The sequence below is a fragment of the Meriones unguiculatus genome, chromosome 8 (assembly GCF_030254825.1).
Source record: "Meriones unguiculatus strain TT.TT164.6M chromosome 8, Bangor_MerUng_6.1, whole genome shotgun sequence".
Classification (NCBI taxonomy): domain Eukaryota; kingdom Metazoa; phylum Chordata; class Mammalia; order Rodentia; family Muridae; genus Meriones; species Meriones unguiculatus.
In genome coordinates this window covers 41,522,789-41,775,829 of record NC_083356.1, presented here as the reverse complement: position 1 = coordinate 41,775,829, position 253,041 = coordinate 41,522,789, and the positions used below count along the sequence as shown (strand labels likewise).

The following is a 253,041-nucleotide window of genomic DNA, read 5'->3' as shown; positions in this document are numbered from 1 at the left end:
GGTTATTAAAAGTAACTGAGAGCTGATTTAAAGTACATCAGAGGGCCCAATCAGCTATACTGTCACAAACCCTACAGATAAAACTGATGCCCCCAAGAGTTAACCGAGGGGAAATGACCCTCCCCTAGAGGGGGTGGTAACTTCTGCCAGGTGTCCCAGAAAGGAAGAGGACTCAGCTAGTTTTTACTGCCCTCAATGCTTACTGATGAACAATTCCATCTTTGTCACTACCTCTGTCCTCCACTGAAGTCACTCTTCAGCTTCTTCAACCTTCCAGAAGACTAGATACCCTCCAGGAATCCTCCAAGTCCCAAGCACCAGACTTGTGCTGTGTGAGGTCCCTGCAAGCTCTACAGTCAGCAGGGAATGAACTGCCAGAGGCAAGAAAGAAACTCGCTTCAGTTAATTTGTGCTGGTTCAAACTTCTGGAGTTCCACATCAGGCCAGGTTATTTTAGACATATTTAAGCATAATACAATTTTGGAAAAAGAGTTTCCTGCTAACAATTATCTCAATGCCAGGTGCACAATAAAGCTTAAGGCGTGATTACATCAAAACTCTTTTGTAAAGTACTTGTGACCTCTACCATGAATAAGGGTCTATAGCTTAAGATCCTAGAATCTGGTGTGGTCTCTGACCAAGATAGTACAGAGGTCAGCAGATGTTGTGCCTGATTCATGAGACCCCAAAAGACCACCAGGAGTTGAGTCCATTGCAAAACATATGAGGATCTTTTAATAACAAGCTTGAGCTTGGGCCCACACCCTCACAGACACAGTGGTTGAGAGTCGAGGCTCAAGCTTAGGGTAGAAGGGTAATTTAAAGGTCCCAGTCCCTCCCAACTTGCCCAAAGCTGGGGAATCCCTGCCTGACAAGCGCCTATTGGTTGAAACACAAAAGGGGATGTTGCATTTTAAACTGATTGGCTGTAAGGAGGCCCCAAAACCATTAACAGTCTGGCTTCCTTTGTTTGACTGTTGCTAGGGAAAGGGATGATCTGGGCCAGTTTTCTAGCAACTGTATCGCTAGTGGGCAGGAAAGAATTCAGTAAGGTTAGTTCCTCCCCGAGGGTGGCTGGACATGTCTGGAGTTTGTTCAGGATTGTGCTTTAAACTTTAATCCAATAACCCCAAAAAATAATTTTTAATTCTTTGGTCTCTCACAGGCACATGAAACATCTCCCCTAAGGATGGGTTCCCTTGACTGAAAAACAAAGCTAAACGTAGAGGTCTAGGAAGGGAGAGACTGGGATAAACATTCTGGGGAATTTAGGTGAGACCTGTCCCTACAGATAGCAAAGTCACCAGGTTACTAACAACATCCGTTCCCAGCCTTCTGGGGGAAAACAAGTATTCATTTCCTCCATTGAGGAGACAACCCTGAATAATTAACATTCCTGGTTTCTCCAATGCTTATCTCTGAGCACTATGCCCTCTACAGTACTGAGTGGCTTCTGGGTTCCCAGGCTCTTCAGCATGCAGATGGCCATTGTTAGAATAAACACACACACACACACACACACACACACATGCACACACACGCACACTATGGGTTCTGTTTTTTTTCTGCAGAACCCTGCCTGATACACTGATCAGCCACTGCCTGTTAATAGTACATTGGTAAGCAGGACATGATGTCACACAACTGTATTCTCAGCACTTGGAAGGAAGAAGAAGATCAAGGAATTGTAGGCCAACCTTACCTACATAGCAAGTTCAAGGCCAACATGAGCTACATGAGACCCTTTCTTTAAAGTAAAAGCAGTAGATTGTCGATAGTCGCTGCCAATGAATTGAACTTTTGTTGTCCACTGGCTTGTGTACTTCTGCATATTAACTGTGGGCTTAGCCAATGATTTGCCTTAGCTGATAAAAGAGACACTAGAGACCCGATCTGATAAGCATTTGCTCATTTGGAGACTTACTGTATTGCCTTTGAAGTATAAGATAGTAGGGGAAAAAATGTATAAGCAAGACACTTACAAGGTAGGTTGCACCTAGAATAAATGAGTAAGTGTTGAACTGGATTAAAAAGAAGATTTGCATGTGAAGTGGTGAGAAAATGAGTAAACACTAAGATGTTTAAAAGAAGTGCACCCATTCCTTTCTACTTGGGGTAAATGCAGGTGTGGCACAGTGATTGTCTAGCACATTCAAAGCCCTGGGTTCAATCCTAAGCAATGCAGAGATTACAGTAAAAGTAAAGGCAAAGCCCATACTACCTCTAGATTGATAGAAATGTATTCCTATGCTGAGTAACCACTGGTAAGGCCCACTGTAGTCCAATCATGGCCTTATGAAATCTCTCTTGCTCAAATAAAAAAGATAAATCCTGGAGACACTCAGTCAACTAATGACCAGCTGGATATGAGCAGACGTGCTTGCCCTTGGCTACCCTATTTAGTCCCCGTAATTACACCCTCTGCCGAGACCAGCACAGCACAGGAACATGGACCACATGAATACTACATAGGCATTAGGTTAGGCAGTTGTCCTGATTAATCATTGCTCTCTGGGTGAACAAAACTTTAGTGGCTTGGTTTATTTGGCCCATGATTTTGCAGCTCAAAATTTAGGGTAGGTTTCCTCAGGCAATTCTTTCTTGGAGTCTCTAAATTAGTTGCAATCAGATGTCAACTGCAGCTGCTGCCATTTGAGGGTTCAACTGGGCCAGACATCCAAAATGGCTCACTCACATTGACTGATGGCTATCTGGAAATTCAGCCCTTCCAACATGGCAAACTTTTTACCTGGCAGCTGGCTTCCCCTCAGTGGGAAGTCTGAAAGGAACCGGGCTCATGACCTATGATGCCCCCTATCTTTAGAAGTCAGGTAGTGCCCCTCACATCATAATCTGTTCTACTAGCTGGGAAGCAAGCCACTAAAGCCAGCCCAGATTCAAAGGAAAGGTTCTCTTTTAGTTCTTTTCTTGCTTTGACCCACATGTCATAAAGAAACAAAGGAGTCCAAGTTTTAATGTGGGCTCACGGTTTCAGAGTGTCCGGTCTACAGTTGTTTGGCTTCAGGTGCTCAGAGAGAACATCATGGCAGCAGGAGCAGGTAGCAAAGGCCAATCTTCATTTACTGGGAGACAGGAAGCAGAGAGAAAGAATACCAAGGAGCCAGGACAAGCGATAGCCAAGAGGACGAGCCCCCAGTGACTTCCTCCCACTAGACTCCACTTCCTATCTTCCACTGCCTTCCAGTAATGCTGTCACTTTCTGAATCCATCAAGTGATTAATCTATTGATTAAGTCAGAGCTCTCATGATTTAATTGTCTCTGAAAATGCCATTACAAGTGCCTAGAGGTGTTTTTCACTAATCCCCTAGGCCTTTGTTAATCCAATCAAGTTGACAGTCAAGATTAAGCATCACCAGTGTAGAGACCCCACTTCTAAATGGGAACAAAAAAAAAATTTAAAGGCATGTTTTCAACTCTCTATCTGCACAATGCGATTCAAGGACCTTGATTTGGTCTGTCAGTCTGTGTTTTCTCTAGCCTGTGGGACAACTCAGTCTGGTGACATATTCGGAAGCTACTGTCACCTCAACACAATTCTCTAGATAACATTTGGAATTCTTCAAATCTAGCTGCCAAACAAAGAAATCTGAAGGACCTTTTGGAAAGACCACCTGTAGGAAGGGGCCTGAGCCTACAGCCCCAGAAAAATGTCTGGCATATTCGTGAAGTCATCTCGGACCATCCACCGCACTCAGGCTTCAGATGACAATGGCTGAAAGAATTATGCTAGAGCCACAGTGCTTAGATTTGAGTCTTCACGGTGTATTAGCTGTCCTAGCCCATGATAGTAAGTCAGCCTTTCCATTGCTCATCTGTCTGTCTGGAGACGTGGACATAATGTCCAGTTGGCTAATGTGTTAAATGGAGACAAACGGGCACCTGCTTTCTAGGGATGTGAGGAGACCAGTGAGTTAGTACACATCACCTATTTGGAACAGCATCTGACCCAGAGTAAATGTCTAGCAGGGCTAGCCATCATTACCAGGTTCCCACAGACCTCCCAACCCCTCTGTGACTGGACCCTAATTTGACAACTGGACCTTGTAACTACTCCCTTTCTCAGAAAAGCTGAATAGCCTGGAGATGAACAAACAGAGAAGAGGGGGTGCAGGAGGCTCTCTGGCTGTAAATGCATATTCTATGGAAGAGTACAGAAGAAAGCAGGCCTACATGAGGGTGGCAAGAAAAGGCGCTGGGTGAACATGAAGTGTGAAAAAAGTGATGCTAACAGAGATAGAATGTAGAAGAGGAAGAGATGAGAGGCTCCGGAAAGTAAATTTAGCCAGGGCTCGGCCCAACCCGCAATTCTAAAGGTAACAAACATCACGCTCTGTTACTAATCCCACGCTCCCCTGTGGTTTAAATGAGAATGGCCCCATAGGCTCATATGTTTGCATGCTTGTTTCTCAGCTGGTGGATTGCAGGGAAGGATAAGGAGGTGTGGCCTTGCTAAAGAAGGTGTGTCACTGAGCTTTGAGGTTTCAAAAGCCCGCACCAGGCCTAGTCTCTCTCCCCCTGCCTCCTGCCTTCAGATCAGGATGTAAGTTCTCAGTCCCATGCTTCCCTGCTGCCCCATCTCCTGTTATGATGATCACGGACCAACCCTCTGCAAGCAAGCCTCCAATCAAATGCTTTTTCTTCTACAAGAGTTGCCTTGGCCTGGTGTCTCTCCACAGCAGTGGGACACTGACTAAGACACTTCCTCATGCAAACATCCTGCTGAATCATGGGTCCACAGAAGTCTGCAACACAGAAATACCCTCCGGAGGCTCTGACACCCTTGATGGCAGCAGGGCACAGGCCACATGCTGTCCACCACGTGTGAAGTTACTTCCCCAGTTATTTCTGTCCACTTTGGAATTCTGTTACTTAACTTAGGTTAGACCTTTTGTTGCTTCTGTCCACTATTTGTAATTTCTTTAATGAATCTGTCATTCACTGAGTTCTCACCCTAGTAGGCTGACCCAGGATAGACTGCCCCATTAGAACTGTGGTGGATAATTTGCTGCCTCACATAAAAACAATGACAACAGAGGCTGGGAAGATGGTTAAAAGCACTTGCTGCTCTTCCAGACGACCCACATGGCAACTCACAACTGTCTGTAACTTCAGTTTCAGGGGATCTGACACCCTCATACACACACACAAGCAGAAAGAGGACCAATGTACATAAAATAAAAATAAATAAATCATTAAAAATGACAAAAAGGAGTCATTAGCTAGATTTAAGACAACTAAAACAAATGAAGGTAAATAGTTTGGAAATTCAGCAATGTCAGTCCTCCTGTGCTTTAGTCAGGGTTCTTCGGAGAAACAGAACTATTAAGACCCTCAGACACAAACAGAAAGATTTACTATGAGGGCTGCTGTTTGTATACTGAAAGTCCTCAAAAGGCACAGTTCCGGTCCCCGCTGAAAGTTCTCAAGAGCCCAGGGACACGGGGAGGTAAGACCCAGTCCCAATTCAAAAGTGCCAGTGTCCCAGGACAAGAGGAGAGAAGTGTCTAACCCAAACAGCGCAAGTCTTTTCCTCTGGTTTTTATCCTGTCCTGGCCCTCAATAAATTAGACGATGCACACTAGTGTTTGCAAGGGTGTCTCATTGCCTAGTCCACTGATTCGAATGCTTATCTTCAGAAACAGCCTCAGAGACACATTCATAAGTAACACCTCCTAGCTCTGTGGCTATCCTTCAGAAGTCAAGCTGACACACGGAAGTTATTCACCATAATCAGGCATAGCACATGGCTGATCCCAGCACACGGAAGGCTAAAGGACAATTACAAGTTTGAAGACAGTCCTGGGCTGCATGGTAATACTTTCTACAGAATAAATAAATAAACGAACCATGATACCACTCAAAATCTTAGCTGCATTTATGTGTTTGTGTGTGTGTGTGTGTGTGTGTGTGTAAATGACAAAAAATGAATACTAATGTGCAAATGGACAGTGTGTGTGAGAAAGAGCCTAGGCTCCTGAGTTCAAATCCTGACTCTAACATTACTTACTATATCAATTTGGGCAACTTGCTTAGCACACTAAGCTTTGGATTGGGGAGTTTTGCTTTCTTTTGATTTTTCATAAACTCATCCCGCATGAGGATTAATTAAGACTAGGTATATAAAGCATACAACATGAGAGATAGTCCACAAATAATTAGCATTAAAATTCATACATTTTTAGATTGGTGCTTAGGAAAACAGAACACCTAGATTTTGTGGATATAAACATGGTCTTGTTTTACTCCCAGGGGCGGGATATGGGACTGATTCAGATGGTCCACCTCAGCAAACTATTTGCTTCATGCAGGCTCTCAGAGGCACTTTTTGCCAGCTGCAGATAGTTTAAATCTGAGGACTCTGGAGAGAGAATAAATGCCAGAGCCCAGAGAGTGTGGAGGAGCTCTGAGAAAGAACAATGCCACTGTTGTTGCAGTGAGACAAGAAGTTGGAGATCTGAAATGAGGATTAGACTGGCTCCAAGGAACCCGACAACCCTAACCAGCAGAAAGCAGCTAAGAGAACTACACACCCTCTCCCACTAGTCCTTTCTCTCTCCTCCCTGGTGTTGGGGTTTTTGTAGGGATTGGGATGGAGCAGGGAGAAAAAAGATAAAAAATGTAAATAAAGTTTTTTATTTTTTTTTTAAGTACACCAACACCTAGAACTGTTGGAGATTTATATAACTTTAGAGGTAAAAGAACTGTGGTCATCTGCGGTCCAACTCCCTGAGATGAAGTCATCAAGGAACACAGTCACCATTGCATTTTGACATCACTGAGCGCCAGGAGACCAGCCAAGTTACCACTGTGGTAAATACTGAGATGATGGGAGGGTCTGGGTCTGATGCTTGAACTTTTAGATGCAAAAAGCCTTTAAGAGTCAGAAGTAAGGTGGAGAGAGGAGCAGAGGTCGGTAGTGTTTTCTGTCCAGTCTGCTCATACTGTCAGAGAAGCCTGAAATCCTCTCTTTTGATGGGATGTTAGATGGGTTTTCTTTCTTTAAAATATATATATATATAATTAATTTTATTTTATGTGCATTATTGTGAAGGTGTCAGATTCCTTGGAATTGGTGTTACAGACAGTTGTTCACTGCCATGTGGGTGCTGGGAATTGTACTTGTGTCCTTTGGAAGAGCAGGCAGTGCTCTTAACCACTGAGCCATCTCTCCAACCCTGTTAGCTAGTTTTTCAAATAATTTTCTCCTTTGCATTTTTTTCTTTGACTTGAATTGTTCATGATAAGTACAGAAGTGGCTTAAATAAAACCAAAGCTTTTACTGTATATGTAAAAAGGAAGCTTAAATTACCTTTGATGTGAAAACAGTTGGGAAATTTAAATACATCCTGAACATTCGATCTTTTTTGGGATCTTTCGGAGCTAGAGAATGGCCCTGGTTTGCTCAGTGATCTAGAGCACTCGTTGCACAGTCATGAGCATCCGTGAAGCGCACTGGGCATTGCATGCATGCTTGTATTCTCAGCAATAAGGAGGATCGTGGTTTGCTAACTTCCAGCCAAGCTGAAAGAACACAACCCCCAGGTTTGAGGAGGGACCCTACCTCAAAGGAAAGGGGAGAGAATGATGGAGAAGAGCACCTGATCCTCCATGTGTGAACACAGATGCACGCAGCTGCGCACACGTGTGCATACCGCACACACAGAAGTGAGTCTTTGAAAGAGTTACTGGAGCATTCGCACTCTTTAAACCAGCCTCTCAAAACTGCCTCTTAACACTAGTGTGGAACTTCTGTTTCTTGAGATTTAACCCACATGGCGGAAAGTGCCAATCACAAAGGAAGAAATAGTGTCTCGTGGAAGCAGGATAGAAAATGTAAGAAAGGGCTGTCAACTGGATTCAAAACTGCTATGTTCAGGCTCATCCTTACTTACCTGTAAACAGCAACAAGAATTGAACTGCATCCATGTCCAAGATAACAAGCACATGTGCATATATAAACACACAGAGAGAAACACACACTCACACACACGCACACTCACAACATAGGCACACATGCATGCAAACCCACACATACCTACCTCTCTTCAGGGAAATATTTTGTAACCTTTTCTTGTGCCCTTTATGTTTGAGACTGAAAAACGATTCCATCTTAGAGGCCAACAGAAAGATCAGTAGAAGGACTTTGAAACTGTTCTTTTGGAAGAAAAATGAGGTATTGATTAAGACTGAACACCTTCCGAACACCTTCTCAAAAAGATGTATCACCATTCCCTGACACATTTGAATTTCACTCTGTACACTCTGTACCGGTCACCCAGGAATGAAAAATCTACTTTTTTAATGGTTTCTATATAATAAAAGACCCTGAGATAAGTAAAAATGGTTTGTTTGTTTGTTTGTTTGTTTTTAACAAAGCAAAGCATCACAGTCAATGAGAGAATAAATAGGAGCAACAAAGTAAAAGATGACATTAAACAGTTAAAGTGACCAGCAACCTGGCGGAACACAGGTAGGTGAAAAACAAAGATGAAACGGAGCAGAAAGTTAATTCAAACAAAGCGTTGGAGAGGGAGGCATGGGGGACACTTCTGAAAATGCAACACTTGCGATGCGTAACAAGTTAAAAGTATTTTAAAAGAGAACTTACAAACAAATTCCCATGCAGCTGGAGACTTGCCTCTTCCTCATATCAGGTAAAACTTAGATGTTTCCTGACAGGGGACACCAGCAGGGGCCTCCTAAGACACAGGATGCACATGGAAGTGAAGGAGAAAAGACAGACCAGGTTCTGGCCTCTGGGCCTGCTGTCGCTCTCCTGCTCTGCTCCAAGAACATCAAGTACCCATGCCAATGAAGGGTTCTTTTCTGAGCACCCAACAAAAGAGTCCGCACAGACTGGCCTACAACAAAAACCACTGTTTAACCAGTCCGACCCATCCTGGTTTCCAGAGAGTGTTTTGATGTCCATTCTTGAATATAAGCTGACACAAGAGATTAAAACCACTAGTTAATTGAAGATGGAAAGACCCATTCGAGATAGATACAACTTCCTATCCTTTTAAGTAGTTCCAAAAACACAGGGAACAAATTAGAACTTTTGAGAATGCATAAAATAAGCCAGGTAGGGAAGCACATACCTATTCTACTGGCACTCAAAAAGCAAAGATGATAACACTAATACTCCTTGAAAAAAGAAAAATGAAATATACAAAAATAGGAGTATATAAATTAGGAATACCCAAAGCACAAAAGAAGAGCCAGGTGTGGTGGCACACGCCTGTGATCCCAGCACTCAGGGAGGCAGAGGCAGGCTGGTCTACAAAGCAAGCCCAGGACAGCCAAAGCTACACAGAGAAACCCTGTCTCAAAAAACCAAAATACAAACAAACAACCCCCCCCCCACACACCCCTAAGCAACATTAAATGGACTCATCAGATCTTATTTTTGGATCCATGGGGGGGGTGAGAGAAAGAGAGAGAGAAACAATAATAATTAAGAAGAGGTCATAAGGTTGGAAGAGAAGGAGGGATAGGGGAGGAGATGGAAGGGAAGAGTGCGGGGTGGGAATAATGACAGTACTCCTCTATGAAAGTCTCAAAATAATAATAAAATGTTAAAAAATTAAAATATGCCTATCAGTGCAAAGTGCAATGCAAGGCCTAAAGGATTACACTACAGTAAGACAAAAAAATAAAATAAAAAATAAAAAGGAAAGTAGATAATATGAGTAGAGGGCACAAAGTCTCACAGACAAGCACTGGAGAAACCAGTACTGTTAACCAAGCAGGGTTGTCTCCTCAGTGGAGGCACTCCCGGGGAATGATGTTGCTGATAACCTGGTGATCTTTGCTAGCTGTAGGGCTGGCCCATGCTCACGTCCCCCAGACTGTTGTGTTTATCCCAGACTCTCCCTCCCTAGACCTCTGTCCTTAGCTTTGTTCCTGGGTCTATAGAACCCATCCTTACAGGAGATGTTGTGTGTAACTTGTAGCCTGCTGACCACTATACTGTCTCAGTCGGAGACCACACCAGACCCTAGGCCGTAAGCTATAAACCCCATCCTCATGACTACATGAACCTTATTGATGTAATCATGCCTTATAGTGCACATGGGATTGGAATAATTATTACCAGTAAACTTTTTTTTTTTCAAAATTCTACTATACTTAAATATGTCTAAAATAAACTATCCAGGTGTCAGACTCTAGAATTTTGACCAATACCAGCTAACTAAGTTGTGCTAAACCCAGTTTCCTTCAGGACCCTCCCCCCCATACACACACACCATGAAAGAAATACAAACTAATGACAAAAAGTAAAAAACCAACCTAGAAAGTTCAATTTAGTTAATGGGGATTGAAAGTATAATCTCACGGTAAAGCAATTGCTTAGCTTGCATGCAGCCCTAGATATAATTTTTTAAGCAGTTTTGCTTTTGTAAAGGAGAAAATAGTAATAAATAAATAAATAAATGTTCACAAACTTCTCAGAGTTGAAGGTACATATTACCATATTGAGGGGGGTTCTACAGAGGTCTCAGGACATTTGATGGAAAAAGATGCCCTTTAAAATATCTCATCAAAACATTCCAGTCGTTGTGGGTAAAGAAAATATCTTACAGATGCAGAGAGCCACAGCCAAACAATAGGCTGAGCTCAGTGAGTTTGGTGGAAGAGTAGGAGTAAGGATTGAGGGAGCCGGTGGGGTCAAGCAGGCCTCAAGGAGACCTACAGAGCAAACTAACCACAGAGCTCACAGAGACTGAACCACCGACTGAAGATCATGCATGGGCTGGACTTAGACCCCTACACATATGTAGCAGGTGTGCAGAATGGTCAGCATGTGGCTCATCATGGGAGTATGTGTTGTCTCTGACTCTGTTCCCTGCCTTTCCCCTAGCTGGGCTGCCTTGTCTGGCCTCAGTGGGAGAGGAGGTGCTTAGTCCTGCTGTAACTTGAGGTGCCAGGATGAATTGGTATCACTTGGAGGTCTCCCCTTCTCTAAGAAAAAGGAGGGAGGAGGGGGATGAGAATTAGACTGACAGGAGAGGAGGGAGGGAGCTGGGTCAGGATGTAAAGTGATTAAATAAGTAAATTTAAATTTACTGTTTCTAGATGCAAAGTTCATGGTGATTGTTGGTGAGGGAAGTCCAAGTAAAGAGGATTTTATTTGAAAATGGTTTCTGATGTCTGAACAGTGATCCTTGGAATCTGGAAGAGAATGGACCAAATAAAGAAATTATTACCGACCTCGAATTCTATCTCCAGAAATCTCAAGTGAGGAGGGCAGATTATTCTCTTATTGGGCATTGAAGTCTGAAACTGTTTGTATTTTGTGGTTCATATGAGGTATGTTTTATCAAGTAAAAGAGCAAGCAAAGAGATCCAGGAAATGGTATCCAATAAAAGACAGAGACCCAACTGGACTATAGCTCTACATAGCTGGTCTACATGGAAACACGGCAATGAAAAGTTGTGTAACGAAATTTCTGTGACTACCCCACAGGGCAGGGTTTGGAGATCTTTGGGAAAGATAGCCTCATGGTGTCCTTGGGAGTGGCATACCAGGAAAGAATAGGAGGCCTCCCTTCCCCCATGCCTCTTCCAGCATATCTCATCATCTAGAGTCTTTGTAATATCCCTGGTGATAAGCTGGCAAACATGTTTCCCTGAGGTCTGTCAACTGATCAAGCAAACCTAAGAAGCGGGTTATGGGAACCCTGGTTTATAACAGCTGTTCCTGTAAAACAGTGTGGGGCTTGTGACTGGCACCTAACAGGAGATGGAAGTTGTGGGTGTCTGCTGCCTCAGCATTGCTTGCTTTCTGGTCCTCTCCTCTTTTTTTGTAACCCATTGAGTCCAATTTAGTGCTGCCTGCTGGAACACTGATGATCATGTTGACTCAGTCTTGTGCTGCTCTTGTGCAGGTCACCAAAACTGCAGTGAGTTCAAGGGTACAACGGCCATGTCATGAGCAGAGGACAGTATTTCCAAGCACTCCTTCCCAAAAACCTTTATTTTCTAGTATTTCTTCCTTTCCATCCTTGCCTGTCATTGGTAGGGTTTGACCATCAAGATTTTCTGAGTGGACACTCACCTGTCTATACTTGCAAAATTATATGTACAAAACCCCACATCTTAAAGTGGATGTATTGATCTGATCGAAAGCTGCTTTTCTAGCTGAGTCTCTCATTACTTCCTTTTCCTTGAGCCAAACACTATTCCCTCGGTATAGATACTCTCCACTGTCTCCATGCTCCATCCCTGTGGTCCTGTCACCACCTACATTTGTAGCACCATCGCCCTCAGCTTCTCTACCGTCTACTCTTCTCTGTCTTCAAGAGGTCTAATACCTTCACTCTCAGGTAATCTGTGGAGATGCTTTTCAGAAGTGATGAGTCTTTAACAGAAACCTTCACCCTCTCTGTTGTACTCTAACAACTAGGGAGCCCCTTTTACATAACCTGAAAGATTCCCTCTTCAAGTTCATCTTTGCAGATAGAATTGCATCCTGCACACAGAATCCTCAATATGCTCATTGAATATTTAAACTATGTAGTCAATCAACATTAGATTTTATGACTCACTGTCATTTGAAAGGCAAAGGAGAGGAGTGATCTTGGGGAACTGTCATAATAGGACTCATCAGTGTTGCTCTGGGTTCTAGCAAGGTATGGAAATGGTTATTTGATTGCTAAATAAAAAGTAAGTAATATGGAAATGTTCAATGTCGTGTCCACAGTATGAATAATAGTTAAAAGCAGAGTGTTAGAGGATCTAGGCTAAAATCTTGCCTATGCCTCTCAGAAGCTGCAATCTTTGGATCAATTAATGTCTTTTAGCCTCAGTTTCATTCTTGGAAAAAATCAGATAATGATGGTAGCTATGTCCTGAAGCTGTCCATTTGCTTCAATAGGTCAGGGGTGTAAAGAGTTTGGTGTAAAAGGTGGAATACATCACAAGATTCCAGCTTCAGTTTTATTATCCGGGGTAAGACCTGTCCCTGGCTATTACCAAGATCACTGGCTTAGGAGTCAGAGGTAGTTCTTACACAACAGTAATGGCTGCACAAGAAAAAGCAGATCAAGAGTAATAGGATTCGGGACAGTCACAGGCTCCCAAAATGGCTAAATGAGACTGTGTTTACTTTAGACTTCGTCTTTTCAGACCTAATAAGGGCCCTGCTCCTGGAATCTGCTACCACAAAAATCTGTTCCCCATTTAGAAAGTCCTCAGGGGCTGGCATGAACAAGGACCAAGCTCAGAAGAAGGAAGGCTCGGCTCTTTCTCTCTCACTTTTAGAGGCTATAATGAGTTGGAGGGTTAAGCTTGCTGCCCCATGTCAAAGTAATGCTAGCTAACCATTACTTAGCATGTAGTGCATGACTGTGTGCTTGGTCCTTTGCATATTTCACCTCACTTAATCTTCTTAAGGCTTGCAATGAAGCTTTTGTTATCTCTAGTTTATAGATGATGATGGTGATAATGATGATGATGATGATGATGATGACTGCTCATCACTCTTGCAGACTTAGCATCATCAGTTACTGTACTAACCCTCCATTGCTTCTCCTCACCTCCATTTATAAGCCTATGGGGTAGGAGCAATTTTAATCTTCATTTTATTTTTTAAATGGAAAACTAGAAGTACAAGTAGGTTAAGTAAATTTCCAAGGTCACTAAGCTAGTAAGTGATGGGGAGAATTTAAACATACATTTCCTATACCTCCGGAGTTGAAACTTTCTTCCCTGAAAGGCCTAGCCAAACTCAATCGTGAACATTTTGACCTTCAAACTAGAAGACATTGAGTTATTACAGCCTTGTCCTTGTGTGAGTTCCAAGGTCTCTTGAATCCGAAAGCCTATTTTTCCTCTTGATAACTCCTGTGACAACATCCCTCTGTAAATTATCTATTACCTGCCTAGCTTCTGATGTAGTGCTTTATTAATCTCCAGTTTGAATTGTCTCTTATCATTATTCTTTTTAACCAGCCCAAATAATGTCACCCTTGAGAGATTAGAAAATATACCATTAGGGAAATTTTTCAATGAGATAACACTAAATACAGGATTCATTCAGAGTAATCAACTTGGCATGTGCTTATCAGTCACAAAGCTATTGTTAGTTCTCCATTTTTCTTGGGCTTTCTCCTACTATGTACTTAGGATCCTAGACATGGACCAACTGTCCTATTGACCAACAGCCAAAATAGCCAGTTAAACACGGATCTTTCATTGTTTACAGAAAAAGCAACCAGAGCACAAAGGACTGATGAGTTTCTGTCTTGCCCAGTTGCCATACTTGTTGGCACCCTCATCTGCCTAGCATGGCGCGGGCACGCTGCCGTCTGTTCTCGCTGATCACACATTGGCCCACCACTTCAGCTCCTTACACTCGTGGTCATAACCATGGCAGGTCATCACAAGTGCTTCTGATGCCTGCGGTTTTTACGGTAGCTTTCCACTATTCTAGATCAATCACCCTCAGCCCTGGTCACCTAGGATCCTTTCTTTGCCTCTGAGCTATTGATTCCACCACATGCCCACTGTTCATCAGACTTCTCATGTTCTTCCTTCCCTTTGAACTCAGTTTGGGTTCCAAGGTCTTATAAGTTCCTCATTTAACACACCGTTAATTCCTTTGCCCTCTCCTGACTCCATCCCACCTGTTTTGGATAAAAAATACAAACAGGCTAAACTCTGATCTCATTAAACAAAACTGTTCTTAATCATCAGAACATGGCTGGAAGCATCTGAAGCTTTACCATAACTGTCTGCACCTCTCTAAGCCCCTTCTTCCTTCATCAGAGACATCCTTTCAACCTTATCCCTCAACAGAACGAATCCTGGACTCTCTTGTGTTTCTTTAAGTGCCCCATTGGTGCTTTCACAGGGATAAAAGCATATTCCATCTTCAAGACAAAACAAACTTCCAAATCCATAACAGAAAACTGCTCATTTTTCTGTTTTACTTCAGGGCAGTCTGGGAAAGAGGCAATGACCTGCATTTCCACTTCCTTGTCTTCCATTTATTCTCCAGCTCACTGAGCAGAGTTTTCACCCCAACTACTTCACCAAACTGCTGTTATCAGACTACTAGTGAGGTCTCACGGCTGTAATGGTGAAGTTTACGTGTTAGCTTATCTGGGCCGAATTGTACCACTGGCTCTTCTGCTTTTCCAGTTTGCAGACAGCATGTTATTATTACATTTCTTGGCCTCCACATTGGCATCACCAGTTCCCATAATACACCCTTTCTTAAATATTTACAATGATTTCATTAGCAGTACTGGGGTGTTGATCTGAACCTAGAGCCTCATCAACGGTAGACAAGTTCTCTATCACTGAGCTACAGCCCTAGCCCTTGTCCTTCAATATTTGCATATGTCCCAGTTGGTTCTGTTTCTCTGGAGAGGCCTAACTAATACAGTTGCCAAACACAATGTTTACTTGAATCTTAAGATTTTTCCATCAATCTCAAATGAGTGTGAAACAATGAACTACTCCCTCATTTTTTTTTTTAGATTTATTTATTTATTATGTATACAGGGTTGTGCCTGCATGTATACCTGCAGGCCAGAAGAGGGCACCACGTCTCATTATAGATGGTTTTTGAGCCACCATGTGGTTGCTGGGAATTGAACTCAAGACCCTTGGAAAAGTAGCTAGTGCTTTTAACCTCTGAGCTATCCCTCCAGCCTCCTCCCACATTCTTAAAACAAAACTTTTTTTTTCTTCTGTGAAGACGCTCTCCTGAGTTTCCTGCCTTCTTAGCAATCATTTCTTCTTCTAAGTCTTCTGCAAACATCCCGCCTCACCTCCTATATGTTCCCATCATACTTCTCGTTCTACCTCCTCTTTCACACCGAGTAACTTCTTAGGTGTAGCTGTTCTTACCCAGATTCACTTCCAGAATCCTGCCCAGGTTTGTGCCTCTAGCATCTTGCTTCACTTCTAAACTTGGATATCCAATAGGCATTTTAAACACAACATCAGCTAAGGATTCCAGAGTCTACACTGTTTATCCTCAACCTGCCGTAAGAAAGCAGCATGTTTTGGGATTTCTGTTGCTATGAGAAAACACATGATCAAGGCAACCTATAAAAGGAAACGTTTAATTAGGCTTACCACTTCCAGGTTAGAGTCTGTGATGGTAGCACAAAGGCACAGGTGACAAGATTAGTTTAGAGCTCACATCTCAAACAGCAAGTAGGAGGCAGAGAATAGCATGACTCTTGAAACCTCAAAGCCCGCCCCAAGTGATGGACTTTAGCAAGGCCACACCTCCTAATCTTCCACCAACTGGGGAGCAGGTATTCAAATATCCAAGACTCGGGGTGGGGGTGGGGAGCGCATCTCATTCACATCACCACACAGCCTTCGTATCTACTCAAGTCCATGGGTCAAAAGCTCAGGTGTGAAGTGTCTAGAGCAGGCAAGTCTATGAAGATTAAAAAGTAGATTAGTAATTGCCTAGGTTACTAGGCTGAATGGTGCCCCCTTGTCACAAAAGATATGGCCACATTTTAAGTTCAGGAGTCCATGAATGTTATGTTATTGGGGACAGTACGGGTCCTTAGAACTACTGTTAAGGATCTCAACATGAGATCAGTCCAGAGTGTCCAGGTAGGCCTTGGATTCAAAGGCAAGCATTCTTACAAGGAGCACACAAAGGGACTAAACAGGGTAAGAGGAGAGAGAGCTTGCAGATGAAGACAGATGCTAGGAAAGAAGGCACACACCCCCAACCTCAAACCCCCACAGCCTTCTAAGTAAGGCCCTGTTGGCACTAGATGACAGGCTCTGGTCTCCAAAACTGTGAAACAGTACATTTCTGTTGGTTTAAACCACCAACATTGTGGTCATTTCTCTTAGGAAAGCAATAAAATGGGTTGGGGAGGGAGAACTAGAGAAGGACTGATGATAAGAAGGCTTTTTTTTAAAAATGATGTAATAGGCTAACATTGCATTATGCAGATGGTTTCACAACTCTGTAGATATGTTAAAACAGCATTAAATTAACACCAAATACGTGAGTTTTAAAATATATAAATTACGTCAATAAAAATGTTAATATATAACTCTGGGGGTTAACCCTTTAAAACCACTTTATTACCTAAACCTGTTAGAATGCTTTTGAACTCTGTTTTGAGACATGTCTCACGGCTGACCCCTGCTCTCAACTTCTATTGCCATTATCTTCCCCACGACCATCTCTGTCTGTAGACGCTTAACTAGCCTGCCCCCTTCCATTCAAATCTCCTTCATATGCATATCCTTTTAAGAAAATAAATCATTTTATTTTCTTTTTTGCTAGTTGGAGTGTGTTTTAAGATAGGGATGTTCTATGTAGCTCATGTTGGCCTGGAATTTGTTGTGTAGCTCAGGCTGGCCTAGAGTGCAGAGGTTCCATGCCTGGCAAAATTATCTCAAAATCTTCCTGAGCTCTACAGGTGCTTATGATCTTTGATGACCTCTGCTGGGTGGCCCAGGCAGCCAGTGACCTCCCTGGGAGGGAAGCATTTCCACAAAGTTTCCATTTCTTCACAGCACACATTCCTTAGTCTTGTGTCTTTCAGATTCTAGTCAAAGTTTAGTGGTTGTCTCTGGCATCCGTGGCCTGGCCTTTGAGGCTTGCAAAAAATCGTCCCCTTCTGTTTGGACCTAGTCCTCAGTACAAACCAGAACCATTAGGCGCCTTCTGCCAGGTCTCATCTCCCAGGGTCTGCTTCTCTCCCGGAAGCTTTCACCTTGAAACCCCCACTCTCCACCGCGGTGGAATTCAGACAACTGAGCACCACAGCTATAGAAGAAAGTCTGGTGTAAGACAACAACAACAAGCCAGGCAACTCTCGGATGCTAAATTAAAGGCTGGACCCTATCTGTTTTCTAGGTTTCTCGTTTGAAGTCTTCCAAGGAATATCGAGCACAGTTTAGTTGCAATAGAGAGGCAGTACCTTTTCTCTACCCTCTTAGGCTTAAGTATTTGCAAATTAAACTGACAAAGGTGAATTAGCAAGGAAAAAAAAAACCCACGACATTTAGATATGTGCTATGGGTTAGGAGAATACGGTGGGAGAGGCTACCTCAAGAACAAAATAGGGGTTTCCACAACCGACATACTGGGGTGGGGGAATTCTGAAAGTGAGTTTCTAGGAGATAAGAGGTAAGGGAAGGAAGTTGATTTAATTATGTAGGTATTTTTTGTGATGGTGGTGCGATGGTGGGGGAGGGGGAGGACAGTGTGTCTGTGTTTATGTTGCATAAATCCCTTGGAGAGAGGATTAACAGCAAACACGCTCCTACAGTTTCTGCTTCTGGAGAGATAAGAGAAGCTGAGGGAGGTTTCTGTCTGCATCTGGCTGATTCTCAAATGTCTTCAGTTAAAATCATTTTCATATTCAATCTCAAGGTCAAAGCCACCCTTCTTTAGGATTTATCCTTTCTCACCTCCTCCTTCAGTGTTTTCTCATTGAACTTTAGACCCTATCGCCTGCCCCACCCCCCAGCTGAGCCAGAACCCAGGATTGTCCCTAACCTGTCTCCTGAAACTGGAGAGAAATGTGAAGGATTTTCCTCCTTCCTCACAGCCATGCCAGCCCTTACCTGAGCCCATTGCTGTCCACCTCACTGTCATTTGTCCATTCCAAGGGGTCTCCTCTCACTTGGACTCCAGCAGCATCCAGGGCTATCAACACTTTGCAGCAGTCACAATTATCTATAAAAGACACTCTTAAGACTCTTAATCAAACTTTGGACAGAGTGCAGGGAATCCTATGAAAGAAGGGGGAGATAGTGGGACCTGGAGAGGACAGGAGCTCCACAAGGAGAGTAACAGACCAAAATATCTGGGCCCAGGGGTCTTTTCTGAGACTGAGACTCCAACCAAAGACCATTCATGGAGATAAGTTAGAACCCCTGCATAGATGAAGCCCATGGCAGCTCAGTGTCCAAATGGATTTCCTAGTAAGGGGAACAGGGACTGTCTCTGACATGAACTCATGGACTGGCCCTTTGACCACCACTCCCTGAGTGGGGGTGGGGGGTGGGAGCAGTCTTGCCAGGCCACAGAGGAGGACAATGTAGCCAGTCCTGATGAGACCTGATAGACTAGGGTCAGAGAAAAGGGGAGGAGGACCTCCCCTATCAGTGGACTTGGAGAGGGGATGGGAGGATATGAGGGAGGGAGGGTGGGATTGGGAGGGAATAAGAGAGTGGGCTACAGCTGGGATACAAAGTGAATAAACTGTAACTAATATAAAAAATTAATTTTAAAAAAGGCACTTTTAAGAATGTCAATCACTTGGGGGCTGGAGAGAAGGCTCAGTGATTACGAGCACTGTCTGCTCTTCCTAAAGACCAGGGTTCAAGTCCTAGCACCCACATGGCAGCTCACAATTGCCTGTAACTCCAGTTCTAAGGGATTTGACACCTTCATGCTAATGCACATAAAAATAAAAAAATACAGAATTTTTAAAAAGTTTCCTTCAAAAAAAAAAAAAAAAAGAACGTCAATCACTGGGAAAATTGCACGACTCACAAGAATGAAATTTTCATGTGAAAACTTACTCTGTACAATGAATATATGATAATAACTATTTTAGAAAAAAAGAATGCCATTCACTTCCTTCAAACTCCTCAGTAGCTTCCTGGTCATATCCCAATGGGGCACCGTGTTGCCCACCCCACCCCACCGTAAACTGCTAGCTTCACTTGCCTTCCATTGTGATCAGCTCCAACACACTGCTAGGCAGTCCTTCCCAGGCCCTGCACAAGCTGCCTCCTCCATTAGACCCTGAAGCCTCTCTTCTCTCTCCACGTTTTTGCTCTATCACTGGGTTTCTTCTTACATGGCCTCACCTGAAATATTATTATTTTGAACATTTTTCCCTGACATTCTCTTTCCTCAGACAAAAGGAAGACCCATGGGTTCATACACAAGAAGAGGGAAACAGAGAGGAAGGGGGCCAGGGAGGGAGAGAGAGCCCATCACTCTTCGAATCACGTTATTCTAGCTACAGCTATACCTGTGCTGTATGAAGACTGAGCTTATTGAAAACCATAAAAAGACTGTAAAAATCTCAGCAGGTTTTACCTTTTCACCTCAGCTGCATAATTAGAACAATCGAATCTGTAAGAACCAACACGATGGCTACAGCTGTAACATTTTTGGCTATTTAGTGCTGATGTGACTTGGATGTGAAAACTTCTGAAGTTTTTGTCAATCCTTCGGGATTCTGATGAGCTCAGGGGAGATGAGCATCATGGCCACCTCTGCCTCCTCCGGTCTTAGAGATCACCTACAGAATGCTCACAACATTAGTTTCCTAACGAGTGAGTCAGCCCAAGGTCAACGCCACAGTTAACATGAAACATCCTGCCAGCATCACAGCAGCCTGAACCCAGATGTAAACAATGTGTAAATTAGGAGAGGGTGTTCTAATGATAGAAATACTGTTGGAATGCTGGGACAGGCATAAGGTAAATCTGTTTTCCCTTTCTTAAAAAGATCAGACTAAATGTACCCAAAGGTCCCTTCCATTATAAATTCTGATTCTGGGATTAGATGCTAGGCATTTGAAATAGCAGGTGTATAAATTTACAGAGAAGTAAGCTGGGCACATATAATCAGAGTACAATAATTTATATTGACTTTCCCCAAGGCACTAGCAAGAATGTCTCATGGTTTGTAAAGCCTTATGACTACAACATTCATCTTAATGGATCAGCTAGTAGCTTAGAAACCGTTTCTCATACACTCAAGAGAAGACTCAAAATTCTTCTTCAGAAGCAGAAGCTTAAAACAGCAAGACAAAGGACTGGAACAGAAAGAGCAGGCTCTGGAGCCAAAACTGGTATGTGTCTTGGCTCTCAGTGACCTTAACAACATTGTCTTTGAAGAGATTCATTTCTATGTTGTATTTAAGTAAAACTTACAGGGTTGTTTTTAAAAGCCCTTAATTTCCGAAGTTCTGTAATCTAAGTCACGGCACCTGTTAATATGAACCATCACTCCTTTGCTTCAAAATGCCCACTGCTTCCCTTTGCACTTAGACTAAAACCCAGACTTTCCTTATCTGACGTCGCCCTGCCTGCTCTCTCCTCCTCCTCCTCCTAACCTCCACCCTAGCATCTACTTTCACCAAGTGCCAAGTGTTGCAGTTTGAAAAGAAGTGGTTCTCATAGGCCCACAGGGAGTAGCACTGCAAGGAGGTGTGGCCTTTTTGAAGTAGGTGTGGCTTGTTGGAGGCGGTATGTCACCGAGGGTTGGGCTTGGAGGTTTCAGATGCCTTCAGTCTCTTCCTGCTGCCTGCTGATCACGATGTAGAGCTCTCAACTTCTCCAGCACTGTGTCTGCCTGCAGGTCGCCAGGCTTCCTACCGTGAAACTTCTGAAACTGTAACCCGGCCCCAACTATCTTCCTTTATAAGAGCTGCCATGATCATGATGTCTCCTCGCAGCAATAAACCCCCAACTAGGATGCCAGGCATGCTGCTGCAACATATTCCGCCCCAGGTCCGAGCATCACTGTCTCCCTTCTGTCAGCCACACTCCATGGAGCTGTCACTTTGGGAGAGATATCTTTTTTGAATACTTAACTCTGCAGTACACACACACACACACACACACACACACACCATGCCTTTCTGGATGTCATTGCATCTTTGTTTCATTTTCTCCACTGTATTGGTCACAATCAAGTGTTACCTCTTGCAATTAGGTGATAACTTCTTATTTGAGAGACGGCTCTAGAATGCATGACTACCTGATAGTGGGAACTCTGTTTCCCAAAATCCACATTACATCCAGTACCTATCCAGACCTGGAACCAAAGCAGATTCTAAGTAAATAAGTAACTTCTGACAAGTTCAGAAGTTCTCTGCATTTTTTTTCCCCCACAATCAAGATAGTAGTTTTTCCAGATATAAAACCAGTTTTGGAAAGATGAAAAAAAATAACTACAATAAGTCAGTTTAGCTTTAAAAACAGTCACCTGAGGTCAGGCTAAAGCTCAGGTTACAGTGCTTGCTTAGCATGCACAAGGCACAAGGTTATAATTGCCAGCACTGCAATAAAACACAGCCGAAGATTAACATCTCTCGGGGCTAGAGATCTAGCATGGCGGTACTCTGCTTACCTACTATGCATGACGCCATGGGTTCAATCCCTGGTACTGAAAAAGAAAAGAGAAGAAAACAAAGCTCTCTAAAGTGAGAACTGTGGCTTGCAATTACATCTCTCAGAGGAGATCCTATTCACCGGGTATTCAAGTAACAACCTTTTCCAATAAGGAGGATGAGTTCAGATGTATGCACTATCGAATGTAGTTACATTCTAGTACATTTTACTGCCATTTCCTGTAGCTGGGTTTTGGGGTAAGTCTCGGTATTTCATTTTATGAGTTTAAAATTCTTCGTCTCTTCAACTTACTAACTGGGTAATCTAGAGAAAATTGTTTCCCTATCTACAAAATGGTGGTCAAGAAATTCACACCACAAGACTGCCCTGAGAACTCAGTGACACTATTTATCAAAAAAAGACACAACACCCTCTTCATAGTTGGCAGGCAAAAAAAAATATCCTCTGTCTGCCTTCCCAAACCTCAATGATTATGGCTCTTACGGCTCCTTCACAAATGTCAGCATGATGATAAGCATATGACATAACAACATTTTCCAGACCTAAGAAGAGTTGCTGAATCTTAATTAAAACTACTTCTAAAAATAGCTATACCTTTGCGTAATCTGACTTTGACCTTGACATGTTTCAGTACAGACTATCTGGAAGCTTACTTGCATTCTTGATGACTAACACTCACTGAAAAAGCTTTGGGTAAGCAATTTATTGTTGCTACTTATAACATGGCTCCCTTCCCTTTGAGTAGCCTTCAGGACACATGTTCAAATGTAATTTGCACTTGAGAAGATCAACATGAGTAAAGAGAGAAGGTATATCATAAAAAAGAAATCATGCACAATAACTCTTAATGATTCATAAACCCAGTGTACTTAATAAACTATATCCTGCCAGAGTCTGAAATACCGCATGGGTAAGCAGAACAACCTTTGAAATCATTGTCCTTTGTGTATCTTTTTGATACCAGAAAGTATGACATAAAGAGAGATTGTGTTATCCAGGGTCCAGTTTACTGAATCAGTGCAGTATAAACCGGTCAGTCCTTAAAGTCTACTTTACTAGAATAGTCCTACTGTTCTTTGAGGGCAAGGAGCACATATTGAGTTTGTAAGTCACAATTATCTGAACATATTAAAGTTTTTTCTTTTCTTTAGCTATGTGAATGTGTATGTGTGTCTGTCTGTGTTGGGTATGCACACAGGGGTGCAGTACCTACAGAGGCCAAAAGGGGGCAACACATCATATCCCCTGGCACAGGCATTAACAAGCAGTTGTGTGTCACCTGGCATGGCTGCTGGAAACTGACATCAGTTTCTCTACAAGAGCAGTACAGTCTCCTAACTGAGCCATTCATTCCTCCCGCCCTCTAGCTAGCTATATTAAATTAATGATTGTCTTCAAGGATGTTATGTTAATCAGCTTCTTGCTACTGAAACAAATGCATAAGGTAATCATTTGTGACAAAAAGCTTCTGGTAACTCACAGTTTAAGAGGTTCTATGATCGATTGGCCACATTACTTTGTGCAACACAGTATATTATAGTAGGATCATGTGAGGGAGCAAAGCTCATTTCATGGCCAAGAGCAAAAGAGACAAAGGAAAGGGGTTGGTGAGCCACAGTTCCCTTCAAGGGTGTGTCCCGGTGACCGAAAGAGGCTCTGCCTCTGATTAGCACCACCCTGGGGGCAGCACCTTTAACACAGGAGCCTTTAAGGGACATTTAAAAACCAAACCAAAGTATTCAAATTAAAAGCAAGATTTAGAAAAGCCTGAAACTACAAACAAGTTTTTCTTTATCAAATATTTCCCACTTCTTTCCTTTTTTATTTTTTTAAAGATTTGTGTATTATTTATACAGTATTCTGCCTGCAGGCCAGAAGAGGGCACCAGTTCTCACTATGGATGATTGTGACCCCCCATGTGGTTGCTGGGAATTGAACTCAGGACCTTTGGAAGAACAGCCAATGCTCTTAACCTCTGAACCATCTCTCCAGCCCTGATTTCCTATTTTTTCCCCCAAAAGCACTGTTTTATTTATACAGAGTCCTGACCAGTTACGTGGTAGGAGGATTGGGAGAGGTTCCATCTTCAGTGCAGGGATTGGTCTGTTGTTACGAAACCTACAGGCAAGTGGCATCATGAATTTAGTAAACTGACATTTAGTAGACAGCGTTCAGTCTCTCTCTGCCAGAGCAGCAAGGTGAGCATCAATCTCAGCTGTGTAAGAATCCTGAATTTAGGATATTCACCTGTGACCACTCCAACTTCTATTTCTGAAGGTTCGAAATCAGTCGCTGGGACAGTAGACAGGCATGTAATTGCAGTTTCCACTTTTTTTTTTCAAGGAAGCCAGTTGATTCTGTTTGTTTAACTCCTGCTGCCGTGGCTTTAAAGCCACAGTAGTAGCCTACGGGGTCACACTTGTACACTTGAGGGCCTTGTTCTTCATCTATACCAATTAAAATCATACAACAACCAAGCGGCTTCATGTCAGCATTCTGTGTGTAGACTTGAGAAATATCAGCGATTCTTTTACGTGGCTTGTCCACAGGAATCTCATAGCCGTATTCGTATTTCCAGTTAGCTGCCTCACAGCGTTCCCTCTGTACCTGGGATCTGCCATCAGCTGTCATTTCACTCATCACACAGCCCATGTTTTCAGTTATCTTGAACAAGTGAGTTACCGTGCTGGAAACCAGTAATTTATCGGGCACTTTCTTCTGTGTGACAATAATTGCGCAGTCCTTTCCCCTTACAGCTACAGATGGAAGTCCACCCTGGTGAACAGCCTTAAAAGCATATTCTACTTGGTAGAGTCAGCCCTCAGGGGAGAAAATAGTAATGTGACGGTAAAAACCGGCTCTGGAGCCATGGGACATGGCGTTCCCAGTATTTCAAAGACAGTCTGCACCCTGTAGCACCCACACCAAGCCGATTTCCTGTTTCTCAACATTGATTTCTATACAAACATATTTGCATTTCTATAGAAATAATTGCATAAATGAAATGATAACAGAGAGTTAACACATATAAACTTGTAAGATATATTGAGTATATGATATGTTTCTCAACTGGCCTCCAAACTCTAGGTGAGCCCCAGTAAGTAAAACAACCACCACTGCTCATGATCATACATAAGGAAAGACTCCTCACATTTGCCACAAAGCCCAATTGCCCTATGAAATGAACCTCTAATTCAAAACCACTAACAAAATCCCCAAGCAAGATGCAAGAGAATTAGCTTGCACTCATCTGGCTCCCAAAAAGTAATAAAGGCAAGTTTTGCCAAAGCTGGTATTTCTGATTTCCAATGCACTTCCATGACACTGGGCATTTAGAGCCTGAGATCTGTGATGTCTAGTGGATCTTTAGAGGTTCTGGATGACTCCCTGAAAGTGTAGGCAAGGTAAAGTCACATGTACATTTTCTATAGAGGGCCATTCTGAAAGAGCTCTGAGACCCAAGAAGAGGCGAAGACACAGGGCCATTTACCTGCCCTATATATTTGGTAAGTGGGCTAGTGTGGGGACTCCTAAAACTTGTGTATTCCTGAGCAGTAGGACCACTGTGTTGATCTTGTTCTCCTATTTAATGGACATCTTGATCCACAGGCAGCAAGGAGAGACTGTGTGCCATACTAGTCATAGTTTAAGTATAAGAGACCTTAAAGCCTGCCTCCACAGTCACCCACTTCCTCCAAGAAGGCCATACCTACTCCAACAAGGCCACATCTCCTGTGAGCCAAGCATTCAAACACTTGAGTCTATGGGAGCCATTCCTAATAAACTACCACACTGATCTTAGTCACATTGATACTGTGGTGTGTGTGGGTGGGTGTGTGCGTGTGCGTGTGCGTGTGTGTATGACAGAGGGGAAGAGAGGAAAGTGATTTACATCCAAACTCCTTATGTAACAGTCCATATAGGAAGTGATGCATGCTGGATCTTGACTCCCACACTTAGGAATCTTCGCCTGCTCTAGGCTGCTATGCAGGAGGGTAGTAAGAAGAAAAGCTGGCCAAGCAAGATGAAGTCTGACAAGCAGGATATTTGAATTAAAGGGCTTGGGAATTAGAAAGCCAAAGCAGCACAAAACTAAGTCCAAGAGGATCAAAGACCTCAATATAAAACCAGACACATTAAACCTGTTAGAAGAAGAAGTGGGGAAGAGCCTTGACCTCACTGGCACAGGAGACAACTTCCTGAACAGAACACCAGCAGCACAAGCTCTAAGATCAACAATCAATAAATGGGACCCCATGAAACTGAAAAGCTTCTGTAAAGCAAAGGACACCATCGTCCGTCGTCAGAACGAAATGACTGCCTACAGACTAGGAAAGGATCTTCACTAACCCTATGTCTGACAGAGGGCTAATATCCAGTATATATAAAGAACTCAAGAAGTTAAACACCAACAAACCAAGTAATCCAAAGAGCTAAACAGAGAATTCTCAATAGAATATCAAATGGTAGAGAAACGCTTAAAGAAATGTTCAACTTTCTTCATCATCAGGGAGATGCAAATCAAAACAACCCTGAGATTTCACCTATCAGAATGGCTAAGATCAAAAACTCAAGTGACAACACATGCTGGAGAGGATGTAGAGAAAGGGGAACCCTCCTCCATTACCAGTAAGAATGCAAACTTGTACAACCACTTTGGAAATCAATCTGGAGCTTTCTCAGACAATTAGGAATAGCGCTTCCTCAAGATCCAGCTATAGCACTTCTAGGTATATATCCAAAATATGCTCAAGTATACAACAAGGACATGTGCTCAATCATGTTTGTAGCAGCTTTATTTGTAATAGCCAGAAGCTGGAAACAACCCAGATGTTCCTCAACTGAGGAATGAATACAGAAATTGAGGTACATTTATACAATGGAATACTACTCAGCAATTAAAAACAAGGAAATCATGAAGTTTGCAGGCAAATGGTGGGAACTAGAAAAGCTCATCCTGAGTGAGGTATCCCAGAAGCAGAAAGACACACATGGTATACACTCACTTATAAGTGGATATTGGCCATATAATGTAGGATAATCATATTGAAATCTATACTCCTAAAGAAGCTAAACAACAAAGAATACTCTTGCTCAATCCTCATTCAGAAGGACAAATGTGATAGACATCGGAAGCAGGAGAAGACGCCTACCACAGATGGCCTCTGAAAGACTCTACTGATCGAGGTATTAAAATAGAGGCTGAGACTCATAGCCAAACTTTGGACAGAGTGCAGAAAATATTATGAAAGAAGGGGGAGATAGAAAGACCTGGAGGAGACAGGAGCTCCAAAAGGAGACTAACAGAGTCATAAAAAAAAAAACTGAGCCTTGGAGTCCCTGAAGAGAATGATACCACAACCAAGGACAATGCATGGAGAGGACCTAAAACCCTGGCTCAGATGTAACCAAGTGAGGTCCCAAGTAAGGGGAGCAGGGACTTTCTCTGGTATGAACCGGAGTTGGCAGGCTCTCTGGTCACTGCCCCCCTGGGGGGGGGGGAGGGCAGCCTTACCAGGCCACAGAGGAAGACAATGCAGCCAGTCCTTGATGAGACCTGATAGACTAGGGTCAGAGAGAAGGGGAGGAGGACCTCCCCTATCAATGGACTAGGGGAGGGACATAGAGGGAGAAGAGGGAGGGAGGGTGGGATTGAGAGGAGATGAGAAATGAGCCTACAGAGGGGATACAAAGTGAATAAATTATAATAAATGATACAAAGAAAAAATACCCCCCCCAAAGAAAGCTAAAGCATAGTAGTGCTGAGAATACAACTCAAAGTGCAGGCTTGTCTAGCATGTACTTATGAGGCCTTGAGCTACAAGAAAAGCTAAGACTACTTAGCATGAATCACAGAAAAGACATGAGAAGATGGTGGTTAGGTAACACCAGGAAAAAACTAATTCCATTCTACAATCAGTAAACTGCTAATGATTTGGCGAGTACCCACCATCAGAAGGCAATGTAAAGTACACCGTGAAGATAACGTAGGCAAATGGCAACCTGGCCCAGAGTTCCAAGAATGAGCTAGCCTTCGGTGTTAAGTTTTAACCTAGGACAGAGCACTGAGGTGCCTGCTGACCATACCAAAGCTGACCTGGCCTCCAGGTTCTCCAGGTATCCCTCAGTCCAGTATGGCTGAAATATCCCTAAACTCTCCAGCCCAGGGGCTGGGCTGCCCTTTCCCCAGATGCTCTTCTCTGTATAATCCAGACAGTTTGGTTACCTGCCACTTTTGTACCTTTGGCCCCTGGCTGCTGCACCTGGTCTTGTGCCATCATGGTCGTTGTCCCCTCTCCATTCTCTCCCACCTCTGTTTTCTCATAGTTCGGGGTCATGACTACTCTGGACTCTCCCAGATGTGTCTGCCTCTGGCTATGCTCTTCTTTCTTCTTTTTATGTACAATAAACTTTCTCCTCCCCCATGCCTAAGAAGTGGTCATGTCCTTTCCTTTTCATTCCTTTTTTTTTTTTTTTTTTAATTTTCTGTTCAGCAAGTAATACAGGAAAGGGGCCATGGTGGAAACTGCATACACAGAAAACTCATGTATGTGGTAAGAATAGAAGTTAAGGTTAAATGGGATGTTAGAATTAAAACAGTGAGGCTAGGAGCCCTAGAGATGAGGAACGGAAAAGCCTGTAGCTGTGGGTGAGATAGTCAAGCTAAACAGATTGAAGAAGACAGGGATCTGAGCTGATGACAGCCAGCTGGCAGGCTTCCCCAAAGCTCTCAAGGAGCATATCTTTCCATATATTTTAACTTCTGTTTTTAGTGTGTATGTGTGGGTATATGCCACACATGTTCAGATACCCACAGGAGCCCATAAGGGGGTGTGGGGCCCCCCAGAGGTGGCGTTACAGAAAGCTGTGGGCTGCCATGTGGGTACTGGGAACTGGGCTTGGATCCTCTAGAAACATAGCAAGCATTCTTAACTATTAAGCCATTTTTCCAGCCCCTCATATATTGTTTCTTCTAACGCAACTTGTTGTCACAGGCTAAAGATAATTAAAAAAAAAAAAAAGTCTATCTATTTCAGAAAAAAGATCCCAGACCATCTCATAGACAGGGGTTAACTAAAAACTAAGTTAGCTAGTCCTCAGTCACTTCTTGGTAGTTTGTCAGTCCCCAGCAAGGGTGGCAGCAATAACCATGGCGAGTGACTGACAAGGTCAATTACTAACAAGGCCAGAGTCAGAGATGGGCAGAGCAAGTGGGGCTTTAACCAGCTGTAATAAGGTATAAACAGCATGTGTGGTTTCTCCGTTGGTTCAGCCAAAGACATCCCAAAGAACTAACCATTTCTCCATTTGCAGACAGATCTCTAAAAAACAAACAAACAAACAAATACAACAACAACAACTTTAATTTAGACAAAGCTTAATGACCTTTCCAAACTCCTCCCACTCTCAGGAGTTTCTATTATTTTTCCTTATTTCTCACTTTTCCTGATTATTTCTCAATAAATCTTGCTTCGGCTTTGTTTCCACAAGTGTCCATGCCTTTCATCATCACTGGCATGAAACAACAAATGGGGGAGCCCCGGTCCCAGGTCTATCTTTGTGACCATGAGTGTCTGGCACCATAGGTCCTTAGGCAAAATTCAACTGGGCTAGGAAAAGTCCTGTCACACACTTGGAAGAAGCCTTGACGTCTTCTAAATATTCATGGGTATAAAAGACATATCCAGCCACCCTCATAAAATACTGACAAATGTGTGTCCATCGGTACACGGGCAATATCATGTGCTAGGAATGATTGTAAAAAATGATGAGTGACCAATTAAGGAATCTGACCACCCTTTAACCATGTTGATAAATTTTCAGCAGACTCCATAAGACGTGTTCGTGCCTGAAATACTAGCTTCATGTTATATACTTCCACCTGCTTCCCACCAGGTATATTTGACAGAAAACATCTTCTTTGAGCATTTTCAACTACTATTGTTGTTGTTGTTGTTAAGGTTTTTTTTTTTAAAGACAGGGTTTCTTTGTGTAACCCTGGCTGTCCTGGAACTCACTCTGCAGAACCGGTTGGCCTCGAACTCAAGGCCTCTGCTTCCTAATTGCTGGGATTAAAGGCCTGTGCCACCACTGCCCAGCTCTTTTTCCGCTCTTGGGTATTTCAAATGGCTGCGTGCTTTTCCTTGGCAATGACAATGGAGACTGGGCCCTAGACTGCTGTGGCGCATCTGAGGTGGCAGAAGCCTGAGTGTTATCATCCACTGACAGGTTCTAACATTTTAAAGGCAGAGTCCTCTGGGCTCCGGGTGTTTTGTACACGGAGCAACGGACTCTCATATGCCACTGCACAGCTTTAAAATAGTAGGACTCCTCGAACACGCCGTTCAGCAGTTCCCTGTAAAGCCGATACTGCTTATAAAGCAGTATAGATGCCGTAAGACCACTTTGTGAGGTAGATGAAGTGAAGGGTGAAATATTTTGGTATAAATTAAGGATAAATCTTGGAGGCTTGTCACACTCCTGTCAAATACAGAAGACTGCTGACACTCTAGGAAATCCCCTAACGCCTCCTCCCAATCACTACCCTACCCCAGCATTCTGGCTTCTAACCCCACGTAACAGTCTGTTCTAGGACTCCATGCAACTGGAACCTTGAATATTCAGCATTCTCTCACCAGGCTTTTTCACCCCGTAAATAGTGCTGATGTCTTCCCATGTTGTAGTTTGTTATTGTTTGTCACTGACAGGTGTGTCACTGTCCCAGCTTCCATTGATGGACTCTTAGATTACATCTATGTCCTAGCAGCCAGCAGTGCTGCTTTGTGTGCTTTCATTTCTCTTGAGCAAAAACACCAAGGTCTCATGTCATCATACACTATGCGTCTGTCCTGCTTTAAAGAAACGGCCAAACGGCGTACTAGAGAAGTCCTATTGCTTTAAATCTGTGCAGTGATATACCAGAGCTTCTATTGCTCTCTGTCCTTGCTAACATTTCATACTGTCAGTATTTTTTAATTTTCATCCAGTCTAGTGGGTGTTGTTATAAACAAAAATGAAAGTCCCAACTGTTCTATTTCACCAATAAAGACTCAGGAGCAGGTGCTGGGGTGAAAACCTGCTAGCTCAGAGAGACAAAGAAAGCACCCAGCTGACCTTCCTTCTCAGCTCATGTCCAGATGGAAACAAAACCCAAAAAGCTCACTAGTACAACTGACAGCCCAGGTGGAAAAGGCAAAGAACCCAAGGCCGAACGCTTGCTAGCTCAAAGCCTAAAAAGCTAAGGAGCTGAAATGCTGAGGAGCTGAAGCCTAAGCTGAAGCCAGAGCTTGAGCTGAAAAGTCCTTCCTTGAGTCGGATCCCGGCAGCAGCTGTGGTGGCTCAGTTCTGTACTCTCTCTGACTCCCTTTAGTTTCTGGAGCCCTGGCCTCTAATGTGGCTGGCTCTGATGGTGTCACCAAGGTGTTCAGTGACATGAAAGTTCGCAAGTCCTCAATGCCAGACGAGGTGAGGGAACGCAAGAAGGCAGTGCTCCTCTGCCTGAACGAGGACAAGAAGAACACTATCCTGGAGGAGGCGGGAGATCCTAGTAGGAGATATGGGGCAGACTGTGGGGACCCCTACACCACTTTTGTCAAGATGCTGTCAGACAAGGACTGCCGCTACACTCTCTACTATGCAACTATGAGACCAAGGAGAGCAAGAAAGAGGACATGGTGTCATCTTCTGGGCCCCTGAGAGTGCACCCGTTAAGAGCAAAATGATCTACGCCAGCTCCAAGGATGCCATCAAGAAGAAACTGACAGGAATCAAGCATGAATTATGAGCAAAGTGCTAGGAAGAGGTCAAGGACCACCACATCCTGGCAGAAAAATTAGGTGGCAGCTCCGTCTTCTCGCTGGAGGGCAAGCCTTTGTGAGCCGCCTCAGCCCCCTGCCTGGAGTATCTAGCAGCCCCAGACCTGCTCTTGGGTTGTTGCAGGCTGCCGCTCTCCTGCCAGACCAGAGGGGCTGGGGGGAATCTCAGCAGGGGGAGGGCAATCCCATCACCCAGTTGCCAAACATCCCTCCTACCCCATGGACCATCTTTTTTCCTCCATCCCTGACAGACGGTTCTGGCCTTCCCAAACTGCTTTTGATCTCCTGATTCCTCTCAGGTTGAAGCACACCAAGTTCTGTCTCAGGGACCCAGTTTGGGGGAAGTCTGTTTTGTTTTTGTTTTGTTTTGTTTTATTTTGTTTTAATGACACCTCTACTCCTCATCCCTCCCATGCTGCCAACTTCTAACCACAGTAGTGACTCTGTGCTTGTCTGTTTAGTTTCCTGTGTAAATGAAATGTGGAAATGACCCTCCTTGTGCCATCTGGTTGCCCTCCCTTTCCCTTGATCTTGGCCACTCATGGAAGCAGGACCAGTTAAACAAACAAACAAATAAAGCTAATTAACAACAACAACAAAGCCCTTTCTTTTTCTCCATGCTGTCTCGAACACCCTTCAACTCACAGTCCCTCCTATTCTTTCATCCCTGTCAGCTGGTTTCTTGCTCTGCCTCTTGTCCTAGAATTAACTTTATTGTTATTTAAAATATATACTAGCGACCAGTGGTGGTGCAGGCCTTTAAGCTCAGCACTGGGGAGGCAGAGGCAGGTGGGTCTCTGTGAGTTCCAGGTCAGCCTGGTCTACAGAGTGAGTTCCAGGACAGCCAGGGCTACACAGAGAAAGCCTGTCTCAAAGAATACACACATATGTGTATATAATATGTTTTATATACATATACATGTTGTATATATTATATATATATATAAAACACATACATACACACACATATACATACATACATACATACAGGCAGGCTGTTTTTCACGTTATCTGTAAACCTACAACCAAGTAACAAGGTGAATTGTGGATCCACTGAATCATAGCATGTATCAATCTTATGATAATAATTTCAAATTGGAATTCACTGGGGCATAGCATGTGAATTCTTCTGAAACATTCTGTGTAACACATATAAAATAATTACTTTGGTGTTCTAGCTTACACTGGAGTCAAACGTGTGTTCATGATTCTCAGCTCTAGATAGAAAACAACACTGAAAATCTCTCTTCTATGCAGGTAGTTAGGGATCAGTTGTTCCTAATACCCAGCGACCTGAGTGCTGAAGCACGGGATTCATATTTCATAATTTCAGAGCTAAGTTTGTAAAGACAAACAGGACAAAGCAGTAGGCTTGGGTTGACCCTGTTGCCAGGAGCAGGGGACTGAAAGCATGAAGGTCAGAGGTCTGTTAGAGTTTGAGCTGATGGTGAGGACAGACCTACAACCACGTAAAAAGAGTTTTAGATGAACTGAGAATCCGCTCTATCCTACATACACGAAGAGCAAAGGTCTGACTCCCGTTTGAGCTGAGGCTGAGATAAGGAGGCAGCCAGCGATAACAGTTAACTCCTGTTGCTGTGAAAGAATACCATGACGAAGGGAATTCGTGGAAGGCAGTTTACTTTCCCAGAGGTATAAGATTTCAGCGTGGTAGGGGCAGAGCAGCAAAAGGCAGGCATGTGGTAGGCACAGGGTGCTGAGAGCTCACGTCATCAAATGCCAGCCTCGGGTGGAAAGCATGAACCAAAGGGCTGGGAGAGTGTTCAATCTCAAAGTCTGCCCGCAATGACAGATTTTTTCCAGAAAGACCGCTCCATTTAAACATCCCCAAGCGTGCCCGCAAAGGGAGGTTAAAAGTTCCAAAGTCCAAGACATGAGGACATTTCTCATTCACGCTACCACGGAGAGGATTCTGTCATGGGGGTCAGATTTAAAGGGGGGAAATACTGCTGTGTGCGCTGCCTGGACAGAGGAAGCAGCAGGTACAGGATATGGAGGCAGGAAAGTATTGTGCAATACAGAGAGTGCCGCCCATGGGGCGCTTTGGATAGGAGGGAAAGACAACACAGAGACTTAAAAAAATCCACCCAACCTCTAAGACAGCGCCAAAAACTTTAGTTTTTCTATATCAATGGGAAGTCCCAAGTGAAGGCTGCTGAAGCAGGAAGACAATTGGCTGCACATGCGTGTTAGACAGCTTACTCCGCTCATGTACTCATGGTCATTTTGTCAAAGCTCACTGTTCTTTTAATTTATTTTTATGTTACGTACACTTGTGTTTTGCCTGCATGTATGTCTGTGGATGTGAGGTCTTGAAGTTACAGACAGTTGTGAGCTGCCATGGGGCTGCCGGGAACAGAACTCCTGTCGTCTGGAAGAACAGTCAGTGCTCTTAACTGCTGAGCCATCTCTCCAGCCCTTCATGGTCATTTTGTAAGGCAGTCAGAGCAAGGACCTGGAATTGGGATTTTACTTGCTTATACTAGCACTCTAAAGTCTTCATATTTTTCTCTGAAACTGTCATGTACAAAAAAAAAAAAGGGGGGTGGGGGATGGACTTTCCAAGTAGTTCCCATTTACTTTTCTGGGTCTCCTTCCCATAAGCCACTATGGCTCTTGGAGGCTTCTTGCTGAATCGGAAAAGACATTAATAATCGATGTTTTTTAGCCATCAGGGAAATGCAAATAGAAACTGCATTGAAATTCCTTCTCTCCCCAGTCAGAATGGCTGTCATTAAGGAAAAACAAACAGACAAAAACCAACAAAACAAAACAAAAAAATCAAATGTTGGCAAGGATGAAGAGAACGGCCACACAGGTGCTGGGACTGTGAACTGGAGCAGCTGCTATGGAAATCAGTGTGAAGTTTACTCAAAAACTTTTTAAAAAGAGAACTTCCAAATAACCCAGTGACCCCACTTCAGGTGTGTCCTCCCAAGAAACAAAGCCTGTTTACTATGGCGACATCACATGAGCGGATGGCAGCACCAGCCCAGGAGCCCATCAAGGAATGAATGAATGGATAAATGAGATGAGAGATTCGCCCAGACCTTCACACACACACACACCAAGCCAGATTCAGAAGGACGAGTCCCTCAAGTTTGCTCTTATTTGTGGAATCTGAGGCAACTGGGAATTACATGAAAGTAAAAGAAGGACTACTGGATATAGAAAAGGAAAGAGTGTGGTGGAGGAAAAAACGAGAAGGGTTAGTAAAGGGTTTAATGTTATCAAGGTGTCTTCTATGCATATAGAAATGCCACAAGGAAACCCCTTCCTCTGTACCATCAATATATGTAATGAAAGAGGGTGCATAATGATGTGTTTTAACATCCTATGTGCATGAGTTACTGTACTACCATATTTTATATATTTTAAACACACACAGGGGGCCTCTGAAAGACTCTACCCAGCAGGGTATCAACGCAGATGCTGAGACTCATAGGCAAACTTTGGGCAGAGTGCAGGGAATCTTATGAAAGAAGGGGAAGATAGAAAGACCTGGAGAGGACAGGAGCTCCACAAGGAGAGCAACAGAACCAAAAAAATCTGGGCCCAGGGGTCTTTTCTGAGACTGATATTCCAACCAAGGACCATTCATGGAGATGGCCTGGAACCCCTGCACAGAGGTAGCCCATGGCAACTCAGTGTCCAAGTGGGTTCCATAGTAATGGAGACAGGGACTGTCTCTGACATGAACTGATTGGCCTGCCCTTTGATCACCTCCCCTTGAGGGGGCAGCAGCCTTACCAGGCCACAGAGGAAGACAATGCAGCCAGTCCTGATGAGACCTGATAGACAAGGTTCATAGGGAAGGGGAGGAGGACCTCCCTTATCAGTGGACTGGGGAAGGGTGGGATTGGGAGGGGAGAGGGAGGGAGGTTCAAGGAGGATACAAAGTGGATAAACTGTAATTAATAAAAATAAAAATAATTTTCAGAAAAAGGAAAAAAGAAAACAAACAAACAAAAAACAAATGTGCATTTAGCTGAGTGATGATACACATCTGTAATGCCAACATTTGTGAGGAACAGAAGAATTGAAAACACACACACACAGAGAACTTTAAATGACTTCGCATATTTGTTATAGATCTGTTTCTAGGCAGTTGTTTACAAAGCCACAGCCACACAGCTTTGGAAGTGGCTGCTTTTCTAACTTTCTGAACAAACTCCTCCCTTAGGGAATCCTACCCCATTACCTTAGTGGGGCCTCCTCTGTGCCCTCCCGGTGAGTAACTGTGGAATTACCCCACTGAGGACCAGACACAGAATAATAATTAGTAGGACCCAGTGCAAAATAAAAACGGAGAGTACGCATTGAAGTTAGGATACTTTTCAAGACAGCAACAGCAGAGTGCTAGACACAGCACTGTTTGCTTCCGAACCTTGGGCCAGGTGCGACTGCAGAGGCCACACATCCTTGAAGCCAGGGCTACCTCTGATGTTATCAGCTAAAGCTACGGAGGGAGGGCGGAAGTTGTCCCAATGATGCCTGTGTTCTCCAGACGCATGTCAGGGTCCCCTGCACCCAGAACACAGAAATGGCAGGAAAGTGAATGTGTGAACAGATGAATCATGGGAAACATTCTCCCTAAGACTGGATGTCATTTCCTCAGAGTGCAGCAACAGTTTACCACAAACTAAGTGCTTCAAGGATCAGAATCCACTTCCTCATAATCCTGCAGGCTTAAAGTCCAAAGTTAAAATGTCAGCAGGACCATGCTCTCCCTGAGGATTCCAGAAAAAAACTCCTCCTTGACTTTTCCAGATGCAGGTGGCTCTGATTCTTTTGCTTTTCTCAAAGTCACACTGCCTTCTTCCTTCTTCAAGTGTTTTTGTGGGTCCTCACTCTTCATACAAGGCCACCAGCTGTCAGATTTAATAATCCATCTTAACCCAGGATAACTTCATCCTGATTACATCTGCAGTGACTAAATAAGGTCACGTGAGAGTTTAGGCAGACAGGAGGAGAGGGACCACTATTCAACCCACTCCATCTGTTTGTGACATTCTTCAGAATGCTTCTGGAGTCGTTTCTGCTTGTATATGCTTAACCATTCGTATGAATTGTAGCGTAATGTTATTGCCAACTAAACCTCAAAGGATACATGAAACCGTACAAATTGTAAAAAGGCATGTATAATAAATGAAGTGTAACCTGGGGAACTAAAAATTTGGGGATGTGGTTAAGTCACCAATATCATTCATGGCATCTTAGGAATGTAAAGAGCATCAACCACAAAAGATGAATGGGGAAACGAGTGAAACTCAGAAACTAACGTTTTTTGCCTGAGCTGTGTGAATGGCTAAGAGCTTAGATATCCCCATTAGAGCACCAGCACCGATGGCTCTCTCCTCCCAGGGGTGGGGGATGTGTGGTGTGGAGTCTAGGTGGTTAACGTTTGCATAAGTTGTCCCATAAGGGCCAGAACAGACTCACTTTGTGTGTGTGTGTATATATATATATGGTTAGTATCTTGAAATCATGAAGTGTGTGTGTGTGTGTGTGTGTGTGTGTGTGTGTGTGTGTGCAGTGGGATACTTAAACAGTTTGTCTGGCTCTTTGGCATTAGGACGTCTGAGTCACCAAATGGAGTCCCTCTGTGAGCAGCCACGCCATCCTGAGGTAGTCTTCCACCCTCTCACTCTTCTGCTGCTCTCCTCAGGCTGTCCACTAAAATGCCTGGATCAAGATGTAAGTACAGCTCTGCTTCCCTCTCTCCCCCAACAAAGCATATGGCCCACTTCTTCTCCCCCCAAGACCTGTTTCTCTGAAGGCTGTGAAGTGGAACCGCTCTACAGGGCTCCCACTCTTCACATGCCCTTTGTTACGCTGAAGATAGAAACTCAGGTCCTTGGGCTTGTACAGCAAGCATGCTTCTCACTCAGCCAACTCCCCAGTCTCACAGTGTGCTCTTAGTATACATGAATCCTCTAATCACTAGAAAGGTGTGTCCTTGATCGTGATTTGACCCATTTATCTAATTTTTTGCAGCCGAACTGATAGGACCTTGGGTTAGTCCATCTGGCATAACTACAGTGAAATACCCAAGGCAGGTTAACTTTATGAATAAAAGAGGCTTACTCACATTTTGGAAAGTCTAAATAGCATAATCCTGTCCACAATGGGGACCTCCCTCAGCTGCATCATCTTGTGGTGGATTGGCATGGCACAGATGTACAGAAACAAGACAGGAAGCTGGAGAAAAAGAAAGGCCCTGCAATACTTTCCAAGACACGTCTTCACTTGACCTATGAACACTTCTCACGAGAACTCATTCTTCAGTGTGCCACCTCCACAATGTACCACCAAGTAAATCTCCAGTGTATGAAGCTTTGAGAAACAAGCCACACCGAAATCATATCACCCTATCTCTGCAGCAAACCCAATCCACTTATTGATCCCAAACACCAAAGTCTGCTTTTAAATGTTTTCATTTTAAAACAATTGCCACCTGTCTTAGTTACTTTTCTATTGCCCTGACAAAATATCACGATCAGGGCAGCTCATGAATGAAAGTGTTTAATTGGGGGCTCACTGTTTCAGAGGCTTAGAGTCCATGGCCATCATTGTGGGAAGCAGAGCTGCAGCCAGGTAGTTAAGCTTGGGGTTGGAGCAATAGCTGAGAGTTATTGTGATACACAGACATGAGGCAGAGGATACACACACACACACACACACACACATACACACACACACACACACACACACACACACACGGAGGGAGAGAGAGAGAGAGAGAGAGCTGGCATGGGCTTCTAAAACCTCAAAGGACTACCTCAGTGACACGCCTCCTCCAACAAGGCCACACCTCCTAATCCGTCCCAAGTAGTTCCTCAATTGGAGACCAAACATTTAAATATATGAGACTATGGGGGCCATTCTCATTCAAACCACCATGCACTGGATTCTTCTTTCCCATTATCACGTTCTTACCTTCCATCACATCCTTTGGTAACACAAGACACAATCTAGGTCACCTAAACTGTGGCTTAATAAATACAGTAGACTGTTGGGTCTAATCTGCAGAGATTTGGATGCAGATTTGCTTAATCATGGATGATCCTAGGAATATGTTTTTTAGATATGCTCTCTCAGACCACTCTGAGGGTTGGGTAAGGTGGGCTTCCAGAGAAGCTGCTTTGGTGATTGAAATTTCAAAGACAGTTTGAAGCCACAGACCCTCTGGATTAGAAAGAGTACTTGAAGCCGTTCAGTTATACACTGTTAATTTCCTCATGCAGAACCCGGGACCTGAGGTGCTAGCACAACATCATTAATTTGCTGATGCAGAAATTCATGCCCAGATAATTAAGAGATGTGCCTGGAGCTACAAAGTTATTAACTGACAGGGCTGGCATCTGCATCTTTCTCTGAGACCAGACTTGCCTTAGATCATATAATGATAATCCCTATGGACCCTCTCCTCACTGTATAATGCCCACCATAACCATGTGAGAATGGCCTTGGGCAAGATACTGTTATGCTTCTCTAAGCCTTGGTCTCATCAATAGATCAAGAATAAAACTCAGCTCAGGGCTCTCTTGCAGACTGTTTTAGTTAGGGTTTGATTGCTGTGAAGAGACACCCAATCTCATCATCATCACAGCAGGAAGCATGGAAGCATGCAGGCAGACTTGGTGCTTCAGGAGTCAGAAGTTTTACATCTTGATCTGAAGGCAGCAAAAGAAGATTGGATTCCACACTGGGCAGAGCTTGCGCATAGGAGACCTCAAAGTCAGTCTTCACAGTGACACACTTCCTCCAACAAGGACGCACCTACTCTAACAAGGTCACACCTCTTAATAGTGCCACTCCCTATGGGCCAAGCATTCAAACAGATCCATCTCTGGGGGCCATACCTATTCAAACCACCACACAAACTAAGTAACACAGTACATAACATTTTTATAGGAACAGGCCTGATAAAACATTCAAAATAAATGTTTGCTTTGGGCTGTATTTTGAAGTATTAATTCATGTCTCTCCCATGTCTTCCTTTGTACTCATTCATAATGACAATATGCTCACTCCCCATCACTCTAAAAGGGGTGAATCAAAGGCCTGACTCCCTAAATGCTTCGGATCAGGGAAGAATACAAGAATAAATGAAAAGCAAGAAACCTGGGGACAAGAAAGAACTGCTGGTATTAGGGACTTAGGATTTTGGATAGAAGAAATAAACAGAGAAAAATGTAGGTCCTGAGTGAAAAAGAAGCAGAGACCACACCTCCTCGTCCTTGGGAAGATGAGACTACAATGCTGGGGACTACCAGAAAGCCAACCAGATGCAGACAGTAGTGGCCACAGTTCATCAGGAACACCTCCCCATACTTCAGTGTCATGATACTCCTAACGTCATGGGAAATCACAAGTATAGAACGAGAGAGTCTACAAAAACATGGCTCACCCATGAGCAGGGAAGACCCCAGAAAGGAAATTAATTTTCATCAGCTATGAGAAATCGAGCCATGAGGTCAGGGCTTGTGTTGATGAAAGTAAAGCAGCCAGTGCTTACTACAAATGCTGTGGCTGAATGCCCAGGACCACCTAAGGCCAAGAGAAGGGAACTTGACAGCATTCATGAAACTGCCATTGAGAGCACCTGAGCTAGTAGAGAAGAGGATAGTGTCAGCTCAGACCAGCTCCCAGCATCCTCAGGGCACCCACAGCCAGAAGAACTGGTAGCACATTCAGGTTCTGTTTCAAAATCTGCATGCTGGGAGCTGCTCCTGCTCTTGCAGAGAACCACAGTTCAATTTATAACGCCTATAACAAATAGCTCATAACAGCTACAAAACTCCAGCTACAAAAGCTTGACACCTTCTGGCCTTCCTGGCCACTCATCTGTGTGTGACACACAGAGAGACGGATGGAGAGAGAGAGAGAGAGAGAGAGAGAGAGAGAGAGAGAGAGAGAGAGAAAGAGAGAGAAACAGAGAGAGAATAAATATTTTTTAAAAAATCTGTGTTTCAAGACCCAAAGAAATTCCTGTAATGACCCTTAATTTTGAAACCTGTCTCTTCCTCCTGGTACTCAGTACCACACAACACATTTATGGAATTAGAAGACATTTGATCTTGCACATTCCGGCCAAGATGTCGAGTGAGCTTTCCGCTCTGGCCAAGATGTCGAGTGAGCTTTCCGCTTGCTTGGGAATGTTACTGAAAGGCGCTCCTAAGGTGGAATAGCTATCAATAGCTGTAGCTACTTGTAGGGGTCATTCCAATATCTTAAATACACCCCCACTAAACCAAAACTAAATGTGCTCTTATTTTAACTTCACCTACCAGGTTTCCAGACCGCCGAAGCCTCTACACGGCTACCTTACATAAGTGGAAGTCGGCCAGAGGAAAGTGGACGGCACAGCACAGTGATCTTAACGGCTTTTGGTTAAGACAGTTTGGTTTTGCAAAAATTTACAGAAACATATGCCCTTGTGAAGACATTATGAAGCTCCCACCTCCTACACACACACACACACACACACACACACACACACACACAAATTGGGAGGGGCCCATGCAGGTAAACGTCTCTGAAACTTAAATGTATAAGAAGAATCAGGACAGTGGTGGCATATGCCTTTAGTCCCAGCACTTCAGAGACAGAGGCAGGTGGATCTTTGTGAGTTCAAGGCCAGCCTGGTCTACAAAGTGGTTCTAGGGTGGCCAGGGCTATACAGAGAAACCCTGTCTCAGGAGGAAAAAGGAGAAGGAGGAGGAGAAGGAGGAGGGAGAAGTGAGGGCTCTTGTTCCTGATGAGGTCACTGTTTGGGAAGGATCACTGACTCTGACCTGTGCTGGTGAAACATGAACAGAAAACTTGATAGCATATTTAGAACCATAAGTTCCTATAGATTTAATGGTGGAGGGTGGGGGACAGAGAAAAGTGACTAGGGAAAGTAGAGGCTACACCTCAGGTAAGTTCAAAGATGAGGGGAGGTTAAGCGAGAGTCAAAGATAGGAGTGTCCTTCAGCCTTCTCTCAGGATTCGATAGGTCATTTTCTCCGGCGATTCCCTAAGTTTCCATATGAGAATTGGCTGGATGCATAGAAAGCATCTAATGAGCAGAAGGAAGGTGAGAGAATGTTCCCCCGAGCTCTATGGCCAGAGGTGAGGAGAGTCTAGGAACGTCAACAGCCTACTGGCCCATGCATGTCCCTCTAGTGGAATCACATGGTACTACAACTTACGCAGGTTTGCGGTCCCACTCTATTCACGGGTCACAGCTCTAAACCGCAACGTTTGTCACGCAGAGAAATCTATGTTGTTGTTGTTTAATGCACTCCTGAAAATAGATTTACTCACCTGGATAGTCCGTGCCAGTAAAAGACGTGCCAGTAATGGTGTCGAGTAAGACCAGTGGAAAAGGTGTGATCCTTAAGGAGCCTCAAACCAAGACTTCAATCAGTTTTGACCTCTTCTGTGCTTTCTTTGCTGGCTATTGCTGGCCTCTAGCGGCAATATTTTGAAACTAAACCACTAGAAGTATTGAAGCAATTTATGTGTTCACTCATGAATCCTTTTTATAAATACCTTCTAACCAACTATATGTGCCAATGTTCATAAAATAACAATCAAACACAATAGTAAGAGAGAAAATCCAGTTCCATCCCCTATCTCTTGGAAACAAACCAACCCACTTTGGGGAAAGATAGCCAGAATTAAATGAAAAGGCTTTGACTGTAAAATTCTACATGGTGATATGGGATGCAGGTTTGTCTTTTTTTTTTGGAGAGGGACAAGAGAGAAGAAAATAGTCCTGAGGAGGCAAGCACCCACTGTCTCAGGACTGACAGATACAGTGGACTAATGGAGGAGAAATTCAGTTTTCCGGGCAGGAAGGCAAAGAAGTGAGGAAGGAGAAAGTGTGTGTGTGTGTGTGTGTGTGTGTGTGTGTGTGTGTGTGTGTGTGTGTTAGGGATATGCAATAGAAGAGGCCCCATGCTTGGGTCCACACTAGGTACCTAAGTATTCCTGAATAGAGACTGTGGTGGTGTGGGTAACCAGAATATAGAATATTTGTGTTTGAGGACATTGTCAGTGTTGATCCCGGAGTCTAGTGTATACTAGACAAGTATGCTACCACCCCAGAATTGTTTTACTTGAGCATGAATTGAAGAGATACCTGCCAGCAGATGGAATGGAACAGACACTCCCGTCAAGTGCACATAGACTATTCTCCAGTCTAGTATTCTAGTATTCTAGACTATAAGAAAAACCTCAATAAGTCTAAAAGGGCTTACATCCTGCAAAATGTGTTTTCTGACCATGGCGGAGCAAAAACTTGAAATCAATAAAAACAAGAATTTGAAAAACTCCAAGTATATGGGAACTAAGCAGTACAGTCTTAAATAACCAGTGAGCCACAGAAGAAAAAAAATACAGATAGCCTGTGTTCTCGGGCCTGAGTATTGGAACACTGCTTTCAATGAAGAGTGTTAGAAGTAAGTTCCAGGTCGAAAAGAAAGAGACTACTGTTCCAACAAAGTGTCTGGACAGGGAAACTTCACCTCTCAACCAAGAGGGTATGCTTAGAATGGTAAACACACAAAGACACACAAAGGAAGTGCGTTTGGGGGGGGTTGTTTGTTGATTTTGGTTTTGGTTTTTTGTTTGTTTGGGTTTTGGTTTTTCAAGACAGGGTTTCTCTGTATAGCCTTGGCTGTCCTGGACTCACTTTGTAGACCAGGCTGGCCTCCAACTCACAGTGATCCACCTGTCTCTGCCTCCCTGACTGCTGGCATTAAAGGTGTGCACCACCAAGTCCAGCTGTGTATCTGGTTTTTATTCTAATTCAGGTGGTGACTGTGTGTGTTCCCACTCTGGAGTTCAACTATCTCATAGTCTGAATTAAGAGAACTGGCACTAAGGAAATGAAGAAAGCCAAAAGAGGTCAGCAGTACAAGAAAAAAATGAGTCACTGCTCCAAGGTATCAAATTCCTGGAATACAACAATGGACCTTTGTATAAACAAAGGTTTTAGTTGGTGGGTAGAGAATTAAAACATTTGAGTAAAAGTCTTACAATTGAGGGGAGATAAAAAGATTTCAATTTCTTGTCCTAAACACGGTTTCTATTATTTATTTATTTATTTATTGGTTTTTGTTTGTTTGTTTGTTTTTGAGACAAGGTTTCTCTTTGTAGCTTTGGCTTTTCTGTACTTGAATTGTAGACCAGGCTGCCCTCGAACTCATAGAGATCCTCCTGCCTCTGCTTCCTGAAGTGCTAGGATTAAAGATGTGCACCACCGCGCAGGGCTGTTTTCTAGCATTTAATATAAAAATCTCACACTTGATACTTCTAACAGAAGGAGCCAAATAAATGTGCTATGGTTCTAGCCCATGAGTATCCATTTTTCTGTTTACATTTACAACACTATAAATTGATATGTAAAAAGACAAGCATGACTTGGCAAGATGACTCCACAACCGAGTCTGACAATCTTAGTTTTTTCCTCAGTATCCACATGGTGAATAAAAGGGGAGAGACAGCCACTGCAAGTTGTCGCTGATCTTCATACCTGCACTATGGCATGAGTGCCCACCCCCAACATAAATGTTAAAAGAAAAAAAAAGTACAAGAGTTTCAGCGATTAAGATTAGAGCATTTGGTGTTTTTGCAAAAATCCTGGGTTTGGCTCTGTCCTTTCACCACATGGTTCTGGGAATCACGAACGTCAGGCTTGGAGGCAAATGCTCCCTTATCCTCCGAGCTATCTCTAATTAGAATAGCAATTCTCTCAAGATGATTCGGGTAATCAACCGTTTCTAGACAATAGCCACTTTTGAGAGTTGACGGTATTTAGTTTACTCACATCCTTCATTATTTTCAAACACTCCTCCCCCCTTAGATAACGAGGCAACAGTGATGAAAATCTTTGCAAAAGAAGGAAATGAGAAAGCTATGTCACATTCCACCTTCAACAATAAGCTAATTTATGAGTTAAACACTAGATTATTGGAAGCCTTTCTGTGCATTCAATCCACCATTTCAAATTCACTTTTTAAAAAAATTATGAGCAGCACTATTCAGAGTGTCTAGAAGTTCGGGAGGATATCACATCTTTTGGCCCACAGAATTACTAATTTTCTTTCAGCAAGTACTGGCTGACCGTAACCTTAACAAACATGGCGGCCGCAGCTTCACACAGCAACCGAGATTCCGTTCCCTGATTGTAGTAATACATCTAGACCCGGCCTGTTTGTTGACCTCACTTCCTGCGCGCCACGCCGGTGAGTGTATAGCTTTTCCGGCTGTAGCGGCATGTTTGCACAGAGAAACTGTCTTCCGAGGAGATTCTCGCTCTCGGGCCCCGAAGCGATGCAGACACTACCGACATGGAGAGAGAATGTGAGAAGTCTGTAGTCGCCGTTGTGACTGAGCCTCGGTTTACCCAGAGGTACAGAGACTATCTCGAGAAACAGAAACTCTTGGATAGACTGCACCGGGCGGAAAAGCTGCGGGATGGCACGGTGGCGCTGCCGGTGCTGGCGGGAACCCTTTCTGAACAGCATCTGCAGGAGCTGAGGAATCGCGTGGCCCCGGGCAGCACCTGTACGCTGACGCAGCTCCTGGATCCTCTTCCTTCTAAAAAGGCCCTGGTGTGTTCACCTGCTCAAAGACTGTGTCTTGAGGTGAGGCGTTGGGTAGAGGGCCGCGGAGTGACGTGGTCCGCTGAGCTGGAGGCAGATTTGCCCCGGTCTTGGCAGCGGCATGGTGACCTTATGCTGCTTAGCGAAGACTGTTTCCAAGCCACACAGTGGAAAAGTCTGGAACCAGAACTCTGGGAGACTGTTGCCTCAGCCCTTGGAGTTCAGCGTCTGGCAAGACGAGGGCGGGTGTTGCCTGATGGCGCTCGAACTCCGTCAGTGACTCTGCTGCTTGGTGACCATGGCTGGGTAGAGCATATGGATAATGGCATCCGGTATGAGTTTGACATAACACGGTGTATGTTCTCCTTTGGAAACATCACTGAGAAACTGCGAGTGGCCTCTCTAGCCTGTGCTGGAGAAGTGCTGGTGGATCTCTATGCAGGGATTGGTTATTTTACAATCCCCTTCCTAGTTCATGCTGGTGCTGCTTTCGTCCATGCCTGTGAATGGAATCCTCATGCTGTAGTTGCTCTGCGAAAAAATTTGGAGATCAACGGAGTGGCAGATCGGTGCCAAATACACTTTGGAGACAACAGGAAACTGAAGCTCTCAAACACTGCAGATAGGGTGAACCTGGGCCTGATTCCCAGCTCTGAAGAAGGCTGGCCCATTGCCTGTCAAGTGCTGCGGAAGGATGTTGGGGGTATTCTACATATCCACCAAAATGTGGAATCCTTCTCAGGAAAGAATCCCCAGCCACCTAGAAGCAGCAACACAGAAAAAGAACATTGGCCTCATCCCCAGAAAATCGCTGATAAACGGGGAAATGGAACTACTGGGAATGTCAGGGGGGAAGTGGTGTCATCAGTCAGCAAACCAGAGTGGCAAAGATGGGCAGAATCTGCAGAAACTCAGATCACCTCTCTCCTTCATCAAGTGCATGGGAGAGTGTGGAGGACACGAATCCTGCATGTCCACCCAGTGAAATCTTATGCACCCCATGTGGACCACATAGTCCTAGATCTGGAATGCCGCCCCGTCCTCTAGTTGGCTAGAAGTGGTAGATTCAGGAACACAGTGGAGCCAAATGGGCTGTAGTGCTTCATCTGGGGTGGAGTTCTCATCCTTTTGATTTCTGGTGATCTTTTTAAATGATCTGTGGCCTGAAAATGAACTTTAGACCATTCCAAATAAATTTATCTTCTCTTGATCACATTGAGAATATATTAAAGTACCAGAGGAAAGCAGCATGGCTCGTTAAAATAGGATTCATTTCTGTAGTCATGAATTCTGCATTTTTACCTTAGTTTTCAGTGGCTATATAATCTTAATATTCAGTTGGTCTTGGATTTATTTGCACACAGTTTCCTTGAATTGGATCATGTGGCTTTTTTCCAGTAAGTCATACAGATATTATTAAGAGTGAAGTACAGTATACTGTTCCCACAGATCTTAGCTATATCATGAGAAACCCACTGGAAAGCCAAGATCAAAATAGGGAGACCAGTGAGGAAATTAGCCATTTCTACAGAAGTTCTGTAGTTTTCCAGGAACACAGTGATAGTGGTTTGCACTAAGGTGTCAGCCATGGGGATTTGAAAAATAAAATCAATGGGACCAAATAACGAACTCCAAGTTGAAGTGTTGACATAACGGTGCTTTGTTATTGAGACTAAATTACAGAGGAAGGGGAGTTAATGGCGGTAACTCCAGTCCTCTAGCATTCCTCTCTGTATGTGGGCATGGGAGTGTCTTATGTATTACTTTTTGTGTTAAGAGGTTTAAGAAATACTTCTGTCCCAATGCCTGTAATCTCAGCACTTGGAAGGCTGATGATTACTGTAAATTTAAGGACAACCTGGGTCACATTACAGATCGAGAGAGACCTTGTCTTACAGTCACTAAAGTTCTAGCTTTGGGCTATACAATAGTTGCCAATAGATTAAAATTCAAAGATTTTCATAGACCTTAAACTGTAGACTTCATCATCTTTCCCTCGTCAAGAATCTATAGGAAAGTGGGCACACCCTGTAATCCCAGCACTCAGGAGGCAGAGGCAGGCACATCTCTGTGAATTTGAGGCCAGCCTGTTCTACAAAGTGAGTCCAGGACATTCAAGGCTCCACAAGAAACTGTCTCGAAAAGCCAAAAACAATTTAAATTAAATTAAAAAAAAAAAAAAGCAGCAGCTATAGGAAGAGCTAGAATGTAGTTCAGTGTGGAGTACTTACTGGCTTTAGTCCCCAGTGGGTCCCTCCCCCCTACCATGCACGCAGGAAGAGGAAGTCTACAATCAGCAGTTGTAGCTTGCTACTATAGGTAGGAAAAACTGCAGTTTTCAAACCATCTGATAAAATCAGATTTTCTCTGCTGTTCACCGCAATTTGCCACCGGGAGAGCTAAGAGTTGAGGATCACACAGAGCTCTGTGTACTTTGAAGTCCTGTGGCCTGTTAGCTTGATAAAGGGAACAGGCAATAGAGTGTCTTCCTTCCCTGTCTTGTTATATAACTTAGGCCTGCATGTGTTGTGTGTGGCTTTTGTTCTTTTTCTTGAAGCATTAGCAATAAAAATCCTCTCACCGAGGAACTCACGACTTAGCCAAAGAAATGTCACAAGTCCTCAGTGATGAAATAGAGTAAATGCCACATGGTAACTTGCTGGGGAGGTGCAAAAGAGAAGGAAAGTTCTGACAAATAGAAAGTCCACGTAGAAGTGTTTGAATTGGCTCTTGAGAGCTGGATGAGATTTTGAGGGGACGAAGCAGAGGTAGGCCAGAGTTTCAGTGCTCAGGAAGTGAGCCATTGCCTTTAGCTGGTAGCAGGGCATGGTATTGTGGGTGCTGGAGAAAGGACTGTTGTGAGCAGTGTCTTGTACGCAGAAGGCTCCCAAAGAAATGTTAACTATCCTGTGACCCCACTGCAGACGCCTACTTTTAACATTCCTCTTCCTGTACATCAACAGCTTGCTGTATTGGAACTAAACTGCCAAGGATGCCAACCTGGGGCTTGAGTGAGTACAAGGGAGATGAGTCAGAGCAACACTGGGGACTAAGGAACTGCCGTTTGCCATATGCTGTAAACAGGCACTTGGTGTCAGATGTAGAGTTGTTCAATCTGCGCCCCAGGCGGCCTTGTTATATCACACGGCAGGGAAAGAAATAAGTACAGTCGGAAGGGCAAATCATAGCTTCTCACAGTATCCCTTGTACCTGTAGTGGTCAGGTAAGCTAGTGTTGGCACAAAGACGAAGCAGGCATTCCAAAGAGGCTGTTGAGATGTAGCATCTAGATGGGATAACAGGGCTTTTCCTTTATTAAGGAAGTCCTTGAACAACATCAGCCCTGAAAAGTCTTTCTAATCTTTAAATTTGTCATTTAAAAAAAGTAAAATAAAAAATCTGCAATCCCAGCCCCCAAACTCCAGCTACCCAATCTGTTTATACCACAGTTGTTTTGTTTTTGTTTTTTTTTTCTTATAGGCAAGAAATGTTTCTTGTATTCTGAATAGTGGATTCAATATCAGGATGACATTTGACAGATAAATCAATAGCAGCATGGTGATGTACACACTTAAAATTAAGATCTTTGAAATCAAGTTTGTTTCATTTGCTGTTAATGCTGCCATCTAATGGAGAAGTCATGGAAATTAAAAAAAAAAAACCTTAAACTGTGTGACTGGAAGACCTCTTACAAATATCAGTAAGACCTAGCAATGTACTGGACACTGGAATAAAACAGTGGACAAATCAGGGCCAAACCCATACTCCATGGGCCTTATACATTAGTGAAGGACCAAACTAACCAAATAGTCACACAACCCCCAAATACAACCTTTCATATAATTCACATTCTAGCAAATCCTGGGAGAGGTTCTTGGGCAACAGGAACCTATGAGTAAAAGCACATGCCTTTAATTCCAGCACTTGGGAAGTAGAGGCAGGTAGATCTCTGAGTTTGAGGCCAGCCAAGACTGTATACAGAGACCCTGTCTCAAAAAAAAAAAAAAAGTTCCCTTGAAATATGTGATGATGGAGTTTATAAGAATAGGTGTTCTAGAATTGAGGATAATGTACACATTTGTGTTGTGGAGGATTCTAGGTGGCTGAAACAAGTCTGCATGGAGGGTAAAGAGAAAGGGATGGAGGCAGGATAATAATGCAGCAGAGTGGATGTGGTGGCACATGCTTACGATCCCACTGCTTTTGAAGTGGAAACAGGATGGGCAGTTGAAGGCAAGCCTTGATTACATGCAGTGCTAAATGAGTCTCCAGAGCATCTAAATAGCAGTGGGACGCTATTGGAGAATCTTAAAATGAAAATGTAACATGGTTAATATAAATTCATTAAAAGTCTCCGTAGTATTTTTCCTTTTTTTTTTTCTTCTTCTTTTCAGAATCTGCATTTTCTAGCATGGTCTCAAACTTGTGATCCTCTCGGCTTTCTGAGTTCTAGAATTAGGTGTGCACCACCATTTTCCTAGTGTTTTAAAATGTGCACACATATGTAACCCCAGTGCTCCTGTGGTGAAATGGGAGCAGGAAGCGTCCCAGGAAGATCACAGATCAGCTAACCTGGCCTAATAGGGACATTGAAAAGCTGTCTCAAACAAGGTGGGAATCAAGGGAGACGTCCTAACTTGTCCTCTGACCTTCACACATACACATGTGTGTACCTATACACACACATACAAAATACCTACACTCACCCCCATCATCATGGTTCTTTCTCTGTCTGGACACATTTCCCACAGTTGGTAAGAAGGTACTATTAAAGGAACTGGTCTTTACTAGCATATGATGAATTTTTGTGCTAATGTTAGTGCAAGTAGTGTTGACCTCGGACGATGAGGCCAGCAGTTGGGATGTATTCCTTCTTCCGTTTTCTAGAAAACTGAGTAGAATTATTAGTCTCCACACTCTAATATTCCACCCTGTGAAAACAGTTGTCTTGGGATCCCAGCCTGGTCAACCTGGATTCTTTAACCCAGGCACAGCTGGGCACTTCCTCCAGACAGTAGTAAACTGGAGTACTTTAGACTCTTGTAGGTTGCTATCCATGTCTCATGGATTTCTATCCTTCACCGTCTATGACCAGTACGTTAACAACCATTTATATCTAGTTTTTTTTAACACTATCAAGATTACAGTAACTTTTGTACATAAAAATTTCTAGTGTTAATAGAAACTTAATTTCTTACAGAGAAGTATATGCGTGCATGCTGAACATGGAGCACATAAAGCTCTGTGCTCTAATCATTGAGAATGCCTATGAAGTAGTGGAATAGTAACAATGGAATGGCATTTTTCTCCAGTTAGGTATAACCTGCAAGTTTACTCAGTCACTGGTCACATACAATTTCAGTAACAAAACAGAGTCTGTGGATTTTTAAAGCTCAAAGCTTGCCTTCAAGCCAAAGGCAAACACATAATGGTGAAGGAACATGAGGTCAACACTGAATTTTGCACTCCCATACATACCCTAGCATTTGGTAGCCAAATAGACTGGCAGGTTGCCTTAATTTCTATCTTCTAGTGATTTTTGTTAAAGATCTAGGCTCACATAACTTAAAAACTGAAGAACAGGTAATGAAAATTATGAAAAATAAAGATCCCGGTAGTCACAGGCTATGATGAAGCAGCTCTCAGCCTTGCTCTCCTGTTTCTCAACAATTTCCAATGAGCCTATATTCAAAGACTGCAAGACCTAGGCTGTACACACCAGCAGAAGCCGTGAGGGCATGCGCAGACCTAAGTCTTGAAGCTGCTGGACCAAAGTTGGATTTTATGCTGGAGAGACATCAGTGCACATGTCTACTCCTGGCACACAGTCATGTTAGCTCTCCCATCCTCTAACCAATAAAGTCTGAAGATCTAGGTCATCTGAGTGTGTCACAGATGGTATGGTATTTACTCGGTCAGATGATATGTGGCACACTGTCAGAGAAAGGACCTAATCCCCAACAGGACCAGCAGCCTGTTACATCAGTGAAAGATTTTTGGCTCCAGAAGTTTGATTGATACAGTATCTTCATCAGACTAGAAACCAACTCTTTTACACTATTCACTCATTTCACCAAAATAATTCTAGCACCAAAGAAGAATACCAAGTTCTGTAGGTCTCAGTGGTAAGTTGTAATTTGGAAGTCTTGGTTCTAACATATAAAGTGGATGACAAGGAGACTGACAGGTCTCAGTGGGAGCCAGGGAATGTGAGGCTCTCTGGCATGTCCAGGCTGCGGTGTGGATTAGCCCTGTTGTCTGGGACATTCAACCCAGAAGATTCTGTGGTAAAGAGTATTTGTGATAAGAATCCATGGAAGTTCATGGCAAGCTGTATAGGGAGAGTTGTAAGTGAATCACTAGTGTTCCTACAGCAAGGTCAAGTCATCTCTTCAGGAGACAGACACACTGACAAGAAAGACAAAGTTCTATTCATGACTGTGGGGACTGCATCTTGTGGACTTCTAGTGACTGTACAGTGAGCGTCCCATGATGAGCTGGGTTCTGTCAGATCAAGTCAATCCATCTATCTCATCTGGGGTTGATGACAGTGCTCATCCAGGAGAATTTCCATGGTCAAAAGAAACAAGAGGCACAGGAAGATGTTCAAACTCCAGTGTCCTATCTGTAAATCTTCCCAGCTCACAGTTACAGCCATTGGGAGGCCTGTATCCACTCTAAACAGCATCATATGGTACTATGTCCCATGTAATAGACTATCGTGCATTTGGGGATGGTAAGTAAATATAGAATTCTCACAATAATAGACTGAAGAGTGGCTCAAAATAAATTATATCCTAATATCTGGAACCTATAATGAATGTTATAATAAAGTAATCAAGATATGGAAATTATCCTCAATGATCACTACATTTATTATTTAAGAGAAGCAATGCGTAATTTGAGTGAGAATGGCCCTCATCGGCTCATGTTTGATTGAGCTGTTTGTGAAAAATCAGGAATTGGGGCCCTGTTGAAGGAGATATGTAACTGGGGATGGGCTTTGAAGTTTCAAAAGCCCATGTCATTTTAAGTTAGCTCTGTCTCATGCTTGTAGATAGATGTAAGCTCTCAGCTCTTGCTCCATCACCATTCCTGCCATGATGGTCACGGACTCATTATCTGGAAATGTGAGACCCAATAAAAAGTTTTCTTTTATAAGATGTTGTGTTCATGTTGTCTCTTTACAGCAATAGAAAAGTAATTAAGGCACACAGCCTTCAGGGTATGAAACAGCAACAGGAAATTAGTACATCCATACATTCTCCTAGTAAGCCATGAGAAGAGCTTGTGATTCTCATTTCAACTTTGTGGGTCTAGTAGTCTTGATTCCTAACATTGGAACTAGTTCATCAAAGGAAATAAAAAAATTTTTAAAATCCTTTAAACCTGCTAGGGTTTCTTGGGGGCACCTGGGAAAAGCCATGTCCTAGTTGTGGTAACTAATTTAATCAGGAGGAAACAGGGCTATTGTCATATTGCAAGGGTACATTGTAACCTACCACATACATTATCAGTCTTAATAAGCCTTTCCTACCCAATGTCAGGACAGCAGGAGTAAAATGGATGGCTTCCAGAATGGCAGAAATATCTTCTCCACTAAAAGCACATGAAAATGCTGTCTAAAACTGTCAAAGTGAACTTTTTATGAACTGTGAAGGATATGGAAGACTTACAATAATCTGATGGAGCAGTTATTCAAGGAAAGCAGTTAATAAATTATAATAAGTGAAGAAGCATTTTAACTTACCCTACTGCCCTGCCCCCTGATACAAAGCTAAAAAGTTCGGATAGCCTTAACTAGGGAAGTTGCCCCTGGAGCAAGGCTTCTGAAACTCTCCTTTGTCATCCCCATTCTGTTCAATTTTTTTTATGCAAAGTCGGTAATATAGCAATATAAAAGAGATATAAAAATCACATTTTTATAATAAACCGTGGGTTCAATTCTTTGTTTCATATTAATTTTATCCTATTTTCTTTATAACTTAAAGCACCTAAAGGTTTGTTTCCATGGGCCTTAATGGGTAGAAGTCATAGAACAATATCCCTTATTCTATACCCTCCCACATGTAATAAAAAAGTTTTGTATTTTGGTGTGTTCTAGAAGTTTAATTTTTTTTTTTTTTGAGACAGGGTGTGCCTTGGCTGTCACTGTGTAGGCCAGGCTGACCTCGAACTCACAGAAATCCATAAAAAATTTTTAATATAAATTTGCTATTTATTAAAGACAAAGGCACTATGTACACTAGTGAGCTATGTTTATTTTTACATACAGAATTAAATCTTGGTGACTCAGCAGGTAAAGGCACTAGCTACTGTGTCTAAAGGCACTGCAGGTCACAAACTATCTTCAGTATCTTTCTTGTACTGACATTCTGATTTTATAATTGATGCTTGATTTTTAGTCAGTTTGCTTACTTTAAAAAAGTGAATTCTCAATACTGAGAATTCAGCTTTGTACAAATATACCATAAAATAGTAGAAGTATTTGAGAAATTGTTGAAATTCTGTCCTAATATCAAACCAAAATTTACTTAATGACTTTTTATGAAACACAAGTTAGCAACTCAATTTTTAAAATCAATTACTGCAACGCAATACAATCCACCAAAACAATACAATTTACTCCAAAACAATACAATTTGGTAACACAAGCTGAGGAGTGACAATAGAGAAAATATTCTTTGGGTTTTTTGTTTTTGTAAGTAAATTATTGTATTTAAGATAAAACCTTTGTATTATCTTTGTGTGTCCAATAAAAAAAGTGCCATTCATATTCTCAAATCTGTCTCAACTGTGAGCTCGGGTGTTTCGGGTAGTGTTGGATGGTGTTGCTTGGCATGTGCAAAATGCACATGTGTGAAGAACCAAGGTTGAAGTGAAGTCCTGTGACACACACAAACGAGCCCTTCCAGAAACACCTGTTTGTGAACACTATACATTCTATTGTGAATTAATTTTTGGTCATTCCATGTTCAGAATCTTTCACTCTTGCCCAAAATTTCCACAATCCCCTACCTCAGTTATGCAATTCCATGTGGGGTAGTGACCCACAGTTCAACAAGATAGATTCTAGGGTGTCTCACCATTAAATGACATGCTGTATTTCTAAGGTCCACTGTCCTATTATTCACTTGAGTTTTTTAAAAATCCTTCTCCCATTGTACTGTAATGCCATTTCCATCATGAACTGGGTGGTGCTTCCCTACATTTTCTTTCTTTTCTTTTCTTTTTTTTTTTTTTGCTTCTGTTTCAAGACAGGGTTTCTCGGTGTAGAAGCCCTAAGCTGCCCTGGAACTCTCTCTGTGGACCATGCTGGCGGAGAACTCAGAGATCCACCTGTCTCTGCCTCCCAAGTGCCAGGACTAAAGGTGTGCACCACCACTGTCAGGCTTCCCTACATTTTCTATTCTGTTCCATGGGTTAGTTTCCTAGCCACACACCAGACCATTGTGTCTTCATGTTGATAGCTTTGGACTAGGTCTTGACAGCTTATAGTAAAAATGTTCTTTCAACTTTATTCTTTGAGACTCTTAGCTATTGTTGACATTTTCCCATTTTCTTAGGATTTTTAGTCAGTTTGCTTACTTTAAAAAAAGTGAACCTATTCAGATTTATTTTTCTAAATGAAGAGTATTTTGAATCTAAAAGGCTGAAGTCTTTACAACTTTGAAGTGTCTACTTCAAAACTTTCATTTCACTCATGGCAGCTGTAAAATGAGACGTGACTATCAGAAGTTTGCCCTCCAGGAGCCAATTTATGGTAAAGGGCCCTAAACATCTGCCAGAGGCTACTAGTCATACACCATGTCATATAACAATGCACAGTGTATCTACCACAGAGTATACTACCTTTCCATTTGACCCTCAGTGGACTTGGAGAGGGGCATGGGAGGAGATGATGGAGGGAGGGTGGGATTGGGAGGAAATGAGAGAGGGGGCTACAGCTGGGATACAAAATGAATAAACTGTAATTAATATAAAAAAATAAAAATTTAATTTAAAGAGTATGCTGCCTAGACATCCATCTGCTGGTGAGTACTAGTAATATGTCATGTCATAAACAAGAGCACAGTGTATCATAAGAGTATACTACCTAGCAACAACACATCTACCTAAGTTTGTGCTATTTGCATAACCATGACATTCCCAGCAATGTTTCTGAGACTGTTCCCTAGCATCATGGGATGCATAATCATTTATTCATCTACTGTGAGCTTTCTGCCTTGACACAATTTTAAAGTAAATTTTGCTGTATTCTACTTCTCAGAAGTATCTCAGCCCTCACATTACAGTTGACCACAACCCTAGATTAGAATATTTTAATCATTCATTTCTATCCTAACTTACATTGAGCTCTACGTAGTAGTTACCATCTAGAACAAAATGAGACTCTTTACCATACTCCTAAGTCATAAATGGAGTATTGGAAAGGATGTTGAAATAGCAAAGAAGCTCCAATATTTTTCCTGAAATGTATTCAAGACATACCACACCAAGTACTTAGACCAATTTCTCTTGTTTTATTTTCAATATTTTTGTGGTAGTTGTGATAATTCCCTAGTACATGCTCAGGAAGTGCTGTAACACACACACACACACTGCCCAGCCTATAATTTATTTTAAATTCGGTTTGTTTATTGATACAGGGTCTTACTATGTAGCTCCAACTGGCCTCAAACACAAAAGATTTGCTTGCCTCCTAAGTCCTGGAATTAAAGGTGTATACCACTACACTCTGCTTTTTTTAAATTAAAAAAACAAAACAAAACATAAAGCCGGGGGTAGTGATGCATTCATTTAATCCCAGCACTCAGGAAGTAGAGGCAAGTTAATCTTTGAGTTTGAGGCCAGCCTGCTCTACAGAGTGAGTTCCAGATCAGCCAGGGCTACAAACAGAGAGAAACCTTGTCTCAAACAAATAAACAAAACCAAAACCAAAACTAATATCAAAAGGAAAAAGAACACATAAAATCACTTTCAGATCAACTTCATGCTTTGGCAAGAGAAAAATATAAGCTGCAAAGCTGATTCTGTCACTATTGTTGCCTAGCTCTATGTCTTCCTACAAGTCAGCACAGGATTGACCTAGATGGGGTGTGCAGCAATTTCCTTTTTCATCTTCATGTTCTTCTATCTTCCAGAGGAGCATACTGAGCACTGAAAGTCCCCAGAGACAGAAGTGGGCTGGCCAATGCGAAGCACATCTAGAGCGCTCAGCAAATGCCCACTGAAGAAATGATCAAGTGTCAGCAAATGGAGACTTAACGTTTACTCCAAACACTACTATGAGCCCTGTTGTTTCTTTATTAACTACAAAAACACTATTTGGATTCACGAGAAAATGTGAATCATTGCTCTTTGATAGGCGTATCTGAATTCTACTTGAAAGAAAAAAAATTCAGGGTTTTAGATTATTACTTTAAAGCAATTCCCAAGACTGCAGAAGTTATAGGATGTATTTTAACTATCAGTTCCCACCCTACTGGAAGGAAATATGTAACACCCTGTGGGAAGGGGTGGATTTCGAGAGGAAGCTCAATACTTGGTTCTTATTGTTCCCTCCTCCCAAGGGAGCCAGGGTACACTAGCAAATTTCCTTTTAACAGCCAAGAAACTTTAGTTTTTTCTTTGCTTGACAAGGCTTGACTGATGGATGTCTAGAGAAACGTTCACTTAAGTTTTACACTTACTATTTTTAAAGTACCTTTAATTCCAGAACTTGGGGGCATACACAGGTAGATCTTTATATAGAAAGGGTTTGAGGCCAGCCTGATCTACATCGCCAGTTCCAGGCCAGCCTGAGCTATACAATGAAGCCCTGACCCCTCCCCCAAAGCAAGCTACTATGAAGCATTTGAGTCATTAATGAGTGCTATCTTTGAACACAGGTATTCTGTGTATATTGTTTGTGTCAGTGTGATTACAGGCAACACTGGCAAGACAGACATATGCTAGGGTTTGTACTTCAAGATTATATTTTATTCTCTATTTCTGTATGATAATAACATTTTACCTCTCTTTTCTATCATATTTTTACCTTAGTGTTTCTGGACACTTTTCTGCATAATAGCTTCACTCTTTTGACTTAATCGCACTTAAGCCGTTAACAAGAGAGTGCTGAGCAGCTAATTTAATCTCTGAAGTTCCGTATGTAAGACTGTGTCATTCTTTCACTAAGTTTGCTTTCCTTTGGGAATGTTGTCAGAACCACAAGGCTATTCCCCAACTATGTAGTTTAGGAAAATTACCCAGCATTACTACAGAGAGTAGATCTGAAAAGGTGGCAGCTATATGGTGGTATAACAATAAACCAGAGAAACAAGGGTGTCTTGAGTTAGGATGGTGACAGGGGCAACAGGAAAGAGATTGGGGTAAAAGGCTGTAAAGGCTGTGGGTGAGAAGTAGAAACCAAACAAAGTTTTCAGCTTTAAATAGCACTGGGGTTAAACCGTGGTTTGGTTCTTACTAGTCTGCGACATACAGACTACACCTCTTAGTCCCTTTGTGATCTTGCAATTCATTTTAACGAAACCTCAATTTTATCCTCTATAAAACAGGTAGACTAATACCCATCATAGTAGCTGATGTAGAGGCTTCGGTGTTTGAAAACTGTGGCCCACAGTGCCTCGTACACAGATGAAAGTGGGAAAGGTGACAAAACCACGACGCTGGCTGGGAGTGCAATTTTCTACTAAAAGCATCTTCACCCAAAGGGGTTCTGTTAAAGTCTGATAACTTTACGCGCACATCCCCTCCCAGTGCTGGGGTGGGGAGGGAGGCCCTACTTCTGGAGCCCTTCTTTAAACTGGCATGATGCACTTTGAGCCAGGAACCCAAGTCAACCAGGCTTGCTTGCTATTTCATGTACCTTGAACTAAAACAGCTAGGTCTACAGCTCAGTCTCTGACCTTACACTCTTCATTTGTGGAAAAGGAACAGAATAACGACAGCCGGGCCATACCCATTCCACTGAAAGTGCCGGAAAAAGAATGGTCTCATCCGCTCTGATCACGGGTTATCCGGATGAGCTTACCTCGAGGGCGAGGATGAAGCAAAAACTTGAGAGACCTGGGTTCTTGCTCTTAACTCAGGCTCCTAAGCCATTAATAAAATGTGCTCATGACTGTCCTCAGTAGTGTCCTCAGGGACAGGAAGGGGAGATATGTAAACAGATGTGAGTGTGTTTACATGGCAGCGCCCAGCACCCCAAGGCCAGTGCCAAGTCTGGCTGTGACCGCCCTGGGCAGCCTCGCAGGTTATTCCCTCTGCCATTCCTCAGACCCGGCCTCCGGGTGGGGGGGAGGCAGGGCGGCGTCCTCCGCCTTCTCATCTCTCAGGCGGTGTGAGCCCGTCCGCGGGATACTCACTGGGCTCCGACCAACACCTAAAGCTATCGAGCCGCAGGAGCCCAGCAGCCCCGGCGCGCTCCCCGCCGACGCGGAGGATGTGCGAGGGCGCGGCGGCCCCGAGCCGCGACCATGGCAACGCTAGAGGCTCGCCGCCGCGCCCGCTGACGCCGCGCGGCGCGCCGGATTGTGACGCAGGCCGCGGCGCGGGGCCCGCGTTCTCGAGTGACCGCGGGCGCAGCCTCGGGGCCTCGCAACGGCAGCAACGGCCGAGGCAGGCGGGGTCAAGATGGTGGCTCCGCTGGCGGGGGAGGCTCTGGAGGGAGGAGGAGCCAGACCCTAGCCGGCCGGAAACACCGACGCCCCGAGGCCTCCCGGGAGCCGCCGCCGCCGCCGCCGCCTGCTCCACCGAGGGACGCCCGCGGGCGGCGGGGCGGGCCGGGACTCAGGACAGGAGGCGGGCGGGGGCGGAGCCACTCTCCTCGGCGCCCGCCCCGGCCGCGGCCCCGGGCCTCCCCCGCGCCGCCCTGCCCGGCCCGCCCAGCCCCGGTGTGGCAGCGGCTCATGGCGGCGGTGGGGCCCCCGCAGCAGCAGGTGCGGATGGCCCAGCAGCAGGTCTGGGCGGCGCTCGAAGTGGCGCTCCGGGTGCCGTGCCTCTACATCATCGACGCCATCTTCAACTCCTACTACGATTCCAGCCAAAGCCGGTTCTGCATCGGGCTTCAGATCTTCCTCCGACTCCTCGGTAAGGACAGCGGGCTGGCCTGCGGGCCGAGGCGTGCCCTGACCCGGGCGGACGGGAGCGGCAGGGCGCTGGTGGCACGCGGCTTGGGGGGCCTTTTGGCGTGGTGCGGGGACCCGTGATGCTCGTGCCAGCGTTGACAGCGGAGTGGTCCTGGCGGGGCGCTCGGATGAGGTGAGGAGAGAGAGCACGGCTGTGTGAGCATGCGGCTCCCCGCCTGCTGTTTCTCTTGAGGAATGACTGCTGGCTTACCGCGCGTCCTATGCGACAGCCCTGGAAAAGCAACTGTCCCGGTCCCGCCGTGTGTGACCTTGGACTTGAGCCAAAGCTTGAGCCCCTGTCTTCCTCTTTTCACGAGGCAGAGTGTGTTGTCACTTCTGTGTCTTGGGGAGTCCGCGGGATCGTGAAGTGTTTGAGGGGAACGGACATAGAAGCCGTGAGACAAGAGTTTTGAATGTCAGACCTTGAAACCATTTCCAAAAGTCACCGCGAGGAAGATTATACTTACAACGAACCCTAAAATCTTTATCTGAGTAAAAATAAGCTGTTCAGTGTGACTATGAAAACGTAACCCCAGAATGATGAGACATTTGCAGGAGACTTAGGAAAACCAGTCATTTCCTATGGATTGAGTACTGAGAGCATTTAATATTTCACTTTCTATTTCTCTCTGCACTACATCACCAGAATGAGAGACATATATAAGGACATTTTTTTTCCTAATAATTACAGCTTGACACATTTTTGTCGATGAGGTAATTGTTGAGTTTTTAAACGACTTCTTGCTGTTGAAGTGTTGGGGATGGGGTAGGCTGGTAGTCAGGTCCTCTGTCAGAAGTGCAAGCATCTGTTGCCTTTTTCCCACAAAAAAGCAGTGTCAGTAAAGACGGAATTTTGTTCTTAGTAGTAACAATATTTTACATTTGTCTGCTATAAAGCATTTTCACGGGTATTACCTAATCTGTCAGTCACTCCTCAAAGGTGGAGAGTGTCAGTCTCACTTTCCAAGTGAAGAAATGAGGTTGTATAAGTTTTAACTGTTTGGGATTTGGTGCACAGCTGGTGGGTGCTTGCCAGAACTTAAAAACCCTTCTGACATCAAGTATGGTTTACTTTCTTTCGTCCTCAGTGGGTTGAAGTGCAGTAGAGTGTTGGGAGTTGGTCTGGTGCTATTTAGTGAAATGCTAAATACTGGCTCCCAAGTGAAGTATAACCCTTGCTACCTAATTTAAAGTTGATTGGTTAATGAAAATAGCTAGAAGCCTGAAACTGGGTAGAAGAAAAATAGGTGGAGCTTAGGTTCCCAGGCTTTTAGGGTGAGATGAGGACCACTAGGCAGGAGAGAGGAGAAGGAGAGGAAGTCCATGGGGCAGTATGGACCATGAGCATGTGGCCGTGAGGGTTGACCTGATGGAATAGGAGCAGCCAAGGTGGGAACAATTATGGCAAGTAATTTCGGGAAATATCAAAATAGTTTAGAGGGTTGATATCTGCTCAGTTACTATGCTTTAAAGCTTTTATAAATCTAAAAGGTCTCTGTCTCAAGTATTTGGGAACTAGCTGGGGTAGAGAAGCCTTCTAGAGTTTAATATCCCTGCCACAATAGTACAGAACAGTGTTTTTACCATTAGTGCTCATCTTTTAAAAAAAAAAGTGGGTGTGGTGTTCTGCAAGCACAGGACTTACAAGTGATCTGCTGGGTACACAAGTTCAACCATTCTACTTTTTTCTGTAAAAGTTACTTCCACCATTTTCTGTGGTAAAAGCAGGGCTGTGTGTGAGAGGAGTCTGCATATGCATTTCAGAGATAGTACAGCCACTGCCTTGAATGTCTTCGTGACATAATAACTGCAGATTCTGGGAACCCTTTGGGGCCCTGGTGATTTAATGCAATGCCAGGAAAGGGGTTTTCCTTAGTTAGGTCCTTCATAGCAAGGATATTTAAGAAAACATTTGTTTCCCCTGCCCATTCTTCATACTTTTTTTTTCTTCACAGAAATTTTGTATTTGAGAATTTCATTAAGAACTGCTGGTGATCCATTTAATGGTCCCATGGTTTTGTTTTGTTTTGTTTACCTTTATAAAGACGGACAATGGTGGTATTGTCAACACAGAAACACAACTCACCTCAAATGGGATAAGAGATAGCAGGGACTATGGCCCATGGACACTGAGATGATCCCAGATTCCATGTTCCAACCTGGTTTGGATGTTTGATGTTTTTATAACACACACAGTTTCATAATCAGGGCACTTTAAAAAACATTAGTGGAAATGTTAAGTAAAGGGGTCAAAGCAAAACCTAGATTCCTGCTACAGACCTAGGATGCCATCTGACACATACTAAGCCTGTTGTTGGGTACTAAGTTACTATATTCCAAACAGTTTCTGAGTTAGTCACTGGATGTTAGGTCTCACCCTGACTTAGGCAAGGAGTGACTAAAGGCTAAAGATAGTCCAAGATAAGTTGTAATTAGGTTCTGGACCTGCAACATTCCAACCTCTCCACAGCCCTTGAAGTTGTAACCACTCAGCCTTGCAGAGGGTTCATTTTGATGTGCAGCATGTGTTCACAGCCACCTTTATCACAGAGTTTAGGACAATAAATAACCCTTTAAGACATCATTTGGCTGTTCATGTGTTAATGCTTACTTTAAAAAAAACATTTTAATGCTTCAGTTAAAGACTTTAATTTGTTACAGATACTTCATTTTTTGAAATCATCAGATATTTATTTGAAAAAAAATTATCCCAGAATATTGAACCATGTTTTATAAGAAGTTAGAAATCAACTTCCAAATTTATCATCTAACGGTTTCCTAGATTGTAGTAGAATAGTTGTGCAGTTTTTTTTGTTAGTAAAAATAAAAAAATGAAAAAAGTTTTGTGATTTAAAAAAAAATCACCTTAGGAGAACTCCCCCTTGCAGTGGGCTAGGGAAGGGGACTGGGGAAAGAAGAAGGGAGGGTAGGGCTAGGAGGAGTTGAGGGAGGGGCTTCAAACGGGATATAAATGAATAAATTGTGAAAAAAAATTTAAGTCACCTTAAACGAAAGTATTGACAAATATGTGTGTGAAAGATCTGAATGTAGGCTTGTTAGGGACTTCTCACTATTATAGCCTATTCCTCAATATTTGCCCAACACACCCTGTCCAAACATTACTAATTTTATGTTAGTGTCTGCAGCATTTACTCCCTCTAACTAAAGAGTGGTTTAACAACTGCACTTTGATTTGATATCAAATTGAGATTTCAAAAGGTCAGAAAGTAAAGCCTTTTCTTTTGGAGATATAAAGAAAATCATAACAATATGTTTAGGAACACAGAACTATTTAAGAAGTATTAAAGTAGTAAATGAAACTCATCCCACAGTAACATAACGCTGAATTAGCAAGTGTAAACACAGAGGAGAAGATACAAGCACTGGAGCTTGTTTTAGTAGAGTTACTCATTCGGCGGTAGTTGAAGTGGCAAAGGATTTTTTAAATAGACACACACAACTCAGAAATTACAAAGGACAGTAAGACAAGTGAGTATTTAAAAATGAAAAACTTCTTTATTGTAAATCCTTTAAAAATGACAGACTGAGAGAAAAATGTTTACTGTGTGTCTGGTAAGTACTTTAAAAAGAAAGCTTATGCTTCCTTCCGTAAGTGGGCACTTTATGATAAATTTCAGGTGGCCAGTAAAGAAATAGTTCCTAGCCTCACTTATAATGAAATAAATACAGCTTATCTGTTAGATTGGTGAAGAGTTCAAAGTATGATTTAAAAGTATTTGGCAAAGGTATTTACCTATTTGAACAGGTAAATTTATATATTTTGTTAAGCCATCACCACATATAAACCATTTGGCCTTATCAGCTGATACTGGTTGTTTGTTGAGTTGGTTGGTTGGTTGGTTGACTGAGGCAGTGTCTCCCGTTGACTAGTTTGGCTCTAAATTGAAGATGACCTTGAACTTCTGAATCTCTTGCCTTACCCTAGTACTCATGAGCATATAAAGGTATACCACTATAGCTGTTTTTTTAAGATGCGGGGGACTGAACCCAGGCTGTTAAGTGTGCTAGGTGGGAAAGTGTTCTTGCCACCTGACTTTTATCTCTAGCCTTCAAGTGACATTTGCTATGTACCTTTTTACTCACAATTCTAGCTGTAAGGACTTGGGAGAGATTCTAGTTGCAGCATTATTAAAAATAACAACGGCAAATTTAAGGCTTATTCTAAATGCGTTTTAGTTGGGAATCTGTTCATTGTAAAAGAAGGAGATTTTTCTTTGGTACTGAATGAGATCATCAATTCAGTAGAAAAACCTTTGAAAACCTGTGATGTGAGAAAGCAGAGTGAAGCTGAGGTAATTATGTCTGCCAGAAGAAAAGACCAAGGTTTCTCAGCAGTAGCTCTGTTGACACTTTGGACAGCATAAACCTGGAGTTGGGACACTATCCTCTACAATGTACCCCCCCCCTTTTTTTTTAAGCATTCTTTGTCTTTTGCCTACCTTCTGTCAGTAACACCCCTGTCCATGTAACACACACCTCAGTGACCCAGCCAAATCTGTTCCTAGATTTTGCCAAATGTCTCAAGGAGGGGGGAATCTAATCCTGGTTGAGAACCATGGGGATAAACAAATAGACTAGGGATATAAAATACAAAGCTCAGAAATAGACACCAATATAATAGAAATTTGATAGATTTCAGAAGTAGAGTTGAATTGAGGTTCATGGAGGTAAATATAGTTAGTGATGGTTTACTTAATATGGAAAAATTATTGACTCCCTTTCTCTTATCTGTATGAATAATAATTTGTAGAGAGATTATATACTGAAATTTTAAGATTGAAAACCTATAATAAAGCAGCATCTAAAAAATTAAAAAAATTGGATGTAAACATGGACATTGCTTATGACCAACAAATACTTTACGTTCAGAATATTTTTAATTGCACACAAATATAGAAACTTCCCAGTCCTGTATTGTGTTAGTTATTTGGTTGTGATGGAATGCCTGAGATGAACTTGTAGGAGCAAAGGCTTATTTTGACTCCTAGGTTCAGAGGGTTCAGTCCATGGTGCTTGGTTAATCGATATTGGGGCCTGTGGTGAAGCAGAACATTGTGACCAAAGGTCATGGCAAAGAAACTTGCTTGTCTCATGGTAGACAGGAAGCACAACAAAACAGGAAGGAGCCAAGGACAAGCCATACCTTTAAAGGCATCTCTTTCAAAATCCTACTGCTCCCACCCCTACGTCAGCCCCTGCAAGTGAGCTGCTGCCTCCAGCTAGCTCCACCTCTAGCCATCTATGAATTTATTCATGGATTAACCCGTTGTTGGAATTAGAACTCTAATGATCCAGTCATCTTTCTCACCACCCACCAGGGACTAAATCTTCAGCGTAGGCTTTTGGGAAGATACTTGGCCAAAATGTAATAAATGGACAAAAGATAAAGTGGCCTTCACAGAAGAACCCTGAATGGTCAGCAAAAATGGAAGGAGTCTTTAATCAGTAGTCAGGAAAAAATTTAAGTGTAAGTAATGATTTGAGAAGATAATTACCCTGAGGGTAATTATTATTAGTACTAATATATGTCAAAAATAATATGGGGAAAATAATGCTGGATCCCTAGCTCATATTCATGAATCAGTTCTAAATAAACTAACCCTGAATGTAGAACTAGAGGACATGTCCTCAGAAATATAGAAAAGAAACTGTAAAATATTGATAGATTCAATAGTAAAAACTTAAAACCTCAAAGGGCACTGTATATCTCTGTATGAGTACGTGTTTAATCATTTGTTAGGATGTATGAGAAATTAGTGTTGTTCTACCTCTTTGGTGCCAGTAAGACAGTGTGATGATGGAGAAAAATTGTATATTTCTTTCTCCACATTCAGTCCAGAATGTTTCAGCTCTGGGCAACAGAATGTGTGTGTGGTTTCTCCCCACCAGCAGCCAGTTCTGTGGCTGATTCTGCAGTGGATACCACTGCGTGTCTTCAGGTCAGTTTGGTGCTGATATCAGTTTTTCTAGGATGAAAGGTCAGTCCCACAAGACTTCCCTCACAGTGCACAGGTTGTATGGCCTTTGCTCCTAACATGTGCTGTCACTCAGGGTTTCCCTGACCCATTCTTTGTGTACCCTTAATAGCTAGAATGCTGACAGAATCTGGGTAAATGCCTCCATTTGTCCATTTATTACAAAGGACATAGATGAAAAAGGTAGATGAACAGGGCACAGTGAGGTGAAGGGGAGAGGACTGAGGAGTGTCTGTGTCCCCTCAGGTTTCCAGCTTCAGGAACAAACTGAGCTATGTGGAGCTATGAGCTCAGAATTGAGTCCTGCTGGTTTTCTGTGTGGGCCCTGTTAGTTAAATTGCCAGCTTCTTCCTTAGCTACTCAGCTTTTATTCTTCCCCTTCCTCAGAAGTAGGAAGGGACCGAAGGGGGTAGGAATGGGACCAAAACTTTCCGGCCTCTGATAATTCTTTGGTTGTTGTTCCTATAACAATCCATTTTCACCCTGAGGATACCAAGAAGCTCCAAATTGTTATTCACTGCATTCCTAAACAAGATGGTCTTGTCAGTGTGGATTCCATAGCTTTTACAAGTTGTAAGTTTGGAATCTGGTTGAGGACCAAATATTTTATATTGGAGATGGTAAAGACAGAAACCAACAGAACTCAGTGAACACCTTACCTCTTCAGAGCTGGGTATGGGGCACATGCCTTTAGTCCCAGCCCTCTGGAAGTAGAGGTAGGCAGATCTCAGAGTTCAAGGACAGCTAGGGCTCTGTAGAGAGATCTGTCTCCAAAACCACCAGCTTTTCAGGATTTGGCTTTCAAAATCCATGTTCACATATGTTAATGAAAATCATACTTATTAACACTTAATTTCATGAGTTAAATAACCTAGGATACTATTCTTGCTGTTTTGATTATCTAAAATGAAAGTTTTATAGAATTTTGTTCTTTTAAGGTAGGGAGGGTCTCACACAGCTCAGCATGATCCTTATGCCTCAGTTCCTTGGGGTGGATTATAGGTAAGTGCCACACCGCCAAGTTTAGAAATGTTTCCCCGTGCTATAATTTATTTGAAAAGTATGCTAACAGATTAACATCATTTCATAATACTTTTAATTATATATATTTTAAACAGTGTTTCTTTGCCTATATAGTACATTCTGTAGCCTGCTTTAAAATACTTTAAAGGAACTTAGGGATCTGGAGAGGTGTAAATGTTATTTTATTCCCTTCGGAGTTTTAATAATACATTTTCAGAAGAGTTAGGAATGAATGGACTTTGTGAAGTTTGCGCTGTGGTTAGGGACACCCTTAATCTTAGCACTCTGGAGGGCACAAGTTGAAGGCTAGTTTAGACTACATACATAGTAAATCCCTGTCTTGAAAACAAACAAAAACATTTATGCTGTGTTACTTTCTTGGTTTTGGAAATGTAATTGAAAAAGCCCTGAACTTGGTGAACTTAGTTCAAATATGAATTCAAAGCTCCTGAAAGACTGTGATACCTGGCTCTTTTTTTGCCTTGAGAACTTTAAACACTTTAATTACTGAAGTCTGGGGCTGAAATTCCCAAGTTGTGGTTTAATTCAATTCTCTTTCTGTGTCCCAAGGTGGAGTTTTAAAGGAAAATAGGTGTCTTATGAGTCCCACAAAAAAAACTACCCCTGGGTTTCCTTGGACCTTTAAGGGGGACTCTAAGGAAAAACCCCATGTCTGAGCTGTGGAATGCAAAGAAACTTTACAGTGCTTCTCAAAGATCAGAAGAGAGGACGTTTACTTTGGAGACTTATTATTTGGGAAGTTGGTATTTTTTTTTTCTGTGAAGTCAGAGTTGGTTCTCCCCATATTCCGTAGGAACATGATATAAAAGATCTGTCTATAACCTTTGGGTAGGAATTACAAGTATATGCTACTTCTGGAGTTCACTAATTATACACTGAGAATGTAATTTACTCAGGGAAGAGTAGTGTGAAGGTAGGGGTGGTGGCACTGCAATCCAGCATTTAGGAGGCTGAGGCAGGTACAGGTTTGGGGCCAGTGTTAAGTATATAGTGAGGTCTTGATTTTGGAGGAAGGGAAGGATCAGATTGCTTGTTAGGTCATATCCAGACTTAGAGGTTATAGTATCACTACAGTACCTACCCTCTCCGACTGTTCCCAAGTTCATTTCTTTGGTACTTACTGTGAATGGCACTTGTTTCTGTACAGCATTCCTAATAGCCAAGCTATCCCTCCACGTGTGTGTATAAATAAGATGTGGAGAAAATTATTAGAATAAGAAAAGACTATAACAGCTCAACTAAGGTCATGAATAGTTACTGGTGGAAACTGATACACTACTCTGAATAGCAAGTTGACACTTAGCACTTTAGTATCTGCTTTACTTTCTCTATTTAAGTGGCAATAAATAGAACTCAACAGGGCTGGAGAGAGATGGCTCAGTGGTTAAGAGCACTGGCAGTTCTTCCAGAGGACCTGGGTTCAGTTCCCAGCATATGGGCAGTTCACAACTGTCTACAACTCCAGTTTGTTGGGAATCCAACACCCGCACTTAGACATACATGCAGATAAAACATTAATGCACATAAAATAAAATGGTTTTTTTTTTAGATAAGTAAAATAGAATTCAACTGAGAAGATCATTTGGGCTTGGGATTTTTTCAAGTAGAGAAAGCAAGGTAGCATCTGGCCTCTTGCAGGCCAAAGTAGTGCTTTCTTTTCCAGAAAAAGCTGTTAATGCTCTAAAGTCCCATCTTCTAGGCAGATCTTATCAGATTTCCAGATTTTTCATTTGCACCTTTTCTTTTCACAAAGGGTCTGACATTTAGGCACAGATAATCCCATAAAGGAACTAGTCTTCACTCCAGCCTTTTTTTTTTTTTTTTTTTTTTTAGCTATGTGGAGGCTGTAAAATACAGCATTTTTCTTGATGGCACACTGATGGGAAAGCTTCTTAGCTTTGTCTCTTCCTTTCCTAGGTTTCCATTTTCAGTTAGGCTGTATTTTGTTATCATCTTTAAGACCATAATGTACATGGTACTGAAACATTGTAGCAGTAAACAACCTTTTTTGAATAAAGCACTGTGGGATTTATTAATTTATAAGGCAAGGAAATACTGTGTAATTGGGTGATACCTACATGGATAATTACAAATTTCAGTATCAGGTAGTATGTCAAAAAATTCTGTAGGTATGCTGAGTGAACAATAATTATCAAAAGGATTTCAGGATAGTTAAGGTTCGAAAAGTCAGGGTTGGAGAAGTATAGGCTGTCACTCTAAGGAATACAACTACAGGTGTGATTATGGTAGAGAAAGGAGCATTTGGCACTAGTGTGTCTTGGGAACCAAAGTTTGAGGGTGTGGCGCTCATAGCATCATTAGAATAATGTACTTTTATTTTTTATTGAAATTAGAAATCACAAGGAAATGCTGGTTCTGTAAAAGGCAGGTGAGGTTTACAGTTAACAATGTAAGAAATTTAGGTGAGCAATTTTATTTCATTCTTGTACTTTAAACCTAATCCAATGATGTACTTATGGTGATTTCACTTTAAAAATGCATCTATTTAGGCAAAGTACCATGATGGCACTTGATAGGGATTGGTCATCAGATGATCAAACATGAATAATGGGAGCACATTTAGAGCCATCTTCTAAAACATGGTTTGGTTTCTCTAAGTATTACTTTTGTTATCTGAAAAAGTGATTAAGTAATTTGTAGGAAAAGGGTACTTAAAGAACAATTCAGAAATGTGAAGGACTGTATTGGGGGCCTAAGTTTGGACCCTTAGAGAATATGCTTATCTAAGAAACAAAAGAGCCTGCTGAATTCAGTCAGAAGGAGACACTAGGGAGAAGTATAAAACTTGGTTGGCCTAAAGAATACTGAAGGAAAGGATTCTGAAACTAAGTCAGAACAAGCCTTTTATTCTACTAATTTTTATTCTGAATGGTCTTATTTTGGTGTTATTACATTAGACTTTTAATGATTATGAAATTATACAGGAAGTGTTCTTTTGAGTTTAAAAACTTAACAAAAGGTGCTTGCATAGCATTACAAATTTGTCCTGAAGATAATTTTAGTACTTGCATGCTTGGATGTATACCATGATAAACAGAATTACTTTGGAAACCAGAAAATAAGGGGCCAGGTTTTTAAAAATATGTTTAGTTGGTCTGGCCTTTAGAACTCTGTTTTCTCAAATCTTTACTGCCTTTTAAGCCTAAGTTGTCTTGAGGTTCCACAACTATGAAAATATCATAATCAAGGAAGAAAGTTGTAATTGCTAGTATGCAAGCATGCTTAAGAACATTTCATTTGGATAATCTTTTCTTTTTTTCCCTTAGGTATAGTTGTGTCCAGTATTGTTCTGATCTTGTCACAGCGATCACTTTTCAAGTTTTACATGTACAGCTCAGCCTTTCTATTAGCTGCGACTTCAGTGTTGGTGAATTACTATGCTGCTTTGCACATTGACTTCTATGGTGCCTACAACACATCAGCTTTTGGAATTGAGCTGCTTCCTCGGAAAGGGCCCTCACTGTGGATGGCACTCATCGTTCTGCAGCTAACCTTTGGAATTGGATATGTCACACTGCTCCAGATTCAGTCCGTCTATTCACAATTGCTTATTTTGAATATCTTGGTTCCTGTAATCGGCTTAATCACAGAGCTACCATTACACATCAGGGAGACTTTAGTGTTCACATCTTCCGTGATTCTCATACTGAACACAGTGCTTGTCTTGGCAGTGAAACTTAGGTGGTTTTATTATTCCACTCGGTATGTTTACTTGTTAGTGAGGCATATGTACCGAATTTATGGATTACAGTTATTGATGGAGGACACATGGAAGAGGATCCGTTTCCCAGATATACTTCGGGTCTTCTGGCTAACAAGAATTACAGCTCAGGCTACAATGCTAATATACATTTTAAGGATGGCAAATGAAACTGAGTCCTTCTTTATTTCTTGGGATGATTTCTGGGACCTCATTTGCAATCTAATAATTAGTGGATGCGATTCTACACTAACTGTACTAGGCATGAGTGCTGTGATTTCTTCAATAGCCCATTATTTGGGTCTTGGAATATTGGCCTTTATTGGATCAACTGAAGAAGATGACAGGCGGCTTGGCTTTGTAGCACCTGTTTTATTTTTCATTTTGGCTCTTCAGACTGGTTTAAGTGGGCTGAGACCTGAAGAGAGACTTATTCGCTTAAGTAGAAACATGTGCCTTTTATTAACTGCAGTCCTGCATTTCATCCATGGAATGACAGACCCCGTATTGATGTCTCTTAGTGCCTCCCATGTGTCATCTTTCCATAGACATTTTCCTGTGCTGTTTGTCTCTGCTTGCCTGTTTATTCTTCCTGTTTTACTCAGTTATGTTCTTTGGCATCACTATGCACTAAACACGTGGTTGTTTGCAGTTACAGCCTTTTGTGTGGAACTCTGCTTGAAAGTAATAGTTTCTCTCACTGTTTATACGCTGTTCATGATTGATGGCTACTATAATGTCCTCTGGGAAAAGCTTGATGATTATGTCTACTTTGTTCGCTCGACAGGCAATATTATCGAATTTATATTTGGAGTAGTAATGTTTGGGAATGGGGCCTATACCATGATGTTTGAGTCAGGAAGTAAAATCCGGGCTTGTATGATGTGCCTACATGCATATTTTAACATCTATTTACAAGTAAAAAATGGCTGGAAGACATTCATGAATCGTAGAACTGCTGTTAAGAAAATCAATTCACTTCCTGAAGTAAAAGGGAGCCAGTTGCAAGAGATAGATGATGTATGTGCAATCTGCTATCATGAGTTTACAACATCTGCTCGCATTACACCATGTAACCACTATTTCCATGCACTCTGCCTTCGGAAATGGCTATACATTCAAGACACTTGTCCAATGTGCCATCAGAAAGTGTACATCGAAGATGATATCAAGGATAATTCAAATATATCTAACAACAATGGATTTATTGCACCCAATGAAAATCAAAATCCAGAGGAAGCTTTAAGAGAAGAGGCTGCTGGATCTGACCGAGAGTTGAACGAGGATGACAGTACAGACTGCGATGATGATGTTCAAAGAGAAAGAAACGCGGGGATTCAGCACACAGGCGCAGCAGCAGCAGCAGCAGCAGCAGAATTTAATGATGACACTGATTAAAGTAGCATTTACTAATCATTGAGGTATTTGTTTAAAATTCAGTTCATCCAAAATGGAGTAATATGCTTCACGTCAGTGTGTAACCAAGCACAAAAACAGTATCGATGTTGAAACTGTGAATGATTTTCCGTTTACTGTGATGTGCTACTGTAAATATACCTTTTTAATTACTTCTGGTCTCTTTGGTGACCTATTTAAATTTGTGTACATTATTGTACATAGAATAAAATGTTTTCACGTTTTTATGACAATTTGAACAAATAACTTCTTGAGCTAATGATCATACAGTGCGTCAGTTGTGCCAAAGATCCCTCCACGAGATTAGAATATATGCAGTGCTGGACTCTAGATGCTCTTTAAAATGAGTGGAAAACGAAAATGCAAAATAAAGGAACTCTAGTATACAATTAAAGATGAGATAAAATAACCTGGAGTAGAAAGGTTATAAAATGTTTTCTAAAACTAAGGAAAGATAACCTGCTAGAAACAACTGAGAAACTTTAAATCTGAGATGCAACTTGGACCTGGGTTCAGAAGTCACAAGTCAGAGACTGAGGATTGAGAAACAGGCCTGTTATCAACTAAACTTTGATATAAACCAGGCTGTGCTGTCTAAGTTTTAGGTAGAAACATCACTGTGTTTGCAGTGATGTCCTTTCAGACTAATGATGAGATTACGCAATAAAAAGTTTCTCATTGTTAACTGAGGCGTTAACAGCCTACACAGTGCTGGTCTGACCTAATGGGTAAAAGTGCAGGCTAATGTGCAGTGTTACCTACTTAAAGAAGGGCTGCAAAGATTTCCTTAGTGAAGCCCATAGTCTTACTATGAAATTCCACAGCTTAAAAAGAAAACACAAATCAAGTATCAGGAAAAAAATAATTTAATGGTGTTGTTATATAGCGTGTTGGCTAATTCCAGTGGATCTTCTTCTCTTACTGTTGACATTATCTCCAATATCTGACTAAAACAAAACACAAAGGGATACACTTACTAAGAATATATTGTTTTAAAGGTAGATACTCATCTTTTCCTATACTTATACTAGTACCTCTTCTAAGGAAGTTTAAGAGTCATTAAAGTTGGCAATAATATTAGTAGGGAAATATCACCAATTACTGGCAATTAGAAAATTCTGGAGCTATCTTGAATATAAAGAAAGAAAACAACCAGGGTCATGTGAGTATTCAACTAATGGAATTGTCCCAGGGGCGTAAGTCCTTTAAAACTCTAGGTCCTAGAGCATTTGTTACTGCATCATGAGCATCTTTAAAAATGATGTATACTGCTATACTGCATAAAATACAGGTTAAGTAAGTACTTTTCTACTTTGGGTTTCGTTTTATTTATATTGTTTTACTATTACTATTTACTATATATAAATATATTTTATATAGAAATAAAATGTATTTATACATAATAAATATATATACACATATGTACATATTTATTTTTATATGTATATATTTATTAATAAAATGGTATTGGGGAAAGTAGGACCAAAAATGTGAAAGGTACTGCTTACTGAACTAGTCTCGGTTGTGTGCATGATAACAAGTTTAGAAGGTGTAGCTTGGGAGCGGCTCTGGTCTTGTACTCAGAGCAGAGACAAGAGCCCAGAGGCCCGTGTTTGTTTCTTTTCCCAAACACTCAACAGTAGTGATTTCCTAGCAATATTATCTGTAGTTTTTATACATGGGTTAGACAATTGTAATTCAAATTAAAACTTTAAATATTCCTTGTCTTCTTGTTCCCTTTATGAGTATCCCAACTGAATACCCAAAATAAATAGGGATGGGGATTTACAGTTAGCTGGAATTTAAAAAATTGTTCTCAGTATGACATCAAAGTTTTGTTTGACACAGATACTGATGAGACACTGAAGCATTAAAATGCAGTTTTGTGCAATGAACTCAGACTGCACTCATAAGTAGAACTGCTGCTGACGAGTGGCCAAGGGCACAGCTGCTCAGCTAAGACTGGGGCAGCAGGGCGTTTACTATTCCGATTGGATAAAATCACTGGTGCTTAGTAAAGCACTCTGTTTAGTAAGTCAGCAATCCAGAAACTGGGGTAGCCGTTTTGTATCCAGTGTATTTTTTCTGTAGCTTCAGGGGCATAAAGCTGCACTTACTTATTTTTAAGTATACCATTTTGGGGAACTTAATTGCTTTTGCTTATGGTGACACTGAAAATAATTTTTTTTTTCACTTATTTTTAAGTATGTTTGCGTGTGCGAGTGCAGGGACCAGATTCCCCTGGAGCTGGAGTTATGGGTGGTTGCAGGCTGCCCAATATGTGGTGGTGGGAACACAACTTGGGTTCTCTCCAAGTGCCCTTAATCCTTGAGCCATCTCTCCAGCACCTACTGTGACACCCTTACACTGCAGGCATTAAAGTCCTGCAGTATCTGCCCTTCTCCTTTCAATATTGAAATGAAGGGCAGTTAACCTTGAAAAAAAAAACAACAACAACAACAAACAGACATAGATATGTTGATTCAAGACTAACTCAACACCTGGGAGATAGAAGCAAGATGATTAGGTATTGAAGGTTACCTGATGCTATACAGCAACTTCTGGGCTGCCTGGGCTACAAACAAAAATCACTATTCTCTGCTTTTAGTCTTTCTGGGTCTTGATGAAATCTACACTACTAAGGTTGACAAAGCCCCAAGGATCTGGTCTCACTTTACTGTCCCAGATTTCTCTTCTGCTCAATTCCTCATCCTCCTTTCTGTACACCGAGTACATTGTTTCCCTGGCGCTACCAGGCTTGTCTACAGTCTGCTTCGCCCAGGGTGAGTGTCTTTACCTGACCTGACTTCCAGTCATGCTTAGTGAACAGCTAAACTCCACGTTCGGAAAGTGTGCTCTGAGTGCTCCTTGGGGCAGGCAGTTGCTAACTCCAAGTCAGTGATAGACTGACACCTCTGCAGCAGCTGACTGTCTCGGACTGTATCTGCTTGTCTGCTCCAGGGAGCAGATGCCTTTATCCAAAACTCATGCTCCATGGCCCTATTCATTCCATGGTTGTTAAGAACTGCTGCTTCTAGCTAGCCTCAGTAACTTGTACCTTTCCTTACACAGTGGAAACCCCAAAATGTATTTCAAGAAATTTATAGCTTTAACAGAAAGAAAACCTGTATGTAAATTAAGATAGAAAACTCAGTGGAGTGGAAGTTTTCAAGAACTGTAAGTTGCAGAGCAGATCTATCTGAAATGTTGACACTTTCAGCTTGCAAATGGTGATTTTTTTTCCCCCAAGCTCTGCCACTTAGCTAACTGCAGGGCAGCCTGACACATAAGTTTCAATTCTTAATCTGCATTAAAAACTCCTTGAAATTTTGTCTTGCAGATTTGCAGCTAAGGCCAACAACTACGAGTTTACAAAGCATGAAGGCAGTACAGAAAACATACACTGGCCCTACATCCTCCAAGTAGTGAGTGTATTTGCCAAGTTGCTGTGGCAAAATAACAGCTTCTTGTCTTTATTATCTCAGGATCTCTGCTGTCCCCTTAGATTGTCAAAGAATTATGGGAAATAGTGTCTTCTAAATGAATCTGCAAATTCCTCCATTCCCCCCCCCAAAAAAAAAAAAAACCCGAAACATTAAAAGTGATATTTTAGCAAACAGAATAGAAAATTTTGCCTCAGGTTTTAGAGCATCAGTTCAAAACTCTTTGCTAAAACCAGCATACATATGGCTATTAGAACATCCATATGTTCAAACAAAGGACACTTTAATTGGCTTCTCTGCCTGCTGAATTTTAGATCTGGCTTATACTCTGTTTATTACAAATTACCTTTTTTAAGGCATATTTCAAGACATTACAGTCTAACAAAAACAATCTGATATTAATCTTTACAAATGTTAGAGGCAAGCCTGCAGTGGCAAAACGCACTAAACCAATATAATCTAGACTTATTCTGCGTAAGTGCCTATTAAATGATATGACTAATGTTTCCTGGTTGCCCTGAGATTCTTTACAGCTGTCTACATATATCTAATTCTGGATTACTGTATTTGGTGGTAGTGGGGTTTGCTGAGGAAGGGATATCCTACCACTTTCATAGTGAGGCTTAAAGAACTGTTACGTTCTATCTCTGGTTGCTGCTGCTGTCCTTATTTAACATGCAGATAATCATTAACTAAAGGTCAGCCCACTCGTTATAAACAGTAGCAGGGAATGTGCATTAGACCAATTCCATGGCAAGCTTTCAGGTCTTTTCCTTTTCCTACAAAGTGACAAAAGTCCAGAGCCAACAGATTTCTCACTGAGGCAGTAAAATCATTTGGATTGAGAGGATGGAAACCTAGGAGATGACATAGCAGTTGAGGCACAAATATTTCCAAACAACTATTCAAATGGTCTTTGACTTCGGGCCCAGTGCCAATGGATGGCTTATCACCAACCGCCAGTGCTAACTCATCTGAACTACCCTGAACCTGACTGGGATGTTGTTCAGGTTATTTACTAAGTAGCAGCCATAGTTATCAGACAGCTGTGAAGTCCATTCAAGCAAAACAACTTACACTATATGGCAGGGCTCGTTTCTATCTTTTAAACAGTATCCATTTTCCCATTTCTTTTTGGTAGGAAATGAAGTTTTTATGAATTTTGATCCAGCATGTGTACTTTTAACTCCACACCAAGGTGCATCTAGAGTTGGGAGAAGGGGGGAGAAAGTGTTAAGGAATTTACTTTTCTAAATCTTTTTCATGGACATCACACTAGTATATAACCTAAAGTTACAAGTCATAATCTAATTCCAAAATGACAAAAATTAATGCAACAGGAAAAAGTTCTAAGAAAAGCATAAAGTCCCAAGCTTCACTTTAAAGACTTATTTTTATATATTTTATTTCCTTACTAACGTGGCTAGTATATGACATGCTTTGAGAAAAAAACGACCTAAATGTACAAGAAGTGTTACTGAAATGCTTCTGTATTTAAGAGTGTCTGTATTGCCTCTACTGCATGTGAACGTGTGGTTGTGAATACCCGTTTATCTCCCAGTATTGGGAGTGCCAGGCAAACATTCTGCCATGGGGCTATTTCCCTGTTATTTCACTGCAAATGGCTTGCACATTATATAAGCATTGTACTTTGAATAAAATCATTTTTGTGGACTGCCTAAGGAAATAAAATTAATTTCCCAAGACTGGCCCAGTCTACAGACTTTAATGAAACAGCAATCCTGCGTTACAGGGCATAGGTCAAAGTCTTAGCTCTTAAACCTAAGAGAAATTCTCAAATCCTTACACTAAAGCATTTGATTTCAATTGCTGCTCTTTGTTTGTAGAGGACTATAGAACTAAGCCACTATAAAAGAGGTAAACGAGCATCTCAAAACCGTTATGTAAACTGCTTAGAGGACTCACTTCATTAAATATTCACAGATACAGACTCTGTCACAGATTCTGTTATCTTTTATCAGTTTTTAGGTTTAGCCAAACTGAAAATAAAAATAATCGGTGGAACAACTTTTCCATCAACAATAACCTCCAAAAATCTGGAAAAAAAAAAAAACATACATTGAGATTGCAACTAGTTGTCAAATGTCCTCTAGGCACTTTTTTTTTTTTTTGGCGGGGGGGGAGGTTTAATATGAAACTTGGAGTTATGGAAATATCTGCTTACCTGTCTCAATCATTAGTTTTTCACTAGGTATTGACTTCAGAACTTCCAAGTTAGCTTCAGTTTTCAGTGAGCTTGAAAACAATATTTTAAAATGATATTCAGTCAATATTTTTTAATATGAGACACTTTTAAAAGTTACAGAGCCCCACAGGATTTTGTTCTTAGAGTTCTTTAGAAAGTGTACGTTCTTACCGTTCACAGAACAATACAGTCAGCTTCAAATCAGCCTCTACTTTTGTCCCTTTTGTTACATTAAACATTTTTTATTTGTTTTATGTGTATTTAGGCATGCATGCTTATTGTGTGTGAGTGTGCTGGCTCCAGAAGCTAGCAGATTCAGGTCTTTGAAAGGGCAGCAGGTGCACCTAACCACTTGAGCCACCTGTCCAGCCCCCAATACTTGTTTATTGTGAAGGTTTGATGTCGCAATCAAGTTAGAATGGGGCATACTGATTATTCTTGCCTGTGTAGGAGATATCATTTTCCATACTTACCAACTGAACTTTCAATAAACTTTATATATTAGCCTAAGTAAATTTTTAAGTTAAAAAAAAGTATTTGTGTAATTTAAAATGATCACAGGCTACTTTTACTTTTTTTTTTTAATGTTTTTTCAATCATTGAAACAGACTATTCCTGCTTCCACTAGTCTATAATAGCAGACTTACCATATTTACACCCTCACTGCATGTAGCCACCTCAGTCACTGAAGGTGGCCTTGGCCTCAAGACTCGCTTGGGGATAGCAGGATGGCATGGCCATAAGCAGTGAACCTTTGGTGGTTAGAAGACGACGATGCAGTGTCTGCACAGCATCACTGATAGCTGCCTTTTCAGCTAGGTGCCCACAAAGAAAACATGTGGCCCATCATCCAGACCCAGCTCACCCAGCACCTAAATGAATCAGTATTGAATGGGATGAGAAGTACTGACTTTTATGTGATGAGAAGTACCGACCTTCAGTAACAGTCTAACACTGTTTCATGTGTCAGAATAGATAAAGCCACCCTGACACATCACCAGTACCTAAAGCCCATGTGGTAGTGGCAGTCACCCCTGGTTCACTCTCTGCGGGAATAGTGTATCTTTTACAAAGTAGTTTCACTGTCTGCCAACTCTACATGCTCTGGTTATTCATTCATCCCTACTTTCTTGATCCTGCAACACTGATCCTTTTATTGTCCCTTGATAATCACTTCACCCAACAACATTTTTTTGTTGAAACTAGTAGACGTCTGTTAACCCAGCTCATCATAATAAAGCAAAACATGGAAGAAGAAATTATTAATAACCTTAAGTGCTAAGTGACTTAAATCTTATAGGTCTAGAAAAAGAGGCTAGCAATCAGATTTACCCAAGAAATATCCCAGAACTACGTACTTAGAATGCTCACATATTCTTATGGAAAGAAATTTTTCTGGGTTGATTTTCTCTAGAAGGGTGTCCCATGATCTTTGCTAGAAAAGTAGAGTAGGGCTGTATATGGTGGGATGTGCCTTTAATTAATCCCAGCGCTCGGGAGGCAGAGGCTGGCAGACCTTTCTGAGTTTGAGGCCAGCCTGGTCTACAAAGCGAGTCCAGAACAACCAAGGCTATACAGAGAAACCCTGACTTGAAAAACAAAACAAAACAAAGTGGGTAGGGATTTATAAATGAACATGGAAGTGTTGTGGAGCAGAGTGAGATAAAAGAGGGTACTGTCAGTTCAGGCTTACAGCCCAATCTTGTCCATACTCCCTCCCCGAAAGAGAAAAAGTTCAGCCATGTAGCCCAGGCTGGCCTCAAACTTGCCTTGTAACTGAAGCTAGCTTTTGAATTTCTTTCTTCAGCATTTGGAAAGGCATGTGCCACTATGTTCAGCTCCCCCCCCCCAAACATCGAAGGCATTTGAACATTCAGAGTCCCCATAAGAGAACATACACACAAGGGAAACAGAACCAAGATAAAAGCAACAGAACAGTGAGAAAATTATTTCCAACTATAATATCTTCAGAAAGAAGGCACTTCATCTGTCAAGACTGTCGTATATGAGAGAACTTTAAAGCTAGAAATAAAAGCTGAAGTATATTTCATTTTGAAAAGTTGAAAATGAAGCAAATTTTGAAAAGTGATAAAGTAGAAATGGAAAATGATAAAGTAGAAATTATAGGAAAGATAATACCAGTTAACAATTCTGAGCTGCCCCTCTCTCTCCAAAAAAACCAAGATATTCCCAGGAGTGATTCTTTAAAAAAAAAAAAAAAAAGCTTCAGTTGTAAGGAGCCAGTACCAGAGTAGCAGGATAAGTGACCAAAAACAACAACAAAGTCTCCAATTATTAAAACGCTCATAAAACTAGCCTTATCCCTATATAGAAAAAACACAGTAGGTCACAGGGAAAGGACTGGGGCTCTGAGTGCCAGTCAGTTTTCACCAGCACTGAAGAATCAAAAATGGGTTCCCCTTTCTTTCATTAACTGTCCAGGTATACTTTGAAGAATAAAATAAATCCATTTCCAAACATCTAGAACAATCTAAAAAAAGAAAAAGAAAAAGTTATTTTCCATGAAAAATGTCCAGGAAGCAGAGACTGTTCACCAAAGCAAACATGAACGTATGTAGCGTGGGCATCTGTAACCCAGCACGCGAAGGCTGAGGCAGCAGGGCCAGTCAGGGTCATCCTCACCTACATAGTGTACAGCCAGCCCAGTATACAAGAAAGTCTTATCTCAGAGCAAAACAAATGAATAAAACTCACACCAGAATGCATGAGAACTTGAGAAGTTAAAATATGCATTCTTTCACAGGAGAAAGAGGCATCCAAACAAAGAGAAGGCCTGGAACTATCTGCATAGGCTTCCTTATGGAGAAAACCAAGTAAGATATGTATATGGAGCTATACCTCACTATGTAACCCAGGCCAGCTTCCAACTTACGATCCTCCTGCTTCAGCCTCCTGGATGTGGACATTACAGGCTTGTGACACTGCCTGCCTGGGCTTCAAGTTTTACAGTCAAGGAAATAAAAATATGAGGCCAGTTAATCCAGGAAAACAAAAAGTGGCACATGAAAAGTGAGCATAGTTCCCCACACGGGCAGCAGTGACCATAAAAATGACAACCACATAAAACCCAGAGTCCTGAAATAGCAACAGAAGACATGGGACAACGCAAGGTGGGAATCAGTGTGCTGTGTGTCTTAAGGACAGCGGGAGGCCTCAGAGCTGGTGAATATGCAAAGATGTACAGCAGCAGACACCCAGCACTTGCCTTTGCAGAATCGACTGAGATAGAGGAGTGCTGGGGGAGGAAGGAATAACTGTCTTTGTCTTTAGTATGCCTGACTTAATCACTGTGTGTATTTGTATGACTATCAGTTTAAAAATTTAACCATTACTTAGGAAAGACTCATCCTGAGATATATCAATAGGAATAAGCACTGCCACCACTCTGCTTCCCTAAGAATTATACCTGATGTCACCAGTGATCATAGTAAGGGCAACACTGAAGAAGGAAAGCAAGTCTATTCTAGTCTGTAAGTTATCTTCACTGACTTCCTAAGAGAACAACTGTAAAAAATGCTGACAGAGCTGACAGAAAACAAGGCCAGGAGCTTGCTGTACTGGCTGACTTGTGAGGTGGTTTGAAGTTTAGTGTGGAGTTACAGAGGAAAGGTCACTGAGCAATGACCAGAGGACAGGTTCTCTCACACTTGGGGTAATTTTAAACCTGTTTCCCAACTTCTGTGGCCTAAGAAATACACAAATGACTGTCACAGAATACTCTTTTCCCATGGCCAACATGCGTGCATTACATAAAGTGCTGTGAGCATGAATGCTGGCAGCATGAAATAGCCTAAGAGCACACTGGACTGCTAAAGAAAGTCAGCTGCTGGCCTCAGCACAAGCTGTTTCCATTGTCAGCACGCAGCGTAATAGTGTAACAACCATAACAACAGTCTGCTATTTAATTTCTTATGTAAGCAGCTACTAAAATTCTCAAGGATCAATGCAAAACATGCCAACTCTAATAAAAATAGATTCTAATATGACAATTTAAGAAATCTGCTAATAGAAAAATTAAGGAAAACCTGAGAACGTACCAACCATTAAATCCTATATAAAGGTCCAAGTCAATCAAAGCAGCTGCTGCCTCCTTCGTACCATCAAATGAGTGCACCTAGGGATATATACGTATAATTTTTATTATAATAACCTTAAAATCTGCAATAGCATCGATATACTTTTTAAGCAAAAACATTACACACACGCACACACATACACAGTCTTTGATTCACAGGGTTTTTAATGTGGTAGACCCTACAGTGTTTTTCTTCCAAACCAGATTTGATAATCACAGCCTTTGATTATTTCTAGGGATACAAAGCAAGAAGTTTGTTACCTAAGGTTTCTCTGCAGACTATCAGAAGGACCCAGAAAAGGGAGCCAGGAAAGGTCTGGGACACTATTCTCAAAATCCCACTGCATTTCTCTTCTAGATGATACTTTTCTTTTAGAAGAGAAATGATTAATCTTTAAGAGGTAACTTTTAAGGAGCTCTATAAAGTGGTGAGAAGGTGCTTATAAAATGTTAGTTGTGGGCCTGGAAGGATGACTCAGCAGTTAAAGTGCTCACTGTTTTTGCAGGGGACTTGAGTTCAGTTCCCAACACCACACACACACCTCAAAATCAACTGTAACTCCAGCTCCGGGGATCTTCTGGCCTCAGTGAGTACCTTTGTGTGTGTGTTATGTCACACAAATAATAAAAGTGAAAAAAAAATACTTGTACATTATCCACCTCAGTTAAACAGGAAAAAGGACTGAGCACTGACTTTTCTCCTGCTTTAGGTGCATGCATGTAATCAGAAATAATAACTTAACAGTAACACTCCTTTACACATGAAGTCACGTCACCACTGCAGGAATAACATGTTCTCAGCTATGTTTTACAGCTGCTTGCAAGATTTGCAACACCAAGCAGAGGAGAGCCTTGAAAAATACACAAGGGTCAGCAAGATGATTGACTAGGTGAAGGTGCTAAGCCCTCAGCACTTTCAGTGAACTGGAAAAAAAATTCCCCACTAATACAAAGATAATTTAAAATGTGATCTCCTATAAGCAAGTCCAGAGAACCAGTTATTAATGCTTTATTTGGAAATTTCTTTTATTAAACCCAGACATTCTGTTTGCCTTTGCTGTTCCTGGTATTAACGTTTTGAAATTACAGACTAATCCAAGTAAAGTCTGTCTTAGAAATAAAGGAAATGAGTGAGAGGTGGAGTTTAGAAATGACAATAAATGCCATCAGTAATGCCCAGGGCATTAATTAAAACCTTTCTCAAGTCCTAAGTATAGCTCCTAAAGGGAAAATTACAGAGCACATAGTCAGTAAACTACAGAGGAGATGTGCAAAGTAACATTAACACGACAGCAATAGAGAACACACACCTATCACTAGTGGTATGCAACGCCAGGCAGAGGGAAAGCCTGGAAGAAAACATGAGGGTCAGCAAGATGATTGGCTGGGTGAGAGCTACGTGGTGGAAGGAGAGAACCAACTTCTGCAAACTGCTCTCTGACCCCCACACAGACACCATGGGACATGTGTGTACACATTAATGCACAAATATAATAAGTACAAGTGTGTTTCTTAAAATTTCCAAAAAAAAAAAAGTGTCCAAGCACAGCAATATAAGTATTACAGTAAATGCTGAGGGTTAGGTCCTTTTTCCTTGACTGGCACAATGGACTGTGATTGAAATACATAAATAAAAATTTAAACACCTAAATAACTGCAAAAGGTGGTTGTTGAACCTCTCTTGAAATTGTATATGCAATTTTGTATGTGTGATTATCAACTCAAGCCCATGATATAAACGGACTAGAAATCACTATCACAGATACCACAGCTAAGTGATAGAGATATTTATGGGAAATGTGTCAAGAGTAAAGACTGACATGACCACACAAGAAACATTTAGGAGCATGATATACATCATGGAGGATGAGCCTCTTCATCAGAGTGAGAAGAGTGATTACTAGGCAGCAAGCTAGGAAAGAAAACCTGCAAGAAACAATGGAATATTTTAAGACATAAAAATTGGTTTAGGTTTCCTCTGAAACGTAAATAGAAGAACACCAAGGATGGCTGTTGGGAAAAGAATGCAGTGAGAGGAGACAGAAATTCACGTTTGATGGCACACACCTTTAATCCCAGCACTTGGGAGGCAGAGACAGGTGGATCTCTGTGAGTTTGAGGCTAGTCTGGTCTACAGGACCAGCATAGGCAAGGCTACCCAGAGAAGTCTTGTCTTAAAAAACTAAAAAAAGACACAAAACAAAAACAAAACCCAGAAATTCACATTTGTTTCTTGAGTAGAATCTGCTTATTGTATTTTGAGCAAAAAGAAGTATAACTAGAAGTGTCATTTGTTTGTGCACTATCCGCTCATAAATCTAATAGTAAAGTTTACATGTCTTTCAACTAAAAGACTTAACTACTTTTGATTTCTGAATTAGCTGAAGCCAACCTTAATAACAAAGACATTTTTGTATATCCCACATTTAACCGATTACTTTATACTCACCACTCCACCCACACACCGATCTCTATTTCTTCTCATAATGTCTGTGAATTAAAAACAAAAAAAATCAGACAAGTAGCCTACTTACCTCACAGTTTTTAAATTGTAATGATATTTCATTTTTAACTCACCCAAAAACTCAGCATGTGAGTTTCGACAATGAAGAAACATTGGTAATTGTGTTTGTTCTGACAGTTCAAATTGTTTTTCAAAATATCTGCACAATGCAAAAAAAAAAAAAAAAAAAAAAATTCCACACCAAAATTTTTATTTTAGCAGGAGACATAATATAAAATAATTTTTGACTAAAGGCATTTGATTATCTGGAAATGGCGACAATAGTGAGTTGAGATATTAAAACACCAGGCATTTTTCTGCCTCTTCTGGAAAGAGGTGCCTCATTGACTAGGATCACAAACCATATTTTCACAATGTCCACTGTCTCTCCATTTAAAATTGGTGCTCTATGCCTTATTTAATGTTTGGGTTTTTAAATGACCTTCTCAGATCCCGCTGGGCTAGAATAAGCAAAAGCAATCTTGTTTCAGTTAAAGTGAAGACTTTTGCAGGTTAGAAAACATAAAAACTTGGAAGACAAGGTTAAGAATTACTAGGAGTGGGCTGCGGACTCCAAATGGGCAGCATTTGCCCGCTATCCAAAGCCTTGGGTTGGATCTCCAGCACTTTGTGGAAGCAAGCGTGGCAGACTGAGACTGTACTTTCAGCACCTGCGCCACTGAAACCTGTTTCAAAAAAAGCCCAAGAATTATTACTAGCCACCCCTTCCATAGCCACTAAAGTAGTACATGTGCCAACATCCAGTGTGCTCTGTCACTGTGTAAATGTGACCCTGCAGGTGGCTCCAGCTACACACCACAGGCATGATCTCCATGTGCTCACCATGTGCTCACAACTCCATGGCCCAGCCACATGACCAAGGCACTGTCTTACAGAACCAAAGACTCCTATTAAAAAGTAGCTTTCTGTCACAGAATAGGCAAAGGTATAATAACACTAAAAAATAACACAAGCACATATAATGTACCCAGAGAGTTTACTATAATTTAAGAAAAGAGCCCTATGTTCAAGCTAGATATCATTAAGAGGTCGTTGGGGGTGTATCTAAAGAGATGGTTCAGTGGTTAAAAGCACTGACCGTTTTTTCCAGAGGACAAAGGTTCACTTCCCAACACTGACTCAATACCTCACAACCGCTTGTAACTCCAGTTCAGGGAATCTGATGCCCTCTCCCGGTCTTTTCTGGTACTGCATACGTGCACAGATAAATGCAGGCAAAACATTCATACACATAAAAGTAAACGTTTGAGTCATGTGGGGGCTGGTGAGCTGGCTCGGCAGGTAAAAAGGCACGTGCCGCATAGTGATGAAGGCTGACATTTGAGTTACACTCCCAGAACCCACAACAACATAGAGCTCAGGAACTAAGTCCACAAAGCTGTCCTCAACCTCCACTTGCATGACATGGCATGCATGCTCCCTCACAAAAATAAACTAAGAATCTTGAAAATTTTCATGTGGCAAAACAAATCAAAACACTCTAACAGTACAAACTGAGGATAACAGGTATAAAACATCAAATAACTAGTGTCTTTATAGGGAAAACAAAACCATCAAATAAGTTTCAGAGCAGGAACTGTCAAAAGCTGTCTGTTTATTTTGCTTATAATTTCTTCCGTTCATAAATAAAAATCCTTATTGATTTAATTTGCATATTTCATCAAAGCTCTGCTTTACTCCCATTGAATCACTGCTTCCCTTTATAGCTTGGGTCAACACTAAGGACAGAGCTTGAGAAGGCCAGAGCAGCAGCTGTTACTAGTTAGGACTGAGGCGCTCCAAAACCCAGTGAGGAACACTGGAGGCAGTGATCTTTTCCCAGGGGGAGGACAGCTTGGAGAGCCTCTACCCTTTCCAGAGTGCCCTAAGTATCCTCAGGGTCATTTTGAAATCTTGTATGCTATCTACCTTTTTAAAAAAGACCTAGGGCTGGAGAGATGACTCAGTGGTGAAGAGCACTGTGTACTCTTCTAAAGGACCTGGGTTCAATTCCCAGCACCTACATGGCAGCTCACAATTGTCCATAACACCAATTTCAAGGGATCTGACAATGCACATAAAATTAAATAAATTACTTTAAAAATAAATAAGTAAGTAAGTAAGTAAATAAATAAATAAATAAAAAGACCTATATAATATTAACATTTTAAAGCTCCAAGAACAATGCCCAGAGCCTGCCTTGTCTGGCCTCGGTGGGAGAGGATACAATAACAATGAGGACACTGAGATGTATAAAGGAACAGCTAGCCAGGGAACAGCAAGACGAAATCGTACCCCAGGCCAGTCCTGCTTATTGTAGACAGCATACTTTAACCCCATTGAAGATGCCTACCTACTGTTTCTCACACACAATACCTATTGTACATTTAAAATGAAAAAAAAAAAAAAAAAAAGATTTTATAAAACAAATCGCTGGGTGTAGTGATGCACACCTTTGATCTCAGAACTCGGGAAGCAGAGGCAGGTGGATCTCTGAGTTTGAGGCCAGCCTGGTTTACAAAGTGAGTCCAGTACAGCCGGGGCTATTATACAGAGAAACCCTGTCTTGAAAAACAAAACCAACCAACCAACAAACAAACAAACAAAAAACCCAACAAATCAGATAGTACGTTAATGTTTCACATGCTACAAAGCCAGGTGTAGTGGTGTATGCCTTTAATCACAGAACTCAGAAGGCAGAGGCAGGAGGATTTCTATGAGTTTACATAGTGAGTTCCAGTCAACCTGGAAGGGCTACAGGGAGACCTTGTCTAAGAAAGAAAGGAAAAGGAAAAAGGAAGCAGAGATGAAGGGATGGGAGGTAGCTTGGTAGTAAGGTACTTGCCGTGCACTCATGAGTACCTGTGTTTGATACCCAGCAACCATGTAAGAGAGAGCCCCGGGTCCTAGTGAGGGACCCTGTCTCCAAAAATATCACAGACGGCTTCTGAGGAATGACACCCAGGATTGATGTCTAGCCTCGGAGTGCACGCGCACGCGCACGCACACACACACACACAGACGTGCCTAAGTGTGTGCTCATATACATGTACACAAAGCAAAGTATAGACCAAGATCAAAATTCTAACTACACAAAGCAAAGTATAGACCAAGATCAAAATTCTAACAACAATTAAGTTCAACAACAATTAAATTTCCTAAATGGATTTCAAATGCATACACCTTCTTGTCTATTATATTTATGGACTCCCTTGTCTATAAAGGCCACAAGAACCAAAACGAACTCTTATCACACTGAAGAGGCACTCCGAAATCATTTACAGAATAGGCTGAGCTCAGCTCTATTCCAGACTGGCACTTGGGCATCTGATGTGTGTTACAGCATAATGTATTCCCGCCTATCCACTCTCAATCCTAACTCTGACTGGTGATGGCAGTTATCTTCAGAGAAGTTAGAAAAACTTACACTAGCAACACTTTCATGCAGTATTCGGATTGCATTTGAGAATCACTTTTAACTCATTCTAGAAGACAAGCCACCCGGAGAGGTAACCCTTCAGGCTCTGCAACAGCACTGTTGTGTGCTGAGGCTTGCCAGTCTGTGGCTCAGGAGGATAATTGTGGCCCAGGCAGACACTGCAGTGGACCAATGGCCTGAGAAGCTGAAAAAGACAACAGGCTTTTGGCCGGTATAAATCTGTTCCAGGTTAAGTGAACTGATTACCCGGTGTCTGAGAGACAGGGCTTATGATATCTCTAAGAGTCCTGGCAGGTATAATGTGGAAAGTCCCTCAGGTTGCATGGATACACACCCCCCAAAAATCAGATGACAAAATTTATTAAGAGGTAATTTGATCCAGATTATTCTTTATGCATAAAAAACTACAGTGGGCCAAGAGTAGATAATTTGTGCATAAATATAGCATTGGTACCACTGCCAAAAAGTCTGATAATATAAAATTCACCCCTTTGTTTTACCATTCAAATAGAATCCAATGGTTAATCAGTTGGGGATTATTAATTACATGCAAATATGTTATGGACTGTTTCACTTTTTATGCATGTCAAGGAAAACAAATACATCGTTTTGTTCAATCAATATTACATTGAAAAAATAAAAATCATTCTTAGGAGTTTACAACCATTTTTAAAGTCGACAAATTTTCTTACTTGAGCTGAGTATCTTTGGAACAAAACTGAAGTCGGTCAAAATCTTGAAAAGACAGAATGATAATTATTCAGGATTTGAACACAACAAGTAGTTATTTCAAAATAATGTTAAGTGGTGAGGTTGGCACTTACCAAGTCCACATTCCCCTATTGCTACAACTTTCCCCTTGTTGTTCTCAGCAAGGTTCAGCAGTCCTGCTAAGTAATGATCGGGGCTGTCCTTTTCAAATTCATCACATCTCGTGGGATGACACCCAACTGTGCTGAAAAACATGTCTAACAGAAAATTGCATCTTAGGGTTATTTTCAGACTCTCTTTCATGTCATATTTAATATATAAAAATGAGTGACCAAAGTAATTTCAACTGATGTTTGATGCTATAAACAATTCAAGCTTCTAGAATTATGTACATTAACATTTTTATAATAATTTTATTTATATTAATAAACAGTATATTATTTATTTATATTAATTTATATTAAGCACAGGTTATTTACTTCATATCCCAGCTGTAGCCCCTCCCTTATTCCCTCCCAATCCCACCATCCCTCCCTCATCTCCTCCCTGCCCCTTTCCAAGTCCACTGATAGGGGAGGACCTCCTCCCCTTCCATCTGACCCTAGCTTATCAGGTCTCTTCAGGACTGGCTGCGATGTCCATTAATCAACATTTAAAAATATTTTAAAGGTGGGATATGAATGTAAAAACTGCCTTCATGTATTAATATAATAGTCAATTCAACTCTTTCCAAAGCAGGTCATTTATCAAGCTCATTATAATGAAAGTGAAATTATTTTAAAATATTAATTTTATCTTTTATATTTACTGTTTACATGACTACTACAATTCATGTATTTAATATAACAACCATAATGTACCTCCCTTAAAAAGGTCAGCATAGACTGGAGATGGTTAAATATGACTACTACTTCTGCAGAGGACTGGAGTTTAGATCCTGCATCAGACGGCTCACAACTGCCTGTAACTGCAGCTCAACAGAGATGGGACATCTCTGGCCTCTGTGGCACTTGTATGTATGCACAACTACCCGACACACACTCGAGCATACCATAAAAATAAGTTCAAGATTTTTAAAAGGTTACTAGTAGGGATGACTTAAAAAGTGGGAAAGAGGGATTTTTTTTTTTTCTAATAAAAAACGAAACTTAGTATTTGGAGGGCAGACTTTTAGCAGCTGTTAACAGTAAGGAAACAAGCCAGAGGGACTGGGAGAATGGCTCAGTGTTAGAATGCTTGGATATCATATGTAAAGTTTTTTGGTTTTTTTTTTTTTTCCAGAAGTTCAACAGGTACTTGCAAGTGAACCCATGGAAGACCCTTCCTCAGGCTTTCACACAGGTAACAGGAGGCAACAGACAGCCCTTTAAAGAAGAGTGGGAGGAAGAATAATAATAAAGATGGGAGAAGACTTTTAAAACCACGTGGAGGAAAATCCTCCTCTGTACTTCCAAAAAGTCCTGGGAAGATGGTTGTTTTCATATTTTAACATTGAGAGTCAATAGAGCCTAAAGAAAAGCGTGCATTTCATAAAGATGTCTATAAAAAAACAGGTTTTGTTAAGATTTCAGACATTAAAAGAATAGCTGTATTTTGAAAAAACAAACTCTGGAATACCTAATCTCTAGGTGTCTAGCAAGTATACATACAAAAAATTCCATGAATGTCAAATAAAATTTTAAGTAAATGTGAAGTGTATAAGCATGAATAAAGTAAGCACCCGGAGAGCAGAATAGTTTAATTGTTATTGCATGTGTTGAGCAGTGCCCATGGAGATCCAAAGGGATGCCTCATCCCCTGAGCTGCTCCATGGGGGTGCTGGGAACTGAACTAGAGTCCTCTGCAAGCGCGTGCTCAATTGCCGAGCCATCTCTCTAGCCTTACGAGTAGTTTATTATATAATTATTTAAACTCCTGCAGCCTTACACAAAGTCTGATTCACAAAATAAATGTTCAATAACAATGATAACAATTCATATCAAACATTAAAAAACACAAAACTCTATAGAACATAAACATAAACTCTACATCAGAATTACTTGAAGCTAAATCATGTCTGTGCACAACTTCGCTCTTACTGTTAAGTACTGTAAGATTTTACCAAACATCAAACATACCAAAGCATACTCTAAACTTTGTCATCTTACACATCAGTCTACTTTCCTGCTATTTCACAGTCAGGATTCACTGTATTTGTATCTTAAACAGTTCTCAGAAAGACTCCTTCATAATTAATTCACATTTGGTTTTGTAAGAGTAATAAGAGGGTACCATTTGTTTGTGCCAACTTCAGTGCATCTTTACTGTCTTGCAGACTTCCACCTGTGATCATAAACTGAAATGGCAAGAAGTAAAAGAAGCTGAATCACACAAGACCGTCAGCTGTTCCCCAAACACCTTCCCTCTAGTTCCATGGGGAAGGTCATCTCTACAGAGTACTCCTGTCCACGCACACACTCCCACAGCATCCTTGCGCTAAACAGTAACGTGCGTTCAGGTTCGTCTCTGTTAGAGACAAATTCCAATTCTTTTGGACACAATTTATGTTACAGAAGACCTGCCAAGCCAGAATTCTGTTCACTGAAATCAATGATCATGTAAATCAATAATTGAATAGTACTGATTAATTTAACAGGTCTCCATATATGCGCTGGGAACTCCAGGAGATCAGAACTACTTCTGTAAGAATACCAATAGGCTTTTCATCTTTTTCAGTTTCATTCAATCTCCAGTGCACAGGGAAGTCACCCAGATGCCGCTTGATGTACAGTCTCCTAACAGATATGCAAATGCAGCTGTCTTCTTGGTCATTCAGAAACTTGACAGAATGTAAAATTAATTCCTTGCTGCTAAGGTTTGTTTGGGAAATGGCTATTTTTCATTAAAATATAATGTTTGTTATAGTTTATCATTCTAAAATGACTTGATGTTTAAGTATTTCTGCTTTAATTCATAAAATAGCATATATAATACATTCAACCCACATGAAAGCTTTCTAAAGGGCCTATCATAGTAGTAAAGAAAGCAGAGGGTTCTAAACCGGAGACCGACACATTAGTGTAGTGACTGCTTTATAAGGACGTAATCGTGGTTCTTGGGAAATCAACACACTTCAGACAGCCGTTAGAGTCACTTGATGGTTAGGATACTATCTTTGTTAATCTGTCAGACAGAATTAAGAACCCAGTGTCAAAGGTGACTACCAAGACAGTGCTGTTTAAGGTACACAGTTTCTGAAGGATGATTTAAGGGCACCGATTATTTTTTAAAACATACTTTGAGTCTCTCTAAGCTAAAGTATTCGTTGTAGTATTTGTGTGCAAAGAGAATGCACACAAAGGTGGAATTGCATGTGAGAAACAGATACTGTCATAAAGCAACATAAGCCTCTAGTATGACTAACCACTAAGGATCCATCCGGGGAATATACAGTAACAAAACCTCAAATATCCATAGAACATAAGATTTAAACAATTTTTAAGATATCAGGAAAACTATTCTTTACCAACCTTACCTAATTCTCAAAAACTAGACTAGCTGCCCACATATAGAACGTTAATGCTGTTGAACAGTTTCTAACCAAATCTACTTACAGTCCCTATACTTGTAGCCTGAGAAAGGGAGGGCAGGACTAAGCCATAGACTCCTCTAGCAGCATACAATCTCCTGACCTTGGTGATGTCATCAGTACATCAGGAAGGCTTGTTCATACTCAGTATTTTCTTTAGCCCTCACAACGCTTTTAAGACATTCATTTTTTATGGATAAGAAAACTGAAATCTAGAGTATCCCAAGTTTCAAAGCTATGAAGGAGGAAGTTGGGGCTAGAAGCCATGTTTGGGATGTCAAAACCATGCTTCTAATTACCAGAATGTAAGTGCTGGTAGCAAACTTAGTAAGTCCAAGTGAAGTCTGCCTCTGTCCTATTGTTTCTTCTCTTGTTTACATATATGTATGTTCTTGATTAGAAATGGGTAAACTACTCATGCTGATATGGAGAAATTCAAGAGCCTGATGACTTCAGTGTTTGTAGAAAAGCATTAGATGCAAGTGACTTATGATGAGGGGGTAAACATATGATGAAAAGTTCATATAACTTTGGTCCTTTCTCATTCCTTTTGAATAATCAATATAATCTTAGGGTTGGAGATTGCAGAATTTATTTAACTAGTTATGTCACATTTTAGATCTGAGGGTTTACATTTGAAGCAGTAGTTACAAAGTGAATTGAAAATATAGAATATAACTATTTCTTGTAGGTGCAGACTTGTCTGCCATTTGCACAACTAATTTAGAGAAATACTTGAAGAATCTGACAGAAGATAGTTAATGTTCAATTTCTTATTAGAAGTCTAAAAACTTAGAAGAATGTTACTACTGTTAAAACTAATGAGTTTTCCCAGTTATCTGATGGTATATCCACAGCTACCTAAGTATGGTGACACATGATGTGTTTTAGATGACTATCTCTAACACATGCTAAGTGAGATAGAGCATTTATTAATTTTTTCTATCACAGACATTTTGTTACATTTCCGATGACATTCCTGAGGACTGTGCAAGATAAATGGTTGCGAGCAGAATAACTATTTCTATTAACTTCCTTATTTTACACATAGAAATAGACACTAAGTATGTGCCATTGGCTCTTTCTCTTTTACTTTGCAGCATTTTAACTAAAAAATTTTTTTGAAGCAAAGAAATTCAACAATAGCAAAATTCAGGTGTTACCTTTTTAACACCAATCTGGATAGCTCTCTCTATTACATCTTGTAAGTCATCTGTTTAAGAAAAATCACATAAGAAAACCTGGTAAGTAAATATTTATGTATATAAGATATACAATTATGCTTTTTTTATAATTTTTATCTCTCAAAGTAGCCATGCACAATCTTGTGATAAAACACAGCCAAACTAGTGCTATTTACTTGTAATATAGTAAAACTAGAGTTGCAAAATCTTAATATATACAAAACAAGAAAACGAATAATTAGTTTAATTGTACTTTTGTTTATCAAAAAAAAGGAGAAAGTGGCAGAATTCAGGAGGTTCAAATTAAAGATGAATGCTAGACTACAAATCAAATGATGTGCCTTGTATCTGGAACTTGTATTTGTGTGTGTGTGTATGTGTGTGTGTGTGTAGGCTAGAAGACAATACTAGGTCTTCTCCTCTCTCACTCACTAGCTTATAAAAGTGAGGCTCTCGCTGAACCTGTAGCTCACTGTTTCAGACAGGCTGGCTGGCCAGCAAGCCTTCAGGAGCCACCTGTCTCCCTGCCACACACTAGGTTAGACACGTGCTGCTGCTCTTAACGTTAACACGGGGGCTGGGGATCCAAACTCTGAATTTCATGCTTTACACAGCAAGTGCTTTATACACTGAACCATCTCCCCAGCCCAGCATTGACCAGAAACAAATAAGCAGCAAAATAAAATATAAAAACTCAATTATTAATTTCATGCTTAAGTATCAGAATAAATATAAATAGAATTCAAGTGAGACAAAAATCACTTTACCTAATTTATACTGAGAATAACAACTAGGTTTGCTAGATTATAAACTGCAGTAGTTGTGATAATTGACTACTGTATAATTTATGTCATAAACACAGACACATTCATATATACATGTAACATCAAAGCATGAAATTGAAGCACCACAAAGGCAAGGAAAGCAGAATGTAAATTTACTCAATATTTAACTTTATTATATAAGTCACACAAAAGTAGCAACCAAATGTCTAAATGAAGTAAAAGAGGGAAGTTTTAAAGCGAGACTTGGGAAATTTTGTTTTTTTTTTGTTTCAAGTGACAGGAATATTACTTGCGTTCAGGAAAGCTACTACCACTACCTAGAGAAGCTCAGTGTGGTCAGTTTATGACTTAGGTCACTATAGTATGGAACTTCTTCATTCTGAAGTGCAAAGTTAGCATTTCTGTTTGCATGTACAGAGAGCACAGGCACTCTCCTCAGGCAGTGTGCAGAGACACTTCTGTTGCAGACATTCTGCTTTTAAATTTTGGTGTCATCACCATTTCCTGCTCAGTCACCTCTCAGCTAACCAAACGCCTTACAAATGAACCTGTATGTGGGAGAGAGCCCAGTGATGCAGTGCTTGTCTACACTTATATCAGTCCCCAGACTGTATTCTTAGGACTGGAGAGGAAATGAACTTACATGGCAGTACAAACCACTTGCTTCTGGTGAAGCCTACACATAATCTTATACAATAATCTGGTCCCACTATATACTAGGTCTCTAAGTAGAGACACAGATGGAACGGGGAGAAGACAGGGGAAAGAAAACACACCTTTCTTCTATTAGACTATACTTTGTCCTTGTCTGGAAAATGTTTTTTTCTTTCTAAAAGATTTTTTAATTGTGTGTGTGTGTGTGTGTGTGTGTGTGTGTGTATGTGTGTATGTATAGGTATGTGCACATGAATGCACATGCTGTCAGAAGACAGAAGAGGGCATCAGAGGCTCTGGTGCTAGGGTTATAGGTTACATAGCTGTGAGCTGCTTCGCAGTGTAGGTGTGGTTTCAGGGAACTGAACTCGGGTGTTTCGGGTGTTTTTCACGAGCAGTAAGTCTTAACTACTGAGCCATCGATAGCCCCTGAAAATGTTTCTTAAGAACTTGATAAACTGATGTTCACAGGAAGTACCTGTTGGGTTGCATGCCCTGTTGTTCAAAACAATGGTTTGCAACTATGGCTTGTTTATAATGATGAGATTTTTGCTTTGTTTGTTTTTTAAAAACAAGTTTTCACTATGTAGCCCAGGCTGCCCTGAAACTTGCTAGTCTCCTTCCCCTACCTCCTGAGTACCAGGCTTTTAGACTTGCATTCAGCTACACAGAGTTCTTTAATATTTCAATTTTAAGATTGAATTACGCTTTTCAAGATCTCCTTACGCAGAAAGTTTGTCTTCATAGAAGTCACCTTAGTAAAAGAGACATTTACCTTGATGCTTCTGCACCCCCCTATAAATTCCTCTGAACATAGGATCTGTCAGGTTGATACCAATATCTGTGGAAAGCAAAAGTAAAACAGATAATCATTAAAAATATTTACTTGAAACATCTCTAAACAAGCTTTTCATTCACACATCCATTCAAATAGAATCAACAGGCTGGCCACTTGTTGGCAGCTACTATGATAAGACCTGTGGGATACAAAGATGACTAAGATGTGATTTCTGCTCTCTAAAGGCTCATGGCAGAAGTGCATCTTTAGACATTCAGAAGTGAATGGGGCAGACCCATTCACAGGCAGTGGAGACACTGAGGGGGATAGGAAAGTTCATTAAGGAATAGAATTAAAATACATCATAAACACATGAAACTGTCAATAAATTCATCAAATACTAAAAACATAAAATTAAAACCACTGTTACTATGGGACACAGACAAGGAATTTCTCTAAGAAGTTGATAGTTGGCTCAGAGGAGGGTCCCAGAAAGAAATGGTACAGAATCAGGTACACTTGCCCAGTGTGGCGGTTTGGATGACAATGGCTCCATAGGCTCAGTTGGCGGGATTGTCTGGGAAGGATTGGGAAAGTTGTGGCCTTTTGGAGGAGAGGTGTGTCATGGGAGTTAACTTTGAGGTTTCAAAAGCCCATGCCCCCACCTCTCACCAGTACTTGGGAGAGCAGGCCCTGCAGCACAGTGGAGCTGGCCCAGGTGGAGGGGGTGTGGGTGAGCTGGCACCAAGGGTGTGAGTCTGAGGGAGCTGACCCACCACTCATCTGCTGTGGGATGACAGGGATGCAGAGGTGTGATGCCCCACTCTCACCCGCTTCCCCTCACCAACTCCGGCAGTCAGGAAAGCTGCCCACATGGTCCTGAAATCAGGAGAGCTATCTCTGACCTTCACAGCTGAAGCATTCAGGAGAATGGCCCTTCACCTCATGTTAGCAGTACAGTAGGGCTGGCCATGGTCGAGGGAGCATGGGTGAGCCAGCCCCTAGGGGGAGAGCGAAGGGGAGCTGGACCCACCAATCATCTGCTGTAGGGTGGCATAGGTGCAGGGTTGAGGTTCTCGCCCTCCTCTCTCCCCTCAACCACCTGTGGTAGTCAGGAGAGCTGACCCAAGGGGCCATGAGAGTGGTACCTGTACCTAGCCTGGGCAACATAGTAGAGCTGGCCCTGATGGTGAAGGCACGAGTGAGCTAGACCCAAGGTGAAACAGAAGAGCTGACCCTGCCAAGGGCAGCGCTGGTGGTGCGCATAGGGAGAGCTCAGCTCAGGCCCAGATCCAGGGCCCTGAGTTGGACCACACCAAAATCTGTATCATCTGCAATGGAATGCATGAAAGGGCCAGTCCTGTTGACCCAAGACTTCAGGATCTTCATGACACAGGATAACAGGAGTCCCAGTGAGGATCCAATATTAATGGTGTCATGGAAGCCAGAGACCTTGAACTAGACCGGTTACTCACTGCAGTGAGCATTTGCAAGTGAAGAGGTTTAGGCAGAGGGATATACTGTGGCACAATGTGACACTACAGCTTCCACGAGATGTTTTCTACATTTTGGATTTTGTTGTTTGCTTGTTTGTATGTTTTTTGAGGGGGAGGTTGCAAGAGCAAAGGACAGGTAGGGGATAGGGAGATGAGTGGGACCAGGGTACATGATGTGAAATTCACACACACACACACACGCACACACACACACACAAAATCAAAGTTTTTTTAAAAAGTTAAAAAATATGTACTACAAACGCGGAAAAAAAAAAAAGCCTCTGCTAATTCCAATTAGCTTTCTCTCCTTCCTGGTTGTGGATCAAGATATAAATAAGCTCTTGGCTACGGCTCCAAAGCCATGCCTGTCTGCTGCTATGCTCCCCATAATGATGGCCAATGGAACTGTGATTCCTCAATAAACTTTTATAAGTTGCCTTGGTCATGGTGCCTTTCACAGCAACAGAAAAGTAACTAAGACGTCAAGCCTTCCGGGTATGAAACAGAACAGTTATTTAGAAAGTTAAAGGTTTTCCAGTTGCTGAAGAGCACAGAAAAGGGTTTAGCCAGATTATGGCTCCCACTTAACATTAAAGATACTGGTGTCAATTGGATGCCTGATGATTTTTAATCAAAGGAGCAAGATTTGCATTGAAGACATTTCATTCAGGCATACTGGAATCTGGAATCTGAAGGGAGCAACAGAAGTTAGAGTGTCTCACTTGGAAACTGGCAAAAGCTCAGGTGCAGTGAAGATTATGGAATGGTGATAAAAGTGGAGATGTAAAGAGGGGAATAACTCCCTTTATTCCCCAGCTACACACAGAGGCTGACTTTGTCAAATGCTGTATGAGGAGTCAGGAAATACACATAATACTTGGTCCTTATCCCGTGGGAATGCAGTGTTCATGGAAACTATAGTATAATGTACAACCTAAGTTCTACTGTAAGCAACATGAAGACAATAAATCCCATCTATCTCATTATTGCATTGCTTGAACCTAGCCTAAACACTGGCATGTGGGATACTTTTAGTCTGCACATTACTACTGCCTATATGGAAGCACAGAGGTGGAGCTTCTGCCAAGCTGCCCCTCAGGATGTACTCCTCCAATGTTATGATGGACCTTGAGAGGTGAATAGGAGTTTGGATAACCCAAGAGCTAGTAAAAAGAGAACTCTAGGCATTGGAACCAGCAAGAAAAACACTGCAGAATATTTGAAATACAAGTGCACATCTGCCTACCAATAGAGATGAGGTGATAAATTCATACTTTCCCACAGGAATCGCATGACTCACAGCCCACAGCCTTTCCCCCTTATTATTAGAACCTCCGTTGCCTTTATAAATGGGCTAAGGACAGACTTCACATCCTCACCTTACCAAATTTAATGGCAACATCTATCCCTCCACTGTGACTCACATCAGTTTCCTCTAAAACCTACTCCTGGCTCCCACAGAAAATGTTCTCAGATGGAAGCCGCTTCCTCACTGGCCCACCAGAAACATCTGTGGAAAGACTACAATAATTCAGCACTCTGACACAGGAGCAAAGAAGTTCAAATGAGTTGATTTGAAAGTTTGATCCATGTTCCAAGAAGTACAATAAAATGAAGTAACTACAATCAAGCAATTATGGAACGACAGTGAGCTTTGGAGTCAGAATTCTTGCCAGTTATTAGCGGAATGAATGATCTTGGTCCATGCTGAGCCCTCCATTATCTTTGTGGATGAGCAGAATTTTCCTTCTGGCAACGGAATATGACTCAAATCCAAGAATAAAGATGAAAGCATTTTGCACATCAAAGGCCCTATAATAGGTAATTATTACCACGACCAAGCATAGTACAAAAACTGTAAGATGACATCACCATATGGAATTTGAACTATTAGCTATATTGTCCTAGCATCTTCAGTGTTCAATGCTCCCAATGAAAAACTGTGTTATCAAAGAACCAACTTAGTCAACAGCTCATCTCTTTTCCCCTCGCGTGTACCTATTGCCAGGGTGCATGAATGTATTTGTGTTCACATGCATGTTTGCAGATGGATGTACATCTATGTGTAGGCCTGACACTGACCCTGATTTCTTCCTCCATTACTCAATGCAAAGCCTACCAAGAGTTATCTATGAGAGTAAGCGATGACTGAGTGAACCGGTACCTTGAAGGCACTGCCCGGAGTGCCAAGAAGAGGAGCGCGGATTCACGAAAGACAAGAGAATAATATAGTGATTAAGCTTGGGGGCGGCGCTTTTTCTTTTGAGGGGAGGAAGAAGACTCAGGGACTAGCCCATGCTAGGCAAGAAGTCTACCACTGACCCACACCCCACACTATCCCATTATTTTCAATTGAATAAAATACACAAAAGCGCAGATCACAATTATGCACAGCTCGTCAATTCTCACAAATGAATATGCACTCGGGAAACCATCCCTGAGCAAAAACCAGATCACTCATTGCCGGCACTCGAGGCCTCCCGGTATCCTTTGTACCCTCGAAAGGCCAAGCCACGAGGAGGGGCCCTGGGGTCGCCAGCAAGACCCACGGCCAAGGAAAACCCGCCCTTACCCACGAACTTGAAGCGACTCATGACAGCGCAGCAGGCTCCTCCCAGGCAGAAACGGAAGTGGCCTAAAGCACGCTCATTCTTCCGGCCCCGCCTCGCGACCGCCCCCTTCCGGGTTCCCAGCAGCCTCCGCGGCGGCCGCTGAAGGTGAGTCGGCCGCTATGGCGTTCTGCGCTCCTCCGGCCTACCTGACCCACCAGCAGAAGGTGTTGCGGCTATATAAGCGCGCGCTGCGCCACCTCGAGTCATGGTGTATCCACAGGTGGGGAAAGGGTACCTGGGGCTCGGGGACGAAGGCCGAGAGGACCTGTGGGCCGGGCTGCTCAAGGACTTGGGGACACAGGGAAGGAAGCCCGCCCTTGAACCTGGGTTCTGATGTAGCAGTAGCTGCTGCTTGATCTGGCAGAGACGGCTGTGTGGGGCGGGACCAGAACCCAGCGCAGAGGGTTGCATGAAGAAAAAAAGTACCTAGCACTGGCATTGTCATCGGTTCAACGCTAACGTTTTCGTGACTTTGTCGTCCTTAATATTAAGGGTAATACGTACATGATATTTGGTTTGCAGAGTAACCTAGAAATTAGTGGTTATTTTAGCCTTATTTTACAGATGAGCAGGCTGAGTTGACTTGTCCTTGATTGCTCAGCTTCTACGAGGCCAAATCAGGATTAAAATTTAGGTTTTTGACGCAAAGTCATCAGTCTCCATCAGCATTCCTCTATTTAGCTTTGCCCGATCGACCTGTCTCATTACTGTCATGTCTTCTTGGCCTCCTACATAATTTTATTCCTTTAACCACGTGAGAGTTAAGGGTCTCATATGGTGGCATATATTGAAGACAGAGATATCTTCTCCATTACATAATGACTTTGAGGCCACCCTATGCCACCATCATTGTGCTCCGTAAGATTCTTTTTACAAATAAACAACATGGAGACTTTCATGACCTAAAAGAAATGCAAGATGCCGTAACAACCCATGATGTGTCACTGCCAGACCTCCACACTCTTATACTAAAGCCCAGCCCTACATGAAGGACTTCCAAGAAAGTGATGGAAAACCAGGTACCCTGGAAGACCTTCAGAGGGTAATCCTGAATTCTGGGATGCAAGTTTGTGATTATATGTCTTTGTTATGGAAGCAGGTACAGCATATGGTGTTGTACAATTGATAGCTTCTTTCCTAAGTGTTTCTTACTTGTTTGAGAGAATTTGCAATTCAGTTTTTATTCTGGATGGCAAATAAGTAACAGTTAATCCTCTTTTGAGCTGCAGTTCCCATGGATTAGTGGGGAAAGTGACAGGTAAACTCACAGGTAACAGAACTATTAGTTTTACAAAAGAAGTGAAGCTTGTAATACACCTGGAAATATTAGGGTTTGTAATCATGGAGAAAAGATCAAACCAGCAACTGTGACAGCTCTGGCCCAACACATTTAATCTGACATCCCTTCTCTGTCCTTGCCTGAATCATTTCCTCTTTAAAAGAAACAAACAAAAACTGTGAATATGGCTATCACCTGTGTGAAAGGCAGGACAACTTCAAGCATCAGTGCTCGCCTTTTGCCTTGTTTTTCACCACTGGGTGTGCTAGGCTGTCTGGCCTAGACACCTTCAGAAATCTGTCACTTCCTCATCTTGAGGAGGGGCACTGGGGCTATTGATGTGTGCTCCCATGTCTAACTTTCCTTGGGTTTTGGGCCTCCAAAATCAGGTCGTAATGTTTGCATGGTACTTTACCTACTGTGGAGCCCTCGTTTGTATTCTAGGCTGTTTTCTGGTTCCCTCCTAAGGTTCTGTAGAGCTGTGTATCCTCTGGATGTCCTCCATGTTGGCATTTGAGTTAGCTGTATTTTCAGTTGTTTGTAAGGTCATCTGCTATTCACTAAACTGAGTTTATCCAGATTCTTTAAAAGAAAGTTATTTTTCCACTCCTTCGTATTGATTATCAAGTTCCCTGTTCCAGTTAATGACATTACTAGCGATTCAGCAGTCTTAGACTTGTCGTCAAGGATTCTTCTGGTTTCCCTTCTGCCTGTAACACACATCCTCGTGCACCGTACCTTATTGGACACTGCTTTTTGTAAATTCTTTTCCAGTGTAAGGCCTGGTATAGCATTGAGCACGTGAACTACGCCAACCACTTTGTGACGTGTCCTTCTGTATTTTAGCTTATGGAATATATATGTCAACCTTTACGTTAAGTAACTTAGCCCCGACTCTACAGCTAGTTTAGCAGCAGTCTAGAGAGGTCCACCACATGGCTTGGTGGTCTAGACGGGTATTTTGTTTTGTTTTCTTGTTTTCTGTGTGTTCCCTGCTTTAGGCCCTTGCCATCTGTGGCCTGAACTGTTGTCAAAGCCTCCTGATGTCTGCTCACTGTTTATTCAATACCAGCCTGTTACTTACCTAAGGTTTGTGAGCAGGCGTGAGAATCAGCATTTAAGGACCACTGACATGACTTGAGCAGAATTCTCTCCACTGGCTCATCCCCCCCCCCCCCCAGTCATCTGTGTACCTCTAGGATTTGGGGCATCATCTCACAAAAGGGGGAGCACCTGCAGTGGTTGTCAATGAATATGTATTGAATGAACCTGCAAAAAGCTGTCACCTTTCTGTCAAAATCCTCAATGCTAGGAGAGAGGAAAGTGGGTAGGCTGTAGTCAGTACACTGTCTGTTGCTGAGGAGAGGAAAGTGGCTAGCCTGTATACACAGTGTCTGATGCTCCTGTTCGAGGACTGCAGAGGGAGCACTCGCGGGGACCTGTAGTTGGGGAGGCGCCAGAAAGTTGCTCATCTGGGATGCATTGGTGGGAGTGCTGCCCACCCGAGCAGATAACTCTTCTGATATCCACCATTATTTCTGATTTAAGGGACAAATACCGGTACTTTGCTTGTCTGATGAGGGCCCGGTTTGAAGAACATAAGAATGAGAAGGATATGGTAAAGGCGACAAAGCTGCTGAGGGAGGCAGAAGAAGAATTCTGGGACAATCAGCATCCTCAGCCGTATATCTTCCCTGACTCTCCCGGGGGCACCTCCTATGAGAGATATGAGTGCTACAAGGTAGGTGAGGGAAGATGGCAGCTGCTTTTCAGGAGGCCAACTTTGTCCCTGTTCCAGACCTCCGCTTACATACCACATGCCATTTGAGTAGTTGCTAAAACAGCTGAAATAGTTTTTCTCTCTTTTCATAAATTCAGCTCTAAGGTTTTGCAGTGTACTTTTGGCAAACCATAGTGATATTTGGAATATAGCTCATCTGGGGAACTTTTTAAAGTTGGCCAATTTGGATTGATGCTGAGCATTGCTGAGGTACTCAAGTACTGTTTCTGTAACTCTTGGTGTTTAGGAAATGCAAGCCAGAGGGGTCTTGCCAGCTCTGTTGGACTAACTTTAATGTTTCGGCCACATGTCCCTTTACTTTAAGTCGTTCTCTCTTACCTCTGGTTACTGCTTGCCCTCTGCTGGTCATTGCTTAGAGTCAGAAACAGTCTGATAAGTTTTACACACAGACATACGCACATATGTACGTGTATGTGTGATATATGTGTTGGTGTTGGTGGGTGTACTTGTAGAGGCCAGAGATCAACTTCAGGTGTCTTCCTCAGTTGCTCATCAGTTTATTTTCTGAGAAAGGTCTCACTGAACCCAGAGCCCATTGTTTTGGCCAGGCTGGGTGGCCAGTGAGCGAGCGCCAGGGATCCTTCTAGAAGTCGTCCGTCACCTGCCCATCACTGGGATTACAGGTGCTTATCACCATGCCTGCTTTTCCATGGGTGCTGGGACTCTAAACTCAGGTCCTCATGGTTGAGTCTGAAGCACTTTACCAAATGAGTCATCTCCCCACCTGATAATGAAAGTCCTTAGAGTTTGTCTTCCATCTCCTGAGTAGGCTCTGTCCCTGACTTGTGAAGGTAGCCTGTCGAATAACACATAATTTTCTCTCTTGGCAGGTTCCAGAGTGGTGCTTAGATTTCTGGCACCCTTCTGAGAAAGCAGTGTACCCTGATTACTTTGCCAAGCGAGAGCAGTGGAAGAAACTGAGGATGGAGAGCTGGGATCGGGAGGTGTGTCTCTTGACAGTGCACCGTAGCAGTTTGCTTGGCCAGCATGTGGATGGAGCTTGCCTCTGTGCAGCCATGGCTGTCACTCTCACCTCTTAGCTAGACTTGTAGTTTCTCACTGTGTTCAGTCTCACACTGGCCATCTTCCAGAGAAGTTGTCCCTATTGTGTTTTGAGCTTCTCTGATCTCTGGTTTCTTTTCCCACCTCCCGCTTCACCTGTTCTTCCTGTTCTATCAAACTCCTTACCCTTTCTCCACCCGAGAGCCCTGGGCAGTTTTCATTCAATTCAGGTTGTTCAGAGTTAGGTGTTAGCAGCTTTTGCCATAGTGTGAATGATATGTAGAGAAGACGGAGTTCAGTTTAGGGTTAGTGTAGTGTTTAGTGAACAGGTTGTATGGCCCATAGTAGAGTGATAACGGTAGCTGTGTGGGAGGAAGTGAGCATTCAGGATGCCCTCTGGAGGGATGTTTGTTGGTTGTGGGGGATGGGTGAGGGACAAGGAGAAACCGGTGGTTTCCAGGGTCTGAGCTTTACTGTCTGGATTCAGTGTTGTTGTTGAGGTGGGAAAGACTGGTGGAAGGAGGAGGGAGGTCCCCTGTGTCGGGGATAATCAAACATTCAAAAGGGTGCTGTTTGAGAATCCGCCATCTGTGAAGTATAGATTCCACCTGGCAACTTTGGGTGTAGGAATCTGGTCAAGAAATAGAAATTTATGACTTTTCAGTTGTGTTTAAAACTTTAGTAACAAACAAGATCATTGAGAGGAAAATAGAAAAGATTCTTCCTCCATAATTTTGTAGATACACATATGCAAATGCATTCAGGTTAAAGGGTTTGAAGACACTTTTGTGAATAGCATCTGCCTTTTCAGTATCCTGAGAGAACAGCCGAGGGAAGTGGGTGTGGAGGGCGTGAGCACTTGGAAGAGCTGTGTTAGACGTTGAGAGGGTGAGCTTGTTGGGAAAAGGCTTGCCAAGTGATAAAAGGTGTCCCATGTGACACTGGGTCATTGATGTGTTGGGACATTGGTTTGTTCCAGTATTTCCTTCTCAGCTATGCTGAAGGTCAGGTCCAGTTTGCCCATTGAGCTGTTTCTCCAGCTAAGTAAGAGAATCACAGAGGCCAGTTGGTGGTGGGCACGCCTTTGTCCCCAGCACTTGGGAGGCAAAGGCAGGAGGATCTCTGGTAGTTCAAGGCCAGCCTGGTCTACAGAGTGAGTTCCGGGACAGCCAGGGCTACACAGAGACACCTGACTTAAAAAAAACAAGACAAAACAAAACAAAACAGAGAATTACAGGAGACTTCAGGTGGTTCAAAAGGGAAGGATGGTCATGACAGGGTCTAAGCTGGATTTAAAAAGGAAGTTGAGACAGAGGCTGATGTTGAGAACTCCCAGCTGTGGGAGGACATGTCAGTTAGTTTCTTCAGAGTCTCAGGGCATTTATGTAGATGGGTAGGCAGGCAGCAGTAGTTAGCTAGGTATAGCTAATAGGTATCTCAGTCCACCATCTTGAAGTTGTGCTGGTTCTGGGAGATAAACTCCAGGATGTTGATAATAGAAGTCCTTGGCCAAGGTAGAGTAGATGGCCTCTGTGGCCAAGGGGCACCATGTTTTATAAGAAGTGTTACAACGTATATGTTTTCACATGAGCAGCAGGCTTGGTCTGCCAATGTCCACTGAGGACCTCTCCCGAATTCCTCCCTTCTCTACTTGCCTCCCCTTTCTGGATGGTGGTCAGTGCTGTGTGTTGATGAGCTTTTATACTTTTAGGCCCTTTCTCATTAAAGTGATCTTGAGAAGCCTAGAGCAGAAATTGTTGGGCAACATCAGCAGGATGGAGCTTACTTCTCATGTTGCTTCAACCTGGATCTTTGTCCTGGCTGCTCTCTAGGAATGTGTTAATTGGCATCTCTAACACACCTGAGCTGGGCTTCTTAGTGCTTCCAGAGAGCACTTAGATAAGACAGTATTTTCCTGGGGCCCAGAGGAAGAGCATGACAAGAGGAATTAGGAAGACATCTGTGGCTGTGCCTAAGAAGTAAGAGGGGAAGAATGCTCAGTGAGCACTTGCCTGGCTCACCTGTGATGACAGTACCAGCAAGGGTAAGGCAAGAAGACTGAGGAGTTAGATGCCAGCCTGGTCTAGTTGCAGGCTAGCAGACTTAGCCCCATAAAAGACACTGACTTCAAAAGGCAAAGGCTCTTCAAGGACTTGTTCTGACTTGTAGACTCAGGCATGGAAGTAGTCCAGTCCAGTCATAGTTTCTATGACGCCGAGACTCGTGGTGGAAGGAGGCACATTACAGGCTGTCATTTGACCATGGCAGGTGGGTCTCACAGTTAGATCCCTGTGGTAATTACTCCTTCCTTGTCCCCTTCTAGGTTAAACAGCTGCAGGAGGAAACACCACAGGATGGTATTATGACTGAAGCTTTGCCTCCTGCCAGAAAGGAAGGTGACTTGCCACCATTGTGGTGGCATATTGTGACCAGACCTCGGGATCGGCCAGTGTAGGTACAGGCCCCTCACTGTTTGTGCTTGCAAGTGAGAGAAGTTACAGAACACGTTCACACTTGCCCTAATAAAGATAACTGAACATGGTCAGCTGTGACTGGTCTTCTTCCAAGGATCACTGTGGCACCAAATGTTTGCCTGTATTGTGGTTTGGTTTTTACTGTGTATGCCATGTTTTTATTAAAAAAAGTACATGCAGAATTATATTAATAGCACATGTGCTCCGTAAGGAAAAACTTTAGAGGAATAAATGGGAGATGGTTAGGGCCAGGTTGGCTTTTTATCTTTGTATGTGCATTTGGGCACACATGTGCAGGCAGAGAACCATTCAGGTGGTGCTGTTCACCTCCCATCTTTGAGATGAGGTCTCTTAGGCATCGTTGTACCTAGCACTACCTCCCTAGCCCAAGACCTAGTTGAGGCTTAAAATGAAGGCTTACCTAGTAAAGGGAAGGAATAAACAGAAGAATGACTTTAAAAAGAAAAGAAAGAAGAAAAAAAAAGCCAAAAGATTTAAGTGGTTTCTCAGTGAACTTTGTTTGCTAGGATTACGGCTTGTACTACCGCCCCCTAGCTACCTTCTTCATTTTCTAAAGGTTTTACTAATGGGATTTTAGTCCCTATGAAAAAAAGCAGCTTTCCATAAGCAGCATAGAGGAGGCACGGCGTTCAGGACATTGCGGAGCTGGACCGCAGGTTTGATGGTTGGGGCTCCAGGGCATGTCAGTGGGATGTGGGATGCCAAACTTGCGACACTTGGGATACAGAAGAGCAGATTGTTTGCACACCTTTCCAAGTATTCAGCATTTTACAAAGGCAAAGCAGAGGAGGCTAGCAGTCAGCCTGATTTATCCCCAGGGCCCACACACGTGAGGAACTGCTGCCCGGGCTGCTCAGTGCTCCACTGCAAACACTATGGCACGCCAGCGCACACCTGTTACCTCAGCACTCAGGAAACAGTGCAGGTGCATCTGCGTTCAAGGCTGCATTAGCCTGCAAGGAGCTTCAGTTCAAATACTTGGTTTAGGCAGCTCAAGCCCGCAAGTCTAATAACTGCAACAGGCATGACTTGGTGAACGTTTTCTAAGCTCCTTTGGAGGCTCTATCCATGTTCTAACATTTGACCCAAGACCTCAAGCAATCCGAATGAGACCTGCGGACTTTTTCTTAGTGGCTCTTTATTTATAAGGTAGGCAGAAGCAACTGTTACAATGTAGAAGGGAGACACATTACACACTGTTATCTATACAAGTTTAGAACAAAAACACAGGGAGAGGTCAACTCTCAGTACAAACTAGCAACTAAACCACAATAATTTACCTTTAGAAAGGGTTCGTTTTCAGCTGTGACACTGCTTTTACAATATGCAAAAACACAAACAGAACTACTCAAGGTGTTTGTCACATTCTTTCTACATTGAATTTGGCAACAGTTTATATTAACTTTATTCGGATTATACTAACGTTTAAAAACTAAACAAGTGAAAAGCTGTACCAACGTACAGTTACATCATTCCTTTCAAAGGTTTAAAATACCACTTGTATCTATTAGAATGACCTTGCAGCGATTTCTGCATTTGCAAAAACCATCTCAAGCATCATATGCACAATGCATCAGCTACTTTGAGTCATCAAGATTGGTGGGCTAAACCACAGGCACTACTGTTTGCTTATAGTCTGTAAAAGGAGCTTGTTTTTCAAAGAAAAGAGCTTAAGTCATTTCTAATAATCATGCCTTTGCCTTAAAGCCATAACATAAAATGTCCTTTGAACAATCACAGCAGTGTTAAGTGTTAATATGTAGAACAATGACTAGAGGAACATTACTCTCACATCCAATGTGGTTATGTATTAAAGTATAAGACTATGTCATCGGAGGCTAGAGCCAACAGCAATCCACAGAGCGCACAGGACCCACCAAGCTTCTTGTCCTACAAAGTCAAGCGTGTCCTGTCAGCTCCTGTACTGCTGAGGGCACCTTTCTAACATGTGGACCCTTGAAATCTACATATTCTCTGTTGACTTTAGAGATGGGCATTGTAACAAATTTAACTTCCACTTAAAAGAATAGACATCCATTAAAAAAAAAAAAAAAAAAAGACATTGCCCGAATAGAAATCAGACTCCCAATGACAGTAAATAAATCTTTGCTCGCTTCGGTGTTTACAAGCCAATCAACTGCCCTTCTGTAAGGAAGGGAAGAAAAACAAGCCCCCAGATTGGTAAGCACATTGGCAAAATTGCTAGACTCCAAGCTGGTCACCTTTGATAAATCTGTTTGAGGTTTTTTTTTTCTTTCTTCAAAATATCTGGGCTTTTCAATGTACCCAGCCTGCTGGGCACAGTTAAGTAAAAGGCATTTTCTATATCTAAGAATTCCCTGCTATCATTTTAAAATGTTTTCTCGTTTTCTGAATTGCCTTACCCCTTTGAATGTATTTGGATTCAGTGGAAGTGAGTGTAAGAGACAAGAAAGTAAATAGGAGACTATGTCTACCCATGGCAGCAGCATGCGTAGGATCGGATGTGGGTGCTGTGTGCGGCCAAGAGGAATGCTGGGAGAAAGGAAGTCCTTAAAAACCCTACAGAAACAAACACTGCAATCTAGTATGGCTTATTCAGATGCGTTAACCATGAAGCTACTGGAAATTCAACCTACGAGGCTACTCTTAAATGTAACAGGATTGGCTATGTTGACAGTGTGCCCCTCCCACAGCCCTCCCCCCAATCCCAACACAGTCCACCATGTCCAAGTTTATTTCTCTGCATATTGCTCAATTGTTACTCCTGCGTTTCTCCTCCAGAACACAGTATATGTGAATGAGGGTTTTATAACCCTTATCCGTTGTGTTTGTCCATTAAAAAGAACTTGAATTTGCTTCTAACTAGACGACTACAGTGCATCTACAAAAGCATGAGGGAAGAAAAAGAACAACTAAGTAAGTAATCCTTTTGTGAAATTACTCTGAGGTTTCCCCGACCCCACCCCCCCTCCCAGTTATGCATTTAAAATTTTACAAAGATTTGTAAAAAAGTTAAATGGAATTTGGCACCTTCAGAAAAATCAAAAGGGAAACTAAGATTAAAATATGCAGAAAGAAACTGTCAAATATTTACAAATTAAAAGATCAGGATTATGTCAATTACATATGTTGCTTTTAATTCTTATCTAAAGATGTTGAATATTTTGAAAAGAGCAGAATTCCGAATTGCCTACAAAATCTTTTGCTTGATTATAGACTGGAATGGATCTCAGACAAATTAGGTTTTATTAATGAAAGAGTTCATTCCCCACTGGCAGCATTTCCTGGGAACTATGAGAGCCTAAGAGAAGCGAGGGGCTGAGCGATCGTTGGTGGTGGTCTTCTTCAGTTTCACGCCCCTCCGGATGGCATTCAGCATGTCTTCTCCCTGAGGAGTTTCTCTTGGGCTCAGGTCTGCGGGGTCACTCTCCGGAATCGGGCCTGGGGAGACAGTGGCACTTGGGGGGTCCCTTTCCTGGTCTTCAGCCTCGCTCTCTGGAATCGCCTGTCTGTGCTCCTCAAGTATACTGGACTTTGGGCCTGGAAGTGGAGGGTTGACAGACGCTTGGCCACTCCACAAGGAAGAGGGTATGTTGGTGACACCCTGGGGTCCCTCCCCCAAAGATGGAGACTCAGGGCTGTGCTCACCCCGCTCCTCTGGCCCGTCTGGAGGGGATGGCAAAACCCCAGGGAGGTCTGGGACAGTTGGGGTCTTGACAGGGATCACTGGTGTCTTGATGGGAATAGGACCAGCTCCGATGGTCCCCCGGCGGACAGAAGGCTTAGTGGAAGGGGTCCGTCGGATGGTCGCAACCCCTGGTGTGACCATAGCAGGTCCGAGGGTGGTGGGAAGGCCAGCAGTTGAGGCTGGACGCTTGGCTTGGAACATCCGCCTATAAGACTGGCTGATGTCACTGTTCCTTGGAATGGTGGAGGACTTGTCAAACTCCTGCTGCTCTGCCTCCTGGTCACCGCTTACAGAGAAATAATCATAATCTGAAACTGAGGATGGGATTTGATTAGATGGATTCGGGTCCAGGGCAATAGCTCTTCTTTTCCCATGCCATGGCAGGAGGACGGGAATTACACTAGCAGAGGGCAAAAGGCCTCACCCTCCCCTGCCCTGATGCCAAAACACTGCTTCAGTACCAGGTCCCTACAGGAGCCCTTTGCTCTGTTCACTGACATTCACTTGGAGGGGGGCAAGAACCCCAGACTACTGAGCAACAGAGCCGCTGCCAACCACCTCTGGGAGGGATACAGACGGTGAAAGGTGATAAATTTGTCCAGTCCTCTGGTCCAGAATTAGACATGAGAAAACTCACACAGACCAGCGTTGGCCTTACCGTCTGCCTGATAACTAACTGCTCAAGTGAGGGCTAGAGAAGAACAGAGTTCTGAAACCAAAGTACAAAGGCTCGTGTGCTCGAACCTGCTTTAAAATGGCACCGTGTGTATCTCAGAGTGACGGGGGAGGGAGGATGCCGGCCGTGAGCACTGCATGGCCACACTGCTGAACAACAGGTCAGCTGAAACTGGAGGCTTGAGGCTGGATAACTGCGTTGCAGTGAGGTCCGGAGGGCTACCGTTTTTAGAGGGGGTTAGTCTACCTCAGCCTCTACGCGCTGGATACAGAGCGTCCCCGCAGTTCTGACTACTGAGGATGTCCAGACTTCGCTGAACGTCCCTGGTGGGAAGGCTTGCCAGTTACAGGTCCGAGAGTGATGTTAGCTGGCAGATGCCTGCTTTGCCGCACATGGTGATAAGGGAGAGAGGCAGGGTGCCGGGAAGCTCTTTCTGGCTAGAGTAAGAATTTGTGGACTGGACTTCATTTCTTAAACAGGAGTTGTGTGGTCTGGTCAAGTTACTGAGCTTTGGTGTCCACCTTTGTAAAAATGGGCGTAAAATATCTCTCGTGTGTATGACTGTGAAGGTTAAAGGGTGCTAGGCACAAAGCACCAAGCAAACAAGAAGCTGTTACTAATGGCCCACGCCTCGTTTCAGGTCGGAGGGCATCATATACTGGTGGAGAGAGATGAGCAAAGTGCTAATGTTCAGGTCACTTCTTACGCAGCAGCTAGCTACCAGTCAGCTACCGATCACCGGCCCCAAAGCACCCTCGGATGACAGAGTAAGTCCAAAGCCCATCTGGAGCCAGGAGATACGCTGTGGTAGGACTGCCGCCGGCTCGCTGCCTCCTCACCTGGAGCCGCCCGGAAAGCCGGACGGCAAGCTGGGCGCCGCGTACCTTGGGAGGGGATGGTATCCTCAGAGCAGCACGGGGTGGTGGTCTGAGTGCTGTAGCCGCTGGAGCACTGCAGTGAGTCTCGGCTGCTCCTCTGCGTGTCCAGCTGAAGGCCCCGGGACAGGGCAAGTGCCAGTTCCTCACAGGCCTCCATCTCCTCACCAGGCTGCACGATGGGGGACAGACACAGTGGCCACCACGGATATGAAATTGGAGACCAGAGCCGCCACACATACTGCCTTAGGTAGGACCCCAGATCACGCCTACGAGCACATCAGCTGACTCAGACCTGCGTAGTTCTCATTCCGCAACCAGGGATGTCTACATGTCTTATTCCTACGCAAGGATTCTCTTTTACACACGGTAGAGTTGGGAAGAAGAATGGGGGCCCACTCCTCCCGCTGCTAGGCTATCTGGACCCCCAGTGCTGGCCATGGTTCCCACTCCCCATCTACGCCCAATTATGAGCCCAAGCGGACACAGAGAACACCATCTCACCCTGGTGGCGGCTGACACAGTCATGCTCCTCGGCCTCTGCGGCTCTTCCGCAGCTGCAGGTGGACCTCCTGTGGTCGTGGCTCCTCCCCCATTGGAGTCTGGCTCGCGCTTCTCTTTGCGGCGCTGGAGGGTGTTCACCATTGGCTGGTCATAGGGTCCTGGCTTTGCCCAGTCCTGAGTAGAACAGTGTGGTCAGGAGCCATGGGCCCCAACCCAGACAGGGGACTGCAGCCACCCACTCACAGCAGCCACACAAGGCGGCTCTAGCAGAGGCTAGCCCCTAGCCCTTCAGCCTGCCCACACTCACTGAGGGCCCCTGAGAACCTTCCTTCTCCTCCTCCCTGCCCAAAGATCAAAAACTCTCTCAAAAACCAGGCAGGCAGAAGCCACCTGACAGGTGGTCACCATATACTAAAGCATCGGCCGGGAGAGCGCAAGCCACACCAAGGAGCCAGGTCTGCCCTTCTGCCCAAAGGAACCCCTCTACTACAGCAACTGAAGGACTTGGCTGAAGCCACCAGGGGGCACTAGAGCACCACCAGTCATTCCACGGCTGTGGCATACTCCGCTGCTGGGAACAGGAGGAGGAGGACTCAAGGCTCTGCAGCAGGTTTTGAGGACTCTAGATGAAGTTATAACCTGCTCAAAATGCTGGCAGCCCAAGGACTGACTTAACATCCTGGAGCCCCAACTGCTCTGGTGGAAATCACTTAAGAGGTTGGTTTTTATATTGAAGCAAACGTGTTTCAATATAAAACAATCAAAAGCAAAGTTCATATACTGCTGAGCTATGGCAGGATGATTTGATGCATACTCCATACTCCGGGCTGCGGTTCTGTTACTGCAGCAGGACTGTCACTAGGGGAACAAGGTGGGCATCTGGCCAGAGGATAGTCTAGGCTCTGATAAAACACTGCAGATGGCCCAGGAGGGAGAGAAGCCAGCAGGCTCCACCCTGAAGCGGAGCCTGGCTTCACACTCCCTACAGTGTCCTTATCTCCAGTCTCCTAAAGGAAGACTCAGGTGTCTGTTCCACGCGGAAAGTATCTCCAGCTGCTTTTTTTTTTTTTTTTTTTTTTTTTTTTTTGTGCCTACCACCCCCCCGGGGTGGGGGTTGTCTTCCTGAGGAAGAAGGGTTGTGGGGAAGAAGGCAGAGTGTGAAAGGGTAAAGTGGAGGAGAGGATGATAGAACAGAAGAGGGGTGAACACAGAAGCAATGAAGGAGGGAGGGAGGGAAGGAAGTGAGGAGGGGAGGAAGAAAGGAAGGAAAGGAAGAAGGGAAGGAGGGGAAGGAAGGGGGAGGAAGGGGGGGAAGGAAAGGGTGGGAGAGGAAGGGAGAGACACAAACCTTCCAGCTAGGGATCTGAGATGACGGGAACATGCCGGGCCCAATGGTGTAATAATGAGCGTAGTCAGGAAGGTGGACAGAGGTGACCCGAGGGAGCAGGCGGGAGGCAGGCAGGCAATGAGGGAAGGGGCCTGCACCCACGGGCCCTGCATGGGACTCACTTGATAAACTATAGTGAGAAAACCCATTAGACAACTGGAAATAAAAACAAAAAAGGGAGGAGAAAGGGGAAAAAATTAATATAACAGGATGAGTGTAGAGACACAAGATGGCATTGACACTGAGGGCAGGAGGAAACCCGAATATTTACAAATCAAACCAACACTGGTTGCTCTTCTGCCTGTGGATTATGCTCAGTGCAGGAAGAGACCCAAGGGTGCAGAGAACACATGGACTTGGCATGGACTTCAAATCGTTTAGAAATTGACTATTGTCCTTAATTTGCAACGTTCTTGGTGTTTTGATTTTTTTTTTAAACCAGTGAAGCATAATTTCATTGTGCTAGGGGTTGACTCATCTCATTAAGCAAATCAGGATGTTTGGAGGTGTTTTCAAAGGGATCTGTTCATTCGAGGTTTCCCAGCAGATTCCACATCAAGCTGAGGGGCCAGGGAGTGCAAACTGAAAGGCAGGAAAGCACATGGCCTCCAACACAGTGAGAGGTCACATCCAACAGCCTTGTGGGATGTTCGGGAAGGAAGGAGGGAGAACGGATGAACACAGACACCTGTTCTGGGAAGGAAGCCTTCACATCTCCAAATTCCCCATACCCCTTTCCTCTCCCCTGCTGACGACACTGGTGGGCGGCCAGGGAGCCTTCCACCTGTTCAAGTCCTATCCCAAAGAGGGCCTGGCTTCTGGAGAGGATCCTGAGTTTCCAGGTTCCTACAGCTGGGATGGCTGTGAGTATACCAAGGCAGGGCAGACCAGGAAAAACGGCCCACCACGGCTGCAACCCTGGCCAGTCACCTTCTCTGTGGACACCCAGGCGCCCATGGTGGAGCCTGAGCTGACTGAGGTGGGGGAGCTGCACTCGCTCACTGACTGGCAGGTTTCCGATGCTTCTGAGGAGGCCGAGCTGGAGGAGTTCTGCAGCAGGAGGAGCCACACGAGGGGACCAACACACCAAACCAAACCAGGGGCCACCGGAAAGCATAATTAAAGGAAGAAGGACAAGGTGGGAGGGCACATACGGAGAGGGAGACAGAGACAGACATATACACAGAGGAGGGAGGGATGAGAGAAGCAGAGGGTGAGTTAAAGCTTGTTTTTCACACACACAGTTTTAAGAAAGCCCTTGAAAAGCAATGTGAGACCCGGCCAAGCTCTGGCTCTATAGACATCAACTGGCCCCTGTGCCTGGTAGAGGAATACTGACCCAACACATTGGACCTCCAGGCAAGGTTCTGTGCTCTTGGGCACATGATAACACATGCAAGCTCAGCTCCCTGGGGAGGACCTCATAGCACAGGCTTTGTACATTGTACAGAACTGTCCCTAGGCAGGCAGTGGTTGAACGATGACACAAATGTCTCTAATTCTTAGCTTCTTGTTGGGTTCAGCACAGCTTCCCACAGTTCCATATGGTGGGACCTCCAGTCTTAAAGACACACCTGAGGTTCTCTGTCTGGAGAGTGACTTGGGAGGTTCTGAGCAGGGAAGCCCAGCGATCGGCTGGTGCACTGCAGGATGCAGCATCTGGAGAGGACCAGGTGTGGGGACCATGTCCCAGTGCTGCTGGTGCTAAGTTCACGTGACTGCCAGTCTCCTGCCCCTAGCCTGGCTTCTTGAAACCCTGCTGTACTAGGTAGGGACTCTCGCCTTTCTGGTCGTTGTTAGGCTTCGACTCGAGGTGGTTTGAATGAAAATGGTCCCATAAGCTTGAATATGTTTGACTACTGGGCTCCACTTGGTGAAACTGAGCTGTGTCCCTGGGCATAGTCTTTGAGGTTTCAGAAGCCCATGCCATTCTCCGTTAGCACCTCTTCGCTTCCTGCCACCATCTCCTTCCTCCAAGTCCCGCACTGTTACCTGCAACCTCTAGCTTAAGCCCACCTGCAGCACTCTCATTTGCCTCCTGGGCCAAATATCAAGGAAGCCAAATTCATGCTTCTATCCCTTCTATCTCAAAAGGGTAAAGGAACTGAGTCTTAGCTTCCCAATCTGCAAGGGCAAAGGGCCAAATGCATACTCAGTAACTCGGCGTCTGGTTGAACTCATGATCAGGAATGTAAAGATTTGGATTGACGCTTTGTCTCTACCACTCTCCAGCTGTGCAACTGTGGGCCTGAAGCTCTGAGTCCAGTGTTTTTCTCCTTGAGAAGGGATCAGCAGGATCTAACTACAGCGAAGAGTAGGTAGAGCCCTTTGGCTGGTGGGATTCAGAAAATGTCTTACAAGTTCCTCTTTACTGTATGATTGCAAGCAGCTGTGCTGCCTGAAAACGAGTCACTCTCCTTTAAGTTCTGCAGACTGCTTTAGCTCATTAAAACCACCCTAAAGGCCAGGGAAGTAAGACAATGGCCAATCATTTACCTGTGAGAGTCCCTGGCTTCCACACACAGCACCAACAAAACACACAGTGTGTGTGTGTGTGTGTGTGTGTGTGTGTGTGTGTGTGTGTGTGTGTGTGTACACGCGAGTGCGTGCTACCGGTATTTGTATGGGTGTATTTTTGATAGCCAGAGGTTGAAGCCGGTGTCCTCCTCTACTGCTGCCAACCCTGCTTTTTCGAGACAAGGTCTCTCCCCACACCCCAACATCACTGACTGGCCACACTGACTTGCCAGCAGGCCCCGGGATCCACCTGTCTCCACCCTCCCAGTAACTAAGGTGACGGGCATGTGCCACTTCACCTGATGGATGCTGATGATCCAAATTCGAGTCTCTGTGCTTGAGGGGCAGGTATTCTACTAACGGAGCCAGCTCCCTGGCCCCAGAAACTCCTCTCTCGAGTACCAGCCAGACAGGTACAGGCTTTCCAGTTTCAGAAACCCCCAGTTTACCATCTTTTGCTTCCCCAGGCATTACCAGGGGCAGAAACCATGCTTGGGCCATCAACAGAAGTATGAAAAGGACAAAAGGTTTTGCTTTTTCAGGAAGGGTTATCAGGGTACAATAGGATGTTAATTTTCAATCCATTAGAAACAGACACAGCTATAGTGCACATTAGAAGGGCCTTTCAGGAAGCAAAGAGTCTCCCCTCCTGAGCACGTGCACTTAGCTTGGGAGCACAGCAGGCGTGGTTTAGTGAAGCACATAACAGGGACAACAGCCTTGGGGCCAGGCCAAAGCATCCCAGCTAAGTCAAGAACACTGAAAGGAAATGCCATACCTCAGATGGCTAAAGAATGCTGACGCGCTCTGAATACAAGGTTCTGTACTTGCTAACCTTGGCTGAGCAACAAGGTTCTCTGGCCCAGCCTCCTCTCCCCCAGCAGGTGGCGCTGTGGGACCCAATAGGTAGTGGCACCAATCACTGTGTACACTGTCCTAATTAACGAATGTTAAGGCCTGAGGTGACAAACTGGCCTAAGAAACAGGCACCCTGAGGGGCACATACACCAACAACCCACGTGAGATGTACCCAACGCTTGGTCTAGTTCCTGCCTGCTTTGGCAGCAGGGACACTGGACTTGGCGGGGGCCATCCAAACTGCAGTAGATGTTGAGTCCTTGTACTCAAGTCATACCAAGTTGATTGGCTGATGTGCAAACCAACACACATCTTTGCTTCTCCCAGGATCAAAGTGCCAATACAGTTATCCACAGAGGATCTGACAGCCATTCTCATTGGCCGCATAACTGATGGTGTGGAGTAACAGAATCACTATTGATGATAGGGTCTCCGCCACTGGGGAGAACCTGAGATGGTGTGAAGAGGGTGTCCCCATAGTAGAGCGCACCATCACACCAGACTGGGCACTACAGGAGTGCCAGAGAGAGTCCCAGTCTCTTTGAGGCTTCCTACCTACTTACCAAACCAACACAGCATTTTAACTACTGCTGGATGCTGAGACAGGCTTCCAAGCCCAACTCAGAGCATCTGTCTCTTTGGGGAATAACTTAATGAGGATTAAATGGCCCCTCAACGGTGGGGAGGGGACCCTGTTGCTCTCTGGGCCGAGGGCATCCTTACCTGGTTGGCAGCCTCAGGTGGCATGGGAGAGGGTGACTTGGACTGGAAGGCGTCCTGGGATATGAATCCTGAGTCGTGGGAAGACACGCTGCTCAGCCTCACGGGGGCCTGCTGGGCCAGGTTGGAGCTGCGGTAGCGGTAATGTGAGCTGGGGGAATGTGAGTGGGAGCCGCTGGAGCGGGAGTCGCTGCTGTTGACGCTGTTCAGGCTGCTATAAAGGACAAGCAGAGGGGACAGGCGTGGAGGGGAGGGGGACAGTGGTGAGAAGAATGAGGGGAAGAGACGGCAAGGGTCACGGGGGGGGGGGGAGGGGAGAGAAGGTCCAAGAGAACAACATCAGCTCCCTGGCCTGGAGAAGCGGTACAAACTCAGGACATGCTGGCAGAGACCAAAGGCCTTAGGTGAACAGCAGGAGAGCTGGGTCTCAGGCCTCGGAGGTACGATGTGACAGTCGAAGTATGCAAACCTTTAAAAGCCAACGAGGTCCAACTCTACCAACAAAGCTGGGGCATGAACACTTGTGATATACAGAGAGAAGTGGGGGTGATCTCATCTGCCTGCAGTAGCCATGACCCTGAGGCAAAACCCACTAAGTCCACACACAGCATGTGACATGGGCTCACATCCTTTGACAGACTAACTGGGTCCAGAAGACCGGGAGGCCATACAGCTAAACAGCAGTGACAGGCAGTCTACGCTGATTCTAGCCAAAGGTGGGTTCTGTCCACCAAAGCACTTGGTGTGACCGAGTGTGGGCCCTGTGTATTTACAGAGCTGCTGAGCTGACTGTCGGCTTTACTCCTTCATGGGTGTTTCTCCGTGGGCCGGGTGTGACAGCACAGGCAGCTCTTGATGAGGACAGCGTATCAGTGGTAAGGTGCTTACTTCTAGGGTGAACCATTAAGCAGGAAGTAGGACAATGGTTCCCACCCTAGAGGTGCTCTGTCTGCATTTCTCCCCTAGTATGAACAGACATGCTCCTATGAAAACCCGAGAGCTGAGTCGAGTCCCGGGTCCAGGCAAGCAGAGATCAAGTGTTTTTACAGAAACAACTGGAGGATGAAGTGTCCAAGCAGACTGGGGAAGCCTTGGAGTTTGCAAACTCATGTTTTGAAGGTGATGAGTTAGGGGAGCACACCATGTTGGCTGGCCTCTGCTCGGGTGACTTGCAGTGATCCATCAGACAGGGGAGAGTGACAGAGGAAACAAACAGCTGCAGAGGATGTATGAACTATGGGGGGACAGACTCGGGGATTCCAGCCAGAAGACGGCAGTTGAGGACTGAAAGGAAAGCTCCTGTCAGTGCAACTGAACAAGGCTGTGAGGAGAAGGCGGTGTGTGCACTATTGAAACAAAAAAGGATTGCCCTCTGTCTCACACAAACACAGCGCCCGCCCACGTGGGCGGCAAGAAACCCAAGCAGCATCTTCGGGGAAGACGTCAAGACACAGCCTCTTCCTTGGAACTGCCTGCCACACATACCACAAGCTCCAGAGAGAAATGAAACACAGGAGGCTACCGCGAGCCACCTCCCTAACAGGCTGAGATGAGCCCCTGCTCCTTCCTCTCCGGGCCACCTCACAGCCAGCTGGCTTTGCAAAGTCAGGTCAGATGATCAGCAGCAGGTGCACTGCACCAAGGCAGGAAGTGACCGATGTCTGACGGTGCTTCCACCTTTCAAGAACACAATAAACTTTCCCCCTCGGCGGGCCAAGAACAGCTGCCTTGTGAATCTAGTAATGGTCCTATAGGTCCCAGGACCCTTCCTGGGCTCTGTATCCATAAATAACAGTGTATAGCTGTGTGGGTACTAGGGAGGAGAACACAACTACCAAACAATAACTGCATGGACTTTAAGACTACAGAGATGTGGGGTAAAGCATGGCTTGAAGCCATTGTGACTTCTGTTTCAGCTACTGTTGGATCAACTTCTTTTAAAAAAAAAAAAGGTCAACCCTGGGCTTGCTGGTGGAACACTTGTGGGGTGGGGTGAGCAGACAGACAGCCTAAAAAGTGAAAACATTCTTTGCCTTACTACTTTCCATTTCAAATGGGCTCCCTTTGCCGATAAAGCCCGGCCCTGGTCATCTTCACTTTAAGATGTCTTGGAAAGCATCAGGAGACCAAGGTTTCACTTACCTGCAGACGCTTGACTTTCTGGACATGGTAGTGCTGGGGGAAGAGGGTGGCGTCTGATATGACCAACTGTAATCAGAACCTTTCAAGTCCAGAATCACCTAAAGGGACAGAGCAGATGGGTAATGGATGGAGGGGCGGGGCTTCACCCACACATCTGGTGAAATCAAAATGCTGCCCGCACAGGGGTGAAATTAAAAGAGAAAATGCATGTTTCAGCCATGTTACCCATCCTACAATGTCACAGTCCTTTTAAGACAAACAGGAAACTGGAGTTAATGGGGAGGGGGAGTCAGAAGAGGAAAAGCATGAAACACCAGGAGAAAGAGGTAATTACGGCAATGGATTAACAACTCCTGAAAGCTACTTTTACCGTAGGCTAAAACCAGTAGCATTTTCAGCCTTGAGCTCCGTAAAGACAATAATGGTTTAGGGGCTTGCTGGCTGCACTTTTAACCACTTGATGTTCCGCAGTCACCTGCGTCCTATTTGGCCAGAGCCAGAAGCACGAAAACCTCACAGACTCAAGACTAAGCCTGTTGCAATTATTTCTGTTTGTCTCCCTTGTGACAAAGAGCCACTGAGTGTCTAATCTTACCTCTTGCTCACTTTAAGAGGCACTCCACTAACTTCTACTTATTGAGTCGACAGACAGAAAAACACAAAGCTTCCAAATTTGCCTTCTGAGCTGGCTGTCCGAGCACCATGAGAACTGCAAGCATGCGAAGCGCCCAGACCAGCCTGTGATTCATCAGTTGTTCCCCAGACGTGTCTCTCCCACTTGATACAGTCTTAATGCCACAAATGAGGAAAGCATTTTAAAATACGCCATCCTTTCCCCAGATGGGAAAAGCTGTCAGGAATGACTTGATTAGCTCCAGGGAGGATTGCAAACCAACGACGGAATGACAAGGTGCCAGGTTCCTTTGCTAGCTCATGCCTGAAGAGTGGGTGAGCACAGGATCTGGTCTTGGATCACCTGACTCAAGTCCTGGCCTCCCCACTTAGTAGAGTGGTGGCCTGGGTTAAGAGTCTTCGTCTCTCAGTACCTCGCATCTTTCCCTACAAAATGGGTGTAACAGTGAAGATGAACTAAAGTAGTTCATGTTGGGTTTCAGACCTGGGAAAAGTGGCTAAGGTGCCTGTTTAACGTATCAAAGTGGACCTGGCCACCCAGATTATCCCAGAATCCCTCAGTCCCTACCTGTTGCAGGGTATGGCTAGCATACCCCACCCTCTGCCCTGAACTTTTCAGCCCAGGGGCGGGCTTCCCCTCCCCCAGAGGCTCTTCCCCATATGATCCAGACATTTTGCGTTCACGCTCTCTCCCTTCCTCTCCCTCTCTCCACATGGCCTTTCTTTCTCTCCCTAGTCTCCCTGACTGTGCAGCAACTTCTTTGCCCTTGTTCCTTGGGACTGATGAACCTGACTGAGAGCTAGCACGAATAAACCTGCTTTTATATTCCTAATTCAGCTTGAACTGGCTTGCTTAATGGGCAGAGAAAACCTGTGAGTTCACACAAAGGACGCCAACATAGCATAACCCCGTGGCTGGAAACAGTGACTGCCACATGTGATATCGTGAAGAACATGGCGATATACCGCTATAATTTCAGGTACAATAGATGTCACAGGGATGACCAGAGCCCTGAATTCCGTACCTTTGACTTGTCCCTGACCACTTGGTCCACAGTTCCTACCTGTTCACTTGAGGAGGGCAGTTTGTGGGGGTCCATGGTCAGGCTCTTTAGGTCTTCCGATATGGTCTGCAGGTGGGTGATCTCCCCTAACATGGAGATCTCTTCCTCCTAAAGGGGGCAATTCATGGACATCATCACGTGGACTCCCTCAATTTCTTGTTCCAACCGCTTCTGTCTGGGTCACTGCATGACCTTTTAACCTTTCATGAAAGGCATATGAGACAGGAATCTAAGCTGAAGGCGACATATGCACTTTGTTTTTGGAAAGAGAAAGGGAAAAGGTAGTCATGGACTGGCCTGTGTGTTGGGGTAGCAGAGCCTCCTCCCAGTGCCTGGGCACTTCCAGGCCCGTAGCGTCCTGGTCTGCACATGTACTTTCAGGGATCCTTTAACGGGCTTAGGTAGCCCTCGATGACTGACATGACTCGGGGATGTTTGGGTCTACGGCTCTATGTGTGACAGTACAAGTATGTCCAGTAGAGCTAACTGTCCCCCTTTCTTGGCCCCTGTCCCACTTAATAATTGGAAAGTGGGGTTGGAAGCAGGGACTACGAACATTTTGGTCACTTTCCCAAGTACCAGCAGGCACTGCAGGCCCAGGTACAGAGGGAAGGAATGCCTCAATTCTGAGATTCCCTCCAGGATGGAGCCTCTGGCAGCCTCCAAGAATGGCTGCTGCAAACTCAGCTGCAGCATCACGAATTCCTTAGAAAGTAAGCGAGAGCTGGTCCACCGGGATGCTTCCTGGGCCTTACGACACAGATGCACAGGGCCCCAGGCTTAAAGCTTCACATAGAACGGGTCTAGAGTGGGCCTCAATGTTCCTATCCAGTTGACAGGCTCTGCTGACCTGGAACTCCACTCTAAGAACCTTTAAATACACTTTTGTTTGTTTTCTGCGACGGGGAGAGGCGGGAGTGCTGAGAACAACTCTCCCTCTGTGGCTCCAGGTACCCCAGACCTTACTATGTAACCCCAGCTTGCCTAATATTCACAGCAATCCTCGTGGATCAGTCCCCGCAGTGCCAGGATTACAGGCTTGTGCCACCATGCCCAGACCTCCTTAACTCGCTGGATAAATCAAGTAAGACAGGTGTTGCTAAGAATTGTGAATGAGGAGTGGGCCACATGGACATCAGCACCTTGCTGAGAATCTGGTGTGTGGACATGCTTCTGCCATTGTGATTGCTGACAGTGCTAGACTGCCAGGGGATGCCCCTCTACACCACGCAGGCCAAGCCTTCTGGAGCTTTCCATCAACTTACAATCACTGGCCGGAGCATAGAGATGAAGGTGCAGAATCGGCCCCGCTCTTCAATCAGCGCTTTGCGCACGGCCTGTTTTTCTGTTTCTTCCAATAGGAGATATTTATCATTGACATCCTGGAGAGCGCTGTCCAATTGAGGCTGGATGTCGCCTCTCCCTGTGAACAGAACAAGGCCGTACGGTCAGCTTCTAGAACAATACTCCCTTCTCTCTTTACTAGAGACTAAGGCACCCTTTTCCAGGACTTAAAAATGTTGCTTATTCATGGCTTCCAAAAGGCTGAAAGAAAATGGCTGCTTTTCTAGGAGCATATCCTTCCAATTTCCAACATCTGAATGCTTATTTGTGACTGAGGAGCATCTCCTGGGGTGACTTCCTGGCTTGTACTCTTGCCTTGTGCAACCTTGCAGAGCCCAGTGCCAGCAAACCCTCAGGACACACAGCAACAGCATTCTTTTCTTCAGAGCATCTTGAGGAGGCTCAAGATGAGGAGCAAGGTGAGAGGCTAGGGATGTTTCCAAAAATGGATACAAGCTGGCTTTGTCAGGTCCACCTCGATTAAAGAGCCTCTGTTTGGGCAAATGTTTCGGTTCCTGAAGACAAAGGTGGGTTATTCAGCTCCTGGCCCTGGGACATAGAAATCTTTGGCAGTTCATCTAACATCCTAACGAAGGGTTTCAACGCCCTTCCTGTAGAAGGAGCCTGGTAACCAGATGTCTATAGTTAGGTCTTTGCTGGTGACAAAATGAAAGACAAAGCTACATTGAGCAGAGCCCAGATTATTTACTTATTTGGACATACCCCAGACCCTACTCATCCAAAGAGAATAGAAAAGGAATAACTGTCTGTGTAAATAAAGTTTTACTAGAATACAGGCAGATCCACTCATTTACATACTGTCTGCATTCTCTCCAGCTGCCTATGTGGCCCAGAGACCAAGAATATTTGGCCTTTTGCTGTACTAGAAAATAAATGTGAGCAGGAAGATACTAAGTCCAGAGGAGCAGCTAATGTAGATCTGACCTGTTGATGGCGACACCAGGGTCACACACAGAACACCAGCTCTTAAGCTTCCACATTGCACTTTCGGCAAATCGGGTTTAGCTGCACCCAAGCCAGAGAAAGAATTTCTAAGCTCCTTCAGGGCATGCTTTCCCTGTTAGCCCTCAGAGTATCAACATGTGTATAAAGCAAGCCTTCCTAAGTACTTGCTTCATAATTTAAAAAACAGATGGAACTGGAAGGGGCTTCAAGGTTTAGCCTATATGTTTGTGTTGAGAAGGAGATCAAAGCTCAGAGAAGTTAAAGGATTCATCCACGGTAGAGATCGGGGATAGGGCCCACACAGTCTGACTCCCTGAGCACTCCTCCTGCCCTCTCTGTCCACTGTCTCAGGCTGAATGAGTCAGCTGCCATGTAGGAAACTGCTGGACTAATTGTCAAAGCTGCCTCCTTACAGACAACGTGTAGAACAGTAAATGTACTGCACCATTCGGTGCAAAGAGAGACAGGTCAGGGAAGCCTGCCTTGGCTGTAGGAATAGACCCTGTCCTTTTTCTCATGACCAGATGAGAATGGTGAATGTAGACCAACAAGCTTAACAGAACTTCATAAAACTCCAGACTTCATAAATTCCTAGAGAAAATATCCTCACTTCAGTAAGGAAGAGCCATTTGTACAGGAAAGTCCTAATTTAGAACATAACAGGCAAATCGCATAGTCAAAGCCCACCCTTGGAAATGCTTTGGATGAGCAGTAAGCTCAACACACAATTCTGTCCATAAATAACCCTCACTAGCTCAAAGTACGCACAAACCATGCATAGTAGTAAGAACATATGTGACTGCTACCAACAATCACCTTCTCCACAAAACCTGCTTCCTGAGAAATCTCCATTATTCATGGGGTGACCCAGTCTCCCGGTAAGTCACTACCCATCCCTCCAGAGAATCCTTCACCACGTCTTTAATGTCTTCATTCAGCATGAAGGGCACCAGCCATACATACAGCCTGTGCCCTGGAACTACTGGTCTCAAGGGTAGTGAAGCACACGCCTATGCTCTGCTGGGGTGTTCCACGAGCAAGCTCGCTCTCTCTGGTGGATGTCTACCCTGCTGGGGCCTGACTCCAGGAGGAAGAGCAGGACCCGTCAACTATGGATTCCCTGTTTACTGTGAAGTGCTGACCTGTGTGAAGGCAAGCCCATGCGTGCTGAGTGTCTCCATCATACAACCCCGCCGACAGCCAAGCTCTGGGCTTTTGAACACTTTCTTTCTAGGCTGTAGGACAACGTGGCCCAGGGCAGGGATGGGGGTGGTGCTTCCTCAATCACTCAGGTTCTTCTATGCTTTCTTAATAGCAAAACACACCAGACTAGAAAATTCTTAACTTGGGGGTAGGGGGATGAGGTGGGAAGAGCTGGAGCATGCTGGAACAGAGAATAGATCTATGTGTGATTTTTGGCCAAACATACTGGGAATGTTTTGATTAGAGGAAAAAAAAATTCTAATTTTTTTAAAGATATATTTATTTCAATTGTATGAGGATTTTGCCAGCATGTATTTTGCGCAATACCCGTTTAAGCCAGAAGAGGGCTTCGGAACCCCTGGAACCAGAGTTCCTCTTCCTGGTTACTGATGTGCCTTGTACTGACCAACCTCTCCAGCATCTACAGAAGAAAAATTTTAAATAACAGACTAGGGGTGGGTCAGACTAGGGGTGAGATGGCTCAGTAATCAAAGTGCTTGTCTCACAAGCAAGAGGATCAGAGTTCAAATCTCAAGTAAGCCACATCAATGGTGGGTGTGCAGAGCAGCCCACCTCTAGTCCCAGCCTCAAAAGGTGGAGACAGGATCCTGAGCGAGCTGACTAGTGAGATAGTGAGACTACCCTTGTGGACTAGCTCTGCCTCTGACTGAAGGGACCTGCTTCAAAAGAGCATGGCGGGAGAGCAATCAGAGTCCCGAAGTCAACCTCTAGCCTCTACACACGTGTGTCTGAATACATGCATGCATATATGCACACCACACACCCCCACACAAAGGAAAAAGTCTATAATCCTAAACTAAACTGCATCTTGACTTCCCACATGCAAGTCGTAAACATGTGTCTAGTTGTAATTAGTAACAGCCTTTTGTTCTGGGTGTGATGATGTGGGCCTGTAATCCTGGCACTCAGGAGTCTAAGGCAGAAAGATCGTGAGTTTAAGGACAACCTGGGTTACATACTAAGACCCTGTCTCAAAAAACAAAAAACCAAAACAAACAAAAACATATGAAAAGAAGAAAATACAATATGCTTCAAAAATAATGTATGTACCTAAGAAAGGAAAGTGAGCATATATGATCAAATGGTTTTGTGTTTGTGTGTGTGTGTATATATATATATATATACATATATGATTATAGTGAATTTATTTTAAATATGTATTGTGTTATAATTAGAGGACTTTAAAATTACAGCATTCTAAAATAAGTATAAGCTGTAAAGATTGCTCTAATTATGGTTATAGTGGGAACATTTCTATTTAGGCTATAGCATACCAAAACACAATGATTATTTTTTTCGCTTCTCTAACACACCATATAATTATATTTATTTTGTACACACACAGTATATATTAAACATTTACATATATGTAAAGCACTGCTGAAGGAATTGTTTCAGCCCCAGCTGAACACACTGACTTTAAGATTCATCTTGGAGCTCCACGAATTCTGAACGGCACTGGTGCTGACCTGACTACACGTATCTCTTGGTATCCCCAGAAGACTGGCTGTAGCACCTCCCTTTATATGCCTAAGTCCCTCAGTCTCTAACTGAAAGGATTAGACCCACATTCTCCCATGTACTTTGAATCACCTCTAGATTACATGTCATACCTATACAAAGTACATGCTACAGCAACAGTTAGTATATACAGTGCTTTGAGTAGTTATGGCCTCTGTAAACGCATGTGTTTCAATGTCTGGCTCATGGGCAGGGGCACTATTAAAAAGTGTGTCACTGTGGGGAGGGGCTTGAGGTCGCCTATGCTCAAGCTCCCCCAGTATGAGAAACAGTCTCTTCCTGCTGGCTGAAGATCGAGCTATAGAGCTTCCCCTTGTCTGCTGCCAGGCTGATAACGGACCTCTAAGTTAAATGTTGTCCTTTATAAGACCTGCTGTGGTCATGGTGTGTTTTCACAGCAATGGAAGTGACACGTGTGCAGATGCTCAGTGCAGGCACAATCTTAGAAACATTTCAACTGTGCGCTGACTTGGAATCCGCAAGTACAGAGGGCTGATCTGCAAAACTCCCAGCACTTCCCCCTGGCAGCGTCGCTGAAAGAGGGCACACTGCTTCCTTAATTGAGCCTAGGCAAGGGTGGTTGGTTGGTTATTTGAGATTTGTTTATTTATTTTGTACATATGAGTGTTCTGTCCACATGCATGTCTGTGTACCACTCACATGCAGTGCCTACAGAGGCCAGAAGAGGACATCAGAACTTCTGGAACTGGAGTCACAGAAGGCTGTGGGCTTTGTGGGTGCTGGAAACGAAATTTGAGGCTTCTGGAAGAGGAACCAGTGCTCTTAACTGCACTGTTTTTTGTTTTTTTTCCCAGTCCCAAAGCACTGACCATTCTTGCTCCCACACAAACTCTAGCCCCTTGCCTGACCTCTGCTCCCTCCATGCTGGCCTCCACCATGATCTCTGAAATGGAGCTTCTACAGAGTTCTGTAGCCACACTTGAGCTTTCCCAGAAGCCCCCGAGCTGCTTTCCCAGGACAAATATTACCACACTCCCTCAGCAGCTCCCACTGCTCCCAGGAAAAGTCCAACATCAAAAGTTCAAGACCCTCAACAAAGCCTACCCCGCAAGGCATGCAAGGCTCACTGCTGTCCACTTACAAGCTTAGCTTCTCCTGCCACTCCTTGCTTTTCCCAGCACTGGGGACTGTTCATCTTCACATACGAACCTCTTCCTCCACGCCTGCTTAACCTAGCTAATCTCCCGTCTTTGGGGCAGCTCTGTCCCCAACCAGGGCTCTCCTCCTTGACCTCAGAAGTTCTTTCTCCCTCTCCTTCACTCTGAGGCTCTCCTTCAAATTTCCTGTGTTACTGACCTTAGTTATTTATTAACTTAAGCTCAGTCTACCCTGCAGGCAAGAGCACCCTTTGCCAGTACTGTAGTGTATCATTTAGCATACTTGCCTGCTGCAGGCACTCAAATATCTCCGAAGAAATGAGATACTGAAATAATAACTTCATTGAGTTTATTCAAGTAGCTTAACCATCATGCCCTAGATGGCCTAAGAGCCAGGAAATTCTAGAACCAAGCAGCGGCCAAAATGGATAGCTTGGATGCCTTAGATGGCTCTCCAGACAAAATTCCTGAGCAAAGAACTAACTGCATCTGGCCTTTTCTGTAAAATCTAAGTCATGCAGCCTCACAGCAACCCCCACAGGCCCCAAGTCCTCTAGTTTTCAGGTTTTGATGTTACTTGTGCTTGGGAATTCTGAATACCAAGTAAGGGGCCCCTTAGGAGTCCTCTACAGTAAATCATGCTTACTTTCTGCAGAAAGAGCTCCTGGGCCACCACACTAGAGTAAATGGTGGCACACCGTTATCCTGACACCTCTGCTCCCATGTTTCTAACCCTCAAGAATCGGAAGGTGGCTTGCAAACCAAAATGGCTAGTGAAGGTCCTTTCCTCTCTCTTTCAGGGGTCCAGAAAAATCCTGGTACATCTAACAACTGGTGGCAATGAAATATGGGGTATAAACACTGGCATATGGCACACAAATGATGGAAGAGGATACAAATGTTGGAGTGGACATGCAAGGTGACACTGGGGATTTATATTGCAAAAAAAAAAAAAAATTCCCCTTTCCTCTCAAAACAGATCCATTCTTCCCTTCCTGTACTAATCATCATCCACTCCCAATGTGCCTAACAGGTTTGATGATTACCAAGAGAAAATGTGCCTAAAAATGAGAAGGAATGCTATATGGAGAGCCCACAAAGAATCTGAACAGAATCTAACAGGAATCCCTTCAGTCCACGGCCCATTAGATCAAACCCGACTATGTAATCAAACATTAACAAAAACAATTTCTTTCTGAGTCTTCGTATTTTTCATTCTGATGGTTTCTGCATCCCCTAAAATTAATGGCTGCCTTTCTCTTTTACCTGTATTCATGTCACAGGGCACCAACTGGAAAGCTACCTTAATCCCGATCCATCCACCCCACCTCTCAAGTGCTGTAATCATGTAAGTGTGTGCCACCATGCTGTCCCCCAGAAGGGCATCTAGGCATCACCCATCGTGGCTGACACCTACCAGACACCCATACATGCCAATCCCAGCTTCTAGCCACAGACAACCCTGTGCCCACTTGACCGCCTCATCTTTCTGGAATGAACGCTCACTACTCATCCACCCACCCTTTTTCTCAGCTGCGCTTTTATGGGTTTGCTAGGCACTGCCTCCTCCTGGAAGCCCATATTCCTTCTCCATATGCACAAGCTGGATTTGCATGGTGCACAATTTTAATCCCAACTCATGAAGCAAAGACAGAAGGATCTCTGTGAATTTGAGCCCAGCTTGGTCTACAAAGTGAGTTCCAGGACAGCCAAAGCTCTTACACAGAGACCTTGTCTCAGACAAAAAGGGAGGAAGAGAAGCAGGGAGGGAGGGAGGAGCTAGAGAGAGGATTTGGGTGGAGAGGATCTGGGAGGAGTTGGAGGAGGGGAAACCATAATCAGATTACACTGTATGGGAGAAGCAATTTTCACTTAAAAACAAACAAATAAAAAAACCTGAAGCTGTTTTTCCCCTTTGTTTATGGAGTGTTGGTGGAAAGGCATTGGAAACACACCCAGGGCCTAGTATATGTTAAGCAAACACTCTACCACTGACCAACACTGAACAACCCCAAGAACTTTTAATTATCAGGAAACTGCTAAAAATGAAGTTTACATTCCAGTACCCAGTATGCCTTAAACTCATGTGGTCCCTCCTTGTCTTTATGCCTGCAGACACTGTGACTGACACACAGAGCTCTGCGGCTTTGCCCAGGAACCTAACAAAAGACAAGGAACTAACGAGGGTTGCAGGGATGTCTAAGTGAGCAGAATCTCAGAACACAAAGCCAGAAGGATATGTGGTTTTTCATTCATTCCAAACTTACCTCTTATCAATTCAAACAAACAAAATGTTGTTTACCCCATGCACTGATTACATCTGGCTGCAAAGGGTCTTATAAAACCTGACAGTCAATCAAGAGATCCATTTGCCATGATTCAGATGACATGTCCAGAAGAGGTCCTAGAAACTGAAAGCAGCTGATGGTTGTCGGGGACTGGGAAGCCAGGGAGAGGGTGGCAGTGACAAGTGACAATGAAAAAAAGATGACGTGTCTGTCAGTGTGATAAAACTGTCCTGAAACTAAATAGCGGCCGTGGCTGCACAACACTGAATACACAAAAGCCACTGAAAGATATAAGCTAAAATATTGTTACATACGTTTTTACTATAATAAATAAATATATATAAGCAATATTATTACACTATGGCTGTACCATACCTTCCTCCTTTCCAAAGGTTAACTAAAGATCTGTTTATTGTATAGTTTCATAGTCACCGTACTGAGACCAGGAAGGGATTATCCTTTTTTAAATTGGGGAATGACTAACCCAACCACACCAAAGGTTAAAAAAGAAACAATACTGTGTCCCCAACAACAGCAGGCCATTCAAGCCCTACCTGCCAAAGGAGACCCACATGGATGGAGCTTGTGGATGACAGAATCCAATGCAAACACTTGTTGGGAGCTTACAGGACAAAGGGACACTCAGGCAAGGGAGGCACATGACACATCCGCAAGGTGGAATGACAGAAATGAGACTCCAAAGCAGTTTATTATCATGTCACTCACAGTAAGGTTCACATTCAACCAAGAAAATCACCTGGAGAACTGAATTTAAAGATAAGAAGCCTTAGAAATGAAACATTTCACAAACTGCCAAAATAAGGAATATTTCTGTTTTTGTTGTTGCTGTTAAGATGATTGGCTTTAGGAAGAGCTGTATTGTATGTATAAACAAGGGCAGATATTCTGCAAGCTTAAAAGGCCAAATCTGACTTGAGAATGTTTTGAGGTGGTATTTAGTATCACATTTGTTTTGCACATGGAATCAACAAATGTGTTCATATTTACTCAAGTATGTACACATGGATACAGAAATATACTGACTCCTTGTGCAAGGGATGCATTTAAAGCACTTGGTATTTTCTTTCTTCCAGGAACCTAAAACTGACTTATGAAGACACAACAGCTCACAGAATATGATGCTGACAGTGTCAGTGGCCAAATGCCTAAGCAGGGAAATGATTAAAACACATACACACAATTTCTTTAAAGCTACAGAAAATTAAATACGCATAAGTGATTATTCTGAGCCAGCAAGAAAACGTGGATAGCTAGAGTAGGTCTGAACAGTTAAAAGCCCACAGCGAGGACCACACCGTGACCAGCCACCGGGGATTCGGGATGCGGACTTACCCTGGACATCCACTGGCAGGTGAGGTGGTGCAGGATACACATTTGACACAGAAAGGAAAAGAGAGTCAAACGGGTGTCCGAGCCATGCCTGCCTAACCTCTTGCTCGTGCGTGACAGCCACTGGCTGGCACCCTTGGATGCCAGTGATCAAGACCCACGTCTTCAAGAAGCAGCTACACGTTCGAGCTCCCCTTTCCTGCCTGACCAACACTCCTTCCTTCTCGGTCATCCCTCCTTGCCTTCTCACTTGATAAATTCCACCACTAGAGGACAAGAGTTTGCTAAAGAGAGAGAAAAATACAAACGCAGAAGAGAAGAGTTAGGTGCCTTAGCAAGAAAACCTTTCAAGTGAGATTTATCCTAACTTGGAGGGGAAGAAAACCTGGAGAGATCTAACATCACAGTGAGATGAAAAAGAAAAAATTAAGAACCTAAGTTGCACCCCTCCAACCTCCCCCCCCCCCCCGCCACCCCGAGACAGGGTTTCTCTGTGTAGCCTTGGCTATCCTAGAAAACCTAAATTCTTAATACAATACTAAACATCTGTGCACATAGAAACTCCTACCCGGCAGCATTTATAACCGTGGTTTTGTAGATACTGGCGAAAAAAAAAAAAAATAACAAAAAACAAAAACAAGATTCACCTATTTGAAGAGCAAACATCAACATTCCAGCTTTCTTTCTCAGGTCAGGTGCCTGACAAACCATGAGTGGTTACAGATAGAAACAGAGGCCTCACCATAACTCAGTCTTTAGTTCTACTTTTATTGTTTAACAGTGCTGAGGACTGAGCCCAGGACCTTGTGTATACTAGCCAATTGCACTCCTACTGAGCTACATTCTCAAACTAACTTTTTAATTTTAATTTGATTTTTTTTTTAAACAACAACAACAAAAAACTGTGCTGTGGATATAGCTGAGCTGCAGAAAACCTGCTTGAATGTGGGTTTGACTTAGAAACACACACATACACACCATGCATACATATAAACAATGATAAAACACAAACGTTAATTAATGAGAACCAAGGATGCTAGTTTCATACAGTAACATGTCAAAAGCAGGGAAGCCGTTTAAAGCACCCTGTGTCTGACTGATCCTGTTCCTCACAGTTAGGGATCCCAAAGACTTGGGCAGGAAGTGTGGCCAACCTACCCCACTCGGAGGTCCAGGCCCCTGACCAGCTCCACATCACTTCTCCAACCTCCTGTGGCCTGGTCTTTACTTTTTATGAAAGCTGGCTCTGCCCTATGCCCTTGACCCAGTGCCTTAGACCAGAACTTCTCAGAGGTGAGGGTTAAGCCACCTCTCTCTGGTTCCTGACATTGTAAGTGCTTGACAAGCCCGCCTTTGAGAGTGAGAAAACCTGGTACATTTATCCATAGGTGGAGTAAAGCCCAAGACCGTAAAATGATGTGGGAATAAAATCTAGCAGAAGACAAACCACTTAAAAGTGTTCGCGGCAGAAATACTGAAGTACCTTTAGAGTAATAATCACCAAGCTCTATGGAAAAAGGGGAGTTGAATGTAAAAAACGTGGTAAAACGATTCTGTTTGCAGAATGAGAAGTGGGGGACACCAGCTGTTTGCAAGGCACACCCTATACGAAGTGTCTGCCTCTGCCAAAGACAAGGCTACTGCCAGGATGCTCTATCTGCACAAAGGCATTTAAAATATTTGGATGCCACATGAGAAAAACAGATCACAGGTCAGTTTCTAAAAAAACATGATGGAAAGCTGAAAAACCCTAGCTAACCAGAACCCCAGATAACTCTTAGATTTCCTCCCACCCTTAAACAACAGCCTTTCCACCCTGTTCTCCAGTTAGGCACCTACTAAGACAGCATCCAAGATCTGGACAGAATGGTGACCATGGAGTCTTCCGGAAGGCTGTACTACCCCCAATCATACAACTCTAAGTCTAAAAATATACTTAGCTATTTGGGGTGGGGGTGGGGGAGGAATGATAACAAAATCAAATTTGTGTTTTGATTGTCCTTGAAGTAACTAGAAAATCACCCAGAATACTGCCAGTAGCTGGGCCCACTGGTTCTGAGGATGTGGAGAGGGGACACAGTTGGGACTTTAAAGGCAGTCCTTCAGAACCCACTTTCTCAGCCTCAGGCCCAAACGCCCCAAGAAACTCTACCATCTGATGCCAATTATTCCCAAGGCCCAAGGCCAGATGCATTGTGTTTGGTGCAGCCCAGCATCCTGAGTCCTGAATCATCCTCTGTAGCCTGGATGTGCAGCTCATTAGTGCCCAGGAAGCCTGCACCAGCACCAGGCAAGTCTAATTGCCACAACTTCCTTTAATGGTACATTGTAACCAAGCCATCAGTCTGCACCCAGAGGTTCAAATTATGCTAATTGGTCAATGCCAGGGACTTTGAGTGACAGGCGAAGCCCTCACAGCTCCATGCAGGGCTTAGGCAACCATGAGGCCTCTGACAAGACAATTCTAAAGAGCTGAGGGAAACAGCTACTTCTCCCCTTATCCTTTCCAATAGGCTCCCCAAACCTTCTCTAAGCCTAAGCACTGCACTGGAACACCTCTTCAAGCCCATCATCATTCCTATTTCAGAGAGGCCAACATGTCAACCAGGCGGACAGTCTGTTCTCCTGGGGGCCTCAGAATGACGGAATATGATAGCACCTTCATCCACAACCTCCTCCTGCAGACACACTAAACTAATACAGGCTATAAGCCCTATTACTTGTCAGACGCTAGCGCCCGGGTGCCCTCAGGAGAGATAATTTGCAGTTGAGATACAGAAGCCCGAGACACACATGCCAGACAAACCACTGCATCCACGAAGGACAGAAAATTGGAGTGTCTCTGAAACTGCACTCATCCTGAAATGGGCATAGGGTGTTTATGACAATTGAAAGGAAGGGGCCTTTAAAAAAAAATACCCAAGCTTCTAAAGCCCTGTCTAACAACTGCCTCCCACCACTGCCCTCTACCATCTCAACTCTTGAAATATGTTTTCTTTTCATATGTTTCATTTTCTTCTCAACACTGCCTGTTAAGCAAAGAGGAAATTGAGGCCTGGGTTCTCTCCCTACAGAGGTTGCCTTGAAACAACCTTTAAACTCACTATCTGCCAGAAGAACCCCACTCTTATCAGTTGAGATACAACAACAACAACAACAACAACAAATGGGTGGTGGTGGGAAACAAGAATTGCTGCTTTCTGCTACTCAAGAGACAGTTCCCATACTGTAGACTCTGGGAAACATTACAAATGCTTGCAATGTAGATAGAGCTATACCTTTCCTCTTCCCAGCCAACCTGCAGAGGCAAAGATGGCTCCTGAATGTGACAAATCCATTGGCTGATGAACTGGAAACAGGAGTCTGGTTTCCCTTGGTGGTGAGTCCTTTCACCCCACACTCATAAACAGAGTTAAAAAAAAAATCCCCTAGACAGCAAAGACTCAGTCTCTAGGCTGTCACTGCAGCCGCTGCTCATGCACTCAGAAGCCCTAGTAAAAGATTACAGAGCTTATGGGCTGTGAACGCTGGGAGAAAAGGTGAACATGGTTTCTGTAATAATTACTACAGAGCATTTGCATAAAGGCTCCTCCACACTATCTCCCGGCTTCCAAGCACTCTTCTTTCATTATGATCATAAAGCATGGTAGGCTAGAAACTGCCTGACTTTGAAGACAGAGGTGGGGGAGGGACAGAGACGACCTGGCATGGGCTTAGGACTCATCCATGTCTTGCACTTTAAGAACTACAGTGCAGGGACTAAAGAGATAGCTCCACGTTAATGAAGAGCACCGGCTGCTCTTCCAAAGGAACTGAGCTCCATTCCCAGCACTGCCATGGAAGCTCACAGCTGTCTACAGTTCCAGGGGATCCAATGCCCTCTTCTGGTCTCCATGGGTACTATGCACACACATGGTGCACAGACGTACAGGACGGGAAAACACCAACCAATACACATAAAAAAATAAAGTACTAAAAAAAAGAGAACTTTATTCCAGGTGGGTGGGGCTTGCCCGCCCCCCTTCTCCAGGTGCGCCCTATCTAATGGGGCCTATGAGTCACACAACTTCTGGCTCAGACTCACACAGTAGCACACTTCCGATGGCTCTCAAAGTCACAATACCATCGCAGACTTTTCAGTTACCTTTTTTTGCCTTCTTCTGCAGTTTCAACGTGTCGGAGGACTTCTTTTTTATCTCTTGGCGAGCTTTCTTATATTCTAAGAGAAAGCAGAATATTGAATCATTTTATGACTCTGTTCAGTCTTTATCCTAGAAAGCGTAATCTCAGACACACAGTAAACAGCTATCTCCGAATACACAATGATAAAAGTCACAGTGACATTTTATGACAAAGGAGCTGTTTACATGACAAACAAGAAAAAACACCTCAGCCTTTCCCTGTCCTGCCTACACCAGGAAAAGATGCCACTGGGAATTGTTTTAATTAAACACACATATACACACACTATGTCTGTTAGAATTCAGGGATGTTACGTTCTTGAGATCCTGAGATGTATTTGCTGAAGGCATAAACAAGCCAGGGTCAGAACAGTTTTCCTAAAGCCCAATTCTGTCCGAGCCCACCTGCATGTCTGAGCACACATGCATGGCTGGGGAGATTTCTCAGTGGATAAGGTGCTTGCTGTGTAAACATGAGGACCTGAGTTTTAGTCCTCGGCACCCACAAAAAGTAAAAAGCCAGGTGTGACCACAAGCACCTGTAACCCAGGGAGGCTGGGAGGAAACAGGTGGATTCCTGGAGCTCACTGACCACCAGCCTAGCTGAAACGGCAAACTCCACTACAGTGAAAAGAACCTTTCTCCAAAAATAAATGAAAAGCTGTTGAGGAAGACACCTGACATTGAACTCTGGTCTTCATAGGACATGGACATTCATGCATATGCACACACACACACACACACACACTCACTTCCTGCAAATCCTCTTGGTGGAGTAGGAAGCCCATGCAGGGAGCCCAGATGGAGGTTGAGGTAGGGTGATCTACTTTGGGTGGCTTCCTGTACCTTTCGGAGTTTCTCACATCTGCATTGCCTCTCTGAATGGCTTTCTCACTATCTAGCTCACCTCCCCACTGCCCCACATTGAAGGCAATGAGACAGGGTACACCCTGTTTTCTAATTCCTCAACCTGCTTGTGCTCACCTACACCACGATGGAACTGGATTCCCCATGCCCCAGTCTGCACCTCCCTGAAATGTCCATGTTGCCAAGGACACTGATGGTGTCCTGTTCTCTTCCACACCCTGAGATGGAGGGTACGCGTGGCATACAAGGCCACTGATGGTGAAGTGAAGGACATACTGTCTCACCACTGGCATTCCAAGCCCCTGAGGCCTGTCCAGACAGAGGCCATCTGGAACATAGGCAGACACTCATAAAAGGCCTATATTTGTCCTCGGACATAAACTGTCTCTTTTTCATTGGGAGTGTTAAGAAAAAAAGGAACTGAGCAGTGTTTCACTGCGTGTACTTCGGATGGGCAGGAAGCAGAACGCTGGGTGTCAATCAAGGGACTTGGCCTTACAGTACAGCACAGGTCAAGGAAAACTCTTCGCTATTTCTCCCCATGATGGGGCTCAGAAAAATCACCTGTAGACAAGCTTCACACCTTACTATTCATGTCTCTTTCATGGTTGGCACTGCGGCGCACTTAGTGAACGAGGCAGAGGTAAGCCATGAGCCCTCTCTCCATCTAAAGGTAACAGGCACACATTTCTATTTTCTTTTGCCAAGTGGAACTGTGCCTGGACACGTGTGAACCTCAAGAGATAGACAGCCAAGGACCTGATTAACAAGCAGTGGGAAAATAAGTCCTAAAAATTTGCCCATGTCCTTGACTGAAAAGCTGAACACCTAAGTATTGTTTCAAATACAGGCGCTGGACCCCAGACTGGAAACGTGGTTCAGCAAATAAAAGATCAGCTGCTCTTCCGGGGGACCCAGGCTGAATCCCCAGCACCCGCACGGTGCTCACGATTTAAACTCCTCAGTGCACGCAGCCTTCGTGTGATTCTACAGCATTCTTTCCTGGAAGTGCCCCACTGAAGTTCTTCATACCATGGCTCCTGGCAAAAAGGAGCACGCGCCCACTAATGCCTGTCATTAGCTGTAGAGGACATGTACCTAAAGACACTGAGATGGATCTACGTATTCTGGGCGTCAGTGAGTGCACTGACAAGGGACACAGGGGACACAATCACGCTGGGTGCCTAAAGCCTCGAAGGATGAATGATCTGCGCGGATTCAAGTCCCCAGTGAATATAGACAGCTCCGGGCCATGTGGAATAATCTTCATTGTGAAGCCTAAAGCAAGCAAAATTAACCATCCCTGGGACCAGAGAGCAGCCGTCTTAGGGGCCACCTTACGTGGCGTGCCCACCCTCCCCGAGTACAGGCTGTCTTCGCTGTAACCTTCACCGTGCTGTGTCTTGTCATAGGGCTCCTTGATTCCTGCATTAGTAGACACCACACTCATCTTTCTACACCTCCCACAGTACCCAGCAAGTAAAAAACCTCAGAATTAGCCATCGCAGTGGCACCCGGAAAGCTGAGGCAGGAGAACCATTTGAGCTAGGGAGTTTAAGAGCTGCCTAGGCAATGTAGAAAGACTGCATCTCCAAACTAACCCACCAATGAACCATTGGTCTAAACAAAGGGACAAGGCCTTACTACGCCAGCGGCCCGTGTGACGGGACTATAACACACCATCACTTTGAGAGTTATCAGCGTTCTTTCCTCCACAGATAGCACCTACCTCCCTCTCATACCATCAAGAACCCCGATGACCGACCAAAGGAGTCTACAAAGACTTCTTAGCCCACGTAATTCATACCGAAAATGGCCAGTAAAGGCAGGAGACCCAAGGTCTGTTCATGTCATGAGGATCCAGGCCTTCAAAATGTTCTGAAGTGCCTTAAGTACACGTTTGGCATTGAACCCACCACTACAATTCAAGTTAAATCCAATGACTGAAAAGCCAGAGCAGCCAGACCAGGCGTTCCATGCCAAACAGCACTCAGTCTCGCAGTGGGAACCCTTGGAACCCCTCGTCCCCTGAAGCTGAAATGCCTACAGGACAAGGAAAGCCAGAGAGGGCTCTGAGCTGTTTTGGTGACAGGAGAAACCCAGCGGTGCCAGGCCTATGGCACCTGCCACAGCAACACTCCAGGCTCTTGCTGTACCTTTTGCGTGGTCCTTGTCCAGCTGGTTGGCCACTTTCTTCCACTCTTCCATCTGCTCTTGCAGTGGGTTTATCAGGCAATCAATCAAAGCACTTTTGCCGGAAGATAAAGAAAAGGAGAAATTAAACAGGTGCTTGCTGTTTAATGCACACTGGGCTATGGGAGTGGCGGCACTCGTCTGTTGTCAATTCCAGCACTTCAGGGATAAAACAGAAAATCCGAAGTTTGAGGCCAGCCTGACCTACACGGCAAGACGCTCCAAAGGATTTACACTTAGTGTTCAAGCCATACTTAAATCATGTCCCTGAAGCAAGTAAAGGCAGCATAATGAACCCCACTGCCTGAAGTCCCAGCTTCAGCATGGCCCCGCTCTTGAGTACTTTGGATGACGATTAAGGAGCTATAAATGTTAGCTGGGTGACGACTCATGCCTTTACACAGTTAATCCCAGCAACTGAGCAGAGGCAGGTGGAGCTCTGTGGGTTCCATGCCAACCTGGTCCACCCAGTAAGTTCCAGGCTAGCCAGAGATATCTAGTGAGACCCTGTCTCAAAAATGCCAATTAAAAGAAAATATAGAAACAACCACCAAAAATGGTGTACATGTAACTGGCTGAAGTGACCTCTCTCCTAATTTACTCTGTTTATCTTCCAACCCACATTAAAAGCAAGGCTGCAGAAACCTGGGGTCATCCTTCTGGCCACGCAATGCAAAGCACCAAGAGGCAGAGCCACCAGAGCTTAACTTTGTGCCTTCTAAAATTCAGGGGGTGGGGAAAGCATTAATACCTTTTTACCGGGCCCAGGGTGCTGACAGGCACTTGTGTCCTAAGGTCATGAAGACACAGAAACAGAACTAACTGGACATGGATAAAGACGGGAGAAAGCCGGAACATTCTCGAGCTGCACTTGACAGTTTCTAATTGATGGAGGAGAAGAGACCTCTGGGTACATGTGTACTCTGTGTGGCCCCTCCGAGAGAACAGCAGGACAGTTATGCTGATGTGCTGGTGACACACACGCATCTGTATTTGACCGGTGACTTCAAGTCCCTGGGCCAGCCATTACTATTTCACCCTCTTCTGGGTGCCTGATTACTGGAAGTAAAGAGGGCTCTGAGGTACCACTCCCTCTCGGTGGCTTTGTAATCAGCACGTGGGCTTGGGGGACAGGACAGAGGGGCAGGCATATCTCATTCCTTCCAAGAGGCTCCTGAGGGGAGGGGGCCCCAGCAGTGCACACCATCTCCACGACTGGTGGGCGATACGGAGAACTGTGGGGGGGCCACATGAGTGATCTGAAGGCAAGTGCAGGCTCCTGAGGGCAGGGGCTGGTTCTCCACTGTAACCACAGCACTAGACCATCCCTCACATACAGCAGATGCCGAGATTACCCAGTGAATGAGCAGCAAGGGAAAGCAAAGGGACTCTACTGGAGGCTGGTGCTGCAAAGCGAAGAATGCAGCGTCACTGCGCCGCCGACCTAACCCTCAAGAGCTGGGATAAAGGTGCTCCTCACCTGGAGAACTGCCTCAGCTTGGCCTCGATGCTTCTGTGCCGCATGCACATTCGGGTGAGTGCTGAGCCAATCTCCCGGGTTCCACCTGGAAGAACAAAGAAGGTCCGTTTGAGGGACAGGGGACGAGCAGGAATCCAAGACCAAATGCAAGCCATGTCTCATCACATGGTCGTAGAACCTCTCCCTTCAGAACTTCTCACTGCTCGTGGGCACATATACAAATACACATACGGAAATCTATGTGATGCGGCATGTTTGCACAGCACCAAAACTAAGGTTACTCTTACTGTACTCTTATGTAATGTTTTCTATCCTAAGTTTCCCTGTTCGTTTTGTACTACTGGTTATGAGTCAGAAATCAAGGCCAGTGACCTGAATTCAACATATGGTAGAGGGAAAGAAAGAAAGGACTCCTGAGATTGTACACACACACACACACACACACACACACACACACACACTTTTCTTTTTCAGGGTATGTGTAATTGTACATTAAAACTGCAGCCAAATGAAGTCATGGAATATTTCTTAATTGGACACTGGTGACCGAGATCTTGGAGCTCAGCAAACGTGGGAGGAAGCTAAAGCATGGTTTGATTTTCCCAAGATTCGTTCCTTCCCTTCAGGTGCACCCTTCCTAAGGAAGGTTAGTTTTGAAGTTCTTCTGTTCCTCCCCACTTCTGGAAAAATTCTCAAGTATTTACTGGGATGTGTGGAGGAACAAACTGCAACCTCAGATCAGCACTGTATAAGGACCCTGGAAGGCACAGTCAAAAATGGCAGGGAAACACAGACATGCAGTTTGTGAAGCTGGGGAAAGTGTCAAATAAAACACTGTTTTCTAGCCAACAAAACCTTTGTGAGAAAGCCACAGGAACTTATGGCAGGTTTAACCAAGTCACCAGGGGCGGGGGAGGGGGAGAATCCCTCTGATGAAAACACAAGACATTGTATGTGTCACATGTTGTTGTGTGCTCTCTACAGAAATGTGTCTGCTGACTCAGTCCCCCCTTGCTTTCCATCTTATTCTGCAAGCTTCGAGCTCTCTATAAGCAAATACAATAAAAGAGTGGCTACCAAGTAACAATGGTTCGGCTGGGCACGGTGGCACAAGCCATTTCCTCCCAGCACTCAGGAGGAAGGGGCAAGTGGTCCGCTCTGAGTTCAAAGCCAGCTGGAGCCAGCCCTACCTAAATGAATAAACGAACGAATGAGCAAGTAGACAAATGGGTAGCATTCCCACTTGCAGATCCTGTGAGCTGCAGGACAGCCTGGTCTACACAGCAAGCTCTGACCCTGCGGAGCCACACAGTGAGACCCTGTCTTGAAAAATTTAGTATTTCTATAACGTAACTGCAAGGCTGGCTCGGCATCTACATGGTGCCCTTGGGGGCTGAGGATGTGGGTCGGCTGGACAAGTGCTTGCCTAGCGCGTGATAAAACCTTTGGGCACCATGGAACTGCCACGGTGGCGCACACCAATAATCCTAGCACTCCAGAGATGGAGGCTGGGGGATCAAAAATTCAGAGTCGCTTTCAACCACACAGCAAGTTCAAGGCCAGTAGTGGATATGTGTGATGCCCCGTCATCTTCATCACCCCTCTAACAACACACCCCCCAAAAACCCCTGCCAGTGTTTTGCTTTCCCAGGCCTCACCATTAGAGGGCGCTATTCTCACATGCTCCACCCGTCTTCCCATCTTCAGGTTTTTGGGATTTTTGTTGTTGCTTGTGAACAAAGGTGAGGAATAAGGAACTCTTCATGCCCAGGAAAAGATCTCTCCCCCCCCCCCCGAGCCTTCATTTTATTGAAGGTACTGACTAGCACAGTCACACAAGGATACTGGCCCACTTGCTACTGCAAGGAAGACTAAGACTTTCCTGGAGGAAAACCAGCAGCAGCTATCAAGGAACACCCTAAAAATAACACACCCTCTTTGACCCAGCAGCTCTAATACTGAGAACTTAACCTGAGGAAATAATTAAGAAAAATGGCGATTCCTTGCCTCTGAGGACAATGATTGAAATGTTTACAACATCAAAAAATCCGATTATAATTATCTAGTTAAATGAACCATAGGGCACAGACGCACAACGGAATAGGGCACAGTTATTTAAAAACAGAATTATGTGTCACTTGGGTGCTGCTTAGAATTTCTAAGTACTAGCCTAAGTACTTTTCACATATTAAATCATTCAAGTCTCACAACAGTCTCAGGTGTGTTGATCGTTGGCCTGTTTCACAGACAGAAGTACAAGCAGTACTTCCAAGGTTACAAGACTAGTAAACAACAATCTTCAAGGCTTGTGCATTCGGCCATAGTCAGCTGCGTGCACTTTATACAGACAAAAATGATGGGAGGAGCAGAGGCAGAGGGAGTCCAATGTCCTCACCTACCCACCGGCATTGGTGGTAAGGCTTTGTTCAACCAGCTCTCAGAGTTTGGTTCTTGAGTCTGGGACCATGATTGGCACCTGTCCTGGCAGAGCCAGTGCTGAGAACTGGGTGATGGGCTACCCTACCCAGGGCTAACCTACGCTCCACTCCATTTTTTTCTGTCTTATAGTTTCAGTGCCTTCCGTTATTTTTCATAGATTTATGTCATCCCCACGGCTTCCAGAAGCGGCCGAGCTACGTATAGGTGGATACCGAGCATTTTCTGAACTTGATGCCTGAGCCCACCACTGTGCCTCGGCACAGGAACCCAAGAGAGGACAGGAAGTGAAGCAACATAAAGAACACTTCCTACCAGCACTATCTCTCTCTCTCTCTACCTGGCACAGGGGCAGGAGGCAGATGACACTCCTTGTGAACCCCAGAAGCCAGTGTTGCTGATCCCGGCTTTATGGGTCACCCTAAAAATAGATCTATCTGTTTAGATGTTTAGCAACAGCTGATGGTTTCCTGACCTTTGCTAGGACAAAAAAAAAAACAAAAAAAAAACAAAAACAAAAACAAAAAAAAAAACCCTCAGCAGGTTTGAGTTTGAATTGGAGGAAACTGGCTGGAGCTACAGAGACAGAGAAGACAACTGGAAGCGGCCCAACTGACAATGGGAGTTATTTATGGAATCACAAATGGGTGGTTTAGGCACCTGGCCACCTGCAAGGGTGGACAAGACCTTAAGGATTATTTATAATTAGAGGCTCTTTTTCCCCTTTATTCCTAGGGACACGTATGTATACACAAGAGACTGGCATCAGCTATCTTCCTCAATTTCTCTGCAGTGTTGTTTTTTTAATTAATTAATTAATTTTTTATTAATTAATTTATTTTCTGAGAGGAGGTCTCTCACTGAACCAGGAGCTCACCCATCTGGCTAGACTGGCTGGCCAGTGAGCCGCCAGGGACCCTCCCACCTTCCTGTCCTCAGAGTTGGGATTGCAGGCATGAGCCACCGTATCCATTTTGACATGGGTTCTGGGGGCTGAACTCGGGTCCACACTTGCATGGCAAGCACTTCACTGGCTTAATGAATACACTTTTATTACAAAAATGTTGAAATTAAACATGAGATGTTTAATCTTTACAAAGGCCCTATACGAACTGGGTGGTTAAAAGCACTGTCTGCTCTTCCAGAGGTCCTGAGTTCAATTCCTGCAACCACATCGTTGCTCACAACCATCTAGAATGTGATCTGATGCCCTCTTCTGGCATGCAGGTGTGCGTGCAAATAGAGCACTATACATAAAATAAAGAAATCTTTTTTTTTTTTTTAAAAGGCCTAAATACTCTGGGGTCAAACTGAAGATACTAGTTTGCCACAATTTTAACAAGTTCAGCTTCTTCCAACAAAGATTTTTATCTTCCTATGGTTCTGGGGGTTAGAAGTCCACAGAGGTCTCACTGGGCTAGCCTCTGCCAGCAGAGTTGTGTTCCCTCTGAAGATCCACTTCCTGCCCTCACCACCTACTCAAGGCTACCTGTCTGTGTTCTTGGAGTCACCCAGGCCTCTTCCCCCACCTTTAGAGGCAGAGGTGAGACAAGGGCATCTGTGAACCTCTGCTTCTGGCCTTGAGTCTTTTCCCTCTGACTCTATTTCGCCTCCTTCTTTCTTATAGGAAGCCTTGTCATTATGTTGGGCCAACTTACAACAGGACAACCTCCCTGTCACAAAAGCCTTAATGGAATCACACCTGCAGACAGCCATTTTTCCAACATGGCTTGGAACATATTCACAGGTCCTGGGGATTCGGGCACGGACATCGTCAGAATGGATTATTATACCTATCAAAGATGGGTAGGAGTTGTTAATATGGAGCACATGGAAGGTGCATGTTTGAGTCCCCACAGTGGACTCTAATCAGCGCTTAAATGATGTAAGTCCTTTCTTCTCAGTAACGGGCAGCTCAAGGATGAGAAAGAAACACAGAAATAAAGGGCACTGACTGCAAAGGCTGTCAGGAGACCTACCAAAGAAACCTGTAAGACACGAACAAGGACACAGACTTCCCAGCCACTGCAGTATACACCATGGCTCTGGGTATGCTTGTCTTGGGGTGAGGCTCATCCTGCCTACAGAAGTCAGGGAAAAAAAAAAAAAAAAAACCCAAGTCTTTGGCAACTTCTCTAGCCAGGTAGAGGCTGAGCCCTCCCTCCTTCTGAACTTCAGCTCCAGTTCTCCTATGGCATAAGTATCTTTATTTGTAAAGCCACTTTGATTTGGCTCCATGTCTTGAAATAAGGGAATGGAGCAAAGTCTGTAAAGCATCTTATGGCCCAAATCTCAGTTCTTTCTATGTGGCACATGGGGCCTTCTTCCCTAACAGGCAAATACAGAATATATTCAAACGGTACGATGTGAGCCAATGATGATGAACAACAGGGGGAAAAAAAATCAAGAACACAAACGTCTCTGGACTATGGAAGAGTTACTGTTTTACACATGAAGGCTTACAGATCCCACAAGGGCTCACTAAATACTAGCTTCCTCCAGCTGCATAACAAAGGGCACCAAGGCTGCTGGCTCCCAACAGCCAAAACGCACTCCTCACAGCGTGGGCGGTGAAGTCTGAGCTCAAGGTACTGGCGGGCCAAGCTCTTTCTCTGCAGCCTAGCACCCATGTGTCTCTTTCTTGCTTCTGGTGGCTCTGGTGGCTCTAGTATGTGTTCTCTCTGAAGACCCATTTCCTGCCCTCACCACCTTCTCAAGGCTGCCTTGTTCCTTGACTCACCCAGGCCTCTTCCCCCACCTTCAGAGCCAGACGTGCGATGAGGGATGACAGTAGCATTCGTTACTCCAAGTCTCTGCCTCCGGAGACACGCGGCCCTGCTCCTAGGTCTTTGGACCCTGTGAGGCATCTGTAAAGTGCCGCACCCCTTTTCTCCTTTTAACACAGCCAGTGTTACCAGACAAGGGCTCATCCTGACGATCCGATGATGCCTCAGTTATATCTACTTTGACTCAGTGTCCAAAGACAACCCCCCCCCCCATTCATGCTCAGTGGTGATCAGGAACTTCAGCACATTTGGGGGGACCTGAAGCAACCCAGAACCAGGATCTACCCTAGAGAAAAGGTTGAAGAGATGCCAAGGTGACTAAAGAGAAGGCTCAGCTCTTGCAAGCTCATACTGGGGTTATGCAGAAAATGGTACAAGGCAGGAAAGAGAACACGAAAAAAACAGCTGAGTCTTATGAGGGATGTGGCACGGAGACTAGGGAAGCAGGAGGTGAGAGAAGAAAGAGTACTGGGTATGAGCAAAATGCACCCAAGGCCAAGTCCAGATGAAAGCCGTCACTGTGCAGAGTCAACGGAAGTGAACTATAAACTGGAACCGGCTCCTTCAGAAAGTGGGTGCTATACAATCATGAGGACCTGAGTTTGATCCCCAGAATCAATTTCAAAAGTGATGCACGCCTGTAATCCCAGGGCTGGGGAGGCAGAGACAAGGTTCTGAAGGTCAGTGGCTAGCCAGTTGAGGCAAACAATGAACACCAGACCCTATCTCCAATTAATTAGTATAAAGAAGCATTGATCTCTAGCCTCCACAGTTTTACAAATATGTATACCCACACATACACACAGTACACCAGGGCACATTCACACAAATATACATTCACACACACACACACACACACACACACACACACACACACTCTCATACTCTCTCTTCTATCTCTCTCATGCACATACACACACCACACTGGACCAGGACACACTTGCAGCATCCCTAGGAGGAAGACACTTTCATTGCACCTCAGCAGGGCTTGCTAATAGGCCTACACAGCAGCTACCCAGAACAGCCAAGCTGCACACCCTGCTTTGTTTGACTGATATCAGAAGGCTTCTCCAGGCTAAGACAAGCTGCAGACATCCCCAGCTGAGGACAAAGAGGAGCATTTAACATCACAGACAGAATACAAATTGTTTACGACTACTTCACAGAGGGTGGGAAGGAAACGAAGAGGGCAAAGGCCATGGAGCCAGTGTTCTTTCCTGCAAATAGTAGCCCACATGGCTACAGCCACCAGAAAGGTGGTGTCCATCAAGTGGCATTGTCGCACCCCTCCACAGTGCCTCATTTGCAGGCGCCTCCATCTCCCAGCACAGCAGGGCTGCACGGGCAGGAGGCCTGGGCCTGCAGTGTGGGCAGGTGGCCGGTGAGGACTGAGAGCTGTTTTGTCAGGCTGGATTCTGCAATGGGGCAGGGAGGAGCAGGGGGATAAAAAGAATCAGAAGCTGCTCTGGCCAGAGCGTGAGGGCACAGTAAGTGACTGTGTCTTGGCTGTCCTGACAGGGGCTCATGCTGTTGGAAGGCTAATTAGGAGCCTGCTAGACAGGAGAACAGTGTCTGGAACCTCCCGGGGGCGGGGCTCAGGACAGGGCAGTTCGGCAGGGCACAATCTCTCCCCCTCCAGCACTGTTCAGAACGGTCTCCCATCTCCTGTAGCCTATGCTGGACTCACGCTTGCTTAAGTATCAAAGATGATCTCCTAATCCATTTGCATCCACTTTCCAAATGCTGGGATTACAGGAGTGTGTGAACACACTCAATTTGGGAACCACACTCAGAGCCTGCGAGTGTATTAGGCATCTCCAGTTCTAAATGGTCATTTTAATGCCCTGAGCATTAGGGGATGTTTCATAGCATACTGGCCCTCTCCATGAGATGCCTGCAGCATTTGTCTGCCTCTTCCATGACAACCGGAAATGTCCCTCCCATAATCTCTCATCACCAAAGCCATGAATGAAAGTAGCCTCGCCAGCTTCAAAAGCATGGAAGCGACAGGTAACTTTCATTCTGTAATGAAACAAACAATCCATTTGCCATTAAAGAAACATTAACTTAAAAATACATGCTGAAACCCCGGCTCAGATGTAGCCCACAGACTCAGTCTCCAAGTGGGGTCCCTAGTAAAGGGGGCAGGGACTTTCTCTGACATGAACTCGTGGCTGGCTCTCTGATCACCTCCCTCTGGGTGTGCAGCCTTGCCAGTCCACAGAGGAAGGCATTACAGCCAGTCCTGATGAGACCTGATAGGCTGGGGTCACACGGAAGGACCTCCCCATCAGTGGACTAGGGGAGAAACATAGGGGAAGATGGAGGGAGGGGGTGACTGGGAGGAGATAAGGGGGCCACAGCCAAGATACAAATTAAATAAATTGTAATAAATGATAATAATAAATTAAAAAAAAAACATGCTGGCATTCTCTACTGCTTATGTGCAAAACAAAATATTGGGAAAAGCCAAATAGGAGTCCATGGTGAGCTGGATCTAAGTTAACAGAGACCCACCGCCCATGAAACTGGAAAAGGTCTATTGTAAGACCCAAAAACTTGGAGCAGGAGGGGGATAAGAAACAGCTTCCATCCAGGTGGTGGTGGTACATGCTTTTAATCCCCTGAAAGGCAGAGGCAGGTGGATCTCTGTGAGTTCACTACAGAGTGAGTTCCAGGACAACCAGAGCTACACACAAATAAACTATGTCTCAAAAAACAAACAAACAAACAAACAAACAAACAAACAAACCAAACAGCAAAAAATGAAAGGAAGAGAAGAAGAAAAAAAGAACGATTCTGGCCACTCCGCATGAGCATTACCATCTCGACACTTAGCTAGCAAAGAACAGCCAGCCCCAAAGTGTCTCCCTGAGGAGCATGACACTGGACCAAAACAGAGGCCGTGCAAACCTAACACATCTGGAGCACGTTGTGAGCCTCACTGCACGCTTCAGAGCCAGCTCATCCATCACATAGGCGGGCTTGCTTCCTTGGCAATGCATCTACAAAGATCCAACAAAGGTGTGATGCCTGACACATGGCCACTGCACACCCCGAATACGCCAAACCAGGTGTGAGGCCACCTGGGACATACCTCACCAGAAATATTTCCCCCAGTGTGCTTCATCACAACAAAATGTACCTTCCCCCACTGACCTCCAGGAGTCGAGGGATTTCTTAGAGGCCCCCCCATCTTTGCCAAATCCTCGGGTATCTACATGCCCTGTGGCCACAGGATTTCCACAGTACTCTTCACAATGCTTGATCCCCAGAGTGGGCATTAATCCCGGCCCCCAGCCCCCCACCCCACATCTCCTGAGCTAAGCTAGAAGATAAACCACTGAGGATCTTCAGAGCCCCTCCCTCCTGTCATGTGGTCATCTGACATTGGGTAAGGTTCTGACTTGTTTCAACTCAATTGCTGACAACTGTATTCTTTAAACAAAACAAAAAGCAGTGTGATGACTACTGTGTTTCAGTGTTATTTTGACTCTGTCACACCGTAATATCAGCTATAATTTCTAATTTGTGTCTCTTGCAAAACATCTTGAGAAACCTAAACTTTTACAACTCTCCCTGGTGCATGGGCAGTTAGTTGCTTAGGCAACTGAACCCAGGGACCTTATGCATGCTTTTCAAACCCCCTGCCACTGGGCTCCACACTTAGCCCTGTTAACCCCCTCTGACCATCACCTCATCCATATTTTGATAACTGTTTCCTAAAGGACTTGATGTGATCATATCTTCCTAAATGCTCTGCTTATTTTGTAGAAGAAGCAAATCTTGATCTTTACACCACATTCCCAAGACTTCCGTACCTTGTCTATGTCGTACTAACGACGCGTACGGGCTCCGGAGTTCAGCACTCTTCCTGAAGCCTGCAACCCAGATGGGAGAGGCTGGGACATACTAGAGAAGCCCCCAGCTTTGTGAGCACGAAAGACAGCAGCAGTACATTTTATAGAACAATAAGGTTTACTGGCTACATCAGGGGCCGATTATGCCGGGCTCTGCTAGAACAATAACCGCCAAGTCCTTGGAAAAAGGAAGACAGGGCAATTAGCTCTGGTCAGGCTGCTGCTCATCCATCACAGGGCACTAGCCAGCCTGTAAGCAGCCCGTCTCCCCCTGCATGTAATATTACTCTTCTCCAAGGAGCTGGGAAACCTAGACAAGGAAAAGATAGACAGTACAGGGTTGGTTTCCGTGAAAGCCAGAATTATTCTTTCATGCCACACAACTGCAGTACCCACTGGGAAAGATGCTCTGATGGCCATACATTCACAGAAGTTGTCTGGAAGTATCCAAAGCTATCATGGTCAATCTGCTCCAAACCCCCTTCATCCCTCTGCTCCACTCTCTAAACCAGCTGAGGGTAGCTGCCCTCAGCTACCCAGCTTTGCAAGAATCCCGGCCCTTTACCTCCTTGGCTGTTTATTTTTATACTGCAGAGCGCCAATCCATTACATCACCAGCTTCCTTCCAGCCAAGAAGGAAAAGGAAAGCTCCTACTGAAATAAATGCTGAGACTGTCGTGGGACACACGGGCCATTCTGGCCCATTCTGCAATGGTCTGACAGGTTATAATATTTTGACCTCTTTCTTACACACACACACAAGCCTGTTCTCTAGAGAGCACCAAAGACTCAACACATCAGGTGTCTTGTTACCTTGGTAGCGGGTGAAGGCTTTGCCCAGCGCTGTACCACAGAGGCTGTCTCAGCAGCATCAGCTGCTGCTCTGGCTGCGCAGGCAGGGCATAGCTGGGCATGCCATCTGCCACCCGAGGGGAGGACCGGAGGCCAGCTCTGGGCACACACATGCACTCACGCACATGTGTGTACATAAGCTTATCTGAAGAGTGAGCATCAGACTAGACCATGAAGCTGGGTGTATTCTCCCTCCCCCAGTCTCCTGGTCTCTTTTTGGTGTCTTCCACCACATAAGTGAAGGTGTTGATAGCTAGCATAAAAAGTGCCACAGAAGGGCATCTGGGAACCTGAATTCGAGCAGCAAAAAGGAAGGCAACTCCATTCTCATGCCTGCAGCAAGCAAGAGCATGCTTTGCCTACAGACTTAGGACAAGAGACAAAATCTAAAGGCAACAGAATGACTAGACACAGGACAATGGCTTCCAAACAATGGCTTCCAAACAATGGCTCTATGAGGGCTACTTTGGTGCTCCAGATAAGGAGCCCAGCCAGACCTCAGCTGGTGGTAGGCACACCTACCAGGGGTTGTATAAAGCACCTCTCTGATGATCTCCAAACCAGGCCCAGTGACCCTTCTCCCTGGCAGAAGCCAGAGTGACCATGAAATGGCACTAGGCAGTGAGCCTTAGTTCAATTGCTGTGCTATGGTGTGAGACGGTCCCTACTCTGACGATAAATGTCTGACCCCACAGATGGACACTGATGGATCTCCATGGTGACTTGGAAACCGGAAGGTGCCCTACAGCAACAGACAGGCAGCAACTTGCCACCCCAGCACCACACTGTTGGCTGAGGTTGTAAGGCACCAACTGGTGTCCCCGGAGGACCTCTTCCTTCGCTGCGGTTTCTCTTACTTGGGGAAACTGCTCCATGTTCCCAGAGGCTCTTTCCTGGCTTCCTACCAGGGGACCAGCATTTCATTAAAGGTCAGTGTGTACACTCTGATTTTAAGAGCAATGGAGGAACAAACTATGTTTCTTTGGGATTCACCTGCCACTTTGGTTTTTTGGTTGGTTGGTTCTTCGAGATAGGGTTTCTCTGTGTAGCCTAGGCTATCCCGGACTTGTTTTGTAGATCAGGCTGGACTCCAACTCACAGAGATCTGCCTAACTCTGCCTCCCAAGTGCTGGAATTAAAGGCGTAGGCTACCACCCCCAGCTACCGCTTTGTTTTTTTATCCCTGTGATGGCCAGGTGTAAAACTGGGCGAAGCTGGATGAGCTGGTAGCCGTGATTCGGGGGAGGAGGAAGAAAGAGGCAGCTCCGAACCCTCTTCCTTAGCAGAAGCAACCACATGGGAGCTGCTGCAGGGCATCCCGTGCCTAGATCAGCCCCAACAATGGCTTTTAAGCCACCCTAGCTCTTCCCTATGCACTGCTATGACTCCAAAATGTTCCTGCAACAGAGTCTGATACTAGGGAAACAAGCATACAGGATATATGAGTATGCCTTTAACTTACAGAGAAAGGCTCCTTGGGTCAAAACTAAAACAGAACAAAACAAACCTTCAAACAGATTTTCAAAAATAAATCACTGCAGCCTCTCACACAGGAACTGCCACTTCCTGCTGACCACAATGGTGATCCCGAGGAGCCGGTTCAATTTTCAAGGAAGAGAGACACATGTGGAATTTCCCATTTTTTATTTAAAACAAAACAAAACAAAAAAAACCTGTTACTCAGCAACTGTACATAGCTGAGTGTGGATGGAAAACCCAGCTGGTGGCCGGGAGACAGCTAATCCTGTGCATTCAGCAAAAGCTAGGGAGGGTCAGCATCTCATTTCTTGAGGATACCGCCGGGGCCCCACACAGGCTTGGAAGAGCCTCCAAGCTGTTATCAGATGACAATTTTTTTTTCAGCTGGTCCCCCCATTTCCGTGTCTCCCACTTCACAACTTTTCAGAAAACAAAACCACACACTCCTACCACCATCTGGTGCCTTCAGATCAACAAACGAGAGACTTTGGCATGCGTGGTACTGGCAGCCGCGAAGACCAACGGTCTACTTTCTTTGTTGCTGTTTAAGAGCAAAGCGAAAATGTTATTACGGAAACACAAAGCCGTGGACAAGCTCACACTGGAAATGCAGGGTAGGGGCAGGTCCTGTGGGGCTGCCTCTGTAGAGGAAAACCCTTTGAGGGTGCCACCCAGGGAATGCTGCGGGCTCCCCAACATTTGCCACCATGAACCCCTGCTGCCATGGCCAGCCTCTGCCACATGGGCTCAGAAAGAGACTCCTCTTGGAGCCAGGCAAGGGAGTCTGGAGGACACTAGCTCAGCCGGCGAAGCAGGTGTGGCCTGCTGCCTGAGCCACATGTCATCTTCTTAGTTGCCAAAATGTAACTATCGGGGAGGCTCACAGTAGCCAAGGCTCTGGGTTTATCTCCTAGGCAGCCCTCATAGCATGTTACATCAGATGGATTGTTTAGAAGGTGGCTGAAGGACGTGTGATCGAAATGGGAGCCTGGGGTCACCGAAGAGCTCAAACACCCACACCCTGTGACAGCATGGGCCCTTGAGACCACAATGTAGCGTCAGGGCGCATTCACATGCTCCTGACTAAAAGCATCTCTGCCTGTTTAAGAGAACCCTGTACATCCCTGAGCTAGGCCAGGGTGTGTAAACTTTTGTCACCTCTCACCTAGCTTACTAGAATTACTGTTTCCTGACTGCTGGCAATGTGACAGTCTCCGGCAGGAACACCTCAGTTACTGTCAGGAGAGCAGATGGCTGGGTTGGCAGGAACACAGTGCAAGCAAGAGGTCCTAGGTCTGACTCCTGGTGCCTACATCTCAAATAGCCAGGCACAACGGCGTATGCCTGCAGCCCCAGCATCGGAGGGCACAAAGAAGATGTCAGGGGCTCGCTGGCAGGTCAACCCAGTCAACATGGTGAGCTTTGGGCTCAGTGAGAGGCTTTGTCTCAAAAATGTCAGCAGAGAGCAATAGATGGCCCCAGTGCCCTCCTCAAGTGAACCAAAGTGACATGTAAGCATATGCACACACACACACACCCCTCCCCATACACACACACACACGTAAGAAATAATACTAATAAAACCCTCACTTTACTTCTCTGTGGCCAGCCCCTGCTGAGGAAGGTACTGGTCTCACTTTCCCAATGCTGACAAAGCAGGTGCAGGGAGAGTGGTTCTCACCACACAGCATACAAGGCATGCACGATGCACGGGCAGGTGAAAGCATCGAACAGTGTCCCTCCTCTCTTCCCTCCCAATGCCAGGGCTTAAAACCAGTTTCGGCTTCCAGTCCCCAAGGTCAAGAGGAAATAAAAAAAAAAAAAAAGCTGGTCCTTTCCTAGGCTCGTACTGCCCTTCCTCTTCCACGTCTCCAGTTGTTCTATCAGGGGATGATTTAAAGCCGGCTATTGTTCAGCCACCAATTATAGGACAGGAAGCTGCCGGAAGCACTGGGATTGAGGGTAGACAGGCTGGCCTGCTGTTCTGAGGGGAAGCAGACCAACCCGGCTAACATGATGGTGGTCTGTGCTGCTCTATCAAGGTCATGGCCTGATCCCAGAGACCAGTTGGGTCTAATTTATGGCCACTGCGTGGTGTGGGGAGTGGCTGCAAACAGCTGTGCTGTCAGGGAGTCTTCCTGCTTTCTGCCTCTACCGTGGGGAAAGATCAGGGACTAGGAAGAAAAAAATTTTTTTACCCACCTGAACTGATTATTTGTTTGTGTGTTTAAGTTAAACACAGACAAAAATGAAAACAAACAAGTTTCACATCTTGGGTTAATTATCATCAGGAACTAATGGCTGCATCTATACACTATGACAGAGGCTTAGCTGTGGCTGTCAGGGTCCACACAAATGCAGGAACAGTGCAAGGCTGCTTCCCCAGGCTTTGCAGCCCCAGCCCTAAGTCCCAAAACAGTATTAAAGGCTTCAGTATTCATAAAGATTGTCATTCCTCAGTAGTCAAGGCTACTGACAGGTGAGAACATGAGGGTCAGTATTTCTAACTAGTTCCCCAATAATGGTGACTTGCCACTAGATCATAACCATACTGTGATGAGAAGGGGCCAGAGTATTTCATCAGTGGATGTGTTCTGCCGATTCTGAGAACACTGGAACCCTCCAGATGCGTGCAGGTGGACCAGATGTCCTAACCTTGGAGCAGAAACACAGCAAGTGTGACTGACACCAGGCTGAGATCCACAGGATGTTGGGTTGGTTACAGGGGCTGGGATCCCGCTTTAGATGCCCACCCTCACTTTAGTGTTCCAGTCCAAACAAGGTTCCCACTCTGAGCAGGGTTCCTCCTACCAATGGGTGAAATAACAGTCCTGGTCTAGAGAAAACAAGTTTGGGGTACCAGATACTGAGTGATGGCAAAGTGGTCCAGTGGAAGGCAGGCACTGAACAGAAAATGTCCATTGGTCCCCATGGCCTCTCCCCTCTCATTTTGGTGGCCTTTAGAGTGCTGATGCAGAGATGGTGCTGTTCTCCCCAAGTCATCAGAGGATTAGGGTAGCTCAGAGGCCTCTGGCAATTACACATACTGTGAGGACTTGGAAGTAGAGGTGTAGTAACTTTTCTTGTTGCTATAATCATGTATCTGGCAGATACAACTAAAAAGAGGCAGAGATCAACTGGATTCAGGTTTTGAGGGTCCAGTGTGGCAAGGAAACTGTGGCAACAGAAGCCCAAGGCAGCTGGTCACACACTCTTGCATTCAGGGTGAATGCCAGTGCTCAGCGTGCTTGCTTTCTTTCCTTCAGGCAGGGTGAGACTTCTCGCTGCAATTTACCTACTCAAAATGCTCCCTCGTGCCGAGCCAGTGGTGCACACCTGTAAGCCCAGCACTCTGGGAGGCAGAGGCAGAAGGATCTCTGTGAGTGTAAGGTCAGCCTGGTCTACAAAGCAAGTCCAGGACAGCCAAGGCTACACAAAACTAAAAACCAAAGCCAAAACACAAACCAAACCAAACCAAACAAAAAAGGCTCCCTCACAGACAAGCCCAGAGATCTGTCAAGGTGACTCTAGATTCTATCAAGTTAACCATATTAACTATCATTCGAGAGACCCAGGATGGTTGCTGGCCTGCCTTTTCCTTCCTCTTGAGTATGTATGCACTGTAACATTTACCATGTTGTCCTAGACTTCCTGCCCCATGGGCCCATGTCCTCCATCACACAGTGACCATGTGATGGAGCACAACTACTTCCAAGCCATTTCTGAATTGTGAGTGTCTAGCACAATGTATGATCTGGGATGAAGGCTCGAGGTATCTGCAAATGAAGGAGAAACAGGAGTAAAAGGGGGCAGGGAGATTAGCTACATAGAAACCAGATACTCCCAACACTTTGGTACTTCATACAAATGTGAGCTACCAGAGAGAGTAGCAAATACGTGTTAGACTCACCCATGAGACCCTTCTGTCTGCTTGTGAAAAGACCAAGGGACGCAAGATTTCAAGACTCTAACAATGAAAGTTATGTCTCTGAGAGTAAAGGTCACTGAAAATGTGCACACCTAATAGTTACCTAATAGTCTCTGTATCTAATTACAGATACTTGACACAGGCTACTCTGCCTGCCTTTCAATTAAAGTTAAGTATTTACAAACCTACAAAGAGCAAGATATTAACAAAAGACTAACAGTTTTTCCTAAAAGAACATACACAAAAAAATAAGAGCGATGCAGAGAATACAGTCTTTTAAAGACATGAGGCTGACACAGACTTCAAAGTGTTCCCCCCAAAGGACACAGACTTCAAAGTGTCCCCCCAAAGGATAGAACCAGGCCCATTAAAATGTTCGCAATAATCAAACTTATTTTTTGAGATGATAATTACAACAACCTCAGGACAAAGTGCCAAGTCCTCTTCTATGCTATTAGAAAGCCTGATTGGGAGTAGATCCGTTACCATGACAACAACTGCTTGCCAGAGGATAAGGAGGGATGAGGGACCTACCAAATGGTATTCAACAGTGAGCCTGCAATTTCTTGCTGCCACTTTGTGAAAAAACATTCAGCATCTAGAGTTGGAGTAGCTACAAGCTGGGTAAGGCTGCTTTAAAATGACATCAGAATTTCTTCTTCAGCACCTTTGACAGGTGTTACCTGGCTCAAAACTAAACATCACCAGCTGGGGGTGGGGGCGGGGTGGGGGCGAGGCAGAGGCTACACCCAGGCTTGCAGAGGACAAAAGGGAGGTGCCAAGATATGGAAGGGTATGCAGAGCTCCACAATAGTCAAGACTGTGGGCTCCAGATTCAGAGGAAGCAATACGGGAAGACATCTGACATCAACCATCAACCTCTGGCCTCCACACCCACCTCTCTCTTGCTCGCACACACACACTCGCACACACACACACACACACACACACACACACACACACACACACACACACAAGACAGAGAGGCCTACTCTGCAGGTCTCAGATACACCACACCACTGGTTTCTAGTTATCCATGCCCCTGAGAACTTCACATCTGTCACAGCTACTCTAAAGAGGAATAGCACCAAGTCACACCAAATGGAAGGATGCATGGGAAAACAATGTAATCGTGTCCCTTTTATCTTTATGTGTCAGACACACATTATATGCGTACACAGCTACAAAGACCCAGCAGCACAGAGCTTGTGGCATGATAATCACCTCTGCAGAGTCCCATAGTTGGTGTTTGTGATAACCACGCAGCCCTAAAAAAGGAGGCCGAGGTTACTGATGAGGCCTTAAAAACGAGGGCATTCTGTTGGTGAAATACGCTGTATTTCAGTAAGGGGCAAATACTATGCTGTGTGTCCTGCTTGTGTGAGTCACGCAAGGTCTTCAGAGCCACAGAATCAGAAAGAAGAGCCTGGGGGACACACACACTCTGGGAGCAGAGCTTTGATTCTGCAAGAAGAAAAGCTCTGGAGACGTGAGGCTTACCACCATGCTACGCCAAACATTTGTGACTGGGTGCTGAGGAATGCTTGACACGTAAATTTAACCGTATGTGCATCTGCAGCTAAAAATTCAATGTTAAAGCCTCCAAGAATCCCAGTGACATCAACACAGCTTCGGTCTCTACTCTTGGAGGGGCTATGAAAGACAAGCTTAGGGGTGAACAGGAAGGTTCTCCCTCCTTCCCCAGCCTGGTCAGCCCTGGAACCTGCTATTCACGGTCTACCGGTAGGAAGGTCCACCAGCCGGCACTGGCCCTTTTCCTGATGCTTGCGCCCAGGGCCTCAACCCTAGGCCTCTCTACCATACCTGGTCTTTCACTCCTCTTTGCCACTAGCAAAACTGATAGCACCAAGGTCTTTGTGGTCCTGTGTCACCTCGGCCCGTAGCAGATGATCTGCTGTGACATCAGAAGCACTGTGAACTCTCTGGCTTCCACCATGGACCTTCGACAGAGCCTACGATGGTGTGTGCTGCTCGGCTGTGAACACTGGAAGGGAGACAGTGGCTCAGTTCTGGAGGACGGACATTGGCTTGGGTTCTTGTTGCTGGTGCTTCTGTGGCTGTTGTCAGGCTCCAGGCAGTACAAACATCCCATCTGTTTCATTTTACACTGCCGGAGCTCAGCCCACCAATATGTTCAATGCATTCTAATGTCCTGCCCTTGGCTGGATGATGTGACTAGATCTCAGCATGTCAGTGCTGGGCATGGAAGGGACAGAAGCCAATGTGGCCACTCCTGCCATCAGTCTACAGCCCAGGTGCAAAGAAGCACCTTCCTAATGCTGTGACCCTTTAAGACAGTTCCTCATGTTTCGGTGACCCCACCACCACCATAAAATTATTTCGTTGCTACTTCACAACTGTAGTTTTGTTGCTGTTATGAATCACTATGTAAATATCTAATATGCAGGGGATCTGATATGCCATCCCTGTGAAAGAGTCCTTTGTTCCCCCCACCTCCACCCCTAAGGGTTGAGAGATGCAGTATGTCGCGGACACTACGACAGAAGGGATCATAGGCACACAGAGAGGAACAGGATGGTCTGAACCCCCTGCCACCCTTCCACAATGTACCTTTCTGAGTATGGAGGGATTTCCGCAGTTACAACTTAGACTCAGTGATAAGATCGGGGACAGATTAAGCCCTTCAAAATACACTCTTGAGCAACAATGCACTTAGCTGCTGAAAAGGCAATCTTGATTGCTTTGTCACTTCGAATTCTGAAATCCTTTATGAGAACAGGAATCAGTTAGCAAACAATCAGATTAACCAGCAGAAATCCACGCCTGAGGATGAGCATTTGAGCTGACCTCTGGTCCAGAGCAAATCCTAACATTTCCCAATCGGGGTTATGTAAGCAAGCAGCTAAGCAACAGCTGAAAAGGCGGCCTGCTCAGAGTGTGGGCAGGGTGGTTGGCTCTGCCTTGCAGGCCGGGCCGGGCTCAGTGAGGTTCTTCACACAAGCATTCCCAAAATACCTGGGACAAGAAAGTGATCTTCAGGCGGGCTGGCAGCCAATGAAGGAAGCCAGGAACTGCTTCAAGGGGTAGGGTCTCTGACTCTTCTTCTGGCCTACAGATCAAGTCCCCATCAAAGGGCCACAAGGTCCCAGAGGTTTGGCATTCAAACCCCTGGCAAGTAAATCATCACTCACTCCTCAAATTCATTAACTTTGAGGATCCCAGCCAGACCTTCAATCCAGTTCCTTCACCTCTTAGGGCAGACTCAAGGCAGCACGGAAAGTCTGGAAAAGTCATCTGGGTACTGCAGAAGGGATCTCGCCTAAACCAGAATCTTCAAGAGAGTAACGCTTTAAACATGTTCTGATCTGAGGCACTCCAGATAGAAGGGGGAAGGAGAGGCTCTGCCAGCCTCTGATCCCCAGCCCTCAACTCAAATCCCTGGGGCTACCCAAGACCCCTGGATGCAGACACACCTCGCTAAGCCTCTAAGTACCAGAACTGGCCAGAGGTTTAGAGACTTCAAAGGCCCGAGAAAGCCATAGGGCAATTGGGGAATAAGGGACTGGGAATTGGATTCCTGATAAGCAGCCAGCTAGGGAAAAGAACCACAAACAGATAATAAAGATAGCAAACCCTCCTGACCCGAGAAATAGGTCCTCCCAACTTACTACCACACTATTCTCATTTTCCTTGCGGCAAGCTATGCCAAGCAATCTAGACATACTAGCTCAGTGTGTGTGATAAGTCATATAAGGGATGAATGTTCCACTTTAGAAGGAAGACAACCAGGTAGAGACAGTACTGCGTTCCTTCATGTGGGCCCAAAGGGTCTCTCTCTCTCTCTCTCTCTCTCTCTCTCTCTCTCTCTCTCTGTATAAAGTACCCCTTCTGCACAGACCAGACTTGAACTCTTCCTAAAATAGCATTCCTGACCATCTGAAACTACCCTAGCCACACAGCTAACTAAGGAAGGAGGAGGGCTTTCAACAGGGTCCTGTTTTTCCAAAGCCCATGGGTCAGACCCCTGCTGGGTAACCTAAGTCAGTGACACTGCAGCTGGCTTCTATGGGGGCACTACAAGGCCTGGCCTCCACGTACCCTGCCACCCTCCATATCCCTACTTTGCAAAGAGCGAAGTGCCCCTAACACATTCACTTCTGACGTGCATTCATGCCATGAGTGAACACTAGCCACATGGCTCAACATTATCACAGGACCGATTTCCTCCATGCATGACATTTTCACCCTACAACTGACCAAATTAAAGCTTGGGCAGCTGGCAGAAGGGATGTGGTGAGCTGCTCCAAAGTCACACTTGCCTCTTCTTCACTGCGGCTGTGGTTGAGCGATGATTAAAGAGGACCAAAGCTATTCCTTTCCGTCTAAAACCAATGCCAAGTCTGGAGCTCTTCATGTGTGCCTTCCCCACGGGGACAGCTCTCTGTTAACAAAGCTGCCTGCTTGTATGCAGTGAGGTAAACACAAGAGGAGCCTTTCCAGACATGAGACAAGAAAGGAGAGGAGAAACAGGAGGATCATCTGTTAACGAGCCCACTGATGTATGGCTCGGAAGAACAAAGGGAGCAAATGCACACCAGTCAGCCCTAATGACGCCCGCACACCCTCCACGGCGCTCTGCAGTGACGGTATGTGGCAGCTTAGGGCATGATGGCTGCGAGACCTGAACGCTGAAGTGCTCTGCTGCAAATGATGGAGGCAGATGTTTGCTAAGTTCGCTGTTCCCATTTCCTTTGTGCGTGCCTGTTCGTGGCGGGTAGCTCCCACCCCAATTTCATGGAGCTGGCGTCTACTGAAGTTAACAGTCAGTGGGGCAGAGCCGTAAAACGTTCGTTTAAACTGGCACCCGAGTCTTCGCAGGAAGCAAGGTTGCCACAAACTGCCAACGCATGCTACAGGTGACAGCACCCTGTCAGTTTCCTAAATGCTGTCTCCCTCGGGTGCCTCTAGACATCTGGAGGCACTGCCCCTCCCCTGAGAGGATGCTGTCCTCTTTGCTGGCTTGCAAGCCCTTCCAGGGTCTTATGGCGTGCTACCCAGACTGAGCAGCACCGCTGAACTCTCTCTGCAGAGGCCTTGTTCTATCTGAGCCAGATCTCTGTGCTCCACGACACCCGAGGGCTCTCCCACTGCCTCTAGCTCTTCTCTCTGCTGCTAGGACTAAGCTTCATGCAGGCGGAGCTCCCATTCTTAGCACAGTGCCTGGCATGGAACAGCACTCAGAAAATATTTGCTGAGTGTTGGGAAAAAAGAAGGAGCAAATCACTAGGAAGGATGTGGAGCAAATCACTAGGAACCTCAGGGGGAGGATCCCTGAGGTTAAGGGAATGCCAAATTTACACAAAATAGACTTGGTTTGTCTTTCCAGACATGTTTGCTCTTTGGTAGCTTTTGAAATCGCTTGCTAGGTGGATGACAGGGTCACCCATCGACTTCCAGAACAGAAGGACCCTAGGTTACTAGGTCACGTGGCTTCACAACCACAACTCGCAGAAACCATGTATCTATATGTGACCAGGACAAGTCATATACACGCTGACACTGTCATCTTGGCAGCTGCTTCACCTTGAAGAGACACAAGCTTTGAGCTTGTTTTTCAGAAGGACAGCAGAATATAGATGACAGCATCGTGCTTTCTTCCCACTGTTCCGGTGTTCCCACTCCTCACCTCCAGATACACTTAGGGATGGTGGCCCCCTGTCCCAAGATGATCCCTGTTGTCTTTGACAAAGAGAAGGTTGCTCCCCTCTAAAAATCTGAGGTACTCAGAGGGCAAGGGGCTGACTAAATCCCAAGGATGTCGAGAAAGGTCGTGGCACGCAGGGGACAGATAGTGACTCCTTCTCTGTCTTTGACCCACATGAACCCCACAAAGATTTATGTGTTAGGTCTACACCCCCCCCACACACACACACACTCCCTGGCCTCAACTCCATCCTCCTGAAACACAGACCCAATGGTTCTGAGAGGAGCGCAGGCCAGTCACCTAAAGAGCTAACAGTCTCAATCTGTGCTGCCCAGGGAAACGAGCGAGACTCCCCAGCTGAATCTGAGAAAGACAAAGGTTGGCTTAGGATGGCTCTGCTGTTAACAGCACTATCAGACTGAGGAGAGAAAAAGACTCAGAATTTCAAAAGACCTTTGCTTCTTCCTGTATGAAAAATAAAAATTTAAAGTGGAATAAGTAAAGCCTTGAAGTTCAAACACAAATAAATGAAAGGAGAATACTGAAATTCCACCACTCCCCTGAGCCTGACAGATCAAGACGCTCTAGCCACAGAGGCCTAGGGCAGTGAATGGTTCAAGGTCCATCCTAGACCAAGGTCTAGCCCTCCCAAGTTCTTTCTGGGGCATCAGGACTGTGGAGGAGAGGGGAGGATATAAGCTCTCTATCCCCTGGAACACACACACACACACACACACACACACACACACCCTACGGCCTCTTCCACTAGCAAACCCTTCTCATTCCCCACCCAAACCCACAAAGCGAGGGAAACAATAGCCATCCCTGGGACCCTGACCTTTAAATGTTTAACCAGGGATCTAGCTCAGGGCTGGATAAAAAGCAGGTGATTAGTTTCCACATGAGTTACAATATCCCCTCAGTGAAACAATTCAATTAAATATTTAATGCCTTATGTCCATCTGAGATGTCATGAAGACAGCCTGATGAGGCCTGCTAGGGTCTCAAGCAAAGGTAGAAGAGGACCCCCACCCCCAATGGAGAAGAACAGCTTCGGGAGGACAGGCCTTTATAAGCCCAAAAGCCAAGCCTGATGAAGGAGTAGCAGTGACTCTCCAATCACCCACAAGCTAAGGCCTTGACCTCTTTGGAATTATTCTGGTCACTTTTCCATGAAAAGTCCTGACCAACCTTGCAGGAGTCAGAAAGTAACAGTGGGCATCAGGCCTGGACTCATCTTGTTCTCTCATACTACTAGGTGCTGGCTCTCCTCTCTCAGCTAAGATGACCCTCTTCAACCAGCGATGGATGAGTAAACAGTGGAGCCTACCCATGCATGCGCGTGTAATAATGGGAGATGCTGGACAGGTTAGTTGGCATAACTATAGCAATCATCTCATTATTTGTAGCAAAGCTTTCTGTTGTACACTTTAGGTGTGTGTGTGTGCACACGCATAATTACATTTCAGTTTGGTTGAGATAGAGACTGTAGCCAAGGCCTGTCTTGAACTTACTGCAATCTTCTTGACTCAACCTCCCCAGTGATGGGGTTGTTAGGCAAGGACTACCAGATCACGTTAGTTTCTTTCTTTCTTTTTCACTTTCAAAAGACAAGAGCCCTCAACTTGAGTAAAGAAAATAGAGAGGCCTATGGCAAGGTCAGAGGACCAAGAACCCTCCTCTACAAAGGAGTAATAATGCAACCTACTTGGCCTTTACCAGTCCTTCTAGGAGGCGTCAATGAAGCATTCAAGAGATAGCTAATCCCTGGAATTAGATTATTCAAAACCCCTCTGAAGGACTGTAATAATAACACAGGAATCCCCGTACTCCTTAAAGTGGCTATTTCAAAACATGCTCACCCTGCTGCAAATGCTTAACTGCAACTTTATTTGTTGTCATGGGAACTCCCACAAACGTTCATCTTCTTACAAAGGCCCCATGCAATGTGACAGCGTGTGCTCACATTTGTGCACACACATTAAACCTGCCCTACCCCCCAGATGTTTCCCATTAACCTGCTGATCAATTACCTCTGCCAGCAGCCACATGAGAAGGCTGACGTGACCGGGGAAATGCCACATTTTCTGTCTAGTAAACGTAAATAAATATGATTTCCTAAAACTGTTCTGTGCCCTTACTGTCCTCCTAAAACCTCTCATTTGCTGAACCCACAAACAGGCTCAAAGGGTGAGATTTATAGACTCAACCATTCGCGTTCTGCTTAAAAACAAAGAAAAACAAATGGCATCCAATAGTCAAAGCACCTCCTAAAACATGGGCATCTTGCACTTCTGGGTGAAAATGGGAAGGGTCACCTATAGTTTGTGCACTGAGGGTACTAGCCATTGTATCCTGTGGGCGGACTGAAAGGAGCTGGTCATGCCAGCTAAAAACCAGAGTTTATCTGCATGCCCATAGTCCAGGAGGCCTGTCACTGTCTCCACGCATGCACTACTTGTCTTCTGTGAGAGCGCTCTGCACCAAACACAGTTCAGAAGGCAGAAGGCTGAAGTGTTTTTGAGTAGGGCTGGGCATCCTGGAAAACTCACAGCCCAGGCCGGTTAAGGAAAAACTGGAGAAGGCATGGATCAGATAAAAAGAGAGCAGGTGACCAGAAGGGGTCTGGATCCAGGTAAAATGACAGAGATGAAGACATGGAAGAGTTAGGAGAGACCTTGGGAATGGTATCTGAGGCGATGTGGTAGCTGGAGAATGAAGAAACAGAGTAAGGCAGTGAGAGAGATGCAAGCCTGCCACTGGAAGCTCACATAACCTTCATCAGAGGCCCCCCTCCCACACCAAACAGATGCAAAAATCTGGAGGAGGTAGCTGGGGTTGGCTGTATCTCAGGAGCCATGAGGACAGCCAAATATTCCCCAAACTGTGCCAGCCGCATGGACAGCACTGACGTAAATGTCCGTTCAGATGAATGGAGAGCAATCAGAAAGCGTTGGAAATAGGAGCCGGAGGAGGTGAGCTTGCCCAGAGCAGGCAGTAAGGGCAGGAATGAATCCGGTCTCTCTACAAAGCTGTTCGCCACTTCCACATTCAAATGGCACAAGTCTGGCAAGTACCTGAAAAACCTCCTGTCACTCACCGTAGCTATTTCAAAGATAAATGTTCCACTCCCCATGCCTGTATTTTCCCAGCGACAGACAGATCCTGGCAATTGTAACAACACATGGCCCTGAGTCTGTCAGGGCCTAAGTGCTTGGGTTTCTGATCTAAAAATGTCACTGTATCCTTTTCAGGGAAATGGCTTTCTAGGCAGAGCCCTGGGTCTCGGAACCTCAAAGGGGAGTGAGGGAGAAGACATCAGTGCAAAGAGCCCTTCTCCTTGTCTAGCAGCATTTCTCCTGTGCTCGACCCACCTCTCAAAGCTGCACAACGCTTTCTGAGCCTCAGTGGGTTCATTTGTATAGTGCATTTCTCAGTCTACTCTGTGTGCTATGAGGAAGCAGCGCCTGAGCTCGGTCACAGGTGCACCTGTGTCCAGTGCAATGCTGTCCACGAGGCAGGGAGCCGACCCCATCTCATCTATGCTTTGAGCATACAGGCTTCCTCTTGAAGGCGAAATCACAGTCTGGAGAAATGAGTGCACCGCTGAGAACATAAAAAGTTTTTATAAAAAGCTTTAGGCAGACAGGGTTTCTGAGGGCCGACTTCCGGTCCCGCTATGAGGCAGACCTGATGTTCCAGCCCTGAGCTCGACCACACCTTTTTCACAGGCATTTTCCTGGAAACAAACTCCCAGGCCCGGCTGCAGCACATCTACCTTTAGAATAGATTCCTCACCTTCACGAAACCATACTTCCTCCTAGAAAATCTAAACATCAGAATCAGCATCCAGGAGACAGTGCCTTGCCTCCTGTTGGGGGGACTCTTTCTCTGGTAAGACAAGGACTATCATCTACCACCTCACAGGGCACTCCCAACAAAACACAGCACAAGTCCACTAAGGCCCATCGTGGGGAGCCCCGTGTTGTTTACCGGGCTTATTTACAAAGCACAGAGGTTACTCACAGGAGTGCGGGTCACCCCAAAGGAGCCGCACTACCAAAAAGCCTCGCCCCGGTTCTTCCCTAGAGCTGCACCCCACATCCGTTACCCTCCCACATAGTATATACTCCAGCACATCACACAACCACACAGCCAGGTGCTAGAGCACAGAGTTAACAAGAGCTGGATTGAGAGGCAAAGGAATTTCAGATGCGAATCCAGTGATGCTCCCTAGCTCCTCGTCACTAGCTCCTCCTCCTACTAGGGAAGGTCAGTCAGCAGTCCGCAGCCCAGATCTTAGGAATGTTTACAATTCAACAGAGCTGCTTTCGTGATAGCCTCTGTACAGCTCCTACCTCTCACATCCTGGTCGCCTCTAGGGCCAATCAAGATCTAAAGTAGCCTATGACTTCAGCTTAAGTGTGCTGAGCATCTGCTGTATGCAGCAGGAAACCACAGTCTACAGAAAACAGCGAAAGGGAAGATGTATTTCAGAAAGGGAATGTGACCTAGATCACTTAAGCAAAGCTCCATGATGAAAAGGGTGATAATAATAAAAACGAATGGACAGACAGGGCAAAAGAGAGACCACTGCAGATACAGATGGCTGGGGGTCAGGTATGGGAGTCTGTAATATTTCTACATGGTGGTGGGGTGGCCATAGTGTAAGTGTGCAGGTCAGAGAACAACTTAAAGGAGTGGGTTTTCTCCTTTCATACCGCATGGGTTTCAGGAATCGAACTAAGGTCGTCAGGTTTCGCAGCAAGCACCTTTAACTCCCGAGCCATCTCCCCAGCCCCAACTCTAGGAGTCAGTCAAGATTAGAATTGTTTCTCACTACATCAAACCACTCTAAGGTCTCATTAGCTCATTTTGGGACGTTCTACAGGCACACTGTGGAGCACTGATAAGATTCTGCCAGGATGCTGAGGTAAAGAATGAGGTTGCCCCAGTCCACAGCACCTTGTAAAACAGACGTCTGGCAATGAATAATTTCAACCACAAAGCAGCAGGTGGAAATGGAGTAGGGCTCTAGCAACACTCCATTAACAGGCAGTTTGGCCATTTGCCTGTGGGAGGAGTCAAGGAGATCCCCTGCTGCCTGGAATGGCAAGGACCACAAAAAGGACCCGTCAGAGGCCTGTGCAAATTCTGTGCAGGGACCCCGGCTGTAGAGTTCACCCTCTGGATGTCACCCTAGCCTCGCAGCAGCAGATGAGAGGGCAAAGCAGAAGGACCACATCTCCATGGTGACAGTCCCCGGCTGAAGCATGCTGACCCAGCTCAAAGCAAGGTCTCGCTAAGCGGCAGGGCGCCGTGACTCCTGAGCCAGTAGTTTGGTCCTGGCCAGCACAGGCTGCATATGAGGAGGGCTGGAGACATAAAGTGATATTGCTTTGTTGGGGGGGGGGGATCCCTTCCCACACTGCCATCTATTAAGAAGCATCTGTGCTAAGGTGCATGCACAAAGCTTTCCAGGACTTGCAGACGCTCCCTCCAGTGATCAAAGGAGAAAGAGAAGCCATCTTGTTTCCCCTATGACACTGAACATGAGACTGACACAGCTAGCTCCAGAGCCCAATAATGCCTGAAGACTCAGAATCAGAGCATGCTATTTAAAATGTCTCAACTATGTAGCACTTCAAAGATGAGGGTTGGCTGAGAGAACACGGGTCAGGCTGTGCCGTTAGCAGAGAGAGCACCTGCTTAGGAACCTGCTTTCCATGACACCACAAAGCTTATCTCTGCTGCACAAAGTAGCAGAAGATTTATGCAGGACAGGTCCTCAATGCACAGTCACAGAGGGGAATGTGTTAGGGTCAGGGCTGAAATTGGGACTGTCAGATTCCAACTCTAACACGGAGCCATAGGCCAGGAGGAGGAACTGACGTGGTCCCAGGGAAGTGGATGAGGATACCAGGAAATAGTCACTGAAAGGGGAGGGGTTTGAGATCAGCAGCTCATTGGAACTAGATTATCCTTAGGGTTATGGAGTGAGGTGACTCAAGAGCCAGAAGCATAGGTGAGAAGTGAAAAGCCTTAGGTGCCAGTATGAGGTGTCCCTGGGAGGCCAGCAAGCCCTCACACTGGAAGAAGAGCTGTTGCTGTTTACTTGGAGAATGACAGAGAAGCAGCTTGGGGAGAGAGGATGTGCAGAACAGGTTACCAAAGGATGAAGCTGGAATCCAGCAGTGGGGGAGGGGGTGCTTCCCATCCTCTGTTGCAGGATGTCTATCACCCCTGGATTTCTTACCCCCCACCACAGTCCCCAGGACACAGCACAAATTATCTCTTCCAATTAAACCACCACCACAGGATGCTAAATCTGATGGCATACACCAGCAGCGGGAGGCTTCCTAGCCCTGCTTGGCATTTACGGCCTTATTAGCTGGAAGGCTTGTCTCCTGCTCCCCATGGCTCATCCGTGGATGAGGAGCCTACAGCAGCAGCTGTGGGCCCCCACAGGCCCCCACAGGCCATTGTGGTAGGTACTCTGAGAAAAGGCCGGAAGGTAATAACAACAACAGAGCCTGCAGAGAACAGGGTGTGGTAGGCTCAACTTCAAGCCCACCATCCTGAGTGAGAAGGCTTTGGGGATGCCAAAGTCAACGGTATCATGGATGACAGCACTGACCTACGATCAGCAGCACAGCCATGTTTATCAGCTAAGTAATAGGGGCTGCTAACCAAGGGCATGTGATGAGCCACACCCTGCAAGAAGCACTGTGTGAAATCTCATTTCACCTTCACAGCACTCTTACAAGGCTGCAGCCATCGTCCACTCCTTGCTTAAAAAGACTGACAGGGAGCAGCCACGCTGTAGACGATAGACACAGACTGCAAGCCCATTCGCTACTGGGAGACTCTCTTGCTATGCCACAGCTTACTCCGGTCTTGATAGACACTTGTCCCACAGAATCCTAAATTATCTATCTACAGCGGGCAGCAGCTCCTCCCTCCCTTACAAGTGGTTTCAGTTATGGAGGTCAACAGAGGCCCCAAAGCATTGTTCTAGAACAGGGACATAGAGAACTCACGAAAGGCCACATAACTTTCAGTGCAGCATATTAATACTATTTTATTAGTAGCAGCTGAACTCTTACTGTGTCTAATTTGAAAATTAAACTTTTTCATGAGTATGCATGTATATGAAGAGACACACGGTCCAGTACTTCTCTGTGGGTTCTATGTGCCTTGGCATGAACAGGGAGAGGGGTCGTGTTTTGGTCACGGGGCAAGGAAGGAAAAGAGCGAGCAACGTGAGCTCGTATACACAATCCTGTGCCTCATGGTGATAATCTGGTCAGCGACAGGTCAAAAGTACGATGGTGGCCTCGTAAAATGTTCCCACCTAAAGACACCAAAGCCATCCTGATTTGTGCAAGTATACCCCAACGTTCACACAATGACAACCCAGCTGACAACACTTCGCTACACACACCGTGAGGCCATGCGCGCAATAATGGGCGCTCAAAAGCCAGGTCCAGACTGGAGCACTGCATGCGTGGCCATTCGTTCTCGTTCTTTTAACAACCGTGTGAGCAGGTACTGGTGTGAATGGAAACTGTGACTCAAGGCTAAGGCACTTAGAGCTCCCAGCTATGGAATTATAGAGCTGGACACTAAGCCCCGGGGGTACCTGACACTGCCGCCTAAGACCTGACCATTACTGTGGCTGGACTTAGTAGCTACCTCCCACCTCCACTAGATCCAAGTCACTGTGGAGGCAGCAGAGTGGCCCCAAGTAAGTGGCTTCCAGGCCTGTGGGAGACTGACTGGGCAGGCACTCAATGCGCGGCAGACCATGGCCCAGTCGTTACCTGATGTTGCAAGCTGTTGTTTCCTTCCCCCAGATACCACAAGCAAGGCCTCCCTTGAATTCTGGACGAACAAGGAGTCTTCCTACACGGAATCACCTTATTAATTAATTCTCAGCGTTTTAACTGTGATCTTTCAAGTGCACATCAGTCACATTGCGCAGCCCGGAGCAGAGCCTGCTGCCTGGGGGCTGCTGACCCACCCTTCCGAGTAGGGAGTCAGTGAGGACAGATGTGGGAAGGCCACGCTACGTGCAGCAGCCCCTGCTCACGCAGGTCTGCCTGAGGCTCCCTTCGGGCTTCATCTGTGTCCTGGAATAAGTGTCCTCTTTCAAAATTGTTCCAAACTTCTCACACGCACTGAAAATTGTCCCAGAAGTAACCAGGAGGAGGAAGACACCCCACACCTACACACAGAGGCCACTGTCAGAAGTGACCCGTATGAGCCCTTGTTCCAAAAGAGCTGTGGACCCTGCACACGGCAGGAGTTAAGTGAAGGTCACTGTCCTCTCTACAGGCCATCTGTCAGCAAAGTCATCAAGAAATGACTTTGGGCCTAGGCTGTTCCTCCGGCTATCAACCATGTGTGGGGACAAAGTTGAGGTGGGGTTGATGTAGAAACAGGAAAAGAATTTGAATTCCCACAGGAGATGGAAGGGCAGGGAGGGAACAGAGGATGAGAGGTCACTGGTGTTTTCTCCTTATTCTCGTCTACCTTCTTCTCACAGCAACTCTAAGGAAGGGAAGAGTGTAGAGCAAAGATGCCCTTGGCTTGGGAACCTGGAGAGATACAGCCAGAGAAAGTAAAATATGTATCAGATGAAGCAAACCCCTGCGTATCAGGGAAATGGAGCCCTGCACCAAGGCAAGAAAGCCCCTCCAGACCTCTGCATTGTAGAGTTTTAATAAGACCCAGGGCGCTCACAGGCACCTGAGACAGAACTGGTACTATAGCAAGAACACAGGCTTCGGGACACTCTGGGCCCAGATCCAGCAAGTACACAGTGTACTTGCTCCGTGCCCCGGGCAGCAGGTAGCCCCGACCTGCGCAGGACATAAGGCGATGCATACCCTGCTTGAAGTTCGATTGGAAAGGGCAGAGTACGATCCGGTGCTGTCAACACGCAAAGCCAGAGCCCAAACCGCCCATCCCCACCTCTCACTTCTTTCCTAACCCTGGAACGGAAACCTTTGGCTCTGGTGTTCTAGAACTTGCTTGGTGTGTTGTAACACCCAGCTGCCCACCAACGTGTCCCTGTATCAAGCAAAGCTCCTAACCCATGCCAAGAGCCAAAAGTACACTTGGGTAAGAAAAAATAATAGTAATGACGAAGGGCAGAGTGCAAATGTCTCCTCAGGCAACGATGCACCATGGCCTCAGCCCACACTCCAAGGTCTTCACCTTGCTTTTAAGTACACGTGCGGACATGCACACTCCACACTTCACAAAGCCAAGAAGTGAGCTGCCGGGGGCTAAGCCAGGGAAGGTCTTTGGGCCCTGGATTCCAGGCAGGCTTGCTGTCCCTGAGGACAGCTAAAACCAAAGGTCACTCACTCCCTTGACCAGACCATCTCTCCAGTGACACAAAATGTCCTTTCCTCTCCGGAGTCAGAAAACACAGAGCTGCTTTCGTAACAGACCTGAAGAGCATGTACCCAGCCAGGCTGTACAGAACCCTGGTGCCTGTGCACAGGCACACCAGGTCCGGCTGGTGCAGCATTACCCTTCTACTGACCTTGCCATTCCTCTACGCTCCCAGATGTGGGTGACAGCCTCGCTGCACATCTGACCTCAAGTTGTGGTTAACCAGCTCTGGCCAGCGCCTCATTCCAAAGCTGAGTATGCCAGCCTCACTTTATTCCAAAGTCACCATTCAGGCTCTTATCGTGAAAGCCCTCAGCTGGCCAGCTCCTATCTCTCCACAACTAGAACCATTTTCAGCATGGGTCCCGGCCAACTTCTCCCAGGGACCCTATCTCCTCGCACCCTTGCGTGGCTCTCTCCTACACACAGAATGAAAGGCACAGCCCTCTAAAAGCAAGGGTGGCAAAGCTGTGGCTCCCTCCACAGCCCAGCCAGATCTCAAGCTGTGGCTCCTGGGACACCAGGACTGAGTCTTGGAACATGCTGTGGTTGTGGGGTTTTTTGCTTTTAATGAAAAACAACCGGAGCAGGGAAAGGGTAATATGCAAATCTTCTGACATCCTTTAAAAAAAATAAAAAGGTTTGTTTACATACTGTGTGTATGTGTGTGTGTGTGTGTGTGTATGTGTGCGCACGCGCCTGCCTAGGTATACAGATGTATATGACTGGCATCCTCAAAGGACAGAGGGCACTGAAGTTGAAGTTCAATGGACTTTGAGTTACAGGTGCTGGGAACAGAACCAGGTCCTCTACAAGGGTGGTCTGCGTAACTGCTGGGCTGTCTCTCCAGTGCTTCGGTCCTGCTTTTTAATGACGCATACATTAACTACCCACAAAAGTCTTCCCCCCCTAGTTAAACGGCTTCCTTTGAAGAAGGAGGACAACTGAGTCCCACCATCCTCACAGACCCAGCAGCATCAGCCTCCAGCTCCTGGAGAGAAGAGGCTCTCGGGGAGAGCCCTAGAGGGTCCTGCTACACACTAGAAACCTCAAGTCTGGCCCTTTAGACCACTCAGCCACCTTGAGACCCTCAAACTGTAGATTTCTTTTACCACAGAAGTTTTCTCTAGTCTTGGTCATTAGCATCCTCAGATTCCTGCTGATGGCCAAAACCTTTGGAAACTCTGGTTCATCTCCCATGTATTCTACCAATGAAAAATCCAAAGAGAATAAATGTCTTATGCTGCTGACCTGTCAGTGCCCCCTTCACTGGCGACTTAATAACAATATTCGGGATGCTAGAGATAATAGCTCAGGCATGCTTGCCTCGTATGCACGAGGCTGTGGGTTCACTCTCTAGCACCAAACAGCCAAAACCAGGTGCAGAAGAGCACACTTTAATCCTAGTGCTTGGGAGATGGAGGAAGGAGGATCAGAAGTTCAAGGTTAGACTCCCCTACTTCACAGGGAGTTCAAGACCAATCTGGGACAGAGATCCTGCCCCACCCCCTAATAATAATAGCATCCACATGGATCTTTTAAAGTAACCTAAGAAATGTAATCTCCCCTTCATAATCAAACCCCTTGCTTGACCTTGAACAGCATGGAATGGCTTTGTCACATAAGCTGGTCCAGGACTTGGTTTTAATTCCTATTTCTGAAAGGTAAAATTAAGTTAATATCAGTAGGGGGATTAAAAAAACAAAAAACAAAAAACAAAAAACAAGAGGGGGCTACAGCTGGGATACAAAGTAAATAAAGTGTGATTAATATAAAAAAATAAATAAATTTAAATTTAAAAAAACAGGTCACAACAAATGGTTTCTAAAATAGTGTTGGTTCGTTCTAATTCAATTCTGTTTAAATGTCCCAAGATGGCTCTAAACAAGATTCACTAACAGGTCTAGGGAATGGCCATTCATATGGAGCTGGCTTTCAAAGGTAACTAATGCAAATATTTCTTTCACACTCCAAGCTGTGGTCCAGAGTTTATCTGTGACAGCAAAAACCCATCAGGGATGACAGCTGAGCAATGCATTCCTCCAGGAAGCTTTCCTCAGACCAGTAAGAAAGACAACATACAAACTCAACCTTATTCAAAACGAGAGAAGTACCAACTCTTCCTGTTTCTCTGCGACTCCTTCCTTTGTCCTCGAAAATCCCACCACATAAAGATTTACAGAAATGGTGAGAACTCCATCTGTTATCACAGACACACAGGTGTTCTGCCATCCTGACAGCTGGAAGATAAGAGCCATCAGGCTGATTTTTATGACTGGAACAGCAAACCTTCAAGTTTCTTGACCTAAATCTTTTCAGCTCCTCCTGCTGCTTTTTAAAAATAAAAAGGAACAATAACAACGAGGAAAAAAAAAAAAACCTGAAAACTCAAACAAACAAAACCCATTGTGGCCCTCAGAATTCAAAGACAGACAGAGACACACCATCTTGGTCCCACCCAAAGCTTTCTGACTCTCAACTTGACAAAATCCCAATCCCATGAAAGCCGGAGAAACTGCTCAATATTTTGACTTCAAAAGAAAGGAACTGACTTTATAGATTCTGGTGAATTCTTGGTTTGTGCCCTCCAACCCTCCCTCCTCATCTCTTCCACGAAGGCAGAAGCACACTCTGCCCCAGTTTTTACAGAGGTCAGCGCTGGAAGACTCCCCCAAAGCCTGGTGCACTGAGGTGCTTGCCTCCACTTGTCTGCCCGCCGAACACACTCCTTGCTCTCCCTTTCTCCATAAGTAAACCTCACTTTGTGGGTAAGAAGAGAAAAAGGAGAATCAGACAAATAAGGAAGAAAGTGGAGACAACCTGGGAAAATCGGCCTTTACAGCAAACAGTGCCCGCACGCACGGCCTGCTGCTGTGACCCACCTTTCAGGTGCCACTTCAACATTTGGTCACAGCGCCATGGGCACGGTCACTTGTGTTTTATCGACGTGGGATGTCTTTGGCACTAAAGCTGGCTATTAATTATATGTAAATGCGGGGATGGGGAGAGGGAAGGGGTCTTGTCACGCTTCAGGTAGCCCAGCCACGTGTCTAAATGGATCTGTCCCTGCAAGCCCTGACCCCCTCACCTAAGGCAACCAAAGTCCTGACGGCAGTTATCTATTCTAACTAGAGTGGCTCCCCCCGACCAGTGCCACGCCAAGTGGCTGGAGGACAGTGAGGGTGGCCTGTGTCTTATTCTCCACAGCAGAGTGTCCTCAGCCAATTATTACTGTCCCTGATGCAACTAACTGCTCTACTTTGCCATGGAATCCTCTTCCTTTATGGCTCCCTGGCTTCTAATTTCATTAGGCAGCAATCATGCTTTCTAGCAGGCTGCTCAACAGAACAGTGAGAAAGGTTACCCTGCTCAGGGGTCTCACCCAGAGATAGACACCGAGCGTGGGGTGAGTCCAGGGATGGTCGGGGGTCTCTAATACTTAGCTAACACTCCAAGAGGCAAACGCAAACAAAAGAAACAAAACCAAAAACAAACAAACAAAAAAACCTTACCACCCAAATAAGGCTCCTGGTGAAAGTTCGAGTGTGAGCATTCGTGAGCGCGTGCGTGTGTGGGCGCACAATACGGGTACATGATCACCTGAGTATAAGGATACACACCATGTGCAACCTGAGGACGTTGTCAAAGTCTATGGAACTGCAGTTGGAGTGGTTGTGAACTGTAAATGTGGGTCTGGGGAAGTGAACCCAGGTCCTCTGGAAGTACAGCATGAGCTCTGAACAATTGAGCAATCTTTCCAATCCTTTCAGACATGCTTTGAGGATCTATACACTAGGAAAATATAATGGCGGTGATTAGTGGGGGGGAGCTTAGCTATGGAAGATTTTTCAAAGCATGGAGAACACAACAGGATCCTTTTGACAGCTGTAACAAATGAGGCTTTATTTGTCCTTAGCAGTGGTCACTGTGGCCTCATGGTTCCACTGAGGACATCGAATCAGCTGCCCAGTCAGGGCCTCAGCAGAACTGACCTCAACATCACTATGAAAAGAAGGATGGCCTTGAACCCGATTCTCTTGCCTCCACACAGTTTTATAGATCCTTTACAAACTTGAGAAAACACCCGAGGGCCCGCTGCTGCTGGCCAGGGCTGGCGAGAGAGTTATTTTCCTCATCATAGCCTTGCACAATGACCTTAACTCTCTGCAAAGGAAGGAAAGGTCAGCACTCGCCATGAGCAGAAGCCAATAGTGACTGACTCTCTGGAAGACTCCGCCTTGGCCTTTCAGGGCTGTATGATTTAGAATGCGAGAGTGTAGTGAACTAAACGGGGGCTCCCTCTGCATCCATGCAATAGCAGAGGGAAGAAGTGACTTTCAACCTACTGCTGTTTTCCTCACCTTCCATATTCATGAGTCATGTCTCAACCACCCAGGGAGTTAAAACATCAGGAAATCTGGCCCTGCCTAGGGAGGAGAAGGAAGCATCGGGATGTGGCCAGCTGTGTTTGACTCTCTTCCCAAGACTCATCCTCTCCTCCAAAATTGAGGTCAGGCCCAGACAGGACCATCTTCAATTGAACTTGTGTGTTTAAGAGGGAGATGAGACAGTGGCTAGAATGGGAGATGGGTCCAGGGAGGCTCCGGCAGTGGCCTTGAAGAACCTGCACTCTCACCTCCTGTATGGAGTGAGGAATCCCTGAGACAGCTGACTAGGGTGAGGATGGGGATGAACCCTGAAAAGGCCCTTCTCTGGCAGGAGGCGGAAGGAAGCACAGCACCAGGGAACCGTGAAGGCAGCTGGTGGTGGGCTTGGCATCTATCATAAGACCAATGAACTCTTGCAGAAATGCGGGCGGGAGGGAGGGAGGGCAGGGCATGGATCACTTTAAAGCCTTGGCCTTGGCCCAGCTACCAAGGGAAACAGGTGGCCAGTCACCTCCCTTCACACCTTAGGAGGGATGAGATTTATGTCACATTGGAGTCTCAGCCAGGACAGCATGCTTCTGTGGGGTCTCTTATGTACGGGACTATAGGGCTGCTCACAGAGGTACATCTGGGATGATGGCACACTTCTCCTTCTTCCATTCTGTGTGGACTATAAACCCAGGCGTGAGAGCTGCCACGGGAATATAAAAATAACTGAACCTGCACCTACCCTGAGAACGCCGTTCTTGTAGGTGCACTCACCGTCAGTAAGTGAGGGAAGCCGCTGTAGCCTGGTAGGTAAGGGGGCAGACACACTCCAGCTGGGAACAGGGCAGTGTTTCACAAATTCTGCTGCGGTGCGGAAGGGTACAGGTAGGCGTCTCTCCCTCTCCGTGAGCATCTGCGATTCCCAGTTTTTTTCAGACCAGAACAGCATGACTTTGCTGATGGTGTCCTTTAAGCTGGCAAAAGGAGCTTCTGGGAAAAGTCTAGTAAGTGTGACCGGCAGTCACTACCTCCCTCACCTCACCATAGAGAACCAAGGACATTTCAAATTTCTAGATGACAAAAGGCTTCAGTCTGCGACCTTGCTACCTGGATACAGAGGAGCCTCTACCAACGAAGGCAAAGGCTAAGAAGAGCCACACAAATGCCACCAGCGCCCTACCTCTGCATTAATAATGCTGAGTGGAGCTTCAAAGGAATCCCCAGTCATCAAAAAAATAAGCTTGGAATGAGAAAAGTCACATCTGAAACAGGAAGAGGCATCTGTTTCCCAATCTCCCTCCACAGTGGAGAGCCACACCCTCGGGTCCCCCAGCCAAGAGACAGAGGGTTGGGACACCTGCTTCCCTCACAGCTCCCGGGAGCTCTAAAAGAACAGGCAGGGGCCACAGAGCTCATTACCACCATCCAAGCGTGAAGCCAATGGAGCTCGTCCATGGAGCTCAGTTAATAACCTGAGGGTCCTCTGAGGACCGCCCATCCTAGCCAATGGCCATGTCACAGGAGGGAGACAGAAGCCAGAGGCCACTAAGAACTACCAGCAGAGAGGGCAGGCAGCTTTTCCTTATCAGTAGTCATTAACACTCTGTGTTACAACGTAAACAAATGGGAAATGTCACTTTGGAAATGCACAGGATTCATTCCCCATGAGGTGAAAATTTTTAATTAATCAGGAAAGCTAATCTGAATTGATCAAAAGGCTGAACTCTCTCAAGTATTTACTATACATTTTAGTCACACACACACACACACACACACACACCTTCTATTTTTTAAATGCGTCAATACTAAGAGGCTAGGTTTAAAGGGTACTGACAAGCAGGCAAGTCTTGGAAGAGTGTAAACAGGCTCCGGGAAGGAACACTGTCAAATACTCTCCAGGACCAATTTGCTTACATTCTGCTTGTATACTGTTATGTATGTTACTGCCTGTTCATTTGTGCACTTGGATCTTAGAAGTCTAGCCTAATGCATTTATATGTGCACACACATGTGTTCACTCACACATGTGTGAAGTCTGTTCTCTCCTACTGTGCCGGTCCTAGCAATTTAACTCAGGTCATCAGTCTTGGTAGCTGGCACTTTAACACCTCAGCCATCCCACTGACCTGACCTGTTTGTTTATTTATTTACTCACTTATTTTTGCCGTTTCTTGACCCCCAGATGAAAACACCTAATGGTGTCAAAGATAAACAATATAACAACAGACCAATACAAGTCAATGACAACTGGCTGACATTTACTGGGCATCTAACTACATAAAAGGGGTCTTCCTGGGCTGGGGAGGTAACTCAAAGAATTTGCCATGCAAGCGTTGAGGACCCAACTTTGAGCCCCAACACCCACATTTTTAAAAAGCCAGGCATGGCAGTGTGCACTTGGATTCTCAGTGCTGGGGGAGTAACAACAGGAGGATGACTGGGGGCCCCTGACCAGGGAGCTTAGCTGACCTGATGAACACCAGGTCTCAGAGAACCGTCAAAAAGCAAAGTGCAGGCACACATGCAAACTTAACTTTCTGAAAATTTTTGAGATGTTTATTTAATGTCTACGGGTTGTTTTGCCTGCATGTATGTCTGTGCAGTGCAGACATACTGCAGAGGCTGGAAGAGGGTGTCAGGCACCCTGAGTCGGACTACAGGTGCCTGTCAGCCACTGTGTGAGTGCTGGAAATTAAACTAGGAGCAGGCAGGGCTCTTAACAGCTGATCCACCTTAGCCCGAACCTGTTTGGGGCTTTATTTTCTAAGTCCATTGTGTACACTGGTTTAGTTGCCGGCTGGAAGTGCTTCACTCCCACTGAGTACAACAAATCCTTGGGCCTCACAGCTGGGAGGCAGTTCAAGGGCAGGCAGAGTCCCAGGTTCCTCCATCCTAAACTCATTCTTCTCACCCCACCCCTCCACCTACTTCCCACTGAACAGCCGAGCTGAGACTGGCTCACTCACCCCGAGAGAAAAACCACCCGTCGGTTGTAAGATTATGTTAAACCCAAACCTGGAAGGACTCACAGTGGTATCTCTGTGCACCATAACCAATTTATTTGAACTTAAATCTTTCAACAATTTATCTTAGCATGGCCACTCATCTCTCAGTCGTGTAAACTAAAGCACAAGACCTTCCTCTGGAGACTGGGTCTTGCGACTTAAGCTCCGTGATCTTTCTGGGCAAAACTGCACCCCACAAGACCAATTTCCAGTTCCTTCTGGGAGGACCTCTCCAGGTGGTGATCCATCACCTCCCCAGCTGTTTATACCAAGTCTCAGCCACACCTAGAGCAACTGGCTTTTTAGAACAAGTTGTTCTCAAGTCTCTAAAAATCATGTGATTGAGCTTTCAGGAAAACATCTCTTCACATTCAATGTCTCTTACCAGTTTATGCAAAGTTGCATATAACGTAATTACCCAACGAAGCTCATGGTCTAACCATGCTGAGAGGGACTACAGCTGACCAGCAGGCACTGGAATTCATCTGTGAGAGCAGACCTAGCAGGGAATAGAGGATAGAAAATCACAGTCCCTTTATGCCTCGAGTGGACCTCTCAGACAGAGGCAGTTACTTTGGTCAGACCCCAGAAGACCAAATTAAGAAGCAATTTATTGACCCCAGAAGAAGCAATTAAAAGCAATTTTATCCTACAACTACTACCACCTCCGTAAGCACTTCTGAGAAGAGTAGGTTTGTCCACCGAAGAGCACAGTGGTACCAAAACAGGCAGGATAAAAGGACTGAGACAGCCTGTTGTGGTGGAGCAGGCCTTTAATGCCAGTGCTCAGGGAGGCAAAGGCGGGCAAGATCTTTATGAGTCCAGGACACCCAAGGCCACACAGAGAAAACCCGTCTTGACAAAACAAACAATAAACAGAAAGACTGAGCTGTGACAAATATGACTGAAATCACAAGAGGCCTCCTCTCAAGTCCCAAGATCCCAATTCTTTTGCCAATAATATTAAGTTAAAATCGCCCAAGAAAGCCAGGCAGTGGTGGCACACTTCTTAAATCTCAGCACTTGGGAGGCAAACACAGGTGGAGCTTTGTGTGCCTGGCTATCAAGCAAGTTCCAGGAGAGCCAAGGCTACAGAGAGAAATGCTGTGCCCCCCCCCCAAAAAAAGCCCAAGTATTAGGTTAAAATATATAGAAACTATATGACCTTCAAACATGGAGCCCATTCAATAAACAGGAAGTCCCAGCTGGGTACACTGTTGTCGCCTCTCCATCGGGACCTAGCAACACGCAGAAAGTGCAGATGACGGAGAGATGGATAGATGGATGCATGCATGGATGGATAAATGCACGGATGGATGCATTTTTTATTAGACTAACGATGGAGCAGAAATGAATCCTTCAGGCAAGTAACTTATTTGGCTCCAACAGCCTCCAGAAATGAGTTGAGAATCTATATCCATAGTGAGTTTTCCTCCCCTAAAGATGAATGAACTCCAGTCTTGCCAAGGAGCACAGAGAGACCAAAGGGAAGACAACAATGAAGGAAGACAAGCAGAGGGCACTCAGCAAGCATCAGCCCTGGGTGTTAAAGGGAAACACTGGCTCCTTGCTAGGTAAATCCTTTCCCCTCCTCCATCCTGTGCTCACTGCACACAGAAAGCTGGGAATTAGATCCAACAGGAAGATTAAATCTTTACCTTCGGTTTTCAATAAACAAATCAGAGAGGTAGAGGGGAACCTGTTCCAGACTGGCAACCACGTGTGTTGAACTGAGGCAGGTGCAGAATGCATGCCTGTGTAGACGTGATGGAGCTGAGGAGGCCGGAAGGCAAGCCCTGAGCTGTGTTGTGGCTCCTCCTGGAACATCCGTCAACAGACCCAGCTTTCTGACTACAAATGCTTTGAGGTACTAAGAAGATTCCCCCGGGTCCAAGAGAGCAGACTATACTCCACAAAAACAGTTATGGTTTTTAAGAAAAGCCCATCTTCAGTCTAACTAACCTTCAAATGGCTAAGCCTCTACTATTCCCCAGGCTGGTGGCAAGCCCTCTGTCACAGACAATTTGAAAACATGCTTCACTGAAGACAGCCTCATTTTTATTCTGAGTTTTTGTTTCTCTGTTTGAGACAAGGTCACATGAAGCCCAGATTGGCCTTGAACTCACTGTGTAGCCAAGGCTGGCCTTAACCTAGTGACCCTCGAAAGCCCTCAGCCTCAACACTGACGTTCTTGAAAAATGTGTGAAAACAGTTAATAATGACTTTGCTTTTTCAAAGTTTCTGTTTCTTTATCTTCAAAATGGGAGCATAGGATCCAGTTTGATGGCTGGGAGGTCTAAAGATATTTTACAGATTTATATAGCCTACATATGGTAACTCTTCAACCACAGTAGCTGCTCTTTCCAGCCTTCTGGATCTTTGATTTATAAATGGCAAAGGAAAAAAATTAACACCTGGTGTTAATGAGATATCTTCCCCACTTGGTAGGAGGGTCCCTGGCCAGACCCTTCCTGGGAAAACTGGGCCCTTGAGAACAAGAGCCCTTACAGTGCTGTCTCCTACTTAGATGCCACTTTAAGAGTTTGTTCTGCCAAGGAACTACAGGATGCAAACAGGGGACAGGAATGCTTCTATCACTGATGATGCCATGATGCTAGAAACAAGAAGCTACCAACAGTGGGGAAAACAGCTAAGCAATCCCATCCATGTGAGCCAATGTTTCGACAGAAAACTATTCGTATCACAATCATTTAAAACGCTAGCTATCCAGAGGCTGTAGCAGGAAGATTATGAGTTCAAGGCCAGCCAGGTCAACTTTCATGTGGCCATGTTACAAAATACTAAAAACATAAAAGCTACAATTTTTACCCTAAACTACAGGGTTCGGGTAGTTATCAATATTCTTAAACTAGTACACATTCACACAGCTAAAATGTATATATGTGTATATGAATACAAGTCATGGTTGGTACTTCCAGATAGTGAAACTACAGGTGAGTGTGCTGTTTTGTTTTGTTTTGTTTTTTTACAGACACAACAGTAATCGCTTTGTACTTTGACAATTTGCAATGATGAATCTGTTTACTTTGAAATCACAGAAAAGGTTGTAATTGAAAAGTTGGCTAGACTCAGTGGCGCACGCTTATAATTCCAAAGGCTGAGGCAGGAGGAGAGCAAGCTCAACATCGGCCTGGGCTCAGATCAAGTTCAAGGCCAGGCTGGGCACCTTAGCAAGGTCGGATTTCAGAAGAAGAAAGGGGAGCCTCAAGTACAGTCTGGCATGCGTGTGTGAAGCCCTGGGCTCAATCTTTAGTACCACAGAAAATGTCTGTGGGAGGAACATGATGTGGAAACGGGGACAGAGGAGCAGCACTACACAGATGCTCTCACGTCTACTTCTACGAAACCCAACAGGAGGCTCACCCTTCCATCAGCGGACTCCGCCATCTACAAAGGAGGGACAGAATATACTACCCTAAGCCCCGCAGCTGGCATTACATTAAGCCCCGAAGCAATTTCCTTAAGACCTGGCACAAGAGCACTGCTCATTTTCATGTCCCAACATTTGCATTAAAAAGGCTGCCCAAACCTCAAACCGCATTTAAATGCGTGAACAGCATGGGATCCTGTAGCATTTTCGTTTCCCTGGCAACCTTATCTCTGTCTTCTTTCATCTTGGCCCCAGATGAAAGAGTCTAGGTGCTCCAAAGTCCCTGAAATCAACCGGCAGCTAGAGAGGGGCAGCCCCCCTGCAGAAAGCTAGCTTACTGAGAAACAAGTTCTCGTTAATTTGCTCACACCGACTTTACTCCACTGGAGGGCATAGAGGGTTGCCTCCCAATACATTTGCCACTGAAGTTCTGAACTGTCTGATTTTCCTATTTTCAACTCTTAATTTTAGCATCAGATAAACAATCTTTTTCATGAAGTGAAAGGGAAAAGGGAAATTACACAGAAGATTACTATTTTGCTAACTAGTATCAATGTCTAAATATTTACCTATTCTTTCCGCCTCAGGTCCCTTGAACAGCAGGTGGCAATGCAGCAGATGAGACCCTAATTTTAATGGGTGAACATCAAGCCACAAAATGGCCCTCCAGGGCCAAACTTTGATGTCTGAATGTTATGGACTGAACAGAATCAAATCAGTAGACAGAGCCAGGGGGCAGGGCCCATCAGGTAAAGGTGCTTGCTATGTGAGCCTGGTGACCCAAGTTTGAATCCCAGAATTCACGAAAGGTAGAAGGAGACAACTAAAAGGAGAAAACTACAAAGTTTTTTGTCCACTGACCACTCGCCCCACACAAACACACATTGTATGCTGTGTATATACACACACAAATTATACATTTAAATAGAAAGAAATAGGATGGGCATGGTAGCAGCCAGATCTATGTGAGTTTGAGGCTAGCCTGATCATAGCAAATTCCGGGCAGCCTGGTGCTACATTGTGGGATCCTGTTTGAGTCAGTAAGCACATAGTATAGTAGACAGTTTCTGTGGTGCTTATGTGGACCCTTAAGTCATTTTTCCTTTTATTTTCCTTTTTTTTCCCCTTTTCCTTTTATTTTCTCTCAGTTTTTTTTTTGTTTGTTTTTCAGGACAGGGTTTCTCTGTATAACCTTGGCTGTCCTGGACTCACTTTGTAGACCAGGCTGGCCTCGAACTCACAGAAAGCTGCCTGCCTCTGCCTCCCTGAATGCTGGGATTGCAGGCGTGCCCCACCACGACCGGCTCTTCTAAGAAAATATCTGACTAGGGAAACTGGATGGGGTTTATTTGACAGGCCAAGGCATCTTAACATTATTGAGACAGATACATAATGGGAATTTTTAATACAAGTGGTAGACCAAAGAGCTCAAGAGAAAAAGGAATGCTGGCCCAGGTTAGAGAGTCCAAACCACAGGTTTCAATGTCTAAACCAAAACGAAGTTCTGAGGCCTGCCTGGGCCAAGAATGATCTGTCAAGGTGATCTGTCTACAGCTACAGATATAAATACCAGAGACAGACACATAGAAACACAGACCATAGACAGATACATAGGCAGGTACCACTTTGCCTAGGATGAACAAGGCCTTGAGTTTGATTCCCAACACCAAGGAAGGAAGGAAGGGAGAGAGGGAGGGAGGGCGAGAAAAAAGGGAGGAAGGAAAGAAGTTAAGTTTTTTTTGTATTTTGTCCTCTTTGTGCCAAGGGGCCAATACCTACCTACGCCAGGTTCAGGGGTTTTCTTTAAACTAGGTGCCCTTTCAGCACCTCACTGTGAGTCAACTACCTATCCTAATAGACTGGCCCTGGCAGCCATGCTTCCCCACCTCCTCCTCGGTCCTCACAGCCTAACCTTCCTTCCCTGACATTTGCAAACCAAAGTCCTGAGGTGCTTTCCGTGCCTTCACATTACAATTCTGTGTCAAGGCAACAGATCCTAAAAAACAAATCTCAAGGTAGGCAGGGCAGAGTGTTATGCCCTTTCCAATGATGCATGAAACTGAGGCTCCAAAGGGAGCCTCAGCAGCCCGAGGCAGCAGGGACTTGCCCTGGGAGCTCCCAATCTATCCCCAAGGACCAGCGAGCACTCCATAGTTAGTATACGCACAAGTTAAGGCTGCAAAAGCCTGGGTCCAAATTTCAACTCTCCCACCTAGGAGTCACCTAGAAAGTGACTTTCTTTCTGCCCAAATTCAATCACTAAAGAAACAGAAATAGTAGTAGTGGTAGTAATAATAACAACCCTCACAAATTGTCATGAAGCCTAAATGAGTTAAATGATTTCAAGTGCTTTAGAACAGCGATGGGCACAAAGAAGCTGCTCACTGGGTGTTCACTTCTGCTATATGTGAATCAAATCTACCTGACTCACACACCCAGTCTCCAGACCACCTTTATCCTTCTCATCCACGTAGTCAATTCACAAACACAGATTACAGTTTTTAAAATTATGACCTAAGGAAGGCCAGCTCCTAGGATGTCCGTGTGGAGGCCTCAGCTAGTGACAGTGTTTTTCTAACTAGTGACAGCCTTCTTCTAAAGGACATCTGGCTTCACTGATAATATGCCAGGGCAAACTGACAGCGGTCATGTCACATGTGGGAGTCTAAAAGGGGAACTTGAGTACTTCATGCCCAGTGGGAGAGGGTTATTTCCCATTCAGAGCCAGCACCAGCATGCTCTCCCTCCAGCCACCAAGTACAGTTCATGTGGCCACTTTTGGGCATAGACTTCTATAACTGGGAATGTGTTATATTTAAAACAATTCCCTAGAGTCTTGTCATCTAAATAAAAGTGGTGGGCCATTCCAGAATGCACAGAGCCCTTCCCCCAAACCACAAGCAGATAGATAAGGGCTCTGGGAGAAAAACAGCCAGCTCCGCAACAGGAGTTCCTGCTGGTCACACAGGCCCAACTGACAAGCTGCAGAAAACCCCACCCCTTCCTTAAAAAGGATCCCTACACCAGGAAAGGGGCAAACAGCAAGCAGTGAGGAACCTAGTGGCCGGTATGGTACCAGATATGCCACCAGGTTCCCGTGAGAAGGCCTTCCACGCCCCTCCCATAGACTCCCTGACTCCCTCAGAAACGGAGAGGCCAGTCAGCACCCACCCATCCAATGCTGTCCCTTTCTTTGTCCTTCAAGGGTCTTCACTCCCCAGCTTTAAATCCCACTCCACAGTCCACCTATTCCTGGGTGCCATTTTCTGCCTAGATTCACCTATTTCAAGCAACCCACAGCTCCCTCCTCCTAGACACTCAGATCATTAACTCTTTCATAATTAGATGGGATCCGGTGACCATCTTCCCTGCCTCATGTAGGAATGCCATGTGTCCATGCATGAACAGTGCCTCAGGAGAAACACCATGTTGGTGCTGGCAAGCCACTGTGTTAGCCATGCTCAGTCATTTGCAGAAAAAGAAAAAAAGAGAAAGTAATTTTAGGGCTGGCTGTGGCAGAGCACGCCTTTAATTCCAGAACTCAGGAGGAAAAGGCAGGTCAATCTCCATGAGTTTGAGGCTGCCCTGATCTACATAGTAAGTTCCAGGACAGCCAGAGCTACACAGTAAGATCCTGCCTTTAAAAAAAAAAAAAAAAAAAAGGTAGGAGGGGATCTGGGAGGGGTGGGAGAGGGTAAAAGTATGATCAAAATATATTATATGAAAGCAACTTTTTCAATAAAGATTAACCATCCTATTATAGTAGCATATGTTTAAGAAAAATATTTTAGTAATATGATATACCAATCTAATACATGTACAGTATAGGCATTTCAGTGTGAAACTAGCATAAAATTTATTAATGACATGGCTTAATTCTGTCATGTATGTTGAGTCTATGGAGCCTGCTATCTTTTCCACCATAAGACAGATCTGTTTTGTTGTTTTGTTTTGTTGACACAGGGTTTCTCTGTGTAGCCTTGGCTGTCCCGAACTCGCTTTGTACACCAGGTTGGCCAGGAACTCACAGTGATCTGCCTGCCTCTTTCTCCCTGAATGCTGGGATTACAGGCATGCACCACATGCCCGGCTGGAAGACAGATCTTAATTGAGAGCAGACATGTCTTGAGCTGTAAAGAGCCATGGCATTAGAAGCAGGCAAGGTCTTCTATGCCTTGACATGAAATGCCCACAAAACATTTGGTTCCTCCCTGCAAAGCTGGTATCTTAGTGCACACACAAGATACCAACTATCAACAGATCACCGCTCCCTATTGTCAGAGCTGATTGGACACAAACTATTGTGGACAGCAGCTAAGCTCTGCGTCATCCAAAGCTCTGAGATCGGGGAGGGAGGGGTGTCAGCACAGCCTCCCCTATTCAACGTAACATGACCCTTCCTGCCCCTACCCAAGAAAAAACAGAAAGTGCTCACCGCATCTTTGTAGGGAACAAAGTTCATATTAGCATAATTTCTCAACTTCAGGGGCCTTGAAGACACAATGGTCCCTTCTTCCTTCCCAGTGGACACTTTTAAAGACTGTGAACCTTAGAGACTTTCAAAACTGGATAGTAGCCTGTCATCAATCACAGCCACCAAAAACACTTCCAAAAGGGGGGCTCCCACTGAGACAGCTTCAACAAAGCCACCCAAAGCACCTCAAGTTCTTCTCTTCCTGGGATAGGTTACCTGTGAGCGGTGCAACCTCACTCATCCATGACTTCGAAGCTGATGGCCTTATCTGGACCACATAGGGCCAGCTATATCTGTAATGCCCAAGAGAGGTGGCATTGCTTTCAAGAGGCCTTCGTAGCTTTTGCTTTGCCTGAGAATGCCTGCTTTTTGTGAGGACACTGGAGGAGGCCTACACTCAGAGGTCACAACAGAACTCACACTCAAAGGGTGCTGCAGTCAGTTTACTAACTGACACCCCCCCCCGCCCCCAGTGGCCACCAGAAGCAGCCAGGCACCCCGGGCAGCAGGAAAGGGCTTCTCCAACCACAGAACTCCAGCTTCTGGGGCTGCTTACATTCCAGGGCTGGTCCTGTGAGAGGAGGCTTCTGGGAAATATCTTTCTACAACCTCATGTGAAAGAACAAGCTGTGTCACCACCAACCTGCCGGCTGCCAGCAAAGCTCCTCCATAGAGACTGAACTGCTTCACTGCAGTGCTGAAAGGTAAGTTAACATGCCAGCTCTGCCATGACAGCGAGCTGGACAAGCAGAACAGCACTTCCCGGTCCCTGAGCTTCAGCCTTCCCTCAGCTGGGTTTGAATGTAACAGGGGTCTACACTTTGCTTTAAAATACCACAGGACAACAAAAGAGCAGCAGTTGTCGAAACTGGTAATGGGTGGATGAGGGTTCACCATGATATTCTCCTGTGTGTGTTTACAACTTTCCATAATCAACTTTGAAATACTGAAGCCACAAAAATGAGAACAGATTTTTTTTTCCTTCCTCTCAGCACATGTGCTGTTAAAGGCAGTGTCAGCACTGAAGAAAAAGATCCATTACTTAGTCACGGCTGGACTTGGTGTGACAGAAGTTGCTTTCTCCTGCACTGATCAGCAACACAGTAGTACAACATGAGGACCCTATAGCCACACTGTGCTGAGGAGCGGGCCTGGGCTAACTGCATCTCCACTGCAAGCAAGCGCAGGTGCACAAAGCCCTTTCCTGAGTTCATACTGACCTCTCGTCACAAGAGAGGCTCACAGATCATTTTTCTTTCTTTTTTCTCTTTTTGGTTTTTTTTTTTTTTGAGACCGTGTTTCTCTGTGTAGCCTTAGCTGTCTTGGAACTCACTCTATAGACCAGGCTGGCCTTGAACTCATAGAGATGCACCTGTCTCTCTTTCCCAAGCACTAGAATGAATTAAAGGTATGTGCCACCACTGCCTCCTGGCTCATTTTTCCTTAAAAAAAAAAAAAAAGATTTATTCTTTGAGAATTTCACACATGCATGCAACATTTCAATCACGTTTACCATCATCCTCAGTCCCCTTCACCAATCCCTCCCAATCTCCCACCAAAGCCCTACGCCTTCCTATCAGTTTTTTTTGTTTTGTTTTTGTCTTTTTAACCCAGTGTTCAATCAGTGCTGTCCACAGAGGCACGGGTGCAGCCATTCACTGCGTGTCAGCTCTCAGAGACCACACCCTAGAGAAAATGGTAACCATCAACTGTCATAGCTCTTCGGCTAGGGGTGGTGGTCTGTTAGCCCCTCCCCACCCATGCTGGAATGTTGGCTGGCTTGGTACTGTGCAAACAGTCCTGTCATAGCTCCAACACACACTCGCCAGTCCTCCCCAACCTCCAACTGATACCATCTTTCCAACCCTTCTCCCACCACGTTCCATGTTCCTGAGAAAGAGGGGTAGCTGTCCCCTAGCTGGGGACTCCATGGACACATATTCTCTGCACTCTGACCAGTTTTGAGTCTCTGTATTAACCACCATCCACTGTACAAAGAAGACTGATTAATGAGGACTAAGGCAGCTCACCTTTCACCCAGCAGGTGACCCATTTTAAGTTATTAGATGACAACAAGCTTTATGAGATGGGGTCCCCCTCCAGCTGTGCCTGTGTCTCTTTTAAACTCATAAGATGAAATTCTAATTTCCAATGTTATGGTCTTTACATAGAGCTATGTCTATGTAAGATTAGAGTCCATATAAGAAAAATCATGAGAAAGATGATCTCTCTCTCTCTCTCTCTCTCTCTCTCTACCATGTAAGGACAAGGCAAAGCCAATGTCTGCAAACCAGAAAGTGGGCCCTCACCAACTACCACCTGGTAGCTGCTGCTTAAGACTTACGGCTTCCAGAACTTTGAGAAATGGTCTTTCTTATTACTGCAGCTTAAACCAATACATAATCTTCACATTATTTCAAATGGCCGTGAACAAGCCCCTGTAATTTTGAACTCCATGACACTAACAACCTACCAAGGGGAACTCTGATGAGCAATTCCTTGGCAAGAATTTAACACCACTGAGATACACCCAGAACCACACACCATCTGAGTCATAAGGGTAAGTCACAATTAAAATCACCTTCCTGCCTATTTATAACAGCTCTTTGCAACATTAACAACAGTTAAGGTAGCAATAGCTAAACAGTACAAATTATGCCGGTAACAAAGACCTCAGATGCTGTGAAGGTTTCAGAGTCTGCGGATGAGCACTTCAGACTTCCCCACGAGTTTCTCCCGGTTTCATGGCTTGTGTAGCTTGTGTACCTTGTGACCGGAATGGGTACACATGTATATGCCTCACTCCACAGCATCTGGAAAGTCGCCGTTCAAATAAAATGGATTGCAACAGGCTTATTCGAGAAAGCCTACCCAAAGTCACAGGAAGTTGCCTGACTCCTTTCTAAAGCGATTAAGGACAGGGCCAGGATGGGGCTTATAAAGGCAAGCAACTCATCATTTTGACTGTGTCAGCCCCACCGGCTAAATTCTGCAAGAATCCTGGGAGGAAAGAGTGTAGGTTAGGTTGCTGTTGTGTCCACAGCCTCGCCTTCATCTTGGATTCCCTTTCTCTTCCTGTGCTGCTCTATTTCAATCTGGGTAACATAAGACACCTGGGTAATGTAAGGCTAGCAGTATGATGAGTACCAGAGTCAATTCCAGGCCAGGAGAGCTGTCCTGAACATAATGAAATAAAGAGACCACACAGAATAACTAGCCAGGAACACAGACTGCATACTCAACTGTAAGGAAAATCCCTCTGCGTGCCCTCTGCCTTAACATGACCTTGTGCTTTTCTTTCTGTGGAATCCGAACAGCCTGAGCATCAGGGAGGTCTCTGTCTGCACACACCCCAAATATGGCAACTAGAGGGTGTCAAAGTCACACAGCTGTCCTAAAAACATCTTTGGGCATCAATAAAATACACATACACACAGAAGGCTTCTCTGGCTCTGAGTCAGCTGTGGGTGACAGCACCCTGCAGCCTAGGGTTGGGTTTCAGTACTACACAATCATATGAGTGACTTGGCATCAGCTGGGCTACAGAAACCAGAGCCCAGAACATTTAAACCCAAGAGAGGGGATGGGAATCACTGACACACACACACACACACACACACACACCCTATGACCCAGTAAAAACATCAGCCAAGCCTCCCCCTACAATAGCACAGATCACTCACCCACTGCTCAACTGAAAAGGAAGTTGTTGGGTCGTAGCTCAACTCTTCCTCTCACTTGCCTCCCATCTTGTGCTAAATCCGAGTCTCTGGCTTAGTGAAGGAATCAACACAGCCACAATAACTCTATGGAGCATGCATAAAAAGCCTACGATGTGGATCTTCTAAAACTGTGCATGTGGGATGTGCAGAGAGCTCTCCCTCCCCCTTTCCCATCCTTCCTTTCTGCTGGGTACCTCCTGTGATGGCTGCTTCTACTCTACATTTAGGGGCTTTCTACTGCTGTCTCCTCTCTGAAGCAACAGCAGTGGGGGAGGGGCACTGACCTCCTGAAAGGAACAGTATATTAATGCACAACACACACACACACACACACACACAAGCACCTCACCTCCCATTTGGATCACTCTCAGTCCTCTAGACCTGAGGCACCCTTTTCAATCTACAGGGACAAACAGAATATCCAGTAAATAGTACAGTCCATATCCAGCTGGCAGCAAAATGCCAGAAGGCATCAGGAAGTACCTGTCCTTCATCTTTAAGGGGTTCAGTAAGGAAAACTCACCAAACAATTTAGGTCTCAAAAGATAACAATAAAAATATCATCTTTTTCTGAAATGCAAAGGTCATTTGGAAAAGTAAGAAGCCTGAGAAACTTAACAGCCACAAAACCTGCTATCCAAAAATGCCACCAAAATTACATATGTCAGTTTCTTTCCTTCCGGGATTTTTTTTTCTTCCTATAAACAGATGGATTCTTGCAAACAGTCCATGTCTGCTTAACAGCCCCAGCATCGAGACCAGTGGTTTGGTTCTCAGCCTTCTTAATGCTGGAACCCTTTAATGCAGTTCCTCATGCTATGGTGACCCCAACCATAAAATTATCTCCATTGCTACTTCATAACTATAAGTTTGCTACTGCAGTTAGCCATAATGTACATTTAATATGTAGGATATGATATATGCAACCCCTGCGAAAGGGTCGCTTGACCGTTTGGCTCAGGCTAACTTGGAAGAAAATCATGGCTGGGAACTAGATGAACTAAATGTCAGGTCCTCAGGAAGTCAGGGCAGGCACTGCTAACGGAGCCACAGATCAGGGTTCCCTCGGCACAGTGAGAGACAGCTGGGGTACATTCCTAGACCAAATGGTCCCTACACACAGACCCTTTGGAAGGCCAGGCCAAGGAGGAACCAGAGAAGTAGACACAGAAGTGATTAATAAGGGGATTCCCTTCCTACCAAACCCACCAGAGCCTGTGCGGCTGGGAGCCTGTCACACTCTCCTTAACACTTATCTGAACCTGTCATGCTTTGCTGCACACAGCTGTTGGCCTCTGGCTCCACTCTCAACACTTCTCCGTCTGTAAGTGGAGGCCCTGTTCATTCATCTTTATGCCTGTGTCAGCACACAGCAGATGCTCAGTAAGTGTTAGCCACATGAATGGGCTAGCCTTTACTCACTGAGGAACGCCTTTACTCACTTTCTCTGTCAAATTTCTTCTCCTATTTAACAGGCAGAAAGGAGAAGGCTCCCTCCCCGGGCCTGTCTACAGTCTCCTCCTGAATGGGAAAGTCAAGGGAAAGGCAGGGGGTAGACCTGTACACACCCTGCTCAGGGGGTTAGAGTATCCCAGGGGCCTGAGTGTAGCGAGCCACGTCCAATTTGGGAAAAAGGAATGAGGTCAACACTGTAATAAAGTGAACGAGCTTATCTGAACACACTCTCACACTTCAGAAGCACCGCCCTAGACAACATATTAAACTGCTGCACATTTAAATATGGAGGGGTGGGGCCACACAGATGGACAGACTATGATGACAAGGCAGGTAATGCTTTTTATTCCACAAGCATCGACGCTCCCTTCCCACCTCAGCTTTCCTAGACTGAACAGTGCACACCAATAAAGAAAATGCAGGCCAATTCCTAACGGCCCAAGTGACCAAGATATGTGATCACGAGCCATTTCTAATCCATTTCATTCAAGAAGCTGCTCTCCTGCGGTCGCACAATGACAGAACACTGCATGTCAGAACCTGGGATCCTTCCTCACCTCCACACCCCCTTCAGGGCTGCACTGCCTGACACAGAACAGGCAGCCCATGCTCCACCGAACCCAAAGCCTGCACTAATGTCTCTTTGGAAAAAAAGAGAATCCACTCCAAGTCTCTCCCTGAAGATTTCCATGGGATGAGGTAAGCCCCTACTTCAGTTGCCAGCTAACCCTCACTGAGAAAGCCCACAGCCTCCAGCCCTTTGCTCCACAGAGGCCTTGGCAAAGACCTCCAAGTGAGCCACGCTTGCTTTGAACAGAGGGAAATCCCAGGGCCCTATGCTTGCTGAGGCCCTCCCAGGCTCTTCTGTCTGTGCTAAGAGCTTCTGAGAGCCACATGAGGAGGTGAGTTAGGAACCCCATGGCTTCCGTACACGTGTAGCACAGAATCAGCCACCTGCTTAGGTGACACTACCATCAAGATCAAGGTGTTAATCCACTTCCTCCCACATCCTCTATGTCTCTTGGATACCTGGCTGGCCAGGTGTTCATAGCCCTGGTTGGCCTTGAACTTCTTTGAAGCAATCCTCCTGCCTCAGGCTCCTGGTTATTAATTATAGGTATGTGCACCACCCCTAGCCTCCCTGTGCTCAATCCAGCAAATGCTACAAAAGCTTTACCCTTTTTTAGCTCCTCTGTATGTGTGGCTTCTCATCCTCCTACGTACAAAGGCTCTGGGAAGATTTCCTCTGGGTACTTTGCCCCCTTGTCATTCAGTCCCCTCTTACAATTGGCTGAAAACATGCACAGTTCATGGGAGGGGTAAGACGCTGTCCTGTTTCTCAAGAAGGGGAAATCATGCACAAAAAGTTAATTTTGAAAACACAGAGCTGGAACCAGGGTATCATGGGAACAGGAAAATGAGGGAAGAGCCTAGGAGAGATTCTCTCATTCTCTCTCTCTCTCTCTCTGTCTGTCTTTCTCTTTCTCTCTCTCTCTCTCTCTCTCTCACACACACACACACACAAAACAAAAAAACAGGGTTTCTCTATGTAGCATTGGCTGTCCTGGAACTTTTTCTTTGTAGACCAGGCTACACTTGAACTCGTAAGAGGTCTACCTGCCTCTGGCTCCCAAGTGCCAGAAGGCCTTTTTAAGAGCTAGGACCCAGACCTACTATGTTCAAAGCTAAGGAAGACTCGTTGGATGTTTGTGGAAAAACAAGTCGCCACCTGTATCTGCATACAGCTGAGAAGTACAGTCAAACAGGCCTCAAAAGTAACCAGGAGCAGGTGCAGAGGGAAAGGAGTACACACTTCACTGTGCTGAGCAGGTGTGGCACCGGTGGGGACCTCAGAGAGGCCAGCTGCACTGGAAAGCAGAGAGCAGCACCTGTGAGGCCAGTCCCTCTAGAGTCCCTGGTGCCACCCACAGCCCTACTGGGCTTTTCCCAGGAATGGTTTCATGATTTAGAGCCGCAGGCACAGGCTCAACCTGTCATCACGGGGCCACCAAGTCGCTGGCCCTAATTAAGGTTGCCTGAGACACGGGCGTGTCAGCCTCCTTCCAGCAAGGCCTGCCTCTAGATAAAGGCCTCTCTACCACAAATGCCAGAGGCTGGGTTCTCCAAGTAGCTCTCCACTGCCCTTTAATTTGATGGTTCCCTGGACAGTCTCATCTGAACCCGGCCATTTAAGATTGCCAAACCTCTCTAATCGTTGGAAATATACAGATCGGGATTGAGGAAAGTACAGGATTAGAGGCTACATGCTGCAACCAAGCCCTTCATTTCCCCTCAGGTTTGGAAAAGGCCTATGACCTCTGGGTTGAGTATGGAAGCGCACATACTCACAAATCCCTGGGGCTCCGTGGAATTACAGACAACTGGGGCCTTGGCTTGTCAAGAGACCCACCTCATGTGAAATCTGCACAATCTGCAGTGGGCACTCTTCCAACTTTAAAGCCATTAGTCACTGAGCCCCGAGGGTTGCTTCCTTCCCTAAGTAAACACCACCACCTCAGTACTGTGCCATGTCTGACAGGTCTGGAGCTCACCACCACCCCAAGACGCAGGTTTTCCCAAGAACCCTACAAAGGCTTCAGCAACCCTAGAATCAAATCCAGCCAATCTTCCCCACCCTCTCTCCCTCTATCATCTCTGAGACACATCATAATTTAGGTGACAGGATCTTTTCTTCTCATGCCACATAAAACAAAGGGGATTTGAGGAAACTAGTATTTTGACAGCACTGTCCCACAGACAGGGACACTTACTCTTAATGCCAATGGTGACACCAGAGAAATTGGCTCTTATGTGTCATGAATATGTCTAGGGAGGAGAGATGGCTTTCAACATCACGAGCAAAAATTAGACCTGGAGTGTCTAAGACATTTCTGTCTCCAGGATCATCCAAAGGTTTCTCTGTTCAACTTAGTAACTTCTGTAGTGGCTAATTCTACCCCTACCCCCACCCCACCCCCAGTTTATTTAATTAACCTCACCTTCTCCCCTTTTTCCAACTCAACAGATGTTAGTTCATGGTTTCATCCAAAACTCATTCACTCCAGGACACTTGTGTTGCATATTTTATCTCCACTCCCATTTTCTGCCTCCTCCAGGAAGCTGCCTGTGGCTTCCTACTGGCTACTGCCTCTCCCTCTCACAGCCTCCTATAGGGACCCAGTTTTGCCATGCTGATCTTAGTAAGTATGGTGGTGAAAACGTAGCCTGCACAGACCCACTGCAGAGGGACAGTCTGTCCTACTCCACCACAAACCAGCCTTGTGCATCCATTATTCCATCTGTCAAGTAACAGGACCTACTGACAGGACCTTTTGTGAGTCTTCAGAGATGGCACATAATGTGCTCGTTAGCACCTAGCACACAGTAAATGTTCAATCAACATAAGCTACTATTACGTCCCCACTCCATTCTAACAACCTGCTTATTTGTATTCATCCTCCACTCAGCCTGGGTATTGGATCATACTCCCTGGTATATCATCTGGGCCAAGCTCTACACCTTCCTCACCAAAGGTGGCTAAAATAATGATGATGGATAACGATGACAATGATGATCTGGGACAAATGGATAAAAAGATGTGTGACTGTGTGTTCATCACACATGAGAGTTATTACTCTCTGGGACTGCATGCAACTCTTTTACAAATACTAAATGGATGTTATCAATGTGTTATACAAGTACAACCAGAGGAAAATTAATTCTGGCAGGAAAGGGCTCTGAAGAAAACTACGAATGGAAGGAGAGATACAAAACAACCAAGGAAAAGAAATGGCACAAGAAAAACCAAGCAGGATTAAAGTACACAGCCATACTGGGGCTGGTTCCCCAGTAGGGTAAGTGGTTTAGCGAGGAAGGAACAGTCCAGCATGGGAGGAACAGTCTAGAAAGGGAAGAATGGTCTATGGTCTGGTTTGGTGGGGAAAGGATGCTTGGGCATAGAAGGGACAGTCAAGGAACAATCTAGCATGTGCAGACATGGTCTGCTGTGGGAGAACAGTCTACTATGTACAACTCTTCTCTGCCATAATTGTCAGAGAGAACTCTGGGACCCACAGACCGCTAGAAACCGAGTAGGAAACTCAGCGACTACATACTTTTCCAGGGAAGAGATGAAAGGGGGCAAAGGGCGCAGGTGTAGATAGAAGGAAGGGGCTGGCCAATGCAGAAAAAGCTCAGCTGACAGAGCTGGATAAAAAGGAAACGGGATGACCAGATCTGAATCACAGAGAAGAAGTCCAGGCCCATTAGGCCCCACCATGGAATCCAGGACGATCAGATGGAGAAGATGGTGGGAGTAAGACCAGAACTCGGGGTTCCCCAGAAGAAGGGAAAGCGCAACAGAACCCAAAACAGAAGTGTAGTCTTGATGGAACTAATAGAGGAAAAGAACAAATTTTAGAAGCAGGTTGGGATTTGAGAAGAGAAAAGAGTGACGCCATCATTCCCTCCTCTCCTGGAATTTGGCTTTAGAATGTAGGTCAAGGTAAACGCACAGCCTCCATGCGGTTCTCTGGGAGGCAGGCTTGTTAGAGGGGTGAGGTCCAGAGATGTGAGTTGATTCTGGTGTTCTCTGAGGACAGTGGTTGATGCCGTATATATTTCCGTAAGAATACCAATAAGGAGAACAAAAGGAAAAATCCAGTAAGGCACTAAAACCAGAACGAACAAAGACAGGAGGCAAACTAGGACTGAGTGAGGCTCGAAGTGAACACATAAGAAACACTCATGGGGGGAGGGGGTGACCGGTCAGATGCTGCCACAGAACACAGAAGAGTGGCAGCAAGAAGGGGTGAGCAAATTCATCAGTGAGGATTCGGCTGAACTGTGCGACACACACACCTCCTAGTTCACTCTTAACCTCAGCAAGACAGGAAGGGTAAGCCTTGGCTCATCTAGAAAATACATTCCTATGGATAGTAGGATTAACACAAGAGACTTACAGGAGGGATCGTAAACATTTAGGTCAGCAGGCCCTTGAGCTGAGGCAAGACGAGCATAGAACCGAAAACCCCAGGTTCAAATCTCAGCTCTTTGCAGGCTAAAGTCAGGGAGAGTTACTGTTCAGTGGGTACACAGCTTCAGTCGGGGAAACTTCTGGTGGTGACGGTTGCACAATAATGTGAATTCAGATGTGCGCATCTGCGTGAGTGTGTGTGTGTGTGTGTGGCCACAGAGGGCAGATGACGGAGCCAGACCCCCTGCAGCTTTCTGAGCCACCTAGGGGGTGCTAGGAGCCAAACTCAGGTCCTCTGGAAGACCAGCAGGCACTCAACCTGTGAGCCTCTCTCCATCACCCTGGATGAATTTAACGCCACTCAGCTGTCCATTTAGAAAATGGTTCAAGCAGTAAATTTCATGTTATATATATTTTTACTACAATAAAAGGGGATAGACAAATGAGGGAAGATGTTTAGGAGTCCCTAATTAGCAAGGCTGTGGGCTGCAAAGCACTGAGCTAGGACTCCCTGTCTCCAGGGCATTCCGCTGCTCTGCCAGATTCTAAAGTGGTGGTGAGACTCTTCAGTGTCTGCCAGTGTCTCGGGCACCACATGTGTCCCCACCATGCAGGAAGGCAGTGTCTCTACCCACCTTTGTTTTCTTACAGGCACAATAAAATCCACATGCTCCAACTTGTCAGACGTGCTCTCTTCCAGCCCACAACCAAGAAATGGCTTCCTGAAGGATGACGCTGGAGGCAGGGGGTGCTGCCAGATCAACCTGATCCAAAGACACAAAGCTGGCCCTCTACACTTAGCACTTAGGTGCTGTAGGAAAGGACCCTTTCATCTCCATTTTTAAACTGCCCTTTCTCTTTCATGCCCCTAGGGTGGGTCTGCAAATGGGGGTCTCCCTCTTATGACCACAGTCAGCTAAAAACACACTAAGCATCCATTTTGTTTCGAGATGGCAAATAGACCTAGAAGGTTAACGTCACGTACATCCTGACACTGTCTAATAGCAAGCCAGGCTTGATGATAAGAGAATGGAAAAATCAATACTGCTGGATGTGACCAGAAAACAAATGAGAAAGTATAAGCAGGCACGCTAAAATGGAGGTCTCAGTGTATCTAGTCACCAGACAATGGAGACTGCTGTTCCGAAATAATCTCCATTCTTAGCTCTTCCCTAAGGATCCCACCCAACAGAAGCAAATTCCACAAAGCTTATCTCTCAAGATTTGACTCACTCCATTCCTTAGACAGCAGAGACCCTGTCCCACATCATTCAGCGATGAATGAGCACAGATCTCCTGATTTAGATGGATAATTTCGCTGTGTCTGGCTTTGAAACCCTCATTACCAAGTGAGTTTCCCGCCACTGGATTTCCTTTTGTTTGTTTGAAATGTTGGGTGGGGGGGGTGGAAGGAGCCTCTCAGAAAACAGCAGCAGGAAAATAGGAGCTGCTACCCCCACACAACAAAAGTGCAGTCCTCGGCAGATCGTGATTGCACCACACAATTAGAGGACGTTTCGTCCCCACAGCTCTGGGTTCTACTTTCTCTATAAATACTTACTCATTTTCTAATTAAACAAACAATTAGTAGAAAGTACAGCCTGGGAAACTGTGTAGGTGTCACCCTCTTGCTAAAGGAAGGTATCATGGCAAACGATGCCAAGCAAGGGGTGAATCAAATATGCTGGGCTCCTAACGTTTGTGCAAACTGAGAGATCCACACAGCCTAGCACAGCTCTTAAGAAATGAACATTCTTAAGAGCTGGCTCTGGAACGCAGTCAAAGTAGTTTTGTTTTGTTTTTAATTTATTTATTTTACAAGGACTCAGAAAAAATGAGCTACATGTTTTGGTTAGTTTCCAGTAAGGCTCAGCGTCTTTGTCGATGCACAGTCAAAGACTCAAGAGACACAAAGCAAGCAGTGACCTTCGTAGTCCGTGAGCTAAAATCTCCTGACTCTATGTGACTAAACAAAGTTAAAGTTTACTCTTTGGGGCTTAGAAGTGGCAAAAGAAAAGAAATGGCTGTAACACAAGAGACTCCCCACATTCTGTAAAGGCAGCGGGTACCAGCACCTTGCTCCAAGCGTTTGCAGAAGAACACTTCTGCAGGCACATGCTGTGCTTAAATTCATTGGTTATGGTGGCTTAAATGAGAAGTGTCCTCCATAGACTCAGATATTTGAACGCTTGATCCCAGTTGGTGGAACTGTTTGAGGACGTTATGGGACCTTTAGGAGGTAATCACTCTGCTGGAGGAAGTTCAGCACTAGGGGGTGGGCTTTGAGAGTACACAGCCCTAGCTCACTGCTAGCTGGCTCTCTGCTTTCTATACGGTTCAGTTGAGAAATGAGCCCTCAGCTTCCTGCTCCTGTACTTCCGCTGCCACGCCTTTCCACTATGAGGTACTCTTATCCTTTGGGAATCGTAAGCCAAAACAAAAATTCTTAGCTATAAGTTGCTTTTGGTCATGGCATTTTATCTCCTCAATAGAGGAATAACTGATATGCTAATTTAATTTGCATCAATTCACTCAGTGATTATTTATTGAGCATCAGTTACCACGGAGCTAAATAATAATACAAAGTCTGCTCCCCTGGAGCTTCCGAGCCACAGCAAAAGAGGTCATGAAAATAAAGTGCAATAGGCAGAACAGAGAAAGAGAAGGGAACAGGGATGTACTGGCTGGAACTGCAGGAGAAGGGTTTCCCAAGCTAGAGCTGGAACCAGCCACAGGGCTGGAGAACAACACTTCCAGCGGAGGGAGCAGCAAGCACACTCGTTCCGGGAATCTGCAGAGGTAAAGCACAGGGAACAGTGAGGAGAGCTGGGACCTGGGCAGCCCCTGCAAGCTTGCAGCCAGTGGTCAGAGACTTCTAACTCCTCTACCTAGACAGAGCTTCACAAGCCTACAGGCAAGCTGGCAGTTAAAATTCAAATGACTGCATGAGCTCAGCTAGTTCATATGCTTCAAAAAGACCCCGTAAGAGGCCACCCGTGATCAACACCATGTGTACAGCATCCAGAATTTACCAGGAGCTCTCACTGTGTCCTTTTTAGACCTTTACACAAGAGACAGTGAAGCCATAGGTTTAAGGACAAGCTATAAGAAGAACTCCTCGTTCCTAATTACTAAGAAAGCAATTCTTCCCATCTCTAAGGCTAAGGAGGAAAATCTAGAGTCTAGAAGCAGTGACTTAGTGATCTTCTCCCTCTGAAGACTCCAAAGTATCACTTTTAAATGGCTTAGGATTTGTACACATGAGTGTTCAAAGGCCTGTTCTCCCAAGAAAACCCAAAGGTGCCTTATTAAAGTAAGAGACACAGGCCTCCTTGCTCCATCTGAATCAGCTCAACTGAAACATCCAGATAGTGGCTCAGACCTGGCACTCTTGCCCGTGGGGCTACTATATTCCAGCTGCAGTAAGCTCACTAGGCATGGATGTCTCTAGCCACTGCAGCTCTAAGGTGGCCTCTCTTCTAGCCCGCCATGCTGGGTGAGGCTCCTTCAGTTATTTCTCTCTATATAACATTTCTGAACCAGGAGTTCTCTCCATAAGCAAATGTTCGCCTGATATGACCATGGCCTGCATATGCACCAAGTCCCCTTCTCTCTCCTTGCACTGTTTGGTACCCACCAGGTCTCACTTAACCAGTGCTAAGCCAGGCACCCCCTATTCCTTAAAGACCTTCCACTGGCCTACCCAATCTCTTTCTAACCAAACCCACGTGGTTCTCGGGTGCCAGAAATCAACTTGTTTCTTTCCCAACACCTCTACTCACTAGGTACGGGCACACGTACCTACGATGGGGACTGCCAGGTTACCTAAGGGGAAGGTCACCTTGCAGAAGAGAACCAAAGTGGAGACAGTATCCTGAGACTTGCTCACTCTAGCCAAAGTCGCTGCAATTGCAGAGGAGTTGAAGTGTCCTGAAGGCAAGCTTGTGAACAGGCCTAGTAAGGCAACCAAATCATCTCTTACAACCCTATCTGATATCCATGTCTCTTGTAAACAAACTCTAGAAGAAAATGGGGTTCTTCAAAAGCTCAGATCAAATCTTCAAAAACCTGCTGTGACCAGTACTATTACATCAGGCAGCAGAAGGGCAAAAAAAGCTCAGGTTTTCCTGCGACAGACAAGGAAAGTCCTAACCAGTGTAACAACATACTAAGGACACAGGTTTCCAGGCCCAGGGGGCCATAACTCTGTAGAAGTTTGAAAGGAAATCATGAAGCTGCAATCTTTGGAGGGTCATCCTAGATATGTGCATTGTAATTCTCTCCAAGGAGAGTAATGAATTTGGGGTATCCCTACTTGCAGCAAGTGTGAAGTGAAACGGAAGGACAATCCCAGTCTCCAAAGAACACAAAGGCAATAATAAAAATAATAAAGGACATTAATGTATCCTTTATCATGGAGCAGGAAGAAAGGCGTGATGGAAGACCGTGCCTTCTGCTTATTGCCAGGAAAGACACCAGACTGGCTTCTGCTTCCTCTCCTGTTTAGCCAGACTCTGGGAACAGAACTGGAGCACTTGTCCTTGTGCCAAGCAAGCAAAGGTTTCTTCAGAGTTACCTCAAGCTCAGAAAGGGAGTTTCTCTGCCTTGTATCCAGTTGCCTGGCTTCAGTAAGGTGAAATGGGTTTAAGTGACACTGAAACACGTAACGACAGTGTGAAAGCCACATAAAATGAAATGGTGAGAGGAGACCACACAAAGTGTATATCCGAAGTGACCCTCCTTGAAAGGAATTGTTCTCAGAAGTGCTGTGCATGAAGCAGAGCTGGGCACAGGCATAACCCAGATGTGGGCCCACCAAGGAAACCCGGGACCCAGGCCAGGATTCCAAAATCCTATTCGACAAGTCCCCAGGGACTATGAGGGAGAGAGGACTGCTCTAGTGCCTGTGCTATTTTAAGCACTATGACTTCATCCTGTTTGCTGAGGCAGACAGATGGGCCCCATCAATTCATGTCACTACAGGGGAGAGAGACCCAGACTGGAAGCCCTGCATTTGTCCTGCCTCACGTTAGGGCATCCTGAAGCTGGGGCCCTGATACTGGCACAGGAAGCACTGTTTCTTTTCTCTTTTATTTCTTGTCATCCTCACACAGCCTGCCCGCAAAACCTACAAGGTATTTTGACAAGTATCACAGTTCACGGAAGCAACCACCAGGCCTACCTAGACAATGGCACCAGGGAAGCTGCTGCCAAAGCCAGGAAGCCTTTCTGCTGTGATCAGCACCACCCAACCATGACCTCTCTTCCCCTCCAAACACAGAGGCTCCTCCTCAGCAAGAGTGGACAAGGCTAAGGATTTGAGCAGAGTGAGACAGACTCCTGTACCTCATGCCCCTCTGGAGCACAGGGCTTCCTCCCACCATCTTTCCAAGAACTCAAGAACCCAACTGTATACGAGACAGGCATAGGATTGACTACATATGTGTCTACTAAGCCTCTGCCAGACACTTGGAAGTCTTAATAAAAACTCCCAACCATCCTATAAGGTAAGATCCCTATCATTCTTGCTTCCAACAGAGAGCAAGTCAGAGAGGTGGGACCATAGCCAACCTGAGAAGACACCTGCTGGCAAGACTCAGAGCGAGCTAGCCCTCCACCATCACAGGGTGACAGGGGCAGGTGCTTTGCCCTCCTCTGAGGGGAAGGTGTGGGGCTTATAGAAGACTCCATTCCCCACCAATCTACCTGACGTGTCACTAGCAAGAATCATGAAGGAGGAAATGATCGAATTTGCAAAGATAGCCCAGACACCAGGCCCAACTTCCATTTCCTCACAGCTTCACCTTGGGCAAATCCCATGACCCTTGAGCCCTGTTCCACAGGCCCTGGTGTGTACAACTATGTTTGGTTCTCCCTCCATTCCAGAGCTGGAAACCAGCTGTGTCAAAGACTGACAACTCTCAGAAGTATAAATGTACGTGGGGTCACTGAGGCCGTCTTGCAAGGACACAAGATGATCTAATTAGGTCAATGTCACTTAGGATACTGGTGGTGCTTCTCAAGGATCACCTCTAAAGAACCCCCAAGACATCTTCCCTGACTCGAGTAAGCCCCCACAGACTCATTTACCGTGAGTCTCCATTTTGCCTTTCCCAGGCCCCAACAACCACTAATCTGCCTAGCTCTTTGTCCACCTAGGGTGTCTGAGTTTAAGGGACTATTGAGATTCATCTACAATTCGTGGTTCATCGGCACTTCATCCTTGTTAAGCTTGGATAACGTTCTATCATCCACACCACACCATCAGCACCTGTGCTCATCCAGCGACGGCTTCCATCCTCTGACTGTTATGCACAGCACTGCTGTGAGCGCTCACATGGCAGACTGTAACTTTTAAAGCACTTCTGCGTTTGATTCTAACACGTATGTAAACCCTGGTGCCATGGATGGTATTTGGGGCATGCTGCCTTCCTCATTAACCTATCAGGTTCCAATCCCTCCACCTTTTCGTAAGAAAAATGGCAAAGAATTTCCATGGCAGAGTCAGACACAAAGGAATGAAAAGGTGACTGCCAATTATTAGACCTTTGAAAACTACTCGTAACTGAGAATGTATGACAAAGGTTTTATGAAGCTGGATATTATTCAAGATATGCATGGAAAATGCAAAGGTGGCATAAAAGGTTAAACTAAAAAAAAAAAAAAAAAAAAAAAGCACTGCAGGAATGTGCGAGGGGCGGGGGCCAGGGATACAGGAGAGGGAGGACAAAGGCCCTCATCTCCGGCACTTGCCTTCATTGCCTTCAGTGACCTCAAAACACCCTGGCTGTTCTTGCATCAGAGCCAGAATTCCACCACCATCCAAAAATGATGCTAGGCTCAAAACTCCATATGCAGACATCTGGAGAACCTCTGCTACAATCCTAAACATCTTGGTAAACGTCTGAAGAACAATATGCCCCCTATCAAACCCCCACCAATGGAAAAGGCTAATATTATCACTAACATCATCTATTTGGCTTGCAAGACCATTCCTCCCCCAAACAAAGAGAACGAACCAATCCTCTCTACGAGGGGTAGAGTCTTAAGTCATCATGGAAAATGTCCCAGTTCCCTCAGATCCTTTTCCCATCTAAAGTCCGGGTTTCCGATTTGGCATAAAGCGAATTCAATCACAGTGGGTGTGTCAAGGGGGCAAAATGCAGCCTCGCTCTGGGAAACAAGCCTTTGGGGATTCAGCCCCTGGGCGTCAGCCAGCACAGTGCCAAATGCACGCTGATTAAAGAACCAGGCCGCCACATGTCACTTCAAATTTCTTCACCGTACACATAATAGAGTCGGGCAGATGAACATTCTCATACTGTGCTCCCTATGGGGTGCAAAGGCAGAAAAACAGACTATTGAAAACTGTGAAGGTAGTAGGGGCATGAAGGGGGAAGGGAGAGAGATCATTACCGACATGGAAGTCTTCTCCCTTCAGGTCACCATGAACATCTGTTGTTAATTTTGTTCTTTTGTTTTCTCCAATCAGGGCTCTCCATTTAGGAATAAACAAGTGGGGGGAGGGGAAGGTGTTACTTAAAAGACAGGTTCATTCCCAACATTTACTGAACACAGGGAAAGAAGTGACTTATTTTCTCTGCTTCCACCGCCAGCCTTCCCCCCAAGGTACTCCCGCTTTAAGTAAAATCAGGAGCATTTTCCCACAAAAGGCCACTTAGTCTCTACTGGAACAATTCAACCAGGTCAAGGCATGGTGGCAACTGGAGACAAGCCTAGGTGGGCCAGGCAGGTACATTCCCAGAAATGGGCACACATTTCAGCTTAAATTCCATGTCATTTTTGCCTGTCACAAAGAATCACTGTTTTCATTCCAACAACCTGAAAGCCTTTCTCAGCTTAGGGACAAGCAGCAAGTTAGTTTTATGGGGTGTAGTTTATGTAGCCCTGCTTTAAATTACTGGTGCTGATATTTTAGGATACAGTTTTTCTAGGGTTCCTCTTGTTTATAGGGGAGGAAAGTTTAGAGGTTTGAATAAACCAAAGGAAAACCAGGGGAGGGCAAAACAATATCACAGCAGAGACAAAGACCCCAAAATCTTTTACACTAATTCCAAGAATGTGTAGAAACCCCTTTAATCGCCTCTTCTGGACCACAAGTACGGGCTGGCTTATCAGCTAAAAGTTAAAAGACCTGCACAATTTGGTCAGTACAGATCCTCTAGACTACCTTGCCTGCTCAGTACTGGTCCCGTTTCCAAATACAAAGGACACCAAAATGCACCCTGTCCCACAAAGGTTTTGTGCCCTAAAAGTGTCTGAGAGCTGTAAGAGTTTGAGTGTAGGTGTGAGATGCTCATTGGGACTATGGCACCCCCCACACCAGGTTATTAACCCATCCATCTTTGATTCACATCTTTATAACAAGAAACTCTTGTTCTTGCAGCAACGGTTCCAGACTAGAAGCCCAGCACTGCTGTTTGGTTCTAGAACCTAATCTCTCTGAGACTTCCATCCTACAAGAACAGACCTAAAAACACCGTTTCCAAACAACCCCAATATACATCTTCCCTCGTGAGTGCCCGTGCTACACCACCACAGCACTCACAGGCCAAGTCCCTGGCTTTTCTCACTGAAGACAGGCATGCCTGGCATACTCCTTATGCTACTCCTTATGGCCTATCTCCTCCGACTTTCTTTACTCCTAAATCCACCTATACCTATATGAGAATCTGACGTGGTAGCAGCCTCAGAACCCCACAGACCCCAGACCCCACAGCTCACAGTAGCTGCCAATGCTACACTGGGACCTGACTTTAAAAGTCTCTCGGGCATTCAGAGATTGAACCTCTCCTGACTGCATTGTCCATAGGAGACTGTACAGCCAATGGCAATTTCTGATTTATGGTTCTGTCACTGAAAGGTCTAACTCTCAAAGGGAGCAGCTGTTTTGTGAAAGCAAGTTCTTTAAGTAGTAATTCAGAAATCATGCCTGATCTCAACTCAGGTTTGTCCAAATAGTGGTAGATATGGACACCCTTCCTGACATACACAGAATCTAGACGGAACTGCCCATGGTCATGACTTACTGATCTGTGCAATTCACAAGGATCGTGCATGATCACCCTCCAAAGCCCAGGGTCTAGGCTCCTCTCTAGATACACTGAAGAGTCAATGTAGGAGCTTTAGAAACTGCCAAGTGTCCAACTTCCACCTCTGATGAGCCAAACTGACTGGTAAAACCTTTATGCCCTTGTGAGGATCCAATCCCCTTGTCTGTCTCCTAGTACGGCCTTTCTCTGTCACTCCTGTGGGCTTGCCTTCTGAGGGATGGCCTTCCTATCTATCCTGGAGGGAGAGACAGCTTGGAGGATAGCCATGTTCTCTTGGATCACAAAGAGCTGCTGTTCAGGAAGGGGCTGGGCTCTGCACCCTGTGGAAGGTTGCTAAGGACGGTGGTGGGCAATGTGCTGATAACAACCCCCAGCCTGGCTTACTTTGCTTAAAAGCAACCACAAAAATCTTTTTGTCAAAGCCTCATTGTACAAAATGAAAACACGGAGGAACAGAGACCCCAGTGGACACTCTGACCCTGCGATGCAAAACAAGTTGCAGTTGGACTGGCGGAGGCCCAGCCACTGGGTGGAGTGCAAAGGCCAAGGCCAGCTTGGGACAGCTGGGCTGACACAGCAGTTCCTGTGTGGAGCAATGACTATGGGAAATGACTTACGTTGTAGGATACTGAACCCCATTGTGAACCCCAAAACTGTGAACTGTAAAACTGTATGTTTGGTGTGGTTGTACCCTATCACACACCTTTAATCCAAGAACTTTCTGTACAGGATTTAATAAAGTTAACCCTAGCTTAAGAGGCAAAGCAAGAAACCAGATGACAGGGGTCAAGGAGTAGGAAGGACTTTGAGTTGAGGGGTACTTAAACAGCGTGGAGAAGCAGGAGGAGCATTTAGCTTCCTAGCTGTTGGGCTTTAGCTCTTTGGCTTTCGCTTTAGCTTAGGCTTTAGCTCTCTGGCTCTCTGGCTTTTGGGGCTTTTTGAACTTTGAGCTAGCAAGTCTTTGGCTTTGGGTATTTTGGGCCTTTTCCTCCTGGGCTCTCAGCTACGCTAGTGAGTCTTTTGGGCTTTTTCATACAGACATGAGCAGAATAGGAAAGTCAGCTAGGTGCTTTCTCTGCCTCTTTGAGGTAGCAGGCTTTAACCCCAGCATCTGGCTCATGAGTCTTTGTTGGTAAAATAGAATGGTTGGGATTTTCATTCACTTATTAACAACAGAGTTGGGTTGTCATGCTCCTTAAAGCAGGTATGTGACCACATGACCCCGTGCTCAACTACATGCATGCTCTCACATGTGTGTATGTGTGCGTGCACACACACTCACACACATGTATACCACCTACCAGATTCAGGCTTTAGAAGATAATGTAAAGGGGTCAGAGAACAAGGACTACCTTATAGATAGTCAGGTAATAGCCAAGTGGGCACTCCAGGATCCACATACCAGGTCAAAGGCCCAAGGGTCTGGAACCTGAGTCCATCAGCCCTGGTGGTAACAGACTGTGTTGTGTGACCACACATGAGAATATTCAGCAGGTAGTGGAGGCTGCCATTACTCCCATCCCATCACCAAAGCCCAAAGTTCTCTGGAGAGCCAAATCCAGAGCCTTGGGATTCTTGAACACCTGCTATGTGAATAGACAGACTTGAGTAAGATATAGCTGGACACTGGTATGCACCTCACCGCAAACTTGAAGTCCACAAATGCTTCTCAGGAATGGAAACATAGGGGGGGAAAAGGAGAAAAGGAGAAAAAACAAAAAACAAAAAACAAAAAAATACTTCTGTTATTTTTTTTTCTCTACATAAACTATTTGCATTCTCTTTAGCATCTTAATTTTTTTAGTATGTGATGCCACAGCCATGAAAAATAATCTCTAAACCATCTTTGTTGAGCATCAAAATGAGACAGCTGGTTGCTGGCAGGAGGAAATGTTCAATCTTGTCACTTCCAAAAGGAATTCATATTCATAATTAATGATGCTTTTGTCCATGCCAGAAGGAAAACTTAAAGGCTTCAACTATGCTTAAGTAAATTCTCCTCAAGCCAACTGAAATACGATTTTATAAATTATAGAGCAAAGGAAAAGAACAGCATCTTGTCAGCTGTGAATGAGACAAAAAGAGACCAAAAAAAAAAAATAGATGAACAAAACAGCAATGATTCAAAAACAAAACTGGACTAGAAACATTAATATCTGGAAAAATAAAATGCTGGACTTTCATTCTTCCCGTGAAGTAAACACTAATTGAAAACTACCGTCCTACAGGGTATGTGTGCCCACCACTACAGTGCCTCAGAGATTCTGTTCTTTACGCCTTAGTGTGCCAGGGAAAGCAGTCTGGCAATGATCTTCCCAACAGAAGACACTGCAGATAAACTACCAAACAAGACTGCAGAGGCTGAAGATATGGATGAGTGGCTAAGAGCATTCACTGTTCTTCCAAAGGACCCTAGTTCTATTCTCACCATCCGCATGGCAGCTCATAATCCTCTATAACTCCAATCCAAGGGGATCTGCCGAGCTCCTCTGATCCCTATAGATAGCAGGCGACAAGAGTGTTGTACAGACGATTGCACACAAAACACCCACACAGTTTTATTATTTTAATTAAAAAAAAATATATATATATGGGGTTTGAAGAGATGGCTCAGCAGTTAAGAGCATTAGGCATTGGCTGCTTCTTCCAAAGGACCCAAGGTTTGATCCTCAGCACCCTCATGGTGGCTCAGGCAACAGTCACACATGTGGAACACAGATATACACAGGCAAAACACCCATGCACAAAGAATAAAAACAATAATAACTAAAAAAAAAAAAAAAAAAAAAAAAAAAAAAAAAAAAACTCTGGTTTTAGAGTCATTTCTTTGGCGCTCTGGAAAGACAATTAGAGAACTCTTTAGCTCTAGTGAAATATTTGGAAGAAGTTTCCCTAATGATAATAGCCCCACTACACAGCCCTCAACTGGGCAAAAAAGAATAAATGCAAATGCAAAACCCACTTCATTTGCTCAACAAAGTATAAAATAAAGTACAGATGAAAATACCAAAATGAAACCTAGTATTCTGTGTGCTTATCAAGAAACTTGAGTTTCATTTAGCACATATGTTAAGAAGCAGGGGTGAAATGATGGCTAAAACAGAAAACTGTGCTAGAAGCTGGGGAAATGGCAAGACAAAGAAATGAGTGCTTCATGGTATGAGCTGCTACCCAGGCCCAGAGCCTTGATCATCTCAGGTTTGGGGTTTTGTCAGAAGTAATGAGGGCACGCTGTTACACCTGTGGCACGTGACTCTGCTAAGCCCTACTGAGCTGTTTACCTTAAGATGATTAATTTTGTGTATATTAATTTGCTAAATTTTAAAAGAAAAAAAAAACATTTGTGTCTCTATTCTTAAATGGACGAGTTCTCACCTTGAAGTGACTCTCAGGCTAGTGACAGAACCGGTGACATCAGGATCAGTGATGTGACAGAAAAGCCTAGGTTCTGGTAGAGCTGGCGGGAACCCTTTGGGCGGGAAAGGCTCCCAGAGGAGGGACAGCCTAAGGAAGACCCAGAGAGGAGTCTGAGGACGCGAAGGAGGAAAGCAGAGGCACATGCTAGCACATGGCAGGGGACCAGAACAGTCAATATTTGAGGGGGGCAAACACAAACTCCAAATTCACTCACGTCACCATGCAGGAGCTAGATCTGACCACAAATACCATTACCTTGATAGCTATCACACTTACAATGGGTAAATATTTATGATAACTAGAAGCTGTTACATTACAAATTGGAATGATCACAAAGGTCACAGTAATCTAGCCCACAGAATTTGCAAATGTCCCAGTCAGTCAGGGGTTGGGGGATGTAAAACAGGAACTGCCATGCACAAAGAAGCTAGAGAAGGGCCAGGGTAAGCAGGGCAGAATGGGATGAGAAAAACGCACAGGCATCTCTAAGAGATCTGAAGAGCCAATGTCTGACAGTGGGTACTGATCCCAGAAGTCATATGATATGAGGGCACCAATCTCCAGTTAGAGCTATTGAAACTTGACCAATTATGAAACTCTTTCATATTCAGGACTTTATTTGAGTCCCATAGTTACTTTACCTTGATAACCAGGCATATCAACTGGACAGTCACCTCATGGACAACAAAGCTTAGGTGTGTCAGAATGGACTCACCACCATGGTCACCTCGTGAGGAAGGAGGAGAGGCCTGCAGCAGTTGCCACCCAGGCTGTGTCAGGAAGGCAGCGCCATAGTCTTGGAGTGCCATATACTCAGTCCTGGTTATTTTTCTATTGCTGTGACAAGACACCATGACCAAGGCAACTTAAAAAACAAAGTGTTTAATTGGGCTTGTGGTTTAAGAGGGTTAGAGCAAAAGCATGGTAGCAGAACAGCTGAGAGCTCACGTCTTGATCCACAAACATGAGGCAGAGAGACAGTGCACTAGGAATTCTTGAGTCTTTTGAAACCTCAAAGCCACCCCCAGTGACACACTTCATACAACAAGGCCACACCTCTTAATCCTTCCCAAACAGTTCCATTAACCAGGGACCAAGTATGTAAACTTGGAGCCTAGCAGGGCCATCCTCATTCAAACCATCACATACTCTCTGTATCCTCTGTCACTGCTGTCATTTCACTTCGTCATTTATATGTTAGAGAAAGTGGTTGTTTTTAATGCGACATGGAATTTTGACAGTGGTGGTTTCTTAGATGAAATACTGCCTAGTCTAGTAAAACTTCTAAAATCATTACCTAGCTATACACAATTTAAAATTCAGCTTGAAGGCCAGCAAGATTGCTCAACAGGTAGAGACACATCCCACCAAACCTGACAACATGAGTTTGATCCCCAAGACCTACGTGATCAAAGGAGAGAACTGGCTCTCCTAAGTTTCCTTCTGACCTAAGCATGCACGCTGTTGCATGCTCCCCCTCACAAAAATTAAATGAATAAAAATGTAAAAAAAAAAAAAAAATTCAGGCCTAGCATAATGACTCACATTGTCTACAAGTGCTTTGAAAAGGGCGTAACCTCTCTTCCATTAAATTTCCCAGTAACAACACTTAAAAGGTCCAGTTTAGAGGTTTTCAACCAGGAGTGTTTTTCACTCTCAAGAGACTCTTGACACTAGTTAGAGGCCTTTTCTTATTTATCAGCCTGAAAGAAGGAAAAAGCAGAGGTACTGCCAGGCACTGATGGGCACAGACTGGCCCATCACAAAGAATGATCTTACCTGAAGTCACCACAAGCGGTTCTGTATGACCAATCCCAAGGACAGAAAGAACATAGGGCCAAAACACCCCACGGACCCAGACACTCCAAGCTGTGCAGCTTCACAACAAACAATGCAGCCATGTTGCCTGGACCACCACCAAGCCAGGTTCCACATCTACAAACTAGGTTCCTACAACCTGAGCTGGTAGGAATTGTGCATGTTCAAGACCCATGGTAAACGCTCAAAGCTGAGGCTGGCTGAATGCCTGAGGGCAGAGGTTCCAGGTACCTGTTTCTAGAAGACATCAACTCCCCACTTCTGCTTTATGCAAACACATTTGGAAAGGCAAATGCCAGAGCAACAGGCATCCATCTAAACTAGAATAGAGGCAAAGTCACTTTTCTTCAGGATCATTAGCAGGAGCCAGAGGATGTGCAGAGGCACCTGGGGTCACTGTCATCTTCCAAGCAGACCATCCCCGCCCCATAAAGCTGGGTCCAGGGTCCAGGAGAGCTACCATTCCTGGGAGGTCAGTACACGGAACACATGCTGCACTTGGGTTCAAACTGTGTCATCCAAATGAAGTACCGCTCTCATAATTAGCACCCGCCTCTCCACAGCACAGATGGCGATCACGTGACAAGATCACAGCTCAAGAGCTGAGATCCGGGTACAAGAGCCTGGGCTCTGAGTATGGTTCTGAGCGGTTGGGGGTGGGGGTCATGAAGCTCAGGCTGCTCACGTCCTTTGTCTGCCACCAAGCCCTCTGGCACAGACTGAGGCAGAAGCAGCTGGAGTCTGCAGGTCAATGCCAGGGGTCAGTCCTGTCAGAGCACAGTACAGGGAGAGGGACCGTCAGGGTCCCCTCCACAATTCTTTGTACTTGAGCAGGTATCCCTGGCTATTTCGGAAACTGCCCCACCCTGATTCAAAGGACGGCATTGACAGGGTGTGTGCTAAGGGCTTCTTCTAGACTTAGCAGGGCAGTGGGTTGTTTTGTTTTGTTTTTTTCATCTATTTTGTAACCTCCACCTTCCCCCTTCCCTAATTTTAAAGGGGGGGAAGAAGCATCATTGTACTTAACTGTGGCACGCACTCCAATGCAGCTCTAATCGGAAGTACCATCCAGCAGCTGGATATTAGTTTCCATGGTAACCTAAGTCCCTAGGCCTTGGCATACACAGCAGGAAATGCTGCAGATTTCCAGAACCATGTCTTTTACTAGAATGAAGAGTTCCACAGTGAGTGTAAACATTTGGGAATAGCTCTCTCTGTCTGTGTGTGTGTGTGAGTGTATGTGATAAGACTATACAAACAAGAGGGAAACTATTCTTATTGTTAATAACCTTACATCAACTTTAACAACTGAATAAAAAAAAAAAGCAAAAAATTTCCCCCTCCAAAAAAGCTAAAAGAAAACAGAAAATAGCTTCCATAAAAAAGGATCAGAATGAAAGCAGAAAACTGTTTGTAACACCAGATGACCAAAGAATTCCTATAAACATCAGGGGTGGGAGTAGGGGGTATTCCTAAGTAACAGTCCGTGGAAAGCACAGGACAGATTTCTTTCCGTAGCCCTCTCACTTCCCACCTGCACATCCTCACCATGAAACTGACCAGGCAAAGCGTACAGCTACTTCGGGAGTGCAGCGGTGACAAGAAGCCGAGAGCTGCCGCAAGCTCCGTTCTTCCTTATTAGCCTGTGCCTCAGGGCAAGTGCTGCAACTGCAAAGACTCAGCTTCGCCAATAAAGGCGTCCACTGGACACTACCTGGGGTATGAATATGATGGTCTGGAGGGGCGGGATGTAGCTCAGATGACAGTGCTTGCCTGGCATGCATTCAGCTCTGGGTTCAATCCCTGGGAGTTTATAAACTAGACACCAAATCAAGCTCAGGCCACTGTGACTAATGACTTCCACAAGAAAGCACCACCCAACAGAATACCTTGCCTCATCTGTATGGACGACAGCGAGCACATTCTTCCATGACTGTTAATCAGTGTTTCACCAACAGAGGCTACAGAGGTTTTTCAGTGAGGTAGTTCAGAGGAAAATCAAGTTAGTGAGCTGGGATGGAAAGGATGGGACAGAAGGCAAGGCAGTGGTCTCTGTTTTGGAACTAAGCTCCGGGCAGCCCAGGGCCCTGTAAGCTAGAAGGGATCACCAGTCGACTGAACTATTTCATCACACAAACTGCCTAACACAGAGAACCACGAGGCACAGACAAAAATTAGTCACCCAGAAAGACACACCACCTTTCCAAGTTCAAACCTTCCTGCCACCTCCCCACGGAGGCTGAGACAACGTCCATAATTCACCAACGCTGATGACCAAAGTCAGAGAGTCCCACACGCATCGTAACAGGGGCCACGTGGACAAACATGCTCAGTGAGGTGGGGACAGAGCTGGACTGAGCAAGAGCAGATGCTTCTTCTCCTGGTTAGTGCTGACGATGTCCGGGACCAGAACACAAATGTGGTTGCCATCCATCATGTGCTTCCATAAAGTGAGAGTGAGGTTTCAGGTTGGTTCCTTCCAGAATTACAGACCGCTACTCTCTCAAGCGCTATTTCAGGAACACACGGTTCAAAGCCAAACACCAACCAGGCAGATGCTGGTTAACCACAATGAACACTGTGTCTCTGTCAACTGTTATTTCCAACCAAAGAGCAATAATAAAGGCCACGTGCAGAACAAGGCCAGGTGCAGTTATCAACCATTCATCTAATATCGGAAAAGATCTGAGGGGGAGGGTTAAGAGGGATGTCACCTGACTGCCAGAAGTGAGCCAGAACAGACATTTGCCCTTATATAATCAACTATAGAGTCAACCACCTCCAAACTCATCACAAACAGCTGGACAAAAACTGAAGATTCGCTTTACTATATACAGATTTATATATAACACATATAATAAAAGCATTAGTGAATTTTGATATTTCTAGTCTTTGTGTATAGTGTGATTTATAAGACTGTCAGAATCACATCATCTCCTATTGTCCAGCCTCAATGCCAACTCTGAATTTCATAGACCAAAGAACAGAAAGTAAGAAAAAAAGATAGCTTTCCATTCACAGGCCATGTCTTAAAGCTTGCGGGTCCTAAGCCAAATGCACATGACTTACTGTACCATTCTGAGAAGTCAAAATGGCTCCAGAAACTGTGGGAACACATCAAATACAGGAACCCAACAGGGCAGTGCACCTGTAGGGGTGACACAGAGCCTGGTACAACGGCAGACTGCAGTCTCAGCTCAAAAGCGTTTGGATAGGAGGGCTTAGGAGCTGTGGAATTTATCCTGAGTCTGTCTGTGCTTACTTATTAATGGCCATAGGTTTTAGCTATGATAATAATTAGCAACAACCTCTATAGACCTTTATATTCTTTATAGAGAGACATTCTTTACTCACTTTTATTTAACTGAGACTACAGCAATACCTACTATAAAAATGTGCACATGAGTGCATATAAATATACACATGTGTATGTATACACACGCAGAAAGTAAGGATGGTGTGAGGGCGGTCAGACAAAGGTTTGTGAAGCCACTGCAGCTCTCTCCCAGGTCGGGACAGGACAAGCTGTCAGCACAGTAAAAACTGGCTGGGGATGAAAGCCGGCCAACCTGCAAGAGGTCTGAGTTCGGCGTTTTAGACAAGGCTCTAAGTCCAAGTCCGAAGCTCCCGTTCTTTCATCTGACAACCGGCAACAAATCACATTAAAAGGATGAGAGGCTAGACAAGGGGCTGTTGGTCTGGTATGACCCAGCCCTGAAGTCACTCTTCGTGTTCCTGTGACTCAGCCATAGTTATGAGCAGCCAACACATACAGATGTGAAGGCGTGCCTGCCTCCCAAACAGTTTCCACTCAAAGAGAGTGACTGCAGGACATTTCCAAAGAGCTCGGTATCGTGGATGCACTGCACGATTCCCTACTCTAGATAAACCATCTCACAGAAACCACCCTCCTCTGGGTCATGAAATCCTCTTCACATACCCAGGATGGACAGCAGGTCAAAGCTAACCTGCTCAGAAGCTGGGCCTTCCTCACTTCCTGCATCTGCACGCAGTCTGGGGCACTTCTCTCCCTAAGCATGATCCTCACCCATGTATGACTGTCCCCAGTTTCCACTGACCGACTGGAATACATGGAGCCAAAGTATTTGAAGTTGCTGATTTTTTTTCCTAAGCTTTGGAGACAGGACCACAAGTCTAAATACAATACTCATTTGTTTCATATACAGCCTATCTAAACATGGTTTTGAGGCAATTTTATATGTTATTTTTAATAATCTTGAGCATGCAATAAATTTCTGTAGTATGGTATTTCCCGTTGTGGTATCATATTCACTCAAAAAGGTTTTAGGGTATTTTGGATTCCAGATTCACAAAGCAGCGATAGATGCTCAGCCTGTATTTTAACAGAGTAAAACTGTATTCCTCAACACATGAATGGAAGGCGTGGTGGTACACACCTTTAATCCCAGGACTTGGAGGGCAGAGGCAAGAGGATGTCTGAGTTTGAGGCAGGCAGCCTGGTCTACAGAGTGAGTTCCAGGACATCCAGGGATACAGAAAACCCCTGTCTCAGGGGGAAAACGGGGAGAGGGGGAACCAAGTATGATGTTACATGCCCATAATCCCAGTATTTAGAGAGCAGAGGCAGGAAGGTCTTCATAGTTAGATCTTGGCTAGCTGGGGTTAGACTACATAGTAAGACCCTGTCTCAGAGTGACAGTAAGACAGAGAGGTGGGGTACATTAGGAACCACTGTTTATATGAACCTCTCTCTCTAGTCCCCCACTGCCCACATGGTTATCCGAATCTAACTCACTGAATGCCTGAGAATCGAAGGCTCTAACTGACCTTGGCATCTAACAGATCGAGCTACACAGTAAACTCCCAGTAACTCTAACAGAAGATGGCATCCACCAGACGGCTCCCGACACATTACAGAGGCACTGTAAAAGCCAAACGAGCCTCCTCGGCAGTCCCGGCGTACCCTCACAACGCCTGCTGCATCACGGGAGCTGCTAGGTCATGCGGCTGTTTAAAGCTCACTGAGTTTTTTTATTACATGTATTTGTTGGCTTGTGTATTGGGCCTGGCACAAGTGTGGAAGCTAGCAAACAAGCTGTAGTCATCAGTTCCCTCCTTCAGGACATGGGTGTGCATACCTTTAATCCCAGCACTTGGGAGGCAGAGGCAGGCAAATCACTGTGAGTTTGAAGTCAGCCTGGTCTACAAAGCCAGTCTAGGACAGCCAAGGCTACCTACAGAAATCCTGTCTCAAAAAACAAACAAGGAAAAAGAAAAAGAAAAGAAAATTCAATAACTCATGTAGACATGAGGTGCACACCTTGAAAGCCAGCAGAGGAGGCAGTTCCAGGACAGCTACAGCTACACAGAGAAAACCCATCTTCAGAAACAAAACAGAAGAAAAAAAATCAAAACCCAACAAAATTAGTTCTTCAGACATACTGTCTACAGCAGTCAGTGACTACCATATTGAACAGTCATACACACACACACTGTTTTTACCATCAAAGAAATCCTACTGCACAGAATGAGCCTGCTTAGACTAAGAGGCCAGTTTGCACATTTCAGCTACTACAGTGACATTGGTCCCCATGTCCTAGCATAGGGAACAGCAATTGAAAGCAAAGCCAAACAAACAAACAAAGAATAACAACAACAACAACAAAAAAATGCTGACTTTGCTCAACCCATTTCCTCTTTCACTGAATTCTGCATGAAAATTCTTATTTTTTTAATAGCTTTGTTCTTCTGCCTCACACCCACGTACAATACAGCAATGAGACATTTCAAAGCAAAACTACTGGAGACAAGGTTTCCTGAGTATAACTCATGTGAGTCAAAACTGAGAGGTCAAGTTTAAAACAGCAAAACCAAACTCAATAGTGTTTTCCAAAGCATCTTCAGTCACACACATGCTCACATGCAGGCATGCACACAGAGGCTAACACACCTCCTCCCTCCCATTAGAGACTTCAGCCACTGAGCTAACCCGTCCCTCTCTGTGAGCAAACTGTGGAGAGCAGCATGTCCTAAATGCTTCAGCAAATCAACAACTATTCCCCAGACAACAACGATGTCCCGCACTCTAGGAAACCAAGGCTCCAGAGCCTGAAACAGACACGTGAGGACTGCAAGGAAAACAAACCACTCTCTCCTCTGCTTCTTAAGGCACGTTCTACATTAAAGCCCTCCTTCTTGTATTTTCATGCTACATCTTCAGCCTTGGCTGGAATATGACCACTTGGAAAACAAACAAACAAACAATATGCTAACCTTGAGTTTTCTGAATGGCTAAGTGAGGCTTGTAAGGAGAAACTAGCATCAAACCTGTTTCTCAAATTCTCCAGGGGTCTCTCCCGTGCCTGAAAGTAACCAAGGATAAAGAAGTGGCCCAGAAGAACAAAGCCAGCTTCCAACACTAGCCGTGGGTTGAGCCACAGGCTGTCAGAAAGCAGTTTTAAGTTTAATGAATGAATGTGATCAAATTCCTTTAAGGTAGTTATTTCCAGAGGGTTTTTTTGTTTTGTTTTGTTTTGTTTTGTTTTGTTTTAACATTCAGCTGAGCCTTCAAGAAGAACCTTTTTATTTTTTTAATTAATTTTTTTTTTTTCAGTTTGAGACTCTAAAGTGCTTTGTAGGTAGCAGTCATATGGCTCTAATTACATAAAAGAAAGTTCTAGAGTCCAAGACTAAAGTCATTCAGAAGTTAAAGGCTACTGAAATCTCAATTGAACAATCTGGTTAAATTACAACTCTGGGGCAAACAAGGGCAGCTTGGCTGAAGCTTGGAAATTTCCTGGCACCATCTGCCCAGCAAGGGAAGATTCCCTTCCCCCTACCAGGCCAAGTGCAGGTGGCCACCTTCTCCCCCAACCCCACTCCCACCCCACCCCTGCACCATGACCTCATCATGGGGCCTGGGACTTCCAGCTACAGTGACACATGAAGACACACTGGAACCCCCAAAGAGGGGTCACCAACATTCACATTCTGAACTGTCAAGCGCACTCTGTCCAGACGTCCAACGCAGTAGGCTCCTGAACCCAAAGGAATCCAGCCTCCTCACCAGGATCCACCAAAGCCCTCTGAACTGGAGAGCCGCTGTGTACAATCACGCGTTTGTTCAACAGTGTCAGCAATTCATAAATGACCATTTGGGACTCAGGGCACAAAAAGGTACACAACACAGGTATTAAGCTGGCACCTTTTACAGTCTGTGTGGACAGTGGCGACAGCAAGGCTCCAACAGCAACAAGTGCCCCTGAGTGTCCCTGCATGAGAGATGAAGGCTTCATAGGCAGTAGGATTCAGTTGGATCATGGAGGGTCTTCAGCACAGGGGGTGCCTGGGAGGATGTACATGCACAAGCACAAGCATGGGGACCAAAGGTCATTATGGTCTAGGAGGAGGAGCTTCTCTGTGGGTGGAGACGCCATGCAACAGGTGGTTGTGAGCAGATGGCAAGAGGCCTCGTGGGACAGCATAAATGAACCTCACCAGGAAGCCAAGTCTCCTGGGAAGCTTTAAAATGGATTCCAGAGTCCCATCTAATTGTTCGCCACATCTGAACACAAATAACTTCAGTGATGACGATTCATGCCCATGACGTGCAGAAGGGGACATTTAGCAAAAAACACACCCTAAAAATATGCATCGTGCACTAGAGTCACTCGAGGCGTTCTAGAGGAGCAAGCTTGCTTTATCAAATCTAAGCCACAAAGATTTTTCCTCCCTGCCTAGGAGGCCTAGGCTCACTGATTAAAGTGTATACCTGACAGGCTCTGGTTCCTGCTCTGTCTCCACCACCCACAACTCCAACTGTAAGATCCCCACAACTCAAGCCAGCCCAAATGTCCATCCCTGGCATCCACTTTTCTTTCTTTTGAGACAGGGTTTCTCTGTGTAGCTTTGGCTGTTGTGGACTCACTTTGTAGACCAGGCTGGCCTTGAACTCACAGAGATCCACCTGCCTCTACCTCTACCTCCCTGAGGATTAAAGGCCTGCACCACCATACCAGGCATGGTTCCAGTGTTCTTTTCTTTTTTTCTTTTCTTTTCTTTTTCCTTTTCTTGCTCTTATCCTCCATTTTCTTCTGACTAATGCTGCTTCCTTTATTCCTTTCTTCCCTGAGTCAAAGTAAAAGTTCTGAAGATAAATTAGAAAGGGAAATTTACACCATCCAACTTCATTCATATTTAATCAATTTAACAAGACTTATGCAGCATGGATTATGAGAGAAAGAGGGTTTGCTGGTCTTATATTGGGACACCTTCCCCCAGCTCTTTGTACATGAGAAAATTAAAACTCAGGGTTACACAGCTAGAATAGCCAGAAGTCAAACCCAGCTCCACACCAGGGTGCTACTCTGTTTTAGCATGGACTGGGGCTTTTAGTGCCTTTGAGATGAAGTCAGTTTAAAGCCAAATATAACACATGCTAAGGCCAGAAGTTCCTTCCATAAGAAAGCCTAACTTACTGGCTCAGGTGTAGGTTCTAGGAGGGCACCAGTTCACTGGCCACATGACCTGCGTCAGTGTCTGACACTGCCTGTGTTGACTCTGTCCCGTGAAAGTTACAACACACAGTGTTGTGAGGACAAAAAGACACTGGTGCTCTTACCCAGTTTTACTTATTAGCCAATCAACCACAATACAAAAAACATTAAATGGGAAAGTCTAGAAACAAACAATTTGTAAGTTTTAAATAACTTTTATTGGAGCATCATTGCAATTGTTCTCATTATGAGATGTTAGTAATCTCACTATGCCCAATGACCACAATAAACCTTGTCATAATCATGCATGTATGTACGTTATGTACGTAATATATACAGATGAGAAAGCATACACACCAGGCATCTAATGTGGGTCTTAGAAAGGATCCCCAAAAACAAAGAAGAGGCAACTCTACATGCAAACTACTGAGCGCAGAGTCCAGCCCACAGGATACAGCCAAAGGATATAGCCAAATTGTGATAAAGCAATCACAATTCTCAATATTAAAGCCATGCTCACTTTTAAACATGATCTGGTCTGCCTGGAACCTGTTTCTTTCCTTCCAGGAACTTTGATCTCCTTGGAATAAAGTTGGCATGTCACCATCTGCACAGGCTCCAGGATGGGTTTTCAAAGATTTGAAAGTAATTACAGAGGCACACAAACATGCAAAACTGAAAGTCGCACAGCACTGTGCTCTTCAAAGGCCCTTGCTGATCTAAGCAAACAGTGCTGTGGCCACAGAGGGCCAGTGCTGAGGGAGGGGGGCTGCACGCAGTGGGCACCCGGCTCAGACAGCGCTACAGGTGTCCAGATGTCTCGCCAGCACAGGCCCCGCTGCAGAAGCCTTTTCTTTACTCCCTTTACTTTCCTCAGTCTTCAGTAACTGACTGAGACAAATACATGCCCCCCAACTCAAACATTTCTCAACTCTAGAGACAGCCATAATCTCTGAGATGGTATGTGTAGTTAATACCTACAAACTAAATTTTTTGTGGCCAGTGAATCCAGAGAAAAGAGTATGTTTTCTTATTTTACATCAATGAGATGTTAATTCCAGAGTATAAACTAAACATATAGAATTGTGCCTAGTACAAATAAAGTCAAATTCCATTATCATTTCATTATTATTCAATATATACATGAAAATAGCCAAGTTATATGAGTTTATTTAGAAAAACAAGATCAAAATAAAGTTCAGATTTCAATATTCTATAAAAGATGCATGTATTATGAATAGATGGAATTGATCATAGTAACCACCTGTAAAAAAAAATTTCTTAAGTATATTTTGCTAATAATTCATGCTAAAGATTTCGTGAAAATGACAAAAAAAATCTTTCAGAGCTGTTTCCTTTGAAAAATAACACAAAATGTTATTATTTTGGAACCAGAAACCTAGTTAAAATGATCTTGAAATTCTGGACACCGGCCCAGTAGAGATGTCCTTTTACAGTTAATGTCTGCAAATGGCCGCAAGCGTGTGAGACCCGCAGAGATGCTCCCTGGAAATGCAGAGTATAACAAGGACACACCATGGCTCAGCTCAGTGAAATGGCCACTACTGAAAACACAAAGGACAAGCCAAGTGGTGGTGGCACACACTGCAAATCCCAGCACTCGGGAGGCAGAAACAGGAGGATCTGAGTTCAAGGCCAGCCTGATCTACAGTGAGAGTTTTAGGTTACCCTGGGCTATACAATGAAACCCTGTCTTAAAAACCCCTAAAAAAAAAAAAAAGAAAGAAAGAGAGGCAGACAGGCAGACAGACAAAAAAAAAAAAAAAAAAAAAACAAAAACACAAGCGCTGACAGAGATATGGGGAAAGAGAACTCTTTCTGAATATGTAGGAACTTAAATTAGCATAGTCACTTGGAGGACCCCAGAGGTTCCTGAAAAAATTGAACACATAGCTAGCACATGATCTAGCAAGGAAAGGAATTAAAGGGAAGGAAATGACACAATTAAAGGGGAGGAAGGCACATCTGCAACTGTTTATAGCACTACTGTTCTCAACAACCAAGAAATGGAGACGGTCACCTGACGCATAAGAAATACGGTACAGATATTCAGTGGGGGCCCTATCTACTGTAAAAGGGAACACTAAACACAATATGGAGGGAAATGAAAATCACCCACAATGAACTCATCAGGAACAGAAGCATCCAGTGATCATACTCCTGTGGACTCTACAGTCTTGGAGAAACTGAACACAGAATGGGGACTATCGGAGGCTGGGAGGGTAGCAAGGAAGGAAGATGGGGAAAGGCTAATGGTTCTAAGATGGACAGGAATACAGCGCTCTGCCGAGCTACAGCACAGTATGGCGGCAGCAAACAGCATAGACTCTGCACCTCAAAAAACTGAAGAAGAGGGATGGAGGGAAGAAGGGAAAGACATGGAGGGGGGAGGGAAGAGAAGAGGGTAGAGGAGGAGAGAGGAAGGAAGGACAAAGAGGAAAACAAGATGGGAGGGGAGCAGTAGTAATTCTCTTTTACCAATTTCTAAGTAGGGAAATTCTAAAATACAACATCTAAAGCCTCCAAGCAAAAAAAAAAAAAAAAAACTAGGCCAGGATACTCTTTTGGCCGAGTGAATAGCACTGAAACATGTGAACAGCCTTCTACTGATTCATTCTCTCCTTGGTGACATAGGTACCACTAAGAAGAGGTCACCCGGCTGGAGAGGCGGTGCCACTGCACAACCATGAAGACCTGAGTCTGGATAACCAGCAACCACATTCAAGCTGAGTGCGGCGGCGGGCACCTGTAATCCAGAGCTGGAGGACAGGCGAAGACGGCCAGGCTGAAATGATGGGATCCAGGGTCAGCGAGAGATCCTCAAGAAATAAGGTGCAGAGGGGTGAGACACCTAGCATCGACCTCTGAGCCTCATGCACCTGTACACCCAGAGACACACCTACACACAGGAATGTGTCCACACATACTACACACGCACAAAAATAAGATGAAGAGCAATGGAGGAAAACATCCAGCATCAACCTGTGGCTTCCACACATACATGTGCACCTGTGCACGAGAAAGCGCACACACACACCCACACACACACACACACACACACACACACACACACACACAAATACATACACTTCACACGAAAAACAGACATCCACAGAGATACAGGCATTCACTGCAGCATACCCTGTAACAGCAAATAACTTGGGGAGACACAAAGCCACACAAAGTATAATAATTAGAACTTGCTCTATCCTGGCACTAGAATTGCATTTGTCTACTAGGAAGAACAAGCTGGATCTACGGGTGCTGGCAAGGAATGGCAAGGGTACCATAGTGTGGAGTAAAAGCATGGGATCAATACATGTTTCCTGGAAGCAGACATCTGAGAAAGCTCACACAGAACCACATGCATGCTGACATAAAGCTAGCCTTTTTTTTATTTCTCCTGGGGAGGGATAAAAAAATATTGATAAAGAACGCTAAACCTAATCTCCATGAGGGGAGACGTTAAATGTGGTTTTTAATTTTTTTTTTCTGTAAAGAGTTAGTTAAGTTTCCCTTTAAAAAAAAAAACTATAAAAAAAAATAAAAAAAAAAACTAAACTAAAAATTAAACTGCTGACATAAGAACTACTTCCAAGTTTCTTATCACCATGGAAACGTCTCCTGTCAGACACATATTCTTCCACGTCTAATGGAAGAAAGTAACTGTGCATTTTAATTCTAGACAAACTATGCTGCCACAGTGACCTGAAAACAAATGGCTTAAAGATATGTCACACAGGAGTCTGCTCACAGTGACATACAAACCTATAGTCACAGACATCGTCCCCAAAGCCCAGGCTCTAACCCATTACCTCCACAAAGAGCCTCTTCCTGTTTCTTTTCCAAAAAACAATTGCTGTTTTCCCTCCCCTGGAAGCCTGAGAATTTCCAGGCCCTCCAATTTCCCACCAAGAAGCACCCTGAAAGCAGCCTCTTCAAAAACTCAGGTTCTTACCACAGGAAATCACAGACAATCAGGGTCACCCTTCCAGTCGCTCTTTTATGATCCACCCAGTAATTTAACAGTAAAATCTAAAAATATATTCTGGATCCTACAGCCTCAGGAATGCAGCCCCTTGCTGGGCAGGATGGCTCACACCTGTAATCCCAGCACCCAGAAGGTGGAAGCAGGTCACCCTCAGCTACAAAACAGGCTCAAGAGCAGCCCTTGGTTACATAAGACTGAGTCTCAAGAAAAAAGAAAAGAAAAGGGGGCTCACCTACTCTCAAGAATGAAGATCTGAGTTTGAGCCTGAACCCACAGGCTAGAAACAGAGAACCAACCCCTGCAAGCTGTCTTCTGACCGCTACCACACACACCGTAGCACACACACAAAGCAAATAAAGTATGTATGACTGACAGCTACGGAAAGATATCACAGTGACTGACAATTCCAGATCCGGCTGAGGTGAGAAGGAAATACAGCGTGGATAGATAGTCCCGCGCCACAGCAGCCAATAATGGTTCTCATGTTAAGTTCTTTAGAGTCGAAGTTCCCCAAGTTTCTGCAACAGGTACATGTAAGTTAGGTAATCATTTCAAACGCATTTGAAATGCATCTAGGTTATGACCCCCCCCCACACACACACACTACACAGAAAGACCAGATAAAGGGGGTTCGATGCTGATGTCACTGTCGTATTTCCGTGAAAACTTTTGCAATACTGCTGGCATCCCAGAGAGCAGGAAAAATGCTACCTCCCCTGGGACCATGTCCCTGATTCCCTGAACGGGGTTAATTGCTCACTTTCCTATATTCCCCTGGCACTCTGTGCTTCAGCTATTACCGTACCACACATCTATTATCTCTGCGCTGGCATTCTTTATTTGCACATCTCGGTGTCCCTACTCAGTTCAAACTGTGTGCTCCTTGGGGACAAGGGGGAAACATTGATTCTTATGGTCTCATGACAGCCCTGAAATAAACGAAGCTGGAATTTCAATCTGTTTGATTTAATTAGTTGCCTACAGTGGATGGCTATGGGCTACTGAAGCTACTGGGAACAACCCCTGCCATCACCCTAAATACCCAAAGTTCCCAATGCCACCAGGACAGTGAGAGAGCAGATACTCTGCCACGCATGCAATGATGGAGCCCAGAATGACCAGGCAAGGAAGAGGCACAAGAGAGTGGCTGCAGGAAACTGAGAGGGGGACACCCTTGCCTGAAGGTAGACCTGAAAGTATCCACTTTCTCCTGGTGCCTCTCACATGTTATCCTCCCTCTGAAACCATTAAATCTTTTCAAAAGATTTCACCTTCTGATCACTGCTTTCAAAAACAAATTTGAAATATGAATTGGGCTCTGGACGCTCTGTCTTGTGAGGTACTATCAGGACTACATCAGTCTTTTGTTCATGGGCTCAACAGCCGAAGACTAGGGACACAGAGATGGAACTGGCACCCGGGACGCTCTGCCTGTCGTAAAATGATTCCTCGTTTGATGAGAACCCAGACGGTAGCTAGGGAATCATCTCTAGGACTTCACATTCCACAAGGGAACATGGAGGAGCATAGGGTAAGGAGTGCTGGAGGGGACAGAGCATGGCCACAGGTGCCGCTGGAGGCTCTGTACGGAGAAGTAACTCCAGTAACCATGCCCACGGCAGGCCACCTCATCAAGAACAGGGACTCCCTTTCTTGTCTAGTCTTCCCATGTGCTTCCCTATCTGGAGAACTAGTTACAAATTCTAATATGTGAAACCCCACAGAGTTAAAAATACATGAAAACTATGAGTCAGCCAGGCTCTGATAACTAAAGCCGTATCTTCTCGAGAAGCCACCCAGGGGGAGGGCCCACGTGCAGGATTCAGTCAGTGCTGGAAGGCAGCCTTCCATCTGCTCACCACGTGTGTTGGTGGCCATGTCAGCCACTTTCTGAAAGGCGTCCAAGAAGGCAGCTGCTGCTACTACTGTTGTCCTAAAATGCAAACAGATAACAAAAGCATGAGGAATGTCTCACTGGCAGATTCATCACAGCTCTTGGGCTAAAACCGCTGCTACACAGTGAACAGAACCTTCCAGAGAAAACAATCCAGCAGTAGATAGTGGGGTTTTTTCCCTAGCACTCAACCCCAGTAACAGTCCAACTGTGTAAACTACCAAGCATCATTTTGCAAAGAAATGAAAAGGAGATGTTTCTATCCTCAAGGAAGAAATTATCACTAAAAGTATAGATGGCACAGGTGACATCAGCTTTGGAATGGGAAAATCATATATGCACACGTGAACTGGCAGGGAGCCAAATCTTGGGAGAGCAGAAAGTTCAGCAATTCACTGCCAAAAAAGGAAAACTGAGACCAAAAGAGATTTTAGAGATCACTAGTTCATACCAGTGACTGATGCCTCAGCTTAACCCACTGTAGCACAGCGGGCTAGCTAGGTACAATTTTTCTCCCTAAATCCCAACTATCATGAGACTAAGATTGGGTTTTTGGTTTCATTTGTTCCGTTTTGTTCAGCCTCGGGATGCTCTTTCAACTGCGTCTTCTGAAGTCCTAAAAGCAACAATGGGAAGAATTAAGGCTCATTTCATGCCTAAGGAATTTTCTTGAATTCTGACCCATGCCCTTAAGCTGTACCAGATGGATGCACTGGGCACTCTGTGGCCTACACTATCATGAACTGGGGAAACAAACAACAGCCCAGGCTGCTCTGTGACAAAACAGAAGTCCCCTATCACACAAGGACTTCAAACCAAACTCAGAGACCGATGCATTCTTCAAGTATTCATGACATGACTCTAGTCTCTACTGAGCCTTCCTAAGAAGGCAAAGTCACTACAGGAAGAATAAGGACTGGAGAACAGAGTTCAGAATGTAGCAACAGAAACGGTATGTCTTAAATACAGCAACAGTGTCTATGGAACAAAAGGTTCTGAATATGGTCCCTTAAAGCCAAATTTCAAGTTTCTGATAGATCAAGAATACATTCTGCTCAATTTTAAAGTCTCTCTCTCTCTCTCTTTCTCTCTCTCTCTCTCTCTCTCTCTCTCACACACACACACACACACAAACACACACTTGAAGCACATTTTTAAAGTGTTGACATCAAATGCAAACACTGGAAAAGTTATCTTTATCAAATATCCTGGGACTTATAAACAGCTCATTCTGACTTACAACTAGTATCTGACAAGCTGCCTTGACTTATTTATTCTCATTCAACGCAGTGCCAACCAAACACATTTTATGAGACAGCTACAGTCAAGTCCTGTCCATTACAGTCACTGGAGTTCTACTGCAAAGTACAATGCTGGTCAATTCTGAAAAATTAAGAAAGACCTGCACTGGCCCCCTGCTTTTAAATGACCATCACACTGCACTTTCTCACATCATGCAGGACATCTTGGCCCTTTCCTTGAGCACCGGGCAAACAAGAAACCACCAAAAGCTAAAGGGGTGAGTGATTCTGCTTAAACACCCCAAGACAGATGTGCTGCTTCTGCAGTGGTAACACTGCTAAAGAAATGGCCCCTGGCCTCAGAAGACCTAGATGAGGGGCAGGCAGGGGGCAAGGCAAGTCTTGCTTGAGTCTTACTTTCTATGTTCAAGACAGGCGGTGAGCTCATTACTCCACCATTCACAGAAGAAGAAGGGAAAAAGAGAACAATGTTTTCTGCAGGCCCTTACTGAAAGCCCATCAAACAATCAGAGGCTGGACAAGAAAAAAGAAAGGGAAACGTAAATGCTTTAGTTCATGGGGAGACCTCCTACAAGAGGGATGATAAACTCCTTTAAGTAAGAGCAGTGGATGAGACAGGGCCAGGGCGCCAAGGCAGCTCCATGAGGGGAGGCTGGCAAAGCTTTCAGGTGACCAGCGAGCTCAGAAAGCAGGGAGATTGTGAAGGACCCCACAAATAGAAAAGGAACATGTCCAGGGTCCAACGTCTATTTGGGGGTCACATACAAGGCTGCAAATATCCCCCACAACTAAGGCTGAAGGAAACCTGTGCTCTCCTGCCCAGTTTCACACCACAGGGGAGCCGTGTGCCTGGAGGCAACAGTTCTGAACAGCAGCCTCTGGCATGAACTGTCAGGGGCTCAGAAATGTCACTTCACCCTCCTTCATCTGTCCCTCACCTGTGTGGCTCTTTCCTAGAACACCCCTGCCTACTGCTCTCCCACTCCACTCTCTCATCCATTCTCATCCATCTCTAAGCAACCAGTCACATACACACCCCAAATTCACTAGTGACAATTATCCTAACAGTAATTTTCAAGTGTCCTGTGCTTCCCATATCTCTTCCGACACTGACTTCAAAAGAATGGCGCTCCGACATGTGGGTATTTCGTCTACCACAGCAAACGATAATGGAACACGCACACTGGGCAACACGGGGTTCTTAAGATCGGTTTTTTGAGCAGCTTTTCATGGCATAACGTTCATGGCGTAAAATGAACTTCTAAGTGTCTGAGTCCGTGGCTTTTAGCAAACGTAGAATTGCGCAGCCATCATCACAGCCCAACATTTGGGACAGTCCCACCATCTCAGGAAAGACCCCTGTCAACCCATCTGTGGTCAGTTTCCTTTTAGACCCCTGGCCCAGCTGACCACCACTAGGACTTGTTTGGATCTTTCTAGATACTTCATGTAAACGGGACCGTGTGCTGGTCCACACTGAGACTGAAACTCTGTATGTGGGAAGTACAGATGGGCGAGAAAGAACCTGGCCTCTGGAACCAGACTGCTCATGTTTATATCTCTGTCACTTACTGATGTCACCTGTGCCTCAGCCTCCTCATCAGTGAAACTCAGCCAAAAACTGCTTCAAACCCTGTAGGGTTGAGACTTCTGACAAGTTCACATAATGCCTGGCACACAGCGGGTGCCACATAAATGATCCATCATTACTCTATGTACTCAACTCTGAAAATTCCCAGGAGACAGAGCAGAAAGGAGCCTGATTTCTCACATGGGACTGAGGGGGTGGTGGGGGTAGGACACTATGAATCGGTACTGCTCTAAGCAGAGCCTGCCACACGCTTCTCTATCTGTGATGCTTCTAAATTTAACCAAGACGTGTGTGCTGATCCACCTCCCTCTGTCTTGTCTAAGGACACCGCCTTTTCCTGTGGAATTCGTTTGTCTACTTACCGCAGCTGGGACTGCAGCTTTCCGGCTTTGTTTATGAAATCTTCCCAAACTGGATAGCTCCCCTACGACAGAACAAAGCCAGCAATCAGTCACAGTGGGATGAGCCAAACACCCAATTCCAACCATGCAGGGAACAATCTGCAGATGTGATCTTCCTTTGTAGGGTCCTTTGATATATACGACACAGAGAGACAACAGCCTGGAAACGGTTTCAGATGTGCCCTATCCCTTATAATCTTGCAAATGACCACAGACACCAAGAGGAACTCGTTTCACAGAATCTAACGCCTACACCTTAGAGTTGGTATTATGCACATGGTGGGTCCAAATCTGAAAACCACAGAAAATGCTAGGTGGTGGTAGCACACACCTTTTATCCCAGCACTTGGGAGGCAGAGGCAGGCGGATCTCTATGAGTTGGAGGCCATCCTGATCTACAGAGTGAGTTCCAGGACAGCCAAGGCTACACAGAGAAACTCTGTCTCAGAAAACCAAAAGCCAAATAAACAAACAAAACCCAGGACATTTAAGGCTCTCTCCTGGGTCACCTGCGCGTACAACATGGCTCTATCTATTCTCCCTGTCCCACACAGCGCGAGGAGGGAGGCAGGTGACTGAAACCCCTCCTTAGGACAGGTGGCTATCGGGAAGCAGTATCAGCCTATCAGAATCTCAAGGCTGGAAAATAACCTAAATATAGCCACCCAGCTGATGTTTAACTCCGGCCTATGTGTACACTACGCAACAGGTGGTTCTCCCGAGAACTTGAGCCAGCATGGAACTCATCCCACTCCTGGGCTATGTCAAGCCGCCTGTCCCTAGTGCTCACACAGCTCCAGTTCTAACCCTCCAGAGGCCCTTAGGTCCAACACTGATAATCTTCCCTCTGTATTGAACTTGTTGAAGTACAACAAGCCCCTTCTCCAAGCCCCCCCCCCCCCCGCACAGCCCCACGGTGTCCTATAGGCAGCACAAGGAATCTCCTCCTCCTGAGTACAGTACTAAGTCACAAAGGGGTAGGTGTGGTTCTGACCAGGGCAAACCGGTATGCAGCCTGCGCCCTCCCTCCCCGTACACATTACTAATATGCTGAGATGAAGCAGGAGGCACCAAGAGGTGACACCAGTAAAACATGAGTGGGGATATGCTGTTTGTCATTGACTCATTCAGCTGGGGTCACAGTCACAGAACGGAATACAGTTGGTAGGCACCTTGACAAGGTAAAAATAGCATTATGCACCTCTTGTTTTCGTTGCTTGAGAAGAAAGGAACAAAACAGAATTAAATTAATCGTTGCATCTTTCATTACAGGTGCTAAGCCAAAAGTATCTAAAAACTGCAGCCAAGTGAGCCCATGCTATCCCCTTCCTCATGGCCGCCATGAACCATCTCTCCTACCCTCACTGCTGTCTCTCAGCCTTGGCACTCCCAGTACCCTGGCTGTGTGGACCTCTGCTGTGGTGCTGCCTCATACATCACAGGATGACAAGCAGCATCTCTGGGCTCTGCCCACTACAGAGATACCAGAGGCCTCCAACACCTTGTTATGACAAATGAAATTATGTCCTGTGCAGGCAAAATAACCACTGGTGAAGAACAGAGTCTTAAGAAACACCTGAAAACCTTTCTTTTTTTTTTTCCTAGTAAAGAAATAGCTATTGTAAATCTACCTGTTTGTTTGGAGTTACTTCTTCAGTCACTTCCTTTCAATACTTAAAGGAAAATGCTTTTTTTTATTTTGAAACTTACATGCATAACAATCAACACCTTGCTAAAAATTACCCATTTATATATTTCTCTAGCTATCAATTCTGTCTGAAAAAGTGCACAGAGGTTACATGGAAAGCTGTCGTATTAACATGGGTTACTTTTGTGAGCTAAAATTTGGACCAATATATTGTTTTTTTCTTTGTACTTTCCTCTATGGTATGTTGTTTTGTTTTGTTTTTATAAGGGTCGTGTATCACTTTAATGAAAACAATAAAGTCATTACATTAAAAAAAAATTTAAGACTAAATTAGAGGTTCTGGCAACAATTACACCATGAATTTCCTACCAGCCCGCCCTAGCCCTGCAGTCTGTTTTGCATATGCTGCCAGCTCACAACCAGCTGCTCTGCACTGGTGCATCTGGGACCTGCTTGGTCTCTTCTCTGCCATTTGCTCCCACGAAATGCTAAGCTGCAGCAGGGCTCTCAGTAGAAGCCCTTTGGCAGCTACATCTGAGTCATGCCGACCAACATCTGGACATGGTTCTTGACACATAGCCCTTATCTTGTGTGTGAACCCTTGGGGGTGTCTTCGACCCAACAAGATAACTGAGTATTAACAAATGAGCCTGTCCTGGTAGCCCACAATCATAATCCCAACACTTGGAGTTAAAGGCCAGCCTTGGTTACTTAGCAAATTCAAGACTAGCCTGAACTACAAAAGATGTAGTCTGGGGGGGGAGGGGGGAGCCAAAGGCCAAGGGGACTCGGAAGATAACAAGCAAGCAGGAGGACTGGAGTTGGACCCCTCAGAACTCACATAATAATTCAGGGCATGGTGGTATATGCTTGTAATAGTAGCACTAAAGAGGTAGAAACAGGCAGATCCCCAGGGCTTTCTTGGTCAGCCAGTCTAGCCTCAACCAATGAGAGACCCTGTCTCTAACAAGGCAGGCAGATGATCCTTAGGATGTCCTCTGCCCTACCTACACGTACAGGCAAGCAAGAGGGAAAGACGGAGGGAGGGGAGAGGAAGAAAAGGAAGGAGGGGGAAAGAGAGACTGAAAGAGACACAGAGAGAAACAGAGGAGAGAGAGAGAGAGAGAGAGAGGAAAGAGAGAGAAAAACCAATCTACCTTGAGGATGCTCAGGCCACCACTGCAGGCTCATCAAAACACCATAAAGATCTATTTTTATTTAGTCCTCTATAGTCACTATTCCTCTATCAAGTCTGCAGAGAAATACCCTGCCTAGGTACTTAACTAGAGTTTAGGGTAATTCAGAGCTCTCTGGCAGGCCACTAGGGACCTGTCCAGATAGAGGTACCTTCGAAGATCATTGAGGATGGAGGCACACTGCTATCTGTCTAGCCAGACACCGGGCCGACCCTCTTTCTCATCCACAAAACCTAATAAGAAGCTTCTGGAGAAACCCAGGGCCATTCAGAGATGCACCAGCCTACTTCTAGCTGGAGTTACCACTGACATCTACAATATAAAGCAGGATGTGTGAATAGTTCTTTACCGCCCGGGCGCCCAATCAGTCAAGACATACCAAGTTGGATTGGGCCAAATGTGGTTGTTTATGCCTATAACCCCAGCACCTGGAAAACAGTAAAGGAGTACTGGGAATTTAAAGCCAGCCTTGGCCACACCGTAACTTTGAGGTCACCCTGGGCTACAGTACTCAGTGACAAAAAGCGAGAGGCATGCGCCCATCACTTATGCTCTAGGCACAGCCAGGCCAGTAATTTATTAAGGGAGATCACTGGACCCTTCAGAGCCAATTTCCCTGTAATGATAATAATTAAAACAATTCAGTCACGTCGCTGCCTTTGGTTAGGATCAGGTGTAGGACAATTCTGCCACCCTTAGCAGTAGCACCACTTATTAACACGGTGGGAGAGGAAAGACTGTAGGAGAGGAACAGGGAAGAGAAACCTAGGAGCCATCTAGATTGACCCTTACTAGCTCTCCCATTTGCTGTGTGACGTCAGAGTCGTTGGAAGACCCACACGGAGCCACCATTGACTCACGGGGTTGACCTGGGGAATGGATGAGATCACAATGATACTGAGGAGACATCTGCCCTCCGGGGTTTGCTGCAGCAATGCCATTCATGATAGCGGACACATGGCATCAACCACTGTCCATCAACCAACTGACAGTGGGTCACAGTCCATGAGTATCTGCACCATGCGATACTGCTCGCCCTGTCACTGCAACCACTCGCATGAAGCTACAGAGTGTAGTCATAGATGAAATGAGCCAGATGCAGAAAGGCAAACCCACAGGCTCTTACTGGTCTGGAACCTAAAACATCTGATCCAGCGGTGGGAGGAACAGGGATGTGGGTGGGGTTGGGGTATTTGGGTATAATTAGATAGGAGGGAAATGGGAGCTAGAAGGCAGTTAAGGGGTTGCCAGGAGCTGTGGGTAGTGGCTACACTGGGGGGAGAAATAAGGAATGGTGGCTAACAGGGAGTTTCTCTCTTCGGTGATGAAAGTGCTCAAAAATAGTGTGGGTTGTGTGACTCTAAGAACACACTGCAAACCAAAGGTCTGTCGCCTTTCAATGGGCACATTGTATGATATAAGCGTGGCATCTCAGAAAAGCCGTACAAATAAATAAATGAGATCACACCTAAAGGGATTCAATGCAGTGACTGGCACACGGAAAGGGGCATGTTTGAGAGCATGGATCCTGGCTTTCACAGGTGTTGAGAGCGCTCCTTCAGGATGCTCACTGGGGGCCACTCTGCAAATCGGTTGTGCAGCCTGGGATCCCTCCTTCTTAGTCCCAGTTGCAGAACATGCCAAGGGAGAAAGGGAAAGGTGGCTCAGGATACATTAACCTTACTAGAGAAGAACACACCGAGGCGGCTGCGTCTACAGTGTCAGCAGGTTTGTCTGCTGATCCTAAACAGACAATGAGATCAGTGTGCCGGAGAACTGCAATAGCTCAAACCACTTACAGAACTCATCGGGGGTGCAAGTACAGCTCAGTGGTAGAGAGTATGCCTAGCATATTTGAGGCCCTAGGTTCAATTCCCAGGGCTTCCAGAAAAAGAAGGAAAAAAAAATCTGCTTCTACCTGGAACCTCACTTCAATTCTTCCCAAATTAGAAAAGAAAGAAAGGGAAAGAAAAAAAGAAAAATAAAGAAAAGAGTGTCCCCTTTCCCATCAAGGGATATACCATAGAGCTTCCCACCCACAAACGCCCACCCAGCCACAAGAAGGCTGCCAAAAGCAGTACTCTCCTGTCTCCTGATTTAATGCTATTTGAGGATCTATCAGAGTGTCAAGCCTACCCATTTTAGGCAACCTGTAATTTAATGGAGTCTTAAAAAAAAAAAATCCTTAGAACATAAAACAAAAACTTGATTGTTGGAAAATGAAAAAAAAAAGGTGTAAATGTTTTTAAAACTTTTTTTAAAAAGTGATATCAGGTTGTACCTTTTTTAACGTTTCTTTCAAGGGAAAAAATAAATAAACACATTTCTACCCACCTGAAAGGGGTCCTGCTACAAAAGCCAAAGGCTCGGAGGATGTGTGCAGGGAAGACGTAACCGTAGAAAGATTGAACGGCAATTTTGTAAAAAGCCCAGGGTGGTGTTAACTACTGGAAGACTTGCTGAAGATGGTCCTGCACCTTCAGACAACCCTTCAGACAAAGGGTCTGGATGCAGTCAGAACCCTTTGGACAGCAATGCCAAGCCAGGCCTGCATTCAGTCTGCACCAAGTAGCAGCAGGAAGACGATCCTGGGGTTCATGTGTTTTCACAGGTGTCCTGGGCACAGTGGGAAAAACCCCTGAGGAATGAATCCCAGAGCTGTGGGAAGGACACGCACATGCCCACACACTATGGCCATCACCAGAGAACACGTGCAGGTTTCAGAATTTTAAAGACACCACAGTTGAAGAAAACAGGACTCTGCCCAGCACCCAGTACCTAGTTGCTGCTTCATCCAAAGTCACAGGCAAAAACACACACAACCCTTGTTCCCCGGCCTTGCAAAAGAGGGGAGAGGGTGTTCTTGAACATTGAACCCAGATCAATGTTAAACCAGAGTTAGAGAAGAAGGAAGCATCCTGCTTATGAAAAGAGAAGAAGACCTGGTTATTCATCAAAACCCAATGGACAGGAGGGAGGATCTTTCCTGATCACATGGCTATGCAGTCACCTAGTGGGGTTGCCATTATGCTCCACAAACACTGCCCAATGTCTGTCCTCTCTTCAAAACTCCAGGGTGGAAGATGTGGTTCAGTAAGATAGCAAAATGCACTCACTGCCCAATACAAATGTTGCTTCTTCTAGGACATTCTGTGCCATCAATTACCCTTCTGGATTAGCTGTGTCCATTCCCTCAGCTTGGTATATCATGTGATTCCTCTATGAACCAAGAGACAGGGGCTGTCTCTTCTAAACCATAAGACAGGGAAATTGCTGGTACAGTGATGAGGAAGTGGGAGGCACGGCTGTCAGAGGACAAAGAACTCAGGGACACCTAGGTGCTACAATTTTGCTAAATAGGAGTCAAAACTGGACAGGGTGAACGTTGCCGAGGCCAACCTTCAAGGGCAAAGTCCAGAGCTGAACCACAAACAAGACAGCAGAGGGAGCCAGGAAGACCCTCATTCGGATGACAGGTAACATCAATTCCAAGTTGGTCAGGCAATATGTAAACCTGGGTCATGGGTCACATACCTGGCAGCAGCCGGGGCCCTTCAGCAAAGAAGAGAGAATAAAGTCCTATTCTTTCTTTTTTAGGGAGAAGCCTTCCTAAATCTCCTTCCCGTTCAAGAATTTGGTGGCCACCAGCTAATCTGTAAACTGCCTTCTCCATATCCACCCTCATGACGGCGGAGTCCCTTTCTTCTCATCTCCTTCCTCTGCCTCCACTTGTCCCAAGCCAGGAGCAGGACACAGAAGCCAGGCAACAGATACTCTGGTTTGGCGTGGCCTCTCTTGATTTTGTTCCATATTAAACAGGGGATGGCTTCCCACAGTCGGTACAGGACCAACTGTGCAACTCCCCAGCCTCCTCAGGCTGGTTACCAGTGCTCGATAAATAATGCACCAATTGCTTCTCCCATTCTGGCCCCACTGTGACAGTAGAGATCAGGGACAGCTGAGGGAATCTGATAGCACATCATCACTCAAGGGACATGGAAGGGCGGGGGAGGGGGGTGGCCTGTGGCTAGAAAACCCACAACATAAGAGGAGGCCAGAGAACTGGGGAGGACTCTCAAGAGAAGAGCTCAGGAAAAAAATCAGGATTACCAGGGACAGGCTGAGGAAAGTGGGTTCCAGCTCAAAGACCTTTGTTTGCCCAGAAGAAACGGGACAGATGCTGTCTCCATAGCAGTTATGGCTAAGACAATGCAAGGCAGGTGAGCCCTGATAGGTCCTACCTTTGGAGGAGACCACTGGTGACAGCCACATCAGCACTTTCTAAACAGTTGCTAGGCACCAGCCATCTATCTGTAGCCGCACTTCTCAAGCATTAACTGGTGTACCCGACCCTGGAGGTTTGGCAAAGGTGCAGACTTTGCTTTCCTTGCTGAGGCGGGGACTCGGGGTGGGGGTGGTGTGGCATGTATAACCTGAGCACTGCTGACTGCTGTGGAACACTTCCTGAGCCCATCCCCAATGCAGTCTCATTACGCTGAGCAGCAAGGCCTGCGCTATTATTTTGTATATGAGGAAACTGAGGCATAGAAACATGTACAAAGATCTAACTACAGAAATGGCCATTTCTGAGGAGTGTAAGCAGCCTGAGGGACAAACCTAGCCTCAGGTCCCAGTCCAGTGTGACAGAACGACTCAGCCAGCCATTAGCTTATGCTTTAGATGTGCGTCCTGCAGGAGCCAGGGCTAAGCAGAGGTACAGCTCTGGAGCCACACCCACACATGCACAGAATGCAGAGGTCCAGGGAGAACCATGTGTCTCTCTAGAAATGCTCAGGTCAGCTATGGATGAGCCAGCAAAGAAAACAAAGAAAAGCCCTCTGTATAAAGAAAAGCCTAAGCCACACTGGAGCCCACACACAGACGCTCCCTGTACAAATGCTGAGTGATCTTATCTCGTCTTCAGATTGTCCGTGGGCAGTAGGGTGGACCTCTGCAGCATCTCTGGCTGGCCATCACTCATAGCATTATGCTTCCTTCCCGCTCAGCCTCCAGGGACACAAAAAGCAAAGAAGCAGGATCTGGCCCTTCTGCCCCAAGCTGAACACCTCTGGGTTCAGGAATGCATTCAGCTTCCAGAAGTGGGTGTGCATAATTAGGGCCAGGGCCCAGGAATGCCTGCCAGAGCTCTGTCTCCCAAACTAAACTTCCCCACCCTGGCCTGCAAGATGCAGGTCTCCTAAGAGCCTCAGATGAAAGGCACGGGTGAACCCATCCATCATAAACACCAGTCCTGGGCTTTTATTTTCTGATTGGGACTTGCCTAATCCACTAATTATCTCTGTCCATCAGGTGGATGACGGCCTGGGGATAATCAATGGTTGCTTCCTTGCCCGCCCACCCTCGAACACTTGCCCAAGTACACCAGCCATGAACACGCCTGTGAAAAGAAAGGCACACCCACAAAAGGTGGTCCCCAGGCAGCTGCCCCTCACAGGCTGCTCCCTCTCAAGCTCACCGACTCTAATTAAAATCAAGGGCACTGAGCTTCCCCTTCACGCACATTGCCAGGTCAGATGCCTGGGGCATTTTCTAACATATGGGTATGTCTCTACTTAACAATTAATAAAGAAGTGAATATGTCATCTGTATCTTCACATTTGCTTTGGTTATTAAGTTCTTTACCAGAAAGTTATCTATCTACTTACCTACCAACCTATCTATTGTGAACTCTCCAAGAGGGTTATTAACACTAGGGACTGAGGGTTACTTAATTTTAAATTACCAGGAAATAAAACATGATAATCAGGCCCCCAGTCCCACCTGCTATACTTCAGTGTCAACTGGGACAATCTAGAACATCTTCCACTGTGGAAACTTCCGTCGGACTGCCTTGGCCAGACCAGCACAGCTGTACTGTGCTGCACAGCTGCAAAGAGCATTCAGGGTCTGATTTGTTTGTCTGCTCTCCTTCTGACACAGTCTTTCAATATGTAGTCCACGGTGGGCCCAGGCTGGCCTGGAGCTTGTTATCAGGATCAGGCTGGTGAACCTGAACCTGTGATGCTCCTGCTTGACCTCCTGAATGCTGAGATTACAGTGGCCTGCATTGTGGGTCTCTTATGCTACCCTTTATAGCACATGTCTATCCATGCTCCAGATTTTTCTGCAAATAGAACTCCTTTTCCTCTCCTTTTTCATTCTCCAAATTCACCTGTGTGTATAGTCACACACGCACACAGATAGGTTTTTACTGCCCTGCTATTTTCTCAATTATTATTTGAGAGAGCCCTCCCACCAGAGGAAAGGTAGTGCTGCCTTTGCACTTTACACTGCCTGAGAGAGTTTCAAAGGGGTTACTCGCCTACCCACTTCGGAGTCCAAACAGACCCACGAGCAACAAAAGAACAACCCGTACCTGAGCGTTTACCAAAGGGAGTGCAAAGGGCTTCACAGAACCCTAGGGAGGCCTGTGCCTGTGCATGTATTTAAAATGCCCTTTCCATACAAAATAAGAGGCAGAGAGAGCAAATGGCCTGTGCAAAGTGAGAGGGTCTGCCCTCACTCCCACTTCCTGTGTTAATTTCTGCTAGGTTTGCCTGGCTCTTCAGACAGTGAAATTTCATCAGCTCACCTAGATGACTCTCCAAATCAAAAAAACATGAGAACTGTCAGTCACAGTATGGGCCTGTACTCCAGACTGAAATAAAGACCCTACTGCGCTTACATCGGAATGAGTTCCTTGCTGGTCTTTGGGGGCCGAGAGACTTGGGGAGAACAGAACCACCCAACACAGGGTTCTGCTGCTCTTACCTAAGGCTCCTATGAACCACTGGTGCACAGTTAAGCCTCCCCAGGATGACCCCTGCTGTGGAACCTTCACTGTGCAGACTCCAGAGCTGTGGCTCCCTTCATCCCTTCCCTTCTGTCAATATCCATAACCGGTGGGCCCTGTAGAGTTCAAAATCTGGGCCCCACAACTTCACACCCACACATATATGCTATCCACCTCTTTCCTGCATACACACTCTCTGCCTGCCTCCACCAACTCCAAAATGACTCTGACCTTTGAGATCCCGCTTCCTTTACTAGCTACCATTTATGTTCAGCCAACCCTCCCAGAGGCAGGCATGGTTCATGAACTCATCAAACCCACCCCAAGGACTAGCCTTGGCTACCCTGTGCTGAGTTGCCATTTGGGGCAAAGACCATACCTTATTCACTCACCACCCAACTTTACCCCAAAGTGCCAGAAAAGATGCCCTGGTGCACCACAAATAGTGCTGTCCTTATTTTTATATCGCGTGCATGCATGCCGGCATTCTCATTCGTGCATGGGCAGTGGGTCTTGATAGACAAACACGTTCAAGAGCCTGCGCATGACTAGAGTCAGCTGGCCCAACTTCAGCTCTGTTCATCGAGTGACCTTAGAGACAAGTGACTTCATCACCTGGTGCCACTCTGTCTCCATCTGTAAATGATGCTAATGGCTAGTTCCTGCCCCCAGAGGTCGATTAGGAGGCTATGTGAAACAGTACAAGTCCTTGAACGGGTGAGTAGCACAGAACTCAGCTCTGCTTTAGTGAGTCAGCATACAGTGGCAACCTTCCCGAACAGCACATTAAATGAGTACCTACTATGCACAGGCACTAAGTGAGGGGCCAGCAGTGAAGAGACAAGAGCTCAATCTCATTGGAAGGCTGAGGTGGAAACCATTGATCCCAAGGCTCTGGAGGGGAACATTCTCCAAGTTGAAAAAACTGGAGGGCAGCTGGTGGGAGCTTCGCAAATGAGGTAGTGCCTCACCTGGCTCTCAAAAAGGAAGCAGAAGCTGGCATGGTGTCGTAGGCCTGTAATCCCAGCAGCGGCAGGTTGATCTCTGTGAGTTCGAGGCCAGCCCAGTCTAGGACAGCCAAGGCTACACAAAGAAACCCTGTCTCAAAAAAAAAAAAAAAAAAGAGGAAGCAGAAATTCTCCCGGCAAAAAGGAAAAAAAAAAGACAAGCATTTCCCCAAAGTCAGTTAGCATGACTCAGTAAGTCCTCCTGCAATATATTCCAGATATATCCATGGTGGAGTGAAATATGCAAAAGAAAGAGAAGCTCTTGTCCCAACTACAGAGGAAGCTGAGAGCCCCTTCCTCTTACCCCTACTCCAATCCCTGAAAAACCTAGAGAGAATCAGCAAGGGTTTGCTAAAAGGGCAAATTCCTGAGCCCCACCCCAGATCAACAAAGAATTTAAGGGTGGGCCTAGGAATCTGAAAGTTAAGACACTCTCAGAACTATCCAGACAGTTCTGGAGGACCACAGCAGGAGTAAGATAGTGCATCCTACCCCTAAGCCCTGGGAACTCAGCACCCTCTTGGCACTGATGTACACATCCAACGCTTTTCAAAATAATCTGGAAGATGAGCACTCCCACTCAGGAATGTAAACTGAGAAAGACATTCAGCACCAGGTTCCAGGAGCTTTGAGAACTGCATTCCTTTAGGCCACAGGTAAAAGACCATAAGCTGCAAAAATATACTTACTGTAGTGTTGCTTCCAACAGTGAAAAACTGGCCTAGCCCCAACATAGGTAAGAGGCTCCTCACCTCAGGGCCTTTGTACAAACTGAAACATTCTTCCACAGATCACCAGTTGTTACTCAAAGTCCCTTTCGTGAGACCCCCTCTCGGTAGTCTTGGAGACATACTGTTCTGGTTGTGCCATTGCACAGATTCCTTTTAGCATCTAAGAGAATGGGGCTAGAGCCAGTTCAGTTGTGAACAGCACTTGCTGCTGTTGCAGAAGGCCGAGGTTCAATTCCCAGCACCCACACAGGGGCTCACAACTGTCTGTAAATCCAGTGCTATGGGATCCAATGCCCTCTTCTGACCTCCCAGGACACCAGGCATGCAAAACACCCACACATATAAAGTAAAAATAGAAGTGTTTTGTCTTTTTAGGGATTTATGCCAATTATCTATCTATTCCTTATCTGCCACCCACTCCATCAGACGGTAGGTTCCAGAAAGGCAGGAATTTATGTCCATTTTTGTTTGCTATTGCTCTATATCCCCAGCACTTCAGGCTGGACCTGGCACACAGTAGGTCCTCAACTGTGCCCGCAGTAGAATTTACTATAGACGTACAAAACCAAGTCACATGGCCATCACGGCATAGCTTATATAACTCTTCACAAGGGATGAGGGGGAAAGGAAGACTGGATGAAAACAAAGTTTCACGGCCCCTTTATTTGTCTGGACCCTTGTGAGCCTGAGAACATAACCCACTTTGTAATCAGTGCTTATGGGTAACTTCACTTAATTGAAGTTTCTAGGTTTTCTTCCATTAATTTTATATAACTCGTATAATCTTTTAGAAGTAATCCCTCATGAAATGTTCTCAAAACATTAAAAAAAAAAAAAACCCTGCCTCCTCAGTGACTTAATTAGGGTGTCCCTAATTAAGGCCAGCACCATCAAACAGGCCAAATTCCCCAGGAACCAGGTTCCATGGAACCACATGTCTCCTGGTTGCAGAATGACTTCAGTCCTCCCAGCAATGGCTCAGGCTCAGGAGTTGGCCATGGGCTACTCCTGGCTAGGCTCCTCACTACCTGCTTCCTATTGGGGTGTCTGATGCAATTATTCAGGCCCCAGATCACATCCTGCTGTGGCATTGGCTTTGAAGGTTCAGTAAACAGTCACTTCAAAACAAAGAAAGGACCATTAAACCCAACTCAAAGACTTCCTTAATGGCAGCATGCTCAGCTGCAAGGAGCCTGGCTTCAGAATGCAATTCCAGTCTCCCTGGAAACTAATCCACTGCATTACCAGGCCCTAGCTGCAAGGCTCGCCCAGCTCCTGGTTGGCATTCAAAGTTCTGGACCCAGCTCGGGAAGAGCATGCGTCCTGAGGCGGCCACGTCTCCATCACCTTCCACCTGTATCTCTGCTGATAAGATGGGTTGACCCAACAGCTGGGTCAACTGTTCAACAATTTCAGGCCAACTTTTGGATCCTGGCCCCTCCCTTGGGAGCCCTCGAAGCTTCTTGCATGTGTTGGGTGCTATGCATGCATGCATGTGGGTACACATGCCCATGGACACAAACAGGCCAGAGGAGGATTTCGGGTGTCCCGTTCTCTCTGCCTCCTTGGTACAATAAGTGCTAAGTCCACAGGCATGCCATGTTTTATATGCGTATTAGGGATTCGAACTCTGGTCCTCATGTTTGTACAGCAAGCACACTCACCTCAACCTACCCCACAAGGCTTCTCGAAGAAGCCCAGAGGCAAATGCAGATTGTGTTACATGATACATCCAGGATCCTAACGGCACAGCTCAAACTGTCAGACAGATGAAATTCATCCGCCATGGGGCATGGAAGGGAAATTCTGTATTGTCACACTGTGAGAGACAACAGAGAGTAGCACACAGAAGGCAGTCCTGGAGCTGACGTCACATGGCCTGGATGTCACATAGCCTGGATGTCACACGGCCTGGGCTTAACTTGGGGCTCCACCCCTCAACTGATGCACCCCTGCTTCCCCACCTGTAAAATGGTAAAGACAGTAGTCTCTACCCAACTGGGTTTAAGGGTCAAACACTTCTTGCCTGGTGGTTCCAACCACAGAAACATTTACTGCACAAGTAAAAGGAAGCTCAGTTGTCCGGTGGGTGACACCCAAACCAAAGGCCATCTGTGAATCTGTCCCCCTACCCCACGCGCCCCTCAACATGCCCACAAACTCTTGTGTTGACTTCTGGCAGTGTGACTGTGGTAAAGACTGATGTCGTCCCTTCGACTCTTGTAATCAACACCAAGACAAGGCCTGTGACAGGCTTGCTCACAGGTCCATGTCCACCACCCAGCCATGCCCAGCATCCCCCAAGCATATAATGAGACTGTAGGATACATACACTGCGTTCGTGAGTTATCTGTGTTGGAAGATGAAACACAAATATGGATTGTAGTATCAAACTCAAGAGTGAGCTTGTACTTTTCTGAAATGAGTGCCACTACCAGCAAGAAAGTGTGTGTGTGTGTGTGTGTGTGTGTGTGTGTGTACACGTACATGCTTGAGACCAGGCTTGTTTCCAAATGTCAGATTTTTACTTTGGATTTGCATAGACTTCCCCAAATTCGAAAGTCTCAAGTCTAAAATGTTCAGGAATCTGGAATTTGGGAGGTGTCATCACACCGATTCCCAATAAAGTTTCAGAATGTGGACTTGGAGATTGCAGATGCCTGAAACAGACTGGGGTAGCTTGGGCAGACAAGGAGAGCATTCACTTGGCACCTGTTTCACGCCAAACCATCTACATCTACTTTCTCTTTAAACCTTGAGGTAAATATTGTCCCCTCACTCTCCATTACATAAATTAAAAAAAAAGAAAAAAAGAAAAATCAAGGCTCAGGAAAAGTAATTTGCCTAGAATAATGAGCCCAAGAAATGGCAGAACCAGGCTTTAAAGCTCAAAGAAAAACCACTTTTTTGTTGTTTTTGTTTTTGTGTTGTATTTCAAGACAGGGTTTCTCTGTGTGTAACTGTCTTGGCACTCACTCTGCACACCACGCTGGCCTTGAACTCACAAAGTTCCACCTGCCTCTACATCCTGAGGGTTGGGATTAAAGGCATACACCACCACTACCCAGAAACCCCACTTTTTGAAATTAGCAACAATTGGGTAGAATATGGAGGATGCCCCCACAGGAGGGGCCTGAGAAGAGGATTTCCCGGTTGGTACCTCAAGTATGAGAATGATTCCATCAGGCAGAGAGATGGGGCAGGAAAGTAAGGAGCTATCGTGTGTCTAAGGAACTCGGAGTTATCTAAGCGAGGAGCCCTGGGTGCACACGGGCCAATCAGCTGGATCCAAGCGATAGGGGATCTAGATGCCAACCACGAGAAAGAGCCTTGGGCAGACTGGCAGGGAGAGGCTCAATTCAAGACCAGGTTTTGGGGAAGAGGCTCCGTATAAACTCAGTACTGGAGACAGGGCCAGAGGCCATTAAGAGACAGGTAATGGTCGTCCAGAAAAACCAACGGGGCCACAAAAGATAGCCTTGCAACACAACTCTTCCCTCCCCCCCCCATCCTCGGTATCTCTGAAAGGCTTTTTCCTTCTCCCAGCCCACCCTCCTCTTAGGAGTTGGTGTGGTTAGCAAGTAGAGAAATGGAATGCAAGCACGCCCTGCTGGGGCCAGGGGGCTCTAATGAACTCAGAGCTACTTTACTTGGCAAGAAAGAAAAACCAAAATCCTTTAACTTCTCCATCTCCAGAAGCCCCACTACTGGCTCTAATATGGCTCCAAAAAGAATGAGACAGTGTTTGCTGGAAGGAGCAGAAAGATAGTTACTACCCTTGATCTTAATTCCCTTCCCAATCTATAGGCTGCAGCCACTAACACCTGGAGGAGTGTGCACCAGGCAGGAGGGGAACCTTCCAAGTTAACACCACATGTCAGAATCTTCATGAGGACTCTAAAAGGCTGGCACATTATCATCCCCACTTTACAGAAAAGAAAGCTGGGACCAAGTAGACAAGAAAACTGGCCCCAGGGTTTCCTTTTACTCCCCGTGTTCCTGGTCAGCAGGGCTCCAGAATGTCTACAAGGGTCATATCCTGACCAGCAAGAGGTAGAAGGTGAGCAAGCAGGAAGCTGTGCTTAAGGCAAGGACAGTACTTAGTGTGTCTGAGATCTTTGCTAGTCCATGCGGCAGCCCCCGGCCACCCATGGCTATTTAAACTCAGACAACTAAAAGAATAAATTTGCTAACATTATGTACTTTCATTTGTGGGTTTTTGTTTTTGGTTTTTTTTTTTAAGATAGGGTCTCGTATCATCCAGACAAGACAGTATGAGTCTCTATGCAGTGGGGAATGACCCTGAACTTCTGGTCCGCCTACCTCCACTTCCCAAATACCAGGATTACTGTATTGTGCCATCACGCTTGGCTAAAAGTACCTAAAATTAAAAACTCAGCTCCTTGACCATACTAACAACGTGTGGCCAGTAGCTAAAATATCTAACAGTCTCCATACCACAGAAGAAAATATTAGACAGGCATATTATAGGGCAGTAAAACACTGCAAAGAACTCTTGACAAAACCCACCATTTGACTATCTTGAAGACTGAATTAGATGATACAAGGATTAGTCACGTCCTTGCACAAGCATCTAAATGGGTCCTTCTTACTCTCGGGTGAGATCAAGACCGCACCATGACGGAGCTGTAACTGTGAGGGGAAGCCCAATGGCTCAGTGATGTTCAATCCTGCTGACCTGGTGCTTTCAAAATCCTAACAAATAAGACACTGCCCAAAGCGCTGACTCAAGAGACTCTGCGAGCAGGGCCCAGGCTTCATGTCTCCCAGGGCACTCGGTGGACCTTTTCTCTGACCACACGCCATGCCTCAAAGGGCAGGCATACCCAAACCCCCTACTCTGGTGAGACCCACTACGCTGGCCCCTGCAGAGTCCTATCGTGTGGCAGGGGAGAGCGGCAGCCTGGAGCTACTGCCCACCTCCACCTCTCCAGGAGTCATTGGCTCCTGTCCATTCTTTGAGGCAAAGAAATCCAAAAGACACACAGCTCAAAAGGCACTCAACTGATGTTTTTTTTTCCCCTACTTAAGAGAGGAAAAGAAAAGCTCTCAAAGAGTAAGACCAAGGCCATGTACGCCAAGAATTAAGCGTAGGAAGGTGGTTTTCTGGGGAGCCCAGCTCAATGTGTCTTCAAGGGCTCTACCGCCTCAGCCCGAACTGGAGGGCTACCAGGACGTAATTAAACACAGAAAGCTCTTTTACAGGCGTGTTCCGGGGCTGGACACTGAATGAGTTTGAGGTAAGGAGTTCGCTCTGAGGAGTCATGTGAACTCTAGGTGAACCTGGCTAATCCATATGATTATGAGAGCAGAGCCCGGCCTCAGACACCTTGACTCCAGACCCAAGCCAAGTCACTGAGGAGATCCCATTAGCTTTGTGCCTAGACAAGGGTAAGAGCTGAGGGTGGCCCACAAGAGCCTGGACCCCATGGCTTCTCCACCCTAAACACACCCTCACACCCAGGAGGAAAGGGATCTTTTTGTTTGTTTGTTTTGGTTTTGTTTTTTTTTGTTTTTGTTTTTGTTTTTTGAGACAGGGTTTCTCTGTGTAGCCTTGGCTGTCCTGGAACGCACTCTGTAGACCAGGCTGGCCTCAAACTCACAGCGATCCGCATGCCTCTACCTCCCTGAGGGCTGGGATTAAAGGTGTGCACCACAGCTGCCCTCCGAGGAAAGAGATCTTGCTCAGTTGTCTATTGGCAGGACTGAAAAGTGGGGGGGGGGGGGCGCGCATATATCCTCCCTCCATATATCAAACATTTTTTTCCAGAGGCATATTAGAGACACCCACCCCACAGTATCTCCATTCAAGCCCACTCCTCCAGGTCACAGAAGGTCCTTCCGTGACCTTCTAGAAACCTATCCACACCCCTCAGTACCTGGAGTTCTTAAAGAACTCCACAATGGGCCAAGGAGGACAAGGTCTGCATACTAATTCCACCTCACCGTGGCCTCAGACATGTTACTACACGCCCCCAAGCCTCAGTCTTCTCATCTGCCAAGTGTGTACGGTGTGTGTGAGGATGATGTAAAACCACGCCTACCTGACGCTCAGTACGAGCCTGGAACACGGTAGGTCCTTCCCCAAGTCCCTCCCGCCCACTGTGCACCACATGTAAATGAATACTGAGCACCTACTATGTGCCAGGTGGCATGCCAGTGCATATCATACAACCCAACTTCACAATTGTACAGTGTGTAGTAACAGCCACTTCTGAGCACAATGGGTTGATGTAGAGAAGAATGAGTCACCCCAAGGCCTTCCAAGGGGTCTCAGGATTGGGGAACACAGCCTCAGTACAGATTCTGTACCAGGGCTGGCTGGTGGCAGTGGGGCTTGTTTTGTTTTCATGGCACATACTCAGATGAAACCTGCACTCTGATTCTAATTTAAGGGAGAGCCTCAGCAATCAAATACAATAGGCTTCCTGAATGCCCCGCCAATTAATTTACTGTTTGTCTATCCATTTGCTATTTAATAAGGCCGTATCAGCCGTACAATCTGCAAATCTGAATTAAACTGCTTAAAGGCATCAGCCAGTTCCAGTTAAGGGGCCCCAAATATGTCCTCCTGGTGTTCTGAATGGCTAAATCCAAAACCTGTCCTTTGGCTTCTATTTGGTCTAGGGAAAAAGGCATTTCTTTATTTCCACAGAGGTGTGGGTTTGGTGGGAAAGTGTCCTGAAGGCGATTCCAAGAAGTAATGGGGAACTCAAAATGATCTCATTTTTCCATTTCCCAATGGGAACCTCTAAATGGTCTCATCACAGAAGGAACCTTGCCAGCTCTCACCCATCCCTGCAAAGATGGAAACAGCTTATGCATAGATGACAAAGCATCTAATCGATCAATAGTTTCAACCTTTTCACCCTCCAAGCATTTTAGCAACCTCAAGTGAGCTGGCCAAACTGACAAAAATCATTTTGGATTTTTCCTTTTTGTTTTTTTTCCCTTAGAGTCCAAGATAAGAAAGAGGAGGTCAGAAGGCAAGCAGGCGGTCAGCAGCTAGGTAGGGCCTATGTAAGTAAGATAAGACATGCCAGGCCTATGCTGAAAGGGTTCACAGTTTACGTTCAGTGCAAATGGAGCTGGAGAAGATGTATTTGACTGGCTGACGGTGTAGCAGAGTTTGGTGGCCCAACACAGCTGATAATAAAATACCACAGAGATGAATACACACTACACCAGAAGCAGCCCGGAGCTGGGCTCAGCCTAACCTTCCACGCAAGCTGTGATCTGGGAAAAGCCTCTTCCCTCTATTATGGAGTTCCAAGGCATGAAAGTTCAAGACACCAAGCAACAAGTTCTAAACAATTTTACTTAATAGACGAGAAGCGTTTTTTTTTCCCCACAGAAATGCTAAGTTAAGCCCCAAAATGACACATTTCCAAAGAAAAGCAAGATTCACACCCCCAAACTCCCAAAAGACTGATCTCCAGAGAAGAGACCCTAAGGTTCCAAATGAGGCACCCTCCCTGGGTAGGCCCCGCTGCCAATTTTATGACATCTTTACTTTGCCTTCTTCTCCCACGGGCCCAAAATGAGGAAGCTATAAAACCCTGGCCAAACACAACCATTTGCCAAGAGAAAAGCCAACATGGGGCCCATCTGTCTATTACAGGGCTCTCCTTGTCCTGCCTTTGTGTAGCTGCCTCTACCCAGAGCAGCCCACTTCCCTCCCAGTACTTGGTCACTTGGCTGGCTTCTCATTATCTTACTATAGAAAACCTTTTTATTTTGAAGCATTTTGAAAGAAAACTCCAAGAAGACTGATGCCCTTCCCCTGACCAAACTGCTGCCCTTCCTTCACCACCTGCAGCCATATTGAATCAGTGAATCAGTACACGGATTCAATATGCTAGAAGGCCTAGCAAAACGCCTTCTTCATAGGGGGCCTCAGTAAAGACCTAGGAGGTGAACCTCCCCTTACTACAGGAACCCCACAACAGCTGAAGAGGCAACCCTGAGATCATGACACAGCATCAGACCTGCTACCCACATCGTCACCTCGTGATAAGTGATGGAAAATATCTTGAACCACAAAAAGATTCTTGTGGAATTCAAGACGTCCCTTTAGCAGCTTTAATTTTAGACAGGACTTCAGACAGAGGATACTGGTGTCAAGCAGCGATGGGGGCAGTCCGGAGGAAATGAACAAGGCCCCTATTCTGCTCAGCACAGGTGCCTGTAACAGGACACCCCTGTCTAACATGACACATGGCTCATTCAGGTGCAACTGGGTATTTTTTTTAGCTTGGCCATGTTACATAAAGCTGAACCCAGGACAAAGTTCTACCTGCAGCAGGTTCAACTCGGCCCCTGGTATCCTGGTACTTGAGCAACAGGGACAAGGGAAGACTGGGTTAGCATCCAACTTTTTTTTTTTTTAATAAAAGTTAATTATTAAAAGAAGACTGCTATACCTAGGGTGAGATACTCCTTAAGTTTGGCTCGCAAAGTCTCTGGACTTAATAGAAAGCACAAAAACATGGTCAAATGCTGGTTTAATGATTCAAAACAAACAACACTAATCTGTTTACCTTGCTATGAGGCAGTTCTGCCCAGAACTTGGCTAGAAATAAAAAAGATTCTAGGACCTCCCTGATAGTCAACAGTCACCTCCAGACCACTGTCCCCCGATAAACCAGCCACATGCCCTTCCTAAAAGAAGCAACATACAAAGCTCAGCCCACTCCTCCTTCCCTTTTGGGACCAACTCTCACCAGGCAGCTTTAAGGGTGATTTACGTGGATCCCAGGGAAGACAGCCAGTAAATGATTTTGCACACCGCCATTCATTAGTGACCACCACCACAGCAGGGTGGAAGGAAGGGGAAAAACAGAGGTTTCCTCTCATCAAGGACTCTGTGTAAGTTTTTTAGCAGCTGCTACTTGCTTTCCTCTGAGCTGGATCCCAATGAAAGCAAAAAGAGGATTTTTTTTCCTCAGCCTACCCCTGCGATGGATGAACACACCTTGACAGCCCAGGACTCAGTGCTATGGAGAACCTTTGCAGGAAGCACAGAGAATTTCCCCAAGCTTGTCTGTGTCTTAGAAGATGGATGGTACCATGGAAATTATTCCACTTTCTGTTATCTTTTGATTTTCTCCAAAAAGGAAATTGACTCCCTTCCTGTGTTGCTGTACATTATGAAGTCTCAAATGCTACTGGAAAGAAGAAAAATGTTCTTAACCTTTTTCTCACCCCTGTTCAACATCACTTAAAAAACAAAAACAAAAACACCTAAAAATGGCATGAAGATGACCATCCAACTGGCTTCTCCCTCAAAGCAAACAGAAAGGGAACTAAAAATATGATAAGCTGGTCATGAGCTTAAAGATGAGAAGGACAAGAAGGTCATCAGAATGCCAGCTGACATTAAAAGCTGACTTTCTTGCTGACAACTCCACATATCCATCTATCATATCTGCTTATCCTACAGAGCCCAATTTAATCTTGTCACTTCTCTCTTTGAAGAGTGATTGCTGTACAATCCATAAAGAAGTCTCCTAGAAGAAAACTCCATCAAAATATTTAGCAGTTCCCTTACACATAAGCAGCCTTAGAAATCAGACAATCTGCATGCTATTCCCTGATCCCTCTTCTCTTGAAGAGTCTAAGATTCTCCAGAATCCAAAGCTCAATGTAACCTTCCGCTGTACCTTGATTCCAAAATATTTTACTGTCAAGTGAAAAATCATACCAAACTCAAAGAGAAAAGTAGAGTCAGCACTGAGGGAGCAGCATCTATGAGGTCTTCCAACTCAAGCCTTGGGGAAGCCACCTTAAACATCTACAAAAGTCTAGGCAGAGCCCACACCAGGCAGCCAGATGGCAGGTGGAATGTTGCAGAGCCCAACCTTGGGGAAGGATTACCTTCTGAAGGGCTTTGGGTTCAACCCATCTACTGGAAAAAAATGAGCCCTGGTTCTGGATTTAAAACACACAAAGATAGAACTCCAGGTGTGATTACTCTGGGACTGAAGTCGGTGATCAGTTTAGATCCCTGGATTCCTCTTTTCCCTTAGGGGACTAGAAACATCATTATCCCCTAAAAAAAAAAAAAAAAAAGAAAAAAAAAAAAAACAACTACAAGCTGCTTTACCAAACCTCCTCCAATACCTCCTCAGCACAACACAATATACAGTGTGTGCCTCAAACCAGATCTTGTTTTGACTACAATAAGATGGGTGAAATTTAACCATATGCATCAGAGTCCAAGGAGGGGCATCAATCTTTGTTCAAAAAGAACACTTCGATAATTCAATGTGGATTGAGGGCAAAGGAATGAAAGGGGCTGTCTTTAAAGAGACTAATCCATCTAATTCCAAGCGACTGGATTAGAGGCATTCCTGGGAGAGCAGACTCCGGCTACAGATTAGGCTACAGGGATTTCTGACAAAAGGCACGAGCTTGTTAGGATTGCAAAATGGACACGAGCAGGACCAGGCACCTTGGCAAAGTTCACCATGGGTGAGGTGGCAGTTGGTTCTAAAAGGAGGAGGCAAGCATGACAGCTGAACATTCCTCCCCCAGAGTCCATGTCGAAGGCCCAAGGCCTCTCCAAACCTTACACTTCATCAGACAAAAGCTTCCCCAGGCGCCAGGCAGCGGCTGAAGACGGGCTGTCCACACCCACTCGCCAGCACAGCTTTCCAAACCTGCCCACTCTTTTGGAAGCCGAGCTTTTAATTAAACACCACCTCCCCGGATCTGTTGAGGCAGACTGAGACTGGCCTCGAGCCAAAGAGAAGCTCCGTAAATACACTTAAAAATCCCCCCCCAACGCCCCCAATTTCCACCTCCAGGCAGCTCCTGGAGTTGCTTCTATTTCATTAGGGTGGGTAACGTAAGTCCTGGTGTACCTCAGTGCACCAGAAAACCCACTTTCGAGGATCAGGTTAGCTCCAGTCCCACCCTTTGCAGGAAAAGGCTAGGGTGTTGTTCCCCGCCCCCAACACACACGCGCGCACTCACACGCACACGCAATCCTTCCGAGAGAAGAGTGGGGTGTGGATGTGTTTGAGGGAGCCGGGTACAGTTGCTTGGGAAACCTCAACCTTGCCTTCCCGCTGTGTGCCTCCTTAGCCTCGGGGTCCCTGAAAGACTACTACCCTGGGAACTTCTGCACCGTGCCCCGAGGGAGGGTGCGGGGAAGGCAAGGCACACCATCAGCTGCTCTGGAGCAGACTAATTAATAACTAATTTGTTCAGATTCCCCTACTCCAGGTAGACCTAAAAGCCAAGCTTCTAACAACCCCGCCACGCAATCTCCCAGGCCGGGGGTCTCCTTCCTACAGCCAGGCAAGATCCCCCACTCCAGCCCCACTACCGCGCCAAGCACCCCACCCCAAAACCCGGGGAGTCAGGTGTCCGCCAGAGCGTCCAGCCTCCACGGGTCGCAGACACTCAGTCCAGGAACAGACAATGGAAAACTTGCAACTAGGGCCCTGAGCCCCCAAAGGAACAAGATGGTGTCGCCCCCTGGGAGAACGAACGCAGGGGTTGGCAAGTGGCACTTCCCCACTACCCCCCGCCCGGGGAAGTCGCCTGCCCAGTGACCCAGCACGGCCGGAGCAGCGCGGCGGGTGAGCAGGTGACACCCGGGTCGCCAGAGCTCCCGCAGGTGGCCGGCGACCACTGCGCAGGAGCGAGGGCCAGGCGGGCCGCGGCGGTGGGGAAGCCCCGCGGCGAGGTCAGAGCAGCCGCGCCCCCGGCGTCCTACCTTCATGTCGCTGATGATGGTCTGGAAGAGGCCTCCGAGCGCGCTGCATTCCTTTTCGATCACAGCCTCCATTTTTCCCGGCTCGGCGGGGACAGGGCAGGCTCTCCGGGCGGCTGCACTGCGCACGGGGCCGGGCTCCCTCAGCCTGGGAGCGGTTTTACCTGGGAGCGACCCGCCTCCGGCTCGCCGCCGGTTTTGCAGAGAGCACGCGGTGCTTGCAATCCACCGCGCTCTGCGCCCCCAAGTCACAATCCGAAACGCCCAGCCGCTCCGGAGGGCGAGTCGCCTACGTGCAGCGCACGGCTCCTGGCCTCAAAGATGCCCGGAGAAGACTGACAATCAAACCACCACGGGTGCCCACGACGGAAATGGCAAAGCCCATCTTGGTGCAGAGAAAACCGCCCGCTGACCCAGGGCCAGCGCCATTTAAGGAAAGGGGAGGAAAAAAATAAAAAATAAAGATTTTCGAAAGATTTTTTCCACCCCAAATATAATTTTTTTCTGAAACTCAAAAATAATGGAAGGAGAGAACGAGATTCGCAGCAGCGGACGAGGTCGGCTCGCGGCGCCCAGATCTGTTGCTCGTAGACGCGGCCACCGCCTCCTTTTTACTCCTGCGCGCCCGGCCCCGCGCTCGCTCTGGCGGAGCTCCCGGGGACGGTGCGAGGAGCGCACGCGCGCTCGCGGCCGTGAGCCTGGCGCGGGGGCGCGGGGGAGGCGCGCACTCGCTCGCGGCCCGTGCGTGCGCCGCCGGAGGGCGGGGCTGGGCGCGCGCGCCGGCGGAGAGGCGTGGGGGGCGCCTGCTGCAGGGCGGAGCCGGGGCGAGGGTCAGCGAGCGGGGCCTGGGTCTCCGCCGCCGTTCGGAGTTCCCCTTGCCGGGGTCTCAGAGTGGGCGAGCCGGCGCCCCGACGCCCACAGCGGCCGCCGCCGTGCGCCGAGGCCGGGCTGCGCCGCCGGCCCCGCCCCTGGAGGGACCTGCAAGGTCGGCACGTTGAGCGCTGCGCCCCGCACCTGGTGAGCCCAGCGGGGCGGGAAAGCCGCCGCTGCCGCTACTGCAGCCTTAGGAGGAGACGCCCCTTCGATGATGTCAGGACTGCAACGCCGAGTCACGGTTGCAGAGAGCCAGCTACAAGATCAAGGAGAGTTCGGGAAGAGTATCCTGCAGTGGGATGCCGAGTTCCGTAAAGTTTCAGGACCCTAGATTGAGCTGCTGTGGCAGGGTAAACGCAGAGGGCATCAGGGTCTGTGGAGACGTTGGCTGCGTGTGGCTTGAATGTTGATGGTTTTCAAGCCAGTGTTGCCATAACCACAGAAAGCCCCCTATTTGAGGTGTAACACAGGGCAACCAAAGACTGAGATGGACTGGATGATTAGCTCCACTGCCTAACCCCATAGTCAGGAGCATTCATTCTGAGGTCTCCAGTGCCTGGCGGGGGATCAAATGGGCAACTTGTAAACGAACTTAAAGCACCTATTTGAACTTTGACCCTTAACTTTGAAAAACAAGAGTAAATAGAGCCCGTGTCGAGCTTGTTCAAAAATATCCTGAGTCAAATGCTGTAGTCCCATTAACTCAGTTTAGTAAGTCATTCTTTAAGCACTGCCTGATCAGAAGGAGGTGGGGAACTCTGCACAGCACAAACCGCTGACGTTTTCATTTTCCTTAGGCCGCTCTGCTCGACTCAGCCGCCCTACCGCATCTTGCTGACTTCAGGAGAGGCCGAACCTTCTGTAAGTCGATGGTCTCTTAGGCAACCCTGCCACATCCGGGCCCCCAAGGACATTCAGTTGCAAATGTCTCATCCTCACCTTGTGGGTATTAGTGCTTGGCACGTGGTTTGTTCTCCGGAATTATCCTTATTTTGATGTTAATGTCACTGGTATTTTAACGATCCAGGTGACTGAAGAGTTTGCCGGGTTCGAGTTTTTTTTTTTTTTTTTACAACATAACGCACCCTATGGCCTTGAATAAGTTACCTAAGTCCTCCGGGGCCTTGGCTTCCTCATCGGTCACCAGGCACTTAACTGATTAGCTGTTCTAAGCATTGCATGAGCTAATAAATGAAAACACTTAAAGTGGTATTTGATATATGGGAAATGAACACTCAGGAAATCCTCAATAAAAGTGGAAGGCCAGGCCAAGGCTCAAGTACAGCTGGCTCCAGAGCACCTATTGCAGGTTCTGTCCTGCTGTCCGAAGAGGGCCTACCCTAAATGAAGCTGGAAGAAGTCAGACCTGGCTCTCCGCCAAACACCAACGATCAGAAGTCCCTGCCTTAACGCAAATAGTGCTCCTCAACTGCCTACCGCCACTTCTTGGTCCAACCTTAGCAGTGTTTGCCAAAGCACACCATCTATAGCCTCTTCGAGTGTTTCAGTACTGACTTGGCTGTCCTCTCTTAAGACCAGACACGTCCAAAAGGGTCTCTATGAAGGGTCTCAGACGCGGATGCAGGTACACGGTCCACCACACTATTCAGTTTCATGGTGTGCCGTCTCTGGGGGAGAGGGGACCCAGGCCTTTGCTTCCTCTGTGCTAGGCAAACGCTTTACCGAGAGTTACATACCCAGCCACATGTTTTGTGTGTGTGTGTGTGTGTGTGTGGTGTTTTTTGTTTGTTTGTTTTTGTTTTTGTTTTGTTTTGT

The 253,041-nt window shown here is 45.3% G+C and overlaps 5 protein-coding genes and 2 pseudogenes across 27 annotated transcripts; 4 read left to right on the top strand and 3 right to left on the bottom strand.

Moving 5' to 3' along the window:
* Positions 1 to 24,294: 24,294 nt before the first annotated feature.
* Positions 24,295 to 25,000, bottom strand: LOC110552421 (proteasome subunit alpha type-6-like; annotated as a pseudogene).
* A 6,540-nt stretch (positions 25,001 to 31,540) lies between these two features.
* On the top strand, positions 31,541 to 32,000 carry LOC110552424 (cofilin-1-like; annotated as a pseudogene).
* Positions 32,001 to 45,196: 13,196 nt separating this feature from the next.
* Positions 45,197 to 46,807, top strand: Trmt12 (tRNA methyltransferase 12 homolog). Its single transcript, XM_021643721.2, has one exon. The coding sequence runs from the start codon at positions 45,306 to 45,308 to the stop codon at positions 46,605 to 46,607; it is 1,302 nt and encodes a 433-aa protein (XP_021499396.1). The 5' UTR covers positions 45,197 to 45,305; the 3' UTR covers positions 46,608 to 46,807.
* Positions 46,808 to 59,175: 12,368 nt separating this feature from the next.
* Positions 59,176 to 91,185, top strand: Rnf139 (ring finger protein 139). 2 transcript variants are annotated; one of them, XR_009593701.1, is made up of 5 exons: positions 59,176 to 59,653; positions 75,209 to 75,293; positions 89,140 to 89,278; positions 89,548 to 89,607; positions 90,581 to 91,185. XR_009593701.1 is itself a non-coding variant. In XM_021643722.2 (2 exons), exons 1-2 carry the CDS (start codon positions 59,473 to 59,475, stop codon positions 71,848 to 71,850), a joined length of 2,013 nt encoding a protein of 670 aa, XP_021499397.1. In that variant the 5' UTR covers positions 59,213 to 59,472; the 3' UTR covers positions 71,851 to 72,101. The 2 variants fall into 2 exon arrangements, 1 of the variants encoding a protein (XP_021499397.1); XM_021643722.2 differs by lacking the exons at positions 75,209 to 75,293; positions 89,140 to 89,278; positions 89,548 to 89,607; positions 90,581 to 91,185 and adding an exon at positions 70,019 to 72,101 and having other exon boundaries at positions 59,213 to 59,653.
* On the bottom strand, positions 72,717 to 99,396 carry Tatdn1 (TatD DNase domain containing 1). The gene is made up of 12 exons (XM_021643724.2): positions 99,304 to 99,396; positions 95,233 to 95,298; positions 92,998 to 93,047; positions 90,538 to 90,601; positions 88,380 to 88,523; positions 88,248 to 88,290; positions 84,191 to 84,276; positions 84,063 to 84,103; positions 81,576 to 81,652; positions 77,497 to 77,567; positions 76,389 to 76,515; positions 72,717 to 72,815 (listed from the first exon to the last, which is right to left on the bottom strand). The coding sequence occupies exons 1-12, from the start codon at positions 99,323 to 99,325 to the stop codon at positions 72,719 to 72,721; spliced, it is 888 nt and encodes a 295-aa protein (XP_021499399.1). The 5' UTR covers positions 99,326 to 99,396; the 3' UTR covers positions 72,717 to 72,718.
* Positions 99,350 to 105,970, top strand: Ndufb9 (NADH:ubiquinone oxidoreductase subunit B9). 2 transcript variants are annotated; one of them, XM_060389387.1, is made up of 4 exons: positions 99,350 to 99,448; positions 102,171 to 102,363; positions 103,254 to 103,367; positions 105,749 to 105,970. In XM_060389387.1, the coding sequence occupies exons 2-4, from the start codon at positions 102,199 to 102,201 to the stop codon at positions 105,878 to 105,880; spliced, it is 411 nt and encodes a 136-aa protein (XP_060245370.1). In that variant the 5' UTR covers positions 99,350 to 99,448; positions 102,171 to 102,198; the 3' UTR covers positions 105,881 to 105,970. The 2 variants fall into 2 exon arrangements, with proteins under 2 accessions (XP_060245370.1, XP_021499408.1); XM_021643733.2 differs by having other exon boundaries at positions 99,403 to 99,563.
* Positions 105,971 to 107,038: 1,068 nt separating this feature from the next.
* Mtss1 (MTSS I-BAR domain containing 1) lies at positions 107,039 to 251,037 on the bottom strand. 21 transcript variants are annotated; one of them, XM_060389376.1, is made up of 16 exons: positions 249,124 to 249,228; positions 227,236 to 227,297; positions 223,986 to 224,059; positions 139,499 to 139,583; positions 137,982 to 138,073; positions 134,922 to 134,996; positions 122,232 to 122,389; positions 120,967 to 121,074; positions 119,270 to 119,367; positions 117,131 to 117,341; positions 113,963 to 114,082; positions 112,994 to 113,188; positions 111,646 to 111,819; positions 111,106 to 111,313; positions 109,551 to 109,904; positions 107,039 to 109,442 (listed from the first exon to the last, which is right to left on the bottom strand). In XM_060389376.1, exons 1-16 carry the CDS (start codon positions 249,211 to 249,213, stop codon positions 109,204 to 109,206), a joined length of 2,343 nt encoding a protein of 780 aa, XP_060245359.1. In that variant the 5' UTR covers positions 249,214 to 249,228; the 3' UTR covers positions 107,039 to 109,203. The 21 variants fall into 21 exon arrangements, with proteins under 21 accessions (XP_060245359.1, XP_060245355.1, XP_060245358.1 ...); XM_060389372.1 differs by lacking the exon at positions 249,124 to 249,228 and adding an exon at positions 250,396 to 251,037 and having other exon boundaries at positions 107,039 to 109,904; XM_060389375.1 differs by lacking the exon at positions 249,124 to 249,228 and adding an exon at positions 250,396 to 251,037 and having other exon boundaries at positions 107,039 to 109,904; positions 111,151 to 111,313.
* Positions 251,038 to 253,041: the final 2,004 nt, after the last annotated feature.

What these genes read in the sequence shown, in the direction of transcription:
- Trmt12 (XM_021643721.2), top strand. Translation starts at nt 45,306, where the DNA reads ATGGAGAGAGAATGTGAGAAGTCTGTAGTCGCCGTTGTGACTGAGCCT.
- Rnf139 (XM_021643722.2), top strand. Translation starts at nt 59,473, where the DNA reads ATGGCGGCGGTGGGGCCCCCGCAGCAGCAGGTGCGGATGGCCCAGCAG. An exon ending in GATCTTCCTCCGACTCCTCG is followed by an intron (nt 59,654 to 70,018) that starts GTAAGGACAGCG and finishes TTTTTCCCTTAG; the next exon opens with GTATAGTTGTGTCCAGTATT.
- Tatdn1 (XM_021643724.2), bottom strand. Translation starts at nt 99,325, where the DNA reads ATGAGTCGCTTCAAGTTCGTGG. An exon ending in AAAACTAATGATTGAGACAG is followed by an intron (nt 76,516 to 77,496) that starts GTAAGCAGATAT and finishes TCCCAACTCTAG; the next exon opens with ATGCACCTTGGTGTGGAGTT. An exon ending in AACGAGCCCTGCCATATAGT is followed by an intron (nt 72,816 to 76,388) that starts GTAAGTTGTTTT and finishes GTTTTGTTTTAG; the next exon opens with TCAGATATTGGAGATAATGT.
- Ndufb9 (XM_021643733.2), top strand. Translation starts at nt 99,463, where the DNA reads ATGGCGTTCTGCGCTCCTCCGGCCTACCTGACCCACCAGCAGAAGGTG. An exon ending in GAGTCATGGTGTATCCACAG is followed by an intron (nt 99,564 to 102,170) that starts GTGGGGAAAGGG and finishes TTCTGATTTAAG; the next exon opens with GGACAAATACCGGTACTTTG. An exon ending in AGAGATATGAGTGCTACAAG is followed by an intron (nt 102,364 to 103,253) that starts GTAGGTGAGGGA and finishes CTCTCTTGGCAG; the next exon opens with GTTCCAGAGTGGTGCTTAGA.
- Mtss1 (XM_060389371.1), bottom strand. Translation starts at nt 249,213, where the DNA reads ATGGACTCTGGGGGAGGAATGTTCAGCTGTCATGCTTGCCTCCTCCTT. An exon ending in AAGCTGAGGCAGTTCTCCAG is followed by an intron (nt 138,074 to 139,498) that starts GTGAGGAGCACC and finishes TTCCGGCAAAAG; the next exon opens with TGCTTTGATTGATTGCCTGA. An exon ending in CCTGGGTGTCCACAGAGAAG is followed by an intron (nt 113,189 to 113,962) that starts GTGACTGGCCAG and finishes TTTTATTTCCAG; the next exon opens with TTGTCTAATGGGTTTTCTCA.